Source organism: Carassius auratus, unplaced genomic scaffold (assembly GCF_003368295.1).
Source record: "Carassius auratus strain Wakin unplaced genomic scaffold, ASM336829v1 scaf_tig00034894, whole genome shotgun sequence".
Lineage (NCBI taxonomy): Eukaryota > Metazoa > Chordata > Actinopteri > Cypriniformes > Cyprinidae > Carassius > Carassius auratus.
Window position 1 is genome coordinate 1 of NW_020526182.1, and position 226,681 is coordinate 226,681.

The window sequence follows — 226,681 nt, forward strand, 5'->3', positions numbered from 1 at the left end:
TTTTTTTAAATAGAGACCAGTGCCTTCTAATTTCAGACAGTACCATAAGAATTAAACGTAAGTGAGTTTGAGATGTAGACCACATGATTATGCTCTAACATTTCTGATGTCATATGTAAACTAAAACTACTGAACATTTATGTTAGCTGAAATAAAGAAATTGTAATTTTTAGATGAAAAACGTCAAAAAGCAATTCTATTTTTTATTTAGTTTAATAATTTTTTTTATAAAAAAAAAAATGTAATAAAAATGAATGCAATCTAAATTTTTATATTTAAAAACAAACAAAAACTAGTGAAATTTACAAAAGCACACACAATAACAAAAAAAAAAATAAATAAAAGGCATTTAAATAATACAAAAATAACCATGAATTACACTAATATGAATATTAAGTGACATTTTGAGAACTGATATATTCTTATTAATTTATTCTAATAGATTCTTATCTAATTTATTTTGGTCTGTCCCTAAACTTTTGTAAAATTGTTTGAAAGCTGGGAATATGGTGCAAATGATGTATGTATTAATTTAATATTTCATTTTTCCTTTCTGAAGATAAATACAGTTTAGTGCAGTCACTCGATGGTTGTTTTTGTGTGGAAAAAAGAGGGAAAAAAATCTGCTCTAAATCTTCTTTTGTGTTCCTTGGAAAGATAGAAACCCGTCTGGCTTTGAAACGATGTTGAGGGTGAGTGTATTTTTAGGTAAACTATTTCCAAATTCATTCTCCTCCTCTACCTGACATTCCTTTTCTTTCAGTGTCTTTGGCACCGTCTGAAACACATTGCCTCTGTGCTTCTGCACCTCATAAGATGCATGTTGTTTGGTTTTTTTGCTTTTAGTTCTGATAAATGCTTTTGCCTTTTAGTCCTTTAAGAGTCTTTCTGCTGTTATCCTGCAGAGAAACAGACCGCAGCATCCCTGAGTGTCGTATTTCACATTGTAGACACGCCCACTTGTTCACTGACCGTTTACTACAGAAAGCACAGTACATCTCTATCCATTTTAGCATTTGAACCTGCTTTCCCTCTGGTCCTGTGAGGGAGGAATGACCTCACCCTTGCATCTTTTGAAAAAACAGTCATATTCTCTTTCATTCAAAAGCGACAAGACGGTCACGTTTAATATTTAATGATAGCGAACACGAATGACCCTCTCCTTTCACTGTGAATATATAGAAACGTTTGTGTGTGTGTGTGTGAGGACTGTCCTGTAATGAATTCATAATCTCTGCAGGGGTCTTTTGTAGATTCCTAATCCAGGCAGCAGATAAGACAGCCACAGTTGCACTCTAATAGCTGTCAGTCTGCTTTCCTTCCTGACTATGGATCAGTTCACTTTCAGTAGACAATACACACACACACACACGAGATGGGCTATGTATTCAGAGGCATGTTCTCCACATAGTGATCTAAAGATAAACGCTTCTGCATTTTCTGTCGATGGAGAGACTGCATTTCGTTAGTGGTGTTGAAAGAAGGTCCCCCAAGGCCTCTGTACGAGGCCCCTTACAATTTGATGCGTTTTTCCCCCAAAACTCGGCGAGCATCAGCCCCCATCGTTTTTTTCTCACTGTCAAACACACCCAACAGTTTTGAAAGCACCTCAGAAAGGCAAAGTTTTTTTTTGGTAAGTAGCTTCAAAGTTGCCTCAGAAAAACAACCATTAAATACAGTGCAATCTTTGTGCCCTGAAGCTACTCATGCTAGCTATTAAAAATGATTGTGACACTAAACAGTGCTTTGTGAGTTAATGTTGTTATTTATTAGCTCCACATATGCTTAACTGAATTAAGCTTTGTGTAATGATTTGCTTGTTATTTGAAAGGTTATCTTCTAAAAAAGTTCATATTATAGTTATAATAAAGCTATTTTTTGCAGGTCCTTAGTTCTAATGCGCCAAGTTTTGACCTAATTATATATCTGACCACATATTGGATTTAAAGATGTGGTCAGCTCCATGATAACAACACAAATGTATTATATAGTTCTACATAGACATTTCTAAACCCAACACACTAAAAAAATGCAAGACGAACACACTTCCAGAATACAATGCTCATTATGGTCTTATGGATCGGGCATGTCGAGTGGTAAGTAATCTTTATCATTTCCCCCAGCATCCTCAAATGGCTCTTTAGCCCGGCTGAAATTTACCATGCTAAGCTCTCTGCCACCAGGAGAACGTGGGACACGCTATAGCGCTCAATTTATAAGCCTGATTAAACTAGGCAAGCGTGAGGAAGAAACATGAGGCAAATCAACATAAAAACACAGCGATGCTTTTCACGACATTCCCGCTGATTGGGCCTCGGCCCTTTATGAGGGTAGAGATCACAGTGGGTCCTTAAATAAAGAGAAAAATGCGTGTAAACAATACTCCAGGGTGTCTCTGTAGTGTATGAGTTATTGCACTAGGCCTTTGTTCATTGTTTGGTGCTGTAATAGGTGTATGCCTTTGAAATACAGTGTGTCAACACAATATGTATTGTGATACTTATATTATTCATTCATCATTTATTGTCATTAATAAAACCGAGGCTGACTCTGATAAACAAACAACTAATGATGTATTTTTCAGTATTCAGTCAAATGCATTTAGAAGCTGTGAGCTGCATTTGACATTCATATGAATTTCAGTACACTGTACATACATAACAATACCCTTTGGGTTTTTTTTGACATTTTTGAGTTTTCCTTAAATTATAAAATGAATCTGTTCCTTACAGACTGTAATTTTGTATTTATTATTATTGTTCAAGTATCAAGTACCAAGTAATAATGTAAAATCAGTCTGTCATTATCACAAAATAAATAATTAAATGCAAAAAAATATATTAAATATGAATTTTAAAAAAATAAAAATATATATTAAATATGCACGCTTGTAAAACAATTTGGCTAAATGAATCTGTACAGGGGCAGTTTATTCCCTCTGGCGTCTTATTATTTTGGAGGTGGGATGGTTTTAGTGAGGGGGTTTCAAATGTCAGAGCAGCTTATCTGTGCGCGCTCATTCACTACGGATTGGTGACGTGAGCGCGCAGAGGCCTCCCCCAGCCTGCTACACTGTTTTTGGGGAGGGTGTGCGGGAGAAAAGGGGGGGGGGGGCTAAAGAAAGCCCTACCAAACTGCCCCTACCCCCAGTCGAAGTCCGAGACCTGAAAGAAAAGAATCCGATCCAGCTCTGGGACGCGGAGGCTCGACTATCGACCGACTTTTAAAGCACGTCTTGAAGCGCGTCCGTGGAGTCTCGTGCGCTCTTGGAGAGTTTACGCACGGACGCCGTCGACATGGCGCGGAGAACGGTTTTCTCCCGTTGAAAACTTCGCGTATCCAAGGAGTTATTTGGATTTTTCCTCCTGTTTTACATGGATGCAACACAGGACGCTTTAAGAGGAACTATATGGTCGTACCGCATCTGCATCGATCCGAAATAAAGTTACTTGGACACTACTGTAAGCAAACGTTTTCTTTTTTCTTTTTAAAATGGCCAATTTAAACCTAAAATAATTAATGCAGACTTTAAACTTTTTTATACAATTTATGTTCTTTAACTATAATTATTCAGAGGTTTTATTGGTAAAATTAGTTGATTTCATTGAATCACATTGTGTCTATCGAAATGTTTTTGTAAGTTATGTGATTTTTTTTGGCGACAGAAGTTGTAGTAATTAAGTCTTAACGGTTTTGATACGGCTTGAGTTGTATTCCTCATGTTCTACTTGGGGGTTTTTTGTGACACTTTCATTAGCGCACAAACTTTTCGAGTTCATATGAGGAGTGATTATATACAACGTTGTTGACATAATTTCCATAGAGGACGTTTGAAATGTTGCATCTCTTCTGTTTGGGTTCCCTATGACCCACAGTTTTAAAAATACGATTTGTTTTATTGTATTTTTGGGGGTCGGTTTGAAGCGTGACCCCAATGAGTAGTTGAAGCATTTTTTGAAAAGTGTATGCTTGCTTTGTGGTATAGTAGAGGGTTAATGCTTTATTAATATCTATATATAATAATAATAATAATAAATGGGATTTTGGTTGAGTTACTGGAATGCAGTGTGAGTTTCAAAAGAAATCAAGGTTTATTTTGTAAAATGGCTACTGATGTTTTTCAAGGTTTCGAAGACAAAGACAATAAAGTCAAACCATGATAATGAGGGAAATTGGAAAGTAACTTTCTGGAGGTTTAAAATAATGGTCTCATTGACATTTTCTGCTAATGCTGAGTTTATAGAGTAGACTAAAAAAAAACATATTACACATTTTTGCATTATGGTTTTGAATAGAAAGTGTGAAAAAGTAATTACTGTAGAGAATATTGATTCTATTCACCAAGTTTCTTTCTAGCCAAGTTATTATATTAAGGATTTTCTTCCTTCTTTTCTGGCAGATACATGCTTGTCTATGACTTATGCTTTCTTTCAGCTAAGTTGTGCCATGGGCTGCTGAATAGAGCAGTTTACTTTCATTTGAAAGTATATGTGTTCATATAGTAAAGGTTTGAGCGAGACTGAAGCAGGAAAGTGTAATGCAGGTATCGTCTTGATTCGTTTAGTCACAGATCATGCAGGGGTCATTAATCACTTCAATGTGACTTCAGGGGCCCCGTATCAGAATGAGTCCAGACTAAAGTGATCTGGTTCTACTTTCAAGAAAATGTTGGCTGAATAGTTCGCTTTGATCTCCAAGAAATTTAGATTTAGACGTTGTTGACATCTCATCTAATAAGTTTGATGGCAAAGATCTACTCTAGGAGCTATTCGAAAAGGACAGCCATCATTAATCCTTTCATGAAATATGTACATGCTTTTTAAGCATTAATGGCAAAAAGTGTTTGTTTTTTCAGTCTTTATTCTGTGTTGCAACTTGCAAACTCACAAGTTTGCTTTAGTTTCTAAATGCCGCTATAATTGGACGATTTATCATAGGTGATCACTGTCAGATCTTGAGAGATGCTAAGACAAATGCGTAGGAATGTAGCCAAACAGAAGCTGTTAGCCGTGACTGCAGTCTATAGACCTGTAGTTTCGCTCATTTTTCTTATGCAGGCTAAGCAATAACAAACAAGAAATCAATGAAGTCAGGTGGTGTCAGAATGAAGGAATTTTTTCAACTTCGTTTGCTGAATTACTTTGATTTCCCGTGTGCACTCCGTGTCACCTCTGGACGAAAAGTTAATTGGATTGAGCTGAGGATATGAGTTCTGGTGAAATGTCTTTTGTAAGGTGTCTTCCCAAGGTTTTGAAATTTCATTTCTGCGAAGTTATTCTTTCTGGTGTCGTTTTTGTGTTTTCCGACACTTATCGCTGTAACCTTTTTTCCCCCATTTTAAATAGGGATCAAAGGACAATGCCTCAGAGAGATTCTGGCCACGCAATGCCAAAATAAATATTCTCCCGACTTCAGAGAGAAGAGAAGGGCAGCGCTCTTGCAGTTGCTTGCGTTACAGATTTAGCCCTCTTGTTTGTGTGAGCTAGAGTAGCTAATGATCACTCTAAATATAAAGTGTGCCATGCTTTAATGAGCAGTATCTCAGATTTAGTTTTCTTTCAACATTGGAGATCTTACAGCACTTGCTAAAGTACCATTTTATTGAATTATGTTCCACACAGCCTTGTATTCAAAGGCGCCATGGATGGATTTAGCGCAGGAAATGCTAATGGAGTGGCAGAAATATCAAAACAACAATTATACAAAAAGCTCCCTCTTACGGTGGTTATTGTAACCCGTGTGCGCCAATGTGATCGTAGTCGTAGATAAAATTAGGCGAGTTTGTGTAACCGGGAGAGAAGTGCAATTATCAGCTTTGGTTTTGAATGGCAGATGCAGCAGTGGCGGTAATGGCAGCTGCGCTGGAGCTCCTCGCATTATCAGCAGAAAAGGGAGGGGAAGAGAGATGTTCACCAGAGCCTAAGCTCTGCCAACTAATTGTGTTTATTCCTCTTAATTTGTCCCGAGTGCTAAATCGGTGCTCTTCAGCTCATGGTGGGTGCAATTTGTCTGGTGGTTATAAAAGAACGAGTGCACTATCTTTGAAACAAACTCTTCTGGTCTTAATGTGAACGTCACATGCATTCGCATGCACATCCATACAGAAAGAGCAAAGGCCTTTCTGTTCAACCACAGTTGTTGCCTAACACTACGACCCAAGGGACAACCGGTCAGTCTGGCAGAATTATCAAGCAATTGTTCGGACGAGTTCCCGAGTAAATCGCTACATTGTCCATGACAAGCCTTGTTGAAGATGAGGAATAGCCTCTGCTGGTAAATTCATATTAACTCTCCGGCCTATGTTGCCCATTCTGTCCAACAGGTTAGTGGCAAATCCGAGATAAGACGGCAAGCAAACCCACCCCTGCTGACGGGATTGATCCATCTCGTTCAAAGTTTAATTTCATCTCACGCTTGGCCAGTTGCCTACGTGACGCTGCAGGACTGATCATCCGGTCTCTGGGCTCTCAGTACTGTAGCGGTGCTGATAAAGCCAAAAGCTACTACCTTCTCCCCACACTCCCTAAGCTTAAAGCCCTCGCTGCAAGACTGGATTTCAAACCAATGATATGCTCCGCTTGCTCTGATTCCACTGTGATAATGTGTTCATTACGGTAGGAGGGCGTTATATCCACCATACACCCACCACCCAACCTCTAACCCCTCCCACTGGCCTCGATATGTTTGGCTGTTTTATTGGAGGCACTTGTTGTTTACCCCCACCATGGTGATTTTTTGCTTTCTGCTTTTTAAGTATACTGACCAGCTGGCACTCCAGGTTGACGGGCGTATTGCCCAGCTTGGGACATTTAGACAATACAGATCTGTCATAAACACACCCCACCTTGGCTTCAATCTGAGTTATGACCCCTCTGAGAGTTGTGGAGACCCGTCCCCACCCTGTTCTCCATGGTTGGAGGTCAAGATGCCATCTGTGATTGGTCTACTTATTCCCCACTTGGGCTCGATAGTTAACAGACCCCAATGAACCAGATTAAAGGGTTGGATCTTTGTTTGATGGACTTGGAGTGGTTATGACCTTTCTCTGGGGCAACTCCAATTAGACTCCTTCAAAATACCTTCAAGTAATTAAGTGGAACCAAAACAATAAAGCCTGTGAATCGAAGGGAGATTTATTTTTAATATCTTAGATATCCCACTTTCCAAAAGTCATGGCACTAGTTTAGTGATGTGTGCTGGTTTAAGATGGTTATCAGGGGTCTTGCTTGATGAAGCATAGGAATTTGTTGGGGCAAAGACAGGATGCTGGTTTGGTAAGTTTTGTTTGGAACCAAGTAGAGTTGAAGGGGTTTATAGTGACCCTATAGAAACCTCAGGGCCCAGTTAAGGGGACAGTTTTCAGGATTAGGGGCTTTTTCATGTGCTAAAAGCTGCTAATCCACCGGCCTTTGTGTGGGAGCAGAAAGCTCGGGGCAAGATGGGAAAGCCATGGCTTTTTCAGAGCCCGGCCTTTTGTTGTCATTTCACCGAAATCAGGGGACATCTGTTAGGATCGGGGGTAGATTCCCAGCTGATGGTGGGGAATGGGGATGGAGGAAGAGGCGGGGGAAGGACAAGATACGTTGGTGGGGGTGGGAATGCTTGAGGGCTGATGGATGTGTGTAATTGTTTGTAATGCAAGCATGAAAACATGGGCCTCTGGGAGCCAGAGCCATATTTGTGTGGACAGAAGGGCCTTGTAGTTCTGAAACAGTCAGTCAAGGGTATGTTGGGTTAAACACGAGTAAATACCTGCCTGTCAATGCAAACCATGCTCCCTTAATTAGGAATGACAAAATGGTTTGACAGCAGAGAAACGGGGAGCGCAATAGCCTCTGACTAGCACAAATGTCAACATGTGATTAAGCTCTGTTGGAAACTCATTACATTCCTGAAACGCGGATCTGTTTTTCAATAAAAATCACATCTCTTTTTGTTCTAGTCAGTGCTGAATTAGCGTGAGTGATCTCACTCAAGTACTTTTTTTCCAGCTGAATATGTGCATTATGAGTGCATCAAATTCAAACACTTCTAAAAAGGTGAGCTTCATGAAAATGCATTGCATTTCACCCCCCCCCCCCCCCCAAAAAAAAAGAAGCAAAAGATTTTGCATAAAGAAATTGAAGTTTGATCGTTTAAATGAAAGTTATGCATATTGCCAACTAAATTCCTGTTACTATATAAGAAAATGTGTTCATATTGAGAGTGATTATTGTTGTTTCGATATTTCAGTTAATATTTTTTTTTATTATAATTTTGTATTTATTTACCTTGACGTATAATGTCATCTTGGCAACTAGATTAAATAAATGAATACATTTTATTTTAAATATTTTATTTAAAAAATATTGGTTTTAGTTCATGCTTATTTTAGTTAGTTTATCAGTAATAATTTTTTGTAAATGATTTTAGATTCATTTAATTTTATTAACCCTGATGAGAATTTAGGCAAATGTGCTTAACTGCCATAAAATATTGCAAATAAATAAATATTTCAGTACATAAACAATATAAGCAAAGTATATCTACAGTATATAATGTTTTTGGACTGGTTTTGTGAGATTCACAAAATAAATATCCTTCTTCTCGAAGTGAAAGTCTGTGGTTATTAACTGTTTCAAGTAAGTATTATTTTAGATTTAGTTTAAAGCACAGAAGGTTAAAGGTGGAAACACATTAGATTCACTCCCGCGTGGCATTTCAGTTTCAAGCCTGTGTAATTACAGCTGTATTGTTTTCCTTGAGTGAACAAGGATGTGCTCAACACAACTGAGCCAGGGATGCTATGGATTCTGCATCAACGGGGCGTACAAGAGCGAGTGCGAGGGAGTTCACTCGCTCCGTCTCTTCAAGCGAGAGGGAAAGATGATTGGTTACACGCACAGCATCCCCCAACCCTGACATTTTGACGTCTAAATGCTAGGCCTGCAGGACGCCAGCTGATAATATCATTAAATACAGCACCTGACGATGTTTATTCTATGTTTATGTGTTAATGATGTAAAATCTCTTATCACGATTATACACATAAATCACTTCACCACAACAAATACAATGACTTGTTGTTTGCATAATCACTAAAACAATAACATTACCAATTTTAAATGACAAGGGCTTAATAGCATGTTGAGATATCTAATGTAAATGTTCAAATAAAGCTTTCATAAAAAGGTGAACCTCACATTTCAGCTTGCGATCTGCTTTTATTAGCTCCATTATGTCCTCCGTATGCGTCCTTGTTTCGTTTTATCTGGCCATTGGGGATGGGATGTGGCCGAATGAATGAATGGAGAGATAAATTGCGTGTTATCTTCCTCCTGTGTGACCGGGGAGGTGATAATGTGGACAAACAGAGGGGTGTAGTCAACTAAACACACCGGAGATGAATTCTGGATAAAATGTGCTAACTAGAAGCACGGCTCTTCCACTTCTCTAGTGTCTCTCGCTTTGGGGAAATCGTAAGAGATTACGTCCATCTGGAGTTTTTGTGGAGGATGTTTTCAGATGTTTTAAGATTCAGGAAGTGTTGGTTATTAAAGGAAACGAAGTTGACTTAATACATCTTCCTTCACTAATAAAAATAAAAGTTCAAAAGGAGCTTTCGCAGTGAAGCCGTAGAACAGATCTTTAGGGGAAAAATCTTTATGTGAAGAGTATTTATATTAATATAAACAATTCGTTTTTCAGTTATAAAGGACCTTGGGACGCTTCCATGGACATTTATGGTTGTTCATTGAACCATTGATGCTAATAAAGAAAAATAAAAATTTTTGACAGCACTTTACAGTAAGGATTAATTTGTTAATATTTATTAACTACTTTTAGTTAACATCAATGAACTACGCATAAGCGTTAATTAGTTATTAATTAATTAAATGAGTATTTTTTAACATTAGTTATTTCAGTGTGACTTGGCATGAACAATGTACAAATGCATTATTTACTAACATTCACAAAGATTATTAATTGTGTATTAAATAATACATTAAATAATATTAACAAATGAGATCTTATTGTAAAGTTTATTTGTACAATTATGTATTTTTTTTAAATATATATTTAAAATAAGAGTAAAAATTTGTTTGTATGTATGTGTATATAAATATATATATATATATATGTATGTGTGTGTGTGTGTGTGTATATAACGTAAAATAAAATTGAAAAAAATCATTAATCTTTATATTTTTTCAAATTAAAAAATTTATATTCTAATTCAGCACATTTATCATATAATAAATGAAAATTATTTATATTATTTACATTTTCAATCACAACTCACAGTTAATTAAGCCTTTTTTCCCAATTGTTTTTTTTTTTTTGGACTTTTAGTTTTTTTATTAAGCAGTTAACCATTTGTATTTAAAATAAATAAATAAATAATCTAACAAACATTTTATTTATTCTATATAGTGTGTACATAATAAATCTTTTTTTTTTTTGTAATTTTAATTATTTAATTTTATTTTTTGTATGAGATTTAAGTTTTTTTTTTTGATAAATCTTTTGATGATAAATGATGAATCTTAATAGTTTGTTCTTATTTTTAAATAAATACCTAAAATGGCATATAAAGTATTTTCTTTCAAAAATTGCTAGTCAATTTGAACAGTAATTACAAAGAAATGTCAAGCAATGCATTGAATTAGACAGCAAATTTTGAAGTGAAAAAATGCACTGCAATAAAAAACTTACACAAAATATTTTAATGTATGTTTAACATGATTCATTCTTAGTATATGCAAGTTTTGATTCAACTTGCTAATGTCACTTTACAAAAGTTGCAAATTAGCGTTACTAATGCCATTTTTGTGTCTTTCATCTGCCTCTTTACCTTGAGCATGAAATGCGTTCATTGCACAAACTCCATTAGCATCTGAACCTTAATATGCGGACGAGCTCATAAGCTAAGAGGCCTGTACGCTGCAAATCACTGCACTCTTGTTCTCCAAAGAGTCGGCGGAGAGACATGCTAGTCATTCGTAGCAGAGGCCAGTCTTGTTTGAGTTTAGCGCAACGGATTTTGAAAGTGATGGATGGCTGTCGTTCCCTTTGTTTATCTCTGCAGATATCTGAATCCTAAATCACATGAAGTATCCGAGAAATCGAGCTGAATGTCTTTAGCTGAGACCCGAAGGTCACGCTAACACATTCACGTGTGTGTGAGTTTGGTGATGTGATTCAATTACTAGCTGTTTTCTGAAGGGATTTGTGTGGCTAATATAGGCAGTCATATTGTCTTTTGAGTCTTTTGATGTGAATATTACTTTCATGGATCAACTAAATCACAGACTGTAGTTTTTGTAGCATTTATATCAATCAATGTAGATGGGAGCCTCATGCATCCATTGCTGTGGCTTTGTGTTTTGTAGCCCCGCCCACTGTGGAATCTGATTGGTCCAAAATCCTGCTACTTATAAAATATTAAAACATCACATTTTCTGATTGGTTGTGATCATGTCTCTAATCATAAATAAACTTTATTATAATTATAATACTTTTTTTGTTTGATTTTGTTTTTAATCTTGCCTGCATCTGACAAATTTGTCACATAAATCAGAGACATAAATCAGAAACAATCTTTTTTTTTATATATATATATATATATATATTTTTGTATCTACATTTTCTATAATTGTGTAAGATGTGAACAAGAAATTGTACACTTAGAATATATATTTTAAAAACGAAGTAATTTTTTTATGTATTTAGTTTTTAAAATATATGTTCTAAGCGTATCATTTTTTGTTCCTATCTTAAATAAATCAACATAGATTGATTAATACCTTGGATTTAGTTTGTACCATATATATATGTTTAAAAGTGCACTCAGTTCCAGTGTTTTCCTCCAGAAGCGGTTCTCGACTCCTGAACCCGGTGTTGTTTTTGGTGTGTTTTCCCGATGAACCCGTTTAATGATGACTGCAATGCCTCCTGACAGGAGCTTTGAACACAAGACGAGCAAAATCAGCAAGGAATCAGAGAGCGTTTGTGTCCGAGGAGCATCCTTCGAAAAATAGCATATCGATTTCTGCACACGTGCCAAACATGCATCAGATCTAAGCACACACAAACACACACTCGACAGGACGCATGCGGCTCCTCCAGATCACACACACTCTTTCACTTCAGTAATAAGATGCACGAGCTTCAGAAAGCGCGGCTGGGTTTGCCTTGTAAATATTTATTATCTATATCTAAACGGAATACATTTATTATAAATATTTAAATAAATAACATTAACAAGTATAACTAATTTAATAAAATCAATACAACTTAAAATAATGCTATTAATCATATTATAATCATTTATTATGCATATTTAATTAATATAATTAATCATTTAAAAATGCATTTTGTTTAAATCTAATAACAATGAATACATTAGTTACGTATACAGTTGCTTTTTTATGAATTATTTGTAGAAAAAAACTATGTATATATATATATATATATTTTTTTTTTTTTCATTTAAGGGCTGATTCAGGTGTATTAGGACGATGTGAAAGAGAGAGTGCAAATGGTCTTGCTCGACATGCTTTGCGTAGACTCTAAGATGATGAAATGATCTGTTTGCGTGTGTGCGTGTTGTTGTTCATGCGTGTGCATGTGTGTCGGCGTAGGCAACAGCGTGTGAGCTGGCGGGGAGTTCCGGTCTGTGTGGAATGAGGAGGCGAGCGTGTGACTGTATGTGATGCACTCATATCCGCCCAAAAGAACAAAAGCAAATGCGGAAAAACACATAACGAGTGAAAATAGAAATCACAGTGCATTAAGAATACAAGCAGCCACCGAATATGTGAAGATACATTTAAAGAAAGGTGGAGCCAGGCACTAAATGGACGATGGCGTCTGGGTCTTGCTTGTGCCAGACAACTGATTTTGGCAGTTTAATTAATCCTAGCACTCTGCTAATGTGTGTCCCTACCTTTAGCGCCAATAAATGCATTCACTTCAGTTAGGGTCGCACTGATCACCCTTATTCGTTTAACTAAAAATGTTAGCTCTACCAAAACAACAAGATCATGATGTCTTGTGACTCAAACACAGGGGCTTTGATAGCTCAGATGGTGGCATGATTGTAATTTGCTAAAGCTAATAGCATTAACATGAGTGTCTAGTAAACATCATCTCGGAATGAGGACACAGCAAAGGTTTGTGGGGCTTTTTCTCCGAATAAGGAAGTATCCCAAGTATGTTTTCATGTTGTTCTGATGCTTTAATGTGGCTTCTTTCCATACAACCATCTGAGGCCAGCATTTGATGTCCGTTGCCATGTTGTGCAAAGCTCCATGTGGGATATCAGAAGCTTCATGCCAGAAAGTTTTAACATCTCGGGGAAGCAGCATGGTGACTTCCTAAACGTCTATGTGGGCGAAGTGAAAATTTGGGGATCATTGCACACAGCTGGTAAAAGTCAAACTAGCCAGAAAAACTAGCCAAAAAAGTGAATTTTTGAGCTCAACTTATTATTATGGTTGAGAAAAGTGTGAGTTTTTGAGAGACCCAAGATCAATAGCAAAAAAATCTATGATTAGCATAGGTGTCCCACAGGGTTCTGTCCTCTGTCTTATTGTGTTTCACTTAAAATTATATTATAGTGTCTTCTACAAGTCAATCACTTCTAGTGATATTTTATTTATCTTTGCTCTGAAGTGAAATACTCCTCCAATATGTGTTCACTAAAAACATCCAGCATAACAATAATAATTGTTCATATGCTGGAGCTGCTCAAGAAGGGCTATTGATTTTCCTCCACTCTCTTCGGCTTGTTTTTCTTTATTTTGCCTTTGGATTCCAGCTCAGTGCGGTCGGCTCTTGCACAACCCGTTGTGAGGTTTCCTCCTGCTTCTTGGATGCCGTTCAAGCTGGAAAATAGTAACACGAGTGAAATTCGATTACGGCGACAAATATGATGCTCATTTAAAAGGCATGAAAGTAGCTATCATCAATGCATTGCTTTGTCCTAGAAGGGGTTGCGCCTTTTAGAGATATGAGCCTCCATTGTTGAGAAGGGTGCTGCTGGCATAAACACACATACACACACGCTTGTCGCACACGCATGGTTTCACGCTTGTATTTTCATTTATAACCAGTGCCTTATTTTCCAGATTTTTTTTTTTTGTGTGAGATTAGAACTGAGCCATTTTTGCTTGTTTTTTTGTGCAGTTTGCAGTTAAATGCAATGACAAAATAAAGCATGTTAACACAGTTGCAGTAATGGTTCAGTATAATCATGGAGAGCATTTCAACACAATACTAATTTGGTTTTAATTTCCCATTCGCTTTATGTCATATCATAAATAGGAGATACTCAAGTACTATAGAAACATTAGCTGAGCTCCCACACATTTTGTTTTAGAAAATTATGGGCCATTATTCGAATCATAAACCAAAAAATATGTCCACCCTGTCATGGATATATATATTAATGTTGAATACATTTTTATAGCAAAATTAAGATGCAAATTATATTTTCTGAAAGGTATGATGTCCCTTTCCTAAACAGGGCTATGTCCACCTGACAGATCTGATGTCACTAAAGGGGATGGCCTTTTCTTAAAGCGGCGAATTCTCCAATATGACATGGTGGAGAACCATTCAAGGGAATTTTAATTTTATGATTTGACAATATTCTACTATCATTCATTTTTAATGAGCAGTGCATGGGACAAAATAACATGCATCCTCTTACGCAAAAAAAAAAAAAAAATCTAAAACTTATCCTAATATAACACACCCTTTCATAGTCATTTTTATGTTAAGTTATCATGGCAAATTAGTTATTTATGTACAGAACACCAAAAGGCACCCTATATTACATTTTATTATTTTTATGATACGGAGCTATTTGTTGTTCTTTTTTTTTTTTTTTGTCTTTTTTTTTTTTATGTGTCTGAATAATACTGGAAGATTGAACTCATTTTATTTTTTTTAAGTCTTCTCCTGCCTGGCATCAGAATTGCAGTTAGGAGCTTAATTCGGGTTTCTAGAAGATAAATATCAAAGACGGCTGACATTTGCCCTCTTAAATTCAGTTAGCAATGAGCAACAGCACGGATAAGCCCAGCAGCTGAATATTACTCTCTTTTCAGTGAATGTGATCCGAATCACTTTGCTTTTAAAATCATTAGAACGTAGACACATTTTCTGGATTACTGCAAATTTAGAACTTATTATCAGAGGCATGCAAAGCAAATGTGAAATTGAAAAGTGCTAAATCTAACTATTATAGCAGGGTTCAAACCTTTGGTTAGTCCATGTATTCCTAGCATTTTGGTCTGTGGTGGTTCTGTGGAAAATATAGGTTCAGTTTAAGCCTGGTGCTTGTTTTGTTCCTCTTCCCTGGTGGATCTTTCCTGTAGTGTACTTTCACTAGTGGCAAAAGTTCAGAAATCTTTTGTCTTCTCAACAGACAAGTCAAGGTACATGGAAGTCAAGTGTGTCATGGAAATAGCTAAAGTGCCTCATGCATATTTCATCGAGATGGGTGTCTGAAATGCAGTTTGTGTGTGTGTGTGCGTGTGCATGTGTGTGTGTGTGAGTAATGGTTCGACCGGCTCCAGTATAGATTTCTGTCATGGTCTCCTCTGCGGATACTGTTTCTCTATAGACAGGCAAAGATTCACTGCAGCTCAGCTGACAGGAGGGGCGTAATGCTTACACATGCATCCAGTTACCCACACAAACAACAATGTGAATTGATGCTCGTTCAAAAAGTGGCGCATTTGTGGTTGTTAATTTAGATGATAACTTACTCTAAAACCCCTCTTTAGTTGTCATCAACCCTTTCCCCATCACCATCTGGCTCTATTCTGTTATGTTAACAACGTTTGTCAAAATCTATTCCCAACTGATAAAATCATGTCCGCCCTATATTTTCTTTGTTAAATGTCTAGTTTAGTTCAGAAACACATTCTGTCAAGTTGAAGGGGTTTCAAATATTGACAGTATCTTGGAGAGTTAGTACACCATTTTTTGGGTTCATTCAGATTGTATTGGAGATACCGGGCTGTCTTAGCAAACTTGTTTACTAGCCTCCCATGTATTTGTCTCAAAACATAACCCTTTTCAGCTTCTTGTACCCCAACAAGACAATTCCCAGCTAATGTTTGTTGAGCCAGAGCCCAAGATCCAATGTTTACACAATGTTCAATTGTACCATGGAGTCATTAATCAGTCCGGGCCCTAGCTGCCTCGGAGTTATTTTTATCTCCCAGCAGGCTCTAGAGTTCTTTCAGGGCAACCCTGCTTTTTATTCTAGACGCCCCTCCAGCACTACTGCCAACTTTACCGCCAGCCCTGTCTATAAATACGTTCACCTCTTCTTGGAGGCTTTGAAGTCCCTACTCATGCTTCATATACCCCCTTCAACTTCAGAGTCCAACGGCAGACAGGAAGTCATGTGGCCCCTTCTCTTTCCAGAGTTGTTCGGGTCACAGGGAATGTAAGGATTATTCCCATGATGGACAGTTAAAAAAGCAATTGCCAAGTTGGCGATGAGGGTAGGGTCATAAGCAGCCCTTCGGCATGGATTTTTTTCCTCCAGTTGCCATGGAGAGCGCCAACTCATCTGACCTTTGACCGAGCTCTTGACTGAAACCAGACTGCGAGTCTGAACATGTGGGTGGAGTTTCAGTGAGTTTCTAAATTCTATTAGAAACATCAATCTAGTCTTAACTCTCCTGTATGAAGGTGCTGCAAATTATAGAAAATATTACCCAGAATAGCTAAAACCACTCCGCGTCCCTGTATTTTTTTTCTACTTCCACCCCATCAGCTCAGTGTCAAACCAAGTTCTCCACAGTTACGGGGCTAAAAGTGAGTTTTCCCAGTCCCTCTATTTTTAACCTTTCGCCTCGGGTGGAGATGAAACGGGAGCTGAAGGAATAGGAGGAATTTGGGTTTTTCAAGAGGCCATCATTTCATTTTTTTTCTCTCCCATAAACTGCCAATACATTCCTATTGTTTTCATTTTAGCCACTGCTAAAACGGCCAATTCCTTTGACCAGGGAATTCCCAGAATAAGGCAACTGCTTTCTCCCTATGGCATGCACGGTCCAGCTGGAGTGGAGTCTACCTTTTTTTTTGCTAACTGTTGTGAATTCCCATGGAGCCTTGGGGTCACATCAGGCTAGACAGTTCTGTCAAGGGTCATATCTTGTGTAGTTGCAAGTTAAACACTTGTGTCGCGTACTTCAAAATACAGAGTTGCCCATTCTACATTGAAGTCTCTGTTCCTTGTAGCTGTTCATAAACAGCCATGTTTTGTATGTATTAATTTAGTTTTTATCAATCAATGTTGTCTCGAGTCCCGGGGAGATCCTATCCACCACTCCTGTCTGCGCTGAATGCGAAGTGAGCTACTTGACTTGCAAATGGATGCAAACGTGAGTGGCATATCACGCTTGGGTAACTGAAGAAGGATCAGTGACTCTTCCCATAGGCAAAGATTTATCGGCGGCTCCCGGCTCTCCAGAGGACAAGCCAGCCTTTCCCCTCTCGTTCCTTCTGTGTGTGTAACCTGCAAACTCCCACCTCAGGATTTAATGGTACTTCCGGGAGACTTGCCATTCATGGTACAGCGACTGCTACACTGCTCTCAACAGCAGCCTTAATTGCTTTCAGCACGGTGGCCATTTAGTTAAAACAAGCTAGCTGTCAGCCAACATCCGAGTACATTCGACCCTGAAACATCTCATGCAGGCTAATCTCCGCCACCGCATTGCCACCTTCTCAAACCCACAGTAAAATCCCAAGCAAGGCGCCTTAGATTAACTTTTAGGCCCAGGGAGCCGATGATGAAATAACTGTGTTAAGCTAGCGTGAAACTTCCAGACCAAGACTCCCTGCCTCGGCAACACGCTCTGGCTTAAACGGACCCCTGCAGCTCGGACCGTCTGTTTGACATTGATACTTCTCAGTACATAATTGATATTCACCTGTCTCCTCATAGATGAGGGTTAGATTAAGGTTAAAACTGGGGGGGGGTGGGGGTTTCGAAATGTCGTCCTTAGGTTTATTGGCAGAAGGTTGAAATGGCAAATCAGCTGAGATTGTCGCCGTAATGAATTCATCGCTAGCCGTAAAACCTCTGCCCATACATTACCCTGCTCTTTAAAGGTTAGCGTACGCCCTCGTTCCAAGGGTAGAGAGCCACTGCTAAGTGCGCCACGCACGTAATGTTGCCATTGCTGTAGCGTGCTCCAACTAGCCTGATTGTCCCCGTCATATTGTGTTTATGAAACAATATTTCTCTCACAGTGGTGGCCGATTAGCTAACTAATTGTTAGCGGCGTAAAGGGAGGCCAGGCTCAGACGTTGGCATGCGGAGAGCTGCGCATAACAGTTCCACTCCCACACTCTCATTAAAATACCATTCAGAGACGGGTTATTTATTTTAGTTGTGGAATGCTGGGAAGGGGGCTGCCTAGCACTGGAAAGGTAGTTTATGTCGTCCGAATGGACAGCTGACTGAGGTTATTCCACGTTGACAGGATCTGGTTTTCGTGAAGCTTACGATAATTATCCCCGCTGCAAAGCTAATGAGAGTGGAGAATAAACAAAAACATCATGTGAGGATGCTAATCTTTGCTAAGTCTATTTTTTTCTTGTTTGTAACAGAAGCTGGTAGCCCTATGCAAATTATGAAGGTTTCAGGGGGTTCGAGTTTTCTAACACAGTGCAGTGTTTAGCGCAATATTTTTATAGCTAAATTTTGTGCAGGTTTTCAGCTTAGTTTAAGGTTATTTTTGTTTTTACCGCAGTTTAGCTCAGTTTGCCAATTATCTGAAATACTTAAATGTAGCTTGTTTGTGCTACATTTCCAACTTCATAATAGTGATAATGACATCACTTGTCATATTTTGTTAGTGTAAATGAAAACAGCTTGAGCTTTGTACTGTTGCTCCCCCATCAGGAAAATGTGATTTATTTTATGCTAGCTTTTATTTAGGAGCAAATAAAACTGTTGTAGTTACAGAAATTGAAAAAAAAAAATAGTATGTGTAGTATTATGTCGTTTTTAGACTGACATTTTGTTTTGATGTTTTTGCAGAGGGTTTACAAAAGATTCAATTCTTGGATGTTTTCCCTTGCTGTTTCCTTTTCTTTTTTGACAGAAAATAGGTTTCGTGAAACATGCACCTTTTTGTCGGTTTCCTTCAACAACCCATCAAGCTTCTTTTGTGTGGCCGCAAGCCTTCTGTTTGTTTATGTGTGCTTATAACATATTGTGTCTCTGCGACTGCCTTTCAATCGTGTGTGAGACTGAGAGCCCCCCAATTACCGAATGAAGATTGTTTTCTCTAGCCAAGTGGTGGCTGAGTGAGAAATCTAGAGAGAAAACGATGGATGAGGAATGAGAGGGAGAGTGAGTGGGAGAATGTCAGAAAGTCAGGGCAGATGGACAAAAGGCCCAGTGTTATCGGCCCCAGCACATCAACCCCCAGAATGCCACAGCTGGTTCACATTTCCACGGGGAGCGATGGCGACCGGCTGCACTCCTCTCTTACTGACCCCATCCTTTTCTCTCACACACATACTAAATCTGGCCCTTAGCACACACTCACTGAGCTACGCTGCACCACAGACCCTCACTGTGTTTTGGAATGAAATACTAGTTTACTCCTTACTACAAATTATGCAGTATGTTCAGAATTTAATTCCAGCTTATTACTTATTGAAAATTGTGCGGTATATGCTGTATGCTGCATACTAGCTTTTAAAAATTGTAAGTTTAGAATGGAATACTAGCTTACTCCTTACTACAAAATACACCGTATATACAGCATACTAGTTTTTAAAAAACAACATATTCAAAATGGAATTCATGCAAATTCCTTACTGAAAATTATGCAGTACTAGTTTTTAAAAACGGAATGTTCAAAATGGAAGTCTAGCTTCCTGCTTACTAATAATTTTGCAATAATATATAATGCATATTCGTTTTTAAAACTGCTTGTTTGAAATCAAATCGTGAAACATATACTACATACTGCATACTAGTTTTTAAAACTGCATGTTCAGAATGGAATATTAGCTTACGCCTTACTAAAAGTTGTGCAGTATATAGTGTATATTCAGAATGGAATTCTATCTTATTCCTTACTGATAATTACTAATTGGTAATTACTAGCTTAATCTTTACTGTAAAATGGTGCAGTATACACTGTATACTGCATGTAAGCTTTTAAAAAATTGCACATTTGGAATGGAATACCTTACAAAATTATATTTTCAAGGATATATTGTATTCTGCACTTTATTTTTAATTTTCTGTAAAATACTATGCGTAAGTGTTCTAGTATGCTACATTGTCTTTAGCAAGTGGGATTTAGAAATCATCCTGAACACAATAGCCCCAAAATATTTCTAGAGATTCCTTCTGCAGTATGCAAACTAAACAGTGCATTTTCCTCAGTAATTCTGTGTTCTAGTAGCTTCAAAGTTAAATTGAGCTTCAAATAGAACTTCATTTTTTAGATCTAACAGCATGCTGTGACAGTTTATTGGGCAAAATTAAAAGAAACGTTGAGTTTATTGGCTGTGCAATATATGAATGTTGTTTTCTCCAGTGTTTTTGTTGTGGCGGTTCACATTCTTGCTTCTAAATTGACTTGAGCACACAGAAACTACCCTTAATATGGCCCGTTTGGGCGTTACCTCTGTATTTCAAGTATATTTGTTCTAGTCCATCATTTTTATGTGACTCCAGACAGATCTGTTTTCATCCCGATCCACCATGTGTGTGAGCAACCCCCCATACGTGTGCTTCTGGGGAATATGTTGCTATAGTAAACAGGGCTCCCTGCACAGTTTCTCTCATGTGTGTTCCATACATGAGCTTATTCAATCCCACTCTGTAATCCCTACTGCCTGGCTGTTTGGCCCCTCGGGCCTTGTTACCATTCACACTTGCTTAATCAAGCTCTTGCTCGCACAAGACTGCACAATTCTTATTGCCCCCGCTTGAGAGAGAGAGAGAGAGAGAGGGAATGTTTTCCATACAACACTTGCGTGTCTTTGACGAGTGCATGTTTAAATATATATAGATATAGATTGCACATTTCGTAACTGACCCAAATTCAAATCCAGTTTGGGTAATTTTTGTCACAATTTTCACATTTTGTAAGCATAAACCTAACTTAATTTTAGATTTACTATTTTTAAACAGCCATTGCCGCTGGATTTTTCATTTTTTTCAGGTGTTGTTGTTGTTATAAAACATCAGACCTCTGTTAGATTTGGTCTGCTGAGCCTGTCTGGATCCCACATTTTCACCATGGGAATATGCTCAAGGTTGCTAGGCTTGGGAGAAAGCATCTCCCCTAGCAAGGTATGGGGTGGAAAGTTTCTCTTTGGACTCGTTATGATTTCTAAAGCACTCTGGAAACTCAACAATGCAGAGGTTTGCCAAGAAAATACATTTTGGGAAAGGCTTCTGCTTCTATTTTTGACAGAACTGGACAGCGGTAACAATACCCGGCTTGATATTCTGCATAAACATGAGCGTTTCAGAGTGAAACACAATCACACACTCTCTCGTTCTTCCCAAACATGCAGGCAGGCAGCTCTTCCCTTGAGATGGCAGATCCGAGCAAGCCATATGGAGCAGGCCGCATCTTGCTGAGCTCGCCTGACGACAGCCGAACAGCTTGGGCTGTACTGGAATGACAGCCTTCAGTTCTTTTACCAGGTTTTCCAAAACCTGCTTCTTCCTTTTGCTCTCTCCCACCCTCTTCGTTTTTCACTGTACTCTTCCCCCTCTTCATGATCAAACAGATGGAATGAGGGACTAGCATCACACGTTTAGCAAGCAAGCACACTTATCCGCTGACAGCTCCATCCTGTCTCATTCAAGCACCTCCCTAAATGATGCCACATAACCACCCTTAGATGTCATCCCAGGGTGCACTTGAGGGCCTAGAGCTCACACACCTCAGAGGAATAGATGATGGTGATAGTAATAACTCAAGGGTGTACCACTTGAACAGAAACGTCCCCTTTTTAGGGAGCCAAAATGATAACTATGGCAACGTAAAGTTCTGTTTTTTTTTTCATTCCCTTCTAGCACAGTTGGTGGTTCACCACTTGATGTGTTCAGCTCTTCTTTGGCAGCTCCTCCTACCCGTTTCTTCGTAATCAGCAGACGTGCCCACCAGGTGGCTGGACCGGAGAGACCAGGAGAAAAGAGCGTCACAGCTTCTTAATTTAAAGTATTCAAATTCCCCACGAGTGATTTTGATTAAGTCGGCCCACACATTCCCGTTCACGCTCAGCGGGTACTAACGAGACTTGGGCGGTGAGAAAGAGAAGGGGGGCTTCCTAGTCTGTAATGAACAGAACTGCTCTCTGCTTCCTTGTGCACACAAAGAAACTCTAGCCCAGAGTATCGATGTTAGGTTTGAGAATAAAGTAGCTGTATCTAAGATAAGAATTAGAGTCTATTTGTCTGCATCTGATTATGGATCTCATGAGAGCTTTGAGTGTTCCTTGGCTAATAGCAGGATCTCTAACAAGTCATCGAACCTATAGTATTGAATTAGCTTTTCCAGAATTCCACGTTGTGGGTCAGCGCTGCCAATTGTTACAGTAATGAAAAATTGATTGTTTTATAATCAGCCTGACTTGCTTGCGGGAAAATGTTCCTCTGTCAATTCCGTCTGCTCAGTCAACCAATCACCGAGATCGATTCATCGGATTGACCCAATTGTGCTCTCTCTCTCACTCTCTGTCCTTCACTGAACAAGGAAAGATTTCCTCATCTCATTTCCGCTCCCTTATTTAGGCCCGTTGTTCCATGAATGAGAGTCAATTGAGCCTTGTTGATGGAGAGATTCTGCGAAAGGACAGAGCGAGGCTTCTGGTGTAACGCTGTCGTCCTCTTACCTGTTCGTTCTGCCGACGTTTGTCATTTCTTTGACCGCTCGGACCCTCTGGACGAGCTGGAGGCCGTGGGGTGGCTGATGCGCCACAGCTAAGTCGAAGTATTGTCTCGCAGCTCAGAGGACCTGTCAGATCTCTTTAGAGATAAAGAAACGAAGGCGCCTCTTGCTCTCACGCTGACTACACCTCACACCATGCAGCTCTGACTTCACGCCTGATACAGTGTTGAAAAGGGCCAGTTTCCTGACACGAATGAAGCCCCCACAGGGTTGTTCATGGCACGCAATGCTGCCATCTTTTAATGCTGCTGTTCGTATTGCGTGCACACGTAGGAGTTGAATGCATTTGTTTTTGATGGTCTTGCAATACTATTGCCAACAAGTGTGGTTACAAACAAGGAGCACAAGAATGCTGCATGGTTAAAAAAGAGCCTTAACCAGCTGCTTGACCTCTCACCTTTGATCCCTCCTGCAAGTCTTCAGTTGTCTGAAGAGGTAATAAGAACTTCTTTTGGGTGGCCAGGGAAGGATTTGTTGGGCATTGGTCAGGGCGTATTCTGATGCAACACAGCATCAGCGCTGAGCCTCAAAGAACACTGCATGTCCTTCATGAGGTCGAACTCCAACAATAACCTAGTGTTTCGGTGCCTGTTTATGAGTGGTACATTCATATGCGGACAGTGTAGTCTCTGTTTCCTCAGCGGCTTGTTCAGGGACTCATCAGAATATCTAGCTGCCCAAGTTGAGGCTAACAACCCCTCTACCCCATTCCTACAGAGCATGTGGGGTCGCCTCACCTCGGATTCTACAATCTCGCCCTTATGCAGCCCAGTCAGTGAGATTGGGAAAGCACAACTGTGGTAGAGCTCCCGGAACTCTATTTGCCTTTCCTCCTTGCAGCTTTTATAATGGCCGTAAAAAGTGGCCAGTTGTTATTTTCGAGCTGGGATGGAGGGAGGTGACAGACAGGAGACTCAAACCCAAACCTGGCCATCTGTTTTCTGTTTTCAACACGTCTCTCTCTCTCATTCTCTGGATTCAGCAGGCTGAGGGGAGGGAACTGCATCTACTCAGCCCAGTCATGAACCCAGGGACACTTACCTCACTCACGTCTGCCTCACTGTGCTTTCTCCTGAGGCTCCAGTCGCGGTCAGAATGAGATTATACACTTCTGCACCCACTCACCACAGCGCTGTCATGTAATTACAGTGGTGAGGAGTCAACATGCTTGAGCAAAATGGTTTTATTATGGTGAGTAAAGGGGCGAAAAAAATCTGAATTCCCCATTTGTTGAAACAGCCACTATTACTGCAGCGCTCTTCGCAAATTCGGTGCAGGCCCTGTCGAGTGGAGCATGTATAAACAAGGTGACGAATTGACCCTGGGGTTGTTAATTAGCACTATGAAGTTATTTCAGTTAATGGTTCTGGGGGGTGCTAGCGTCCTTGAGGAAAGAGCTCTTAATCTGAACAGCTCCACTTGTGTAGTTCAGGTGCAAACTGCCTCTCAGCACAGAGGAGGATATGCTAGTGCACTTAGGTTCAACAAAACTACCTGTGTTCCATTTACTGCCCAAATACCAGAATGCATTGTATCCCACCGTCAGTATAAGACAGGAGCTTGCATTCATGTTGGGATTCTTTGCTTCCTGCCATGAGACCAGGATGTTGTCTGCAGTGTAGAGCACTAACATCCTGCCTGCGGCAGTGTGGTTACACCTAGCCTAAATGGATGTGCAGTGCTGGAATGCTAATGCAGTCCATCCACCCCGCCTCAGGCTGCGCTGCCAATAAAAGTGAGTGGCAGCGTAATTGTCCACCTTTGAAAGGAACCATCCCATCCTCCGGAGCAGCTGCCGAATCATAGGTTGCCAGCTTCCCAAATAACAATTTATTTAACTTGATTTGAATGATTGCATGCTGCAATCGCGTAGCAACTATGTAGAGGTGCTACTTACCCAGCTAAGAAAACTATTCCAATTTCCAAGGGGCACCTATGCTTAATGTAATTGTATTCCTTTCTGGGGTCCGGAATATAAATGTGTGCCGATATTTGAGGGTGGCCCTCGAAAAGCTCTTGGTTGGGTCTCTTAGTTGGGAAGGCATTGCATGTAGATGGCTTGGCGTCATTCTTCTTTTAAGGACTAATGCAGATCGCAGTCAGGCCAAATTTGTAAATAAATTGGCTTTTGTGAATAGTACAGTCGAGCATGTCAAAAACTCAATGACCTGTCTTTTAGACAACATGGCCTACGCTGAAAATATCCAACTGCTTTTCCATTTTAGCTAACCAACACTTTTGGAAAATAATTGTCTTTACTAGTGCTGTGTTGACATTTCTGCAGCTCAACTAGCAGAGCATTAGCAATACCAAGGTCATGGGTTTGATTCCCAGGGAATCCAATTTATACTATATTTACACTTTATACTTTGCTAGTCGGTTGAAGCTAGTAGTGGGGAATAGGGGCATTCTTATTATAGAGTATTTTATTGGATAAAAATGTAGGTTGGACTGTGATGTGAATATCTTCTAAAGGTTTTTCTCATCCCTGTTCAGGCGTGTGGTAGCACATAGATGTTAGCCTCAAAGCTAACGGATATGAGCTAAAAGCCTCCAAGCTTTATGTGAGTGGCGTGTTTGACTGCATTGCAGCACGTCTGTTCCTCTCACAGAAGTGAAAGGACTCTTGGATTTATCTCCCTTGAGCGCAAAGGTCAAACGTGCCACCTGGTTTTCTCAGAATGACATATCAGCGTGAAGCAGCGCTCACTTTGTTCTGACGCGTACACACACAACCGTTCTGGTTGTACTCAAGACTCAGAATTATGTAACGGCTGTTTAGAGAGGATATAGGAGAAAGACGTTTTCTTGGCAAAAGCCCTCAGCCTGCTTCTCTTGCCTCTCTCTTCTCTGCCACTGTTCTGCATCTTAAGTGGAGACAGGGCGACTGTGTTATTTTTCATCAAACATTTCATCTGGGATCCACGGCACATCTGCAGCGCAGGGAAAGGCTGTAGATCATCTCACTGCCATTGTAAACAAACACTAAGGCAGGAGGCTTTGGTCACAGAAGATGTTGCTGTCTTCTCGCTGTGTCTCTGTGGATTGCAGCCATGATGGCGATGGCAGGTGTGTGCCTTGAAATGAGAAGCAATCACCTGATAATGCTGTGATTGTTATGCATCTGTGTGGCGCATTAGAGGGAGAGGATAGAACTGGAGAAAGATATTTACATAACGCTTCCACAAATGCATGCAAATGCATATGATTATTCAACATTGGCAGTATTTGTTGCTCTGTATTTAATGTTATAGTATTTAGTATATTTATAGTAATTTTTATTTATTTTAATAACAATTTAACATAAAATATGTTTTTTTTGTGACATTTACATTGTACTAGTGATTCTTTAGGGCAGAAAGCACGGAAAGTAACTGGTAAAGTATCATTAAATGCTTCCAGTGAGGTAAGGAGGTAGGATGTACCATCAGATCAGTATTGTTTTTGTGTCACAAGTGCGGCAACTCTCTGAGTTCTTGTTATTGTATTTCAGTGGTTTTTTGTCTACTTGTTAGAAACGATACAAACTTGGATTTACCATTGCCTTTAAATGTCAGCTGTACTGTCAGAACTGCAGTGGAAATGGTAGCTGAACTGTGAAAGCACCTCAGGCTGAATTTGCCGTAGGGACGAATGCTGACCTCTCTTTGTGCACTATTAAAAATGGCAGCTTGGACAGCAAAGAAAGACAAACACGCACTCTAACCACCTGGACTACACAGGCAAATCTGCTGCTGACATCAAATCCAGATGTGTGTGTGTGTGTGTGTGTGTGTGCTCGAGCTCTCTCACTTTACGGCCGCGGACAGACACATAAGTGTGTGTGACCGCAGGAGAAGTGTGTGTCCTTGATAATTGGACTGAATCAAGAGCCACAAGGGCCTCTGTTGCCTGTAGCATACGGAGGGAATGGCGCCATTACGAGGGGCTCTTTAAGGGATATTACATTCGCTCGTAAATAGAAATGGCCGCGGCATTGTTTTATGAGACCCCTCTGAGGTCCTTTGTCTTGAATCTGGTTTTAAACCATCTCATTATAGTGCGTGTATCTAATCAGAGGACCCAGCTAAAAATCTGGATCCCGTGTTCTTTCCCACTAATTTTTGGCGGCAGGATTGTGCATAATGACACGCTACTCACTTCACAGCGTGCATCATTTGTTTATCTAATTTAGAAGTCTAATTAGCATTCATGTGAGACTGATAAATCTTCCTTTTTAGCATTGGGATGTTAGCAGCCCTGCTAGCATGCTATCACCTACAATATCTTGAGTCAGAGGTGACTATAGGGGTTAAGAGAGCGTTGCAGACAAGTTGTAGCACGATGTCTTTGCGATCACGCCCGATTGCGCGGTTATCAGGGGTTTGATCTCTATATTGAGGAACGCTCTCTGGGGTGCTTAATTGGGAGTTTTAATTGGACGTTCGCCATGCTTTCTTCCCTCACACAGACTCACTGGGGACTCCGATCTGGCTTCCTCCTCTGATTATCCAGCTTTAAAAATCTCTCTCTCACACACACACACTATCGTCCTCCCAGTTGTTATGCAGCTGCATCTGTTTCTTTTCTAAGTATCTGCATGGTAGTTTCTTCATCGGCATGCGCTGCAAGCAGATTTTTGCATTCTTGCATCAATCTGGTTGCACAAATCGGGACTGACTGCTTCACGTATGCACAAAACTCTTTCTGTTTTCGTATCATCACTCACATTAATGCAAGTGCATTAAATGCAGCCTGCGTTTTCTGCAGCCACAGTTTATACTTGGCTGTTCCATATGTTTACAACTCTTCTTCAGCATTCATTTAGAAGAAGATTGTTATTTCTGTTCACGCACTACAATTCAGTTGTGTCTTGCCCCATTTTAACACTCCTATTATTCCTGCGACTGCAGGGCATGCATCTTTTCGTGCGCCCCAGTTTGAAATGCCAGATCTTTCAATCTTTCACTCTCTGTTCTGTCTGTCATCATATCTCTCCGTTTCAGTGGCGAATCTGACATGTTAGCCTTATTAATTCATGGAAACGTGCAGGATTAGGAAGCCAGCCAGCTCTGATTGCATCTGGCTGCTGGTGCTCTCCATTAAAAAGAAAAAACACACTCGTATGGCATATAGCCATTGGCTGGAGGTAGCAAGAAAGATAGGAGATAGGAAGACCTGGAAAGATAAAAGACCTGGGCATGCATAAATGCACGTCTCGCGAGCCGCTCGACTGACTGTCAGTGGTTCAATGCTGGTATCCACAGGCATGGCGTATCCTTGGCTCATAATGGCTTGTTTAAAATAGCTTGGGTTATTTGGAGTTTTTGAGGTATGGGGTTTCGCACCAAAACTGTTTGTATGTACGGAGTGTGCAATGATTTTGCATCAGCATCATATGCATGCAACACATTGTTAAGAATGCAATGCCAAACCGTAATGGCATGATGCATAAGTTGTTGCATAGTGGCTGTGCATGTAGTGTGGCTCCCGAACAAGTCCATAACATTCGCTTCTCTGTACAGCTCAATTATTTATTCACAAAGGTCCTTGTGCATATTGCATGACAGTGCAGTTGAAATGTGCTTAATTACCCAGCCTTTTGGGGCTAGCCAAAGTGAGGAACATGAAGTGAAACATCTATTTTCACATCAGTTGGGTTCAGTAACTTTTGCACCAAAACTTTTTTGCATTCATGAAATTGAGTGGTTTCACCCCAAGCGTGTTTCAAATGTACTGCCTTTGATGAATGCATTGTTAGTCTGCGTTTCGTTGTAGCACACTGTTGCAATGAAACTTCAGGCCTTCCCGTACGTTCCAGACATCATGAACGGGAGCTGCATTTGGAATCTGATTTGGACAGCCAGTGCAGGGGCGCGTCGTAAATCAGGGCGGACATATTCCTCCTCTTTGTCTGGGCATGCCGTGCCTGCTTTGGCCCTCTGTTTGTGGCGCTCCAGAGCCGAATCCCTCGACTGACGTTTTCAATTGTTTATGTGAGGCAGCATTTCAAGTGTCGCCATGCAGGTTGACAGGAAACCCCAAGCTGACAAGCCAGCTGTCGCTAGGTCCTCACTTGCGCATTATGACTTCCAGGCTCTCTGGAAACAGAACACACCACACTAGAGGAGCACAAACAGCGATGCAGACTGACACGCCGTGTGTGTGTATGTGATGGCTGTGTTAGTGTGTTGATCGCAGCAGAAGGACACTAGACGTATTATGAAAGTTTGAAGGGTTTCACGTGCCCTCCGAGGAGGAGAAGAATAGTGGACTGTTGCAGTGCATTATGTCGACACCCACAGTCATATAGATATCTTGGCTTCTTGGTGACATTTGATGGTTTAGTTTCAGCGTCGATGACTTCTCTTTATTTTTTTGTAGAATTTTTATACAAATATTTGATTGCGCTTGAAGCTAGAACATTTTTTTATTTCTTCTAGAAAATGAAAAATATTGTTCCCCGTGGCATGAATTTAAAAAAAAAAAGTGCCATCTTGGACTGCAGCTTTTTTGAAGCCCCTTACTGAGTCACAGAGGCCTGGAGGTTCATCAGCAGATGCCGCAGTCACTCTTTACAGAGTCCCAGTGCTTCATGTCAACATCTCTTTCATTCTCGACGTGATCGAGCGCTTCCGAAAGCAGCTACACGTGTTCGTGCGTCTCTTGCCATCTTGCCATCTGATGTTCTTGCCATCTTTAATTAAATGGTGTACAAGCACGTTCGCCGGGTTTCCGCCTCGCATGTGTGAGAAACACAGCAACCCGCGAGTCGACTCCCAAGGCAGAAAGCAGTGACGGGGGGATTAATAGCAATTTGGCTAAAACAAAGAGACGCGTCTGAAATATTGATGAGTGTCTTGGTAATTACAAGATGGGCGGATAAGTAAATAATGACAAGATCCAGTGATGAAGTCTGACTAATTATGAGTTGTGTGAAACTGTAATTGGGAGTCTGAGGGAATATGAACAAGCTCAAACTGAGCATTCTGCTAAAGCCTGTGAATGTACTTGATGGTTGACTGGTGAAACAATGTTAACATTTCTGTGTTTTTCTTGTCTGTGTCCGTGAGCGTCCTTACTCATCAGCATTCTCCTGTTATCTTTCCTCCAGAGTACCAAACGTCAAGTGTGCCGACCCTTCGTCTCCAGCCTGTGGGGCCGTGGCTCTCTAGCCAGGTCAGAGGTCATCTGCAACATGATGCCAGCCAGCCACCTGCCTATCCTGCTCTCCCTGAGTGCCCTGCTGCTGTCTCCGCTGCTCACCGGCTCCTTGGCCTTATGTAAGAGCAAACCAACATGAAACTTGAGTTTAAGTCTCAAGTGTTTTAGAACTCTAGAATAGAACTTTGTTTTCTTCTAGAATTAAGAGTTAGAGCCATGCTAATGTTAAGACCTTTGACCTAATATTGGCTGATTCAGTGTTGAGGGTGGCCATTTTTGGGTCAACGCAATGTATTATCATTGCTGGCCCAATAATGGCCAAATCATGCTTAAAGGTGGCCGTTTTGGGTCAACACAATGTATTATCATTGCTGGCCCAATAATGGCCAAATCATGCTTAAAGGTGGCCGTTTTGGGTCAACGCAATGTATTATCATTGCTGGCCCAATAATGGCCAAATCATGCTTAAAGGTGGCCGTTTTGGGTCAACACAATGTATTATCATTGCTGGCCCAATAATGGCCAAATCATGCTTAAAGGTGGCCGTTTTGGGTCAACACAATGTATTATCATTGCTGGCCCAATAATGGCCAAATCATGCTTAAAGGTTGGCCGTTTTGGGTCAACACATCGTATTATCATTGCTGGCCCAATAATGGCCAAATCATGCTTAAAGGTGGCCGTTTTGGGTCAACACATCGTATTATCATTGCTGGCCCAATAATGGCCAAATCATGCTTAAAGGTTGGCCGTTTTGGGTCAACACATCGTATTATCATTGCTGGCCCAATAATGGCCAAATCATGCTTAAAGGTGGCCGTTTTGGGTCAACACAATGTATTATCATTGCTGGCCCAATAATGGCCAAATCATGCTTAAAGGTTGGCCGTTTTGGGTCAACACATCGTATTATCATTGCTGGCCCAATAATGGCCAAATCATGCTTAAAGGTGGCCGTTTTGGGTCAACACATCGTATTATCATTGCTGGCCCAATAATGGCCAAATCATGCTTAAAGGTTGGCCGTTTTGGGTCAACACATCGTATTATCATTGCTGGCCCAATAATGGCCAAATCATGCTTAAAGGTGGCCGTTTTGGGTCAACACAATGTATTATCATTGCTGGCCCAATAATGGCCAAATCAGTGGTTAAAGGTTGGCCGTTTTGGGTCAACACAACATATTATCATTGCAGACCCAATATTGGCCATTGCATTTTGCATTGGTATATCTGTGTAAATTGTTTAGAACAACAATTTTTTAAATTAAGACTAAAATCAAGATTTACTTACCATCTACAGTAATTGATAGGAAATTCAATGACAGTTTTTTAATGTCTTGTTGTTGTGTTGATATTTTTATTGGTAATTGAATTAGTTGTATCTGTTAGAATGTTAACATGATTACATCCTCTCAGAAAATGTGTATTTTTAGGTCAATTGAACTGAAACTAAGCTAATTACACAGGACTTGTTTGATCTGATTGATCAGCTAGTCATCCAGGCAAGCCACCGACTAGTAGGATTCATAATCATCAAAAACAAATCTCTGTGGGTTTAAGGATCTCCCCGTACACGTTGAGACGTGAAGTGCGAGATCACGGTTTATCCGATTATTCAGTCTCTTTTCCGCGTGTATATCTCTTCATCAGACGGATCGGGGCCTGCGCTGTCTTTTAATTTCCAAGGCTCGAAGTCAGGATTTGTTCTGCACCATTTCTACCCTAAGATGGGTTTAGAGACGCATTAGGGAAACAAAACAAAGAGTCAAGTGAAGTAAAGAGAGGCGAGTGCGAGATGAAAGCGGAGGTAAAGCCTCCCCCTGCTTCTTTCAAGCCTAAAATAGGTGTAATTCAAGCGCTGCCCGAGAGATAACGTGAGAATGGGCCGCTGTCAGATATGCCACGTCTTTGTGTGCCCAACATTGTTCTGTCCTGCTGTATGTTGGTTTTGAAAGGCAGCCCAGAAGCAAATGCATTTCTGACGCAATGAGGATGAACAAAATTATTACTAGTCATGGGTTGCTTGAACGTCTACTGTATGACTTACGTTTTATTCAGGCTTAGGCTTTAGATGCATTCAAGAATGGCTAGATGTACTGCAACGGAATGAATTTTCTCCAAAATATGTTAGTATGTTAAGTTTGCAAATGCAAAAATGGCATGAAATAGGGGTGTAACGGTATGCAAAAATCACGGTTCGGTACGTACCTCGGTTTTAAAGTCACGTTTTGGTTCATTTTCGGTACAGTAAGGGAAAGAAATGCAAACATTAAACTGCAGGTTGTTTATTACTATAAACTTTTTTTAACAATTTGTTTACACTTTTTTTAAACACTTTTTAATAAAATATAAAAAATAAAAAAAGAATAAGAAATAAAATACTGCTGCAAAGTTCTCCACTAAATTGTCTCAATGTCTCAAATCAATATCATATAATAAAATATAATGAAAAATATAAATAAATAACTATGATTACAGTGCAGCATTACCAATCCCAGCTTGTAGGCCTGCTCTTATTTAATATATATATATATATATATGTAACTTTTCCAAAGTGTAAAGTGCAGCATCAACAGTTTAAGTTTTTAGACCTGCTCAGATTTCGTTATAGCATTGGCCCGATCAGAATTAAGAGCAAAGGTCTGTTTAAATGCAGACGGTAACTGCATTTTAATTACGGTCATTTTTTTCCTAGTTGTAGTGATGTTCACACTCGCCTGATAGCTTTTGAAAATTCAGGGGGATTTGCGCTGAACGCGGAGACTTCAGCCACTTAACATGTTCGTGTGGAAACGTGAAAATTTACCTATGTTCCACACACAAAATATTGCATCTGGTCATTCGGTGCACACGTACCGTTACACCCCTAGCATGAAAGAAACTTTGTATTTATGTATTTTAGCATGCAACAAAACAGAACCGAGCTATAAGCGATTGCCTTGTTTCTCAAATTCTTTAGAGAAGTTGATTAGGAAATTTAGGTATTTTTGTGTACATTTCTTTCTGCTTTACTTAACGTTAGTGATAGTTTACGATGGTCTACTAATTCACTAGCCATTCAATAACCTGCTAATCGATTAAGGAGTTTTAAATTTTTCATATACTTGCAACTTTTTTGTGTTCATATACTTGTGTAAAATATGTTTCTAGCCTTTTGTTTGACTAATTTTAAGATTAAGACTAAACATTAGTGATGATTCACGATAGTTGACTAATTGAAGATTCTTCCAGTAACATCCCAGTCGATTAAGAAATTAGCAGACTTTTTCGCATTAATATACTTTTGTCCAGAATGTGGCAATTTTTTTGCGTTTGTATTCTTGCGTCCCAAAAAAGTTACTATTTTGTGAGTTCATATACTTCCATCCAAAATTTGCCGTTTTGTTGCTTTCGTATGCTCTGTCCCCCAAAAATCTGGTTATTTTTTGCATTCATGAACTTTCATTCAAAATTTGACATTTTTCTTGTTTGTATACTTCCACGCGTTCATATACATCATTCAAAAATGTTGCTATCCTGTGCATTTGTATACTTGTTTCTCATCAAATGCTTTAAAAAGAAACCCAAAATAATCCATAATTATCATACATTTTTAATTTAAATTTTCCAAAAACAGCTATACAAATAAAGTGGATCGATATAGAAATATTTGAGTGCACATTGAGATCTCTGACAAATCTGAGCACGGTTTGAGACGATGACGTTGTTATTGTTGTTGTGTATTTATCCTCAATGTAATCTAGGACAAACAATTGAGACAATAACAAGATTTTATTTTTTATGCACCACCTATGACTGTAGGATATATAATTTCTCACTATCAGTCCATCTCTGTTTTCATACCGTGACTCCCTCAGAATTGCTCTGTGTGTTTGTGTCTTCAGATGTTTACTAGTCAGTGCACATCGTCCCCGAGCTCTAATCACTCCATCCCCCCAAACCCCTGGCCACCTAAACCCTCTGCACGGCGCCGTCTGATTGGCTGCGATGTCGTCCGCTGTACTCTCACAGGCTCGGATCGCTAATTACTGTCTCGTCAGGTTGTCCTACAGCACAGCCAGCTGAACGGGGGACATTTCGTTGTTGTTCTGGTGTCATTTTCAGTGTTGGAGAAGTTTTGAAAGTAATTTGGAAAGGTTTGCTGTGAATTATGAGATATTATGCTCATATTTTGAGAAAATAAAGAGTTGCCATTTAGATGTCAAACAATAAAAGCTAATTTTATTAAGCTAATAAAAGTATCAGATTTTAGTTGTTGACTTTTAAAGCATATGCTTTGTATGAGAGCTTGGAAACAGTCAAATAAATCTTGTTGGAAATGTGTTAGCAGTAAAAGTTAGCAGTTAGCAACAGCTGCACTTAAAGTTACCAATAAAAATACGTTTATTTGACTGTTTAAAATAAGTTTTAGCTTATAAATATTAGATTCTTTGTATGAGTGTTTGGGATCAGTCAAACTACTTTTTTTTGGGAAAGGAGTTAGCATTAGCATTTGGCTACAGTTGCACTTAAATCTAGACATAAAAGTAGCTTATTTTAACGGATCCATTCAAATGAACAGTTTTAGCTATTCACTATTAGACCTCTCAATGCTTGTGAGTCTAGAAACAATCAAGCTACTTTTTTGGGAAAGAAGTTATCAGAAGTTAATGCTAAGTGTTAGCTTAGCATTAATTGACAGCTACACTTGAGTAAACAAATATGTATATTATTTTGTTCACTGATGTAAACTACGAAATCAGATTTCCTAATGCAATTTTATAATAGTACAACAGGACATAAAAACTGCAGAGTAGCATGTTTTCATCAAAAAACACTGCTACTAATTGGAAACCGTTGCCTGTTTCTGGTAAAGCTAGTAGCATCACATGGATGAATCAATGATCACATTCGATTTTCTTTTCTCAGAAGTGCGCATCCAGTTGTGGATGTAAGTTGGGTTGTGATCTGTTTCTAGTGTACTTTAAATGGTTTTTTTCTTACCAACACCTGTTTTAAAGGCACAGCTCGGCCCACACACGCTGCCCAGGTGGATTTGTGGTCGTTGTGCCGTACAGCTGCGCTGCACACGGTCCTTTACTTAGACACACACACACATACACACACACACACACACACGAAGCGAGTGGATGTCACCTCTGCGAGAGGTTGCCAACCGCATGATGTCATCCTCACGCCCCCCTCCCTTTCGCTCGCTCATGCTCTCATAAATCAACATGTGGAGGAGACGTTTTTAATCAAAAAGAAAAAAGGACTGTGAATAAATCTGGCCTGTGGTAATAAAGCTGGGGGCTTGTTTGTGTGTGTGTGTGTGTGTGTGTGTGTGCGCAGAAAGTCCAGCAGCTTTACATTTACATGATTAGCTTCTGAGTGTGCGCACACACACACACACACACACACACACAGTCTCCATCCTTACTTTAGCACTTGTTGGCGTCAGATGAATACATACTAGCATTAGATCTGGTTTAGCTTGGTGTGTGCTTATGTATGTGTGTGTGTGTGTGTCTATATATATATATATATATATATATATATATATATATATATATATATATATATATATATATATATATATATATATATATATAGTGTGTGCATATGTATGTGTAGATACTGTATGTTACTTTTTGTAATAAATAAAATAAAAACTAAACATACATTTGTGCGTTTGTATGTATGTATGTATGGATATATATATACATTTTTAGATGTGTAAACATTACATTTATTTAATTAATTTGTTTTATAATTAATTTTATTACATGCAATTTAATATTAAATGACAATATGTTCATATATTTCTATATATGTTTGTAAATGTTATTTTAATTTATAAATAATTTGCTTTATTATACAGAACATAATATATAGTAAAATACTATTTAGTTGAATACATAAATACATTTTTGACTAAAAGACAAATGCATATAATTGTATAGTGACCAAATATATGTATATATATTTGTTTTTTATAGCTAAAATGGAAGCTTTTATAATGTAGCTTCCCAATATCTGTGTTTAAAATAACCGTTTATAACAGTAAGCGTTTAGATTTATCTTCAGAATAACAAGACTTTTGACCAGAAATGATTTCTATGATCATGAAAAAAATAATTTCAGTCTAGTGTGTCTAAACTTTTGTATATGTTGGCATTATTTCAACCACACACTCTATAATTCATATCCTTCAATCTGGGATGAGGTGTTAGATGAGGGTCCGTTTTCCCACAATCCTCCACACAAGCTCTAAAAACAGTTCATTTATTAGCTTGGGTGTGCCTCTGTCTGGCCACAAAACACCCAATCAGTACCTCTATACCCCACTGTGCAAACCTCCAGACACCCCGTCCAGCGCCGTGCTGACCGGACCAAAATATCCTGTCGAAACTGTACACCACAACCTGCACAGTGCCCACAATGCACCATAAAACCACTGTTGTGTTTCTACAGCCTCCGAGTATGATTGCTCAATAACACATGCCTGTGTTGTTTTAGCAGTCTCCTTAAGTGTCCGCGTGCCAGCTCCTCTCCGCTTTGACTCGGATAGAAAGTGATAGGAGCGATTTCAATAATTTATTTCTCCTTTGAAGCTTCCAAGTGAGAGATCTCAGGCCCCTAAGGGAGAGAAACCCCCACTTGGTCTTGTCTTTTTAAAGGTATCAGCTAAAAGGCCTGAATGTCCCTCATTACCTGCCTCGCTCCGTGCTGCAGTTTAACCTCCCTGACGCAGCTCGATTGCCAGAGTAAATCTCTGATGCTCTGATGTTCATGGCTCCGGGCGGCATCCGTCTTCAGACCACGCACAGGCTTTTTGGGATGCTTGTTAAAGGGCTAGTTTAAATCCCTTCACGCTCGTGATCTTCTGTTGTTGAGCACTAAAAGAGAGAGTTCGATAAATGTTCACGCTGCTCCTTTCCAGAGAACTGTGACTAGAGCATGTCAAGGTCAAGAAATGAAAAAAACACCAGGAAAACAAATTTTACAACAAATAAAATCATAATTAAAAACAGTGATCCGTCAAGTTTCTTAAGTACATATTAGAGAAAAAAATTCAAATATACGCAAATATATACTTTTTCTTTTTCGTAAAGCATCAGAAGAGACATTTCTACAAATGTTCGTGTTGCTCCTTTCCAAGAATTGTGATCAGGGCAAGTCAAGGTCAAGAATCGACAAAAATACACCAGGAAACTTGTCCGTATGATTCGAGCCATGTCTTTGCATGTACGAAAATAATGTAGAAATTTCTTGCTTTATTATTGCAAATAGCGCCGAAATTAAAAACATCTGTGATTTCAAGTTTCTTGCATATCGAGTTAAAAATGTAAAAGTACAAATATATATTTATATATAATAATATACAAGACTTGCAATCCTTGTATGGACTAAAGTCAGGGCACTTTTTTGGGAGCATGACAGCCCCTGATCACTTTATACTTTCATTAAAATGATTATTGCACATCACCTTTATGATCCCACGTCACCGGCTGAGTCCTTCACTCAAGTCCCATCAGCCCTTGCATCGATAGATTAAAAACATGCTTTCTTTTTTGACTCCACGATCAGTTTGCGAGCAAATTCAAAAACTGTATGAGAATGAGCTAATAGTTGACAGATACCCGAGTGGGCTTTGATTACATGTATTACATGTGCTGAAGCGAAGAGTTGATGATTTTGTTTGTTTATTTGATCCAGTGACGCTCGGTTTAGTTTGTTTATTGTTCTCATTTGCATAATTGATGTCACGGCTACAATTAAAAGCGGTCAGCCGTTGAATTCAAGCCTGAGTGACATAATGATGTTGTCTTTTTCTCAGCTAGCGACATGTTTCATCCGTAGCGAGGTGTTTATTCACTGTCATTTGGCCTTTTTCCTCTTCAGATCCATCTTGTACAGCTTTATCATGATCTAATCTTTATAAATGACTCATTTGAGGTTCTCATGGCCCACGCCGTCCGCTCTGAGGACGTTAACCCTAGAGCGATCGCAGGTGTGCGTTTTTAGGAGGCCTGTCAACAAGTAGCAATCACCCGAGGACTCTGCAAATCACATGAGATCGTGGCAATTTCCTCCTCGTCTCCGAGGCCCGGCCGTTGTAAAATTGGCCTTATTGTTCAACTTAATTTCCTCAAACTCGCGCTAGACTTTGACTTGCTCACCCCGCACCTGCTAAAGATTTTCTTATCCAGAAACAAGCGGCTCATTGGGGTCCGCTCGGAGTATCATAATCAGTGTGATTGTAGTAATGTGGCAGGAGGATTGTGGGAGGAATATAAGCACAGTGGCTTCCTGTTGTGGATAGCTTGCATACATAAGAGTATATTAAGGAGCTTTTATCCTAAAATGATAAATTATAAGATGAGAAGGAATTATTTTATTGTTGTAGTTTTATAAATAATTAACCAATAGATTTTTTGTTTTCTGAGACAGTTTTGATATTTACTCTGCACGTAAACTTAAATTTAAATTAACTCAATTATAAGAAATTATTACATTTACATTTATTCATTTAGCAGATGCTTTTATCCAAAATGACTTACAATTGGGGAAATTTATAATTATAATATTACTACTCCTACTACTTTACATTTTTATTTATTTTTAGAAAAATACATCTTTGAAAAAAATAAAATAAAACGGTAAAATAAGTGATGATTTTTATTTTTTTTTAAATATTTTTATTATACAAATTTCATTTATTTATTCAAAGAATTAAGGAGAAAACTCTGAAAAGTCTAATGTTTTCATTTGCCATCCACTTAATTATCATTATTGTCTAGGAAAAATGTAGATGTTGAAGAGAGATTATTTTTATTCTGATAAACTGACAATAATATGATAAAAAAATGATAATAAAAATTATTATTATTTAAAAAATTCCCTCAAATATAAATGTAGTTAATATTAATCACATTCAAATATTTATTTGTTATTTTTTTGCTGATTAAATTGTAATAAGTTAATGATAATAGTGATTTTTAACATGTGTGTGTGTGTGTGTGTCTGTGTTTACTTATATATATATATATATATAAACAAATGACCTCATTCAGCCTATGAGAAACAAATGAGATGTTATTTAGGCTTTATGTAATTAAATATTTATTTATTTACTTATTTTCAATCCTGAAAAATCATCATATCATAGACACTGGTGAGTTTTGCCCAGATGTGTTTGTCCTGCTCTGTAATATAAGATCTAAGTGACCCTCTTAGCGCTGATGATGACCTCCCGAAAAACATCTGCACAAAAACCACACATGACCTTTACCGCCATCTGTTTCGAAATCTCTTCTGAGTCGGTTTTAGTTGCTCACAGATGCTCCACAACTGTATTTTTGAGTTACGATTTGCATTACCCAATATAACTAGATATATAAATGTTTTCCTGTCCTTTTATCGTTCCTGCTCGAAGCGGTTGATTGTCCACCATTGAAGAAACGTCCGGTCCGTGTGTTTCCACAGCAATGGCCCAGTCTGAAGTCAGATCTGTTGACTGATAGCCATGTTGGTTTCATGTGGCCAGAGAGAGGGAAAAAGTCCAATTGGGAGGATGAAGAGCGGTCGGCCGAGGCCCGCAGAGACCAGTCGAGCACACGGCCACAAATCTCTGTGTTCAAGCAGCCGAAGCTAAACCCTGAGACTCAATCCTTTTCCTCTGGCCTCGGTCCCACACGCAGGACTTTCTCTTCTGCTTTTACTTGATTTGTCTACACAAGTGTGCATCAATTAATTCTTAGGGTGCTTCCACACTAGCACTTTTGTTCAGTTCAGTTCGTTTGGATGATGTGAAGCTGTTCATGTGAACGCAATCGTACCCAATCACAACGTTAACCACTATTAATGACGTATTATTTGATAAAACTTTCCTGACGAGCTTGACTGACCTGCTGCAGAGCCGTATATCTGATTTCTGTTAGCCTTCAGCGTTCTTTAGATCATTTACAGTACATTGGTAAGACAGACACAAGTGGCGTTATGTACCGAAGTTAGTAAACAAAATGAACAGTTCAAATATGTAAATATATAAAAGTGCAGAGAGCAATGTTATGTATCTGCTGCCTTCTCCTGTGCCGTCATTACTAAATAACAGGGTAAAAATCTGCTGGCTTGATGACGCAAATGAACCGTGATTCGTTCCCAAATAAAATAATATGAATGCTGTCCATTGGGGGCAGGAGAAGGGGAGCAATACTATATATCCAACACAGATAGATCTCTAACTGCTGCAATAGCAAAAAAAACGAATGTTCGTAAATAGTCAATTTAGTTCACAATAAAGTTATATTCAGTTCCTTGCACAGACTGATCGCTTCGCTTCATAAGACCTTAATATATCATCATTGTGTTTTCTGTATACACTTTATATACATTTCATAAAAACAGGTAGCCATTGACTTCCATTATATGAATCACGGTATAAATTAAATTAAATTAAATCAAATTCAATTCAATTAAAAATTCAATTAAAATTTAATTTTAATTTTTTTAAATTAAATTTAAAATTATATTTAAAATTAAAATTAACATTAAATTAAAAATTAAATTAAAAATTAAATAAATTAAATAAAAATTAAATTAAATTAAAAATTAAATTAAATTAAATTAAATTAAATTAAATTAAATTAATTTAGCAGACGCTTTTATCCAAAGCAACTTACAGTGCATTCAGGCTATCAATTTTATCTATCATGGGAATTGAACCCCCAACCTTGTCCTTGTTAATCAATGCTCTACCACTGAGCTACAGTAACACTGTAATACCGTATAATCACGGTATAATTGTATAATCATGGTTTCAACTAAAAATCTTCTTCACTGTTTCACAGTCATCTTGTATGGCCTGAGGGTGAGTAAATGAACAGAACATAATTGGGATTTTTGTGTAACCTATCCCTCAACATGTCCCTGTTTTGTCGTTTTGAGGTTGCTGTAAATATGAAGATGATGGTAAAGACCTCATTGGTGTATAACCTTGGTCTTGTTATCATAAGAGCAGGTGCTTGTCTTGTATGTAGATATTAGTTTAGAGCATAAACGTTGCAGATGTTTACCTGAACATGTTGCACACATTGATTTCTCAAATTACAGCCACTCAGGACATTATCCAGCACCGGGATCCCCCGTAATTGGCTCTTTCAGAGCTAAAGTGCGCGTGATACCGAAATATTCCTCTTTACCCTTTCAGATAAGCCTCAATCAGTGGTTGAAAGGTGGATATTTTAAAACAAGATGGGCGACAAGTGATGCTCTCACCCCTTTCCTAAACGCCGCTGATGGGCTGCCATGTTTTGCGCCTACATTTTTTCTAATTCCCAGCATAATGGAGCTCTTTTTTTTTTTTAAGTATAAGCCCCGAAAGGTTTTTTTTTTTTTTTTTCCTCCATTGATTATGGTCTTAGTCATCTAACCGCGTCTGTCACCCCGAGCCTCCTATTATAGGAGTCTCTCCAAATGAAGGCGACAGAAACATGTTATTGGAAGCGTTTCGAAAGTCCTGCAGCTGAGAGAAAAACAGTCTAAAAAAGAATAATGCATGTGGACAAAGACAAGGATGTTTTCCCTTCAGTTATGAAACATATCTGCCATAATATATGTGTATATATAGTAGTAGTATTGTTTATTTTTATGTTTTGGTAGATATTAACATCTATACTCTTTACTCTACAAATGGGAAGAAATAGTTAAAACTGCACACAATCTTGCTGCTCAAGCTTGGTATATATATATATATATATATATATATATATATATATATATATATATATATATATATATATATATATATATATATATATATATATATGCCACTTTTGTAAGCGGGCATCAGTTATTGCTTTATTGTACCATATGCATGTACTCTCCGTTTGTTCGACCCATCTGTGCATGTTTGTGCCGTCAAGAAGATGAAAAGCGTGTTCATTTGGTTTTGTTTCTCCTTCATAGGATCGTGTGTACTGTAAACACCTGCAGAAATGAGTGTCGGTGAGTGGAAAGGTTAATAGCGCGAGTGATCCTCTTTGTCTCGTGAAGTAGCGCGGCTCATCAGAGCTTCTCTGTTATACTCGCGAGCTCTCGTCAGACGCGGCTGTCAGAAAATCCATATACAGGCGCACTGCAGGCCGTTGCGTGTGGCCGCTGACGGTCACGGGTGAAGCGAAGATACGCCGCCGGCGCGAATGTGTGACCTCGGGATACATACAGTACACTACAGGGGTTTAACTATAACCTTAGTCCATCACTCACAGTAGGTTTGTCTGTCCTTCGTCTTGAAGTCGATCTGGAACTCTTCACATTTGAGCTCTACTCAAACTCTCGTCAAATATATAAGTTATTTGTCATTGCACAACTACTATATATATATATATTTATTTTTATTTTTTTGCAATGTCAGTGTCTGTCTCCTACAGAAGGACATGCTGAAAATCTCACCGGAGCTGTTCCACCGGGCTCACGGTTCAAAGAGCCATGGTGTTTTTGATGTCTTGTTTTTGCTCTACCGAACAATTATGACTCATACTGACTAAAGTGGCGAACCTATGTGCGTCTGTGTTCAGAATGACTTCAGAATGAAGCCGAAAGTCCTCGGGCTTCATCTTCTCCACTCTCTGGAACTTCGCTTCAAGTGTGTTTATCCGCACCCGGAGATTCAGGGGCTCGCCTGCCTGCCCACGGGCAGTTAATAATTAATTTGCCGTGCTTGCCTGACCGTTTGATCATCTCCTCATATCTGTGCACTTTCTGGATTTTAGCGTGTTCCCCCTAGAGAGCCTCCTCTCATGTCTTGTTGTGTCAAGCTTGACCTACTGCCCCGCGGAGAGAAAAAAGCGAGCACCAGCGGAGGCCCGCCGAGAAGAGTCGAGGTAGACAGCATGATAATTTGATGAGCCGAGAACAAACTGTGCTGGGTTCTGAGAGAGAGAGAGAAAAAAAAACTATTTCTTATTTTCCAAAACTAGCGTAATCCACAAAGAACAAGCAGTAACGGTAGAAAAAGAAGATGACAGCTCCTGCTCTCCTGAAGCTGGAATAGCTTTGTCACGATCTTTCGTTAGCGACTGTCAGTCCTGCGTGTCGTTAGCTTACAGCTGGCATGTCTTATGGGAAATGTTCGTAGGGTTTTGGATGCTTCACCTGACATGGGTCTTTCAAATCAAGGCAGAGTAGCAGGTACTTTATTATTCATTGGCCAACAATAAATTATGCAGGGTGGCGCCAGCGTGCACGTTGTCTGTGGTGTAATTACCGTCATGCTGAAAAACAGCCACTTTCCATTTGCGCCAACGCACGACGCCCCTGTTTCTTGTCAACATCACTATAGTAGCAGAACGGGTCACTAGCCCACTCCAGTCGTAGTCCACTCACTCGCTATTTTATGGTCGAATGTGCTGCGAGTAACTGTTAAATTGCGTGTGTGTGTGGGTGTGTGTTCAATCACTTGGTAATTGAATTTAATTGATTTGCTGTTACAGTGGCCTTGTGATGAATTGGGTTAGCTTCACTTTACCTGCACTCACTGTTCACTATAGCTTGCTAGCAGCATGCTACTCTATTTCTGCAGTATATAGTGAACATTTTATATCCACGTTGAATGTATGATATGCTAAATTCACCAAAATGTGCCCAAAAAAACACAGCAAGAGGTTATTTTCCCACAATGGAGTGTGTTTAACTTGACTTTGCATTCTTAACAGGAAGTGAGATCAGCTGTCATTATCTCTTTCTTGACTCTTTTGACCAGACTGTAAGAATGTAAGGCGTTTTGGTGCCAAAACGGCTAAATGCTAATCGTAAATATTCTTTTTCTTTAGCTCCTCCCAGGTTCACAAAAGTTCCTGTCGACATGATCGGCGTCTCCGGAGGTGTCGTATCCTTCGTATGCCAAGCCACAGGTGACCCCAAGCCAAGAGTAACCTGGAATAAGAAAGGAAAGAGGGTGAACTCTCAACGCATCGAGGTGAGACTTGGCACGCTAGCATGTATTCAATAGATCAGTTGAATAATCAGCTGTTTCTGTGGTATTTCTAACAAAATGCCATCTAGAACTGTTTTTTGGTTCAATCTCAAGTGTTTACGTAGCATACATATCCTAGCTTCTGTGGGTTTTGGCCTGTGTCTTATATTACTTTCTTGTTTATTGTGTCCTTTTGTCATAACACAGCTGGCAGCTGTAGTGTTGATCAATGTTTAGTGTATCTTAATTAAGACTAGCTCCGCATTTAGCCACGCTGTCACTATTCAACAAAGATGAAAAACTTCCCTCCAAAAAAAAATATATCAACACAAAAACACGTTGGTGGATCCAATTTCATTCGTCGCGCGAACCCAAGAGTACGCTCAAATTAGCATCTTGGTTGCATTTAAAAGTCATTTCGTGAGGGGTTTGAATTAATTTGTTTCCCCTGAAGGCTTCGCTTTGATATTGATCTGCACACACTTAGGACAGTGTGCCGTCACTGGGCTGCTTCTCATTATCGTAGCCTTGAAAACTCACCCCCTATAAAACGAAAGAGAGTTTTGCCACTGGCTTACAAAGAGCCTCGTTCCTCTTTGTCATTCCCTATTGATTCTGTGACTGTTTCGCTACAATAACATCAAATGCGAAAGCACCGCAGGAGCCTAATTAACTCTCTTGCATAAATTGAGCTCGCAGCAACTTCTAGAAATTGCAGGATATTTCGGCACCTTAAAAAATGGGAGCTCAACAATTTTTTACCCCAATTAATTAATGTAAACATGAAAAAGGTTAAGGTTAAGGGTCAAAAGTTGGGGATGCCAGTTGATCAATCCAAAACTTTGCAGCAAGGAAGTTACAGGTCATTTACCAAAACCGTTCCCCCTTGAGCAACTAGGAATTAAGTGGCTTGTTCTTGAGACATTTGGGATGGGTAACTCTCAATACCAGGATTGAATTCACAGGCCAGATCTTTAACTACCATGCCATTGTGTTAATGACATTTTACCATTTCAGTGTAATATAGCGACTCTTTCCTCTTACACAGACAATAGAGTTTGACGAAGGTGCGGGGGCCGTGCTAAGGATCCAGCCTCTCCGGGCGCCTCGAGACGAGAACATCTATGAGTGTGTGGCGGAGAACAGCGAAGGCGAAATCAGTGTCCAAGCTAAGCTGTCAATCATTAGAGGTAAGACTGAAGTCAAATGGGTCAACGGTTTTCTTGGGGGTTGGGGGAAGGGCGGAACTAACCCTTAAAGTCAGTGGTTTCAAATCCTGCCCCTAGAGGGCCACTGTCCTGTAAAGTTCATCAGCCTAGAAGTTTCTACACTGCTACTAAATTGGTACCTTTACCTTACTTACCCCCCAAAAGGTGCATATTCGAACCTTAAACCTACATATTTTATTAGGGTACCATTCCAGTATCAGCTTTTGTACCATTTATTCTGAGAGTGTAGTTATCCTGAATACCTTGAGCAATTGGTTTAGGTGTGTTTAATTGTATCCCATTGCTTTAAGTGTGTATCCTCTTCCAGTTCTCGAGAATGTTCCAAACCTCCCAGAATGTTTTAGATAGGTACCCATTCAAACCGATGAGCTGAGTCAGATGTTTCAATTAGTGAGGGAGGTGGGTCCCCAAGACTGGAGTTGAGAATCACTGCCCTACAGGACCATTTGGGCAAACCCTTGAAGAAACTGTCCAGCGCTCTCTGGTTAACTTGAATGTGACCCAATCTTACCGTCACAGAAACTCTAAATCTGTCCTAGCCAATTGCAGAACCTCTGTCATCCTCAGCATCAAGTTATCCATTTGTTCCCCCGTGCGTTGAGGTCTAGCCATCTGCCTTGTCAATGCCGAGCACTGGAGCAGGCAGCTTGCAGGCTTCTTCCTGGGCCCGAACCCAAGCTGAGGGTTTTTGTAGGCAGCCCAGTTTTACATGAAAATCCTGGCTTTGGCAAGACCCATGCGGCTCAGGAAGGAACACAGGCGGTAGCACTATGGGGGGAAAAAATACGGCTGCTCCCCCCTTCGCTCTCTCATCCCCATCTGCTGTGGGCCCGCATTTACATCGAACCTTATCAGAAGAGCAAGCCCAGCACACACACGTACAAAGAATTGCACATGTGTCTGCACGCTCCCAGAGGAGAGCGCCTCTGCTCCAGAACTTGAGCGTGGACATCAATCAAACTCAATTAAACTGTCCACCATTGCAGCTGCAATTTGTGGTCTCACTGGGCTCTTCTTTCATTTTGTCCCTGGCCAGGCTCTGAAGCCGGTGACTTCATTAAGTACCCAGTCACCTTGCCGTCTTCAGGGTGTGTCTGTCCGCCGGAGGCAGTGAAAACACAGGAAGGCTTTGTTGTAATCTCCCGGTGCTTTTTCCAGGGGCTTAGGTTTGTTTTTAGCTGCCTTCTGGCTGCCCACAAGAACAGTGAGCAGAATGCTTAAGATGTGCCATCTGCTTTTGCACCATGTCGCAGAGTCCTCTGAGAGTCCTTGGAGGAGTCTCGGAGAAAACCGAGGCGAAGACACCTGCAGCCATCGCTGCTGCTTCTCCTCTGTGCCACAACGGGCGCCCAACCCATCGCTTCCCCTCCTCCAGCTTTCTTCTCTTGTAGCCTCACTGTTTTTCTTTTCATTCTGACCCTGGCTTTCAGCCCTTCTTGGCAGTCTTGTCCACCAGCGACCCAGAGCTAGCACTTCACAGAATCCAACACCAACAACAGCCCAGGTTTCGCCATCTGCTCGCTCCCTGCAAGGTGTTAGACGCTCGCACGCTTCTTTACACATTCAGGTGTGTCTGGCCTTAGCTTGCCCCTGGACATGCTGTGAGAGCGCTGGGTTTAGAGTGCTGGCCAACAGAAGATCAGAGCGGGAACGCTGGACCACACAGCCACTGGTTTGGCATCATGCAACCCCAAATCCGAAGGTGTCAGACCACCTTCCCAAAACATTAGCTCTTTTCCAATACCTTCTGTTTTTTTAGACAACGTCATAAGCTAACTCCAGATGCGAAGGCTTTTGTAAAGGTTGCCTAGTTTTAGCTGTAGCACGGGCTATATTTTGTGGATAAGACGATCACAGAATGCATTGCAGCAGGCTCAGTGGAGGAAAAGAAATGGATTGATACAACTGAGAAAAATGCTAGGTTTAGATATACAAGTGCATTATTTTACCTGCTATGTTTTTGTAGATATTTTTAAGAATGTTATATTGTTAGCTTAGCAACTTGTTGGTGAAGAACTTGTGTAATCTGTTGTAGATTGATAAAATTATTACAAATATTTAGGTTTAAGGCTACAAGTGCACTATTTAAGCTAATATTTGTGTGTTTTATGTATTTTGTTAGCGTTAGCTTAGCTTAGTTAGCAGAAAACTGGTGCCATTTCTTTGTGGATGGATACATATAATGCAAAGCATTAAGTTTTAGGGTAACGAGTGCAGTATTTTTGACATAATTGTGTATGCTATGTGTTTAGATGTGTATTAGAGTGTTGTGATGTTAGCTTAGCAACATATTAGCGGGAAACTCTTTAGTCATCGTTTGTGGATAGAAAATCGATGCAAAGCAGCTAGGCCTATGGTTTGAAGTGCATTCTTTTACCTCATAATTATGTGTGCTATGTATTTTGAAAATTATTAGTGTGTTGTGCTCATCTTCGTAGCATGCTAATGGAAGCTCAATTGTAGTCATTTTGGGGCTGGGAGCTGCATTTGAGTTGCTCCCTATGAAGAACGTCCCAAATCAGTGCTTTATTAGAAGGTAGAAGCCTAAGTAGACAGTATTCTTATCTCTTCGTCAGTTTGCCTTGCTTTCTTCACCTCTTCTAATCTCATCCTTCGCTTCCAGAGTTGGCGCTGTGACCCTTCCTCCTTCAAACTCTGTGCGCAGGAACTCGTTAGCACTGCCGAGTGCCAGAGAGGATGATCTCACCGCAGCTCATGCCGTTTGATCAGACGCGTTTAATTGGCTGCTACCCTGCAGGACGAGCCGCGTTTGTTCAGCCGCTCCTCGCACGGTTTTAATTGGACTGTTCTGACCCCAGCGCTCGCCGCCGAACCCCTTTTATTAGCCTTTTTTTTTTAATCACAGCTTTGGCTCTGCCATTTCTAAATTCATCCCTGTCTCGTTTATCCCACTCAAGCTCAGTTTGAGGAATCTTAATGTCACTTTTCTCTCTCGGCGTCTGGTTTGAAGTGTCGCTGCTTCTGATCAGATACACTCAGCACTTTGTGGATCCATACAACCGAGCTGGATTCATGACTCCTCTATTCTGAAGAAATCTCACCGTCTCGCACGTTTCTGTGGCTCACAGATTTGATACGGGCTGCTGTGCAGAAACCAGCTCAGTCTGTACCATCGTCTCTGATCCTCAGAGTAATCTTGCTGTCCATCTCTGTTCCTTTCCCTACAGCTCTTTCTTCCTTTCTGCAAGTCTCTCCCCCTCTCTTCGCCTTTTCCCCTGACATTTAATATAACGTTTTAATAATAATAATAATAATAGTATAATATAGAGTAAGTGTAATTAATGTATTAAGTAATGAACTAATGTATGTGTGTAGATACAATTTAAAAATATTCTAAATATTTTATTTATTTTTATGGAATATATAATAATAATAATAATAATAATAATAATAATAATAATAATAATAATGTACAATTATACATTAATTTAATTGTAAATAATTCAACTTTCCCTTTTCCACTGACATTTAATAATAAAAATGATGATAATGATAATAATAATAATACTATATATAATGATGCAGTTAATAATTCATTTAATTAATGTATTAATTATATTTCAGTTTATTGAATTAATATAATAATCATAATAATATAAACATATAAATTATTTATTAATAGTAATTAATATTATAATAATAGTTAATAAAAAATGTAAGTAATACATAGCAATAACAATAATAGTAAAAATTATTTAATACATAAATTTTATTATGCTAAATTAAATTATACATAACACATAAAGTACATTTATTTGCATGATTTTAATTTATAGAATTTTATGTTAATACAATTATAATATTCAATTAAATTTATAGAAATGAAATTCATAATTAATTACACTATACAATAAGCAACCCTCTATGGACACTTTGGCAAGTAAATTTATAAGTTTTCTCGCAAGACTTAAATTAAATGTTTGATATATATATAGATATATATGATATCATAAAAAGTAAGCATTATATGATGATAGAACTGTAGTAATTATAATAACCATGTATGAATGCATATTTGTCATTTTAACTGAACTCAGGGGGGAAAATAAAAATAAAACTTATAAGATAGCAATTCTACTACGAATTCTACTACTAATAACAATATAAAATGCGCTAACGGATAATGAGCTGTTGGGTCATGAATATTAATCACGTTGTCTGTGTTCGCTCGAACTGATTTGTTGAATTCGAAACAGGGACGATGATAGGTGAGCGCCAGCCAATGAGATTGCTGTTTGTGCATTAGCTCCGCCCTCTCCAGGAAAACCTGACAGTTCTTAAAAGCTGAAGACTTCCAAAGGAACTCTGTTATTTGACAGGAAAATAAAAATTATAATAATAATTAAAAAAAAATATATATATATATATATGTAATTTTGATTATTTATTTATATACTTTTTTTTATCTTATTGTAAAACGCAACAGTTTAATTCAATGCAACTTCCGATTGTCGTGTCAAAAGCAGCTTAAATTGGAATAAAGATGCCGAATCAATATACTTCAGAAATGAAATTATAGTTTTTAAACTTGTAAGACTCGTTACCATTGTATTTGTTGTCCGGTTATGAAAGGTTTCTCTCCACACACCTGATAAACCACAGCATTGGATGCTGGGCCCCAGGGGATTGTGGGTATTAGCTTCAGTGTGCTCTTAAAGCCCTGCCAAGAGTGATTTGGAGTAAGAGAGCACAGCTGATTAGCGTCCCCGCTGCTCTCCGGTAGAAACGCTGCGTCCAGCAGGGAAAAGTCGGCGGAGGCCACATCTTTCTTCAGTGTGTGTCTGTCATTGAGACGCCCAGAGTATGAACCAGAGCTGAGCCTGCTGTTCTAGTGTCCGGTGTGTGTAAGGTCCGGCGAACACCGGCCGTCTATTGATCCTCCTCTCCGAATAATCTCTCTGTCTGTGGCTGCTCCGCGTTCACTCAATATGAGCCGGTAATTAGCACTGACCCGTGTTAGCAGAGCACACAGAGTCCAGTTACACAAGTGACTGACCGCTAGCACTGTGGCAAGACTGGGTTCTGGAGCTGATTTTTTAACCGTATTTGAGTAATATGTATATTGTACTTTGTTGTTTTGTGAAAGCATGTTATAATCAATCTCTAACTATTTTTTGTTAAACATATTATATTATATTATATTATATTATATTATTTAGCCTATATTTTTTTAATTACTTACACAATATATTTCTTGTTTTTAATATATTAAATTAGTGTTTTATTTTATTTATTAGTCGTGCTATTTTTATGGCACTTTAGTGTTAAAAATTGAAATAAATATTGACATAATTTTGCACATTTTTGTTGTCTCATCACATACCATATCGTTAGGATGAAGAGGACTAAAATTAATTTAATTTATTAAATTAGTGTTTTATTTTATTTATCCATTAACAGTTTTTTTAAAAAATACATTTATGTGAATTTAATTAATTTATTTATTAGTTATGCCATTTTTTGCCATTTTATTAATGGTAAAATTTACTAAATATTTTGTTGTCACATCACATTAGGATGAAGAGGACTAAATACTGCATTAATGTACATGTTACTGTAAAAATGAACGTATAGGACATTGAAATATTTACTTATATCTGTTTAATATTTGTCATCTAAATTGTAATTGTAATTTAAAAAATATATACATTTCACTAAAATAAGTTGCCATCAAAAAAGATAATGGTAAATGGACAAAATATTGACGTTTTATATGTACAATTTTTATATTTTTGAAAAGGTTTTCATATTGTTGTGCGTTATTTTATCTAAACTGTAAAACTTCAGTTGTCTAAAAAAAATGTAGTCAAGGCAAAATGAGCTAAAATGTATGAATGTTTCTTGAAGATTACATTTAAGGGAAACTTTCCCACTCCTATTGGATTGTATCCGAAATTATTATTAAAGTAGTATCCCAATGGGTGTTTACTGAATGACAGTGAGAAGCGCTTGGACTCGAGTCTTTTCTCTCTCAGTTGTGTTGTACTGAAGATCAGACGGATGACAGTGATTGGATTAGATGTGTGTTACTCGTGCACAGCTGTATCTGCACAGCTGTATTATGACTCTCCTTCTCTCATGAACAAAAGTGATTCCCATCCACGCGCTCAGCTGCTCCCTGGTGTTTAATGCTCTGGTTTAGCTGTGTTAAGATCTGACAAATGCATGGACTTTGTCGCCAGTTTATTCACGCGATCCATTATCGGTTTTCGGTGAAAACGCGAGACTGTCGTCTAGTATATGCCCTCTGTTTATAAAGCCTTCCTGCTAATGTCCGCCGCTAATGATGACACACTGCGCACTTCCTGTTTAATGCTATTTTTTAAATATCAAATAAAAATGTCAAATGTTTGTACGTTTTTTATTTAATCTCAAATTATTTTCGAATTTCGTCACTGTACATGTATTGGATCAATTTTATTTAATTCGTTTTTCATTATTTTCAGTTAAATTATATTTAGAAATGTTATTTATTCATTCATTTACGACTCATTCAAACACTAGTGATGTATGCAATTATTTATTCATGATGAACATGAAGATATATTGTAAATATGCTTTAATGTATGTTTAAAAATTTAGAAAATTTCAAGCATATTTATTTTTAAGAAAGATATATCACATTACATAAACATTTAATTAATTAACGAATGTATTATAAACATATAGGAAATATGTTATAAACTTATAGGAAAATTATTTATAATTGACATATCTGTCTATTTATTTCAAACTTGTATTATAAGAAACATATTTATAAGTTACATATTTATTTATTTATACACATTTAGAAGTTTCCCGTACATGTGTTTCTTATTTATATTTTGGTACGTGGCATCTCTTTGTGAAGCTCTGGGACTCGATCTGGCTCTGTTCTCGTCGTCGACTCCTGCTAACGATGACAAGCGTCTCACTTCCTGTTTGTTGCGTGGAGATAATTGACAGTGGTAGAAAAGCTCAAGCTTCTCCGCGCGGCTCTGAGATCACGGCGGCGTTTGATCCTCGCCGCTGCTGTCAGTCTGACGGCTGCGCGACTCGCGATTGTTTACGACGCTGATGAGGTCTCTTCAGGAGCACCTCGAGGAACCTCGCCGCTTCACCCGCGGTTTTCAGGACGACTCGGAAAGAGGAAGCTGGAGTTTACTCTGCTTTGATCCTGTGAACCTGTAGAGCCACAATCAGGCCTGATTGACCACGGGGAGCAACGGGACGCAGAAGAGCACCAAACACTCGTCTCTGGAGCACAAACGTTCAGTAATGCCTCCTCGAGAACGACTCTTCGTCCTGAGAGAGATGATGGAGCGTTGATGAGGTTGGTTTGTGTCCTTCAGAGACGGAAATAATCATGTTCCTCTCAATTTCTACTTTAGGAGATCTAGTTGTTCTCCTGTTTTGTGTATTGTTTTGCTGTAATGTGTCTATTTAGCAATTTTTTATTCTGTTTTATTTAAAATAAGAGTTTTTTTTTTAGCTGTACATTTAAAGGAATGAACTTAATTTATTTATTTTTAAGCACCTTTTTTATAAATATGTTAGAAGTGCATGCAGGAAGAAAAAAATAATTTTATGAATAAATTTACTTCTTTAAAAATATATTTCATTTATTTTAATAAGAGCGCATTTTTCGTTGAAAGTTACATTTGTACATTGTACATTTGTATATTAATGTACTATTTTTGTATATAATTTTTTTTTTACTTATATTTAAGGTACCTTTTAAAAATAGGCTTTATTGTGCACATTGAAAAAACATTTCGAATTTAAAATATTTTTTAATAAAAGAGAGATTTGTATGTTAACTGCTTTTTCAAATATTAACTTTTTATAATTTAGTATTATAATATGAATAATAACCATGATAATTTATTTGCTAACTGCTGAAGAAAAACATAAAACGCCTGTTTAATCGTAGAATATTAATTAGCTAAAGAAATGAGCTTTTTTGTCTTTTATTAATAATATAATGATGCCTTTAGTCTTGATCAGCAGCTGTTCTTCAGCCCTCAGTATTTGGGCTCTGTTTGTCGTTCTGCTCCTCTGTCTTCCTGTAGTGCAGCATGTGAATGTTCTCCGGCCGATGTCTGACTCGATTACTGATCTCTCCTCGAGCAGCAGCAGCTGTTAATATTTAAAGAAGAGCGCGTCTGAAAGGGCATCTCTCAGCGTTCACCGAGCCAAACCAGCATCTGCTGCATCTTAAACTTCACGCCGCGCTCCGAAGCCGTCACACAAATCTTCCTCTTCCTCTTCCTCTCTGGTGTCTGTCTGGCTCTTTGTTTGGAGTTTCACTTCCTCCAGTCCCGGCGTCTCCCGAGCTGCGTTTGCAATTAAGTGCAATAATAAAAATGGCTCCATTGAGGCGTTTTTCCATTTGCCCTCCACAGAAGAGCCTCCTGTCGAGCCTTTTAGTCTGTGGATGCTGTAATTAGATGCTCGGCTAAAAGCGCACAGAATACAAATGTTTGTGCTACACAGGGTCGTCTCGTATTTACAATTATACAGCAAGTATTTCCCATCTGGTTTGCTGTGGTGCATTTTCCTTTCTCTGAGTTCGTCTGAGTTTGTTTATCACAAATTCAGAGCCTAAAAACAATAGTTTACTTTTAAGTTCAAAATTACATTTTTTTGCGAATGTTTAATTTAGATATAGAAAAAACATTTAGAATTCAAAAATAATTGTTACTTTTTAATTTAAGTACTTTTATTTAAATTCTAAATACGCTGTGTGTTTATTTAGTGCAAACTCAGAACTTAAAAACTATGGCTTGTTTTAAGGTCTAAATTAGGTTTATTTATTTAGGTATGTGCATACATATTTATTTATTTATTTATTTTAAAAGGTCAACACCTTTTTTTGCAAATGATTAATTCAGAAAACCATTTGAAAATTTTTTTTTTTTTTATTAAAAATATTTATTTTTTATATAATTAAAAAATACTAAAAAGTATGTTTTTTATAAAAAAAGTATGTTTTTTATAATATGCTCAATGTACATTAATATATTAACATTTATAGTTATTTTAAAAAAATTATGTACTTTATAAAGTATTTTTAAATGAATTTATCTAACATACATATTTTTGTAAATGTGATTTATGTACATGTAGAAAAAAATTTAATGTAACAATAATCTTTATTTTTACTTGCTGTAAAAACAAATTTTTGTATATGTGATTAAGGTACATATAATTGTTTTTTAAATGTATATTAATAAATGACTGCAAAGTGTTTTTAAAGAATGCTGCATTATTCTGAGATTTACTGAATTTTATAATGTAATTGTGTTTTAAAAGTAAACTATTGAGTGATACCTATTTCCTGAGTTCATTAAACAACATTTGGCCTTATTTATAGTATGATACATCATATTTGGGCTTATTAGTAGTATGTTACATGCTATTTAGTCATATATTAGTATTTTCTATGACATATGAGTTTATGTTTGGTGTTTTGTGTGATGATATTTGAGGTTTTATTTAGTATTTTATATTAATTTTTTGGTTTCTTTTGTATGAAACATGATGTTTGCCCTTATTTTTAGTATTATACATGATAATATACTTATATTTATTATTTTATATTGTATATTATACTACATTATTATATACTGTTTTGGGTTTACTTTTAATATTATATGTGATATTTGGGCTTATATTTAGTATTTTAGTAGGTTTGTGTTTTATATTATAAATAAATGATTTGCTCTACTTTTAGTATCATACATTATACTTCAGCTTAGATTTAGTATTGTATGAGATATCTGGGCTTATTTAGTATTATGAATGCAATTTTGGTTCATTTTTAATATTATACAGTACATGTGGCCTTATTTTCAAATCTATAACATGATACATAATATTTTACTTATACATTCCATTTTATTTTAGTATAATTTTTTCATAATTTTAGTATTATTAATGACACTTGTATTATTTTTTTAAATGATATGTAGTATTGTTTTCTTATTTAATATTATACGTGATATTTAGACTTCTCTTTGATTTTATAAGCGGTAAAGTCATGCGTTTGTGGTGTCAGGCTTTATGTTTGATGCCTTTAGTAAAACACAAACACACCAGCAGTAGCTGTGAATCTGTTGGGTCCTATTAGAACAGAGGCGATAATTAAGACTGGGGTTGAGAATTACCATAATGTGTGTGAAATCTTCAGATTCACCAATGCTGATGGAAATCAACAGTCAACCCCACGTTATAGGGTTTGTAATGCTAATGTGGTCAATGCTAACTGCTGAGAGGCTTTGCCACCAAACCGTGACTTGGTCTGTTGTGGGAATATCTGTTATCATTGTATGAACATATATATATATATACATTTATTTTATATTCAATATGTCAGAATGATTTTTTCCAATGAAATGCCCAAGGCCTTACACTCTTCATAGCTGCTCTAGTTGAAGAGACTTCTTGAAATTGGGATGGTCAGAGATGGCGTCCTTGATCCTGTAGTGAACTTAAGGCATACCAATTGGCGTGTTGCAGTAGACACGGTGCCGAGCGCAGAAGCTGGGCTGTGATAGTGTATCTAGAGAGGCAGAAATGGGATTCACGCTCTTTAATGGAGCATTATGTGGTTCCTCCTCCACCCGCAGCCCTCTCTTTCTCTCTCTGCGCCCGGGCCATTATTGGTTTCCCTGCACTCGTGTCCCTGTCTCCTGTGCAGCAGTTTTTTTTATTTTTGACGTGACAGGCCAGTCGAACCCAAAGCACCGTGACCAGTGACTCTCCCAGACTTAATCAAGTGCGTGCGCAAACTTCCATCCGCGCACTTCATGTTCTGCAAATTGGGCTGTTTTTTGGAGCACAGGAAATTAAATTGACCGCCTCTCCAATCCGAACAGCTGGGGCGACAGATTAGTTAAATGTCATCTCAGTTCTGCGTTTGAAAAGCGCGTCGTCTTCTTCCCGCGGTGTGGTTTGTAACCCATTTTTTGGCTGCCCAGCCCTCGCCGAGTTCTGGGTAATATTATTGTGCTTCTAAAGCCATCTCCGGCTGTGACGAGAGCTAATCAGTTAACCTGATTAAGGAACTGATGAAATTAAATCATTTCTGTAAGTGAAAATAATAAAATAGCCAATACATGGGAGGATAGGTCTGCGGAATTTGATGCCGCCCCTGAGACCTTTATCAGCAGGAAAGTGTTTGCTGGAGAGCCCTTTTTAAAAAGGCATGCTTATCAAAGAACGCTTTATGTAATTATGAAATGTGTCTCTGGTTGATAAAGCTGTTAACAAGAATGCCACGGTCCCGGCAGAAGGCGGCAGTTCTGTGTATATTACCGATTTATTTTGATGTACAAGCTGCAATAGCCATTTTACTTTTAATCTGTGATATGAAATATTTAACCTGCAAGGGCAATAAGCTTCAGAGTTCATAATAAAACTCGTTTGCTTATGGACACCCAAGGTATCATACAAACCAAGTCTTAGGATTGTACATAGTGATCTGTCTTTTATTTGTCACAACGGTTGTATTCGAAGAGAAAAACCAACAGCTGTATATATATATTGCGTATTTATTTTGGTGTACTTTTAATCTGCACAGATAACGAGCTTCAGAGATCATCATAAATCAGTCTAAACTCATTTGCTTATTACTATGGATGCCCATCTGCAAATCCGACTGACCGCTCAGGTTAAGAGGCTTTGCACCTGTCACTTGCGTAATGCCATTAAATCACAAGCTACAATTAAACGCAATTACAGATAATAACAGAAAGCGTAAAAGCCCATGTCAAAGCTAACGGATTGAGGGTTTGGGGACGACTCCAGTGCCCTGTTGATTCGGTGAAAACGCAGCTGTTGGCTAAAGTGGTCGACACACTCGGCCCGCTACGCTGATCATCATAACAGCATCATTATCATCGCGCCTTAACAGCCTCTTAGTCAGGCCAGGGGCGGCCTTCAGAGCCGCCCAAATATAAACCCAGCACGAGGCCTGTAATTGCATTCCAGTTCTTATTTTAATGAATCATGGGGTATAATTAGCCCTCTGTAGAGTGCAGAACAAAAAACACCTCAGCTACTATCCAGCACCTGAAATGCATGGGGGGAATATATTTCCGCATTTCTGTCTTATGGGCATCTGTGTGAAAGCCTTTCAATTGTTGTTCGGGGGAAATCATGCGAGGCTAGTGCTAGAGAGGTATAGCGAGAACCTCAGAGCTCAAGCCTATTAGTGAATCGACTGGTTGTGATGATATCAAAAAGATGTTGTGGAGACAATAGCCATCTAATCCTGTGATCAGATTGGTGGGGAATGCTGGAATTGTAACTCCAGGGCTTTTTCACCATCAATGCAAGCCAGGCAGGACAGGGCTAAGGGCTCTTGGTGCGGATATGCCTGATTTCCTTCATATTTTACCAGAGCAACTGACCCTGAACCAATTTGTGTGTTGGAAGAGTACATCTGCAAGGCAAATTCTATTTCTAGCCCTTCTCCATTACTATTACCCGAAGAGGACATCTTTAGTTTGGAGTGCTTGCGGTGAGCCTCTCCTAGTGGATGATTCTAGGTCAGCTGTTGCATCCCGGTGACAATATAGACACTCTGTCCATTTGCATTCGATTGCCTGCAGTTGTTAATGCCGTATATAAGCAGTGCTAGCACCATCACACTGGCTTTATTTCCAGCTCCCGTCTCGACCTCTCTCACTATAATGTAATTTACATTGCTTTGACATTTCTCTCAGTGACACTGTTCACTGCTCTCACTCGCCCACCACCAGTCCAAACTCCCCAGCACTTGCTGCCTTTAATTAAGCTCAAATCAAATTACTCATCTTGTGTTAAAGGCTTAATGTGTGTGCTTTGCAGAAATCCTATTCTGGTGTCACGGCATGGATAATCCGTCCGTGAATCACAATTACAGTAAGCACAGAATGTTGCTCTCCAAAATGCTGATTTTGGAAGGACAAGTACCTGTGTGCTATCCTTTCCCCCAAGCTGGAACTTTTAAACATCCCATCTCCGCTGGTTTATAATCGATAGGAAGCTAAAATGCTTCCCCAGCCAACACTGAATAATTAAACATGGAAATGAAAGGTCACTGCACAAGACATTGGCTCAAATCCTTTCTTTTGGTGTCAAGGCCTGTGTAAAACAACAGTTTCCGGTACTAGGTGCACTACTTGGGTTTCTTGTAATGTCATGAGCCTTGGCACACCTTTGTGAAACTCAGAGGGTTCGAAGGATGTGACCTTCACACTTAGTGCCCAACCCGTGCCCACTGGCACAGTCTACGGTGTCTGATTTTCTCTGCCAGCGTGTGAGTCACATCAGGTCAAAGCAGTGAGAGGTTTTCACTCCGCCTTATCCATCATTGTCTTTACAGCAGATCCACTGAAGAGCGTGAAGGCTTATGTTGGCCTACAACAGCAGGCATCAGCCACACTGGATTCTGTTGAAGAGCAAGAGGGCTGAATTGTCAAAATCTATTGTGTGTTTGTGTGTCAGCTGTCTCTTCGAATTGACTCAGTGCCGTAAACAACTATGGAGGAACCGGGGGTGAAATGTCACCACTGCTTGCCCCGATTAAACGGCTCTGTCGCTAGTAATGTAGACACGGATCTGTAGGACTCGAATGATATGTATGATGGCGTGAGCAACAGCTCAGTGTGCGCTTTATGATAATGTTTGATTATCCCTAAGCAAGTCGCCCTTAGGGTCCCTGAAGGGAAACAGGTCCTAGCCAAACCCAACATGGCTACTTGCTCATTCCAGGCCAAGTTGGTTGGTCCAGAAACTTGCTTCTTAGCAACTTTTGAGTAGGTTATCAGCATCCGTATATCCAATGTTCCCCTTAAAACTTCTATATGTTCAACAGAGTACCTACTTGTTTATTCTAAGCCAAGTTAGTTCTGCAAGAAACTTGCTTTGTAGAAACTTCCGAGTAGTTTATTGCCAACTAAATATCCATTGCTTGTCTTCATATCAGGGGTCTCCAAACATGGTGGTTCAGAGTTTAGCGCCAGCCCTAATTAAACACACCCAAACCCGCTAATCAATGTCTTACCTGGGCATGCTAGAACTTTTAAGCAGGTGTGTTGAGGCAAGTTGGAGCTAAACTCTTCAGGACACCAGCCCTCCAGGAAACACCTGCTCTATATGTTCACCCCAACAGGCCAAGTTGCTTATTCTAGGCCAAGTTGGTTCTTCCAGAATCTTGTTTGGTAGGAGTTCTCAAGTAGATAACTGGTAGCTAATGGTCCACCGTTTGTCTCAAAACTCAATGTTTTCTCCTACAGAGGACCTACTTCCTGCTGGCTTCCCCAACATCGACATGGGCCCACAGCTGAAGGTGGTGGAGCGCACCCGCACGGCTACCATGCTTTGCGCCGCGAGCGGTAACCCTGATCCGGAAATCACCTGGTTCAAAGACTTCCTTCCCATCGACCCCAGCACAAGTAACGGACGACTCAAACAGCTCAGATCGGGTAAGACGAACGAATGCCCTTTATGCCCTACTGCTAATGTCCTTCTGCTTCTGTATCAGTGATTGAAGGTACCCTGTGCTCTTCCAAAACAACCACCCACAGAGTTAGCGCTATAAGTTGCTATGGAAGCTGAAATGGAAAGATAATGACTTTTAATGAACTGTGTCAGAAGAGCTTAGTCCAGATTTCGTGGCAAGCGTATGATTAATGTCTGGTTTAGGGTAATGAAACTTTATCGAAAGACCCAGTAAAACAGTCTAATTATATATCTCATTAAGTCTAGCGCTCCAGTCGCCCCGAGGCCACCGTTGTGGGTCAGTGATTCGTCAGCAACAGAGAAAAGAAAAATCTATCGGGTTGCATTTGTTTTGGAGCTGTTGATGTAAATCAGTATGGGCAGCAGATACTCTGCTGGCAACCCTTGACCTGAACTTGCTTACCCAGAGTTTCCCTGTTCCCTTATTTTTTTTAAATAAAGTTTCAGATTCAATCACAAAGTGGTTTGGCGGTGAGCGGCTACATCTGCTCTTGCTTATGCGAGACTTGAGTGCTTTGTTTTGCACCGTGTTAATGGACGACCCAGACTCGCCGAGGGGGTATCACAGACCTCTGTGACGCCATTGGCAGTGGTACAGGAACACAAATGCCTTTGACTTCTCTAGTTGAGGACAAGAAGCCAGATTACTGTGCAGCGTGTTGGGCCTTGCCCAAACAGTCAATCCTTTTAGCTTCCATTAGCGATGTCACTTGCTGCAAGGTTAGCGTTCATAGCTCATTTAGCAAGCTAATTTCTCTGCCCTGCTGACAGACGTACAGATTAATCAGACAAATTTAAGAGACTTTGGGAATGTGCATTTGTGAAAATGCTCATGTTAGCCTACAGTGTGACGAAGCAGCGCTAACAGTTTAGCGACCTGTACTCCCTCTGTCTGTGTTTTTGTCACTGTGTGAGTGGGTCATACATGTTGTTGCTGTGCCTCGCTCTCCGTCGTCTTGTTTGTGACGTCTCTGTCTCTGTTTCAACTAAAGCAAGGTTCTAGCGGCATTTCCGCATTCACATGCACAACATAACATATTAACGTACTACTAATTAGACAAACTAAATTCAGTATGCACAGCGTACAGCGTGTACAAACGAGCTATAATCATGGTCTTAATTCAATTTGTGTGCTAGTGAGCTATCTAAATGCTTTTAGTAGTATTTGTTTGGTGAGTCTAATTGGTAATTAAATATGCCAACATTTTCCAAATCTCTCAAGATGTTAATGAATTTCTTAAGGCAGTATTTATTTTACCAAGGGCAATTAGTTTGACTTTTCACACACTCTATATAAAACATAACCTTGATTCTAACTATACATAACATATTAGTATTAATCAATCTGATAAAACAAGTTTCCAAACTCTTAATACTCACAAAACTTGTCAAGAACACGTTTAGATAGTATTTCACTACAGAGAAGCAAATTAAAATAAGAGGCATGTCTTAAATTATATTACTTATTACTTGTTTATAAATATTACGTATTTATTTATGATTGAAGTATATATTTACTGTTCTTGCACTGATCTTTAATTTCCGCTTCTTTTAATTAAATGTTTTATTTTTAATAATTTCAATTAATTATCTTAAATTAATCAAATTGATCACTGTATTATTAAGTTATTAACCATTGTAAAATTATTATAAACTAAGAGTTTCTCATTGATAATGAGATTTTGGAGACGGAGTGGCGCTAAATTCCCTCCTTATTCAGATTGTTTTTTAGATATTTGCAGATGTAGATGCCTGGAAATGTTCTTGACTGGTTTTGTGAGATTTCCTCGTAATCTAGTCTCTAAAATCATTAAACGTGTTCCTAAAACGTCTCCGAGTCTGTGTGTAACATGTCGTCCTCTGAAGGGGTCTCCGCACTAAACTCTCTTGATTTCAGGGTGCGCGACTGCTGTGAAGCCCACCCTAAAGTGTGCTGTTTTGTTCTTCCTTTCTGCCTCTTTTTCTGTGCGTTATCATTTCCAGAAGCGATTGGTAAGTGTCTCAGCGAGCGCGCAAGCTTCCTCGTGTCCCTGAAGCAGATGGCATTTTAACTTGGTTTTAAAATGCATGTCCTCCCATCTCCTTTCCCTTGAACGTCTGTCTGTTCCCTCCGTATCTCTTTCTCTTCTCCTTGCCCACTAACATGATACGATTCCCTGTTTCTCTCGAGCTTTAGAGGATGACACACTGCAGAAAACGCGTGTGTGTGTGTGTGGATTTACTAGTGTTCTCTGTTCACATGCAGCTCTACAGAGAATCCACTAAGATTCAGATGCTTATAAAACAAAAGAAGAACAGATTAGGGTTTCAGAAGCTCCAGCCTGGCGTTGTAATGGACTTCTGTGGTGCCCCCGAGATTGAACTCCACAGGGCAGCTTCAAACGCCTCGAAACGATCCCAGCCGAGGAAGAAGGGTCTTATCAAGACAAACCAATCTCCTGGCCACCACAGAAGTCCATTAGATGGAGAAAATCCTGGAAATGTTTCACTCAAAAAACATGATCTTGGATGAATATATTATCTGTCAGTTTTTGTTCTGGAAGAGAACTACTCCTTTAATTATAAGGCTATCATTCTGTTTATGTACAAAAATCATTTAAGTATTATAATAATGATATACATAATGATAGTAATAAAAATTATTACTGTTCAGATATTTATGGAATATATTTAGAATAAAAGTTGTATAATTTTTACATAAACATATTTTACATAAGCATTTGAACAACAACAATAATAATAATAATAATTTTTATAATTTAATATATTAAAAAAATAGTTGTTTTATTTTGTTATTAATAGATTTTAATAATATTAATATATTAATATTATTAAATATATATATATATATATATATATATATATATATATATATACTATAATATATTAATATTATAAATATATAAATATATTAATATTTTAAGTAAAGTATATGAGTTTATTTGGGAATATTTTTGCTAATTAATATTATTTTAATAATTGTTTAATAATTATTTATTATTTATAATATCATCTTATTGTGCTAATTATTGTTAGAAAACGCATTGTAGAGGCTTTTACATGTTTAAACGTAACATATATTTAATTACACATTTAAAGTGATCATTTGAATGATAATAATAACAATATTATTATTATTATTTTGTGTGTGTAATTATATTTGACATTATTATCCTATATTATTTTAAGTAAATTTAAGTATATATGTGTGTTAAATATATTTGTCTAAATATTTCTGCTAATTAATATTATTTATAATAATTATTGAATTATTATTATTTATAATGTAATATTAATTTGCTAATTAATATAATCATAAAAACGCTATAGATGCCTGTACGTATAAAAAAAAAATATATATATATATATATATATTATAATTTCTATAAATTTTCTGAATGTTTTCTTTTATTTGTATATACAATGGTGCGCAGGTTTAACAGGGTTTTGGACCCTTGCGTCTGGAAGTCCAGCTCAGACTAGCTGAAGTGTGTTTTTGTTCATGGAGGAGGTCGAAGTGTTGACGGGATGTTTCTGGAGGGATTTACACTGATGATAAAAAGGCCTGTAGCTGAACCTCCTGCGTTCCTGTGTGTGCCTCCGTCCCGAACAGAAACTGATCTCTTGAGTTTCCAAACCTGGGGCCCGGAGACATTCATCAAGATCTTTTGAATAAGACAAACGTCTCTGTTCTGACGCATTGATCTACTGCTGTAGGTTAAAAAAATATATAATAATAATAATTCAGAGAGAGACTAGCGCACAGCTTCAAATTATTTGATTTAAAAGACTAAAGGATATTAGAATATTCATACAAAATTATAAACACTGTATACATTTATTTAATAAATGGGTATGTTATATATTATATTCAGATATCAAATGTACTTTAAAATTAACTATTATTATTTTTATTGGATTTGATAAATATTAAATATTTGATTTTAATGTTATAATAAATGATCATTTGGATTTTCTCATAAGCAAACATTGTTAAATTGTTAAATTCATATATGGTTAATATTAATCATATTAATCAGTAATTATGTATTGTAAGTATTGATAAAAAATGTGAATATTTTGAATATTTTTATTAAAATATTTTATAATTTTTGAAATGTTTATTATAAATGTATATATTAAAATAATTGTGTATTATGAACATTTTAGTGCTATTATTAATTTATATTATTATGTTATTATTATTTATTATACAAATCATTAATTATATATTCTAAATATAGGCATACATTGGAATATTTAATTTATTGTAAGACACTTATATAATTATATTATTGATATATTATTATTTAATTTAATATATATATATTTTTTTAATCCAGTGTAGACCTCGTGGATTTTAGACTTTGCTTCGGTTGTCGTTCACGCCTGTGTTATTTGTTTACACATTATTGAACTGATATTAAGATGAGACTTACTAACTTCAAGACTAACTTCTTGTTATTCGAAAGCTTTTTAATGCACATGTAGACAGTCGCATCTCATCGGTCAGTGACGGGACATCAGTGCCTCGTCAAGCCTTTTTTAAGGTCACTGACTCGCTCCTTACAAACGACAACAGTCTGGGAGCTTCTTGAGGCAGTCTCCACTTGATTTGTGACGTCTGTGTGTTTGTGAACCTTTAACCTTTAACCTTTAACCTCACCTAACCAGTTCTTTCCGAAGCTAACCGTGACTTTGTCTCTAGCTGGAGCTAATTCTGCTGCCCTGATACTAACGCTCCCGATCCCTCCTCAACTCCTAAAATATACATAAACGACTCTAAACCAGGAATATTCTGCCTGCTTGTGGACGCCCTGTCGACGTGTAGCGTCAATTATTCAGCGCAATGAGGCTCGTCAGGATAAATACTGGATCAATCCTCTTATTTACACTCGCTTTATTGTGTTTTCTAAATCAAGGCGCAGTGTTATCCCAATAATTATTTTAATTCCATTTAAATTATTGTTTTTCTTTACCATACGGCCGAGCCAAACGAAATTCAAGCAATAACATAAAACTAAATAAATATTCTTAAATATTATTATAGCAATTAATTATGTGCTATATGAATTCATTGATTATAAATATTTTAAATTTCAGTTATTTTAAATAATTAATTAATTAATTAATAGTATATAATTTATGCAGTCAAATGAAGTAAAAAATACAACTAAAGAATATTAAAACGTATTATTATTTATTTAAAATGAAATATTCCGTTATAGCATTTATGAAAAAAGTATTATTCGTATTTTAGAATGTTGATTTATAGAATATAGTTGTTAGCGTGAAAACTCTCTTATTTTCACTGTTATTGTATTTTGTTCATCAAGGCACAGAATTATTCTAAAAGTGATTGGTAAAACCGGGACACTGTGTAAACGTGCGCTTGAGGAGTTCATATGAAGCAGGCAAAATATCCTTGACGCTCAGAGATGACCTTCACGCCGCTGCTGGACACAGAGCTCAGCGCGAGAACGACTCCAGCGCCAGAGATAGTGAGGAGATTCACTGCGTTCACTCGTCCAGTAGTTCAGACTCACCTTTACTGGACAGCTCAATGGGGTTTTCTTGTAGAATTAAATGTAAAAATGTCATTAATAAAAATAAAACATTGTTTAAAAATGTGATATATAAATTAATTTCTTTAAATTACATTTTACATATTATACTTTGAATAGTATGAATTTATAGATTTTTATATATAGTTTATGAAGGAACATGTATATTTATTATGACATCTTTTTCTTTGCTGTGCAGCCTCAACAATAAATGTAATATTATTTTTTGCATTTATTTATATTAATATTTATAGTTTATTAACTTATTACATTTATAAATATATTAAATATATATTTATAAATTAATATATAAATGTATTTTCAATATTATAAATACATTTAAATATTTATAAATACATTTATTATCATAAAATTATATTCAACTACCTAATTAAAAAATATATATTAATTAGATTTCTTTAGCATAATTAACCTACTGTACATATTATATTTTTTTATCATTTTACATTTTTATATATTTTTTTAAATTATTTATAGAAATATTCATAACGTATCAATTTATTTTATTTATAAATAATGAACTGCCTTTAAATATTTATAAAGAAATTATTATTTTTATTATACAATTATAATTATTTTCAACTACCTCATTTAAAAAAACAAATTAATTCATTCATTAATTAAAATTATTTTCTTTAGCATAATTAACCTTTATATTATCTTTTTATCATTTTACATTTTTATATTATTTTTTACAATTATTTAAAGTAATATTCTTAATGTATCAATTAATTTTTAAAAAAATAATTAACTGCTTTTAAATATTTATAAATTAATTATTATTATTATTATTATTATTATTCAATTATAATTATCGTCAACTACTTTCATGTTTTAAATAAATAAATAAAATGATTTTCTTTAGCGTTATTAGCATGTTACAGCCTGATCAGGTTGTTTGTAAGCGTTGTAAGCATTTAGGGAGTGTAAACAGGAAAAGAAAGATGAAGCTCACGTCCAGCACTGGAAGGTCTTTAACCTCTACTAAATCTGTGGTGATGCTGATCTTAAACTAAACTAAACTAACCAGTACATCAGGAGACTCATAACCTGGCCTGAAATTAACCCTCAACTAAACTGATGTGTGTTTCGTTTTGTGTCTTTTTCCAGAGAGTACTCCCATCCGAGGTAAGACATCACTATAAACACAACTAACCTTAAGCTAACCGCTAACTCCAGAGCAGCTCAGACGGGACCGGCTCTTCTTCCAGCCTTCATTCTGTGTCTGTGTCTCTGTGTGTGTGTGTGTTTGTGTCTGTGTGTGTGTTTAATGTCAGTGTTGGGAGTTAGACAGGTGTCGGGTTGCTGTTTACCCTCGTCTGTGACATTTGCGCTCAGCTACACGGTTCACGCTAATGACGACGCTGCTTTCCTCTCAGTCCTGCTCTCATCTCCAATGCTAACGCTACACAGACAATAGCAATAGCTAGTCAAATGTAGCTACTCTTTCTAGCTCAGATGTGTGGTTTGGAGGTGATATCAGGACTGATGTTCGGAGAGCCGCTCCTGATCTAGATCAATGTTCATGTCATTATATCTGAAGACTATCTGATGTTTCTAACTTCAATAAAGTGCCTTTTTTCACAGCAAGCAGGTAGGTACACATCAAACATTTGATTTTACATTAATGTTGTGGGTGAACAAAGGGTTAACGGCTACACTTCAAATGTTAATTATCTTAATAACCATTTTTTCAATACGGCCCTTTCAGATGTTGGTCAATTTTGTATGTTTACTGGTGCCTGCATTGATTGGGATTGTTCACATTCACCTAAATAAGTTGATTTAGTTTGCGATATCATAAATATATATATATACATATATTCTTTTTTTATATTTATATTACACTTTTATATTTTTTACATTTTCAGTATGTTATATTATCAATCAGAGTAGTACTAGTACAGTAGCTAGAAAAGTTTCCAGCCTGAAAGCTTAGATTACGCAAACCATGGTGAATATTTATAAAGCAAAAACGTAGCGCATTAATCATATTGCTGCTCGCTAAACTGAACGCGACTTATAACGCAACATTTGCATAATGGGATTAGTGATCCAAGACCGAGATCTCGCCCAGGGCGGCTTCTGCAAACTCAGGCCCAATCAGGGCTAAACACTTACGCCGTGTTAAATTACAGCACACTCGTTCTGGATTGGTTAGCGACTCGGTCGCGAGTTTGCATGTGCTGCGTAAACATTATGTATTTAACTCATGCCGGTTTGGTCTGCTTGAGTTTTGACCTGTGCATCACTAAATGACAGTCAGCGCGGGCCGTTCTATGTGTGCATGCGTCATTGACGTTTTATGATAGCGCTACAAGCCAAACAGATGGAAGCTGACAACAATTGCATTACGTATCGCTCCCGTGATGCTGCTCTCGCAGTAAATGACCTTGGTGTGTGTCAGTACACAAACACACGAGTCCTGCAGTCATTGCAGACCAATTTTTTGCACTTTTTTCACATTCCCTTTTTGCATATATTTAGAGGTTTGTTTGACATAGAATATGAATGGGAAATATGGAAGAACCGTTAAGAAAAAAAAGTTATTGAAAACTACACATTATACACAATATGCTGCCGGCTTTAGTTTAAACAGTACAATATAAAGTAAAATTCTGTTTTAAAATTAAAAAGTCACTAGTTACACTGAAAAATAGAGGGTCAACTAAAAGTGCGGGATGCATTGTATCATCCATCGTAATGTCCAAAACTAGCAGCCATCTCGATATTGTAAGCATGCAAAAAAAGTATGCATACTAAATTCTCCCAGCAGCCCAAGTCTTCACCTTTCTCTCCTAATCAGTTCTAACCATTCAAGAAAAAGAAAAGAAGAATATGGTTGATTCCACAAACAAATCAATCATGCCCTGGCGTCGCCCACTAACTTAATCACCCAAATGAGACTGTAGGTGCTGGAAAACGTGTGTCTGTGTGTTGAAGATGGTCAGCTTCCTTTTGGTTGAGAGCTGTTACCGTGCCTAATCAAGTATGCTGAGAGCGATCACGTGCACACGGGCTCTAATAGACAGCTGCATGGTAGCCCTGGTCACGGTTCATGGCTCCCTACGCCTCCACACCTGGCTGCCACGCTCCACGCCCCAGCAGAGCTGCCTTCTGACACGGCCTCCACTTAACAGACAGCCCAACCTGTTTTCCCCCATGATCCGGGATCGGAGGGATGAGGGGAGATGACAAGACTTCATCTCCCGAGGCCATCGCTAAAGCCCGAACCGGTCACAGGTCAGCGGTTACCCCGTGTCCGTCAGTCAAGAGCGCGCACCAGCTCCGGCTATTCGTGACAAAAACATTTAATAGCCAGTTTAAAAGACATGGGTCACATTGACACCAAAGCAGTGGAGAGTTCCCAAAAAGAGCTTTCGCAATCCGTGACTAGTTGGATTTGCCAGCAGAGGTCTTGGGGTCAGATTTAACTAAACAGGGCAAATTAATGCAAGAGGGCAATTCCAAAACAGCGGTGCCTCCTCCAAGCAACAACGATTGCAGCCATTTCAAGCGCAAAATTGTTTAAGACATGCTTTTGGCCATTAAAGGATTAGTTCACTTTCAAATTAAATTTTCCTGATAATTTACTCACTCTTGATGTCATCCAAGATGTTTATGTCATTCTTTCTTCAGTCGAAAAGAAATTAAGGATTTTGATGAAAACATTCCAGGATTATTCTCCTTATAGTGGACTCCATGTCTACCAAACAGTTGAAGGTCAAAATTACAGTTTCAGTGCAGCTTCAAAGGGCTCTACACAATACCAGACGAAGAAAAAGGTTCTTATCCAGCGAAACGATCTGTCATTTTCCAAAAAAAAAAAAAATGTATATGCTTTATAAACACATGCTTGCCTTGCACTGTTCTGCGATGCGCATTGATGACTTCACGTAATACTTAGTCACGTTGAAGTACTGACTCAAATCTGGTGAAGGAGGATGGTTTAAAAGTTGTTGTATGTTCAGTGAGACATAAATTTTTTTTGTAAACGCCATTTAACTTAATCTTTGCATGTTCGAGTCTGTACTTCATGTCACACATGACCTTTTCAACGTGATTACGTATTACGTGAAGTCATGGAAGTGCATCGGAGAGCAGTGCAATGCAAACTTTTTTTTTTTGATGGAATTGACAATTGTTTTGCTGGATAAGACCTTTATTCCTTGTCTGGTATTGTGTAGAGCCCTTGAAGCTGCACTGAAACTGTAATTTTGACCTTCAACCATTCGGCAGCCATTGAAGTCCACTATAAGGAGAATAATCCTGGAACGTTTTCATCAGAATCCTTACTTTCGTTTCAACTGAAGAAAGAAAGACATGAACATCTTGGATGACATGGGGGCAAGTAAATTATTAGGAAATTTTAATTTGAAAGTAAACAAATCCTTTAAATAATGGTGCGAATACAAGTAATTTATACCAATAACAATGAATCACGTTCCAAGATTCATTTGAATACCCTTCTCCCATACATTTTGTGTCTGAAAGGGAAACTCCTACAAATGCATATTCAATAAATGACCACGCCTTTTCAGTGCTAATTCGTCACTGCACATCTTTAGTAAATCCTGACAGTACTATTTTAATGCCAAAAGACTGTTTGCATTGGTGCAAGCTGTTAGTAAACTGGCCCTAGGTCATCAGAAATCTGTAGTTTGAGAGATTTCCATGAAAACAGAATGGCTGTCAGTCACCAGGACCTTTGGAAGTTGGCTCCACCAACAATCTCCACCAAATTGTGTAGATTTCCTCCCCCCTAAATTGGCTTACACATAGTACACTCAGAAGGAATTTGAATCTGCTAATGTATTCGCTATTGTTCAGCTTCAGATAATAGTTCATAGCTCAAGGGCTCATGTCAGCTAGCTGCTTGCGTCTTGGCACGGATATTCAGAAAATGATTTCTGCTTGCCTTTTATCATAAAGGGTATTGTTCAGCGTTATGACTCTTTGAGCTTGACACTACAGGTTAAAGTAAGATAACAGCTTGTTTTGTCGCTAGCGATGCCACTCACAAAAGGCTACACCAGCAGTCCCAAAAACGAAACGGGCAGGATGAAGAATGGAAATTTAATATGTAATTGTACATTATAGATAATAATTGAAAACCTTCTTTTTTTAGATTTGAGAGAAAAGTGAGAGAGGTCAAAGATGTTTTCTGACAACATAGTCAGCGAATGATTTTGTTTATGCTGTTGCTGTTAAATGCCCTTCTTGCTTGGTGAGCTAGGGACTATTTGGGAGAAAAGCAAAAAACGGGATGCCAATATAGGCTAGGAGAGTAAAGGTATGCAGAAACCTTAATAATGTTAATGTTAACTTTTCCTCTCTGTACCAATGAACAGTAAAGACAAAGAGATTGATAGATTTGAGAAAGACTAGGAACACTGTAATTCCCTTCCCAGATTATAGATTCTCAGTGAGCTTATCCGAACCAAAGCGGAAACAGGGATGGGGGGGGGGGGGCACAGCTGGAAATATGTAATGAAGTCTGTGGGGAATCGTCAATCGGCTGAATAGCAAGCAGGAGTACCCAAAATAGTCCTGTTCAGGCAGGAAGGAGCTCTGAGAAAATTTGCTTGCTTTGGAGCCGCTGGGAATTAATTTGTATTTAATGAATTTGAATATGCTAGGTTCCTTGCTAAGATTTCCTCAATGACATTACTCAATCATTAGCTAACGGTTCATAGAAAAGGGCATCACAACCAAAGGCAAAGACGGGGAGAACTCAGAGCTCCTCTGAGAGCTCGGTGCACCACTGTGGCATGGTTTATTTATCAGCCCCTGCTCCAATAACATTAAAATTCGTGCCTGTTTTCTGCAGTCAGAGGCTCTAGAATCGACTGGAGAAGGAGGCCGAAATGCCTAGTGGAGATTTTCAACGGATTTTTTTGGCGTCACGTAGCACAGTTTGTGCGTGAGCGGTTCCCGTTCAGCTGCGCACCTGAGGAGACTTTAGAATGCTCTCCAAGCCCACCTGCTGTCGCCTGGCCGCCCGCTGTGCCAATGTGCACATCAAACGATCCGTGTACGAGTGCACACACTCTAGAAACCACCTTCCATTTCTGTCTCTCCCTGCCACGCCTCTAAACTCCCTGATCCCATCATGCTGTTGATCCGCCGCGAGCAGGTGTGAGTCATCGACCCAGAAGCCAGAATCTGGTTGGCACACAGAATGTTCCACAGGATGCAGACTGTGCGCTTAAACCGCAGCGTGAGTCCCTGCTGTTGATGTCCCGCAGCCGCATGTGGCGGTAGTCGAAGGTTGATGTCTTCGTTCAGCCAGAATGAATGTCTCTCCAGGAGAGAGGGCCGTATTGACGCTACCTGTCGAAATGCAGTGGTGGAGTACTGAAAGACAGATAAAGAAGAGTTGGGGTGGGGCGGCTTAGTGGGTAAAGCCCCACTGGTAATGGAACGGTTGTTGGATACAGAAACTTAGCATTCTTGGTCACCTCAGTTGCAGTTGTTCAGGTGGAGCATTTAGTCCTCAATTCTGCTGCTTTTGCTTCAAGGGAACTCTATAGTCGCAATGCATCACGGAAACCATGGAAAAGAAGGTATAATACCGTAAAGAGCCCTCAAAACAATTGATCACATATAGCATAACATAATGAGAATGTTGCTTGCCTGAAATGTTTCACAGGCAGTTAAAATACCTCTTATGAAGTTTGAACTACAAGGCTTGGGTTTAGTGATTTAGACTCAGAAAATGAGTCCCTGTTGGTAACTGTAGCTTTATAGTTTGCAAAAATCACACTTCCCCATCTGCGGCATTCAAAAGTACAGCAACAAATACAGTAGCACCTAACTTACTAAAACTGCAATGAGCCCTCAAAACAAATGATCACATGTAGTATAATAAAATGTTGCTTGCAAAAAATGTTTTAGAACTTGGGGGGTTAATTTTGGTAATTTATCCTCTAAATTTGCCACTGTTGGTAACTACAGCATTTTGGTGGCAATACTTGACAGTATTGCGATTGAGACGGGGTACCAGAACTGCAACTGATAAAATGTGGGCTGTAGCATGATACTATGATATTTCTTCAAAAGCAGAGTGTGGAGACAGTTTTATCATCCAAGATTAAAAACCGTCATATCGCACCCCTACATTGAACCCAACCCCTTCTTCAAACCTTATGACCCCTATAACCCCTATAGCCTTAATCCTTAGCCCTTGCCATTTGAGTAAGACCTTTAGAAAGTTTTGAAAGATCTCATACTTCTCAAACTGCATGTGTTTTGGAATACAGGGCAATGACCTTGGTTACGACCCAACCCTGGGGCATAATATGGAGGAATATCTAGTGTTTATCATGCACTGCAAATAGCCGTTCTCAGTCCTGCGGTATGCACTGACATGAGTATTATTACTGCTCTTGGGGGACCAAAAGAAATAATTCATGCCATGGGATTTAAGTGTTGTGCTACGCTTCAGCCTGTGCAGCACATTTCGACATGAACTAATGGATGTTCAGCTCACAGCTCACTCTTGACCCTCACCAACTTTCCCCCCTTTGAGACTGACAGTGGTTTATCATATTCGACTCCACGCTGATTGATGCGATCCAGCACTCCTGCGAACACCATAACATCGCTGCTAGTTCTTTTCCGTTTGCGTTTGACTGGATGTATTCAGACATATTTAGATCAGTTTAATTTTTCTTGCCTTGAGTGTGGAACTGCTCAGATTCAACACAGTGAGTTAGTGTTAAAAGACAAAGTTGGCTTTCAAATGGGAAAGGCCTTTGAGCAATTTATGAGGAATACGATGCTGCACCAAACATACAGAAAATAAAATGGTTTCTGACAGCCTTGTTACTTTCGAACCACTAATAGTTTGCTGTCTTCTCCCTCTCTCTCTGTCTTTCATCCCTTTCTTTGGGGTGTTTTTTTTCTCCCAGGTGCTCTGCAGATAGAAAACACTGAGGAAACCGACCAGGGGAAGTACGAGTGTGTGGCGTCTAACGTGGAAGGCGTCCGATACTCTTCCCCTGCCAACCTGTATGTGCGAGGTAGGGAGCAACCTGGCTTCGGAGACCATCGAAAACAACCAATTAGAGATGCGCGACTGGTCACATGACCTGTTGTATATTAATAGAGTCTTTAGACTTAAGCACATATTGCATATAATAAAATATGCTCATTTTCAATACTTACTGGGTAGTTTTCAGTCTTCTCTTTGACGAGCGGAGCAATGGGTCGTACAGGTATGTTGTATAATCAAGTTTTTTAGGTTGAAGAGGATAATGGTAAGTCTTGATTTTGATTGGCCAATACTATAAACCAATCAAAATGCTAATCTTATTCCCTCCAAAAAGGTAAAAAGGTAAATTGTTGCAAGGTGAACAATATGCATGTTGCTTATCACAAGTGTATACATTCAAAATGTAACATGCTAACAAGTTTTAACACTGTTTTAAGGCAGTGCATTAGCACAGACGACTCTTGATGCTAACCTTAAGAGGAGTTGAATCTCCAGGTTGATGATTTTAATAAATCTTGGCAGATGCATTTTGCGCATGTATTATTTATTTAATGCATATTTAAAAAGGATGGGTTTACCCGCTGTGTACCAAATAACTTTGTTCCGGATAAATTATTCACCGGCCATTATAAAATGGGTCAGAGAGTTGTCTTTTCATTATTATAGTTATTATTGTTCTCCAACTAGAAAAGATGCAGACGCTCCATTTCAAAACGACAGATACAGTTTTAATTAAATTTATGTCATTTACTCCCATTAATCCAAACCAGTCTGAATTTTGTTCTTCGGTAGAATGCAAATGATGAGATTTCAACCTTAGACTTTATTTACTTTCATTGAATGGACAAAAAAATATCTTCTTTTGTGTTCTACAGAGGTACAAATAAGGTTGAGTAAATGACAGAATTATCATTTTGAGGGAAATTATCCGTTTATTAATTAATTTACAAATTATAAATGCATAGTGATTATCATAAATGATTGACTGTTGGTGTGTTTTATCAGTTACCACCAGTTATTTAAAGATATAAACCACAAGAGGCCTTACTTTTACAGTGACATTACCATAGTAAGGGTATTTTAGGCACATTATGCCTTATAGCACCTCATTACCGTGGTAAAGTCAGTGTAAAACTACGACCTCAAGTGGATTATCACTATTTTACTCAGTTCTGAAGTATTTTAGTCATACAACTTTAAGAGACTTTAGATGTTCAGTTGCATTTGATCTGATGTCTGGTGACATTTCAGTAATTGGCCGACTGGAGATTTCTGAAATCCATTCAAATTACCACAGCGATAATTAATTCAACATAGGTATGCTAATGTCTCACTGATTATGCGCATACTGCATTAAGTATCCCGTGTCCTTTGGTTTTGTTTTCAAAGCTTAATCATTGGGTACAATCAAATGTTTTCTGTTCTAGAGTTAACGGCACTTGAAATTAGCAGCTACGATGGAGGAAACCGCTCAGCCGTTTATACGAGCGAAACTGCATTTACATGTCGCATAATAGCGCGACGCCTTTAGTATCGGTTGTCTTGATTGTAGCTGCTAACTTTAATGCTAATTAAGTGGGGTTTTATTTGTATGGTCGGTTTGATTTGGTTTGCACTTTGGGTTGTTTCATTGATTTCTGTTTTTGTGTCTTTGTTTTGTTTCTGTAATTAAAGCCGCAGTGGCAGCTCTTCAGGCGGCTAAAGACCTTGTAATTTTGCATTGTTATAACATGCTTGAATAGACGCCAGTGGCTGAACGCAACCACTGGGGTGAATCAAACTGTTTGGGTCAAAGCAGGTTAACGTGGCAGACATGTCGCGTGTCACGCAATAAATAATCAGGCGACATCAGTCAGAGAAATGTAGCAGCTAAAAGCCTTGAGGTGGCCTTTTTTACTCTCTCTGTGTTTCCCCTATTTTTCTCTTCTCCTCATGTCATTGTGTTCTGCATCAACCCCTTTACATCCCTCAGAGCTTCGAGAAGGTTGGTGTGTTTTTTCTTTTTTCACTTTTTTTAACCCACATTAAAAACGCAAAATCAACATGTTTTAAAACCTTAACCTTGACTGATCTATTGGAAGGATCATTGGCGATTCGGAGTTTAAAATTAAGCTGATAAATAACTTTTAAATTCTGAGAGATTTGATTTAATTGCATAAACTAGTACTAACTAACCCGCTAATTCGGGTTCGTTTTTCTTTTTATGTTTAAGTTTGCATTGTGGGGCCTTTTCTCTTTTGCATCCTTCAGTATTGCTTTTGCCCAAAGAAAATGCTTATGCTGTCATGGATATCTCGCATTTGAAAGTATACCACAGCCTGATGCATGATGGGAGAATGTAACTGCGCTTGCATGCCTCGAGACGCAATTCCTTTGGCTGTCGTGTTTTGTTGCATTCCTGTGTTCTTGTGAGGTTTATTATTTTCTTTGTTTTTTCCAAAACGAGAATTCAAGCCTTTGTTGGCTACTTATTCAGTCCATTCTCTGTGTTGTGGTGTTCTTGTGATGTGCACCCTTAGTTTTGTTCATTTTCGACTCCCTTTGCGTTCTAGTTTCTGGTTTGTTAGATGTGGTTTGTGTTTCTGTGCTCTGTCGTCTCTTGTAAACTCTTACTGCAGACAGTTTTCCCGCCATCTTCTCAATTACAAAGCCGTTCTTCCACACGAAAGCTTGCAAATTCCCTTCTGCTAATTCGTTTTTGTGCCATGTGGATCATTGGCAGATATAATGATCTCCTCACTTCATGTGGCCCCCCAGAAAACAGGCTTTATTCCAGAGCCGCAACAAGCTAGCGATATTTCCTTGTGATGACTGACTGCCTCTTGCCCTTTCGCAGTCTGCAGGCTCAATCATATTAGGATTTATCATCCGCTCGAGTCCTGGTTGCCAGTGTACATCTGAAGTGGTTTTTATATCACTGAGACATGCTGTATTAAAACCCCCAAATTGGACCAGAACAAAAAGCAGGTGCTTTGTTTGTGAGTCTCTCTATGTTAATCCTTCGCTAATGCAACTCTTCGCTAATGCAAAGTTTCATATGCATATCGAAGTCCCGTCGGCCTCTTGGCTTTAGGTAATTTAGCTTTACAAGTTGGTTGCATGCAGAGCTGTAGGAACCACTACAATGTTTACAATTTTTATGCTCGTCCACACACTTTTGAGGAGATTTTCCGAAACTTTGTCTTGTTTTAGAAGCGAAAACATCTAAACATACTTAAAAAAAAAATTATAATTTACTTGAGAGCCAAAAGTGTGTACATTAAAATTCTGTGTTAGTTAAAATAGAAAAAAAAAAAAAATCTTATTCAGTTGGCATTTTTTAAGCAAAAAATAAATTTGATTATTGGATTGATAATATCTTCAAGTTTACATTGAACTCTTTTATTTTAAATTAAATGTACATTTTAAATGAAATTGAAATATCATAGTTTTTTTGTGCCTTTTTTTACCCCATTAAAACAAAAAATTTAATCTTATTAGTTTAATATTGTCTTAAAGTTTAATTTAACTCAAATGTTAAGTTTGAATTGCAACTACTTATATTATATTAATATAATATAATATAACTTAATATTAACATCTATATTATCCATTCTTTGGTCATTGCAATAATTATTTTTTTTTAGCTGTATAATGATAAATCAGCCGGAAAGCTTGCATTTAATCTGATAAGTTTGTCTAATTGTGCGGATAGCTCATCGCTCTCCCCAGTGTAGTGATGGTTCAGATGGCCGTTTGTCTGTCTGTCAGGGATAATGACATAGAATAAGAGTCTCTACTTCTCTTTGCTAATGCTAACGTGTGCCGACGGTCTCGTGATGTCTGAGACTAAATGGCTGTCTGAATTATTCAGTTTTTACAGACACTGTGTTGTTGGGAGGGGGGCGACGCCACATGAATTGAGGCTATAAATAATGAAGTGCGCTTTGCCGCTACTCTGTCTCTTAGGGTCTGGCATTTATTGACAGAGCTTTATTTTTCATATCCGGCTATTCCCACTGTGATATCTGTGCCCCATTTACCCTGATAGCTTGTTACTGCTGCCTAGCATGTAGATAGTGTAACAGACTGAGCATATTAGCGTTCCCTAGATGCACACTAGCAATAACAAAAATACATTTTAAACATTAAAGAAATGCTAGTGGATAGCATACTGTAGCTTGAAAATGAGACCAGTGGAAATGTTTAATTTAAAGAGTGTGTTGGCCACTAGAATTGTATGTTTAAAAAAAAAAAAGCTGCAAAAAATATATATATATATAAATTTTGCCAATTTTGCCATTTACAGCGTTTAATGGCGAGCCACTCTTTTCAAATATTCTCAGTATTTTTTTGACTAGATCTTCTTGTTAGCCGTCTACCCCAGGCTTCTAAGCTAATTGCCTCCGTATGGCAAAATTCCCCCTCTGAGCCTTAACTTATCTAGTTCTCTTCTATTTCGTGTGAAAAATTAATAACAGAAATTATGATTCTTCTTGTTCCAATGAAGTCGATAATCTTTCATTGTTGCCGTCTGACAATGAAGCTCTTAACCGTTCCACCATTCAACTCCACAAAATGCCAAAATGTTAAGGATACAAGATCCCAGAATATTTTCAGGGCATTATTAATAGCAATTAGCCCCCGAGACGAGGAAACAAGACCTCAAAGATCCACTCTGAGATGCTGGAAGACTGAGCTGTACCGAATGCCATGCTAAATGCTATGAGTATGTTCAGTGTATGCGCATGGAGATGCATGTGAACCCCACTGCCACCACTTTGGGATGTTTTGCATGTCCTTGCATGCTGTGTTGGTATTCAAATAGAAATGCAAGCTAGATCACACCCTCTACTTGTGGAAATGAAGGCTAACTTTGATCTGTAAAAGTGTCATAAAGGGACAGGTTTTGGTGCAAAATCTAAAATGCAGTTCAGTCTGAGGATTTAGCTGAACACTTCTCATGCATTGACCAGACAATCATGAGGTAGTGTTTTACAAATGCACCAATTTTCATTACTAGAACTGGTCCGAACCCCAACTGAGGCTGCTTTGCATTGCAGTGGCGGAGGTGTGTGTGTGTTAATACAGGGAACCCCTGCCGTTTGCATGCAAATGGCCTCGCTACCTTCAAGTGAAATGTATTATTGTGGGTTTTTGGACATCAAACAGGGTGTAATCTCAGCTTCAAGGTGACATTAAAGGCTGCGCACTATTTCAGCTTCCCTTCCTACCTTCATTTTGGGGCTGGACAGACTGTCTCAAAATGGCCGCTAATGTCCACCTTAGATTCTTCCTAGTCAGGAAGCATAAGGAGTGAGGCACTCTTTGGCCTTTTGATTTTGTCTTTCTCTGTGCGTTGTAAGACCTCATGAGTTGTTTTTTTTCTCCACATTGGGCTTGAAATGGGATTTCATCTCTGGACCTCAAAGAGATTGTTCTCGGCCTGCTTGATTTCTGGTCATAGTGAATGAGGAGCAGGTCCATCCAATTGGACTGTTATATATTTCTCCAAATATCACAGTGGAGAGCAACATCAAACATCAGGATTTTAGCTATAGGACCATGTGTCAGGACATAGATAAAGCCCAGGATGGCTTCATGCGATGGCATTTCAAAGGCCGGTCCATCGATAGCGACAGCCGTAAATGTCGAAATGCATCTGAAAACATTAGACCTGCTTACGATTCCCCCCTTTGCCACAGTTTATTTGAGCGTGATGCTTTGTTGCCTGTGACTCTGAAGTTGCCAGGCTCCTCGCGGTCTTTTCAAATGGTTGTTCCGTTTAGAAAATGATCCAATTAAGTCTGACTTTTGATTAGAATCGGGAATGTTCAAGTGTAGATTGAGCATGTAACAATAGAATGAATAATTCACTGAATTTGACCCTAGGAAAACAAGCTGCAGTTTTTAGCCTCTTTAGACTTGGTTTAAGAATGGCCAAATGTTGCATCGCCCATTTTTAGGCCCACACGCAATTTGTGTCAGCGCAACTCATATAGTATGTGTGTTTATTTAGCATATTGGCTTATTTAACATTTTTACCACATTTTACTATATTTATTTTCCTAAAATCAGTGCAGGAAATTCTTAAACATCAGCAAATTGCATCTGGGCCTCTCCATCATTAATCCACACTAGAAGAATCACGCTCGTCTTGTCACTATCACATTGCACTGTGTTCTGTCATTGTTAAAACACACTTGCATTGCTATTATCTGTGTGCTGTGTCGAATTCACCAACTTTGACAGTTCAGTTGTGTTGATCCCTAAAATGTTGCACTTGGGGAGGGTTGCATGCCTCAAATATGTGTTGACTAGCTGTAGGCCTGGTTGATAGTTTGGTGCCATTCCGTTGACGCCATTCCTGCAATCACTGTCATGCATGCACATTGTGATATGTGGGCTGCCCTTTCAACAACATTTGTTCAATATGCATTTATATGGGGGTGGGGGTCGTTTCAGTGTGTCATTGTTTATTTTAATGTTGTTTTTGTTTTCTAAACAAATAAAGAAGTATTTTTCCTGAATTAGAGGAGTGATCCAGGTTCAGTGCAAATGTTGCTCTGTTGCATTTGTGGTGTGATGTTGATTACCAAAGAAAATAATTTAGGAAAAAGGATAACATTTCAGTTACACGATTAATGTGCGTTTTTTAAATAATAATAAATAAATAAAAATTTAATTAGAAAAAAAAATGTTTTTTATAGAAGTTATCATGCCTCAAAATGCTATGGACAGAGCTTCACTTCAATTGAACCTGGAAATTTCCTAGAAATATGTTACTATTTTAACTAAACAAAAAAAAACAAAAAAAAAAACAATCAGTAACAAAATTAATACATTTATTATAAAATGCATTTAATTAAAAAAAACTTTTAAATATTATTATAAATGTATAAATGAATGACAAAGTTAACTTGATCTTGTTTAATTCATGATTATGAAATGGATTGAGTTAAAATGTGTTTTTCACTTACTGAACAAGAACTCAGATTATTCGTCACACTGGCTCTCTGAAACTGTGAATGTATTCATGTTTAATTAGAGTAGAGCTTGTTAACTTGACTAACTATAACAGTATTTCTAAATTTTAAATTTCTTAGTAATGTTTATTTTCTAAAAGTTTTTTTTTTAATTCTAAATGTTCTAAACATTCAAACTAGATTTAAACCCACTGAACTTTTAATGGTGTTTACAAAATCAGGACTTTATGCTCTTTGGCTGCTGTTGTCCGAGGCGATGGTGAGAGTTTAATCGTGTATTTCAAGCCCCATTGTGTGAGAAGTCAAACCAACATGCTTTTATTCCAGTTGGCCCAGAGTTACAGTCTCCTCTATGCCCCAGTTCCCACCTCTCACTCCCTGTGTTATTTCCCTTCTGTCTCTGTCCCAAATGTACGTCCACCATGTAGTCTTTCCCGTCTGTCTGGTTCCCGTCTGCTGTCTTGCAGCCTAGGTCTTGTTCTGCTTGTGCCCAATCTCTACCTGTTGTTCCTGTCCTCGTTGTGTCTTTGTGGGGTTGTAAATTTGGTTTAAAGTTTGGTTGTTGTTGTTTTTTTGAGCTAGCCCCAACACCCATTTCTGTCCCTCTGTCTTTCCTTTCTCCTCTTGCCAAATGTAAATGAGGCATGACCCCCTCACCACTCGCCATCTTAGTACACACCTAGCACCACCCTACTTCTTAATTCATTATCATTTTACATCCACTGACATCAAAAAGGCAGTTGCCTTGAAGATTCTTGGGGGACCAAACTACAAAGTTTGGTGCAATACTAAATTTTACATGTAACAGGTAGCACTTCTTTAACCTGAACGCTACTACTAGTAACATCTGTATTCTAATTATAAATGCGCTGTTCCAAAACCTTGCAAGATTACCAAGATTACACCTAACACTCAGTGTTTCATAAGCAACTTTATATTGCTTTCTAACATGGTAATATGAGAATTGCATGTATCCTTGTGGTAAAAAGTCGATCCCGTAGTCTACACAAAAGGTCAAAGTTTATGGAATAATTTCATTTAAGATATTTCAGTCTAACTAAAAATGTATTGCTTTACCCAATAATTGTGGCAGACTGAATCGGAAACAGTTGTGAGTTGGGTATTTAGAAAATTTATTGAAAGTTGCCTTAGAAGGTATCTGCCTAGGCAGCTTGCTAGGTTTTGGAACAGATTCTGTATTTTATAGTCTTATATGTTTCCATTGTTTCTTGACTTTGTAACGAGTCGTGTCAAAATAGCAAGGTTACCAAGAATGAACATGCCAGACAGGCTATTAAAAAAGCCTGTTGTACAACCTGGCCAACTCCATATCTGCCATAACTCATATCGAACCCTTTCCCCCAACAGATCCTTCATCTTTTCTCTCGTGTGTAGGTTTGGCATCTCAGTAGTTGAGGTGCATAGCTGTCATCATTGTAGACTAGCATCTGTATCATTTTCTTTCTTTTTATTGTTTTATTGATGTGTGTGATAGTTAGTTGAGTTGAACCAACAGCTAATTATTGACTGAATCCAGAACGTCCGCTGTAACTTTTGTGTTACGTCTAGCCAAGACCGCAATGTGACAATACGATCCTGTCACATTACGTCATATTGGCTGGAGACCATAAAAAAGCCTTTCTCTGCAATAAAGTGGGTTTCCCCCTCGTTCCTTTTCCCAACCCTTCCCTTTCTTCCTCTTTCTGGCTCTTTTGCGCGTTCTTTTCTCTTATATTTCTCTTTTTTTTCCTCTCCAGTTGTCTTTTGTCCGGGCATGCTAGCGACCCTTCAGTTATATTCCTCTATGCATTTTATCTCAGATTCTTCTCTCTGGTTTTATTGTTCCCATTTACTCTTTGGTTGACCTCTACCTATTTCTGCATGATGTCTGTGAAAATGACAGCTGCATCTATCAATGGAAACGTGTCAGATCTTAAAAAGGCTTTGTCCAATTGATCTACTCTCAACCACAAAAATCTGATTAAGGTTTCTCATCTTTAGTCCCTCTTGGAGGGAATCACATTACTAGTGCATGTACGTACCAATGTGTACATGTAAGGTTTCCTTAGCATGGGCAAATAAAAAAAAATATATCAAAAAAGGTTTTGTTGTTCACACTATTTTATGCATATGGTTTTTTCAGTTAAAAAAAATCTGCTTTTCTAACAGTAATTCATTCATTTCATTTTCTTTACTGTAGTTATAAGCCACATAGAGATCTCATTTTAAAGATGAGAAACTCATAATAGATTTTTGTGAAAATTAATTGTGCTTTGATGGGTCAAATATTGGTCAATGGAACCTTGTTGCAATGAACTTGTTGCTTTAATGTCAATCTATATTGTTGGTGAAGTTTTGTTAATTAAGTTACTTTATCATTATTTTAATTTGTATAAACCCAAATGTTTGTGAAGTTTTAGTCTAATTCTTTTTTAATAATATGTTGTTCTCTCTGTAGACAACATCTTGTAGGTTCTAAAGAAAGGCTCATTTTCATCGGCGTGTCATTACCTTTCTCTTTCTCTTTTTCTTGTTGCCATTCCTCCGCCCTTTGCAGTTCGTCGTGTGCCCCCGCGTTTCTCCATCACGCCCCCCACTACCCAAGAGATCATGCCGGGCGGTAGTGTCAACATCACGTGCGTCGCCGTCGGCTCACCCATGCCCTATGTCAAGTGGATGCTTAACTCTGAGGACCTGACACCTGAGGATGAGATGCCAGTTGGCAGGAACGTTCTAGAGTTAAACAGCATCCGTGAGTCGGCCAACTACACCTGCGTGGCCATGAGCAGCCTGGGCATCATCGAGGCTAATTCCCAGATCATTGTCAAGTGTAAGATTTCATTGAGTCCTACAAGGTCACTCGAAGGATCTCTGGTCAAAAGAAATTAAAACTAAGCCAAAGCAAGTATTTCAGATAGTGTTGAGTCCGAGTATTGAATGTTTAAGTCTATGGTATTTTCTTATCCCCCACTTGCAGCCTTGCCGAAACCTCCAGGTACTCCTGTCGTAACCGAAACTACCGCCACCAGTATCACCATCACCTGGGACAGTGGCAACCCTGAGCCTGTCTCCCATTACATCATACAGTATCGCGCCAAATCTCCTGAAAGCAAGTTCGAGACCGTGGACTCCATCACCACTACCCGCTACAGCATCGGTGGACTTTCTCCAAACACTGATTATGAGATCCGCGTGTCAGCCTTCAACACCATTGGCCAGGGCCCGCCCAGCGAACCAGTTGAGGCCAGGACTGGGGAGCAGGCTCCCGCCAGCCCACCACGCAATATCCAGGCCCGTATCATCTCCCAGAACACCATGATGGTGCGCTGGGATGAACCTGAGGAGCCCAATGGACAGATCAAGGGTTATCGGGTCTACTACACAATGGATCCATCTCAGCCCATGAGCATGTGGCACATCCACAATGTACAGGACAGTGTGATCACCACCATTCAAAGTCTGGTGGCCTCAGAGACCTACACCATCAGAGTGCTGGCCTTCACGTCCGTAGGAGATGGACCCTTCTCGGATCCCATTCATGTTAAAGTGCTTCAAGGAGGTTAGTTTGTTTTTTTAGTCAATCTCAAAAGTCCATTGCGCCAACAGTTTGTCAATTTTAAGAGTCTATTTTCAGTGTTGGGTGACCAAAATATGTAGAATGGCGGGTTTCGCAACTGAAGAATGTTTGTTGCAAATATTGGGTGAAGCAAATTTAAATTTATAGATTGATAAAGTCTGTTATTTTGTGTTTGGTGGCCTAACAATGTAGCAAGATGAGCTTAGTGATTGTAAAATGTCTGTTGTCACTGTTTTTTGAATGCTAATGATGTAGCAAGCTAAGTTTCACAATTGGAAATGTACATTGTTATTGGTTGAGCTAATGGCATAGGAAGGTGAGTTTTCAAAATGTCTACTGCTATTATTTAACAATTGACAAATGTCTGTTGTCAGTGTTTGGTGGGCTAACAATGTACTAAGCTAAGCTAAGGTTGAGCTAATGGTGAATTTGAAGCAAGCCGAATTTGAAACTGCCTGTTGCTAATATTTAGCGATTATACATTTTAATTTTAGTAAAAAAAAAAGAGTCTCTTGTCAGTTTTTGGTGGGCTAATGATATAGCAAGGTGAGTTTCACAATTGAAAATGTCCTTTGTGAACAGAGCCGATTCACCCTATACTCAAAATATGCAAGGTGCATGGGGCCCCAAAACACCCAGAATTTGATTTAACCTGGTAATCATTCACTTGCCACTGAGTATTTTTTTTTCAACCACATTCACTAATTTTACAGTTGTAAATCTCTTGGTTTATAAAATGTATTGTCTATTAAACTGACAACACTGGCTCCATTTGTAGTCCCTGGACAGCCGACTAACTTCCAGGTTGGTGAGGTGTCAGACACGAGCGTTGAGCTCACATGGGAACCGGCCTTTGAAAAAGAGGGAATCATCAGCTACGAACTACATTACAAAGAGGGCGGGCAGGAATCTCAGGTGCCTTCTTTATAAAAGACCTTCTCAAAAACATTGCCAGGACAACTGTTGCACATGTCATTAGCAGTAACATTATTATTTTCCACCAAACAGGTAAAGAAAACATTCGGCCCAGCCTCTTCCTATGTGGTGGAGGGTCTGCGTGCAAATACAGAGTACTACTTCTCTCTGGCTGCTATCTCCAACAAAGGCATTGGGGCCTTCACCAACGAAATATCCCAAAGGACATCCCAAGCCAGTATGTAGTCCATTTCCTTTCCTAAGGACCCGAATGTGAAGTGGTGGTGGGGTGGGGGGGGTCTAATATTGTATTTTGATTGAGAAAAGCCAAGACATAATGGCTATTTTGAGCTTTCAATGGGGTCGGGATACAACAACACTGTTTGAAAGGACCACTGTAACCTTCACCCTCGTTTCCCAATCCAGGGATATTGTTTATCGACTCTGGAAATGTCAAGAGTAGATGATTGTCTGGTCCCTGGTTTATGACAGGTGCTTTCCTTTGGGTTTTCTGGCAGTGGTTCTTCATGTTGTGCTTGTTTACGCATCTAAATTGCACAAAACAGCATCACCTTCAAGCCAGAAGGGGTTTTTCTACATGCAGGTAGCAAAGGTGATGTTGCTTTGATCAGAATTTTTTCCAAATGACTTGGCAAATCTTTTGAAAAATTTCTTTTTGGACACGTTGAGAACTTGTTTCTAATAAGACGATAAAAAACGAGCAGAACAAATTTGTGTAAATGGTTTGTGAAAACATTCTTATGTAAATCACTGCAAACGCATCAGAGTTTATGTAAGAATGGTTGTACGTGCGATTTGCGAGCCCTCCTACTTTGATGTTTTAAGCATAATTTTGTTAAAGCGTCTAAATGTTAGAGCCCAAACTTTTCAATGACCTGTGTTTAGTTTAATGGATTCCTCGCCCCTTGGATTGTGTCGCATGCACACACTTCTTTTTCTTCTTTGTTTGGTTATTCGTTCATCTGGGTCTCTGTATGTCACAGTTATGTACTTCAGAGATTTCCTACATGTGAAACAAACAAATCAATGTGGGTTGATTGATCTGCAGCAAGCGTGCCATTCGGCTCCCCTGCGCGCTCCCTTCTTTCTTTCTGTGTTCGTATTTCTTTTTCATGTGTCAACAGCAAATGCACTTTTTTCCTCCCATGTGACTGAAGCGCACAAAATATTATTGACTCTGGGGTCTGCCATGGCTTTCCACCACATCTAGTCCCTCACTGTGTATTACTGAAAACAGCGCAGTCAGTGGCCACTGGAGCCTGCAGGTAGTCAGCATTTACACTGGGAGACTGGCTGAATTATTCAAGCCTCCGGCCCAAAAATACATCCTCGCTGAGTCGCATCATGATTCAGTGCATGAAATCATCAGTGCTTGTGGGGAACCTTGCAGCTGGCATGAGCCCTGTGCTAAAAAACTGCAGTTACTTGACTTCAGCTTGTACAAGCAAAAGGGTCCAGAAGTCTGAGAGCATGGGTGAATATGCGTCTGCTTTTATTTTCTTTTGTAGTCTTTTATACCAAGCTAAGATATATTTTAGTTGTATTTCTCTGAGTGATTAAAATTATTACTTTTTGGGGGGGCACAGAACACTTTCAGTTTCAGACTAAATTAATTATGGGTAACAAATGCACTTGTGAATATGGCATTTCTATACAATTCCACATGATGCTAGCTAGCTTCCAAGAAAAAAATAAACAAAGAAAATTGATGTGCACTTTGAAAATGATCACTATAATTGTGCTTAGATTAGTTTCTATGCTTTCATGTGTTGTAGTGTAAAGCTTAAAAAGTTAAAACTCAACATGAACTGGCATTCAGAAACCATTCTACTTCTGTAATCTGGCATGTTTTTTAGTGAAATGGGATATTGGAGGACTAATTTTTTCAATCAGGAACTTTTCTAAATTCGATTCTTCAGACTTGGATACACTTACAGTGAGAGGAAGATGCCAGAAAGCCATGGCAGCAGACGTGGACCATTTTAACTCATCTTCTGTTTCTACCTGTGCAGCTTGTTGGTGCAGAATGGGTGGGATGGGATGGGATGGGATTGGGTTGGTTGAGTGAGTGCTGGGATGCAGTGAACCTGCTGCATTGACACACAACGTTACACCTGGGCGTGAGAGAGCGAGCACTGAATGCATGTATTTCCTCCAATTCCCCTCGGGGGGCGCTCTGTTAATGCATCCTTTGACTTCTGGCATGTCTTACGCTGTGTGTGTCCCCTTCTGTTCCATCACTGTATGTCTGTCCTGCTGTTGGTGTTCTGAAACAATGCAGTGCTCTTTCTACCTCCCTTTTGTTTTCTAGCTCTTCTGTTTCACTCTGTCTCCTGACATGAAACTAAAGCTCACCTGCTCCGGCTTGACGTCACCTGGTTTTAATTTATTTCCGTTCAGTACACAGTTCAGTCGACTTTATTTCCTTTTGGTTTGGTTTTACTCAAACACACTTGAGGAGACAGCTCTCAGCATTCTTTAATTTTTTTTTGCTCTTGCTATCAGGGTTAAATTTACTGTGACAAGCTCGACATGCAGCAGCAGTACTTAGCATTGCCAAAGCAAATCCATTAAACTAAAGGTGAGAGTAAGTATCCCGGTGGGATGGCCGTAGGCTTCTTGCTTGAGTTACGGGACTCCACTTTGTCCCGCAGGGTCTCACACAGATGGGAGACTTGTTTCACTACATCTGCCGACATCTTCCCAAGAGCATAAACTAAAGTAGTGCAGATTTACCCATAACAAGGTCAGGGAGGCGACAATCTTGGACAGTTAGAAGCAATTTAGCACAAACGCCACACAACCTAGCACATAAACAAACATTACAGTTTGGATTCCCGTGAGGTAAGTGACCGCCATTCAGTGGAAAGCCCAGTCTGCCACCAAACGTTTCAGAAGTCGCGCAACTTGACAGTCATATATATGTAGGCATATAGTGACCTTTAGATGCAGAACTGTCATATACACCAGCGAAATTGGTTCGCATCCCTTTACAACTGTGCACAAGCTGAAAAGAGTACCGTTTCTTCACCAAGAGTTCCCAAGACACTAATTAGCCAGATTATACATGGATTACCTCTTCATAATATGTTTTGAACTACACCAAGTGGCAGACTGGACTTCCTCGTGAAGGCCAGAAAGAAAAGTGTATCGTGTTTGTTTCTTTTTTGGTACAGTGCTGTTCAGTTGATGCCCAGTCAGGTCACTGTTTGTGGGTCAGCCCACAGTTATGAGCCCCTGCAATGGTCCAGCAGAGAGTACTCACCTCACCCTCCATATCCCCCAACTCTTTGGAGGATATGTCCAAATTTCGAGGGTTAGTGGAGATAGACACTCCTGCTTCGACCAAGTGGGTGCCAGTGGGAAGTGCGCTTAAAGAGTCAATGGCTATTCAGTGATGCTAAGGTTTCAAAACATGGTCATAGAGGGTCCACAAACTGGGGGCAAGGGTTTCTGCACCAATCTTAGTCATGGGTTTAGTGCAAGAACATCTTTGAGGTCCACAAGTAGATTAAGTCCAGTCAGTTGCCAGTGAACAGCTTTTTAGCCAAGCAAATTTCTAATTACCATTATTTTTCACCAATCATTTGGTTTATTTGAAGCAGCACCACAATCTGGATAAAGTCAATAATTATATAAGTAAAAATCAGTGGTTGACTCTTAATTTGAAGAGTGATTTCATTTGGAGGTCCACAGTCTTATCAATTGATGGTTACACTGATAGAAGCTAGGTAAACTAACTCCAACCTTTTTATCCAAACAAATCTGAGTTTTTCACCTCCCAATTGTCAGTGGTACCATTTGGCATGGATCTGAATGATTAAGTCATAAATTCTAAGAATACGACTTTCAAATTTTGGCGTTGAGGCACAACTCTGTTTTTTTTAAATAGTCATTTCATTTTGAATGCAGAAATTCAAAGCTTTGTTGCGTTTGATGTATAATACATCCTCAGAATCATGAGTCTAAACCTTCAGGTAATTCTGCAACTCTCAGATACCTAACTTTCTTGCCACACTCAAACCAGGTTGATTTATGAGAACTAAATGCAAATACTCTACAAGAGAGGAAGTTCATTTTCAGAATATATCTTCAAACAGAAGGTGAAAGTCCAATAAAACTTTAATCCAATAAGTCCATTTGGTGAATAAACAAGGCTCTGAATAATGTCACTCACTGAACTCTGGGACACCTGAGATGAAAGATGGTTGGTGACAGGACAAATCGGTAAATCATTTCTCAAACAAAAGCAGAAGTGGGCTGCTGATGTTTTGAATTGGGGAGGATTATATAACATGGGTATGAATGGCTGGGTGTTAGCGAGGTGCTAGCACCCTGATCTCAATCTTGTGGACCCTCAGGCTAGTGTAAAGAGTAAATAGTGCAGACTGATGAAAGCACTGGGGAAAGCTCTCTCCATCCGACCAAAAAAAAAGCAAAAAAACATTTACATTATTGAACTAAACCATTGGAGTAGGCTAAATGAATGTGAATAGTTTGTATTGGATGAGCTTGGCAGTAGAGGGAGAGGGCCGAACCCAACTGACTCTGGGGAAACATAGCCTCCCTGGAATCAGGTGCTTGTGGTAAGAAAGTCTTTAAAAGTTAGTGTTTGAAGATGTCAGGTACGTATAATGTGCAGGAAAATGCTTTGTGTTTTTTGGTTTTGGTTTGGTTTTTGCCGTTTTTAATGGTCTTACTTTCTGTTCGAAGCTTGGTGGCTTTCCATGATTCTTCTGAGTTGACATTTCGGGTCCTAACATTTTCTTTCCAGCCATTATTTTGCAGAAAGTTTTCCTCATTTTCCTTTAATCCGTTTTGAATGATTTTGTTTTGCTTTCCAACGATGGTGCTCATCCATTTGAATTTCAGTCACAAATATGTTTTATCCCCGTCTGTCTGTTTCCCACTCATTCATTTGTGTTACTTATGGCATCAGGGATCAGTGAGACAGAGTAACTTTTAATGCTCGATTTTACAATGGAGATAAATGTTACGGCACTTTAAATGGTATAATGCATTCATACGCACAAGCATTTAGTGAGCAGAGACCCTGTGCATTTCAAACAAGACTTTTATATTGATTTAGAACTGCACAGGCGTTGTTATTTCTGATATGTGCGAGGGAAAGTACCTAAAAAAAAAAAAAAGAAAAGAAATACTGCAATGAATGGCCTTCATTCAAATGCAAATAATGTGATCTGTTTTTCTCTCATGGTGTAAATATATCCTGAGAGCCCAGGGTATTTACTGTGAAAGATGGGCTAAACCTTTGTCTTGTGTACAGCCAGTCATAGTTAAACTGCTGTATCTTACGCCCAACATATGTGGTGTTACTTCTAGATCTGTGACACAGAAATCAAGCCAAAGTTACACCTTCATGCTTCATATTTCTGCATGCATACCAAACACCCTGACCCCTTCAAAACCAAGCTCTTCTGTTTGCATTTGCCCTTTGTGTTTGTTTTCCTAGTTTGTTTTTTCTTATGTTTCAGTATGTCTCTGCTTGTTTTTTTCAGTTGGTTTTTCCCTTTTATCATTTTCTTTTTCTCTTTCCCATCTTTTCGTTCTTTGTTTTCCACCCCCTCCCCTTCCCCTTTCCCAAACCTGAGCAGAGCCCTCCGCTCCCCCTCAAGACATTAAGTGCTCCAGCTACAGCTCCACCACCCTGATGGTAAGTTGGCTCCCTCCGCCGGCCGAGAGCCAGAACGGGGCACTAGCCGGGTACATAGTGCGCTACGCGGTGGTGGGGGCCGGGGCCGAGGTCAACACGGAGCCCGTGGAGGAGCCAGCGGTGTCCCCCAGCTCCAATCAGATCCAGCTGCAGCGGCTGGAGAAATGGACCATGTACAGAGTCACCGTGGCGGCCTCCACCAGCGTGGGTCCGGGCCCCGAGAGCGAGCCGCTGCTGTGCCGCACAGACGAGGATGGTAATTTAAATTAGTCTTTTGACTTGTTTTCTAGCTGAAATAACTAAAAGTTTGCTAGACGAGAAATTTAATTGACAAACAACACTGTATAAGATACCAATATTTGTTTTGATAGATTGAATCTAATTACTTTTTTAAAATAAGTTTCAAATCTACACTGGAAAAAAATTAACTAAGAAATGGCTAAGTCACTAAGAAATGGCTAGTAAATTTTTAATTTCACTAAAAGACTGTACCTACTTTCCAACAGCCACCATATTTGGTCTTATAATTTCCCCCATTCATTTTCCAGTGACCTTATTTGGTCTCTGACCAAGTTTGGTGGCTGACCAAGTTTAGAGAGAAAATAAATCCAAGATGGTGGATGAGGCGAGAGAGATGTTGATTATATGTCCATGTTGACAGCTTACTCTTTTCGGGACAAGATCTATTGACTAGCATTATGTGACAGAGGAAACATTGACTTAGCATCATTTTCATCCATCACTTCTCTCTGTAAAGCACTCGGACAGTTTATGAGCACTGAAATAAATCCAGCTAGAGTAAGAAATTGTGTCGGACATTCCCCGGTGACAGCAGTCTTTCTCCATGACTGACAGCACTATAGTTCAAGATACAAGCTAGTAATCAATACGGAGCACAGCCTTTCATTGGCGCTTTGGGCCGCCCTAGGATAGATGGTTTTGACAGGCCGGTCAACCACTGTTGGCGGGTCAGGAGTGAGGGAACGCTACCCCAATACCTCTGCTGGGAAATCTTGTTTGACCAACCCACAACATGGAGATATTTGAGTAGCGATGCGTTATGACAGTCACATCCTTGGAGACTTGTACTGTTATAGCATCTAATACGGAATAGTCAGGCCCAAATATACAGTTTATGGTGTCTCTTATTGACCATCCAAGAAATCAGTCTCCTCCTTATAGCAGTACTGAATGACCTGAGGTATTAAACATCAAGACCTCGTATAAAAGGATTTTCATTAGCTCGCAGGTAAAAAACTCGCAAATTGATCAGTGCTCAGATAAGAAAGATAGTGAAATGGAAGGGGATGAAATGGTTGCTCGGGTATATGGGGGTGTGATATTACACTTGATTAAATGTCCCTGAAGATGGGTGCTTAATCAGTAGCCTGGTTTTCACATAATTGAATGTATGTACTAGCTGAGACGCAGGGGCTTAAGTTTCTTTTCAGCCATACAGAGTGGTGTATCGAACGTTCTTAAGGTGCTCAGTAAGGATTGGTACATTGCACTATTTTTAGATCACACAGAGAGTCTGTCTTTACTGAATCAGACGTAATTCAAGAACATTTTGTTTTGTTTATATGAGACTGAGACTGAGGTCTGTAACATATTTCATGTAGATCCTGGAATGTTGATGTTTTTAATAGCTAATAAATGTCAGGGAAGCCATGTTTACTAGTGGGTATAAGTGGATACTAGTTGAGGGTATGATATCACTGGAACCATGCTTGCTAGCTATGTATAATTTGGTGGATTGGTGAAAGTAATGTGCTTTCTTCAAGTCCAAGGGATTCAGAGTCTCATCAGGGTTGAAATTAATTTTTAATTTGGGTAAATAGTGTGTAAAAGAGTGGTAATCACAAAGTAAGTGACGAAGAAAATGGATGGACACGCACAGATATAAGCATTTATGTTGAAGTTCAAGTTTCAAGTTTCATTTTTATAATGAACTGAGGTGTGTAGAATGTTCAATGCAGTTTTTAACATTTTCATGCTTTTAAAGCCCAAAAACATCTGGAAAGTCATGTTTAGAGTATGATATCTCAGGAACTTGGATTGCTATCTTTGTATAAATTGGTAGATTGGTAGAAAATTTAGTTTTCTTCAAATTCATGTGGTTCAGAGTCTCATCAGGGTTGAAATATTTTTGTAACTGACCTTTAAATTTGATAAATAGTGAAAAAATTATAGACAATCGAGTGGTAATCGCATAGTAAGTCATAAAGAAAATGGATGCCTAAAAACATCTGGAAAGTCAGGTTTAGGTGTGATATATTAGGTGTGGTGATTGCTAGCTATTGGGGGTGGAACGGTACACAGATGTTTGGTACGTACCTCTCTTCGGGGGTACAATACAATATCAATGCAACAAGAAAAAAATACCAATCTACTATGCTCGGTTTCTTTTCATTTATTTTGAACAGACAGTAATACAATTTACTATATTTTCCACCTAGATGTGAAGATACTAAATATTATTACATTGTTATATAAAATCTTCAGTAGGCCTACATATATACATACTCAGAATAAATTCTTAAAATATATTTGATTTAGTTCACAGGTAAACAAGGGAAAAAAACAGGGTGACACACAACGTAGCCTATATATGCTGAGTTTCAGTTCATTTTTATGACAGGCTTAATTTGTTCACAGAAAGGAATCTCAAATGGCAGAAAGTGACATCCTATTTGTTTTCTTTTTCACAAAAGCACAATGTTATTTTCATTGTGAGTGTACACAAATAAAAGCAGAGCTTTAAACAGTGATGCATTATTAATAAGACAATAAGTGTTTAAAGTTGACTCTGCTGGTATAAGAAAGCAGTTGAAGTGATCGTGCCAGTGCACGCACAAACACACACAAAACACATCAGTTCCAGCTCTGCTAACTTGACAGCACAGTTGGTACTTTATCAAAATAAAATACAGTGAACCAAACATAATCGCACCCTCCTCTGTGTCACCGTTGGAACTGAAGTACAAGCCTATAATTTACATAATAAATAGTTTAGCATTCAGACATGTTACATCGCAAATATGGAAATATTATGGAATATTTGGATTTGTGCCGAATGAGAGAGGTAGGATACACGGCACAAAGCTCCATTTCACAAACAGTTGAGTGCACAAGCCTTTAAAGTATTCTCCATTGTCAGTCTGTGTGAGACACATTCAGAGTCAGCACATGGCCACTGTCTAGTGGGCTTTGTTTTCAAGTGCGCAACTCATGGCATTCACTGTTCTTCTGCTGGCGGTCTGTTATCAAACAGGATCGCATTACTAAGAATGCCCCCTTCTGGATTGGGGTGAATTGGCTGTTTTCATTGAAAGGCCTCATGCACCGAACCGAGATGCCCGTACCATGACGGTTCGGTACGAATACATGTATCGTTCCACCCCTACTAGCTATGTATAAATTGGTGGATGGGTAGAAAGATTGAATCCCTTCAAGTCCAACTGGTTCAGAGACTTATCAGGATAAAAATATCTTTAAAACAGACCTCTAAAATTGGTAAAAAAGTGAAACATTTGTAGAAGAGTGGGTTTTAATTTTGCTCATTAAAAACTAAAGATAATAATGTGTTTTGATTGTAAAACATAAGCTTTAATTGACTTCTTATGTCCCATTCATGATGAAAATGCTAATGCAGTCATCACTTCAACCATTACTCAAACTCATAGCGTGTCATCTTTTCCCATGGCAGTTCCCGGGGCCCCTCCTCGACGTGTGGAGGTCGAGGTGCTGAACTCCACCGCCATCAAGGTAATGTGGCGCTCCCTATTGCCAGGGAAGCAGCACGGGCAGATCCGTGGATACCAGGTGCACTACGTCCGTGTGGAGAACGGTGAATCCCGCGGCCTGCCCCTCATAAAGGACGTCATGCTCGCCGATGCACAGGTATGTTAACGCAACGACGCCACTGTTTCTGAAACAAAAAGGTTGTTGTTTATGATTGTTCTTGCTATATTTCCTTTTTAACTGACGTCATCAAGGGTGCGCAGACAATTGGTTAAGGTCTATTTTTAGGACACTGTTGCAGCAAATGCAAATTAACATACTCATATCCACTGCAACAAATGTATGAAAATCCTTTCACAAATAATTTAATCTGTGAAGTTCTTTTATAGCCTCTAGAATGCTTTCCACAAGCAGTCCAAAACATCTTATCAGCCATTAGAATTGCACGGTTTCGTCAAACCTCTAATAAGTTTAACCTCTAAGGCTCTAGTGTCACAGATAAAGTCAACAAAAGCTGATTATGTCTGCCGTATTGAGCGCCCCGAGAGCTCCACAGAAACATGAGGCACTTGAGCACTGCGGTCACAATTCAGACTTGATTTAAAAGCACAACCAGCAGAAAAAAGAGAAAAGGAAAGAAGAAAAAGCAAGCGAGAGCCTCTGGCTGCAACCTAAAATTATAATACAAGCTTCTGTCATGAAAACAGCAGTGAAATTACAGATACCATGTGCCTTGTTCTCCTCGTAGCTGCAAATATTACAGCTTTGAACAAACCGTGACGAAAGCGTTTGAATTCATCACACTTATGTTTAAGACAGAATCATTTACAGTTGTCATCTGCGTGGGAATCGGTTGATATTTTATCTATATCTGGGTCACGATACAATAATATCGATTCTGTTCTGTACAAAAGGTGATTTTTTTATTATTATTTGTTTTAATCTGTTTAAATAACACAAAAATGTATGTAATAATAAAACGATGAAATATTCATGTGAACATTTTGAATAAAATTAATTTTTGCCATTGAGGTGAGTTGTCCCAAAACTTTCGAAGACATCAAACTAATTTTGCTTCGCATAAGACTTGGAGCATTTCTTAGAAGAACAGCTGATGTGATCTGATATTAAATTCCAAAACAGGCTTTTTATACTCTTACTTAATGAACTGGTGAAGAAAAAACGGCAGGAATGACGTGCTCAGATAGTAGCGGCCACTCAATTTCCTGCCTCGTCTTCAATCTTCACCATTTTTTTCACTCTAATCCACACTGACCTACTTTAAAACACTCTGCCTTTCTTCCATTTCCTTGGCACTTTTACCTTGTTTCATCTTGCGCTTTCCTCTCTTTCTTTCTGTCTGTCTTTTTCATCTCTTTCAAACCGCCCTCCCTCTTTGTCCTCCTGGGTGGGGGATGTTAGTGGGAAATGGACGACACAGCTGAATACGTGAGTATGGCTGTCGGCGAGTGTTCGGTGTGATGTGAAAACCTGTGATGTTACATCAGACCCACTTTATATCTCAGTCATTGAACATGTTTATAGGCAGAAACTCAAATGCTGTTTTCTCTTTTTTTTTATTGGCGAAATGTCATAAACACTGTAGATCATATAGATTCTAGCCTTTTTTAATAGGCAAAAATGTATTGAGAAGTCATGTTCAGCGTATGATATCTCAGGAACTTGGATTGCTAGCTTTGTATAAATTGGTAGATTGGTAGAAAAATGTGTTCCCTTCAAGTCTTAGTGGTTCAGAGAGTCATTGTGGCAGAAATATTTTCTAAACTGGCCTCTAAACTTGGTGGAAAAAATTCTAGATAACTAAGTGGATTCATACACCAATTTATGCATGGATGCTGAAGTTCAAGTCTCATGAAACCTGTTTTAACATTGCATTACAAAAGTTTTATAATGAACTGAGGTGTGTAGATGTATTTCATGTAGATTTTCATTTTGTAAGGTTCAGATATTCAGAAAGCCAAGTTTAGGGCATGATATCTTAGGCTTTTTACAGATTGGAAGAAAAACATGTTCATTTCTGGTCCAAGTGGTTCAGTCTCATCAGGGAAGAAGTATGTTTGTAACACACCTCTAACGCTGAGACAATCAAATAAACCCGGGTCATTAAAATAAATCAGAAATAGTATTTTTTTTCTCGCTTTTTGATGCATATAGAGATAATGTGTCATGTAAACCATTTTTTGTGTTGCAAGATTTTTATAATGAGCTGATTTTTGTCAGAGAGAGAAAACTGATGGAACCTCACGCCCATTGTTTGTTTGTGTGTGTGTGTGTGTGTGAGATGGCGATAGAAAAATATTAATGGTGCACAGGGGGAATGATGTAACATCAGGGTTCCTTTATACCTGGCATGAAAGAGTGTGTTTTGTGCTGTGATGTTGTGCATTAAGTAAAGTAAAGTACAAACAAAAACCAAGCTTATTTTGTGCAAAATTCTAGCAACCTTTTGAAGAAATTGGATATGCATTGGTGTTATTTATTTTTATAAATAGATCATTTGTGTAACCCAGAAATTGCATGAATATCTTGAACTGGTTTGATGTGAAGCTCACTTCTCTGTAAGCCGCAGGAACCCGCAGTTGATTTTTTTTTCTCTACAAGCGCATGGCATTAATTTCCTCTCCGTCATGCGCGCTGATCAAAGCTCACTCGCTTTCACGTGAAATATTGGAAAATAGAAGGCCGTCAGAAGGGCGTGTGTGCTCACAGCTTACCGGCCGACCCGAAGAGAAATTCATTATTCTGACCGTCTGTTTGCTCAGGCTCTCTGTTGAATTAATTCACAGACATGTGTCCTAGATGAGCAGGAATTGTAATCTATAACCTGGTCATGCTGGATGACATGCTAAATGCCAATAATAATGATCCACACTGCTGTAGAAATGAGCTGCACGTCTGAATGCATATATATATATATAGATATAGAGAGAGAGAATTCTACATTAATTATTGATATACTTATACGAATACATTTTATATATATATATATATATGTTGATATCAGTCATACATTCAGCATTAATGTGACAAGTTGCTAGGTTAATATACTTTTTAAAAAAGCCAGCAGAGAACAGATTGCAGGGTGTGACATTGAAAAGATGGGAAAATGACATGGGGCCTGTGCGGGTGACATGTAGTGAAGTCTTTAAAAAATTCAGTTCCCTAACATAGTGCTAACGTCCCTCTTTGTGTCCATTAACCACAGGAGATGGTCATCGGGGGCCTGCAGCCTGACACCACGTACTCCATCACTGTGGCAGCCTACACCACCAAAGGAGACGGAGCCCGCAGCAAACCCAAGCTGGTGGTGACTAAAGGAGCAGGTCGGTAATAATGTGGTTATCATTAGCCGCGCTCCAGAGCACCGCAGGCCAGGTGTTATGAGCTACAGGAGCAAAATGAATCTTAAGGGACTTCAATCGAATGAGAAAAAACAAACATGGCCTATATAGCGTGTCTGGAGTACATAAAAGCTATAAGGGAACGTATAGCTGGGATCGTGCATTAGCGGTTAGTCACACATGGCCAGCTACTGCAACAAAGTTTAGTTTTACCGAAAACAAGAACTGATTTAGAGGGTTGAAGTGTGAGTAAGGCATTAGTGGGTCAGAATGATGGACTCGTTAACCACAGATTAGTAAAGTAGCTTGCTAAAAATAAGCTAAACGGTATGCTAAAGTAGCATCTTTACATTTTTCCATTTTAAAGCACTGTCAGATTCAAAGTGTTTCTTAATTGTTGGTTTATGTAGATAGACTTTTTGGTTGCATCCAAAATGTCCAAAATGTGTTGCCTTTTTAGGACTTTTAGAAATGAGTCACAAAACATTAGCATTCTGTTATGCTATGTTAGCCTAATTGTAAAGGGAAGTGAATTACTATTTCCATGCAAAGCTAATACCATTTTTATAAGTGCCTTTTCTCTGTACACATGGAGACAAACATGTTTTAGCTGTTAGATTATTATTTTTTTTTCTTACCCATTTAGTTTTTTATGTGTCTGATGCAATGAGTGTTTTATTTTAAGGTTCAACATTGAGTAAAATGGCACTAATACTATCTGATTATTCAATTCTACAAGCCAACTACCTGGTCGGTTTTAAAAATATGTGTTTTATACATCCCTAGTGTAAGAATGATCAGGTTGGCCATACCTAAACTTACCAGAAAAGTGAATACCGTGCTAGTGAGTTTGGGACACTACCATCATGCTAATACCATGGTATTCTTATAAATCTCTGAACACATGTAGATGATCGTGTTTTGGCTTTTACGTAGTTTTTTGTGCATCTGACGCCATGAGCTATTTCTTTTAAAATACCTTGTTAAGCTGAAATAGTGCTAAGCCTGGCTGATGGTAAAATTGTAACCATATAAGTACCATTTGAGCAGTATAGTATATGAATAAAGCTAATAAGATATATTAGCTAGGCATATATGCGTAGTCGGTTTTCCTCTGCAGTAGGCTCTCAAACTCCAGACGCTGACGAGACAGGTGTGCCGATCCAGGTGTCAAGTGTGACACCGATGCCACATATGCATGTCATTCCCGTCTCTCTTCCTCTCAGTCAAAGGAAGGATGTCCCTGTGCTTCCCGCCTCCGAAAGTGTGGCGAAACGCTTACAGCAGACAAAAGAAAGAAATAAATAAACAAGGGCAGACTCAGCCCTACTTAAAGAAGCGGCATCGCACTCTTTCATGTGCCAGAACAGAGGGGAAGCTTGACCAATGGGGCTCAGAGGAGCCACTCCGGGGCACTTTCATGCCTCATTTCTGCTACATAATGCTGTCAGACAACTTAAGCCTCTGCCTTATTGTATTGATAAGGGCCGACCCGCCCCTTTCAAACCCCGAACCTTCCACAAGGCCGCCTGTCATCTGAGAGAGCTGGCCCTCCCCGAGCTGCCATTCTGCATGTCCGAGATACACTTCAGTGTGAAGCCCGTCAGTCAGGCTCTGCGGTCACGCCAACACGTCAGTCCAGTTACGCAACAAAATAATGTGCGCTGGAGTGAGCAGTAGTACTTTTAGTGGTGAAAATCAGGGTTGTTATCGTTAAATAAAATATAAAATAAAACATCAAATGAAAGGAAATAAAAAGCTAGGTGCCAAGGCAACATTTCTCATTTTTAAGTACTAAAATAACACAACTAAATTAACTTAATTAAGTTAATAAAAACGATAAATGTAAAAAATAAAAGCTAAAACACAGGAAAATTACTACAAATACAAATACAATTTAATTTTAAAACCTAAATTAAAAAAAAAAAAATATTAAGGGTTATTAGCATGAATTTAAATCATTAAAAAAATACTAATATTACTAAAATAACCATAATAAAATAAACATTAAATTAGCTATATATTTATTAGCATGACTTAAAAAACTAAATTATTATCAATATGAAATAAGATAAAAAAATATTTTCAATATCAATTTTCACCAGTTCTGGTGTTTTGTTTAAGCAAACGTCAACCATATTGACAAACATTATTAATGCTGCATTCAAAGAGCTGCGTTATCGCTTTGCTGAACCTTGATCTCACAGCAGATGTCCTTGTATCGATCGAATTGATGCTGCCTGTTGTCCAGGAGGAATGACACAGGAATGATTGATTCTGTTCTCGTTTCAGAGACGATGGACTGGTTGATGTGCATGCTGTCAAATCCTTTGCTAATGCGCCTTATCACTCGCAATTCCACGTGCTTTAAACACAAACCATCACATCTTTACGTTTAGGCATCGGTAGGCCAGATTCCAATCAAGTGCGAGCCTTCCTTTTTTTAATTTCCTCCTGTCTCCTTTCATCCTTGTGGGAGATGAGCAGACTGCATGCTAATGCAGGGGCTGGAGGTGTTCTTCACGAGTGTCCGCTTGGACCGCCGCCACTGCTCAGGGAACAGAGAGTCTGGATGACTCACCGTCCTCCCAAGACTGTGCTTATTCTCTTCAATTAATTGGTCCACTTAGGGCCACATGCTCCAGGGCTGATTGTGAAGAGTGGAGCTCCTCTGTTGGTCTCTCTATCTAATGTTGTCTGATGCCAGGATACTGTAGCATTGAGCTGAACTTTCTGTAGATTGAGGTTTTTGGATTATGGGATTACAAACTGGCATTATGGGGCTCATAAATTGATTTAGTTTATTTTTATGAAACGTATAGTTCCAGCTCTAGAATTAGATTGGATCAGCTGTCTTTGAAATCTTTATTGGGGCATGAAGTTTCCAGAAAACTGTAATAAAACAGCTGAGTTCTTGGTAGAAGCTTTAATTTCATTATATATTGAACATCATGGTAAAATCATTACAAACATGTTCATTCATAGAATGTTACTTTGATTAATTTATTGTGTATTGTAGAAAAATTACAGACTGTTAATTACATTGACCTTTTTGTTATCCTGTGCTGAGGAAGTTTAGTAGGACCGTTACATTCAGATATATTTGGTTGGTTTTGCCCTTGTCTTCGGTATATTTGGTATCAGTTCAGCCCAGAATGCAGCGCTGCAGTTTTCTCAGGGCTAAGTCATGTCAGCTGGCAGTCGTGCTTTATACGCTTAATATAACTCACTGTAAGTCCTGTCGGCAGGTTAATTGCATGTTAGCTGAAGGTTATTTTATTTTGTTCCTCTTTTCGTAGCTGCGTCTCCTCCACTGGAGATTAGAAGGACAGAGAGAGAAAGGGAAGTATGGAAGGAGGGAGGGTGTGAGTGTGAAACGCAATCCTATCTTAATCAGTGGCTGTGGGTCAACAGTAGCTGTTAATGCAAGGCCTAATGGGAAACGTGCCTGTGGTCCTGTGGAGAGGATTGTGTGTCGTCCAGTGGAGTGGACTGGAGTGCCATTGGCGAGGGGAAGCGGACCACAATCACTGAGTCTCTGACCCTCGTTGTCCTCTCACTGCAGCAGATTGCGCCGTTTCCCCATCAACTTCATTTTTCTAGGAGTCATTTGTCCTCCTGTCTGTTCTCATGCTCTCCTTCTCTATCATACAGCTGTTAACCCACCATCTCTCATCCAGTGATCTGTTCCACAATCATCTAGTCACTTAAAAATTTATAGCTATTTCAAAACAGGTTGTTCTGACTTGCAGCCTTTCTTGGTAACATTTGGAGCAAGGAGTATATGTGATATTAGTGCCTTTATGATAGTTTATACAAAATGTACATGCTTATATAAAAGTACTTTACAGGAACTGGGTTTGTAATAATTCCCTTTAAAGTCATTTTAGATGGTTTTTCTTTCGTAGGGAGTACCAGGATGAATATACACCTAGTTGCGCTACAATAGACTTAAGTGAGATACAGTTCATTTGAATTGAATGTAATGTCCCTCTTTCTCTCTCTGCAGTGCCGGGGCCTCCCTTTCTCTCTGTCAACCAAAACTCAGAGACTACCGCATTAGTGCGATGGCAACCCCCAGACTTCATCGCTCCGGGTCTCGAGGTGCAAGGCTATCGGCTACAGTTCGGCCGAAAGGATGTGAGCCCCCTGGCCACGCTGGAGTTCGGCCCTCAGGAGCTGGAATATTCCATTAGCAATATCCACCGAGGGGCAACATACGTCTTCAAAGTGTCCGCCAAGTCCAGATCGGGATTTGGTGAAGAGGCTACCCGAGAACTAAAAGTCCCCGAGGAGGTTCCTCGAGGGTATCCCCAAATAATCGAAGGGTCTAACATTACCTGCTGCTCGCTCCAATTTGCCTGGTTGCCTCCAGTGCTAGCAGAGCGCAACGGTGCTATAATAGAATACACACTGGCTTACCAAGAGGCCGGAACGGCCGGCGGACCAAAAGAACTGCGTTTGCCGGCAAGTGAGAACAGCTACACCCTCAACAGCCTAAGGCCCAACGCAGTGTACGATGTGAAAATTCGAGCGCACACCAGTGTAGGTCCAGGGCCCTACAGCCCACCGATCCAGTATCGAACAGTGGCCTACGAAGCAGGTACGGGTTGCTCATTTCCCCGCCTCAAGGGACAAACCTCTACAATGCAAGCACCTACACCCGATTATATAAAGTTCTCTGGGAGCTACATACCTCACTAACACCCTCCCCCACAACAAGGTAAAATAAGTCAGTAAGTTAAAGTCAGTCAGTTTTGAAAGGGAAGGAGCATCAATATTTGTGAGGTAAGTGCCGATTGGTCAGACACGCCCAGCACATTCACTCATCCAATCACAAAACTCCCCTAGTATTCCAAGGTAGGCGAGAGCCATGTCAAGGAGATCCCAGATCTGAAGTTGAATCAGGCACATTTGTTTACTTTGTTTGGTTTTTCTTCTGCAGTTTTCGTTGTTTGCTTTAACGGTTACTTTTCTCTGTACTCACCTTTCCCCCCTACTCCCACACTCTGGGATGGTTTGCAGCATGGCGTCCCATGATGCACTGCTAACAACTGTGGGCATGACAACTGTGTTTGGGGTTTGTCCTCATTTCTGTCGGGCTTTCTGCCATGGCAGTGCCTATCCAAATTCGAGAGCACGCAGCAGTGGGTTACTCAAACATAATGTGGGTTCAGCTATTCTGAAATCATTCAGGGGGGATTATGGGAGCTGCTTGCCAAATGTTCTTGTTGGAGTGGCACTGCCGGGCCAGGGCAGGCAGAGTACTGTGCAATCCTGTGGTTCTGTGTTCACCAGTCCAGTCTAGCGTGCTGTTTGTCCCAACTGAGCGCCTCCCACCCCTCCCCTTCACAGCTAACGCCACACACCGCTCACTCAGAGGGACCAAAGCCCCTCTCCTTTGGGGGAAAACTGGTCGCAAGCATCCAACACTCTATCAGCCTTTCTTTCCCTTCAGTGGTTGTGCTTTTTCCATTTCTTAAGTGTCTTTCTCAATTTGTTTCCCCAATTCACCTCTGGACAGATGTTCCTAAGAACTTCACGGTGAAGCTGACCACCAAAACCACGGCACTGCTGACCTGGAAGTTTTCCGATAGCCGCTTCCCGTACCGCTGCATGGTATGCAAGCCATTGAATCCTGTTTTGTTCATTCAATATTAATCTTATTGACGGGATCCGTTATTGAACAATTTATCGATGCACATTGGTCCACAGTTGGAGTACAACCGGCAGAAGGTTGATATTGATGCTAGGCTGAACAAAGCTCTCATCATCAACTTGCGACCCAACAGCACCTACGAGTTCAGAATTACCTGCCAGGAGAGCAGTGATGGTGGACCCAAACACAAACTCATCGCACGAACGGCGCCACATATTCTGGTCCGAAAGCCAGAGTTGGACCTGAAAAGAGAGCCAGACAGTACTCTCACCATTGTCTTGCCACCGCTGGAATCCAAAGAGTTGATCAAGTAAGGAAAACCAAATGCCATTCTAGGCCCGCAACACATTATACCCAAGGATATGAATGCAGATGCAAGCAAATTGGAAATGTGGGGTCCTTTAAAAGGGGTGTCCCAATTTCAAGTTCCGACCCATTGACCTTCCACCCCCCCCTAACTTTACTTCCTGTCAACTTACTATCCCATCAAAATAAGGCATAGATCGCCAAAATAGAAGCACAACACCACAGTAGAAGAAGTTTTTTGTTGTGTAGGACATTTTTCATGTTTTGTTGAAAATCGTTCAGTTAGATGTTCCCAGTTTTATGGAAAATGGCAAATAATCACATTTTGTGGATAGGTAGTTATTTGTCTGTACAATTCTTTGACTAGCAATTTTTGTAATGTTTTTTTGCTCCATCTTCACCTCGTGCAGGGTGGTCTATGTTGTGGTGGTTCCTCTGAAGAAGGGAAGAGGACCAATCCGACACATCAAGAGCCCAGATGAATTGGACCTAGATGAGGTGAACATACCCGCTTATTATCTTATTTTCTCAAGTTTCGTCCTTGTGTCACAGACACGGTGGAGCCAAGCCATGGAAAGTGTTCTAGCATGAGCATGGTGGGAACGTTCCCAAGGGGTTGTCAGAGAGAAGGGACAATTACACGGCTCTCATCTTTACCTGCTGGCAAACCAACATGCCTGGCCAATTGACCTTGAACTGTGAATGGGTGCCTGTATTCTTTTTATGGATTAGTTGACTTTAAAATAATTTTATTTTGTTTTTTAGTTTGTTTTTTGAGTAAATAACCAAATGTTGTGTTTTAGATGCTGGTTTCAGTTCTCCTCAAGCAATCTTTTTCTCCTACAGCTGTTGGGCGACAGAAGACTCGCTCAACGTCACGCTCGAACCACCCGTCAGCTCAAGCAGGTGGACGGGAAGCGGCCCTACATCGCTGCCAGTTTCAAGCCCTCATCCATGCCGCCGTCCTTCACCCTGGGAAACCAGATGGTGTACAGCGGCTTTGAAAACAGGGCTCTGGATCCCGGGCAGGAATATGTGATCTTCATCCTTGCTGAGCTTAACACCACTGGAGGGGTGAGTGAAATTTAAGTTTTAAGACTCGTGCAAAGTGACAAATGCTATAACCTTTTTTTGCTTTTGTGCAGAAAACATTTGTGACCAGCCCCTACACGGATCCAATCACAGCTCCAGACGTGGACCCTCAGCCCATAGACACAGGAGGGGACGGACTCATCTGGGTGGTGGGGCCTGTTCTCGCTGTGGTCTTCATCATCTGTATTGTGATTGCCATTCTTCTCTACAAGAAGTGAGTGGACTTTTGACATGTGAATGAATATAAACTATTTCGGTATGTACAATTTACAATACCAGTTTTTGTGTGTGTGTATATATATATATATATATATATATATATATATATATATATATATATATATATATATATATAAAACAAATCTTTACAAAACATTTTATTTAAAAACAATAATATTAAATGATTTTATATATTATTATCTGTTGTTTTATTAAAAATAGTTTTGTTAAAATAAATATATAATTTTTTAATTTATTAAAATTTAAATTAAAAAATATAATAAGTTACTACATTGAAAAGCTTTGTATAATTATAATGTATAGATTAATATCATTAGTTACAATTATATATATTATATATATAAATTAAAATATTTTGTAAAGACATTTACAATGTTTATTAATATAATGTATTTATACATTTCAGTTTCTGACCCAATAGATTTTAATCTAATAAGAGTGAAAGTAAATTAAAAAATATTCATTACATTGTTTTTTACAGGCATTTATATATGTTTGTTGGTTTATTAATATAATTTAGCTATAAATGTAAGTCTTGGTCACAATAAATTCAATTGAAAATAAATAAAATAAAATTGTATATTATTATTCATTAAAATATTTTTAAGGACATTTGTAAATGTATATATTAATGTAATATAATTAAATTATACATTTCCGTTTCGCTCACAAATTTCAGTTGTTCACTTAATGAGTAGTTATACCAGTCTTCAAACTAACCCAATGAAACTCTAGATGCATTTTGAGGTTCAGAAATGCTAAAAGACGTATTTAAGCTTATTTTAGCCCTCAGCATTGGCATAGTTTGGAGAAGTTCAAAGCGGAGCTGAGGAGAGCAATCAATTCGATCGTATTAAAAATGAATTAGGTGATTGCTAAAAGCTGTTAGCTTCAGAGCGCGGCCAAAGCAGACCGCTTTGACTTTTAGCATGCAAACGTGCTGAAACTCAAAGGGAAGCTATTCCTCATTATCGCCTCAAGAGCCAGGTTAAAAGCGGATGACTCCTGGCTAGTATTTCCTCCCTCGGCAGGACCTTGAGTTTGACCTCTGGTGTCTTAAGATCGTATAGCCCCCCGGTGGGCGCAAACACAAATCTTTTACAGGTCTGTCCAAATGTAGATGAGCTAATCTGGCTCCGCTAGCCTGCCCTGTGAATTTAAATGCACTCTATTGATTTTTTTTCCTCTCCTCTCCCTTGTTCTCTTGTTGTGTTTTCTCCCTTTTATATATTTATTTCACTTCAATGCTTTCTTTGGAAGCAGCAAGCCTGACAGGTAAGGCTTAGCTGTACTTTATTGCTGTTTTCAAGGGGGCAAAAGAAAACAACCTGCCTCAGCATAAAAGCAACTTTTAATTAGATGGCAGAGAAAAACAGTGCAATGAAATGGCGGGTTCAACCAATGTGCCCCTCGGCTGTGGTGTTTGTGGACATAGCTTTGTGTGTGCTAGCATCTAGCTTCCTCGATTATAGACTATAAACAGTGTTTTCTGCACTGGTAAATACTGGCAAACAAAGTAATGTGCAGACTTTTATTAATACTTGTTAAAAGTATAAGTGTAAGGCACTTATTGAATCAGTCAAACTGATTGACGAATCATGGGTGGGTCGTTTTGTGCTCTTGGGATTTGGTGTACTTGTTTTTCAGATTTCATTGATTCCTTGCGTTTTCTTTATTTTCCTAAAGCAGCAAACGTAAAGAGTCAGAGCCACGGACGAAATGTTTGCTGAACAATGCCGATATCACCCCTCACCACCCCACAGACCCGGTGGAGATGAGACGAATCAACTTCCAAACCCCAGGTATATACACAGGAACAAACCAACCTCAATCACTTGAAACATGAACTTTCCTCTGAACTCATCTCACAGATGTCAAATGTATTTCTAGTTCATATTTCACCTCAGAATCAAATCAAAAATCAAAAAGAATATATTTAGCGCTAAGAAAATAGAGCTTTCTTGCATTTCAACATTATTTTCGTATCATCTGTCAGATTCTCCTTTCGAATGTGTACTTTGAAGTGTGCCAGAGTGACATATATTGTCAATTAACTTTCATTTAACTGTCAATTTCAGGTGCACCTGTAGTTTTTTCTAATTAGTGTCTCTACTGATGCAGTTTATTAGCTAATAATCCTGTACGGCCTGTCAGTCATGTTTATTTCATATTTGTTTCAAGGTTTTGAAAGTCTAAATTAAATTGAACATCTATACAGTTTCACAGACATTTTGCCATCGCCTCCCTTGTCTCTAAACAAAATCATTCAGTTCAAAGAGCATCCTCATTTTTACCAGCTTTCCATGTTAAACCTGGTCTTAAAAAATGATTTTATATTGATTTACATATATTTTGGGAAATAGAAAAGCCTAGCATTATTTTTAAGGAAAACTCAACATGTGTACTGTATTATAAATGCTGTTTGGGCACATATATATTATAAATAAAGTAGAAATGTTAAAATGTTAACGGATAATTGTCAAAAATGATTTTATATTAATAACAATTTATTTTTCATTTTTTGATTGTCTTATTTATTATTATTATTATTTACTGCTGACTAACATAACAATTTATATTAATGCAATATATTACTATTTATCTTTGTAGACATGGATAACCGATAATGATGCTAAAAAAAAAAAAAAAAAAATATATATATATATATATATATATATATATATATAATTTATTTTATTATTATTTTTTTATATATATTTGGCAAGTAATATATTATGCGTTCTTATTTATTGTGCAAATTATAAAAATGCATTCTGAATTATAATGTTTATAATTACAGATAACTGATCAATGCAGATAACCGATAATTATCGCTATGCCGTTTATTATTTATTTTATTTGATTATTTATTTATTTATTTTAGCTGATTATGGTCACCAGTATCTTGTGCATTCCTATTTACAATCTGTATTCTAATATTATTCCTGAATTATAATGCTTATAATATATAATATAATGCTTAGATAATAATAAATGCAGATAACCGATAATTATCTCCATGCTGATTGTTTATTTATTTATATTAGCTGTACATGATCACAAATATATTGTGCATTCGTATTTAAAATGCTAATTCTAATATTAATCCTGAATTATAATTATAATCATAATTACAGATAACCGATAATGAAAACTGATACTGAGCATCCAGGCAGCTTCTGAAATGTTTTTGCATTCTTGTCTCGTTCCAAAGCAAACAATCTTATGTCTCGTCAAAATACTCCATTTCAAAGAGCGCCCTCATTTTCTGCTTTGTGCACTAAACCTACCCCGACATTTCTCGGTGGCTCCTTGAAGTGGCGCTGAGTGAATTTGTTGTTGGCGTCTCTCTCTGCTGTCCGCTGTCGGCGTCTCCCCATCAAACAGCTCTCGTTTCAAAGGCGGTTATCTCAGCGCGGCCTCCCAAGGAGGTCATAATGCCGAGAGCTCTCCTTCAGCCCAGATAAAACGAGCGCCAGCTGAGAAATGGAGGTGGAGAATGTAAGATAGCCACTACCGCCACCTCATTTCCCATAATCACCTGTCCATTGTGGGACATCTTGTCCAGCAGCCGCCTAATAACACATCAGAAATGAGCCTGGCACACTTTCATCTTATTTCTCGCCTCTTTCGTCTGCTTCAACACTATCAAGACGCTCGGCTCGTTAAAGCCATCCTCGTTGGACTTTATTAATTGAGAAGCGTTCAATTTGTGGCGCGACGTTGTTCTTTTTAAGCGCGGGTGTCATTATCTCTTTGCTTGGTGTATTTTCATTTAAGTGGACATTTTAGCCCAATTAACTGGGACGCGGAAACATTTGCGACATTTCCATTAGCTAATAGGGGCCATTGTTCAAAGCAGCACACTTGAGTTCACATGGATGACTGGCACATATGGCGCACAACTTATCCTAATGAGACGAGACGCCAACATTAGGTTTGTTTCGTAACGCTTTTAGGGTCAGGTTCTGCTCAGTTCCCTTGCGTATCCTTCAGTCTGTTTGTATTGGTATTATGAATCATTTTAGAAAACAAACATATTTTTTACTAGCAAACTGTTTAATGCGACACGCTTGCAGATGCTCATGGTTGTTCCAGGCCTGTGAGCATCTGTGAGCGTCTCTGTAAATAGAAGATTTGTAATCCTCATCCGCACCCTATTTAGTCATTTTTTTAGGCAGCTTTCTAAAATCTTACAACAATTCATTTTTTTATTTTTTTATTTATTGATTTCTTCATTCTGTTTTACTCATTATGTCAGATTATGGCAGAAAATGGGTTTTATATTATGTTTTAATATTTACATAGATTTTGGAGGTAAAAAAGCCTAATCTATTTGGTGATTTTATATATCTTATAAATAAAGATAATCCCCCATGCACTTTATCTTTAAATTGATAACAGATAGTTGTTAATAATTATTGCAATAGTTATTTTAATCATGTTTTTGATTGTTTGATCACTAACATAATGATTGATGTTTATGTTTAATAATATTATTTATTTTAGCAGATACAGATAACCTGTTGGCTGTACATTATTATATTATTAATCCTGAATTATAATGCTTACAATAACAAATAACCAATAATTATCTCTGTGCTATTTTCATTCATTCATTCATTTTGGCTGTATATTGACAAAACATTTTTCCATTGGCTGTATATGGTCAATAGTACATTATGTATCTCTATATATAATTAGGGCCCAAGCCTCTTGTTCTTCTTCAAGTTTTTTTTTTTTTTTTTTTTTACAACTATCCGGGGCTTTTGGGGGGCCTTAACATGCTCAAAAACTCTTGAAAATTGGCACACATGTTGGAATCTGTGGTTATTAGGGGGCCACAGATGATGGGACACAGGCGTGGCACAGGGGCCCTACAGCACCCACTGGAACACAGTCAGAAAACTTGTATATCTCACAATCAATTGCACGCATTGATATGCAACTCATACATCTCTTCGAGCAGAACAACTTTGGCACTGCATGTCATAGGCTTCACCCAACAGGAAGTTTAATTTTTGTATACTCCTCCTAGGATTTCCAAACGATTGCCCCCAAACTAGGTCAGCATGACCTCAAGACAATAGGGATGCTAAATAGTGAAAGGAAATTTAAAAATGGGAAATGCATTTTGCCTGTTCGTTTACACGACAGCAGTATTTTAGGGAGTGAAAACGCATATTTTTGAATACGGGTTTCAATGCGCAGGTATGTAGACATGGTCAGTGAGCGTTGATTTTAAAGGCAAGCGTGAAACAAGTATACACATCAATGACTGAGTACATGGTACTGCTGTTGCTGCTCAAGAGTTTGCTAACGCTTCTTTCACCAATATTACTAACAACAGTTGAGACGCATCATATACAACATATAACCCAATCATCACCCAAAACACAGCACAGCAATTTTTCTACACTTCAAATATCCTCAAAATTTTCCACCTTCTTCATAAATAGATAAAAAATAAAACATAATGCCAACAAAATTATTTCACAAATGCTTATAGATTCATAAAAAATTGCCTAAACAATAAGGTCTCACTTGTTAACATTAGTCAATGCTTTAACTAACATGAACTAAAAATTAACTACAGTTACTAGCCATGCAGCCTTTCTCTCTGGTTTTATACAGCTGTACCTTTTATAGTTTGCAGAAAAGATAGCAGAACATTGGAACATTAAAATCTAGTAAAATGTAAGCTATTTAAAGCATTAAATAACTAATAACAAAAAGTTAAAAATACACTTATATGTAGGTTTAGAATTGTACAAAAGATACATTTAATGTCCAACAACAAATATTTTAGCAAAATGCATATATGACTTAGAATTTTAAACCGTTATTATTCTGTTGCATTCCATCTGTTTAGCACACATGCGCACAGCAGCATGAGTAAGCTTGCACAAATTAGTTAGAGATTGTGTGAACTTATTTTGTCATTTATAGAACCGCTTTAGCCCCGATTGATTTTGTTAGGTTATTTCAAGCCAGGTTTTGGACTTTTGGACTTCCTTGGGTCGATTCGTCATATTCACACGGCGGCGGTGATGAGAGAACGTGCTTGAGAAAGAGTTTAGAGGAGAACTCAATCCCAATATAAAATATTGGTCACTTTCTAAATAATAAAAACACAGTGCATCCACTAGTAATTATATATTAATAAATATTTTTTTACTGAAGCAAATATATTAGAATTTATGCATCGCGATATAAATGCCAACTTGTAGCTGATGCACACTTTTCGATGTTAACTTTGTTAACATTTAATGCTGATGCACCGATTGAATCAGGGAATCTTCCCATCCCTAATAATATATATATCACAGGTTCCAAAAAAATATTAAGCAACACAACTGTTTCCGGCACTGATAATAAATGTCTAATATATTTATATATATATTTCAAACCTGATGCGCTCGCTAGTGTGTTAATCTGCGCGTCTGCATAGGTGTTTTGTGCCTAAAGTCATCACAGATGGTTCAGACCTCGACAACAGAAGCTAAAGACACTGCTCATGCACTAGCGCTCCAGACAGCTGGACAGACGTTGAGCTGCTAAACTCTGACCGTATGTCTTTTTACCGCTCGATCGACGCTGCCATCTGATGTTTTGAGGATTTGTTCCTTAAAAAACTAGCGTGGAGTTTGCAGTGAAGACAGTATCTGCAGCGGTTCATGTATGTCGACTGTGATGTTGGATGAAGGACGGCTGATATGTGAGCCAGTGTCCTACTTTCAGCGTCTGACAGACTGCTTGGCGTCAGATCCAACGGCGAGGACCCTCACGAGGATTACCGCCTTCATTCAAGGCAGGGGTGGTCCGTTCTCCTGCCTGGTTAAAAATGCACAATATAGTCTGAAAAATTAATTGGAAGGAGAAAATGCATAAAGGAGAAGTTCTGTTTCCTGCTTATTAATTTCCTTGCATTTATCTTGTTTTTCCCATTTCTTTCAGTCCATTTCAAGATTCGGTTCTCAGCTAATTATCAGTACATTCAAAGAGGGATGCTTTTATTTTATTATTTGCTGTTTGCTGTTTTTCACAGATTCGGGTCTAAGCAGTCCTGTCAGTGAAGCTGGTTTTGACTATGAAAGTTAGTGCTCACATCTCGCGCTGAGCTTTGGTGTTTTCTTATCTTTTTTTAATGTGTCTGCCCCACATCCGAAATAATGGGTTGTGTTTTCTGACTACATTTGCATATGACTTTTTTTTTTTTTCTCCCTCACAAACTGCCGGATTTGCACTGATTTTCACTCCCGTATCCCTGGGAAAGTTAAAAGGAGACGTAATTCAAATGAAACCTAAAATTACATCTCATTAGCAACTGCTTTTCCAATACGAGATGCATAATGTTGGATAAAATAAAGTATATTATCTTCATTTTTTTTTGCACAAAAAGGCATCATGTTAGCCAACATATATTTATTTAAACTGACCATATTTAAATGAAACTGTAATAAAAACATTTTATAATTACAATTAATGTATATATTATCACAAGTAAATCAATAATCTATTATCTAAGTCGTATTATTAATATCTTTAATTTCTACAATATTTACCAAAGACATTACAAATTGAAGCAAACGATGCGACTGATTGTCCTAGAAACTTGTTCTTCATTATGCATCTGTGGGAAGTTAAAATGCAAATGCGGTCAACTGTTTCATCTTAATCATGACTGCTTTTAACTTTCATTCATAACACGGCTGTTAATTTTTCCTTTTAAATTAGTTTTTTCTTTCTACTTCTGCTTGTCGATTGCTTTGTTCTCACAGGCTGTTGGCTGAACATTATTAATCCACAATAAAAACCGCTGATCATATGGAGACCGCTCTGCTGTATGATTTTTACACAAGTCTCCACACATTCCTGTCTGTTCAGACCCCCATTCATCTCTCCACCGATGGGGTTGTTCTGCAGGCGGAGATAACGAGCCGAATTAATTAAACCCTCTGCAAACAATAGTCCGACATTTGATACATCCCTCCTGCCCCACAGTGAGCCAGAGGAAAGAGAACACGACTCCCTTTTTTCTTGTTTTTATGGGGAAATATACTGTGCACTTTTCCTTTTATATGTAAATGAACAATTGCATAAAATCGTTTCGCGAACAGCGGCGGCGGATATCAAAAGGATTTGTTATTTGCATCACCTGTCAAGCACAAATAAGAGACTGAAAATATGTAATTAGACAGTTTGCATCTCTCGCGCTCGCTGATCTTGGGCTTGATTGCATGGGATAAAAAGACTCTGCGGTGGAGAGAGAGGCACAGAAATCCTGGCAGAGAGACCAGATAGGAAATGAACAGCAACAGGAATCTGTCCTTGAAAGAGTTTCCTCAACTATATTTAGTGTCTTTCGCATAAATAATTCAAATTGAATGTAGTTAATTATAAGAAACAGATAAGGTCATGCACGCAAAGCCACTTTTGCAAAACCTAATGTCTTCGAAAATCAGTAAATATCGGTGTCCAGTTGACTGAAAGTTTTCATAACCAAAAAAGAACAAATCATCTGCAGAGGTTAAATTATTTTATTTATTTTTTTGCACCCCGATCGGATTAAATGTAATTGTTTCTTACATCTTGTGGGGGAGATCATTCCTCAGAACAAACAAATAACAGCTTATTTATGAAATGGAAAAACGGGGCATGAGTAATTGTTGTTGACACGGAGCAAAGTTTAGGAATATGTTGACACTGGAAAGTGCTAATCTTCCGAGTTTGTTGGGTTTCGATTGGCTTTAGATGGCCTTTCTCATTGCATCATGGAGGATGTTGGCGTTTAGCATGCAGGTCTGATCTCAGGTTGTTTGCCAAAGTTGCCCTTCGCATCTTCTTCGAGAGTGCTTTGGCATATATTACCTTGGATCCCCTTAAGGCGAGGACAGACTAAGAGCTTGGCCAGGCTGATGAGAATAACATAGAAAAGTGTTAGTGTCCAGTTAGTGGATGAGGAAATCTGTTATTAGCATAGCTTTGTTTTGCATGAATGTCTGAAAATTAACAGCTAGAACTTTTTCATGGCATCTTGATTGGCATTTGCTTCGTTTTTTTCTTATAATGTCCAATCAGCAAGTGACTTTCTCAATCAAACACAAGCCATTTGCGACGTACAACATAAAAAAAAACTGGAAGTGAAATTGAGGATGGCTAATGTGATTATGCAGATTATTCATGCCTAATTAAATCACAGTACTCTTCAAGGAAGATGTCAACGTTTATCCAACTTTTGACCTTGTGCTGAAGAAGTCCAATGCCTTCTTTAAAAACATTGGCGACCATATTAGGAAAAGTTATGTCTGTTTTCTTCCATAATCCATTACTAATTCATAACTGGATTAACTTCACAGCGAGAGGCCTTGGAAGTATTCGGTCTGCACAAACAGCAAAACTAGTGCTTGTTTGAGGAAAGGTCTTGTAGGTTGTTGCAGGGATAACATGGGAGACTGCTTCCGTGACACGCTTGCTTAGCTTTGGCTGAACTGAAGCAGAGAACACGACACTTCACTTTGCACCGGTACCATTGGGTCATCCTAACCCAGGCCAGAACTTTAGAATAACCCCCTACTTTACCCTGATTACCCCCATCATCTCCCCTCCACTTCCAGAGCTTTATTTCTCATCATAGCGCAAATGAAGGATTACATAAGGAAATTATTGCAAGCTTCCCCCAAAAGGAAAGCTGTTAGAAATATTAAGGCTAGAGGTTTACTCCAGGGACAGGCAATATTGTATTCTTCTACCTCTGGCTCACTCGTATTTTTCGTGTTTAGTGTGGAAGCATTCCAGTTTTCCCCCCTCAGAGCAGCAAGACAAAGAAAGCTAGAGCACTAAGTCCATATTTTGGTTACGTGCAAGACGACATGCAGATACGTCTATTTATGAGGCCTAGCATAAAATACAACACAGAAGCTTGTGTCCTTTCATACTCAAATCTACAGCAAACAGTCAGCGGATGGCAGAACAGGCTACAGTTAGGGCAGGAGTGTCGGGTTTAGAAGTGTCTAGTGATTCTAGAAGTTTCTAGTGGTCATGAAGACCATGATTAATTGGTTCAGATTAGTTAAATTTGGAATTAAGATAGATAGGTGGCCCTCCAGGAGCAGGGTTAGACACACTTGGTTTAGGATAACATAGGGTTAACCCTACAGGATACCAACAAGGATACCATTCCCCCATTCCAGATGCAATGTACATAGCTTCAGTCTTGTGAGCTTTTGGCCTTTTGTCTCGCCTTGGTAAAAAAGAAGTTTTCAGATTTTGCATTTGATTAAATCTATTACATTTCAGCTCTGCAGACATGAACATATTTCTCAAGGGCAGATCTTTGAGGTTGTTTCAATTTATTGTTCCTATGACTCAGTTTGAAAGGAGATTTGTTTGGTTTCACAAAGGCAATCAAGCGCATTTTTCCCCTTGTCTTAGCCTGCTGAGGACAGACGTATTGTTTAATCTTGCCAACCAAGTATATGAAGTATCCTCCTGCTTGTCATTTTAAGCTACAGCGTAGTGAAAAAGAAGAAATTTCATACTACAAAGCTATTATGAATCATTTGACCCGCTATAATTTTTGTAATTGGTCTGGGGTTTTTGTAGCACCTTAGCAATCGTCCTCAGGTCTTTACCTTCATATTGTCTGTATAAATGCAGCAGTTTTTCTGTATTAGGATAATCCTGATTGGTCCGATTGATGATGCAGAGCTCTGGCCTGGTCACACTGTGTCTTTAACATCACCCACTGTTCCTCACTCCAGTCCCCATCTCATTGTCTAACCTGCTTGTGTGTCTTCCCCTTCCCCAGTCCCGTTTTCTCCAACAACTTTTGGGGTTTGGCTTCTAACGGTCTTTCTTGGCCCCATTGGTCTTTCTGACCTTATCTTTCTTTCTCCTGATTGGTGCACAGGTATGATGAACCACCCTCCTATACCCATCTCTGAGCTAGCCGAGCACACGGAGCTACTGAAGGCCAACGACAACCTGAAGCTCTCCCAGGAGTACGAGGTACTGCATATTATACAATTCGGATTGTTACCCATTTAAAAAAACAGTTAATGGAGTGGGTTTTCTTGCTAAACAAATGACAATGATTTGTATTTAGCGTTTACATGGCAGTTACTCACGTGCCACAGGGTTTTGCAGAAGGTGGATGCCTTGGATTGAACTGCTGGGCTAGTAAATGTAGTGGTTGCTGATTAGCCTTTGCTATTGCTGAATCAGCCTTCATTTGCATAGAGCAAATGTCGTCGTCCATCTTAAATTACAGCTTGCTACGGCAGCACCGCAATCAACACCCCCGGGGCTTAATGCTGTCTTAAATGGCTCCCAGCGTGAGCCAGACCTGATATCTCAGCAGGAACATGGGCACACTTGAGTGGAGCCGACCAAACCCACTATCATTTTTGGGACATTGGTTTAGCATATAGATTAGCTTTAGCTGCATATGCTAACCAAATGACAAACGTCATTCATAAGCAACTAAGCCTGAGTAGTAGATTGTAGAATAGTTTGTTTCTGATCTCGTTGACCTGCAAAAAGGGAGTAAACAATATTATTATCTGGTAAAGTCAGCTTCTACCGGATATTAGTTGATCGTTTCAGAGTTACAAAAAGGAAAAGGAAAGTGTTTGGGAATTGCTGCTCTAGAAGAAAAAAATAGAGTGCATGTATTCATAGTGTGTTAGCATGCTAAAAGTAGGTGCTAAATCACTAGCTGCATTTCAGTTATCCTTCAAATTGTGGAAATTGAAATTGCAAGTTTAAAATACACCTAATGGAAACGCATCAATTTTGCAAAAACTTTTGCCCATATATAAGTGATGGAAGCTGATTTGAATCATAAAAAGATGCTTGGTGCAAAGCATTTGTCAGATATGAGGATGTGGGTTGGTAGTTATGAAAAATATGCTGTGATTTACCAAATTCCAGATTAAGTTATCATATTTCTGTCCACACGTGATCTGTTAGATCACTGCACAGTGTGGCATTTGGCTTGGAGGAGAACCAAACCAATCCAAGCTGTGCATGTTGAAACCCACGGGCGGTTTGCAGGGTAGATGATAAGAGAGACAGGTTCGAGAGCACGGACAACCTGTGGAGGATCCGTGCTCTGTTATTTGTGCCTGTAATCATCACAGGGTAAACAGCTACATCAAATCCCTCATTGTGGGTTATTTAGTCCCAGTTTCAGCATGCAGAGACGGTCGCCTAAATGAAAACATCCCTCAAGCTAGAAGAGCTGGGACTGAGCCATTGCCCGAGAACAGGCTCTGAATCATAATGGAATACTAAATTACCCCGACAGGGAAATAGAATATTTATTCAGAAATTCTCATATTGGGAACGTTGCGGCATTTATCTTGCTGGCGTCAGATAATTCACCCCCTCACAGGAAGGAACAGACTCTTTTATCAGCGTTTCCTTTGCTATTATTCACTGTCCACGACAAAGCTACCTGGCCGAATGCTGGTGAATATTTAAACGATAGCAGACGGCTTTTAATTACACTTTAATGTGCGGCTGTGATTTCAGCAGGAGGACTTTTATCTTGTTGCTAATGTTTATCCAGGCTGCTTTGTGAAGGATCCTCGTTTCTCTATTTTCCCTAAGTTTTAGTCCTCCCAGGCCCTGTGGCCTCACTCAACCCTGCCTTTCTGAGTGTTGAACTCTCTGTTTTTCCACCTTCTTCTGATCTTCTAGCAGATGCAAACTCGATCTCTTCTCTTATTAGTATTCATGCCAGGGATGCTGAGGGATTGGGAAAAGCCCTAAGGGTTGCTTCACTCCGTTTTCTCTTTCCACAGTCCATCGATCCGGGTCAGCAGTTCACCTGGGAGCATTCCAACCTGGAGGTCAACAAACCCAAGAACCGCTACGCCAACGTCATCGCCTACGACCACTCCCGCGTAATCCTGGCACCCATCGAAGGTCGGGCACAACTGCGCACACACTGATTATTTGAAAGAAAAGCACTGCACCTGAAGGTTCCAGAATGACTGAACTTTGTTGTTGACCACAGATGTGTCTGGCTATTTATCTGAGAAATGTATTTCAGAGCAAAGTCCTAAAATCATTCCAAAGAACCTGATAGGTCTAGGATGTGCATTTGGGAGATCCCCATCCATTTTAATGTCTTTATTATGTGTTTTTATAGTGTTTATCCTCAGAAATCAATTGGCTTTTTCCCTTCCCATGCAATTTTATCATCTACACGTACAGGAAACAAGAGTCTGATAATTCACAAGCAGCTGAAATTAAACTCGAATGGTATAGTGCACCGCCATATCCCAGAGTGTCTTTGGTTGAGGTATAGAAGCTGTCAAGCTTTTGGAAGGAACAGTGGAAAATGGCAGAGATTCTGCAGTAATGTTGGTAAAACGCCCATCTTTTTTTAATTTTTTATCTGAAGCCGACTGTCAATCCTCAATGCTCCTTTGTGCTATTTACATTTATGCACCCCCACCCAGGTTCTCTTCCTCGTCATCGCGTCACCTTGATTTTCGCCACAGTTCACCACGACCCAATTTAGTTGAGCAATAACGCGGCGTAACAGAATCATCACAAAGACAGCGCCCATAAATGCATAAATTAATCAAGTTCGAAATTTCCATTTTACAGTGCAGTGATTTCGCCATTAGACACAGCGGTGGAACAATTCATGCAGGCAGCCGTGCTCTGTTCACTTAGCTATGACTAAAGCGAAACAATCCTGCGATCGCATTGTGAGACAGGGAAGAGGCTTTTAATGGCATTCTTTTTCCCCCTGATTGCTAATTTTGCCTTTTTCTCCAACGTAGCGGAGGCTAGAAAATGAGCACGGCCAAGTGTTTCATTTTTCGTTGTTAAAGCACGTAAACAACAATTTAGCACCACGGGCCTGTGTTTGTGATTGAAGCTTTTGTGTTGGATAAACTGTACAATTAAATATGCCTCTCATAGGTTATTTGCCAGAGGTCTGAAGTGAGCGCGGACCCCGAGTGTAATTACAAGTGACTTGTTCCAGAGAATTAATGGTGCTTGCTCCTACTGGGGGATTTGAACAAACCCCTAACCTTAAGTGTTGAACTTTGTGTCATAATTTGTCCCTCGCTGTTTGTGCTACATACACAAATGACACATGAAATCATGCAGGCATTTAGATGTGTGGTGGATGATGAAATTATATTAGATTTACTTTGCATATTACCATATTACCAAAGCTAAATAGCTTTAAGGTCCAGATCCAGAACCAGTACTAACCCTAAAGACCCTAAAATTCCAATTTCGAGGGCCATGGCCATATTTATGTGGTCTTGAGAGGTCTCAAGACCTAGACCGCAAGATTATTATCTAGCAGTGGCACACAAGGGCTTTACTTCTGTTCCCGCTGCCTCACCGATCCTGAGCTTAGGCAGGAGAATGTTTGGCTGCTTAATGGGAGATTTACTGCGGGCCGCCCAGAGCGATGGCAGAAAGAGAGCGAGACGGGGTCCGGCGTGGGTTCTGCTTGCTGATTTACTCCTAGTCCAGCCTAATTCCATCGTATAGCATCTGGTCCTAAATCAGCTGCAGTGGATGCTGTTGGCCGGCCCTCAGAGAGCTAGACAGGGCTGAAAAAGCTGGAAGGAAGTGAGAAAAAGCTGCGAAGGGGCTTGATGGCTTTTCTTTCATGGGGATTATTTTCTGTGATGGATATCTGTCACAAGCTCTGCAATAGCCTCTTACCAGACTGTGACTGTATATCATGTTATTGGAGCTGCAAGTTTTTCACAAGTTAAGAGACTCGCACAACAACATCGTCAGCCATTTTGGAACTGTCTAGAAACGTGTATAAAACCACACTTTTGAAGTCGACAAGTAATGTTAGTCATGTTTTCTTGCACCAAAAACAGCTATAATGTATTTTACAAGAAGTTAGCATGTGCACTGAGGACTGTTTTACACAATACATGTCAATTTATCAATGTAAATGGTCATATGTTGATGATTTACTGATAGTTCTGTATCATAAACGCTGCGTTAGCTTTGTGTTATGTAACAATCGCATCAGTCAAAATCCTGCTTTTTCATGTAACTTCCATTGAAAAGCAAACATGTCTGTCAATCCGGCTCTAACTTTCACAGTTATTAACCTTCTTACTTCGTTTCAAGGTATCACAGGCAGCGACTACATCAATGCTAACTACATTGATGGCTACAGGAAGCAGAACGCATACATAGCCACACAGGGTCCGCTGCCAGAGACCTTCGGAGATTTTTGGAGAATGGTGTGGGAGCAACGAGCCGCCACCGTGGTCATGATGACCAGACTGGAAGAGAAGTCAAGGGTGAGGCTAAACAAAAAAGATGGGGCCTTATATTGGAATAATCTGGAATACAATACATGGGTCTCACAAACAAATCCTATATGAGAGAATATTGAATTAGCATTTTGCTAAGCTAACAACATGATCCTTACAGGCATAAAAAAAAATGTGCAGTACAAAAAGATAATTGGTAAAATGGTCAATTTTTTATTTTGTAACTATTGGTTTTCAGTGCATTCTGGGATTGTCTTCTCCACAGAAAAGCACATTCAGTTTTGCCAAAAGAAGGTATCTTTCATTATGAAACAGCCTTAACATCTGGAGCGTCTTAAAAAACATCTTAAAAAACTGTCTAGCTAGGCAGCTCACTAGGTTGTGGAAGGGAGCTAATAGTCCCTAAGAAGATAATAGGCCGTCTCTTTTAGTCTTGTTAAAAAGACTGAGCTTCATACTGAACAAATTGACATTATTCCAGTTGAAATGCCATTGCCGGTTGAGTGGGTGAGCAGAAAGGATGGAGAAAAATGGAGAGAAATAAGGAAAGGGCTCTCCGATAACAACCAGGAATCATCTCTCGGCTCTATCGGGGGGCAGTTCGGCCCATTTACCACCAAAAATGGAGTGCGAGACAGAAAGCGGAAGTCAAGAATCCCTCATCTTGAAGACTCCCTCATCCGTGACGTCTGGAAGTTCATCGAAGACGATTTCCGTCACACCCTAGACTGTCAGGCTCAGCAAACTCCGTCAATATCTCAGGACACCCCCTCTCACTCTCTCTCACCATCTTAGCAGGCGCCACATGGCATATTAGAGCTCTGTCAGATGTGATCAGAGTGAGCAGTTCAATCTGCAGCATAAGTGCAAAAAAAGCATTAAACCTGCACATTTTTGAAGCAGGGAGCTGTCACATCACATCAGGGCACGGGGGGGTGGCCCGACAGCTCGCCATGCTCCATATTGAGTGCATCTTCACAGCAGGCCAGGGCAGGTCTGTCAATGTGCCAGGTGTCGGACGAGGGAAGAAAAACATTATGCCTGGGTAACTGATGTGACGTGGGTAGACGGGAAGGGTTTGAGATCCCAGGTGTGAACCCCCAGTATGGAGTCGTTATTTATGAATCAGTTCGGAGACTGTTAGGAGTCTTACTTCTCATGTCAAAAATCCAAATAAAGTTAATGTCTTTGTAAAGGGCTCCCAGACAATTATTTGATTCAATCTTGGTGGGATTTAGTTCAATAGCACCGTAATTCTTCAGCACACTGAAATTCAGAAGGTATTTGCATAGAGATATCCGAGTCAACGACCTCCAGAAAAGACCGCTAAACCCATAGGAGCATTGCCTTAGCAATGCCAAAGGTTGTGGGATTGATTCCCAGGGAACACATGTTAGGTAAAAACTATTAGCCTGAATGCACTTTGGATAAAAGCATCTGCTAAATGCATAAATTCAATTCAATACATGAAAGATATAAGGTTTGTTAACGTTCACTCACCCTCTGCAGATAAAGTGTGACCAGTACTGGCCGAGTAGAGGCACGGAGACCTACGGTATGATCCAAGTGACGCTCCTGGACACCATCGAACTCGCCACTTTCTGTGTGCGCACCTTCTCTCTACACAAGGTAAGACTTTTAGGTAACCTCAGTTTGAACAGTTTCAGCTACAGCAGGGGTGACTAATCCTGCTCCCGAAGGCCCAACACCCTACAGAGTTTAGCTTCAACCTTAATTGGGGATAGTTCACCCAAAAATTTTAATTGCTCCATAATTTACAAGAATTTGTACAAAAAAAAAAAAAAAAATGGTTTTCGATATAAGCTAAAAGGAGTCTGGTTATCCTTTGTTGTTATCAAAACTTTGTTCTTCTCAAGCATATTCTTACCAGAGCTTGCACTATATCTACATGCAACTTCATCGTCTGAAACGCCACTTTCTCATGAGCGTGCATATGTAAGTTAGCGAAAACTGGAGATTACCGTTTAAAGTTTTGAATATTGAGATTTTTCTCACACAAATGCATCAATTCACTTCAGAAGGTCTTTATTAACCCCCTGAGTCATAAAGAGCATATTTTTTATGATAGATGGATGCACTTTTTGGGGGGCTTCAAAATATTGGCCCATTATTGAATTTGGATAGGCCAAATTCATATACACCTAGGATTGTTTGAGAGTGAGTAAATTATAGGTTATTTTTTTTTTTTATTTGGGGTGAATTGTTCGCAACTTCCAGGCAAATTCTACAAGACCTTGGCTTTTCAGGAGCAGGATTGGACACCCCAGTCTACAATGGGTGTTTCTGATCAAATGTACTCCCTTTCCTAGGAACACTTTGCTTTAGATGTTCTCGAGTTTAACGTTGTGCATGGGCCTCTTATTTCCCTGTGGACCCTAGAGCAGACACATTACACAATTTCGCTTTCAGACTCTGACAAACATACACAAAACAGGATGATTGCAAACGGGAAAATTTTTCTGAAACCCTCCTAGTGTTCTCATCTCAACTGCGTACATCAACACACACGCATGTTTTTTATAATCTCCTCATTCCACATCCATCATCTTTTAATGCTACGCCTGCCAAAGAGAGGCACTTAGCTAAGTGGCCAAAGCAAAACGACTCCATGCAAAATTGGCATCCCAGACGGCGCAGCGGTCAAGTAAACATGAAGTGGTTGGGAGCGAGGGAGAGAAGTAGAGAAGGGTCAGCCAGTTGCACAGTGAGACCGTAACATGAATTAAAATGGATTGAGCTTTTACTGTAGTGAAGGGCGCCCGTAAGACCCAAACAGAAGCATTGATTAAAGAGAGACTGTCGTACAGAGCAAGAAAAGCATGCTTATGGTTACGGGATGAAGCTTTTGTTTAAATCCCCTGAAAAGAGAAATGAGATCTCTTCAACATCTCAATTGATTCTCCTAGACAGCACAGAGAGTTATTGGATCTTTGTCCCAGTAATCCACTAGTTTCAGAAGAGATCACCTGAGCAATTAAATTGTCTTGCGCTTCGATGGTCTTCGCATGGCTCTTTTCTCTCTTTTACTGGAGGGACATCTTCGAATACAGATGAGGTGTGTTTTGTTGCACCAGAGTTGTTGTATTGCATTGCTAGGGTTGAATAGTCAGAGTTTGCTTACAACCCTTACACACACACTTGCTGGAACAGCGAGGTGTATTTATGTGTGCGCATATCATGCAGTCTCACACACACAGTCAACCCAGAGTCATGAATTCTTAAAGACAATCCTGCACAAGCCCATTCACTGCGGAGAAACAGCCTGCAGAAGACAGACAGAGGAAGAAAAAAAAAGTATCTGGCAAAACTGGGCCAGTTTGCTCTCAATTACATCGTTTATTTATTCATTTATTCAAAAGGAGCCTCTGTTGGAACAGCAGCGACATTGAAATGCAAAACTTCCCTTTAAAGACGTCCAAGATGAGAAATAAATGCTAGCAGCGAGAACTAGCAGGACGCTGATGTCTCTCCCTCTTCTTAACCAAATCTCCTCTGTGGCAGACATGTTCCTGGCTGCCTTGTTTTGTTGAAATACACTGTAAAAGACATTTTGGTGACACAAGGCGATTCCCGAACATAGCATATTTATGACACTGACATGTAAGAACCTTGAACTACTAGAGAACTCCATGATCTCATGCTTACATGATTAAATCATGCATTTCTGGAACAAGGGCTAGATTTATCACCAGTAAGATTTATGCCTGTGCATGCATGCAACTTGGCGTCACAGCACTTGCTCTTGTTTCAGAATGGTTCCAGTGAAAAGCGAGAGGTTCGCCAGTTCCAGTTCACCGCCTGGCCGGACCACGGCGTTCCCGAGTACCCCACTCCATTCCTGGCCTTCCTCAGGAGGGTGAAGACCTGCAATCCACCGGACGCTGGCCCTATCATCGCCCACTGCAGGTCTGAACCCAGCTCCTACTTGTCAAGACTCAATGCCTTCTAATTTAAGAAAACTGCTAATACATGCATTATAATAAATGTCATATTTACCTGTGCCCTTCAGCAAGTATGAAATTGAATACATTATCAAACACTAAATTCTAAATTAAATGTATTATATTTATTAATTTCTTCTTTTTTTCTTTTGTACTTGAAGAGACATCACAGCCGCCGTTATTAGGTTATTTGGGTGCTGTTACTTTAAGAGCTGCCACTGCTGAAAGTGATGTGGATCTGACATGCATGCTCCTAGTTTCATTTGCACTTTAATATAAGATAATATTTACATTTACATTACATTTATTCATTTAGTAGACGCTTTTATCCAAAGCGACTTACAGATGAAGACAGTGGAAGCAATCAATTTGCAATTTGCTGCAGTATTTGTGTGTGCAATTGAAGAGCACGCGCTATATGCAGAGTCTAACAGTTGACAGGATGGGATAATTTCTCTTTACTGATTTTTTTTCTCATCTGACTGTTGTTTTATTAAAGCTCCTCATCACCTGTACAGTTTCTGCTCTCATTTGACTCATGCCTGGTGCTGACGTGAAGCTGGAGCTTTGCGTCTGAAGAGTCTCCCATTTGTGGTCAAAAGGCATTCTGTGTCTAAATAAATGCAGTTCTTGTCAAGAAAAAAAAATAGATAGAAGCAGCAGTTGTGAGTGAGTTGGCCAGCCCTAGCTCCACCCCTGTATTAACTGGATTAAAAAATGTTAATGCCGTTAAACTGGAAAAATTAGCCATCCTAGCTCCACCCCTGTATTAACTGCATTAAAAAAATGTAACACCATTAAACTGGAAAAATTTGGCACCTGAGAAACCAAGAAATCAAACTCTCCTGCAATTTTCATCTCTGACTCTGTGTTTTCAGTGCTGGTGTGGGCCGCACAGGCTGCTTCATTGTGATTGACGCCATGCTAGAGCGCATCAAGCATGAGAAGACGGTGGACATCTACGGTCACGTGACCCTCATGCGCTCCCAGAGGAACTACATGGTGCAGACAGAAGACCAGTACAGCTTCATCCATGATGCCCTCCTGGAGGCCGTCGCCTGCGGGAATACAGAGGTGGCGGCAAGAAGCCTCTTCTCCTACATCCAGAAGCTGGCGCAGGTGGAGACCGGAGAGCACGTTAGTGGCATGGAGCTGGAGTTTAAGGTAACCGCAAGACACATGAAAATATGAGTATGTTTATTGTGTGCAACTAGTCATCTTTAATTACATCTCGTCAGATAATCTTGAAAATGTTGTTGTGGAGGGCACAAGAGCATCGAACGTGCCAGATAGAGCCTCTAGTAACAATCAACACCTCTTGGCAGCATGTTTTGTTACTGTAGACACAGATGTGAAAGTGTAGTTGTGACAGAGACGACGGAAAGTTGAAGAGAGCCAGAGAGGGATTGTGGGAAGGGTAATTAACACCCGATGAAGGCGGATGTTGAGGAGAAGTGATGTGCTCACTAATGAGCAGAGAGGGACTGTGGGTTGTATTTGGCGACTGAAACACTCCTGCAGGTTTCTGGCCTCCAAGACCTTGAAAAGCTTTCCTTCTTTCCAGTTTTTTTTGCTCTTTAGCCAGGAACAAAGTAATCCTCACCAAGTCAGGGAGAAGCGTTGGAAGCATTAGCGACGTGGCAAACCAATTAATTTAACGATGGGACCTGGCAGCATTTCTATTTTTAAAAATCGTATTAAAGTTCTTTCAGTGAGTAGCATTGTCAAAGGTGCTATTTTAGAAATCGAGTTGTGCCAGAGATTGTCTGACTATAGGGAGATGATAGGGTCTGTATTACTTAATATTGGAGAAAGTGTAACTTGGATCATGTGTGCCTTTAATAACCAGTCACATTACAGCCTTAATGTCAATGAATATCAGCAACACTCAATCATCGTTTACAGATACTGTAGGAATTATAATGCCATAAGCTGAAGCCCATCTGTCGCAAAAAGTCAGTGACTTCTCTTATAAAACAGCATTATTTTTTTTCTTGGTAAACTCTAAAAAAGTTAAATCCAAAAGTATTGTTTAGTTTAAAACATGTTAAAGATTAGGAGATAGGCTGTCGATTCATTTAATGATAAGCCATTTCCTTTTAAAAGCTGTTTATTCGGCAGAGTGAAGCCTCCTTTCTGTTACCATTAGCCATTTCACTTTTTTGGCTAAAGGTTGCAGGCTTACCTTTACCGTGGCTTTGGTTGTGCATCTGGTGTTGCTAAAGCAAGGCTAGCAATGTCCAATTCATGAGATCATCAAACTAGACGATGTCTAAATTGGTTTGCAAACTGGTCAGAAATGGTTCCTTGTGAAAAAATATGAAGTAGCATCAATATAGCAAGATAAGTTTAGCAAAGCATCAATTCTAGGCAGAAAATTAAATAGCAACGTGCTACGATTTCGAACTAAGCAGCTAGAGGTATGATAAGATGGCAAACAAATCAATTAGTGATTTAAATTAGCAGTATGCAATAAAAGTCTTCTAACTAGTTAGCTAAAGAGCTAACTGGAAAAAAAAACAGAAAAGGCTGTTTTGACCATTTAGAGCTTTTGTTAACTAACACATAATTTATGACTTTTATTTGTCACATTTACATGGTTAGCATGAGGGATAGAAACATTCCCAACACAATAAGAGTGTAAGTGCTAATAAGGTACCTACAGTGCTAACCATGTCACAAAACCCGCTAAACCAGCCAAAGTGTGTATGTGCGTATGCTTATGATTTCAACAGCTCGGTTCATTTCTGGCACTTCCCACCGGAATGCCTCATGCCCTTCCAGGACCCTCTTTGAAAGCTACTCAAAGGAAAGACAAACAGCCAGTGGCTGCTTCTGAAAGAAAGAGAAAAAAAGACTAGGCCTGGAGCGGGAACTGAATGGATTTATAACCGGGCGAAGGCATTACCTGGCGAAACAGAAGAGAGAATGTGCGGCACAGTTTCTAGATGTGCCAGGCTCGTCCAGTTAAAAGGAGAAAATGCTTCCAGACAACTGACCTAGAAAAATTACGCATTCTGTGGCTCAGATGATGTTAATTGATGGTTACAAGCTCTAATTTGGATCATGACACGAGAGTACAAGGTGTATGTGCGCGTACAAAACGGTGGTGTCCAGTCAGAATATGAATAAAAAGAGCCTTCCTAAAAGTGACAGTGACCCATTATACCAAAGTTCTTTCCAATTGTTTCAGAGAAGGGTTTCATGCCACCCGATGGATGAAAAATGGGGGTTTTGGTAATTATAACAGCAACAAGCATTGACAGGTTTCCTGCGAGCACACATAAACTGGGTCACCCAGTCTCGCCCATTTATAAACAGTCTGAAACTGAGAAATAATAGAGGCATTACACCAAAAATACGGTTAAACGATTGTCTGAGATTCCCATGCAGCAAGTAATGTCCTTCAAGGCTAAATATCCAAAGTAAACCCATTTAAAAGATAGATTTTTTTCCATATAGTGGTTTTGCGAGGTTAATTTGTCGACTTTGTACTTTGGTTCAAAAAGGTAAGGTAGGGAAAAAAACTCACTAGGTGCGTTTCCATTACAGATTTTTACAAAACTTTTGCAATATTTTATAAATGCTGATTAAAAAAAAAAAACTTCAGAACTTATGGCATTTCCATTTGGTCTTTACTTCCGCCTACATCACACGTGCATGTTTGAATAATGCATGAGGTCGAGCTAGTGCAAGACGAGCATTTGTGTTTAAAAAGTATATGACTGGGTTCATGTAGAGCCGTTTGAAGCTGCAATGAAACTGCAGTTTGGACCTTCAACCCGTTGGCCAACATTGAAGTCCACTATTTGGAGAAAAATCCTGGAATGTTTTTCTCAAAAATGTGTTTTAAACTAATGAGAGAAAGACATGAATATATTGGATGAGATAGGGGTGAATAGATTATGAGGAAATGTTTATGCTTGAAGTGAACTAATCCTTTCAGCTGTAAATGTTTGGAGTTTTAGAGATTGGCTTGGATTTATCAATCGTCTTTCTCTTTCTCTTCCCACAGCGTTTGGCGAACTCCAAAGCCCATACGTCCAGATTCATAAGTGCCAATCTGCCATGCAACAAATTTAAAAACCGGCTAGTCAACATCATGCCCTATGAGACCACTCGAGTGTGCCTGCAGCCCATCAGAGGACTGGAGGGGTCCGACTATATCAACTCAAGCTTCATTGATGGATACAGGTACTACAACAGCGACAAAGTGACCCAAAGTTGTTAATTTTGTCCATTTAAGCACCTTGATTCACAGAGACTCACTTTCTCTTTGCTGTAGACAACAGAGGGCTTATATAGCCACTCAGGGCCCATTAGCGGAGACCACTGAAGACTTCTGGAGGATGTTGTGGGAGAACAACTCCACCATTGTTGTGATGCTGACCAAACTGAGGGAGATGGGACGAGTGAGTGTCCCTCCTCTTTAAATCCAATGGATTTCAGCTTCCAGATCATGTCATTTAATGATGTTTGTGTGTTTTCACAGGAAAAGTGTCACCAATACTGGCCAGCGGAGCGCTCCGCTAGATATCAATACTTTGTGGTGGATCCCATGGCGGAGTACAACATGCCGCAGTATATCCTCAGAGAGTTCAAAGTGACAGATGCTCGGGTGAGTCCTGAAATACAACAAACATATATTGGCTACTGAATGATTTCCATCTTCATTTACCTTTTGTAAGACTTTTGCATGGTACCTCGATGTGTTATTTTGGGGCATTTCTTGGAAATACAATTGACTACCATAAAGTATCCCAGGTATTTCCAAGATCATCATGGGATTAGCATGGGATGTATCCAAAAACACAGTATTACCATGGTACCATGTATGAAATCATCGAAATACTGTAGTACTTTGATATTGTGGTATTAAACTTTACATACCCTGGTACTCCAAGGCAGAATACCATATTTTCTTCAAAGATTATCATGTTTTCTTGGCATCATAAGGGAAAAACATGGTAATGCCACAGTATTTTCCTGTATACCATAGTACTGAGTGATTACCACATTTATATGTCTTTGTATTTATATGTATGTTATTATTATGACATATATCTAATAAAAATCATAAATCATGTGGTGAAAATATTAATATTATTATTTAGGTGTATATTATTTACATTAAATATTTATTTTATATAAAAATACAATAATATTTTTATAGTTTATAGTTTAGCAATTCTATATTAATATAAAAATTGAACTTGAATTATATTTTGAGTATTTTAATTTCTTATATGTGTATATATTGATTATTTTGTATACATTATAATATTTTATCATGTACATCATGCGGTAAAAACATGGTAATACTATGGTATATTATTATTTATTTATATAAAATATATATAGAAATATAACCCAAGCAATATTTACCTGCATGTTTGCATTTATATTTTTAGCATTATTACATTATATAATAGTTTTTATTTAATTATTATTTTTATTATATTTATGAATGTCATTAATAGTATTTAGTAAATTTAATCATTTCTTAATAATAATCAAAAATTACTATTGACCGTAAATATTGACGTATATTGTGGCATAAAAACAAGGTTATACCTAACCCTAACCCTAACCCTAACCCATGTCTGAATATCCCATCAAGAGAGCGAACACTAGCAGAACCGCTCTCTTAACTACTTCACCCCTCATCAGTCGAGTTGCCTTTCCGGCAAACCTCTAAAGCGAAACACTCTGACAGTCGGCGTATGAACGCGAGAGGACGGGCCCGAGACAAAATGAGCATCCCGAGCGTCACTCATTCCAGCCGAGCACTTTAATTGTGATTGAATCATCCAGGCCGGCTTTCCAGTAATCAGACTGCAGCAAGAATCAAAGAGAGCTTTAATCAGAGCCGACTGGAGGAGGCGGGGCCTGGGCCGAGGCATGATGGGATACCACCATGCTGGCTTTTGCAGGAAACCAGTCACGTATTTAATCACACAATTGGACACACATCACTCGGCCCTGTAGTGTGTGCGCAGAGTTCAGTCCTGATGTTTTCTTTCACCCTTCTTATGTTGCAGCAAAAACGAACTGCACATGCAAACAAAAACCAAAGACACCAGCATTAGGAGACAGGAATGTAGAGGAGTTTCTGTTTTTGTGTCTGCTGTGTAACGGTTGTGATCCAGAAACCTCGTTGTTGGACTGTGGTTAAGTGTGTTTGATCTGCCGGACTCTGACTGTAGGGATGAGTGAATATCTCCAGCCCTTTCGGCTTTAATTGTGCCTGGTTCTGCCTGAGCTTCCCTTCGATCGCTTGTTTCTCTGTCCTGGCCGTCGCTCTCCACTTCATCCATCAGGGTTTCTCCAGCCCATCGATTAGCAGCACAGTCACTCCGGCCGGTTAAATCCCGTATCGGCACGCCTCCGTCCAGATGAAGCCATCCATCCACTGCTGTTGTGTGCAGTGAAGGATTGTGGGAATGAAAGAGACTGACGTTTGGTGTTTGTGTTTATCTCTCAGGACGGCCAGTCCAGGACCGTTCGGCAGTTCCAGTTCACCGACTGGCCGGAGCAGGGCGTTCCTAAATCAGGAGAGGGCTTCATTGACTTCATCGGACAGGTGCATAAAACTAAGGAGCAGTTTGGACAGGACGGGCCCATTTCTGTCCACTGCAGGTGAGGAAGCATCCCGTCGCCCTTTCAGTTGAGCACAAAAACACACATATACAGTGGCATGCCAAAAGTTTGGGCACCCCTTGCAGAATCTGTGAAAATGTGAATACTTTCAACAAAATAAGAGAGATCATACTAAATGCATGTTATTTTTTATTTAGTACTGTCCTGAGTAAGATATTGTTCATAAAAGATGTTTACATTTAGTCCACAAGACAAAAGAAATTGCTGAAATGATTAAAATAATCCCGTTCAAAAGTTTGTGAACCCTACTGTGTTCTGTTACCTGATGATCCACGACTGTCTTTCTGTTTTGTGATGGTTGTGCATGAGTCCCTTGTTTGTTCTGAACAGTTAAACTGAGCAGCGTTCTTCAGAAAAATCTTTAAGCTCCTGCAGATTCTTCAGTTTTCCAGCATCTTACGCATATTTGAACCCTTTCCAGACTGAGGACATTTGAGGGACTCTATTAAAAAAGATTCAAACATTCACTGATGCTCCAGAAGGAAACAAGATGCATTAAGAGCTGGGGGGTGAAAACTTTTGGAATTTGAAGATCAAGGTAAATTGTACGTAATTTGTGTTGCGGGAAACATACAAGTATCTTCTGTTGCTTACGAAGGCCTAGAGGAACTAAACTGGAAAAAAATATTTCAACAAAATAAGATAAATGTGGACATTTTCATCTGGTTCAAAAGTTTTCACCCCCCAGCTCTTAATGCATCTTGTTTCCTTCTGGAGCATCAGTGAACGTTTGAACCTTTTTAAATAGTTGTGTTTGAGTCCCTCAAATGTCCTCAGTGTGAACAGATGGATCTCAAAATCATCCAGTCACTGCTGGAAAGGGTTCAAATAAAAAATAACATGCATTTAGTATGATCTCTCTTTTGATAAAATTATGCACATTTTCACAGATTCTGCAAGGGGTTCCCAAACTTTCGCATGCCATTGTACTGTATTTATAATTACAGTCATTTTTACACGAACATATACATTTTCTTCTTCTTTTTTGGAACTAGCAGTGCATTATACAGATAATCTTGGGTTCATGGATCTCAATCACTCAACACCAGTACAAATGTGCCTGTGAATTATATTAAATGATATCATCATTCAGGAGATGATGATTTTTGGGGTCAAACACCTATTTTTGTGTTTCTGGAGTTACAGGAATTTGATGTCTATCTCTTGTTTTTCTCTCTCATCCGTCTCTCGGTCTCTCGGTCTTCAGCTTGTGCTTCATGTGGCGCCGCGGCTCCTTCAAAGAGACGTTTTTATGCTGTCTTTGGTCTTTTTTCTGATCTTGACTGCATTGCATCATCTTGTTTTCCAGTAAAAATATCCAAACATTTTATTTGAGAAGATACAAGATACATTTATTTGAGAAGCAAAAATAGCACACATATTTTTCCCACACAAATGTATCAAAGTTAAGTGAGTTTTTTCTTAAAACAAGAACAAATTTCAGCAAATAGGGTTAGAAAATATAATCTAATTTCTCCTTTGAATGAAGTTGATTTTTCTGACTATTTGTTCTCGTTTTAAGCTTAAACTCACTTCATTTTGATAAATCCTTCAGAAAAGAGCACTTAATATCTTGATTCTCAAGTAAATGTTGTTTGATTTATGAATGTTTTGATATTTGTACTGGACACTAAATAAATTCATTTGAGTTTAAGAAATAAGTGTGAATATATATTAACTTACACAGAAAAAAAAACTCATCTATAGTAAGAATATTAAATTATATCTTCATAATGTATCATTAAAAAATATATTTTAATTATATAGGTTTTTTCAACTTCTATAAAATATATAATTATAATAATATAATATATCAAATATTAAGAACACAGTTTTATATAATTATACATAATAAGGATAATATATAATCGTTTTATATGTTAATACTATAATATTATTAATGGATTACTTGAAATATTTAATAATTTATTATACATTATTTATTATAAAATTATTTAAATTTTACATTTATATAAAACCTTTAAATATAATAAAAAATTTAATTATATTAAGAATATAGCAAGAATTTTATATAATTATATAATAATGATACTTTTACTGTGTGTGTAGCAATGAAATAATATTAATAGTAATTGTTATACTAATTTATTATACTGATAATAAATCTATTGTAATAAATATTTTTGAATGTATATAAAGAGAGAGAGAGAATAAAGTATTTAAAGTAATTCATATTATTGTGTCATAACATTTTACTTTTTTAGTAAATATAATTTGATTTATGAATCTTTAAATATTTATCCTAGAAAATGACAAAAATACTGAAGAAAATCCTGTTTTGCAGTAGGCCTATATGAGAAAAATAAATGGACGCTTAATTAAAATTATTAAACACAAATTTAAAGGTGAATTTATTTTGTCTTAAGAATGTTTTTCCACTGAGTTATTGATTTTTGCAGGAACCACTCTTTACATTTGGTTCTTTTGTCTTGGACGATGGTTGACAGTTTTCAACTCCTCCTTTAATCTTCCTCTCTCACTCTCTCTCTCTCCATCCATCCATCCATCTCTCCCCCAGATTTCATATCTAATAGAGCCACATGGTTTTGTCATTAATTGCATGATTACGTCGACTGAATGGAAGTGTAAATCCTCTCATTCAGCGCGTCTTCACGCCTGTCAGATCTGAAAGTCTATCTATTTAACCAGCGCTTGGGCTGAAGTCTGAGAGCGGAGCCACTTCTTTCTTTCTCCTCCTTTCTTCGGCCTCCTTTCTGGAGGATTCTGGCAGCTCGGACGGACAGAAACGTCAAAAGCGTTTTGTTTTCCTGACAGTCACCGTCGTGAGACTCCCAAGTGCTTTTTCATTAGATTCCCCGACTCTCCCTACGAGGTTACATCATTACAACGCCGTGCTGTGATTGGTTCGTTGTCTCAGCCAATCGGAGGCCTCCGTTAGACGCTTTCCCAAGCCGTTTGTCACGTTTGATTCCCAAGTGAAGGAGAAGGGAGAAATAAGCCCGTTGTCATATCAATTATTGTTGGCTTGGTGAAATCGCTCGCCACCAAAGCAGCTTATGAAGCAGCCTTGAAAAATCAGACTTAAGACTCGTCTATTTCTAGCGCTGTCACGGCGAGACGAGCTTAGAGCGCACATTTGTTCAAACTGAATGAGTCTGATTTATTCTGGTGCTGTTTAGATAGATGGCTGTAGCGTGAATACAGAATAGTATACTAGCCAGGGCTTTTGAAATAGTGTAGTATACAGTATGTGTAATGTGCAAGAGCGCACTGTGTGGAAAACTGTATCCCACAATGCACTTGAGCTTCCCCTTACAGTGTGATGAATGATTGGACATAATGCAATGATTTTTTATGTAAATCTCCCAGAATTATTTTATTAGACCAACCGCACAAATATTTAACTTAACAAAATCACATGTATTTATTTATTGTTTATAAATACTTGAATTAAACTTGTAGTATTGAGTAGTTTTTTTTTTTCTTTTTTTTTCGTAAAATTTAAATGCTACCAATTTATTTATTTATTTAATATTTTATTAATCTGTAATGTTTTTATTTTATTTTATTCATCATGTATTATACATTTATTAAACTCAGGAAAATAGTGTACCTTTGAGTTTTTGTTTTAATTGTTGTTTATTTATTGTTCTTTTATTATTTTTATATTTTATAATTTATTATTGATATATAATTTTCTTAGACCAACCACATCTTCTTAAATAACAAAGTCACATTTATTTTTATTTTTTTATTTTTTTTAGATTTAACTAGTATTTTATTAGTTATTGGTTGTTTTTAAATATTTTATTAATGTTTTGTTATTCTTTTTATTTATTATTTATTATTAATTGAATAAACTGGTGAAAATTGTGAAGATTTTGTTTTCAAATCCACATTTTATTTTTGTTTGTTGTTCTTTTATTATTTTTATTTATTTTTATTTTATTATTTATTGTAGTTATATTACTTTCTTAGACAAACCACACCTTCTTTTATTACCAAAATCAAAAATTTAATTTTTAGATAATTGGATTAAACCAATATTTTACGAGTTGTAGTTTGTTTTTGTATTTGATTTTGATTTGTATTTTGATTTAATTTATTATTTATTACAAATTGATTAAACTTGTGTACTAATATTTAGTAGTTTTGAGTTGAGTTTTTTTTATTATTTATTATAAATTGATTAAACTTGTGTACTAATATTTAGTAGTTTTGAGTTGAGTTTTTTTTTTTTTCAAATCCACTGGTTTATGACCATTTATGCTAACAAACTGACCCTTTTCCACTGCACCATCATCAGTTTCACAAAGTTTCACAGAGCACTTTTTAACACAAGCTTGTGTTTTCCTCAATGCAGTGCCGGTGTGGGCCGGACCGGGGTCTTCATCACACTAAGCATCGTGCTGGAGCGGATGCGCTACGAGGGTGTGGTGGATATCTTTCAGACGGTCAAAATGCTGAGAACGCAACGGCCAGCAATGGTGCAAACAGAGGTGAGAGTCCAGAGCTTCTGTTTTACGACAGATTGTCTTGTTTAATAGCTGGACGTTTGGCAAATTGAAGTAATAACGAATGCCGATGCATTTGTGTTTTGCTTTACAGGACGAGTACCAGTTTTGCTATCAGGCGGCTCTGGAGTACCTTGGAAGTTTTGATCACTATGCAACGTAAAAAGCCATTTTTGTTCCCCCCGTCCCACAAAGCCCCCTCCCCCAACAGCCTCCTGAGCCATAAAAACTTGCTTGAAACCAGGAAACGATGACAACTATACACAATTTATAACAATTTTGGGAAGAATCATCTTTTGGAACCAATCAAAATGCATCGTGTGTATCCCTAATTGGACAAGCAACACTAGAGAAGTGCAAACAGATCCCAAACCCCTCTACATCCCAAGCTCGTGATGGAGGAACCAAATGTTTTGGCTCAGGCTGTAAGGCGGGAATAACCATCTAGGTGCCGGACCACTAACTTTACCTCAAGTGTTCGGACATGGAGGACAAGCATTGTTTCTTTTCAAACTAACTGTATGAACATATTACAAAAAGACATGAAGGAAAAGTCAGTGAGATACAACATGACCACAAAATTAAGTATAAATGATGAGCACCTAATTGGTTGGAACTTAAAATCCTCCTTTGTTTTCTAAAATGGCAAAGTTTCCATTGAAATGTCATCTGTTGGTGTAACAGTAGTCGTCTTTGCTGTCTTCAAAGGAGAAGTTGGAGCAATGGTACAGACAAGACTTCTTTTGCTGCTCTCGTCTTGGATCCAAGCCTCTCCTTGACTGACATGTTGCCATTCAGACAAAATTGGGAACCACTTAAGAAGCAATTTGAGGCAAACCATTCATCCACTTGAGAAAGTTACTCTCCTCTTGAAACCACTGGAATCGCCAAACAAGTACTCGACATGTCTTGAGCCGTTCAGGCATTCAAGTAAATGGTCGAAACCTAATTGCATTGGTTTCTTGAGGTGGGGACAGCTTTTCTGTGCTTTTGAGGACGTGCTAGTGAACTTTTCTGCCGGTGAAGCTCCATCTTAACTTCTCGAGAGCCAATGGGAGCGTGAAATATTGTGTCAACTGTAAATCAGGACAAGAAGTTCCACCAACAAAGTCTCGAGTTTCTTTGGTGCCATTTAGCTCCATTTCTATCCTTGAGAGCCAATGGGAGCTTGACCTGTTGTGTAATTGGGAGATTTGGACCAGAGGAACCAACAATGAAGTCTCACTTTTCTTTGACGAAGTATGGTTCCATTTCCATCTTCAAGAGCCAATGGGAGCTAGACCTGTTGTGTAAATTGGAGATTAGGACCAGAGGATCCACTAAGTCAGTCTTGAGTTTCTTGGGCGCAATGTAGATCAATCTCCACCTCTCAAGAGTCAGTGGGAGCGTGAAATGTTACGTCATTTGGAGATAAAGACCAGTGGAACCATCAACAAAGTCTCGGGTTTCTTCAGCACCTTGTAGCTCCATTTCCATCCTTGAGAGCCAATGGGAGCTTGACCTGTTGTGTCAATTGGAGATTACGACGAGAAGAACCACCAACAAAGTCTTGCGTTTCTTTGGCGACTTCATCTGATACATTGACTGGTCTCTCCATTGACGTACACAATGCATTTGGCAGACCTGATAGGAGATGCATGGCTACGTCTTGTTTCCAGTACTTCGACGTCCCCAGTGACCAATAATCATTTTTTCTTCTTTTTTTGGTTTTGTTTTGCTCTTGATACCAAACATGCTGCTTTTGCTCCATTATGCTGTACGTGTACATGTGAAGAGTCCGATTCACCAGATGTAAGTGTGCGAGAGCATGATTACGTGTGCTGGTCCCACCAATCTATCCATTTCCTTATGCCCCAACAGTCGCCCAGGATTAAATTGCATTTTATTGTCATCAACGGCCCATTCCTGGTTACTTTTGGATTTCTTGCGTTCAGTTGCTGGTTCTTTTTGAGGTGTTTCTTCAATGGATTTTGGCTAATGAAGAGCCAGAAATGGGCATATGTTTGCGCCATGAAACTGCGGTACAACTATCTTGTGAATCTGTTGTTGTAGGTGGGACTGTTTTACACACTCATGCATATGCGTACGAGGGGGAGGGGCCTTCGCTCGCCGTTAGAGCTGATTGGCTGTACTGGAGAATGCTTGAACCTGGAGTGTTCTGATTGGTGAGAGAATGAAAGAGCCGTGTGTAATCTTATTTCCAAAAAAGCCTTATTCTTGTAACATCATAGAAAAAAAAATCTAATGCATTATTGTTCTATTATTTTGACTATTATCTTCTTAACAGACATTTGAATTCTTGGTTTAGTGTTTTGCGTTTTTTTTTTTTTTTAACAAAGATACTGTATTCATTTTTTTTAATTAGCAAGGAAAAATAATGCTCATTTTGCTCATATTATGTTAAAAGACATTCTATTTTTTCACTGTAGAAATGTAACATGAGATGTGCTTGTGTGCATGTATACATAGACGAATGGGACGTGAATGTATACATGCACACTCACATATATGATATTTAAAAGCAAAATATAAAGATGTATCCAAATCTTCATATGCATAGCCTTTTTGGTTTTTGTTTTTGAAACGGGCACTCATTTTTATACCACCATAAAATTATGAAATTGTTTGTATGAAATCATGAATGACTTTTTATTGTTTTTGTTTTTTTAAAGAGTCTGGGAAATGCATTATCAGAAATGCAGAAATTTCCCATAAATCATTGCAGGAAGAGCTTTGACTTCCTGTTGCCCATTTATGAAGGCTGAATTATGATTGCAATCCTGTTGTTATTCATCAATAGTACTAGTATTAACTAAAGTATTACTTTTATAAAAGATGTAGAACTGGTTTACTAAATATTGAATTGAACAAAAAAAAAACAAAAAAAATTATCTATACTTTCCAAATTTTACAAAAAAAAAAAAACTGTTACAGCCCCATATCTGTGAAAGCTTTCATTTTTTGAAATATTATTTGTCTTTTACTTTTCAAACCACCGAATGTTCAATCGTTTGTTAGATATCAACTAAGATCCTGAATATAATGCCTGTAAATAAACAAATATATATTATATGTATTTGTATAATTGACCCACAAGATTTCTGTCTTTGAACAAAACTGAGATATCAACAATAACAAAAAAAGTTTATGCTAATGGAAACCTTCCGCAGTTTTGAAAGAAGCTTTGTCTCATGCTAACAGCTCTGTTTATCTCTCTTCACTTCATTCCTCTTTTTTTCTGATCCATTTGTTGTTGTTTTTCCCAACTCTTCACTTTTTTCTTATCTTAGCCAAAACACACTGCAGTCCAGTGGTGAGAGAAATCACAACACTTCTCCTTTTTCCATAAGACTTTGTGCATCACTCTTTTTTTTTACATTTGTAATACACTAATACATCTCCAAAATTAAAAAGTTAAAAATTCACTGAATTTCTCATTACTCAGTCATTTTTTTTACAGTTAAAATATCTTAAATTCAACGTGTTATTAAAATCAGTGCAACAAATTATTTAAAATGATTTTAAAGTAATGTGAATTTTTTTTCATTAAGGCAATAAAAATTATATATATATATATATATATATATATATATATATATATATATATATATATATATATATACATAAACTTTTTTTATTTTATTTTTGTTTGTTTTTTGAGTGGACTATGGTAATGAGTATTTCTGGTAAAAATCTTGAAAATTAAATGTTGTAATGCAAAACATATTCAAAACATACAAAAAAAAATCTTAATTTTATTTTTATTTTGGAGTGAAATATGACAAAGCAATGTTCTGGAAAGGTTTTATGAGATTCACCCAAAAATGATTCTCATTCTTACCCGTACTGAGCCTGAAGCACTAATCATTTTCTGTTTTTCTCATTCTGAGTCATTCTGTTTTTGGATCGGGATGAAGAAGGGCTTATAAAATGCCCAGTGCCTATTAAATGCCATACGAACAGCGAGAGCAAATTGCCTTGAATTGGTTGGACGTTTGGTGATTAGCTTCAAGTCATCATTGCTAGTTTAAATACAAATACTTCTCTCACCACTGCTTCTGCGTGTCATCTTTTTCCTAATAAATAGTTCATTGCAAAGCTCTAGAGGTCTACCGATGCCATGTTTAGTTCACTTTTATCCTTGTTTTGTTTTTACGTTGGGGGACGAAGTACGAGAGAACTTGGAATCTGGAAATTCCAGTGCTGCCTTTTAAACTGTTGGGAGTTTTGTGTGTTTCTAACGAACTTTTCCTCGGGCGGGAAAAAAACCCCCGCAAAGGACCCTTGGACTTGTCGGACTGATCTCCAAATCCTGCGATGGCAAAGATGCTCAGAAGTCCTGTTCGTCTGCCCAATATAAGGATATCCGACTAAATGTGTGAATCGATTAGACTACAAACAATGGAGAACCAATATACAAAAGCGAACGTATTAAAACCACGGCCAAAAAAAAAAAAAAAAAAAGAAACAAGCCAAACGCAAACGTGAAAATAGTTTCTCTTCGTACGAAGGCCAAGTGCTATCACTTTCAAACTGTTACTTCTGATGGACACAATAATTGGTTTGAAACCACTGTGTATGTAGATATGTTGACTTTGTATTAAAGAAATGTTGTCTGAAAATGTTGTGCCTCGTATTTGGTCTGGAAATATTCATGGACGTAGTTCATATTAAGTCTAGCATTAGATTTCCATGGCATCATTAAAATTTCATGAGCTCAGTTTGACAAGGCAGATGGAGAAATGAAATTGCTCATCGGCAGAATATACGAGGACCAATCAGCTGTCATCGCACATGGCATCTCAACAGAACAATCAGTTATTTCACAATCTGGACTGATACCTGAATGGTGAACGCATCCATAAACTCAACAAGCTTGTAATCTAACATCTTATCTTGATGCATTTTGCCACCCACTGCATGCAATTTTAACATAGCGACCCAGAGACATAAATGACATGTGGATTAACCACAAATCTGTGCAAAAACCACTGGACAAGCAGATGTTTACATTTATGCATTTAGCAGACACTTTTATCCAAAACGACTTACAGTGCATTTTTTACCAGTATGTGTGTTCCTTTGGAATTGAACCCACAACCTTTTGCACTACCAACACAATGATCTACCACATTTTGATTGTTTTACACACAATTCTATACTTATTTAATGCTGTTTGACAAGTGATCTAAACCGGTGGTTCCCAACCATGTTCCTGGAGGCCCATGTCTTCTTAATCAAACACACCTGATTCAGATCATTAGTAGAGACTCCAAGACCTGAAATGAGTGTGTTTAGATTAAGGAGAGATGCAAAATGTGCAATGTTGGGAACCAGTGATCTAAACAACCAAGTTAGTTCAATGTTCTAGGAAGGTTTATGTTAATATCAACTCACGGTCAGTAGATTTGCAGCAAATCTTCAACAAATGACACTGGACTCGCCTGAAGGCTTGAACCATTCACCTGATGCTATTTACGGTCAATGACAGCATCCTGCTGAAGAGAGAACAAAAGGTTGGTTTATACAGTATTATATATATATAACATGAGATCTTGGTAAAAAGCCTTAAAAATCCTAATGTTTCTAGACAATGCAAAAGAGAAGGTGAAGGATCTCCAGGGCTAATTGCTTTTCTCGATCTAACTCATTAGCACTGTTCCTCGGGAGCCCATCAAAGCAATGTTTGCATCGGAGTGGCCAAAAGCCATGGAAATTTCGAATAAATGAGAACGAAGTAAATTGGACTGTCCGCCGCCCGTGGCAGAGCTGAGCTACAAATGGCACATCAATTGAATCAAGCCATGGAAAAGTAATCCAGCAGAAAGAGCCAGACATCATCTTTGAGAGATGAACAAGATAGAATGCGTTTTGCTCCGAGTAATTGCTTAGAAATTGTTCAATGCACTTGTATTCGGATCTAATCATGGGTGTATTCTTTCAGATGCATTCGATACAACAATGGTTTTATTTGTTTACTTGTTCTTTTGGTTTGGCAGAGCACTGATTCTTGAGACGTGGGACAAAACTAAACCATTTTGCCTAGTCTTAGTTTTGAAAAAAGCAACATAAATGCTTTAATACGAGTAATCTAGAATGTCTTTAACATACCATTTCATTACATTTTGTCTGTTTTACAGAAATGTGGACACCCATTCCCTTGAAACCAACTGTATACACAATTATTTAGTTTAAAAATCCCTTTTCATCGCTGTTAATTTACTTTGTTTCAGTTATCATTGGAAATGGTTCAGAATTGTGACACTACATCATCTTTCTGTTTTTCATTAACTAGGAGTTCAGAAACACCACAGATTTTTGGTAAGACATTGGGCTTGCATTTTATTTCACCACCTTGTCAATCATCTCACAAAATGTAAAGAAATTGTTTGGGATTTTTAGATAATTTCCCTAGTTTTGGGAAACGCACCCCAGATCAGTTCAGTCCCACATCACCGCCATTACAGATGTTTCGCGCCTTTTGTGGAGCGCATAAATCTAGAAACATATGACCAAATGTTACAGAATTCAGCTTTAAGTACCTCGACAACTGAAAACGGAAGGTTGAAGCTTTCTGTTATGCTAATCCGATTCTTATGCGACCTTAAACCGAGTGTTTTTTTGAGGAGGCAAATGAGTTCTTTCTGGAAATTCGCTTGAATACCCTTATGGTTTATCTCGGCGAGAGGAGAGTGGCTGCTCTCAGAGTTTATTATGCAAATGAGACAATTTGACAGATTGCGCGCAACCCTTCATAATCACTGTTCACGGACGGCTGGATTTGGCACGAGCCGTTTCACTGGGTGGCGCGCGCTTATAAGGTTTTGGGCTCTTTTAACTAAATATGCTCTCAAAACATTTTCACGGCACTTACAGAGCGTTTTACATCCCTAACACGATGGGTGATGCTGATTTTATTAGCCCTGAAACAACATTTATGGCAAACTGTAACCTTAATTTATTCTTTAATAATTTATATGATGTTCTTGCAGACCAACAAGCTTCATTATGGTTAGGCTACTGTAAATGTAGTGAATACTACATTATTATAGGCCTGCTGTATAGCACTTGTAGGCAACTGTCTCTCGATGCCTTCCATTGATCACATGACTTAATTAAAATACCCGCCATTTTCTAGAATCAGAAGCACGGCTGCCAAAGATGAAATAAATATTTAAATCCTTAAAGTTCTAATAATGAATAATGGTCTATACTGAATTTTATACAAGAATTGCCAAAAAACAGTTTGAAAAAAAAAAAACATTTCCTCAAAAACATTGTGTCATATAACATTCAAAGTCACTGTTTCCCCTATTTGTTCATTTTGCTGTTTTCATTAGCATTATAAATACATCTGGACGTTGAGTGTCTCTTTTGTAATTGCCCATCAAGTGTTTTTGTCTGTTTTGTGCCCTCAGCTAATGAGTTGTGTGCATGTGGATGGTTGTGCTTCATTATGAGGCTAAAGTAACATTATTAAAAATCACTTGTGTCAGATGTTTTTATGTTACTCACGACAATGAACAAAACCATTCCTGCACTACAAAGGTAAGAATACTCGCTTTTGTCGGTGGGTTTTAGTTTGATTAGCATGACACCGTGCTGCCCTCTTGTGACAGAAACTGGGAGCGATTTACTTTTGCACATTATTTACTTCAAAACGAAGCCCAAAGGAATATTTCCCGCCCAAATAGTCATATTGCTCATAATGGATTCTGAAGATGCTTCTTACAGTGAATAATGTGCCCGATTAGACCATAACAATCATGTGAAATGAGACGAGATCACTCATATTAATGGATTCTGTGGAAATGACAAAAACAGAATCTTTTGCTAAGGAATTTTTTCTCATTTGCTTCTGATAAAATGCTCATATATCTTAGGTTTTGACTACATAAAAAAAAACATAGTTGCTATAGTTAAATCGTGAATTAACCGTTGTAATCATAGTTTAACAATGGTGTTTGTTGTAAAACTATGGTTTTAAAAATGGTAATCAATACACCAAAAAAAAAAAAAAAAAACTCGTTACTGCATTTTAACTACTACAAAACCATGCTTAAAGTGACTGCATAATAAACTGGTCTGAGGAGAAAGATGACAGATTAAGATATTGTTTTAGTCTCATTTTAATACAGGATAGTTACATTCTCACCACCTGCAGTGTTTTTTTTCCTGCATTTTGACTGTGGCATGCTGGGATAGACTCTTTCACTCGCGGTTTAGAAGATGGATGGATAGTCACTTGCAGTATGCCTGTGTGCATAATGTTAATCACTAAGCGAAAATGTGATCAAATCATTTTTTTAAAGAACTAGTTGTTACAAAAGTACCATAGTGAGTGGTAGTAATGGTATCAGGATAGTAGCCTAATTTAAAATACACCATGGTGTTTTCAAGAATTGCACGTTAGGCTTTAATCTATTTTATGTTCAACCATGGTATTTCCACAGTAGTCAAAAAACACGGTAATATGGTACATTTCCCAGAAAAGGGGTACAAACCTGTGATCGTAAAACAGAGATTATTCTGCTAACCTCGATAAGAGTTTAATGGCGTATTTTGAGAACCTCCAGATCTTCATCAGCGCAGAGTCATTTAGACCTCAGACCCAGTTGTTTTCGAAAGCATAGTTCACAGATCAGACTTTATTGCCAGCAGCCTTATTTGGTATCATCTTCAGTCTCGCCAGAGTTTATTGCTGAAGGCTCCTTGCAATCACTGATGGATCACTTACAAGAGATTGTTAGAACATGTCATGATAATTACTTAAAATGGCAATCAATGCCAGGGAATATTAGATTTGTTTGTTTTAGTTTTCACTTAGATATCTAGTTATAGGCTATCTAGTTTTAGCGCGGGAGCCTTTGACATTGGGCGTGGCTGTTAGCGATCGACGCATGCGCACAACCATCTGCGCTCTTCGCGCCTTTAGGAAAACCGGATTATGATCGGTTTAATTAATGATAACGACAAAAAAAGAGAGAGAAGAAAATGCATCACTGTTGTACAGAAAACAAAAGAATGCAGATAACGCTTACTGTAATGAAAATAAATTGGTGTTTCCATCTAATACCCCTTAAAATAGTTTTAGTATTTTATAAGGATGTGTTAGGCTGTTTACCATGATGAATAGGCTAAAGTAGTTGGCGAATTATTAACTGATTTTTAGGTTACAAATTAGCAACATATAAGGAAAAATGTAGCTACATTTTAGGTGCTTTAACTTTTTTTGTATTTATTTTATTTATTGTCAAAATCAATAGACTCATGTAGGCTATAAAAGTGGGGAAGTTGTGGCCTGGTGGTTAAAGAGTTTGACTCCTAAGGTTGTGGGTTCGAGTCATGGGCTGGCAACCACGACTGAGGAGCACTTGAGCAAGGCACCGAACCCCCAACTGTTCCCCAGGCCCGTGCCCACTGCTCCGGGTGTGTGTGCACTTTACAGAGCACGAATTCTGAGTATGGGGTCACCATACGTCACTTTTTTTAATGGTTGTAGATGAATTATAACACTAGGACAGTGTTTAAAAATTTCCTTTCAACTTCCCAGTCATCCATCATGTTGATTTGGATGCTGTTAGTGTGATCCGTCTGGAATTGTGGCGTGGGATTTCTTTTTTTTTTCTTCCCTTATCCAGTTCAAATAAAGGGCGTCTGTAACACTGAGTTAAATGACTACCGCTATCTTAAAGGAATGTTATGCAATTTCAGTTTTTCTTTTCGCTTTGAGCTCTTGGTGCATAAAGAAGATCTGTAAAGTTGCAGAAACAAAAGTTTCAAATTCAATGAGATAATCTTTATACAGGTTAAGACTTGTCCACTTCCTCCTAAAACACCTGTTTAAACACATCTGTCTAGTGTGGGAGGATTTGCATTACACCGGCCAAATGTTCACACATAGAAAGAAGGTGTAACTTTGACTGTCGCTGTAGTATTGTTGCTGCCACTGCCATGTTGTGGAGATGCTGTGTGTTTGGTTGTGAAAGCGAAACTACTTTGTATAGTAGTGTAGAGTCATGCTCAAGGCTTTATTTATGACAGAATAAGCCAGATCTGGGACCTCATTTTGACAGATCCCTCTCCTCATGTGCCAATGAAAGGTGTTCGTGCTGACATATAGCATTCATATATGTTACCCTGGACCAAAAATGCAGTCTTAAGTCACGGGGGTATATTTGTAGCAATAGCCAAAAATATATTTTATGTGTCAGAATTATTGATTTTTTGTTTATGCAAAGATTCTTTGCATACATATTTTTTGATTATTAATATGCATTGCTAAAAACTTAATTTGGACAACTTTAAAGGTGATTTTCTCAATATTTAGATTTTTTTGCTCGCTCAGATTCCTGATTTTCAAATAGATGTATATCTGCCAAATATTATCCTATCATAACAATACATCAGTTTATTTACTTATTTATTCAGCTTTCAGATGATGTATCTCAGTTTTGGAAAAATGTACCCATATGACTGGTTTTGTGGTGCAGGGTCACATATTCCATGAGGAATTTTCTATTATGAGAGCGCTTGCAGCATATCTGCATCTGAAATAACAAACTTCAGCACACAAGGGACGTGACGATGTGACTGCTCACACATGACCAAATGCACGGATCCATACACATGCCTTTTCTTTCTCAGCTGTTTGCATTTAGAACCTACACTCTCAGAAATAAAGGTACAAAAGCTGTCACTGGGGCGGTACCTTTTCAAAAGGTACATATTTGTATATGTTTTGGAACATTTTGGTTCCTTTGAGGTACGTATTAGTTCTTAAAGTGTACATATTAGAACCCATTAGGTATAAAAGTGTACCTTTTGAAAAGGTACTGCCCCAGTGACAGCTTTTGTACCTTTATTTCTGAGAGTGTACTGTGCTACAGAGGACGGCCATTTAGACATAATTTTGTGTGTATTTGGTCGCTTAAGCTCAACAAACTACAAAAAAACATCTCTTATATTCAAAAGGCGGCTTGAGTGCAGACGAGATCTGCTGATTTGAAGCGAGCTTTGAGTTTGATTTGGTTTCAAATGACTGATTTAATCTTAAAATGGGTGTGGATTTAGTTTATTATTCTAAACTACATGCTATATTGAATAAAATGCAGGAATGTCCCTCATTATAAACTTGAAAGCTGCGGGAACTAGTAAAACTGTGCAATATAGCTACACACAACCCCCCACTGAAATGTAGGACCTGATTCAATATAAATTATACAGAGATTTATACAGTAAAATAAATAAAAACTTTCTGGCCTAGGAATTGCTGTTTAAAATTTCATTGCATTTCCAGGTTATTCATGACTGTAAAGACCCTAAAAGCAACTTCTGCTTCACTATGTCATTATAATAAGTTATTATGTCCACACTGATGCAACAAATGCCTTGTTTGTAATGGGTTTTATTGGTTTTGTCTCATGCTGGGACCAGCATCACAGTGTGGTAAGGGGCGTAACATTTGTCACGCGCTTGCGATATTCAGCCAATCACGACGCACTGGATAGCTGACCAATCAGAGCACACCTCGCGTTTCAGACTGATGAGCTTTGTAAAAATCGACATGTTTCAGAAGGCAGGGCATAGAGGAGCAGCAATACTGTACAGTATGTGGAAAATGTGTTTGTTTTTTTAACCTTAAACTGCATAAACACTTCATTAGACCAAATACACAATATAATGTTCTTTTTATCAACATCATATGATCCCTTTAAAGGCTCCTGACGTAATGCTGTTTTCTCCAGGAGCTGTGAGTGTTTGTGTGTGTTCACAAAGGTGTGTTGTGAAACAGTGGGATGGCCGTGACCTTGCTCTGTACCCGTGTGCCAGGGTGCCGGCGTGGGCATCAGGTGTTGGCATCTGCGCTGCAGGTGCCCGTGCCCAATTAAAGGGGCGGCTTGACAAGCTGCAGCAGGCCTTTAATTTAATTACATGGAAATGCACTGATTCAGGGTGAAATGAAGCAGAACGTGTCTGTTTGTTCCATGCAGATGACTGCCACTTGACTGACAGAGCGCTTGGATTCAGGTGTGCTGGCTGATGGGTTTTTTGGGCTTATTAACACTGGTTCACTGCGCTGGAGAACCTACCGCGGCGTATCATGGATCTGTCTGTCTGATGAAGCAATAAAACTGAATTTCTTTGTAAAGACTTAGAATTAAAGTGAATCTTCAGTCCAAAAGATATTTTGAACGTTTCAATTGGGTCTCCTTTTTTTGGTCTACCAAATTTAATGAAATGCAGCGAGCTCCATAGCTAACAGGGAATGTTCTCAGAACGTTCTGGCGAGGTTCTCTCAAAGTTATGAACAAACGTTCTTTCAGGAACATTAATATAACATTCATTCTGAGTTATCTGGTCTTTAATAATTGTATCAATGTTATCAAAGCCAAAAAGGTATATGCATACACATTTATAAGGGGATCATACATACATTTATAGAACGTTTTAGTTTGTTCTTCAGATGCTTTTTTATTATTATTATTTCATTATTTGATTCAGAACGTTCAGAAAACATTCAAAAATAAAATGTCCATAATGTCTGCATGCTTCCTAAGCATTCATATAACCAAAAAAAGTTTAAAAACTGTAGGTTTACAAAAATGCAGAAATAATATTTTCATAATTAAACGATACATTAGCAAAATGTTCTTAAAACATACTTTTATTGGCTGGGGAGTAAACTAGTCTTTAATAAAGTTCTCAAAACATTAGCACAAAAACATTATACAATCTTTCTGGATTGTTTTATTTCGGAAACGTTTGATGTTGACTTAACAATACTACTTGTTACAGAACTTTGAGAAAACATTTCAGAAGTAGTGTTCTCATAATGTTCGCAAAATTCTAAAATGGAACGTTCCCTTAACAGTCACATAACTAAAAAACGTTTTTAAGACATTTCAAAAACTGATTATTTTAACTGTTTAGCGACGATTCAGAATTAACATTTCACTTGATAGAACTTTTGTTTTTGTTAGATGGGTCTGTACTTTTAAAAATACAGATTTCTTTAGCAAGCCAGCTTTATTATAGTTTAAGTGATATTCATGAGAAGGTTTGTAAATGCCAGTGAAATGACAATAATCAGTAACATTATACCCATGTCACTCAGCACGTTTTAGTCCCAAAATTAGTAGTTATTCAGAAGCAGCATATAACATGGCAGAAAATCAAACTGTATGACACAACTAAAGAATATTTCTGGAATATATCATACCGCTCTTCCCTGGAAATGCTCAAACAACAAGCAGTTCACACTCAATGCTCTGAGAGATAGTTCAGATGAGTTATAATGTCTTAACTTCTGCTCTTATCTTGACCGAGAGTCAGCGTCTGAAAATAACCCTAGACAAGTCATAAAAGTCGGTAGCATAAAGTAAATCAGGTCATAAGTTCAGTCGTATGTGTTTGGCGTATACTGTCTCATTCTGTCATGTGGTTTGGGTTATTTGCAAGTGGAGCGGATCAACTAAACTTGGCAGGCCTCGCGAGGAATGCATGTGCGATGCCGATGCTGAGAAGACCATTTATCTTCAAAGACATAAGGGCAATAAACGCATGTCTTTATGTAAGAGTTTATTTACAAACCAAAACTATGCAGAGAATGTTTTTCTTGCTAATTGCATAGGCTTGCAAAATGCCAGATGTTTCACATTAATTGCGAATGTTAACTGTTGCGTTGCGTTAAATGATCGACGACATGTCATTACCACTGTAAAACAGATTGTTATTGTCTCATAGATGAATAAAAAGAGAGATGGGGGGTAGTGGTGGCAGCTAACAGCTAATCGCAGCGCAACACATGTTGTTTTCTCAGTGTTGATGGATGTAATTAGCATGCTATGCTAAAATGTTTCCTTGGCTAAGTGGAAACAGACATTATGTCCTCTAAAGTTCCATAATTGTCAGAGATTCTTCACCTATCAGTTGTTCATTGCAGTCGTGAACACTGACGGGGCTTTAGCTTCACCCCACACTAGTATCTGATCCAGTGCTAATGCTTAACATCAGGACAGACCCTTTGAAGACATTTGGTAAGTACTAAAGTGAAAAAATGGTAGAAAAAATTTGTAGACATGAAAGGTCTATTACCCAGCTACCATTTAGCTAATGTTCCTATTAAGTTGTGGTCTCTGAACATATAAAACATGTAACGTTAGCCCTGGTTTCACAGACTAGGTTTAAGGCTAGTCCCAGACTAAAATGCATGTTTAGCTGTCTCAGCTGAAAATATCTTGCTCTTACACATCTTCAAATATGTCGGTGCCATTGTTCTGTCTCAAGTTTTTTTTTTTTTTTTTTTTGGTTATGAATGTTAACATTCCATTTTATAATTTTATAAACATTGGGATAACATTACTTTTAAATGTTCAGAATTAACATAAAAAAATATTTTAAAAAAAACTTATATGACCATCCAACTTCAGTGTTTGAAAGAAAATGTTAATGAATTGCAATTTACATTGAATAACGTTTTTGTGCTAACATTTTAGGAAAATCCAGGTAACTCTCAAGCGAACAGAATTATGTTCTGTGAATGTTTCAAACATTAAATGTTAGTTATACGAAGGTTTTAAGGGAGCATGCAAACATTATGCAAATGGTATTTCCGAATGTTATGAAACAAGTAATCCCTTTTCCTTAATCCAAGTAACATTTAATAAACATTATATGAACATCTAACTTACATAATGTTTTAAAAAGAAGCAATACATCTATAGTTTATTTCCTTATTTCTGTTGTTTTTATTGGATGTCTTTAATATGTTTATGTACACAGCAGATGCTTTCCAGATCAAAAGATCTTCAACAGACATCTTGCAGACGTACGTGTGCTATCTGAGTTAGAAAAGAACAGCTAAATCAACAAACATTCTCTCATGTTAAGTGGAAGAACGTTTGTTGACAAACCTTTGAGAGAACGTTCCTTAACATTGACGGCACATTGATTTTTAAAAGGCAATGTTTCCCAAGTTTTTGATCACTTGAATGCTCAGGACATTGACAGTATCTTGAGATCTGTTCGTCATGATCACAAGCAGTCATTAGTCACTGGCCTCTGGTGCTTTATAAAGCTCTTCCATTTCCACAAGTCGTGAATTATTAAAATATGAAGAGGCCAAAGCATTTTCATAGAAACAATAACCGCTCATGACACACACACAAACAGACCATTTAGAGACCATCTGTTTATTCAAACATCACAGATCATTTCTGACCGCACTGTATTGGTCGCCTACTTAAAGCCCTCAGATTCTGCTATTGATTTAGCGGTCGAAGTTTTGGCGGAGATCCAGAGACTCCTTCCGTGAACAGAGTGGATGAAGGAGGAACAGGGTGGTGTGTCTCATCCTCCTCGTCCTCATCCTCACAGTCAAGTGTGTATTTAAGCGGAGTTGAATCGTGTTCTCAGGATGGAAGTGATGTGAGGCAAAGCTTGAGACCCGCGGATCGACAGACTGAAGGAACACGTGCTCAGGTAAACTTCGACGCTTTGACTTCTCACGTCTTCTCACGTCTTCATGTGCGTTTCGCTTTTGACTTTAGTTGAGGAAGTAAACTGAGCAGAGGAGTTGGTTTTTCTTTGTTTGTTTGGATGTACTATGCGGGACTTTTATGTGTTATGGATGCTAAACATTTCTGCAAAAAATATCGGTATTTTTGTAAACTTGTCGACCACAATATCGTCATGCCAAAACTAAGTCTGCAGTAAACTAAGTAACGTTAGTACCAAGTTTAAACGCTTTAGTCAGAAGGAACGCTTGTAAAAAGCGTTTTCAGCGTTTGAACCACTTTAATAGATATATAAACTGATTTAAAACAACAAAACATACTTTTGTGTTTGTGAAAACGTTTTAAGAACTGTTAAAGATCCGATAACTGACGTTATAAGAACGTTTTGCTAACGTTCTATTTATTTGTTGTATTTGTTTTTAGAACGTTCAAACGTCCACTTAAAGAAAGACACTTAATAACATTTAAAGAACGTTACATGTATGTCAAACCAAAACGTTTTAGAAATAAAACGTTCCATGAATATAAGTAGGCTAATTAAATTGAGCAAAAATAAATAAATAAATATTACTCTTATTAAAATACATTTGTAATTAATCCAGAACATTGTTTTAAATATGAGTCATATTTGTGGAATATTTTTTATGTGGTGTATAATTTTTTTTAAATATAAGATAGGCTACATATTTAAATTATTAGTTTAATAGTAAGTTTTAGCTGCATTTTTGCATGGGAGAGGAAAAGTAGCCTTTTTACGCATTACATAAATACATTAAATATAGGCTAAAAAGTAGAGTATTTATAAATGATTGCATTCCCTTACCTCCTAGCAGCCTACTTTGTGTTTTTAACCTGTTATCTAACATTTGATGCATTTCCTAATTATCTGCCCGTCTCATTGAATGACTAGTTCTTCAGAAAACTCTCATGTTCTAGTGCGTAAAAACCCACCAGAAATCACTCATCCAAAGAAATTTCATTTAAACACATACATATTAAAACAGCTCTTGAAGAGTCCTTGCACGAACCTTTATTTTCTGTAAGAGTTTATACAATACGGAGTCATGTAATAATCTAATTATACAACAAAACAGCATGCACTCATAATCATATTTAATGTTTTGCCGATGTTTTACACTCCTGCATTTCCACACATGCAGCCAAATGCTGAAAACCTTATATGTGGTAACACGCATGCAAACCGGTCGCAGATTTCCCGGCCCACTCTCTGGCGCTGATATTCACTAAGCTGATTTCTGGGCCTCATTTGATGGAATTCAATTAGGAGCACACCGTGGAAAGCTCTGTGTTTGGCTAATGTAGTTTGTTTTAGAATAACACTACTAAGAGAGACGCACAAACACCATCAGCAGCCTCAGGTTTCTGTACGGATCCTCGTTAACGACCATTATGAGTGGAAACACCACTGATGTATTCAGATGTTCAGACTTTTGCCTGATGATTAATCTCAGCACTTGCGGTATTGATCTGAACACATTTGTGGATGAAGACACTCATGTTTAATGGCCAATGTGGAGTTTGGATCCACTTTACATTCCTTGGGGATTCATGTGTTTACTCAAAATATTCCTGAGATCTGGATGCTTTTATGCAGATCCACTGAACTTCTGCAAACGCAGTTCAAATCTTTGCATTAGCATGCATTATTTTCAGTGTTAGCTTTAGCATGATGCAAACTGAAGCAATCAAGGACACACATTAATGTGAGTTTCAGGGATATTAATGAGGAGAGCGCCTGAAACCATCTTAACTGCATTTAAATCACTGCAATTCGTAGCCCCAATTGAAAGTTTGACACTAATAAGCAACTAATGTTAGACTAATAAAGTCTTTCACTCGTCATTGCACATATGTGCAGTCAACTTTGAATGAATCTTATCCAATCAGAAGTTAGAATACAAAATATGCATCTATATTAAAGCAATAAGTAATGATTAGTTGTGTATTAAAATATATTGCTTTTGTAAAATATAAAGATAAACAATCAATCTAATAATTATATTATTAATAATAACAATAATAAAAACAATATTAATAAAAGGTAATTTTATTGTATTAATATGGAAATGTTAATAATAATAATAATAATAATCATCATCATAATAGATAAATTAAACTACTTAATGGAAAATGTTATTCAATAATAATAATTATGATAATAATAAAATGTTAGGATAATTATATTACCTGATGGAAGACTATTTTCTAATGCAATTAACATATTAAATTAAAACTATTGTAATTATTAATATTGATAGGTTAGTTTAACTGCAAAAATGTAAGGAGTTTTATAATTATTATTGTTATTGGGTTACAGTAATTATATTAATGCAAGAATGGTTCTACTGTATAAAACATGAAAAGATTAAATGTACATTTTTATTGATTTATATCACTTAATAAAATAATAATAATAATAATAGTGCAATCCTGGCGCCACAGATATGTACTACCAACAGTAAAAATCAATGAGTTTTCCAAGATGCCACAACACCAAAATTAACATTTCCAAAGAATAGAAATAAACTTTCACAGGTTTGTGTTCTATCTGTATTAACTTGATATTACAGGTTTTTAAACTATGGTAACTTTTTAACATCATGTTAGCTATGGGTTTATTCTTGTTGTATTACCTAAATCACCTGGTGAACATAAAAGCCCTTTCCAAAAGTATAATAAGCGTCAGTATGAAGGAAATGTAAGTTTGCGTCTGTACAGTAGCAGGCTGCCATTCTGGATTACATAAAGAGAAAGTAAACACTCTTCAGCAATAAAAAAACAGGAAATCATAAAACTGGATCATCAAAGGTCAGCAGCAAAGACACTGGTTAATAAAATGGGATTAAACACATAAAGAATGTTTGTATTATTTTGCATATTTATTGTTGCATGTTTGTGCCATTATTTAGAGTTTTCATTTCTTTTCTTTTTTAATCCATTTTGATTTCCATTTTTTGATTTCCATTTTTGCAAGTGAGATGAGTAAATGCATGTTCACAAAAAAGTAACTGACATTACTTATTTGAAAAGAAAAATGTAAATGAATAAGTAATGCGTTACTTTAGTTATTAATCTGATTACTCATTGAAAACATTAATCTGATTACTTGTGAAAAACATTAATCTGATTACTCATTGAAAACATTAATCTGATTACTTGTGAAAAACATTAATCTGATTACTCATTGAAAACATTAATCTGATTACTTGTGAAAAACATTAATCTGATTACTCATTGAAAACATTAATCTGATTACTTGTGAAAAACATTAATCTGATTACTCATTGAAAACATTAATCTGATTACTTGTGAAAAACATTAATCTGATTACTCATTGAAAACATTAATCTGATTACTTGTGAAAAACATTAATCTGATTACTCATTGAAAACATTAATCTGATTACTTGTGAAAAACATTAATCTGATTACTCATTGAAAACATTAATCTGATTACTTGTGAAAAACATTAATCTGATTACTCATTGAAAACATTAATCTGATTACTCATTGAAAACATTAATCTGATTACTTGTGAAAAACATTAATCTGATTACTCGTGAAAAACATTAATCTGATTACTCGTGAAAAACATGAATCTGATTACTCGTGAAAAACATGAATCTGATTACTTGTGAAAAACGTGAATCTGATTACTTGTGAAAAACATTAATCTGATTACTTGTGAAAAACGTGAATCTGATTACTCGTGAAAAACATGAATCTGATTACTCGTGAAAAGTTATCAGATTATTTGGAAAAAAGTGATCTGATTTCTTGTGAAGAAAGTAATCTGATTACTCATGAAAACGAATTTAATTACTCTTAAAAAAAAGTAATCTGATTACTCTTGAAAAAATTTATCTGATTACTCTTTAAAAAAAGTAATCTGATTACTCATGTCCTTTGTAATGATTTACCCCCAACACTGCCTATATATATATCTATGCACTAAGCACCATTTCTAAATCTTTTTCATTGTTTATTTTCTCCATCGCAGGTTCATAGAATAAAATAAACCTATCTTCAGAAGTCGCCATCATGGATTACTCGCTGTTCGACATCAACAAAACATCGGCGTCGAGCAACGTGACTCCAGTTTGCTTCTCCATCAACAGCACGCCTTTCATACGCAACCACACCATCACCCCGGCATACTTCTCGGCGGTCTTCACTGCCGTCGGCTTGAGCTCCAACCTCTTCGCTTTGGTGGTTCTGGCCAAGACCTTCCACCGCACCAAGAGCCGTGTGCGCTCCTCCTTCCTACTCTTCCTCGGAGGGTTGGTGTTTACCGACTTCATGGGACTGTTGGTCACCGGGTCCATCGTGGTGTCCTTCCACATTACACACTTCAACTGGCGCCAGCTGGACCCTCATTGCCATTTCTGCAACTTCATGGGCATGTCAATGGTCTTCTACGGCCTTTGCCCGCTGCTTCTTGGAGCTACAATGGCCGTGGAGCGATTCGTAGGCATCAATCGACCCTTCGCCCGCTCCAAGGCCATGTCCAACAGCAGAGCGTGTTCAACGGTGGCCATGGTTTGGGTCATGGCTGGCTGCATCAGTCTCCTGCCGTTGGCCGGATTGGGAAGCTACCGTCTCCAGTTCCCCGGTTCCTGGTGCTTCCTCAGCATCAGCTCCAAACCACTGGAAATGACCTTCGGTTTGATCTTCTCACTTGTGGGTTTGCTGTCGCTGGCCTTGTCGTTCCTGCTCAACACGGTGAGCGTCATCACCCTATTGAGGGTGTGTTGTGGACAGGACAGCGCTCATCGGAGGCGAGACCATGAAGTTGAGATGATGGTGCAGCTGATTCTGATCATGACCATCGCCTCTGTCTGCTGGTGCCCTCTACTGGTGAGTGAATAAACTTCATTGACTATTAATGAATATTAAGTGTGTTGGCCAACTGACCAAAATTAGCTTTTTACAAAACCTAGTAATATGCCTACAAAGTACGCAACATTGTAGCCAAGAAGAAATCTTGTAGAGGAGTATTACAGGTTCAGTTAAGCTAAATCGACAGCATTTGTGGTAAAATGTTGAAAAAGTAACTTTCAATTCCTCTCCTTTTAAAAAAAAATAGACACAAGTCACTTGTGAAGTGAAGGGGAAGATTTAAATTTTTTTTTTGTTATTATAAATATTCACAATAAAAATGTCCTTTAAGTGATATATAATCACCACATCATCATCATTATCCTAACCCTAACTGTAATTATAAAATGCCATTCCATAATTAAACCTATTAATACAGTATTTATAAAATTACTTCAACCCATGTCTTGCATACGTCTGTGCGTAGTGTTTCTTGAAGCACCGACTCCAGCTGCAGTCCACTCTTTGTGAATCTCCCCCACATTTTTGAATGGGTTTTGTTTCACAATGAATATAATATACAAGTTTCACTTTTTGAATGGAATTAGTGAAATCAACTTTTTGATGATATTCTAATTATATGACCAGCACCTGTGTGTGTGTGTGTGTGTGTGTGTGTGTGTGTGTGTGTGTGTGTGTGTGTATATATATATATATATATATATATATATATATATATATATATATATATTATATTATATTATATTATTCATACTCCCAAAACATTCATGCATTTAAGTAAGATCATTATACTAAGTAATATAAACTAACCCAATAGCAGTTATTATAATATTTAGAAAATAAGTATAATAAATAATAGTAGTAATAATAATAATTATTATTTTATTACTATAGATTTTTTAAATATATATATTTTTAGTGTTTTGCTCCTGCCAAAACATTCTCTATTATTATTAAAATATTATTTCATTAAGTAATATAATTAAGCTAATCTATTTAAAATAATAATTGTAGAATTGATTAAAATAATAATAAAATATATTAAAAAGAAATGTCATACAACTAACAATGGAAGTGAATGGGGCTGATCTGTAAACATCAAAATACTGTTTTAACAATTTAGCCTTAAAGATGTGAGCAATATACATGCCAACATGATTTAAACATTGAAAAATGAATTCTATATTCTATATCTATACTTCTATGAGTTCTATATTGAAATTAGAATAAATGATACATAATCAGCTTGACAACTGATTCCAGTAGAGTTTGATGTTAGCATATGGCTAAGCTAACACCCTAATAAGCATACAAATACATATCACATGCAATTATTGAATAAAATACTGCCTTAAATTACATTTAACTATTTTATAGTGACACCTTTTAGCAACTCGTCCACCATTTTCAGGTTGTTTCTCGTTAAGCTCAGTGCAATGCATTCTGGGATGAGTCATTGAAGTTTGGCTTTAAAATAGCACCTACGTAGGCAGCTTACTAGGTTTGGGACAGTCTAAAGTCCACTAAAAAGGTAAAACGAGGCGTTTATGCAGACATGTCAGACTTTAGTTTGTATTTGATTCAAACAATCCCCGTTTCACATCCAGATGTCACAAACATCTGGTTTGTACTCGCAGTGTGACCTTACAAGACTTGTTTTCTGTAATCGTCCAAATGGGTTATAATTGTCCGTTGCTTGTTTTCGGTCTCGTTTATTGTAATGCAGTAGCATTCCCATGCCACGCAGGTGCACTACTGATGTAGTGCTCGTCAAATAACATGTTGAGAGTTTCTCTCTGAGTTCTGCCAAATGAGGAACGTGAAAGAGTCGCGTGAGAACTGCTGATAAAACTAATGGGAAAGAGCCATTTCCTGTTGAAGGGAAGAACAGGAAGTACTCAGCAACAAACACACACTTCCGATTTCTAACAAAACTCGAAATCATCGTCAGCCAGTCGCCTGCTAAATGAACGACAACTGTGTGTTTCTTCCGACTGTGGGTACTTTTATATGGCAAGGATTGTGTTTTTTGCTTTATTTGCCCTATTTGCAAATTATAATTTTTTTTTTATAAAATACCTCTTTATGTGAGTTTTTTTTTTTTTTTGTGAAATATACAAATTATTTTTATATTTTTATAGTTTTAGTTTAGTTTTAGTTAATATATATATAATTTTATTATTTTAAAAATATTTAATTTTTGTAATATATTTCTATTTAAATAAAATCTAATGTTGTAAAGATTTATCATGTATAGATTTTTCTTTGTCCATCACCCAAAGAAATACTATGTAAGTTGTCAATTTGAATATATTTTTGGAATATGATCTAAATTATGTATAGTATTTATTTCATTTTTTTTTTTTTACTGTTTTTCTTTTTTAAATCCGGTTTATTTTTGTAAAATATTTATATTTAAATATATTTTATAAATGTTATATAATTTTTTATGATTTTCTATTTGTCCAAAACTCTAAATCAAAGAAATACTGAGTAAATAAAATAATCAATGTTTATTTTTTTATCTATTTTTTTATATACTTATTTTTATCATTATTCTGTCATTATCTGCCTTTTTGTGTATATATTTTATTGTTTTCCCTTTGCACCAAAACGAACACTAGTCCTAAAATCGAAAATCCATCACAGAAGTATTAGCTACATTTAATATTTCCATTGGTTGATAAACATTTAAAAATTTAACGTTTGTGCCGCAGTGATTGTGTTTATTTTATTGACTGACTCAAGTAGAGTTCAAGCTCTCGTTATTTTCCTCTCAACAGGTGTTTATTGCACAGACCGTGCTGTCTGGCAGCGAGCTCAATATTCGCCGACTGCTTCTCTGGCTTCGGTTTGCGACGGGGAACCAGGTCCTGGATCCCTGGGTCTATATCCTATTCCGACGTGCCATACTGAAGCGCATGGCTCCCAAGATGGACTGGTCCCGCAGCTCCATCGCCAGCCTCTATCCAAGCATTTCGACATCCTTCCGCAAGCTGACACGCGCCTCTCTCGGAGGAACGCTTGACCGCTTGGATCACGTCCGGACGAATCCAGACAAAGCCAGAGAAGAGGAAACATCTCTAAATGTGTCTGACAGCACTGCACCACTTGATTCTATTTAGCAGCCAAGACTAGCATTTACTTTCTACTTCATTAATAATTTGATGTCTAATATGGCGCCCAATGAAGGGCGTGACCAACCTTTTTAACACTTTTGTTGGTGCATTACTTTTCGAAGAATTGCTGATAGCGGGCCAAGAAAGTCTAGTCGGACACTTTCAAGAAGTGTATATTTGAGCTCTCAAGACATGATGAACTCACATGAACTTGGAGAGCGAATGTCGTTGAGGGAAACGTAGCGTAGAAACTAGAATAGGAAAGTGGGAGGGGCTCGGTTTTTCCAGTTGGCCAGTGATTGGATAAGGAAAAGAGGCATTTGGTGATGTTTTGGGGTGGAGCCTTTGCACAATGGTACTCGCCCACTTTTTCATCAGTTCCCAGAGTTTTCCGCATACATTTACCATTCAAGTGTACGTTAAAGAGTTTTAACCAATCCATGAACCAAACCAATCACAATATTGCAAACTCTGATCTAAAGCAAAAAGGTATTAAAAATATGACAAAAAGGCAATAATGTTTACTAAGAAAATGCAGTAGAAACTTGTGTGGCTTAAGAAGGCTTGAGTGGGAAAGTGGGTGGGGCTTGAATTTTACCAGTTGACCAGTGATTGGATGATGAAAAGTGACTGATTTGGTTGGAGGGGAAGGCATTGAAAAATAAGTCATTTTGAGGGTTGACCCTTTGCATAATACTGTCCACCCACTTTTTCAGCAGCTCCTCAAGTTTTTTCCCATTAATTACCCATCTAATGCCTTGTCCAAATACCCACACTTGCGGTCTTGGCCAGTTGAGAGCCAACGCACACTAAATCCACACTATCTTGAATAAGGCTTAGTGTATCCCATCATGAATCATGATCTGGAAATAAATCTTGAGACTTTCTTGCCAAGATTGCAAAAGTCATGGAAACTTTTCAAATGTAATCTAGTATAGGTACTACTAAACAGATATTTAAAAGTTTAAACGTGTTTTTTATAACACTATAAGTGTGTCCCATCAGTTATTGAAAAGAAGTAGTCAAGTGATGAAGTGCAAAGACCGCAAATGTGGGTATCTGGAAAAGTCTTCATTAAAGAGAAACCCCAACCATGAACCAAACGGCCAACAACAAGGAAATCATTTCTTTTTTCAGGTGGAGCCTTTGCACAATAGCTCCCGCCCACTTTCAGCTGTTCCTGAGTGTTTTCCCCAGAGGGATTTTTAAAAGATTTAAGAGCAATGAACCAAACCAACCAACTAGGGTGTAAATCACAAAATTAACTCTCATTCAAAGCAAAAATATATTTACAAATCTGATAAAAAGACAAGACTGTATACTCAATGGCTACAGTGAAAACATACAGTAGAAAACTGCAAACTGGGCTTAATGTGGGGTGACTGAGCAGTTTTGGCTCGCTTCTTAAACAAACATCCTCCTTTTCCTTTCTGATAAGACTTTGAGGACCACACACTTGGATAAAATGGCAGACAACTTCCACCACAAAAGCGATTCTTCTTTATTTCTGGAACATTTTTGTCTTCTGAGGAATTTAACCAGTATTATTACCAGCACAAATTTGGCTATTATTGTGTGAGGAGACACAAAGTTAGCATCAAATGCAGTCAGAGTTTTGATCTCTGTTTTGATATCGCTTGTAAACCTGAGCATTGCTGCATAAAAATCATTATTCAACCCCCTCGTGTTTGGATTGCTTTAGCCAATTATTCTGCTGAGAGTCTTATCAGCTAGTTTAAACTAAAGACAGTTTCTTGCATGTAAACAACATTGATTTATGGTAATTTTACATTTATAGAACATTTTTTGACCAACAGTTCCATGTTTCAACTTTGATTAAATATCTAAAAAGAATGTCTGGGGTCTTCAACCTCTCAGTAGTTCACACACGTTGGCTAAAAACAAGGGGGTTTTGGTTGCAGACCGTAATCATGATGATAAACTTCTGTATTTAAGTGTGCACTTGGCTAACAGGAAAACAATTAAGGATAAGTAATGTCAACTAAATTCATGAAAGCATTCCCGTTCTGCAATCATTTCACGGCTATGACTGTTAATGCTAAATTAGCATTAGCATGACTAGCTGCAAATTAACCATGTTATGCACACACACAGAAATATTTAAGTAGTTTGAGACTAAAGAGCGTTGCCATTCACAGATTTGGGGTGCTCTTTGGGTGTAATATACTTGTCGCCATTTTCTGATTGGTGTAATTTTTGTGCAGAATTGAATTCGACTTTGTCTAAAGGGAATTTGTGAGCCATTTGTTGCTCTCTTTGTAGTGTGAATGTACAAAAAGTCAATTTGTGGTATGTTTTTAATCTTTGCATATATTTAAATGTCACATCAAGTCATCTAAAACAGTTGTAAAACAGGATATACAATACGCATTTAGTAGATTTTTAAGTTAAATACACGTTAGATGTGCACAGAATTAATTAAATATTATTCATATATACACACAAGCTAATCGTGTCACAAGATCTGTCATTAATCGTAAAAGATCATTCATTTCACCAGTAACACAATGTATTTATACATAACACAACAGACATCAAATCAAGCAAAGGCTAGTCTAAGCTAAGCTAACATATACTACTTCTAAATGTCAAAGTTATCATGTAAAACACTTTAAAAGATTGGTATATATCCTAGTTCGCTATAAACATTGGTGGGAAATACAGTTTGACCTACTTAATCATACAGCTTTACACACTTGATGTTTGCGTTAGCATGCTGATTAGCCGCTAATACCTTGACGTTCTCCTTCCTCAGGATAAAGGTGGGAATTGGGAGGATTGAGTATATGAAAACAAATGACAGACGTCACAAATCAAGCTTGAATGTCTCTTAGATGTCTGATGTACTCTGAAAAACACGGACAGGAAAAGCATGTGCTCGTGTGAGATAGCGTTAGCGTGTAGCATCTGACGTTAAGCTTCTAATGGTCAGAAAGAAAGATCTGCTAATGTTTTTCTGTAAGTGTATGTGTTTGAGAGCTACAGTGAATAAACTATTCCTGAGATTACCTGCTTTGTGTTCTCAGTTACTGAAAATGTTTAATTCTTTAAATAAATTTGCTATGTACTACCAAGAATATATATGAAAACCGCCACACATTTTGATCAAATGCAAGTGAATAATTTAAAGTATAATCAGATACAATTAGATTGTTGTCATAATCTATGTGGAAACAAGTGTAAATAAAAGAATATAAAAGGTAATAGTATTAATATCATAATTATTAATATTTAATATTTTCCGATTTTATTTTATATTTGACTGTATATTGCAAAACTATCATACATTATTCCTAAATTTAGCTATTTTAATAAAAAGTATTAATAAAAATGTATCAAAGTAATACCTATAAACAAATTTTCCTACAAGACAAAACGGAACAACCTTTTCCCTACGAAATATCTTTAATCCATGCATTACCTCTTAAAGGCGTCCGTTCTTCCCATCTCCCATAGCGCCCCAAACGTCAAACAGAAAGACATCAGGAAAACCGAAGTCACCCAGAACTGAGTCGAGTGCCTCGGCAAAATCATCCGGGTTCTTCTTGTTCTTCCCGGCTTCTACGATGGTAGTCGCTGTAGGACACGAATGAGATAAAAAATCATTCATTGCTCAGGAATGGATGCTCTGCAGTGAATGGGTGCCGTCAGAATGAGTCAGAACAGCTGATATAAACAGCACAATAATCCACTCCACTACAGTACATCAGTTCACATCTTGAGAACTCACACACACACACACAAAAAATCCACTGTGATAAAATACGAGTCCATAATCAAGTGCTTGATCTGTGCAGATTTCTCTCCTGATTAAGACTCAGATTACTTTTTCATTGGAGGAAGTGTTATTATGGATTGTATTTTAGTTTAAAACACCGTAATGATGTATTGGTTCAGCTTTTGTCATCTCAAGATGTAAACTGATGGACTGGAGTGGTGTGGATAACCTGGGAATTAGTTATTCTTGTTCTTGTTTATTTATATAGCACCATTTAAAACACAACCAAGGTTGAACCAAAGTGCTTTACATAAGAAGTACAAGAATGGAAACAAACATCGACATATAATGATTTTGATACTCTGATCGTAGTATTCTAGGAGGATTATATGGGATTAAAAGGTTTGCCAAATACGTTGGGGCCTTGTTGTTTAAAGATTTGAACATGAAAAAATAAAAGTTTATATTTAATTCTAAAATGGACCGAGAGCCGATTTAAAGAAACTACCACAGGGTTAATTGATTCTTATTTTATTAAGTTTTTAGTAACCTCGCCGCAACATTTTGTACTGATTGTGGTCGAGACAAACATGTGGCTAAGTACTACATACTTTCTAAAAATGCTGCCCAGAGCGAGCAAGTATGAAGAAAACAGTACAGGAGAAAGGACAGAGCCTTGTGGAACCCCCCCCCCCCCCCCCAAGGAAGATCTATCGCTCAAATAGGAATGAAACCATTTCAGGGCTGTACCCTTTATCCCTACTTAAGGATGAGGATGTTATGGTCGATCATGTAAAAACCTGCCCTAAAATCAAGCAACACCAAAACAACACCATCTCCTTTGTCTAAGGCCAAGAAGATATCACTTAACACTTTCAATAATGCCGTCTCAGTTTTGGATTGAAACCTTTCTCCTACAGAATTTGCGCTTCGATACGAAAGTAGTTGTTGCAATGCAACTTTTTCTAAGATTTTTGAGGCAAAGCACATCTGAGAGATTGGTCTATAATTATGCATTTTATCCTAAAGCTAAATTTGGTCGCTTTCACCGAGGTGTCGTCACGGTATGTTTTAACTCTTGTGTACATATTCCACTAGACAAACTTTTGTTGATCAGATGTGCTAAACTTAGTGGTACACAGACAAAAGTCTGCTTAAACAAACGACTACGTCTGAAATCATTTGCAAAGAATGTTGGCTTCATTTTTTTAATAATATCCTGCAGCATAGTCGAAGTAATAGGCTCAAAAATGAATTGTTTGGAATTGTTAATATGTGCCCTAATAATAGTAGAGAAGTAAGTATTTTTAGCATTTCTTACTGTCTTTTGATAACTAAATAGGGAGTCTCTAAGAATATCACAATGAACATCTTCTCTCTGCTTGCCTTCTGAGGAAACGGTATTATCATTTAGCCAAGGATTTATCTTTAATTTATGACTTGTAGGTCCTAATGAGGCAATGCTATCTAAGATATCCTCACAGTCACAAGTTGATTTTAATAGAATCCAATGATCATCAACATTTAAATGCTGTAGAGGTGTTTCCAACACATATATATACACACACATTATATATATAACATTTAGTTTAAAACAATGCAGAAAAGTTGTGTTTTTTCAGCTGTTTGGACTCTCATTCTGACGGCACCCATTCACTGCAGAGTATCCACTGCTGAGGAAGTGATGGAATGATGCATTTCTCCAAACTTGGTGAAGAAACAAACTCTTCTACATCTCAGAAGGCCTGAGGTTGAGCTCGTTTTTAGCACATTGTCATTTTTGGGTGAACTATTCCAATAATTTGTTTTTTGGAAGCAGTTGGTCCCATGGGCTTTCTCTAATGCTCATGAATTTCTGGGAATCACAGATGCTCTGCCCGAGTCTCGCAGGCCTTTTACGGTAAGGCTCTCACCGAGCTCAAGGTCTCGAATCCCCATGTAACTCTCCAGGAGGTCATCGACCTTCTTGATGGCCTTGTCTTCGAACTCACTGGGCTGTTGGAAGACATGTAGTTTGAGATGAAATAAAGAGCAAGTTTAAGGTTGAAAAGGCATGGGATTTGCACCCTGACTCACGATTTCCTCCAGTGTGGCCGATCCTTTGGAGCGCAGCCGCAGCGTCTCTTTCCCACTAACCATTTTGCCCTCGCTGGACTTTGGCGCTCGCGTCCTTTGGCCTATCATGTCTGATCGACACACAAACATAAACACAAACACACTTACCCTTTCAACCACTTCACAGCGGGAAACCAGGAAAATGAATTGAATCATCTATAGCGTTAAAAAGAAAAAAATTCCAAGCTTCGGTTTCCTGTTAATGGCTTTGGACAAATTGTTCTACTCATATCCGCTTTGGTATTACTGTAAATGTAAGCCTAATATTTTATTAATATATAATTTTTGTTCACAGCAGGTTAACTTGATGTGCTGAACAAACTAAAGCTGAACTAAAAAAAAAAACTTTTAAAAGGAACAAAATCTAATAAAATGACAAAACCACATGATATGTTTACAAAAACTTTAACAAATCTAGAGATAAAAACTAAATCTATACTATGGTCAGTTTATTTAGGTGACTAAAGTAAGGGATTAAAAACACTGATTTTCAGCATTTTCTATTAAAATCTTCCTCCTCAGGCCAAAATTACTTTATTTGTCAATAAATGTCAATGTCAATAAATAATACAAAAATATTTTTTAGATATTTTGAGATTTTTTTTTTCTCGTGAACTATATGTAAACAGGACAGTACTAAATAAAAAAACAGCATGCATTTTGTATGATCTCTCTTATTTTGTAAAAATTACTCACATTTTCACAGATTCTGCAAGGGGTGCCCAAACGTTTGCATGCCCCGGTATGTATATACAGTTCTCCATTTTTTCAAGAAGCTTCTAATTTACAATGTAGTTAAACTACAGAAAAGCTAAATGTTTAAAACATGAGTTAGCTTCACTACAAGCTACAAAGAAAAAGCTTTGAAGCTGCTTCAGGAGGCAATAGCATTTTAAATATACAATGCTAATAGTTAGCATTTTAGCTAGTTAGCAAGCTACAGCATTAGCAGCCAGTGGCGGCCATTTGTCCTTTGATCTTAAACACGACGAGGGAATTGAGCGCGCGCTCGGGAGCGTAATTACCCACGCTTCTCTCACAAAGACTAATCCATCACTTAAAACATCCAATTAGCTAATGCTATAATGATAATCAAAGGCCTTTCGTTTATTAACGGCAGTAATTGGCTGTCACAGACAACAGAGGCTCTTTCTGCATTTGCTTAGTCTGCCGAGCGTGGCGAGATTTACATGAGTGTTTGTTTTTCTTTGGGAGAAAACGCACCTCGGCTAATTATTAGCATTAACTGATTTGGGTCTGTAATTACTCAGCCCTGCGCACGGGGCAATTACCAGCTCGTTTATGGAGGCCAGTAGTTCATAAACGCAGTGTACCTGCTTTCTCAAACACGCGTTAGAAAAACCCTGGCGAAGACCTAGGTTTGTTTTGCCATTTTATTGCTGTAGTCACTGGATATTGGTAGGAAACTATAGTTCTGTCCTTAAATATGAAGAGCTCAGAGAAATTAATGAGTGACTCCAAATGTCACAAAAAAGCTTATGGACGTAATTATAATAATAATATAGCTGCAAGCAGCAATTACAGGGCCAAGCACTACAGAAGCAAGCTTAAGACCAACTGATATTAGACAAAAAGCCAATTCTGATAAAAAAAAAAAAAAAAAGCTAATTTGGAGCTTTTATCAAATTGATGTGGTGTGTTCTCTGTGAGATCACATTGGCACACACACACAAGATTGGTGTCAATATGCCAAAACATTACAGAGATACAGCCTCAAGTGTCATCTTGGCATCATGCCTCAGATTCGTTTCTGTAGTAGCCTATGTGAAAACGGTTTTGTCTTTTGTCTTTTTGAGTATTTTCAAGTCATGGTCTCTGTGGTACATACAATGTTTTGCGATGGTACACCATTGTATTCGTATAGTATAGCATTTTATATCACGATACTCTATTGTAGTCAATGAGAATTTCATGTTTTGTTCAATTATAGCGCTCCAAAAGGCACAATCCCACCAAATGTTTTATGTGTCCATGGAGTGTGCCCATACATACGTGTTTCAAATTTGGTGAAAATATCTCATTTCCTTTTGAAGTTATAGTTATATGTTAGGAGAGAAAAAGATTACTGATGGCTGACTTTGTTTGGAATTGTTTTTGTTTTTTTCACTTAGGCCTACTGTCAAAATTTTGGTAATTAGGCATCAGCATGTAGCCTGCACGCTACATGTATGTTTTCAAATGTCCTACGGTGGTTTAGTGACGATCAGAGTAACAGTTTCTAAGATACTGGCAAATGGTTTTTAAGCTCTAAAATGCAACGTTGTACAAACCATAAGGCAAAACCTGGCATATTTGATACCGTTGGACTCGGAAAGGATTCAGGAGTTTATAAAGGTGGCTCCCTTGAAAATAAGTTGACCACACCCAATGTTATAACCATGTGAATATTTGATTTTAACACTAGGTGGTGCTGGCTCCAACCTTCTCAGGCTCCTTCAGGGCATCCTGCTGATGACCCACGCCAAGTTTTGTAGCAATATGTCAATGTGTTCGTATAATACAGCATTTTACAATAAAATTAAAATGCTGAACGAATCTAAAGAGATTTTTGGCCAAACCATTCAGAAATTATAAGGAAAAATATGCATTTTGCATATCTCCTGACCACTAGGTGACACGGCATTGAAACTTCTGAAGGTCTGAAGATGATCTGACCCCATTCTGGTGAAAATCAGACAAAATGTCTAGGATGAGTTCAAAGAGTAGGTTTTTAAGAACAATTAAAAATTAACCTTAAAAATTTTGGTGTAATTTCAACACAGCATGAAGCAAGGAATCAGAGGGAAAAAAAATAATTTCCTTCTGTGCCTTATTGTTCAACATTTATTAGCATAAAAAAGTGAAAATTTTGGACAAGTGGTGGCGCTAGTGAGTTTGAGTTAGAGACTCCAAGGTTTCTATGGTCAATGATGGGACTGTCCTCTATCACTGTGCCAAATTTCAAGATTAGCAAGAAGCAAGAATATAAGAAAAAATAACTAAATTTGTGCTTCCAGCTAAATTCCTCATGCATAAACACAAATCTGGCTTTAAATCTCTCTCTTCTTTAATCAGGGATGTTTAAGACAAGTATATTGAAACTATCTGAAGTTCTGGTATTCCTAAAGTGCAATAACTGCATCTCTGTTTTCATCCTGTGTCCTCTTAAAGTTAGAAAAACATGGCTGCTATACTTTCACTGTAATAAATCCCTGGTTAGTTTTAAAAGGGATTTGTATTTTTGTAAACTTTATTTCTTAGTTTTGATTTTACAGCTGTACATTACTGTAATGGTTTTATGTTTTGTGTACGGTACACCGTTTAATAATTTAAATAAATAAATAAATTGCGATCTGCTTTCTGAAATCCCATCTGACAAGTGATTCATGAACCATAATTTCAATTCCGAGCACGGATAACTCATTAGTTATCAAAATGATTCACGAACCCACTCCAAATTTCCAATCTGAATGTAGATTACAATCTGCAACTAGACGGATGTACTGTTACTTCCTCTACAGTCAGAAATCTGGGTGTTATATTAGACAGCAATTTGTCTTTTGAAAATCATATTTCCCATGTTACAAAAACTGCATCCTTCCATCTTAGAAACATTACCAAGCTACAAAACATGTTATCTGTTTCTGATGCAGAAAAGCTAGTTCATGGATTCATGACCTCTAGACTGGACTATTGTAATGCACTTCTAGGTGGTTGTCCTGCTTCGTCAATAAACAAGCTACAGGTAGTCCAAAATGCAGCAGCTAGAGTCCTTACCAGGTCAAGAAAATATGATCATACTACCCCAATTTTACAGTCTCTGCACTGGCTACCTATTAAGTTCCGTATCAGTTACAAATTATCATTACTCACCTATAAGGCCCTAAATGGTTTAGCTCCTGCGTACCTAACTAGCCTTCTACCACGTAACAACCCATCACACTCCCTAAGGTCACAAAACGCTGGACTTTTGGTCGTTCCTAGGATAGCAAAGTCCACTAAAGGAGGTAGAGCTTTCTCACATTTGGCTCCCAAACTCTGGAATAGCCTTCCTGATAATGTTCGGGGTAGATTAAAAACACATCTCTTTCGCCAAGCATACGAATAATGTATCTTTTTAATTGTGAGTGTAGTTGCATATGATCAAAGGTGCATTTTTATTCATTAAGCTTGGGTTAAACTAATTTTACTTTGTTGGATCAGCAGCTATGCTAATGATGTCTCTATTTGTTTCTCTGTTTCTGCTGGGATCTTCATCCCGTGGTAACTAGGATTTACACAAGCTCCAGTCTGGATCCAGAACACCTGAGAAGAGATGATGCTGACCCTCAGAGGACCCCAGATGATGCTAACCCTGAATCAACAAACAGAACTAACAAATATTGCTAAATGTGTGACTGAATCATATAATAACTTAAATAATAATATTGATAGTTTATCGTCTAGCTGACTACGTCTTGTATTATTATTATTATTATTATTTTTATTTTTTCTAAAATCCTGTCAAATGTGCACAAACTACTAGCTACTACTAAATATTGTAGAAACATAATTTTCTGTAAAGTTGTTTTGTAACGATTTGTTTTGTAAAAAGCGCTATACAAATAAACTTGAATTGAATTGAATTGAATCAATGATTCACGATACGCGATCCGATTGGTGCACATCGAAATCATTTCAAATTCGTAAATCATTTTGAGACATAATGGTTTCGAAAAACTCCGTTTCACCCACTATACGTGCTTTTTTAAATCATTACAAGCGATGTCGATATTCTAAAATATCTTTTAGTCTGTTTTTTGCTAGTGAGTCGCTTGAATGATCGAAGTCAAGAGTTTGAATCAATCGGAGCGTAAATGACTCACTCAATTGACTCGGTTCGTCTGTTCCTCCGCTTTTCGCGTCTTTAGCCGCGTTTACACGACACTGTCAGGACTACTACTGGCTAAGCTGGCTAGTTTTATTACTTAACCTGAATAAGATTTGAAAAATAGTATATTAACAAATAAAATATCAATATTTCCATTTCAAAAAATAACATTCGGCACAAATCTACGGATATCTTCAAAGTGCAGTAACCAGTTTACTGCTAACTAGTAAAAAACACTCCTTTAATATGATGAACTACAGCTCAAAATACATGCTAGATGTGTATTATGATTGAGTATGTGGGTCTTTAAAATAGTGATTTGTTACTGTTATCTCCTACATGCTGTGGGTGGTCTGAGTTCACTGTAATGTAATCATATGAATCTGATTAATGATTGTGTGTTCACGAGCGACTGAAACATTTCTCAATGTGTGTGTTTTACTTGTATGTAAAAGAAATGTATAAATAAATGCATTTATAATAAATATTGATATTATACATAATATTGAAATCTAGTTATGTACTACCCATAGCAATACATATGTATATGTAAATATGCATTTATTATTAAATATATATTTCTAATGGTGAATCAGTTTATTCCGAGGAGTCATATAGGGTATTCAAAACAATGATTCATTGATTCAAAGGATTTTCATATCAACATTTCTATTGAATTTATTTGATTTGATGTAATTCTAAAGGCTATTTAAATTCTGCTCCTCAGCTAAAATTATTATAAATTCTAAATTTTAATTAAATTGAATAATTTTATTATTTCATAAAAATAAATGTCTAATAAATATTAATTTACTATGGATTTATTGTTATTTATATATTATTTACAATTATTTAAATAATACACTTCTAACTATTTAAATATCTATAGCCTGGTAATATCCTACTCCTATAAATATGTAAAAGAAATTAATATTTTTATATATATATATATATATATATATATATATATATATATATATGTAGTATATTTAATAACTTTTAAATACATTTTGTAATATTTATTTATATAAAATTATTCATGCTTTTTATAACTTACCCCTTTTTACCACACGATGGTGCTCTACTCTTCAATATATTGGCCATTGCCATTTTAATTTTTTATTTTAAATAAATGTTATATTACACACATACTGTATGTGTTTGTGTATATATATATATATATATATATTTTTTTTTTTTTTTTTTTTTTTTTTTTTTACAAACAATTAGATTTTTACATATGTACATTTTTTAAATGAATACATTTATAATAATTTAGTAAAATGATTATTTTAATACTATCTTATAAAATAATATATTATTACTATATTTTCATTCCTATACTACTGTAAGATTTAGGCTAATACCCGAATAGGCCTATAATATGATGTTATTCCACATTGTGAACACATGATCTCCTGAAGATAAGATCCAGAGTGAGTTTCTAACACTGAGTTGATTGTACTGCTTGTGCTCTGTAGTAAACCCAGCCAGCGGTTGGTTGATGTTAATAGATGTCAGGTGTATTGTGTGAGGTTTTGATGAAGCCAGAAGCATGTGTAGATGTGATATGAGATGTTATGTGAGTTCTGACCGAAGGCTTTCTTGGGCTCGACCAGGCGCAGGGTGAATGGCGTTCCTCTCTGCTGCTCCTTTAGCATCTTGGCCACTTCATAATGCCGACATCCCACAATGCTCTGGTCATTAATGGCCTCGATGTGATCGCCCACACACACCGTCTTGATTCGGTCAATGGTGCTGCCTTCCTTTATCCTCTAAAACAGAACACATCATATCAAATACCAATATTATATGACATTATGTAAATATATATTTATATAAAGTATTATGCAGAACAATAAAAAAATATGCATAATAAAAACGTTTCATTGGTGTCCAGTTTTGTACATTTTTACATTTGCATATATGTCTATTACTTTTATTACACTATTTGCAACTGGCCTTAGGTTTTTGTAAACAAATTAGACTTTTTTTTTTTTTTGATTGAAATCCTTTATTCTTATTCATAAGTAACATTTAATTGCAAAATGCATGCTGCATTTCTATGCATTTGATATAAAATAAAGTTCATTTAACTTTGACTTTTGAGTTGTCTGGTCATGTTTGTTGTGTTTGTATATTTATTATTGTTCATTTAATTATTATTTTCAATTTATTTATCCATTCGTATTGTTTTATTTATTTATTATTACTTTTATTATTTATTTACTTTTGCCAGGATTTTAGTTTAATTTTGGAGGTTACAATTTCAAAAAGTTTTTTTTTTTTTTTTTTTTTTTTAAGCATGTTTTTCCAGAAAAATGTGCTGGTTCATTTCATTATACCAACTTTATTAATTATTTTCCCCCTTACTTTATTTATTATCCTACTTTATGTTTTAACCAGCCACTGGCATATTCAAAAACACAATTAAATTATTGATTGACTATATGCGAAAGAATTTAAGATTTTTCATTTAAATATGTTGTTTTATTTAATGAATCGAATGATCGTTTTGGGGGCTGAAATGTTCACTCCAGGACACCGTTAAATCTAGCGCGCACTTTAATGAAGGCGTATCCCGCGCCGTTGTCGGTGATGGTGAGGCCGAGCGCGTCCTCGGTTTTAACGACCTCCACCTCTTTGGTTTCTCCCCTCACGTGCGCAAAGATGAAGTCCTCCAGACCGATCTGACCGCCCAGAAGCTTCTGCATGTCCACTTTGTGCGAGTTCAGCGTGCAGAAGAGGATCTGGAACGGAAAAACAAACAAACATGACTCAGACTACAGAGAAACCGGACCGAACCTTTCCCGCCGTTTTCCATCATAAGCGCGGCAAGAAGGCACACAAGATGGCGCCGTTGTGGTTCAACCATGATGTCTATGGGTTCAACTAGTACTTGCAAGCCTATGCTAGAATATAACTTGGTAGTCAAATGGATAGCTAGCGTAAACGTTGATTAAAACTTGAATTGTATTCATATTACAGTGTTTAACTACCCTTCCCAAAAAGTAGTATAGTAGTAGTATCGTATAAGAAGTATATAGAAGTAGTATACTTCAATTTTATTTTACTAAGTATACTTAAGTAAGGTTCAAGTATATTTTATGTAGCAAGTATACAAATATCAGTGTTCTAATAGTATACTTGTAAGTGAACTGTTTCAGTACTCCTTGAGACTAAATTGGCCGACTTTCTAGTATATAAAAGTGTACTTTTCAGTATAACAGTAGCAAACTTTGAGTACACAACTAGTTTTCCTCTATGTTTGTATTTTGTACTGCAGTTTATTGAGAGTTTACTAATTAAATACTGCAAGTATACTCATGAGTTTTCACTGTAATTATACCTCTTCATCGCTCATTTTATTTAATAACTTTACAGTTTTTATGCTGTTTCATGTCAGATGATCGTGTTACATGTGCTAGTATCTGTTGGTTTTTTGGGGGGAAATTCTGTGCAGAAGATGTGTACTAGCGCCCTCTACTGTATAATAATGAAAACACAGATTCTAGGAGTATAGCTCAAATATATTTATAGACTTTTTGTAAGTATAAGTCATGTATACTTAAATGTCATTTTAAGTATATTTATGAGGAGTACATAAAGCCCATTTCTGAGAAGTACATAAAAAGTAAACTAAAAGTATACTTTCCTATTTTTAGTTTATAAGAAGTATACTAATAGCACACTTGAATAAACTTATTTTTCATAAAAGTATGCTAACATGCTAACAGCCCTGTTTGCTAGAAATTAGGGCACGAGTCTTCTTGTTAATTTCTACTAAAATCTTTTCAATTTTAGCACAAACTTACACTTAACGTGCGCAAAACAAACAATATGAAATATTTTCAGCTTTAGCTATAAATGTGAGGATGTAATTGTTTATAGCAGTGACCTTGAAGTCTTTCTTCACATTGAACTTTCAACTCGAACTGAAGCATGTGTTTGTTTGGTTTGAGATAAAAACTAAATTTTTTCCAGCCTTGACCCCTCCAAGAAGGCCGAAATGTCTTGATAACAGGTTCTTGAAGGACATTTTCTCCTGAAGGCTGTGTGATTTTTACAATTAGTTGTTTAAAGTTGTTCTGAAGAAAAGATTACAGATAAAACTGATTGGTTATGTAACTTGATCTGGTGATTAACAAACAGGGGCACATAACTAAAAAACATTTTTTTAATAATAGTTACATTTCTGTTTATTTGATTTAATTAATACATTTTGTTTAATTTTAATAAAAATGTAAATTATTTAATGTTTCACACAAATACTACAGATACATTTAAAAACATATGTTCATATTAAAAACACTTTGGAATATGTTTAATGTTTTTTAATTGTTTTAGACGTAGAACATTTGTTTGTTTGTTTAAATTTACTAGCCACTAGCACATTTAAAAAATATTTATTATTTTTAATAATTCATTTATTAATTTCATTTATTTATCACTTACCAGCAAAGGGCTTATAAAATAATAATAATAATAATAATAATAATAATAAATAAACAATTTCCCCTTTACCCCATGTACTAGCTACTGGAATTTATGAAGACACTTAACATTTATTTATTTATTTATTTAATTTACTAGTCGACAGCATATATGAAAACATGATCCTTCTATTTATTTTAATAACTAGCCACTGGCATAAATTAATATTTTATTTTTTTTTTTTTTTTTGAGTTAACTAGCTGCCACTGATATAGGGAAATATTTATTATTTATTTCACTAGCTGACTAGCCACTGACATAAATGAATATTGATTGATTCATTCATTTTTTATTTATTTTTACGAGTTTACTAGCCACTGATATAGATCAGTTTATTCGTTTTTTCCCCCATTTACTAGCCAGTAGCATGTAAGTAATTATTTTGCGTAATTTTGTAACTAAAATAAAAGAAAATGTATACTGTATATAATATATATTTTATCAATTTTAATAGCTGTAACAATGGAGATAACTAATACGATGGCGATACATTATCTATTGACCTTCACCAAGACGTTTACTACCTTAAGAGCAAACTCCAGTGTACTTTCCAAGAAACAGATGACCCACACACCACCCCTTTGACCCAAAAAGTCCCGAAGGCTCGCCGTACCTCAGAAGCGGAGATGTCGAAGACCTCGGCGATCTTGGCATAAAGCTCCCTGACGTTGGTGAAGCCGTGAATGCGTCCCGTGGGGCTCCCGTGTGCCAGCTGCGTGTGAAACACCAGTCTGGGCCTCGGACACGGCTGAGTCTCCTGGGGCAGCGGCGGCGCTGACGGGACGGCTCCCTGGTGCTCCTCGTGCCCCTCCGGTCCTCTGGAGTCCTGTGTGTCTGGACTCATGGCCTCTCCGTTCTGCATGGGCTCTGGGTGGCTCGTGGTCTTCTGCACTGTGAAGAGCAAGGCGTCAGCAGCCGTCTGCAGTCGGGTCTGCCGTGTTAAATTATAGATGAGGGTAGCCAGGCAACACTGCACAGGTGAGCGGCTTCTGGCCCTGCTTAGTGGAAACCCAAAACCAGTTGAGCTAGAGATCTGATGGGTGACACTGGAGAGCAGGACGAACACCTGAAGTGAAGCGACAAGCCGAGGACCTGGAGCCCATCTGTCTCTAGAGCTGGCGAAGGGGACGCTCTTCACACCAGCGTTCGATCAAATATTAAGATGATCTAAAGGAGTAGTTCGGCCAAAAGTGAGCATTTACTGAAAATGTGCTCACCCTCAGGCCATCCCAGATGTAGATTAATGTGTTTCTTCAACAGATTTGGAGAAATGTAGCATTCCATCACTTGCTCGCCAATGGATGTGAATGGGTGCCGTCAGAATGAGAGTCCAAACAGCTGATAAAAACATCACAATTAATCCAAACCACTGCAATCCATCAGTTAACATCTTGAGAAGATGAAAGCTGCGTGTTTGTAAGAAACAAATCCACCATTAAGATGTTTTAAACTTACTTCTGTCTAAAATAGAAATCCCTTATCCATTATAATGCTTCCTCCAGTGAAAAATCCATCTCCTGGTGTCTCTCACATCAAAATCCAGAGCCGTTTTGGCTTGTAAACAGTGCTTGATCTGTGCACATTTCTCTCCTGATTCAGACCAGACCAGGATTTCACTGGAAGAAACATTATTATGGATTGTGGATGTGTATTTTAGTTAAAAACAGCTTAACAATGGATTTATTTCTCACAAATGCAGTTTTGCTTAGGCTTCACCAGATTAATCAGATTACTTATTATATACAGATTACAAGATTATATGGATAACTTGTGGATTATTGTGATGTCTTTAGCATCTGTTTGGACTTTCATTCCGAGGGCACCCATTCACATCCATTGGTGAGCTAATGATGGAATGCTACATTTTTCCAAATCTGATGAAGAAACAAACTCTTCACCTCTCACATGGCCTGAAGGTAACAATTTTTTTTAGAAAACTTTCATTTTTGGATAAACTAGTGCTTTAACAGCTAAAGAATTGTTTAATGTAAGCAATAATGTTATTTGAGATGGATTGCATTGCATGTTATTGTATAAAAATGTAGTGTTTGTTGTAAGATACTGTATTTCCCACTTCCTTTTCACCAGAAGCACTGTTGCAAGCAACAAATCATCCACAGTGCACATTTGCATCCTCAGATTTCTTCTGAACAAACTGTGCTCATGAAATGACACAAGACTTCATGAGGATCATCCAGAGGTCAGATATGAAGAACTGGCTGTGGATCTGATATCTATCCTGTGCAGTGGGTACAGTGGCTCTTCTGTTCGGATAGTGAGTGTAACATGAGCTGCTGTCAACTCCTTCCTCCAAACACTGACTGCACACACACACACAATGTTTTATGCATAAAAGGGCATAAGCGGGTCATGATGATGTGGTCATGTGTGCAAGAGCTAAGAGACGATCTGAGGGAAGCTGTGTTAAAATGGGATTTTGTGCAGCAGAGCACGAGTCTGATCATGAAATTGCATGCAAACTGTTTAATGTATGCATCAACTGAACATAGATATTTAACAGTAATAATAATAGTAAGTCACAGATCCACCACTAATGAACATTTAGACACGCATACCGTGTTCAAACTCATGATCGTATTAAAACATGTGAGAACCGAGTTGAAAACACAAGGACTGTCTTTAACACAAACGCCAGAGTATAATCAGCCCTTTACACTAGTTCTCCACCCCGACTTCCTCCACCTACCACCACGTTGCATGCAGACACGCGTCCTACCCATAGAAGGGCATGGGCGGAGTCCGAGCGCGCCTGCCGCGCAGCGATTGGACACTGCGCCTGATCAGATGCGCGCTGATTGGTCCCCAGCGCTTGGTCCGATCTTGTCTCATTCCGTTAATCACGCCGCGCTCATGGGACGCCGAAGAGGAACCGGATCACCGCATCCTTGTTAAACGGCGTCTGTTTGTCGGCGTGCGTCGATCTGCGTTGAGGAAGAATGCTGGAAAACAAGAGGGAGAGACTGAAAACCTTCCTGAGAAAGATCGACGAGAGCGCCATATCGCGAATCAAGCATTTGATGAAGGAGAGGTGAGAAGAATAACCGCTATCAGCTGTCGACATCCGATCGTCACATACGCAGCTCATTTACATATGTTAATACTGTGTTCTTCTTATAATTACAAGGTGCCAGTGTGTTGGTTTTGATAAGTGTTTGTGATGAGCTGTGAAATATAGTGGAATATAGGTCAGATTGGTGGAGTTTTACAGTTATAACCCACCCTACTATGCGTGCGCGTGCACGCGTGTGATGACATTATTGCTTCCTGATGATTGATTTATCTTATTCAAATAGATTAGAGATCATTTATTTACGACTTCATATGTCTTTATAGTAAACAAATTGCTTTATTACACTCAGTTTTACACATCATACAATTATTAGTGGTTTTTACTGCATTCGTGTTACTGTGGTACAATTTATAAAAAAAAAATACCATGGAATTAACACCACTGTGTTTTTGGAAGGGGACCATGGTAGAGCATTGGATTAGCATGAATTACCATGTTTAAATACATGTCACCAGAGTAAAATAATGTGGTAACATGCCAACTTCCATTGCTGTACCATGTTTTTATTTCAACACAGTTTTGTTTTTATGTGTATAATAGTAATAATATTTGTTTTTATTTGCCGGTACCAGTGTGTGTTTGGTCATGCCATGCCTATGGTATTACCGTGGTGCATATATGATATTGTATATGTATGTTAATTTATGGCATGATGCATATCTGACCGTTTCTGTTTTTGTTGTGTTTACATTGCAAGTCATCTTAAAAACCTCCAAACTCCTGAAAGCAGCCCTGCGGTGTAATATAATATCATCTCTGTGTGTTGTTGTTATTATTAGAGTCATTAAGGCAGTATTGTACCTGGATCACATCACTCATGCTATTGTAAAGGAATTACTGGGCTAGTTTTAGACTAGAGCTGATTTCCCTGACTCACATCCAGTGAGCCAGTTACTTGTGACTTACATTAATTTCCATTCAACCATTTGATGGAAAATGGCCATTAATACACCAGCTGTTCTCATGCCCATGGAGCATGAATGGTGCGGCCCTCATCTGCAGTTGTGACACAAACAAACCAATCCACATCGCCGTTATGCGTCAGATTCCTAACCCTCATCAAGGTGCAAGATTTCCATTTACTTGAGCAGTTTAAATGCAAATGACCCTTTTCTTGGCCAGATTGATTCGTCTTCAGTGAAGGTCCTAAACATAATTGGTAGCTGGAATGTGTCATAATCAGATTACGAGTTTGAAAGTGTCGACGTTACATCACAATGCCCAGTAAGTGCTTTAGATGGTCAACCATTTCTCCAGATAAACAGGTGATCTCATAGACCCTCCGTTGTATTGGTATTCCAACACACATGGGTCATGTTATCTATCCACATCTATTTTTAGCCCAAAAGCTTGTTCCAGGAGGTGTGCTGGGTCATGACAAGCTGTCTAGGCTAATTTTGTTTCCCAGTGGAATTGAATTGGCTTCTCCGAGCCTTGTAAAGAAAACTATGGGCCCTGACCACTTATCATACCCATGGATATGGGAATGTAAAGGACACAAGTTATGCTTGAGGTCTTGCACAACTGCTTTAGAGCGGCGCTACTACTTCAGTGGAACGTTGTTTGGATGGAGTCGAGGTTGTTTAGAAGGTCATTTCCCATTTTTGAGTACATTTGGACCACTCCTTGTAAATGTGAATGTGGCTTTCAGATTTAGCAGATTAAAGTCTTTCTTCCTCTTAGTACATAAATTCCCATCAGCAATCTCAGATCTTTGTGAACCCGTTGCCTGCAAACATTCAAGGGTCTCAGCGTTTTCCAGTCCCCAGCATTTCACGCTGATTTGGTGAAATCCAGGTTGACATATTGGCGCCCTCATTCTTCAGCACCTTTACTGAAAGCAATACTTGCTTGACGTACTTCCCCAAAGCAAAGTTCCCCTACGCTATCAGAACTGCGCCAAAAGAAGAAGATAATGTCAGTTTCATCTGATTCCTGGTTGGAATTTCCACTTTTGGACTCTATTAGTCCATGGAAAGAAAGGGCTCTTTCTGTTTAGGCTGAAGAAGTGACACTGATGCATTCAAGCCACATGATTTGCACGAATGTCCTCTGTGTTATTGGTTTGGCCCCCATCCACCAGTGGCAAGCTGTTGTTTGCCCACATGGATTGGTGTTGGCTCTTGAACCAACATCATGGCTCGATAGATGTCAAGGCCTAATCCTTGTCCTACACCTTTCTTTGTGGACGTTAACTCCGTTTTCATGGTTACACCAGGTTTTAAGAGTTTGACCTTTGTTTTTGGATTAGTTTCTTTTGCAACTCCTCTCAAGTCTTCAGACCAGTTTTTGGTATATTTTTAGAGATGGATTTGAACTTTGGACTTCATGTAGTTTTTATAGATTGGTTTTTGTTATAGGACAACTTGGTGTGGTTTGTTGTTGATTTAAATGGTATAGCTCAAGATCAAGTTTTCATGTGGTTAACATCACTTTCATTTCCCTTTTTTTCAGCAAACACCCACTCAGCTTATTTATCACTGTTTGATGAATGACCTGTTCTCTCTGTGTGGTTTAACTGCTTCTGCTCAAGTCTATTCATTTAGCAATTTGGGAAGTACATGACTTACTCAATTGGTGAACTCATTTGGAGGCTTTCTTGAAGATGATCTTTGATTTCCTGGTGTGCAACGTTGGCAAAATTCAACCTGTTGATCTCTGGTTTACATGCCAGCTTCTTGGCAGTGATCTTGGAATGCGTTCCAGACGACAGTTCCTCCCATCCATCAAGCAGTGGTGATCTAGTACCCTTGTGTTTTACAGAGCGTGGACATCTCATGCTTATGTAATGAAAACTGACCTGATATTCTCCATATCATGTTATGCTTGTCTGCTTCATGAAACCAAGTAAACCCTCACTTAATCTTCTCTGTTAGAACATGGCGTCTTGTTTCTAAACAGAAGGACAGAATGGCCTAAAAAATACGGATTAAAAATAAGTGCAGAACTTAAGATTGAAGAACTGCATGTTTTCAGGCCTGGACAAGGATCTTTTAGCTGTCTTGGCTGATTCACAGTGCAGGTCTGGACGTATATGAGCTAATGCATTTCCATTGTCAGACATCGGCCTTGAATGCTTGTGTATGTGCAGTGTGCATTAGGCCAGAGATGAATCATCCCGATTTATAATGGCACAAGGAGGTCAGGGTTCGGATGGAGAAACGGTTCATTGGTAATTGACCTGGAACTTGGTGTTGCCCTCATCTTAAGGTGGTCACAGGTCTCTTAAAATTTTTATAATTGCAATAACAATATACCGTGTAAAGCATGACTTGTCTGATTCATTGTTGTTACCGTCAATCTAAGTAAAGGTTAACTGGGAAAAATATAATGAAAAATCAGCTACAGAATTTCTCATGTAGTTTAACTTAATTTCATAAAATAACTCAAACTAAAAGTGAAATAAAAATTTGTGCAGTCCATAGATATTAAAAAGAGAAAAGTAAAGTTTAAAATAAAACATGAAATTGGTGAAAAACTAATTCCACACAATAATAATTCAATGATACGAAAATAACACCGGTTTGAATTTATTAAAAAATGTTTTTAACTGTTTTGATGAGAAATGTAACTTATTAGAGATTAATAGATACAAGATCTTGATTACTGATGAATTTTTATGTTGTGCTGTGTAATGTTTAGTGTTTAATTTTCTTTTCAAACATAATTAAGTTGGACATGTTCATTTTTCATTTGAGTTTGGATTTAGAAGTGAAATTAACAAATATTATCAGAATTTAATCTTTTTAATCTTTTTGACTTTCACCCAATGAAATGTTTTTTTATTTTTTTATTTTTTACATAAGCTTGATTTTGATTTGTATTAGCTGCCATAATCAAAAGTAACCATTGCTTGAAATGGATTTTGTTCACTTTTCCATACCTTTTTTTTTTTTAGTTTTGTTTTTTGCATTTTTTGTCTTTAGATTTGTATTGAATTAAAATTTAAGTAATAATAGTATTTCTTTATTTGATGTAAAAGTAACAATTTTTGGGCACTTTCAAAGTCAGATTTAAGCGTTTCTACAAGATTATACTGGATTTTGGCCAGCTTGTCTGTGTGAATCTGTTGTCTGGATATGTAATTGATTTAAAAAAAAAAAAAAAAAAACAATTTTTTTTAATTATAATAGAATTTAACCTCAATCTAACCATTTTTTTCTTTTTTGCTTTCAACGTAAGAATTTAGTGTTTTTACAGGCTTAAACTGGGTTTAAATGGATATTTTTAATGTATTTAAATTTTGTTGTGTTTGGGTTTGTAATTGATCAAAAGAGTCTAAATTCTAGTAGTATTTATCTAACTTCAAACTAACAATTTTTTGGCACTCTCAAAGCTGTTGGAAAGCACTTTCCAGTTCACGCAGAAACTTCACGATATACTTAAAGCCAAATCAGATCCTTGCAGAAAAGTCCTGGTCTTGTAGGGGGTTTTTCTCCAGTTTTCCCATGTGTTTAACACTCTACCCCACCACAAAGACAGTAGGTGGCCCACTGGCGAGGCCTTTGTTTGCACATCTTGAGTCTTGTCTTCTGTCGTTTGCATTTCTTCAATGGCGTCCAAATGGGCCATTGTTGATTCCTCCAGCTGGCACGGTTGGAGGTGAGCGGAGTGGGCCGGCGGAGGATCCTTTATCCCTCCCTGTGCCTCACTATCTCCCTTTCTCCACAACAGAGCAGCTGTAAAGCTAACCTTTAGACCTCATTGCTCAGCATCTAGTTCAGCTGGTCAGAAGTGGTTAAGTCGTTGCTAGCTCTAAGAAGACGTGGCAATGGATGGTGAGAAGGACCTAAACCATGTGGAAACGGCCACATGTGAGGATTTGGGAAGGTAGGAGACGTTTAAGACCGTTTTAGCTCTGATATACGAAGGTGAGCAGCTGCGATTGTGTCGTTGGGCCGCTAGCTCGGTGGGGTTGTTTTCATAGCTAGCAGATTGAATTCAAACCGCTTTAAAGAGCAAAACATTGACTGGTTTTGTTTTTGTTCATGCAAATTAATCAAATGTGAATCAAACGTGTTTATTCATTTGCAAAGACTGAACTTTAGTTCCCAGCACAAGGGCATGCGTGATAAAAGTTTATCGTTGAGAGCGGGCCTTGAACTCCGACACATTTCCTTGTTTGGTGTGTTTCTGGAGCGTCTCATGTCAGCATTTGATGCTTATCTTTTTTGTTTTGAGCTGTGTGGCGTCTTTGCGAGCTTTGTTTTATCATCAGATGATTCTGCAGGGGATGTTCGATGCTTGTAGTCTTCGTTTCTAAATCACTGCGCATCTTTAGGGTAAATAGAAGTCGCGAAGTTTGATCAAGACTGTTGAACAGGATCTCAGGATCCTTTTTATTGTTCTAACATTACGAAACCGGATTGACACACTGTTTAAATACTAATGCATTGAATTAAAGTGTTTGAACAGTGCGTTTTATTTATTTAAGGCAAGTACTTTCGTTTACAGGTGACTTTTCCAAATGGCTTTGCTGGATTGCGTTTCCTATAAACGCCCACAGCGTGGCGGCAGATTCCCGAATCCTGCGATTAGCCCCAATACACAAGCTCAGACATGAGAAACAGGACTGCTAGTGTGAGAGTGTGAGCTGTGGTTTATTGATGTGGTTAAAGGTGAAGCCGGTGTGGATGAGATCTGAGGGGTGTTAAAATAGGTCTGCAATATTAAGTGTGTTTTTAATGTCTCGTGTGGCTTGTTTTAGGCTAATGGAAAATTAAATGGAGTAATGTTTATTAATTCATCCATCCAAAGCAGTTCAAGTCTCATTAGTTTCACATGAACTTGGTAAGTTATTTTTAATCGTTTACTTCCGCAATTAAATTCTGGATGTGTATTCTGGATAGCATGTTTTCATGAAGGTCAGAAAAAACCTTTCCCAATCTTCTCATTGTATGCAAATCACATTTAAGAACAGACTTATTGCTTTATTTCCTGGCATTCCTGCTTCTTATAGCAACATTAGACATCTTGGAAGTCTCTTTTAGTGTTAATCAGCATTTATTAGGCGCCAAAGATGCGGATCTGATTTGAATGTGTTTGCATATCACATAAATGGATTTGCTTCCTTATCCAAAAGTTTGAAGACCGAACCAACCTCACAAAAGCTGGCTGAGCTCTTAAACATCTAATTGTAGAAGTTATTTCAGTGGCTGCCAGGTCCTTGTGTCGCAATGGTTTCTTTTTTATTGTTGCGTGCCGTAGAAGCATCTCTTCCCCCGCAGATGAGCTCAGAATGTTTCCGTGACATTTGAGTCATTCGTGATCATTACGCCCATCGTAGCTGGACGTTATTAGTGTAAGACATGCAATAAACACACTGAGCGGGCATACAGGGCATGACTTTTAACCTAGTTAATTGAAATAAATATTTACTTATTGTAAGTACTTTTTGTATATACTTAGCTAATGTCTAAAATATGTATTACATATAAAAGTACATGTATTACAATTTTTATTTATTTGGCGTTTAATTAATATTGTTTTCATAAAGAATAAAAATGCTTTTTAAAATTAAATATTCAAATAATTAAAAATATTTTTTCTTTAAGAATGGAATAATTGAACAATTTTTCTTTTATAATACTTTAAATATTATTGGCCTTTATCAATATTTTAGATATTTGTATTTTCTTATACAACCCAGAAATGTTTTATTTTATATATATATATTAGTAATTTGAAAGTAATTCATATTCATGAAAGCGTGATACACACTGGTCATATGACTACGAGTGTTTTTATTGCATGTCATGCTGTCTTTCAGCCTATATTTCAGCCAGTCACACCTGTGTCCTTGAGTCATAAATGTAATGGCTCTGATTGCTGGGAAAGGTGACATGTGCTTTCCAGTAGCTGAGCTTAGCATGTAGCCACCATAACAGACGTTTAAGGCTCTCAGATTACCCACAAACCTCTCGAAGCTGAATGAGGAAGCAGACTGTGGCTTACTTTGAGTTCCTTTCAGGTGAAGAATTCGGACGATTTGACTTTCGCTTCTATAAATCTTTACTCTTTTCACTGTAAACTCATTCGCTTTCACTTCTTTTCATAAGCTGCTGTGTTTCTCAGCATGTTTTGACGTGCAGGTGTTCCATTACATCAGCAAGCCACAGTCACACCATCTGAGGTCAGAGACTCCGCCCACTCGCATTTGCATACAGAACCAGCAGCTGCTCCCATTGGAACACTAACTCTGTCCTCAGCCCCGCCCACTCTGTTGCATACAGTGGAAGGGAGCCACTCCCATTGGTTCAGCCGCAGCCCCGCCCCTCATTTGAATACAGATGAAGGCAGCGGGAGCGTGGCTGTAGACCAGAGCTGTGTTTCTTAGACTCGTTGAATGCCTAGACTCAGATTTATTTTAATGTACTTATTGCTTCTGGCCAAGTGTCTGACTCCAGTGTTATGGCTTGAGGCCAATTCTGTACACTTCTGAGGATGAACCGATCGTTGAGTTTACGATTATCTCGCAGGAATGGACATGATATCTACAGGTATGGTGGAATAGCACTCTTTGAGTCCTTGGAGTAGGTTTTCATTCAATGGGCTGCATTCGATGTCCAACTTTTTAAAATTTACTCATAATTTACAAGCTGAAATTGGTGCAGGGTTTCGTTTAAAGGTTGTTTTTCAGTCAGTAGTGTTTATTTATGCATTTTTACTGCTGTGGTTGGGTAATCGAGGTCGGAGTGAAGGGCCGTTGGTGTGTTTTATAATCTAGAGTCTGTTTAACCATTACACTCGAATCATCGCCTGAGAGAAACTCGTAAAGCTGCACTGTTTGTTTGATATGATGCCATTATTCCTGCTATTGACCTTATTAAAGAAGCGAAGTGTGGTGTATTGCCCATCTGTCCGTGTTTTATGAGCGTTGGCATGGCCTCGTAAACCCAGCCGCTGTATAAGGGTGAAGTTGAGAGGTGTGAGCATCAGTTATGAGGCTGACGGTGTTTTTGGGATGTTTTCGCAGCTATGCGGTGGACGCCGGGACGATTCCTGCCAAGGCCAAGAAGGGGAGGACGAAAGGCAAGCTGGGGAGCAGGAAGGCAATGAGTTTGGAGGAGAATCAGCTGGAGCTTCAGCAGCAGACCAAGAGCCTGAGCCGGCAGGTCCCGCCCAGGTACGAGAGCCATCGCTCTGGGGTGGTGAACCAGTACAATTAAGACTATACGTTACTCTAATGGTCAATACCACACTGTTAACTGTTAGGAAACGGGATATGAATGGGTAAATTAAAAGACTTTTTTTTAAAAATGTTTTTGTAATAGGCTTCAATAGCTAAAATATATGATGTTCATATAGAGAAATACAAATATTTAAACAAGAACAAAAAATTAAAAGTAAATGTTATTTTGTATAAAGCGTTTTAAATGTTTTAAATTGTATGTTTTTAAAGATAGTAGATCCAATAAATTAAATATTAAAATATTTATTAAAATATAAATATTTTATGAAATAAAACATTTATTTGGCAATCATTTTTTTAATCTAAAATGTATTTTAAATATCCATTAAAATATAGTAAAAAAATACTGTATAAATTTAAAGATTATATTTATATATCATTAATATTTAAAATCATTAATATCTAAAATCAGTTTTTGTTGGGTTTAATTTTTTTTTACTATTAAAGTATTTTTTTTTTTAAAGTTATGAATATATTCTTTTAAAAATTGTTTATATTATTATTGTTTTGTATTTAAATATAGGAATACAATATATGAACAAACATTTTCTCCACAGCAAATTAAATATACATATATTTATATAATATTGTATCTGTTTGTTTGTTTTTTTTTTACATGTAAAGAAATGAATACATTTAAAGGAAAATATATTACAAAATGTATTTGTTTTACTTCAAAACAAATTACATTTATACAAAATGCATCTTGTATTTTAATACAATACAGAAAAAAAGCTACATTTATTTTTATTACTTCTCCTACTTTTAATTCATATTAAAGTGTGTGTTTTGGTGGCAGGTCTCAGACTCTGGAAGTGGACAGTCCTTTAGAGAGAAGCGACAGTCTCAACTCAAGAAGTGTAAGAAGACGTTTCATTCCTCTTCTCTAACTCTAACATGATCGACACGTTTCTAAATGTTCATTGTCTTTCTTCTCAGAGTTTCATGAAGCACAACAAAACATTCCACAAACTCTTCCCAGAGATCCCAGAGACTGAGGATCTGCTGCACGGTGAGAGACTGTACATTCATCTGTGTGTGTGTGTGTAGTGTGAGACTCTGCAGCAGCGGCGTGACACGTGTGTGTGTGTGTGTGTGTGTGTGTGTGTGTGTGCAGCTTACGTCTGTGCGCTGCAGAAGGAAGTGCCTTACCACGGCCGTCTGTACATCAGCGACAGCAGCCTGTGCTTCTTCTCCTCCGTGCTGCTCAAAGACACCAAGGTGAGGAGCAGACCACACGTGTGCTCAGAGCTGCCCTCTCAGCCCAGGATAACACCCCTCTGTGTGTGTGTGTTTCAGCTGATCGTCCCCGTCTCCAGTGTGACCGTCCTGAAGAAGCAGAACACAGCGCTGCTCGTGCCAAACGCCATCTCTGTGCGGACCACAGACGGAGAGAAGGTCCGAGCCTCAATTGAGCACACTGTCCTCTGAAAAATGATGAAAATAAACCTTTATGCTGATTAGTGCTAATTAATACTTTTTTTTTTTTTTTTTGTGAAACATACCGATTAATGCTAATTATTTAAAGAAAAAAGTTTTTAGTGATTTATTCCTACAAAAAAAAAATTATAACTTTTTTTGATTAATGCTAATTAATAGTCAGATTTTTTTTTAAGACATACTGATTGATGTTAATTACAAAAAATGTATTTTAGATTTCATTTGTGAAACATGCATACCAATTCTAATTATTAAAAAAAGTATTACAGTAATTTTTAGTGATTTAATAAAAACAAAATTCTAATACAAATTGATGTTAATTAATTAAAACTATTTTTTAAGTGAAACATACCAGTTAACACACACACATCATTATATTTATATTAGTTTTATGAAACATTCTGATTAATAATTGCAAAAAATGATGTAATTTAGTGAAATATATAAATATAAAATTTGTTTTATAAAAAATATTGCAATAACATACTCAAAAAAAACAAAACTAAGTGAAAGTTTCAACGTTACATTTAATTCTTTCTTTTATAAGAGACAAAGCCTAAAAAAAATAAGTTTTAGATTGAAATGTGCATTTTTTTTTTTTTCATTTTGAGAATGATTATTTTATTTATATTTTGAGTGTTTTTGACACTTTTTTTTTTTTTTGAGTTTTCCTTGTATTCAAATCTGATTTTGTGTGTTTTCATTGAGAAAGCCGTGTGTGTGTGTATAATATTGAAGGCTGGTTTACTGAAGAGAAGTAAATGAATGTGTTTGTCCTCTGCAGTATTTGTTCGTGTCTCTGAGGAACAGAGAAGGCTGTTATAAGCTGCTGCGAGCCGTCTGTCCTCAGCTGCTGGTGAGTGTGTGTGTGTGTGTGTGAGAGTGTGTGTGTGTGTGTTCATGTGTTTGACTCGCTCCTGACGCGTGGCGCTCTGCTCCTGACAGGACGGCAGTGCTAACAGCAGTCCTCTCCTGTCGTCGGCCGAGAACAGCTTCGATCAGGCCAAGCCGGTGGTAAGTGAGTCTCTGCGCTCGTCTGGATCTGATCTGATCCGTGCTGACACTAAACCTGCGTCTCTCCCAGCAGAGCTCCAGTCAGTCCAGTCTGGACGACTCGTACGAGCTGTGTCCTCCCGTCCAGCCGTCTGCGTCTCCGCTCGCTGCAGGTGCGTACACGCCGCTCTCGAACACCTCACCGCTGCCGGACTTACACAAGATGACGTGTGTGCTTCTGTGTTTCAGAAAACAGCCAGATTAAGAGCCAGCCGCAGACGCCAGACGAGAGCTCGAGCGAGGAATACACCGGTACGACACACACTCACATCTGAAGGAGTCCGAGTGAGGATGCGTTTGATTGGCTGACCGTGTTTCTGCTTCCTCTCTGCACAGGAAGCTCGTGGGTCTGGAGCGTGACGGACCGAGCGCGATCTCTCCTCATCCAAAGAGAAATCAGCAACCTCAACACCCTGCTGCTCATCTACTTGATCCTGTGAGTGTTCACGCTCTCAGCTGGAATGGGCTCATTCATATACAACTACACAGGAAATATTTACAAACATATTACATATAAATATTTAACAAAAATGTAAAAATGCGATACAAATGTTTTAAAATATTTATATATTTTTATAAAGTATTTTCCTCAAAGTCATTTATGAAATGTTTACTAAAAAATTAATAAAAATATTAAATAAAAAGAATATATTATTTAATATTTATAAATTACGTAATATTTTCTTTTGTATTTTAGCATTTAGTATTATATCTAATATAATATTATAAATTATAGACAGTTACTAACAATACCATCTAAAATGTAAAATATTTACAAAGTGCTACACAAATATTTTAAAATCTTTATATATTTTATAAAGTATTTTCCTAAAGGTAATTTATGAAATGTTTACAAAAACATAATTTAAAAAGTATTATAAAATAATAAAAAATATTATTTATTTATAAATTATGTAGTCATTTTTTGGTATTTTAGTATTTAGTATCTAATATAATATTACTGTTACAAAAAAATATATAAACATAAATAGTTACTAACAATGCAAGTATTTATATATTTGTATAAAGTATTTTCCTAAAAGTAATTTATGAAATGTTTACTAAAAATAATTTTAAAAATATTATTATAAATGATTATAAACTATGTAGTAATAATATTTAGTATTTTAGCATTTAGTATTATATCTAATATAATATTACTATTACAATAAACACAAACAAACACATAGTTAATAAAAAATACCATGTAAAATTTTAAATATTAGCAAAATATATTTATAGAATATTTATAAAAATGTTAACTAGACATAGTTATGAAGTTTATCAAAATATTTAGTAAAAAAAACGAATGTATTTACTAAAAACAAATATTTTTAGGAAAATATCTGCTTAAAATATGTATTAAGTATTTACTAAATTATAAATGTTATACAAATATATATACTAGAAGTAACAATAAAAATGGGCAATTATACGGAATTAAATAAAACAGAAAAAAATAACAAGAGAGTACACAGAAAAATTAAAAATAAATATTAGAAAATAAAAATAATGGTGTCAGGTAGAGGAATTTGTCGGTGGAACCTCTTAAAGCAAATGTTTTCAGTGTATAGGAAAGACTATAAATCGTCGAACCATGAAAAACTGGGAGATTTAAAATGAGACAAAGGCCAGAACGTTAACATACTTTGTGAACATCTATATTTAAATCCGATGGGAGACCAAAAATAGCAATTAAGGGGCAATGTTCAAGAGAAATATTCAAAACTTTAGAAAAAGTATTTAAAAAACACACATGGGTATAATCAGAATGATTACAAGTAACTTTAGCATCCACACCCGAAAAATACCTTAATACTTTTACTGAACCTGTCGTCTACATAAGAGAATACAAAGAGCTAGAGATGAAATCAACACCTCGTATATAATTGCATGTTACTAAAGAAGACAAACTGGGTTGCCAGGTTTTCACACACACAAATAATAAACTGCCCAATTGCTTCTCAAAACTAGCTCAATGGCTTTTCATGGGGTAAAATACTGGTAAAATACCAGTTTTTTGGTTTGGTTCCCACAGTAAGATTCACATTGCAGACGCTAAATAGAAACAACCAGCAGCAATGATGTTAAAGCATCCCAATTATGCAGAAAAAGCCCTTTGGCAACACTGAAGACGCCAGACAATATTTATAGGATTCTTGGAGGAGGAGGCCAAGCGCTGCTGACATTATGCTCCATGACATTGGCACAGACTCTGTGTCATAAACAATCCTCGAGCTGCAAGAAACCATTAGTTCCCAAGAGCACCAGTTCCCAGGAAATCTACAGGCTGGATTAAACACACGAACGCATAACATAAACACTACAGGGCGACTGAAATGCTAGTGTTGGAGAATGTAAATAAAACGCGTTTATTCTGTGGCAGCCTCAAAAAATAAGTGGTTGCCTAGCTTTGTTTCTTACAGGAGCCGAATATATACTTCTGTTACATTAATAATCAAGTATTACCAGTCCTGCCAGTACAGACTTAAATCTCTATATTGCTAAATCCATAGTATTAGTGACGATAATAAACTCAGTTGCTAGATTAAGTTCAGCGTGACTAGTTGTCAAAATATTAGTAGTCTCCAGGCAAACGAGTCTCATCTTGCAGCTGTAAGGGAATGCTATTGTTGTGATGAGACGCCCTGATGCTAACTGTACACCGAGATCGTTTTGAGGTGTAAAGTGACGTGTTTTTGTCTTGTTTAGGGTGTTTCTGCTTTTGTTGTCGTCTGGCTATATCGGCCTTCGTATCGTGGCCTTAGAAGAGCAGCTGACGTCTCTCGGAGCGCTTCCCGAATACACCTTGCAAAGCGGGTAAATGGTGTCTTGTTACATTGAGATTGAGACATTTTGTGCATGTGTAAACCCCAAAGCAGCATCAGGAAATAATGCATTTTTGTTGTTCGTTCAGGTACAAAGAAACGTAAGAGATCTCATCCATCAGGACTTTGGAAAGAACCACCAAAAAAACTGTTTTTAAAGAGCCACTGGCCACTGCAGGGAATGCTGGGAAGGACCTTTGTTTGCATATGCGCCAGCTCCCGAACTCTCGAACTGAACTTCTTCTCTGTGCCAAGAAAACCACCAAAGGGCAAGTGCTTACGAGATGCTGGTGTTGACGAAACCCGGGCATGTCTTCCCTCGCAGCCGTTCGGTTCGTGTTCGCTCTGCAGCAACTCGCCCAGAACCAACCAAAGACAACCGGTTTGTCTCGGAGGACTCACAAAGGACAACAAAAACTAACTACATCTGTGGGAAAGCATTTCATCTGTTATTACTCATTGCGTTGACCTTTTACAACAATCACAAAAAAAAAGTGCGAAGAATTATTATTTTTGATGACTATCTTTTTCATCAGTCTTTCGGTTTCCTCCTTCCTCTTTAAGTTTTTTCGTACAAGGGTTGCGCGATTACTGGTTTTCGGTTTAATGATTAAAAAAAACTTAAGCTAGCTAAACAACGCTTACTCCTTTGTACCACTTTTACGATCACCAAAATAGTCGCAAATGTAGAATAAGATTTTGCGATATTACTGGTTTGGGTTCAACGATAAAAATAGCTATGCTAGCTAGCCAACTCTTACTTATTGAAACACCTTTATTTGACCATCAAAAGATGTCGCAAATAACTTTCATACATTTTCTTTTGTCCCAAGTTACGTATTTTTGATGGCTTGCTTTATCTTGGTCTTCTTTCGGTTTCATTCTTCCTCCTTTGTTGTATAAGGGCTTGTGATATTCCTGGTTTCATTTTAACGATAAAAAAGAGCTAAGCTAGCTAGCCAACCCAAAATCATAGCAGCGTCTTCAATTGACCATTTACGACCATTGAAAAAAAAAAAAAAAAAAGACGAATATTGTTGTATAAGGGGTTGCGATTATTACTGGTTTTGGTTTAACGGTAAAAAAAGAGCTAAGCTAGCTAGCCAGCCCTTCGTATTATTGTATGTATAGTCTATGCACAAGAAATGTTCAGATCAGGTATTTAACAAGTTTTTGTAACATTTCTTTTGTCTTTTAATACTCTAAAAAGGAGACGAAGTAGACCTTTTCGTAATCCAAATGAAAAAAAAAAAAGTAAAAAAAAAAAGATTGTATTGTGCAAGAAGAAGAAGAAGAAGAAGATGGATGTGGTATTGTTAAACGTCTGATTTGTGGCTAAAGCCAAGCATGCATGTTTGCGCAAACCCAAATGGAGCGATTCCATTCAGGACACATAACAAGACATATAGCGATACTTGATGAAAATAACATGGTCCAAAAAATGCATGATTTTGTGTGTGTGTGTGTGTGTGTGTGTGTGTGTGTGTATGTGTGTATGTGTGTTCAAATGTTGCAATATGTTCAAGAGATGAGACGTTTAGCAGTTCGAGTGCACTTTATAGTGTGTGGGTGCTCTCCAGTCCTAAAGGGGGCGCTATATTGGGGGTCTGGGGCATTGGATGGTGCTAAGAACCTCTCGCTCAGGGCTGGGACTGACTTGCAATGCATCATGGGAATGCTGCACCTCAATTTAACTGCAAATGCTGATGGAATCAACATGGATGGACTGCAGATTTCCTGGGAATTTCATGCGCGAATGCATGCATGCTTTCCCTAAAATGGAGATCCCTTGTGAGACTGATCCGTGCTAAAATGGATTTGCACATTTCATCCGGTCGCCGGGCCTCAAAGTCCCCTGAACGACTGTCTAATAACCACAATGCAAGAATCCCAACTTTTAATAATTGGTTTATATTGCACTATTGAAGTGTCGTTGTTTTTGTATCAATATGTTGGTAAACATCTTGTTTGGTATATTTATTGCCTAATGTGTAATTCAAAGTGGTCTCTGTGAGACTGGTTTTGGCATTGTTTGAATAAATCAACTGCTAAGGAAATGCAGCGTTTCCGATGTTTATTTGGCTCTCTGTAAGCCTAATCTATATTTATCACTAACAGAATTTGTTTATGTGACTTTCAGGATGTTCATCTTTTGTTACAGGCAGGCATAATCAGATTAATGCATAAAATTTTCCCTTGACTCTAAAATATGGAAAGTCAAGTCAGTGAAAGTTAGAAATGAAAGTGAAAATGCATTGGGTGTAATGCATATGCATAATTCAATATTACCATTTTTATGTCTTCATGTTGACTGTTGTTAATTTCTCGCATGTTTTGGACCCATTAAAAGAACCGGTTCACAAGAGTCATTCGTTCAGAAACGAATCTTCACGTTAGCACTATATGTTTGTATTCACTTCAAAAGAACCGGTTCAAAAGAGTCAGTTCAAAAACGAATCTTCACGGTAGAGTTATGTGTTTGGATTCACTTAAAAAGAACCGGTTCAAAAGAGTCATGGATTTTTTACAATTATAGACATATATTCACAACACATACAAACCAACCAAAATGAAAACAAATAAATTAACGCCTTACAAAGACAAAGAATACAGAAATTCAAAGTTTTAAGATTGACAGAACTTTTCTTTGGATACTTGTTGGAATCAACTTAGAACCAGCAAACTTTTGCTAATAAATGTGAAATTTAGCGAGCAGGAAACAAACGTATTATGCACATTTTCACTTTTTTGAGTAGTCAAACAATCTAAAGAAAGCTTTAAAAACAAATTAATGAAGTCTTCTTCAGAAGAATCACAAACACTGCAATTCACTTCAATGCCTGACTCATATTTTAAGGGTAAGATTTATGAATGATCTTAAATGTTATAATCGTCGCTCTGTTTGGATTCACTAAAAAGAACCGATTCATACGAGTCATGAGTTCAGGAATCAACTTTAACTTGTTTCGCGCTGTCAGTTTGGTGCTGTTGATGCCGTGGCATTGCACAGAAACATGCAACTCCATGAAAATGTATTTTGTTCCTTGCGTGTGTTCAAATCTGTCAGCACCTCTCGTTTTTATGAGCCCGTCAAATCCGTTCACGTCTCCATACTCTCAAAATTGATTTGCATGTTAATCTGGTAAGTTTTTAAGGCATCCGAGCAAGGTGTGCACAAATAGAAGAGACCTGGAGGAAACCAAGAACACGTAACCACGTGTTCTCTGCGCGTTCACGCGAAGAGAGAGAGTCTCATTCCCATCGTGACAGAAAAATCCCACACTGCTGATCTAATCGCCATCTTAAGGGAATAACTTGAATAACGTGTCATATTTCTCTCTTCAGTGAGTCTGGGAAAGCAAGTCGCTGCATGACCCGTTATTTAGGACTTGGCATCTGTAGAGTAAATACAGCTTTAAGGTTACTGTGCTCGAGATCAGCAGAGTTCTCCAGATTTCTTCACGAAGAGACCGTTCTAGTGCTGGAGAAAAGGTAAGAGTTTTGTCTGTCTTTGGAGATTCGCATTGCTTATTCTTATGTTGTTGGCTGTTTAAGTGAGAAGGTTAAATGAAAAGTGAATTTAAAAATAGAACATTGATATAATTTATTTGCGCTGATGTAATTCTAAACCTCATCAAGAGATACTTAACTGCATGCTCTGGCTTTGCTCTACCAACAAATCAAGCTAAAGCATCATAGAAAAAGATGCGTGACTTTTCAAAGACTTGGAATACAAAGGATGCTTTGAAGTGATGGCATTTTTGGCTCACCAAAGAACTTTTTAGTGAACTATTAAAAATATAAAATAAAGTGACTTTTTCATTTCACACGTCATTCTGACATTTGTTATTTATTTATTTTTTTACACTGAGTTAACGGTTCTGACTTTTGCACAATAGACGTGCAAATCTGAGAAGTCAGAATTGCAGAATATAAACTTAAAAAATAGTATTTTATTCGAATCAGAATTGGACTTTACAACTTTATATCTTGCAATTCGCAATGGCATGAAAAAAAGTCATTTGCAATTCCTTTTTGGAAAAAAAGAATTGCAAGATATAAACTCGTAATTGTGAGAAAGTCAGAATTGCAAGGTATGCACATGCAAATATGAGAAAAAAAATCTGATCTGCAAAAATAAAAAGTCAGAACTGCAAGATATGAGCATGCAATTGTGAGAAAAAAAAAGTTTGTTTCAAGATATAAATTCGCAATTGTGAGGACAAAAAGTCAAAATAGGCAAAAATTGTGGGATATAAACTCTCAATTGTAAAATAATATTATTTTAATTTCCTCAAAATAGGACTTTACATCTCGCAGTTGTGAGAAAAAAAGAATTGCGAGATATTAACTTGCAATTGTGAGAGTTAGACTTGCAAAAAAATCATTGTTGTGAGAAATAACCAAACAATTGTTGGGCGAACGTCAAAAGTGTGAGAAAATCTTAATTGCGAGATAAACTTGCAGTTGTGAGGAATAAACTCAGAATTGGGAGTTTGTATCTCACTATTCTGACTTTATTTCTCGCAATACTGAAATTTCTCTCAATTGTAAGTTTATATCTCACAATTCTGACTTTAAATCAGAAATTCAGTGTTAGTCTTTGGTTTTTCCTCAGTGATTTTGGTTTCACATCATCTTTTTCCATTTCATGAAGATGTCCAACTGCACCCTCAAAATCTACCCCATAGTCGAAAACCTACAAAAAGCCACTTCCATTCCCACCTTCATCTTCGGGGTCCTGGGGAACATCTACGTCTTGGTGATGTTCTGCCGCCGTCCCAGAGCAAAATGGACCTACATGAACATCTACATCACCAACATGGCCATCGCCGACGGTACTCTGTTGATGACCATGCCCGTTAAAATTCATTACTACAGCAGGACATTGGAAGAGCATTTAAAGGGGCTGTGTAATTTTGTTTTGTGGGTTTATTACGTCAACATGTATGTGAGTATCTTCCTGATCACGGCCATAAGCGTGGTGCGGTACGTGGCCATCAAGTATCCAATGAAGGCCAGGAGTATCTTCTCTTGCAAGAAAGCTCTGGTGGTTTGCGCGCTCATATGGTTCATCATTCTCGCCATCAGTCCGATTTACTTCATTTCCGACTCCGATAACGACAAGACCATGTGCTTCCAGAGGGTCAAGAGCACATTGTCGCTGATTTTCGTATTATTGTTGATCATCGTCGGGTTCCTCGTGCCGTTCCTCATCATGATGTTCTGCTCCATTACAGTCGTTTGCACTTTAAGTAAACAGTTGGACATCGGAACGCGTTCGGAGAAGATCCAGTGCATGTTTATCATCGTGGCCAATTTAATTGTTTTCGTTGTATGCTTTCTCCCCGTCCACTTGGGTTACATCGTTAAATACATTGTGCAAAACAAGTATGAAAACTTAGTAGATAATGACAGCTGTCACTATAAACTGGTCGCGCACAACTTCCTGCACATTGCTATTTTCCTCTCCAATATGAACTGCGGTTTGGACTGCTTTTGCTATTTTTTTGCAACCAAAACATCGTGGAATATGTGCTGCATGAAAGACACTGACAAGACAGAAGGTGAATGTGATAACAACACGGTTTCGGATGCAGTTAGCACTCCTAAATAAACTTTTTTTTTACTTTTTTTTTTATTATGTGGTTGCTTTTTGAACTTTGTATACACTCTGTTCTCAAAAAAAAATTACAGTATTAAACAAGGCTTTTGCATTATTAAAAAAAACCCCACAATGCTAACTATGATTGTACTATAATCTGTACAATAAGCAGACTAGTAATAAATGTTTATATTTCTACTCTGATGTCTTGAGTTCATTGGTCCTCTTGTGATCTCCTTGTAGGCTTTGTTTTCGTGGACATGGTGGCTGGTCCTGCTAATGATTAACTACTGTTTTCCAAAACAAAGCTGTTTTCCAACAGGCATTGATGTTCGCCTTGAATTTCACTGGAGCACATTGCTGAAATATTTTAGACCTAATACAACAAAAACCTACTTTTCATAACTCAAAAACATTGAAAACATATTTATAAGAATCGTGTTTTATTAAGTATACAACAGGCACTTTGTGTAGAGCGCGGTTCCAATAAAATGAATCACTTAAAACGAACACACTCGCAGATTTCGAACGTTCATTTGATTCACAAACGATTGTTTATTGGTTTGGTGGAAAAGATCGGCCACTGTGTTTGCTATGCAATCCAATGCGCAACAGCAAATTGCTACAAATAAATTTCCATTAAAAAGATTCAATGTGAATGCTTCATTTACAGTTATGCATTCCCCAAGCGGCAATTCACAGATCATTTTATATTGAGGAATTTAAGGTGAATCAAAGTGAATCGTTTAAGCGAATCACCTAACTCACTGAAATGGGGTGCCCATACACGTCCTCTTTTTTTGTCCTGTGACGTGTTTTGCTCTCATGATTTTCGTGTCCACTCCTTCAAACATTCTAACATTGAATATAATTTTGGCGCATCAGGGAGACTCTCAGTATGCTGTGAATTTAAATATTTTATATGGAGCGTTGGTGCCGTTTACTTTCACTTTCGATTCGCGATCACAAGCACTCTGTGTAAAGGGAGCACATTTTACGAGATCAGATATTTGTCAATGCGTTTTTTCCTCAGAATTTGGCTTCATTTAAACTGTTGCCATGGGTTGATTTTCCCAAGATGGTTAAAGGTTTAAAATATTGAATAAATTACATTTGACAAAAATGCTTGTATTGAAACATTTTGCATTCTACGCTGTAAAAAAAAAAAGTCTGTAAAAATACAGTATGATATACCGTAATAATTTTAAGGAATTTTACCTATTTTCATTTTTACAAGTGTTTTGCCATAATTTTATAATTACACTTTGCATTGTGGGGACAAGAAGCTCAGTCGACAATCAGCACGAAACCAGTGCTTAAGTAGGCGCCATTGTTCACAGATAGTCTTGTTCAAAATTTCATTTTAAAGTCGGATTTCAGGTTAACCATTCTTACACTTCCGTTAAAAAAATAAAAATAAATGTTTTGTTAAATTTAACAAACTGTAACGTTAACTTAGTTGCTGCTTGGCTTGTTTCACAAATAAATGTCGGAGCCGTCGCATTCAACATTTTCAGCATATCGTCACATCTTAACGTTACTCGAGATACGTGTTACAATGTTCACATTCAGTTTTATAAATAAAAGTTTATTAATTTGTTACTGAGCGTGTCGTAAAGAATCCGGTATATTAACGTTACTGAGGTGATGTTAAGCAGCTGTGAAAACGTTAAATCATAAGTGCGGTACAACTGGAGCTGGCAGAGTAATTGTCGAGAAAAGAAGACACCATTACAACTTTTTTTATTTTATTGAAAAAAGATACGACTAGGTGAAAATCTGACATTGCGCAGATTTCTTCAAGATAACACACCTTTTCTGCCAAACGAGGTAGGTTTAGAAATTGTATTGGCTTGTTTATGTTAAACACACACGCATTCACGATAAGTTAATTCTGAAAGGTTACTGGTTTGTATTCTGTTTTATTTATTAACAGTTTTTATTTATGAAAGCATATGGGTAGCAAATTTAATTTAGAATTGTAATATGTAAAATGGCAATGTTTTCTGTACCAAATTTTTAATTTTTTTGCAACTTATGAAGTGTTAAAATGTTTTTAATTTGCAAATTAAAACTAGTTTAGAAAATGGCAAATGTATATTATATAAAGGAATTTTCATTTTTGTACTAAATTTTGGACACACGTATGGTAAAACGTAAATTATAAGGTTACCTTAGTTTTGTTAACTTTAAGGTCCTGCACTAACATTTTCAATTTGAATGCAGTTTATATGAAATGTTATTTGCAAGATATAAACATTTTGAGATTCAACTCTGGTATATCTTCACATACAAGACCATTTTAGGTCTTCTTCCATCCTTTACCTTATGACCTACATCACTGTAACTAATATCATGACTTACAATCTCCGTTCCCAGGATATGTTCCTTCCATTTGTTCCAAAGATTAGAAATGAGCTGGGAAAAAAAACAGTTTAAGTATGCTGCTTCCTGGAACAAGTTACAGAAAACTATAAAACGTAATAAGCTGATCTCATTGGTCGCTTTTAACAGGATGTTCACTGACTTGGAGGCAGCTACATCTGGCTGTAGATGTTTGGCCTGATGTGTTATGGATTTTGGTTGACGTTAAAGGATTTGTTATTAAAGAGATGTTTTATTGGCTATTAGTTTCGTGTATTTGTGTCTGTATCCATGTAAGGTTGTACTGCTGCCTATTTTGGCCGGGACACTCTTGAAAAAAGAGCTTTTTAATCCCAATGAGTCTCTTCTTGGTTAAATAAAGGTAAAAAAAAGAAATGCTACCCATTGCTTTCATATTTATTTACCATTGGGGATGTTCAACACTGCCAAAAAATTAGTAATTGAGACGTTTATTCAGTTGACTTTGTTAGTTTTCAGTCAATCACTCAAGATTTAATCAATGCTTGGAAGGGTTTTCTGAATTTACAATGTGTTCTTCTTTGTGTTTTGTTATTGGTGATTCCCGATTGCCGTCATTCAAGAAGTTAACATTTCCTCCCCCATTGTGGCCGAGCTACAAATGCTCTTTGTTTTATATTAAACAAAACATCCGGGGAATGACACATACGCTGGAATTCATACTAATATAAGAAACAGATGTTAGCATTTTGTTGTGTTGCTGTTTAGTTGAAAATAATCGAAGGCTTAGTTCACTCGAAAAAAGAAAATTCTGTCATCAATGTTCTCAGGTCATTTCAATCCCATAAGACCTTCGTTCATCTTCAGAACACAAATGAAGATATTTCTGATGGAATCTGAGAACTTCCTTTGGGAGCATTTTTGGGTGAACTATCTCAGAGTATATCATAAAACATTGTTGACAAGATCACGTAACCGATGCTATTGGAGAACACTGGAAATTAAAGTTGAGCATTTTACAAGCAATATTTGAACTTGATAATTCAATCTCAACCTGTTCTGCTCGTTACTCTGTACTTCACATTCATTCACGTCATTTCTTGTAATTTCTTGCAGTCTTCCTGTGAAGAAATCCTGAACGAGAGTCAAAAGGTTCAGATGAAGGGAACCTATTCTTCCAAGACTCGTGTACGAACAACTTTTTTAAATGAATCTCAAACATAGAACTTGGACTGAGCATGAAGCAAAAAAAAAAAAAGAGTAGTTTCCTCAAACTGGCACATGTCAAGAGATAGTAAACACAAACAGCTGGAAACCTGCTCTTACTTTAGACCGTATAGTTCTCTTAGTTTAACATTGAAATGTCAGACATGAGTGCATGAATCTTTGTTCTTTATTTTCAAATGCTAATTAATGTTGTGTAGGAAAATGGTGTCATTTCTCTTGACTATTACTATAAGTCTGTAGCTGCTGTTATTAATGATAGCCCCATCTTTGTATAATTTGTCCCATGTATTTGAAAATGGTTTAAATCTTGACTCTTTCATAGTGTATAGTTTATCTTTGTGAACACTATTTGGTGCAACACCAATATTATACAGGGACCTGTTCATGTTTTCTTTTTCTGCCTGTTGCTGTTTAAAACTAAAATGTTTCCACAATACAATAAATTTTAATGGTGCTCTACACAATGTTAAATTAATTGATGTCTTAATATTTTTTGTCTTCACCTGTTTAAGGCAAATAAAAGCTACTGAACACACTTTTAAGAATGTTTAAATAAACCATGGTCAATTTGTACATATTGTGCTGGATTTATTAGCTACTAAAGATAGGCCTATGCTTTACGAATTGTCGGTTCATGTCCATATTCTAAAGATGAGTCAAATTTATCTGCTTTTTAACGCATTATATTTCTTTTCTGATTGCTTGTTTTATTTAAAAAGAGAAAGAACCTTTAACACTAGCATTTTCTGTTATTTGCCTATTCTTTCTACTTCTTTCTTTTTATTTATTTTAAATAATGACCTTCTAACACAAACATTACCTATAATTTTCGGTTTTATTGACTATTATTCTAATGTACTATGACACAATGGAAGCAGATCTAGGAAAATGCATCAAAGAGAACAACAGTCCCCGGCTGCTCACATGAAACATAAATGCCTTTGTTTCTTCTAAATCAACAGAACTGAATTGAACTGATTAGGTGAAAATGGCAGTAAGCACAAAAACAGAACACGCAAGAAGCCGCGGGAACGCGCCTGCGCTCGATCGAATCGGTTCATTTGAACGAACTGTTCGAACAAACAGCTTCGTTTGATGATATCAAAGACTCACAGAGAAAATTTATCTGCTCTAAAGCTCCGTTTATGCATTATATTTGTGTTTAATGCATTGCATGTATGTATAAACTAAGTAAGAACTTTATTTGTGAAGGATACGATGTTTATCTGTTATAAGATTTATTCCACCATTGATTGTGTGTGTGTGTGTGTGTGTGTGTGTGTGTGTGTGTGTGTTAGTGGCACAAAAACGGGCGGGGTATGCAGTGTATGGCGCATATAAGGCACATTTTTATCTAGTGGTTTTTAGCATTTTAATGAGTTCAAAAAAAGTATTTATTATAAACGTATTAAGACACGGAACAGCAGTATCTCTGCAAGGCCACAACAAATGTGAGTGTTGTCGGGCGCGCGCTTCAGCAGCTTGCACTCATTCCTCAGGAAAAGATACATGTGCTAAATGAGCTTCAGAAGAACAACAGGATGCGGTCTCTGAGCAGATGATTGATGTTAAATGTCAGTGAAACAACCTTTCTTGCTCTGTCATCCGTTTTGATGTGCTCACGGCGCATGCGCGCTATATCACTTATACTAAATAAATTATAAGGTTACCTTACTCTATTGATATCTAAATGTTCTTTTTCTTCTTCTTTTTTACTTTTGTTAACTTTAAGGTCCAGCACTAACATTTCGGTTTGAATGCAGTTCATATTAAGTCTTATTTGCAAGATTTGCAAGACTTGATCATTATTTGATACCAATAAACATTCTGAGATCGTGTATACCTTTCAGATAGAGTGGGCCATCCCTTATTTATCTTTTCTTCCCCTTTTTGTTTTTTTATTGCATCTAAATTAAAAATTCACGATTTATTTACACATATTACACAGACAAAGATATTTAACAATTTAAAAAATATATCACCCGCAGGTTATGAGTAAAATAAGCCATGTGTAAATCCTCATCTCGATTAATGTGTGGAATCCCAAACCGCTAAAAGATGGGTTGATATTAAATTGGATTAGGGGTAAGCGATTTTTCAAAAACTAATTAGAAAGCTGCCCAGACAGCAACATAGTGTTGGCCCAGATCTGGCCCACATCTGGCCCGCATGAAATGCATGTGGGCCAGATGTGGGCCAGACCTGGGCCGAAACTGCTTGCTGTCTGGGTGGTTCGGCCACCTAGTAAAACAAACTAGTAGCAAATCATCAGTAAGGGCCGTGTAATGACGGCCAAGTCGTGGCCTAATGGTTAGAGAGTTGGACTCCCAATCGAAAGGTTGTGAGTTCAAGTCCTGGGCCGGCAGGAATTTTGTGTGTGTGTGTGTGTGTGTGTGTGTGTGTGTGTGTGTGTGTGTGTGTGTGTGTGTGTGTGTGTGTGTGCGCGCGCGCGCACACTTTGGATTGGGTTAAATGCAGAGCACAAATTCTGAGTATGGGTCACCATACTTGGCTAAGTGTCACGTCACTTTCACATGTGGAGATAAAAATGTTTAGTGCACAGCAAGAAGTAGGACCCGTGTAAGATTGTGGAGATTTGTTGTGCCTGCTGTTTGCAAAAAAAAAAAAATGTATAATGTTTTGTTGCACTGTGCCACTCGCATCCAGTGTAGACACGAGATAACATTGGTTTTGCTTTGTTTCACAGAACTAATCGTTGCCTGGGTTGCTTATCTGTGTGGAGTGGAGCTATTAAAATAGGGGCGAGACCGTTTTGGGGTAGAGGCATGTTTGTTCAACAAAGTCAACATTGGCTACCAGAAATCGCTTATCCCACCTTTAAATCTAAATGTCAGAATATTCATAATTCAGAATATTTATAAAAGAACTGTACAATATAAAAAATGTCACCATAACACAATCAAAAACACAGTCTAAAAAAATTAATAAGAGTGAAAAAAAAGTGAAAAAGTGAAAGTGACATTCAGCCAAGTATGGTGACCCATACTCAGAATTTGTGCTCTGCATTTAACCCATCCAAAGTGGACACACACACACACACACACACACACACACCTGGAGCAGTGGGCAGCCATTTATGCTGCGGCGCCCGGGGAGCAGTTGGGGGTTCAGTGCCTTGCTCAAGGGCACCTAAGTCATGGTATTGAAGATGGAGAGAGAACTGTTCATGCACTCCCCCACCCCCAATTCCTGCCGGCCCGAGACTCGAACTCACAACCTTTCGATTGGGAGTCCAACCCTCTAACCATTAGGCCACAACTTCCCAGAAACCATGTAACCATATGTCAAAAAAAAAAAAAAAAAAAAAAAAAAAATCTAGACTTAAGTCTAAAATCCAAAGAGATATTCCACGCCCCCCTAAAACGCCTCGTTTAATCACGCCCCCACATGTCTATGTCACTATGTGGGAATATTTGCAAAACACCGCCCAAATGTTAACAAAAAGAAATCCGGCGTAATTTTTATGCTCTTTGTTGCCGCCAGCAGCATTTCTTGGAGAAGCTGTTTGTTTCCTTGTGAAAGTGGAACTACTTTGTTTGGCCTTTCTAAAGAGACCAATATTTGCTTCGTTATGCCTGGAGCTGATACGTGTTGGTCGCTGGGGGAAATAAATCAACTTCGCGCTGTAGATCGCTGGATTGGGTTTCCCCATGGATGAAGCAGAGTCCATCCCGGTGTCGCCACATGTGGTTGTTCGCTCCTTCGTCGAATCCGCTGCCGTTAAAGACGCTGGCTGTTCCTCCTTTCAGAACGATGTGCTTTGTAAAAATCTACATGTTTCAGAGAGGCGAGGCATAGAGGAGAAACAATTATATACATTTTGTGGAAAATGTTTATCCTTAAACCGCATAAACACGTTTCATTACACCAAATAATGTTCTTTATAGCAACATCATATGATCCCTTTAATTGTGTCCATATTTTAGAGCTTTATATTCAGCGTCTACATTTTTCTCCTCCCTTTTCTTCACTCCAGATTGAACTTCATGGCTCAACTTCCTTTCTATTCTTTTTCCTTTCCTCAATCTCTGACCTGAATTTCCTGACTATGGACTCCTGTTTTCTAAAAAAAAAAGTTACTTTTTCATGTCAACTATAAAATAACCAGCAAATGTCAATTTATTTAACAAATTTGCGTATAATAACTGAAGTTTAAAGGTGAGCCCATTTTACCTGAATCCCACTGGCCCACTTTATCTAACACATCCAGCCAAAAACACCTTAAAAGAAAACTAACAAATGTTAAACATATTGTCCTTGGCATTTTCTTCTGTTAACTGTGGAAACCAGTGGGGGCTGGTTGGGGGAGGCACAGCTAATAATAATAACAATTTGGCAGGGATCCCAAGACCAGTGCAATTAGGGTGCCTCCTCTTTTTTAAAACCCAGTGGTGGAAACAAAAACAGCAGGAACTGTCCCAATTATATTTGTTTTCATTTAGTCAGCAACCTTATCATTTAGAAATGAAAACCTCATGTCAAAGTTTTTTTTTTTTACCTTTCACCATGACACCATGTCCACTCCCATCAGTGACATTGCATCAATCAAAACTATATTATCCTTTGGAGAAATAGTGCCCCTTTATTTAAGAACCCATTGTTAAGCTCTAAAAGGGCAAACCCATTGAACACAGTACAATCAAACTTCAATGGCCAACTTTACCAGAATCCACCCCATTCCATCCATTTTTTTAATCAATTTTTAATCGCTCACCGCACTGATTCCCACCTTCATCCTCAGTGTCCCGGGAAACATTTAGGTCTTAGTGACGTTCTGCCTCCATCCCAGAATCGACTGGACCTACATGGACATCTACATCACCAACATGGCGATTCTCATGACGTCCTACATCTGGGAAAGATTGCGACTCTGGGACCAAACCAACAAAGAGTTGTGTGACGTCCTCGTGTCGGTTTATTACGCCAACATGTACGTGAGCAGCTTCACGGTCACCGTTATATGTGTCGTTCTCTATGTGGCCAATAAGTATCCGTATCCTTTAAAAGCCCGGGAAATATTGTGTTGCAACAGCGCGCTGGTAGTTTGCGCGCTCATTTGGCTGTTCACGTGCTCGTTCAGCGCCGCTTTCCATCGCGTTGACCAACCGAAAAAAAAAAAAAAAAAATACGACGATTAAGTGTTTTCAGAAAACAAAGTTTTGCAGCGAAATTTTGTTCAAGGCGCGATGTGTGTCCAGCATGAACTGCACTTGACTGTATCAGTTATTGTTTTGCCACAATAATATCGTGGAAACTGTGCAGCTCGGAACAAAGTATGTAAATATGAGTGTGATTATAACACAATCGCACAATTACTTCTGGGAAACATATTATTAAACGTATTATTAAATATTAAAATGTGTTTAAATTTTGTATTAAACTTCGTAGTGTATATCTTTTATTGTCAAATCTGAAAATGGTTTATGGAGCAATAAAAGATTAACACGTTTTATTTCTATACATATTTTTGTACAAAATATATTTTTGTATTTTTTTTACATGAATGCTTCAGTGTATATATATGTGTGTGTGTGTGTTAATTAAATGTTTTTTTAAAGAATTTTATTTTAAAATAATCAACATTAAGTAAATAATTTTTTCATTAGTTTATATACATTCAATATAAAAATAATAATATAAAATGTCAACATATATTGTGCTAATCATCAGTAATATTTGACTCTGGTATTCAATATAGATATGGATATTTTTATGAACATACATTTTTACCTTCACAATTGTGTAACTGTATGCAGTTTATATTTTAAATGTTTGACAAACATGTGTAAAAAACAACAACAACAAAAAAAAATTTTTTTTAAATGTACATCCAGACAAATTACTTGCTAAAAATTACTGCCAAAAATTGTATAGTGTTGTATTATTCCTAGATTTTATTTTTACATGTTTATAGAACATGCTTGAAAAGGCAAACTATAACTCAGGGTCTTTTTGTGTGCGCTTTTTAAAGCTTTAGTGCTGTCTGTTTTTCTGTATGTATTTCATGTTGAGTTGGCAGCTAGAGAAATGAAATCTGATCAGCGTCTGTGTCTCATCTGAAGGAGTACTGTATCTGAACGCCATCTATTGGACAGACAGGATCATAACTCCTAACTCCTGTGCTAGGAATAAATCATCTACCAAAGAAAGAACAAAAGCCATTTATTTCATGTTGAGATGTTTGAGTTTCAGCTGTCAGAGACGCTCGCAGGTGCTGCTTCAGAGGAGCTCCTCTGATACGCACAGAGCTGCAGGACGCCTGAAACACACCATACACAAGCACACATTTACCATGACACATGCAGAACAACAAAAACAAGCAACTGCTAAGAACTATTATGATTTCTATCTTTATATATATATATATATATATATATATATATATATATATATATATAGTAAAAAATATAATTGCAATATATGTTTTGCGCAACATTTTAGAATTATATATTATATATATATATATATATATATATATATATATATTTTTTTTTTTTTTTTTTTTTTACAAAACTCCCTTTGGTCAAAATAATACTTTGTATTATAAAAAAATAATTCTATAATAATAAGTCTTTAAATAAAATGTTAAAACCTTTTTAATTTACAATATTTTTGTAAAGATTTTGAAATGACAAAAGCAAAAAAAAAAAAAAAGAACGAGAAAAAAAACTTTCTTTAAAAATCTTTACAATTTTCTTTTTGGCAATTTTTTTTTCTTTCATTTTGGAAAAGTTTAAGAATTCTTTAAATAAGATTATACGATTTTCAAAACGGCTTTTTCTTGTTTTTGTTGAGTTTTATAGAAAGCCCCATATTTATGCATATTAATTTAATTATTTTTCATTTATTTATGTATTTATTTATTGTATAAAGAAAAAAGCATGAATCAACCTTTTTGAATATTACTATGATGAATGCAAAAAAACAAGCAAGTTTTATTTAGACCCCTTCGTTTTATGCATATTTTTTAAATGTTTAGCTATTTTTTTCTCAACCTAATTCCTTTATTAAAAAAAAAAAAGCATGCTATATAATGAAATGTACCTGCTGCAAAAGCCAATATGATGCCAAGCCAACCCAAGATATAGGACCATGAGAATCTCCAGTCGATGTAGCGTTTGCCGAAGAAGTTAACGGTCATGCCGGTGTAGATCGCCAAAGCCAAGAGCGCCAGAAATCCTGCAGAAACACAGAGCGCTTCAGAGCAGAGACCAGTGAACACACACTGAACCTCGCGCTGCTGAGCTGATCATCACTGCACAGACATCAGTGTTTATCAAGCAGAAATCTGCTCGAAATCTCCTACATGTACTGTGCTTTCTAATTCACAGAAGCTGAAGTGTGTGTGTGTGTGTGTGTGTTTCTGACCGGACAGCAGCAGGGCGATTCCTCCGGTCCGCACCCGTCGACTCCGGGGCCGTTTGGACGCAGTGATGCCCAAAAGCACTCCAATGAAACAGCCCAGCACTGACAGCAGCATGAAGGCCCGCGTGGCGTCCCAGAAGGCTGTGGGGCAAACACAATTAATGCACTCTTTTGTGGGCTTCCTTGAGGAGCAATGAACATGATTAAGGCAGATTACTGACTACAGCTCCTGACATCTACCATAGAAACACACACGAGATTTGGAAAAATAATAGGGATCTGAAAAAAAAAAAAAGATTATAACTGTAATATATATATATATATATATATATATATATATATATATATATATATATTAGTACTGTGAAAGAACATGAAGTGAAATTTAATATAAGTAAATATATTAATGTATAAATATATATAAATATATATAAAATGCTGATGAATAAAATAGTCTTCCAATAACAGTGGCCAAAAATTAAAGAAATAATAAAAAAATACAACACTCTTCAAATATTACCAGATGGAGAACATGAAAAACATTTTCTATTTTTAATAATTACAAAAATATACAAATTACAAAATATTACAAATATTTAACAAAATATTAAATGTAATTAGCATTACAAGATTATTACGTTTTGTTAAAATGTGAAATGAAATAAAACACGCACACACACACATATATATATATATATATATATATATAACCTATATACACACACAAAAACAAATGTTTACTAAAAATCTAAAATAATAAATACCATCGTCATAGAACATGAAATTATTATTATTTTTTATTATTTATAATTAGTATATTCTGGAATTTTGACCTACCCACATGGCTAAACATGAATAAAAATAAGTTTTTCTATAATTAAAAACATGCCATATTTGTACATTTTCCCATAGAGTCTCTCTATGATGTCACTTCGAAGTTGAAAACTCAGAAGCGAGTTATCATTTTAGCATTTCTGGTTTCATGGTCCCAGAGTCAATTGTTTTTTTTTTTTGAATGAAATGAGAGTTTGGTAAAATCCTTAAAAGTTACACCTAACTTGTGATTTTTTTTACATTTACGTTTCTTGAAAAAAAAAAAAAAAACGTATGTTTCTTAAGAAAAGATGGTAGCTAACAAGTTGCTAAATAGGACTACAGGCACTGTCAGAGACATTAAACATCATCATGAAAAGGTTTGTGTAGTGCGGGTTAAAATTCGTTCAGAGTAAATCATTTTCACTGAACACGTTAAAATAAGTTTGAATAGTTGTGGTGATGGTTACGTTGAAGGCGAGCGACTGTGGTGCTGTAGTTCGCTTATAACCTAAGTTTAAATTTTAAGTTGTGGCGCTTTTATTTAGGCTTCATAAAAGTTATAATATTTTGCGAAGATTATTTTGGGGCTTGTTTTTTTTTGTGATATTCCAACTCCTATTGGCTTTTTGTTGAGGGAACCAGTGCGATGCTAACAGTCGATCAGAGTGACATCATAGTTCCCCCGCTCTATCTACCATGGTTTAACCGCACTCACCCACGGTCAGCGTGTGGGCGTGGCACTTGCGATTGATGCAGAACCTCCAGAGGCCCTGATTGGCTGCGTTCCCCGAGTATCGATACTGCATCCAATAGTCAGTAGCCGTGGAGATGACGAGGAGCACGAGGGCTGCCGCCCCACACAGAGAGGCCCCTCCCACCAGAGTGAACACCATCAATCAGAGGATCAGAATGCCCTCCTGCACACACACATGTTCACCGCTAATGAAACAACAACTGATAACTAAGAGCATAAAACTGTACTGAACACACTAGTGCTGAAGAAGTGGCTTTAAATTTGAGTGCCAGACACGAATGAGTACAAACACACTGCAACCGCATGGCAACGTGCCAACAGCCAATCAGAACGCTTTAGAAACCCCACAGCCATTCCATGACAACCACAACCAAGAAAGTTTTGTGCATACAAACACCATATTTTTGGTAACAGTACATTTTAACATTTTACACCGAACCCGATACAGCTTTCATTTTTTCCTCAGGATAAAAACTTTAAAACATACAATATGCAAAAATTTTGGTAAAAAAAATAATTTTTTACTATTACAAATAGGAAATATATTTTAATGGATATATTAGTAAATAAAACAACAACTACAATAATAATACTAATAAACTATTCAATAAATTAAATGTTTGTGTAACTTTATAACAAATAAATAACATTAATACATAAACATATATAGTAATAATAATACATTATATGATCCGTTAAATGTATATGTTATAAAGTACAACATATAAACAATGAATAAAAGAATACATTTATTTGCTATTTATACATTTATTTTTATAACAATTATACAACATATAAACAATATTAATAATAAATTATAAGACCAGTTAAAAGTATGAGTGTAATTTTATAATAAATATAACTTAAGACATGTAAATATTACTAATACTACTAGTACTAAATTATAGGATGGATTACATCCAATTGTTTAATTTTTATAATAAATATACAACATAAAAACAATATTAATAATAAGACAGATTAAAAGTATGAGTGTAATTCTATACTAAATATAGCCTACGACATGTAAATATTACTATTACTACTAATAATAATAAATTATAGAATGGATTAAATCCAATTGTTTAATTTATATAATACATATACAACATTTAGAAATATGTATATTTTCAAAATATATAAGAGGTGTCATTAATGGTTTTATACATCTTTAAACTCTTTATTAGTTTAAACTATTTATAAATAAATATTTGTAGTTATAATTATAAATTTTTGTCATTTAAATCATTATAATATGTTTGAAAGCATTTTGATTTTATTGTTATATTCCACAATAGCATTGAAATCTGCCTGTTATTTAGCTTCTAATAAACACTTTATTAATGCCATATTAAATGGCCAAAGATGAAAAATCTCAATATTATTGAAGGAACTTTTGGATAGCTATATATGATGCTGCATATTAAAAAAACTATGTTAATTCTGATGTAAAACTCAATGGTCTTTCGTAATTTCACTAACTTTTTACAAACAAACCTCTCGGCTGTGGTCCTCCAGCGGTTCCCCTCAGCCTCCATCGACCCGTTTATAAACAAAAGCCGTTCTGTGCGATCAGCATTTGGCTCGAATCAATCAAACTTCATCCGTTCATCATAAAAGCGTTCGGAATGCGAAGCGTTTGCGCAGCACAAACTGGATCAGCACATTTCAAACTCCAGCTGAACGCTGCCAAACATACACACACACACACAGCGCCCACAAATTACTCATTCAGAGACAAATAAGAGAGCCTTTCACGATTAAACTCACAACACGTGCTCTAAACGCATCGCAAATGGACACTGAGAACAAACCGCGCTTTTGTTCCCGCCAATCAAGGATTCAAAAACAAGCGTGTAACGGTCAAATCATTCCAAGACTTCCCTCAGAGAGCCACGGACTTTACTTTCAAAACACCTAATAAAGTAGATAAAAGCGCGTCAAAAGGTTCGAATCAAGTTTATAACATAATATCGGTCTTAATATTACCTCTCTGACGGTTGGTTCCTGTCTCCCGCGAAGATTGCGCTCTATGCGCGCGATTCGAGCGGTTTTAAGCCCACTACGCGCGGCCGTCATTGTTCGGGCAACAATGGAGCGAATCATCCAGTCAGACATGTGAGATGTGAGGTAATCCGCATCTTTCACAGCATCTCGTTCCCCCTCTCCTCACAATCTCGCCAGTCTTCTGCGTCACCGGCTCCCGCGGCGTGGGACGTTTCGTGACGCGCGTCGACGCCCTCGGGCTTCATCTGGAGGTCAAATCGATCCAGAACTCTCGGACTTGGGGGTTTTTAAGGATGAAGAAACGTCTACATCTACATAAAATTAAACCCATGTAATGGATGAACAAAAAAGTCGGCTAGCACAAATATTACCTTGTGGAAAACCAATATCTAAACCTTTCTACAATGTTACATTAATGTAAACAAAGTTTATTGGATGTCTGTTCTGGGAACCAGAAGCTAACGTTGGCTGAACATTCTGGGAACCAACATTTGTTAGCTGGTCAAATCGATCCAGAAGTCTTTGACAGGGTTTGAAAGATGAAGCAACCGTTCACCAGCACATCTACACTCAAAAGATCAAGCAATAGTCAGAAAACAGAGAACAATATCTAATTGTTCCAATTGTATGCTGAAAACATATCCAATATCATTTTTATTTGGCTTCCAAAAGAATAATTATATGGCAATGTTAGGGTAATCTAACATTGCCATATAATTATTCTTTTGGAAGCCAAATAAAAATGATATTGGAATATTCTCCACACCTAAAGAGAACATTCTATTTATGCAATTAGTTTTTTTCTGGCAGAGAACGCTAGAATATTTGGGAACTACAAACTGTTCTCAGAAGGTTCTGGGAAGTTAAATTTACTAGCTGGGAATCTGTAGACGTCAATTCATTTAAAATTTGAAAACCATTCTCTTAGCAATCAAGGTGTTTATGTTTTGTGCCAGACAAGGTTTCATTTGATTGTGAAATTAGTTGCATCTTGCACAAGTGCATTTATACAGTATGCATCTGAATAAAACAATATCCTCAATAATTAAATAGAAACTTAGAATTCTTGCAGATTGAGAATCATGATTCATTGCTAAATCTACTTGTATATTTTTAAAATGAATATACATTTAAAATAAATTCTATAAATTTAAATACATTTTTAATTGTAAACAACTTTTTTTGGTTTATTTTTTTGTGTATATATATATATATATATATATATATATATATATATATATATATATATATATATATATATTTTATATTTAACTTTTAAAACAAAATGTAAACAATATTTATATTTTGTAGATTTAAAAAAAAAACATTTATAAGGTTAACTTTTTACATTTAAATTATATAATGAAAACTATACCAAATCACTTAACATTAAATAAATTCAATATTATTTGACAAAACACCAATTTCTTTTTTTTTTCCATTCAGTTTCATTTATTTAAAATCTTACCAACAAACCAAGCAGGTTTTTCCACACATAAATTGGCATAATTAATTCAGAAAGATCAGGAAGTTCATGTATACACCTGACGTTCATATACCACAAAGTATACGTTAGACATGGAAATACACAGCATTATAACAATGCTGAAAAACATCAGAACAGTGTCTGACTGCTGAAAGGGTTCAAACCCTTATTTATAATCACATGAGTCAAAGTCCAAGCAAAACAGCAAGTCGTCGGAAACGAAAGGGCTGGGCTAGATGAGAAGATTAGCATATAGTGCTAAAGACTCATAAACGACACGAGCAGCTCAATCAATCAGACTGAATGAGGACGAGACGGGCGACCATCACTTCTTTTTCGCATTTCCTTTTCCTGCCTTCATGCCCCGCCCTCCTTTAGGACCCCGACCTCCTTTAGGACCACGCCCTCCTTTAGGACCACGCCCCCTCTGGTCCTTCCTCTGTGCGGCTCTCGTGTCTTTCTTCAACCTCCCATCCACCACGCGGAAAGTGCCCTTGACTCCAGCGGGACGGTGCACCCTGCGTCCCACGCCCTTCTTAGCCACGATGTACGTGAGGTCTCGCTTCTCCTTCCCCACGCCGGCCTTTCTTGTAGATGCTGTGAGCGAAGGAAAGAGAAAATAATTAGGCTTTAGTGCATTGAGAATGAAACGAAGAGGACGTGTTGATGTCGAGGCCGACCTCTTGAGCTGAGCCATCTTCTCTCGCTCTGAAATATCCACCGTGTTCACCACAGCTTCGGCCTTCTTTTTGGCCTGCTCCATCTTCTTCAACATCTACAACAGAAAACATGCATTTAACTGCCAGATTCACTTTTGAGTTTAATAAACTCAACGTATGTTTTTTAGCGCCAGAAACAGCCAGGACTGGACCATTTTCCCCTGGATAAGGATTTTGAAACATTTTCATATAACTAAAGAAAAACAATTTGCTCATAAATTGTGTATTTCTATTAGCGTTGAAGATGTCAGGATTGTCTCACCCGTCTCTTCTTGCGCGCTTTGGCCTCTGCGACGCGTCTGACTGGCCGTGCGTTGATTTCCCGCCATTTCTGCTTGTATTCCTCCACCATTTCCTTGGTGACAGGAACAGGCCTCTTCCGGTGCTTCTTTTCATCGTCAACAAGCCAGGCGGGAACTTCAGTCATATCCTCAGAATTCGCAAACCTACGAAAGCAGCATGAAGACAATATTATTACCTCAGAAATGCACAAATAACGTAATCGTTAAGTCATTAGCGCAGTCTGACCTGTGGAAGGAGCCATCGATCAAATCTCGCTCTCGCTTTTTGGACGTCGCGATCTGAGCGCCGAGCGCCAAACCTTCTGCATTGAGAATTCGTGCACGTTTGTCTGCGGAAAGAAAAATTAAAATCTACTATTAACAATGAAACTATTTTATAAATGGCACTAAAATGTTAAATACGATTCTCAACTGACTTATTTTTTCAACAGAAACAACTTGAAAGTTGTCGTCATCCATCTCTCCACTCGCGTCGACAGCTGCCGAGGCGTGTTTCATTCGCGCAATTTCGCTGTCGGAAAAAAACATTTTTAACAAACAAAATCAAGTAGTGAAGCGTTAGTATTAACAAAAATACACTTGTCTCACTTTTCATCATCGCTGCTGTCGTCATCATCAGAGTCACTATTGTCTTCATCCACATTCACTTTCTGTGAGGGGGCGGCCACTTCCGGTTTCTGCACGACAGGCTCCGCCTCCTCTTCGGCTTTCCTCTTTTTGCCTTTTCCACTCTGCAGCAGCTGGGTTTGTCTCAGTTCACTCAAGGCGTCTGTGTCGTCATCCAAATCCAGCTCAGCAAAGATCTCCTGCACAACATAAAGAAAAGGGTAAGATACCGTAAACCAGATTTGTTTAAGTCTAAATGCGCGATTCCCACCTTGCTGAACCACATGTTGGTCTCGCGCTCTCTCTTCTCGTCTTTTTCTTCCAGTTCGACAATTAACTTGTTACCGTTCTCTTCCCCTTCGTCCTGCGGCTCGGCGGCGAATGCAACTCTGCAGAAATGCAAGAAACAGCAGTGAATTCCTTGGAAACAACAATTCATATACAGTTGTAAACCGTTTGGACAAAAATTAAATTAAAATTTTATTAGTGTTCCTGTAGCTCAAGTGGTAAACCATTGCGGTAACAAGTGCAAGGTTGTGTGTTCGATTCCCAGGGAACACGACAGGTAAAAATTGTTAGCCCGAATGCACTATGGATAAAAGTGTAAATATTACAAAGTTAAGTACAGTTTATGGCAAAATATCAGTTTTTACAATTACTGGTACAAAAATAAATGTAGGAACCTGCTATTAGTTACACATTTTAAGAAAATGTATTACTATTTACATTATGTTTATATTTGAATAAAGTTAATATAGAACAAATAAAAATGAAACATCTAAAATAAAGTTACATAATGTTTTAATTAGTTATTTCTTTTAAATCGATTGACAGGACTTATATATATTATAATTTTTTAAAAATGTATATTTATATATCCCTTAATTTGAATTATATATTATACTTTTATTATTATATATATATATATATATATATATTTTTTTTTTTTTTTTTTATTCAGTATAACATTTTAATATTTAATATTTCATTTGTGTTAATGTAACAGACGAACCAAACCAAATATATTCCACAAAAGGACACAGAACCGTACTTTTTCTTCTTAGGCATCTTTTTCTCGATTTCCTTCTCTTTCTTCTCGATCTCCTCGAGGTCGTCTGAGTCCAGGTCAGAGGCCAGAGACATCCGCTCGTCCTCGTCTTCATCAGAAATGTGCAGGTCGTCCTCCTCCTGGTCGTCCACTAAAGCGTCGGCTCCCTTCATGTCTCCCTGTGTGATCTCACTCAGACCCTGAGGATTATAGACACCACCCTCAGGACGAGCTCAGGAGTCACTCATCTTCCTCTAGACCTGCTGCTTTCTTACCTGAGCCTTCTTGATGGCACTGAGGGAAAACATGGAGGAATCGGTGGTTTCAGCGATGGAGACGCCGGGAAGATCCATCTTCATCTCCACTCGCTCCCTCTGCTTCCGCTTCTCCTTCAGCAGCTTCTTCTTCTTACTGTTTACCAACAAAAACACACGTCAAACCTGATCAGCAAACCAGCCTCAAAGACGCCAATTTAACATTTATACAGCTATTATTGTTAAAACTAAATTATTTTTTATTTTATTTTAATATATAGATATTTTAGCTAGTTTCCAAATTTCTAAAATAACTACATATAAAAATTATAATTTTATTTAAAAATTACACAAAATTACCATAAAATTAGCTGAAATCTACTTCAAGATATTAAACTATAATACAAATATTTACCATTCAATGATAAAAAAAAAAAAAAAAAAAAAAAAAAATAATATATATATATATATATATATAATAATAATAATATTTATATATAATAATAATAATAATATTTATATATAATAATAATAATATTTATATATAATAATAATAATAATTATATAATAATAATAATAATAATAATTATATAATAATAATAATAATAATAATAATAATAATAATAATAATAATATATATATATATATATATATATATATATATATATATATATACATACATATACACACACATATACACACACACACACACAGGGTTTCTGCAGGGTTTAATCAGTCAAATTTAAGACTTTTTAAGACCTTTTTATGACCATTAGGATTTGAATTTATGACCTACAGGAATTATGATAAATAACTTCAGTCATTAAAATTCCTTTCAAAAGTCTTTTTTTATTTTTATTATTGACTTTCATTGAAAGTAACAGGTTTTATTTAAAGAGTTACTCTATTATTTCTTAAGATTAAGAAACTGAAGCCTTCGCCTTCTTTTTCTTGAGTATCAAGAACACAGGAACACTTAACAATTGTAACATTGTAAAGTAAATTTTTTTTTATGGCTTTATTTTCCAAAATAACAAGTATTATTGGCGTTTAATCAAAGTATTAAACACCCACAAGACGTAGCTGGGGTCAGCGGGGCCCCGGTGAAGGTTGTACCAGTGGGCCCTGTTTGAAATGGTTTAATGTGTATGTTCGTTCATTTTTATTTATTTTTGCTATTTACACAATGTTTAAGTTTTTTTCAAGTTTGTAGGTGTCAAGGTACAGAAACCGAATAATTAAATGTAAAATAGCACTGGATAGTCTTCAATGTAAAAATGTACAATCAAATATACAATCAAATCAGACACCTTGAACATTTCTCACATTATTAGTTTAGTTGCTATTGCTTCTAAAATGGTTATAAAATGTGACAAGAACTTAAGAGTTAAACTGTCAGAACAAATTTGTCTTGATAATGTCATAACTTTGATAGAAATCTACGTAATCAACCAAAACTACAGACAACTGTTATTATGACAATATTTACACAACTATCAATACTTTGTTGACTAATTACCAAGCAATGCTTCATTTTGTTCAGACTGTGGTGTGAAAAGCTTTCATTAGCAATTCAGAAAAAAAATAACACATAACCAATGCATGGTGCTTTATAAGGTGCTGAATAATTTTTGTTCCCAATTTTATATATAGATAGATAGATAAAACATTTATATTCATCTATTTCACTAATAGTTCACTGTATGAAGATTCTTTGGGTATAATATGTCACAGTTTGCTTATACTCACTTACATAAATGTATTAGTGTCCTTTACCTACTAGTAAAATATGTATATCAAAAATTATATCTGAAGTCTGGATAAGTTTTGGTTTGATTGTGCATAAGTTCTTGTTAAAACTACAAAGTAATGAAGTCAAGAGCAGTGAGTGATTTTTCTTTCATTTTCTTGAATTAACATTACAGCAGCTAGTAGCTAAATTAGACGCGGTCACTTTAAGAGACGATGAACGCATCTTTTCCCTCAACTGTTTACTTTCACTTAAGAAATAACTGACAAATAAATAAGTATTTTCGAGCATACTTTCCAAGGTGGATATTTTGACATATTTTGTATGTATTTGTCGGCACAAGAGCAAAAAGAAGCAAATTCGTTGTACAAGCGTTTTAAGACGCCTTTCTCAGCGTGAGCCCTGAACACCGTGGTAATGAATCGGGCTCTTTCACATCCTTTTGTTTGTTCTAAACTGCGATTAGTATTTGTTGGTTCATGTGCAGGAGGGACTGTCCGTGATACGCGGCTCTCTCTCCGCACCGAACACAGAGCGTGATTAACCAGCTACTCGTTCAGCTTTTCTGCGTCTTGTGTTTGGATGCTTGATACCGAGTGTTAGCGACGGGCTTGAGCCAGCTACTAAACGCACCATATTCAAGGCATAGATCGTTAAAGGTACATTTTCCCATTGTGACAGCCAGGATGATTTCAATTAAGCTAAGCAGTGACTCCGTATGATACAGTATGTTCGGAGTTCGCGCGGGTTTCTGTGAAAGTCCTTCTGACAAGTCTGTATGCTGCCGCATGGACCTTGTAGTTCTGGAGCGCTGTGATACCAGTGTGATACCACCCACATCCCTCATACAGAACTACAACAGGTGAAACAAATGAATGCCATTGCCGCTGCGAGCGCATTTTGATGGAAAAACAAATTAATGGACTAGCATATCAATTTTTAGACGTGGCTAAATGTTTTTTATGATCTTGTATGGAAAAACCAGACGTTTTTATGACTTTTTATGGCCTTAAATTCTTATTGTTAAATTTATGACATTTTATGACCCCGCGGATGTATGTATGTATGTATGTATAGGTAATAGAAATAGAAAAAAATCTAAATATTATTTCATCAATTATATAAACATTTTGACTATTTTATGAATGTTTAGATAAAACAAAACAGAAAATAACTGTCATACAAAGTAGTAACAAAAATTGTTATAATCTACCGTCTGAGTTCGGCGATCTCTTCGGCTTTCATCTCCGCCAGCTTCTGCTCCATCTCCTCTTCCTCCTCTTCCGCTGGAGTCTTCTCTTCCTTCTTTTCAGCGCTCTTTTTCTTGCCTTCCTTCTCGTCAATATCGCTATCATCATCATTTGAGCTAGCATCGCAAAAAAATACGTAATTATGAAGAGAATTTTAATCTACGATAAGTGAATTCTATAATGATGACGCACCTCATTTCCTGGTCCAGGTGCTTGGCTTCCTGTCTCAGCTTTCTAGCCATGAACCTCCTTAGCTTGGACCTCCAGGACAAGAGCAGACTAACAACACAACAGCCAATCAGATTCCAGGATACGAACACAGACTCTCCATATATGGTCAACAAGCGCAGTGACTCACCGCATTTCCTTCCGGCCCAGGACTTTAATATCGCAACAGCACTCTTTGATTTCTGGTGAAGTAAGGGGGTGCGATTCCAGCTCGGGGTTATCAAAGGTGATCTGGAGCAGAAACAGATGGAAATTGGACGTAGAAACACATGACAAACATATGTGCTGGTGTCTGGAATATAAGTGTAGTGGTCTGAAAGCGTACCGCATTGGCTTTGCTCAAGAAATCGACCGGGTTTTCGGCTTTTAAGAATTCGGTCACTGAGAAAGTGTGATACAGAATGAGTTCGCCGTCCATGTAGCCTTCAGCCTGAAACAACACAGAAATAAAGTTTAAAACAAGGAAATTACATTACACTACACTTTACAATTGTATACAATTCGCCTAAAAGTTATAAAATATATAATACAATATCATAAAATAATAAATACATTTCATTCAAATGTAAAAAGTAAAGTGTAATAAGACATACCTTGGGCTTTTTATTGTTAACCAGATCCTTGACCGTTTTGACTTGTACGTCGACCTCTTTGAAAGCATACTTGGGATCGAAGAACTTGTTGTCAATTTTATCCGGAGCCAAAAAACCTGAAGAAAAGAGAAATTTATTCATGTAGACAAAGCAGACAGATATAAACAACAATATAATTATAGAACAGGTAATAGAAATAATGGGTGAAACAAACGACAGAATGATAGATGAAGATAACGATTAACAGAAAGTAAAACTAATTGATAGAACAAATGCAATTAGAAAATAACAATAGAACAAATGATGAAACAATAAAAAAAAAACACAAACTATGTAGATAGAACTATAGAATGAATGATAGAAATTTTAGAATGAACAAGAAAACGACCGATAGGCAGACAAATAATAGAAAAACCAAAAGATGAAGTGAACAACAGAACAAGCCAATGACAGAATGATATCTAGAACAAAATCTAATGATGGAACAAACAAACACTAGAATATGCGAACGATAGCTAAAATGAACGAATGATAGAACACGTGAATTATAGCTACAACAAAAGATAGAACAAGTGAACGATAGCAAGAAACGAACATATGTAGTGTTGCTGGAAGGTAGTAAGTAATGTTGAGTAATGCTAGTCCATCAATCATCATGTGCTTCAAAGTTGATGTTTTTTACACTATTAATAACATTAGCTTTTCCAGCAGGAATAAGCTGGTTGGCCAAATAGTCCCTTGAGGACCAAGACATTTGTTAATTTCCCTAAATTAATGAAATATTAACTTTTATACTGTTATATAACCATGTATACACACACACACACACACACTCTATAAAGCCTCTATTTTACAAATAATAATGCATTTAGGAGCATGCAGGAGAATGCAATGCATGCGGTTCTGGTTCTTTTGAAAAAAACTGAACTGGTTCTGAATAAGAACCAGTTTTCGGTTCCCAATCCTAATAACAAGCGAACAATAGCTAGAATAAAGTGTATAGAACGTGAACGATAGCTAGAATGGAACAAGAAACAACAAATCAACCAATAGTAAAAAAAAAAAAAAAAAAAACAACTGATAAAGCAAACAATAGTTATAAACTATAGAACGTGTGAATGATAGCTACAACAGAAACGATAGAACAAGCAAATGACAGCTAGAACATGAACAAACAAACAATAGAACAAAAACAACATAGAACGAACAAACAGAATGAAAAACAATAGGAAAAACTTTAGAACAAAAACAAAAAACAGAACAATTGAACAATAGGTAGAAAAAAACAGATAGAAAGATAGACAAAATAGAATATAAAGGAAAAACAAACATTAGATCAAAAACAAGACAACCGAATGATAGAATAAAATACTTGTATAACAAACGAAGGAGAGACAGATAAAATTATAGATCAAACTATATAGACAGAACTACAGAATGAAAGATAGACTGAATTTTATAACTACAGACAGACAGAAAGAACAACTCATAGATAAACAATAGAACGAATGAAACAAGATCAGTATGAAACACATGGATTTACCCTGGCAGACGACAAAGATCTCGGCGGACTCGTTTCGGGAGGCCTGTGGTTTGGTGGCCTGCACCTTCTTGAAGAACTGCTGGAAGATCCACATGAGCGGCTGGTAGTCTTTGGAGCGGAAGACTTTGGTGATGAAGGTGCCACCTTTGGTCAGGAACTCGCAGGCCAGCTTGAGCGCCATCAGCGTGAGGTTGGCCTGCGAGAAGGCGTCGTGCTGCCAGTTCGCTCCGACGTTCGGCGCGCCGTCGTTCAGCACAACATCCACCTTCCACGTCTGCAGCTCCTTCCTGATAGCCTGAGCAAAACCAGAAAAACCTTTAAACTCAGTGAGTGACTTTGTATTAAACCCAAACTCACAACAACTTGCAGAGATGGATTTTGAGATGCTCCACACATGTTTTTTTTTCTCTAATATTAAAATATAATCGAGGAATCAGGCGTATCTGAACACGCTGAAGAGCACAAACGCGCACCTGTCTGCACTTCTCTGTGGTGATGTCCTCTTGCAGCATGACCACATTTGGGATGGGTTTGATCGGCACCAGATCCACACCTGACAGAAAAACAACAGTGTCAAACCTGGAGTCTGTGTCTGAATCACAGACGCTTCACTTGAAAACCACTCACCAATAATCAGGCTGGACACGGGCATGAACTTCGACGCCACCTGCAACCTGAACAACAACGAGAGATTAGAAAACCAGCACAAACTACCACATTTGTGAATGAATAAATCAAACAAAAACTCTGGTCTTCGCAATAACTCGTCAAAATAAAAGCTTAGCTAAACAGAAATACATTACTATTGTACATGTACTTGTCAAAGTGACAATAAAATTATTAAAACTAAGTTTTTCTCCATGTTTTATCATTTACCATAAACGTCTGTTGTGCAGCACTGTTTGTTAATTAATGAATATCAATATAAGTAAAATGACCACCATTTTTTGATTTTAAACAATAACTACAGAATAATTAAAACAGAAAACACAATTTCTGAAAAAATAAAACATTTCATAAATATAATAATAATTTAAAAAATATACGTTCTTTAAGTCTTATCCACTAAACTGATTCGACAAACTTTTTGATTATTAAAAGTTTAAATAAAGTATTAATGCATTCCAGACAAGAACAAAAAAGACAATTTGGGGAAAATAAACAGATTCCATAGGGCCCTAAAAATTATTTTTGTAATGCTTTTAATAATTTGCTATATTGTTAAATTGTATAGGTTTCATTATTTTAATTGATTAGACAATTTTTTGGTTACCAAAAAATGTTACCATTAAAACATAATTCAGAAAAATTTAAAAAACAAAAAACAATTTAGAAATGTACATTTGGGAAAGGATAAAACTTAATTTTTTAATCAAATATAATGCAAATACAAAATAAAATCTTACATTTAGCATATATGTAAATTCATATTTTGTTTTCCAGGGAAAAATATGAACAAATTCAGATTTATGAATGATGAAAGTGCATCTATATTTAGTACATAGGTACGTTTATAGTTTTTCTGAAACCAACATAGTTCTTTCACAGAAAAGTACAGGATTTGGGTAAGCGTTAAACAGAATTTGCAGGAAAATAAATTTCACAAATAAAATGGAAAACATATATTTTTAAATTGGTAAAAACAGGTTCAAATAAAACTTGTTTCAGAGACCCTGGTTAAGCTGTTAACATGAGCTAGCAGGTGAGTTTACCCACCATCCTCCTGGAGCTGCGCACAGATCTACCAGAGCTCGAGCCTTCTGAAGAAACTGGAACTTCCTGTTGAGCTGAATGAGCTTAAACGACGATCTGGACCGATAACCTACAAACCGAACCGATATTATGAGATTACACTCCGTACAAAAACTCACTGTACTTTCAGACAACACAACATGACCACAGTCTAGCAATGACATCAGGTGCTACTGTATGACCACCGTCATATATCTGACACTTTGAGGATTCTCATGCCTCTATAATCTTGAATAAAGACCGATATTATGGGATCATACTCAGTACAAACACTGTACATTCACACAACACAACATGACCACGGTCTATCACTGATATCAGAGGCTACTGAATGATCACCATCATATATCTGACACTTTGAGGATTATCATGCCTCTAAAATCTCGAATAAAGACCGATAATATGAGATCATACTCAGTACAAACACTGTACATTCACACAACATGACATGAACACAGTTTAGCAATGATACCAGGTGCTACTGAATGATCACCATCATATATCTGACCCTTATCATGAGGAATATCATGCCTCTATAATCTCGAATAAAGACCGATATCATCATAAAAAACGTACAAATCACACGCTATTAACGTGGTACGCCGTGGTCTCATGAGCGTGTCTCAAAGATCACGTATACACGACTCACCCGTTTCTTTTGCGAGATGGTAGAATTTGTCCTTCCTGGTTTTCCCGACTTTCAGTTTTTTACCCATGATTTCTGTTTTAAATCACCAGTTCCTTGGCTTTTTCTCTCGGACAGCTTCCACCTCGTCGCTCTTCCACTCGAGCCACACGTGTGTGTTTGCGTCGCCGAGAGATGACGTCAGCGTACTCGTCTGCTTCTTATGACGTCAGCGCCCTCAGATTTCCTCACTTTTCAAATTGGAAATTGTTTTACATGTTTTTGCACACACACACACACACACACACACATATATGCGTGTGATTATTATATATACTATTTGTATGTAAATTCTTCACATTATTTTAGTAATAATGGATTTGTAAATGCATATGTATATAGAATTATACAATTATATATAGTTATATATTTAACTTGAGTTATAGCTAAAATCAAATATAATTGAAATACAAAGTAAAATCTTACACATGGCATAGATAAGATCATATTTTATTTTACAGGGAAACATATACATAAAAAACAGACACTGAAGATACTGAGACACTGAAACAGTCACTGAGGATATAGTTCCATAGACCAGCCTTTCTCAAACTTTTTTCAGTCAGGGCACCTTTCAAAGTGCATAAAATCTCAAGGCACCCCAGTGTAAAATATAATTTTAAAACACTGCATTACCCAAATGTAAATGCAAATGTCCTGTTTAATTAGACAGGACAGTAATTTTGAATTATTACTGAAATACAACATTTTTGTTTCAGTTCATTGAACAATAATAAATGAAGTACCTGAAGCTGACAATGAAGTAAATGTATAATAATTAGCAAAGATGATTAATTTAGCGCTGTAAACGCGCGTGTGAGGGGCGGAGACGCGCCGCAGAGCATCAGACGCGTGTGAGGACCAAACACAGCAGAGCGGTAGGAAACTTCACTCCTCTTATTATTTCTCTTTTACTATAGCGATTTATTTTTAGATACGTGATCTGAGTCTTTAATAGAGTTGTAGAGTTATTAGAGAAATAGAGTTTTTTTTTACATTCTTTGGTCGAAGTTTTCAGATCGCAACTCGGTTGATTCAGATCGGCACTTCGGAGCCTGTTCGCGACTCGGTTGATTCAGATCGGCACTTCGGAGCATGTTCGCGACTCGGTTGATTCAGATCGGCACTTCGGAGAATGTTCGCGACTCGGTTGATTCAGATCGGCACTTCGGAGCATGTTCGCGACTCGGTTGATTCAGATCGGCACTTCGGAGCCTGTTCGCGACTCGGTTGATTCAGATCGGGCACTTCGGAGCATGTTCGCGACTCGGTTGATTCAGATCGGCACTTCGGAGCCTGTTCGCGACTCGGTTGATTCAGATCGGCATTTCGGAGCATGTTCGCCGACTCGGTTGATTCAGATCGGCACTTCGGAGCATGTTCGCGACTCGGTTGATTCAGATCGGCACTTCGGAGCATGTTTCGCGACTCGGTTGATTCAGATCGGCACTTCGGAGCATGTTCGCGACTCGGTTGATTCAGATCGGCACTTCGGAGAATGTTCGCGACTCGTTGATTCAGATCGGCACTTCGGAGCCTGTTCGCGACTCGGTTGATTCAGATCGGCACTTCGGAGCCTGTTCGCGACTCGGTTGATTCAGATCGGCACTTCGGAGCATGTTCGCGACTCGGTTGATTCAGATCGGCACTTTCGGAGCATGTTTGAGATTTTTTTAAATTCAAATCTGGACATCGAAGCAGGAAGTGTTTGTCAAACAGGTGATAAATTAATATTTGGACTTGAGGCTTTTTTTTTTACCTGTCGATTCAGTATGTACATGGACCCACACACAAAGGTGGATACACTCTAGACAATTTTTAAAGCTTATATATAATAAAGAACCATTTTCATATTTATTTTTACATTACATTTAGTCAATTTAGCAGACGCTTTTATCCAAATCCACTTACAGTTGAGGGATACATGAAGCGATTCTTCTTAAACAGGAAAACAGACACAAGAAGAGCTCGTAATACCAGGTTTTGGACAGAAAGTGAAGGAATAAATAAAGAGAAATTTGATTAGAAATTTTCGATTAGAAATATGGTTTAACTCGGTCTCCCATGCAAGAACAACCATCAACTGATAAAGATTCATATCTCTGTTTTGTTTATACTCTAGTGCCTTTTATTTTATTGGATGCACATACATTTGCATAATAATGAAGCACGTAAGTATAAATATGTGTGTGTGTGTGTGTGCGTGTGTACTTATATATTCACACACAATGTAAACAAAATCTTTTATTTTGGAAGGTATTAATAATTTGACACTTATTTGACTATTAAAAATGAATGTAAATTAAATGTTTGTTTATTAAATTATATTTTTAAGTTTATTAAAAGTTTAAATTAAAAGTTTATTTAGATTTAAATTTAAAAAAGTTTTTTTTAAATTGTAAATTAAGTTCTATTTACATTCAAACTTACATTTACAATTATATTTAAATGTCAATTTAATTTAATTTAAATTTTAAATTAAAAGTGTATTTACATTTAAATGTATATCTATCATTTAAATTCCATGTTCCATCATAAACCTTCAGAGGGAATTTAGTTTTTTTTTATTAATTTGTTTTCATTATTAAATATATATAAGCACATCTTTTGCTTCTTTGTAGACTGATTGAGATGAATGCATGTTTCAGGGACGTTTTCTGATCTTTTTGTCCGTGGTTTCCCAGAATCCGCATTAATAAGCTGGAAGTGGAGCTGGAGGAGGAGGAGGGCGAGCATCCGAAGCTGTGTGGATGAAGCAGAAGCGATCGCTCCAGGACTCGGAGCCAAAGGAGGAGAAGGTGCACAAGGCTCTTCCTCCCTCCGGCATCCTCATGGTGGAGGTGGACAACGTCATCCACGAGGACTTTAGTTTTGTTTCTTAAAGTGCGCCTATTATGCCTTTTCGACTATGACCTTTCATGCAGTGTGTCATGTAGCGTTATGTGAACATACACTATCTGCTATCTGTAGAGAGAGATCTCTCTACAGCTCTGGACCAATCACAAAGGACTGTGCTCTCTGACCAATCACATCAGAGAGGGCTCACGCAGGGGCGGATCTAAAAAAATATTGATGGGAGGGTGGCAGAAGGGGGCAGGATTTTTGAGGGGTGGGCAACATATGGGCAGACGTATATATACTGAATTTAGTCACAGTTATCACAAATTGATGATCAAATAATGTGCCACACTACAAAAGGACACAGGCTATCATTTACCAGAACTTTAATCTCATGCAATCAATGTCTTGCATTTGAAACAGTTCATATAAAGATAAGTGACCATACCCATAAGCACCACCACACTCACTAATGCATACAGTACTGCATCGACGTAATTAAGAGCATTCAGTGTTATCAATATGTCAATTTATTATAAGAAACACAAGACTTTAACAGCCATTTCCAGCTGGGGAGACTGAACTGATTTTCTACTGTTTAGTGTTAATCATCATCTAACTCAACCAGTCAAGAGCTACATTTAGCCTTAGATGTTATATGAATATGCTCTCTGAAGCATAGGTTTTATTAGCTGACAATAATAATAAATAAATAAGCATTATAGGCACAAATACAAATGTACTTTTAGAAATTGTTTTTTTAAAAATATGGTGTTATTGTTTTGGCAAGCTTAAATTAAAACTTCTTTCCAAAACTTGTGTGATATTCCTTTAAAATAATGTTTT

General features: G+C 37.6%; 7 protein-coding genes across 13 annotated transcripts; 4 read left to right on the forward strand and 3 right to left on the reverse strand.

Moving 5' to 3' along the window:
• The first annotated feature begins 3,144 nt into the window (after positions 1-3,144).
• Positions 3,145-137,978, forward strand: LOC113081672 (receptor-type tyrosine-protein phosphatase S-like). 2 transcript variants are annotated; one of them, XM_026253695.1, is made up of 37 exons: positions 3,145-3,461; positions 30,040-30,208; positions 43,906-44,051; positions 45,097-45,238; positions 59,563-59,751; positions 66,484-66,501; positions 73,287-73,397; positions 75,342-75,353; positions 82,892-83,164; positions 83,312-83,893; positions 84,690-84,826; positions 84,920-85,064; positions 90,463-90,777; positions 94,231-94,424; positions 95,688-95,714; positions 97,492-97,609; positions 101,637-102,230; positions 103,152-103,246; positions 103,343-103,596; positions 104,003-104,090; positions 104,439-104,666; positions 104,738-104,898; positions 106,185-106,199; positions 106,611-106,726; positions 111,973-112,020; positions 115,837-115,934; positions 117,734-117,857; positions 120,060-120,235; positions 121,718-121,837; positions 123,981-124,135; positions 125,049-125,334; positions 128,186-128,364; positions 128,456-128,582; positions 128,663-128,788; positions 130,655-130,809; positions 135,176-135,311; positions 135,421-137,978. In XM_026253695.1, exons 2-37 carry the CDS (start codon positions 30,124-30,126, stop codon positions 135,487-135,489), a joined length of 5,844 nt encoding a protein of 1,947 aa, XP_026109480.1. In that variant the 5' UTR covers positions 3,145-3,461; positions 30,040-30,123; the 3' UTR covers positions 135,490-137,978. The 2 variants fall into 2 exon arrangements, with proteins under 2 accessions (XP_026109480.1, XP_026109481.1); XM_026253696.1 differs by lacking the exons at positions 66,484-66,501; positions 75,342-75,353; positions 95,688-95,714; positions 106,185-106,199; positions 111,973-112,020 and having other exon boundaries at positions 3,149-3,461; positions 106,614-106,726.
• A 12,592-nt stretch (positions 137,979-150,570) lies between these two features.
• On the forward strand, positions 150,571-159,039 carry LOC113081674 (thromboxane A2 receptor-like). Its single transcript, XM_026253698.1, has 3 exons — positions 150,571-150,809; positions 154,865-155,721; positions 158,487-159,039. The coding sequence occupies exons 2-3, from the start codon at positions 154,906-154,908 to the stop codon at positions 158,826-158,828; spliced, it is 1,158 nt and encodes a 385-aa protein (XP_026109483.1). The 5' UTR covers positions 150,571-150,809; positions 154,865-154,905; the 3' UTR covers positions 158,829-159,039.
• A 2,244-nt stretch (positions 159,040-161,283) lies between these two features.
• LOC113081668 (PDZ domain-containing protein GIPC3-like) lies at positions 161,284-176,890 on the reverse strand. Its single transcript, XM_026253687.1, has 8 exons — positions 176,778-176,890; positions 174,654-175,035; positions 172,111-172,296; positions 171,141-171,321; positions 164,638-164,747; positions 164,475-164,556; positions 162,265-162,419; positions 161,284-161,691 (listed from the first exon to the last, which is right to left on the reverse strand). Exons 1-7 carry the CDS (start codon positions 176,888-176,890, stop codon positions 162,268-162,270), a joined length of 1,206 nt encoding a protein of 401 aa, XP_026109472.1. The 3' UTR covers positions 161,284-161,691; positions 162,265-162,267.
• LOC113081669 (GRAM domain-containing protein 2B-like) lies at positions 176,869-191,920 on the forward strand. Of its 5 annotated transcripts, none has more exons than XM_026253688.1 (13): positions 176,869-177,089; positions 185,107-185,256; positions 186,122-186,182; positions 186,262-186,334; positions 186,440-186,543; positions 186,622-186,720; positions 187,547-187,618; positions 187,708-187,776; positions 187,847-187,928; positions 188,005-188,067; positions 188,152-188,251; positions 190,528-190,635; positions 190,733-191,920. In XM_026253688.1, exons 1-13 carry the CDS (start codon positions 176,998-177,000, stop codon positions 190,746-190,748), a joined length of 1,089 nt encoding a protein of 362 aa, XP_026109473.1. In that variant the 5' UTR covers positions 176,869-176,997; the 3' UTR covers positions 190,749-191,920. The 5 variants fall into 5 exon arrangements, with proteins under 5 accessions (XP_026109473.1, XP_026109474.1, XP_026109475.1 ...); XM_026253689.1 differs by having other exon boundaries at positions 176,870-177,089; positions 187,850-187,928; XM_026253690.1 differs by lacking the exon at positions 176,869-177,089 and adding an exon at positions 181,799-181,961.
• Positions 191,921-193,707: 1,787 nt separating this feature from the next.
• LOC113081671 (G-protein coupled receptor 55-like) lies at positions 193,708-196,280 on the forward strand. The gene is made up of 2 exons (XM_026253693.1): positions 193,708-194,135; positions 195,301-196,280. Exon 2 carries the CDS (start codon positions 195,301-195,303, stop codon positions 196,258-196,260), a length of 960 nt encoding a protein of 319 aa, XP_026109478.1. The 5' UTR covers positions 193,708-194,135; the 3' UTR covers positions 196,261-196,280.
• A 9,703-nt stretch (positions 196,281-205,983) lies between these two features.
• LOC113081675 (lens fiber membrane intrinsic protein-like) lies at positions 205,984-210,951 on the reverse strand. Of its 2 annotated transcripts, XM_026253699.1 has the most exons (6): positions 210,764-210,806; positions 210,272-210,460; positions 208,736-208,937; positions 207,208-207,345; positions 206,884-207,018; positions 205,984-206,098 (listed from the first exon to the last, which is right to left on the reverse strand). In XM_026253699.1, the coding sequence occupies exons 3-6, from the start codon at positions 208,911-208,913 to the stop codon at positions 206,028-206,030; spliced, it is 522 nt and encodes a 173-aa protein (XP_026109484.1). In that variant the 5' UTR covers positions 208,914-208,937; positions 210,272-210,460; positions 210,764-210,806; the 3' UTR covers positions 205,984-206,027. The 2 variants fall into 2 exon arrangements, with proteins under 2 accessions (XP_026109484.1, XP_026109485.1); XM_026253700.1 differs by lacking the exon at positions 210,272-210,460 and having other exon boundaries at positions 210,764-210,951.
• Positions 210,952-212,238: 1,287 nt separating this feature from the next.
• LOC113081673 (pre-rRNA processing protein FTSJ3-like) lies at positions 212,239-223,129 on the reverse strand. Its single transcript, XM_026253697.1, is given in 20 exon segments — positions 212,239-212,853; positions 212,855-212,864; positions 212,948-213,042; positions 213,249-213,432; positions 213,515-213,617; positions 213,705-213,799; positions 213,877-214,094; positions 214,166-214,283; positions 214,946-215,142; positions 215,218-215,353; positions 218,160-218,312; positions 218,389-218,475; positions 218,555-218,655; positions 218,750-218,854; positions 219,018-219,133; positions 220,561-220,855; positions 221,034-221,113; positions 221,188-221,234; positions 222,277-222,382; positions 222,962-223,129. Coding segments are annotated over 20 exon segments (2,574 nt in total). The 5' UTR covers positions 223,029-223,129; the 3' UTR covers positions 212,239-212,592.
• Between the last annotated feature and the right edge of the window lie 3,552 nt (positions 223,130-226,681).

Coding starts and splice junctions, on each gene's coding strand:
- LOC113081674 (XM_026253698.1), top strand. CDS start 154,906: ATGGATTACTCGCTGTTCGACATCAACAAAACATCGGCGTCGAGCAAC. Junction 155,722..158,486: donor TCTGCTGGTGCCCTCTACTG/GTGAGTGAATAA, acceptor TCCTCTCAACAG/GTGTTTATTGCACAGACCGT.
- LOC113081675 (XM_026253700.1), bottom strand. CDS start 208,913: ATGGTGTTCACTCTGGTGGGAGGGGCCTCTCTGTGTGGGGCGGCAGCC. Junction 207,346..208,735: donor CGCCCACACGCTGACCGTGG/GTGAGTGCGGTT, acceptor TTTGCCCCACAG/CCTTCTGGGACGCCACGCGG. Junction 206,099..206,883: donor CATATTGGCTTTTGCAGCAG/GTACATTTCATT, acceptor GGTGTGTTTCAG/GCGTCCTGCAGCTCTGTGCG.
- LOC113081668 (XM_026253687.1), bottom strand. CDS start 176,890: ATGAGACAAGATCGGACCAAGCGCTGGGGACCAATCAGCGCGCATCTG. Junction 172,297..174,653: donor TCGACATCTCCGCTTCTGAG/GTACGGCGAGCC, acceptor TTTCCGTTCCAG/ATCCTCTTCTGCACGCTGAA. Junction 171,322..172,110: donor CGGGATACGCCTTCATTAAA/GTGCGCGCTAGA, acceptor GTTCTGTTTTAG/AGGATAAAGGAAGGCAGCAC.
- LOC113081672 (XM_026253695.1), top strand. CDS start 30,124: ATGATGCCAGCCAGCCACCTGCCTATCCTGCTCTCCCTGAGTGCCCTG. Junction 94,425..95,687: donor TCATGCTCGCCGATGCACAG/GTATGTTAACGC, acceptor GGGGGATGTTAG/TGGGAAATGGACGACACAGC. Junction 97,610..101,636: donor GGTGGTGACTAAAGGAGCAG/GTCGGTAATAAT, acceptor CTCTCTCTGCAG/TGCCGGGGCCTCCCTTTCTC.
- LOC113081671 (XM_026253693.1), top strand. CDS start 195,301: ATGTCCAACTGCACCCTCAAAATCTACCCCATAGTCGAAAACCTACAA.
- LOC113081669 (XM_026253688.1), top strand. CDS start 176,998: ATGCTGGAAAACAAGAGGGAGAGACTGAAAACCTTCCTGAGAAAGATC. Junction 186,183..186,261: donor ACAGTCTCAACTCAAGAAGT/GTAAGAAGACGT, acceptor CTTTCTTCTCAG/AGTTTCATGAAGCACAACAA. Junction 187,619..187,707: donor CCGTCTGTCCTCAGCTGCTG/GTGAGTGTGTGT, acceptor TGCTCCTGACAG/GACGGCAGTGCTAACAGCAG.